The 220,375-nt window shown below is 38.3% G+C and overlaps 38 protein-coding genes and 1 long non-coding RNA gene across 54 annotated transcripts; 15 read left to right on the top strand and 24 right to left on the bottom strand.

Annotated features, from left to right (window-relative positions):
* Nucleotides 1-6,116: 6,116 nt before the first annotated feature.
* LOC110746648 (cytoplasmic tRNA 2-thiolation protein 1) lies at nucleotides 6,117-9,269 on the bottom strand. The gene is made up of 10 exons (XM_021946882.2): nucleotides 8,891-9,269; nucleotides 8,579-8,693; nucleotides 8,320-8,462; nucleotides 8,108-8,227; nucleotides 7,654-7,766; nucleotides 7,481-7,573; nucleotides 7,334-7,374; nucleotides 7,117-7,183; nucleotides 6,865-6,976; nucleotides 6,117-6,654 (listed from the first exon to the last, which is right to left on the bottom strand). Exons 1-10 carry the CDS (start codon nucleotides 8,993-8,995, stop codon nucleotides 6,490-6,492), a joined length of 1,074 nt encoding a protein of 357 aa, XP_021802574.1. The 5' UTR covers nucleotides 8,996-9,269; the 3' UTR covers nucleotides 6,117-6,489.
* A 314-nt stretch (nucleotides 9,270-9,583) lies between these two features.
* On the bottom strand, nucleotides 9,584-17,266 carry LOC110746645 (Ubiquitin-like superfamily protein). Of its 7 annotated transcripts, none has more exons than XM_021946872.2 (18): nucleotides 17,031-17,266; nucleotides 16,316-16,496; nucleotides 15,954-16,071; nucleotides 15,421-15,519; nucleotides 15,207-15,322; nucleotides 14,995-15,087; nucleotides 14,517-14,702; nucleotides 14,369-14,438; nucleotides 14,140-14,294; nucleotides 13,239-13,403; nucleotides 13,075-13,146; nucleotides 12,653-12,773; nucleotides 12,290-12,583; nucleotides 12,031-12,182; nucleotides 11,721-11,918; nucleotides 10,759-11,379; nucleotides 10,075-10,230; nucleotides 9,584-9,986 (listed from the first exon to the last, which is right to left on the bottom strand). In XM_021946872.2, exons 2-18 carry the CDS (start codon nucleotides 16,442-16,444, stop codon nucleotides 9,915-9,917), a joined length of 2,817 nt encoding a protein of 938 aa, XP_021802564.1. In that variant the 5' UTR covers nucleotides 16,445-16,496; nucleotides 17,031-17,266; the 3' UTR covers nucleotides 9,584-9,914. The 7 variants fall into 7 exon arrangements, with proteins under 7 accessions (XP_021802564.1, XP_021802568.1, XP_021802565.1 ...); XM_021946876.2 differs by having other exon boundaries at nucleotides 12,290-12,553; XM_021946873.2 differs by having other exon boundaries at nucleotides 16,316-16,449.
* A 538-nt stretch (nucleotides 17,267-17,804) lies between these two features.
* On the top strand, nucleotides 17,805-20,836 carry LOC110746652 (alcohol dehydrogenase-like 7). Its single transcript, XM_088246089.1, has 10 exons — nucleotides 17,805-18,336; nucleotides 18,469-18,605; nucleotides 18,732-18,778; nucleotides 18,909-19,234; nucleotides 19,387-19,469; nucleotides 19,559-19,634; nucleotides 19,764-19,828; nucleotides 19,992-20,087; nucleotides 20,338-20,502; nucleotides 20,603-20,836. Exons 1-10 carry the CDS (start codon nucleotides 18,282-18,284, stop codon nucleotides 20,720-20,722), a joined length of 1,170 nt encoding a protein of 389 aa, XP_088102215.1. The 5' UTR covers nucleotides 17,805-18,281; the 3' UTR covers nucleotides 20,723-20,836.
* A 5,916-nt stretch (nucleotides 20,837-26,752) lies between these two features.
* Nucleotides 26,753-32,591, top strand: LOC148297916 (uncharacterized). The gene is made up of 3 exons (XR_015826470.1): nucleotides 26,753-26,794; nucleotides 26,898-27,222; nucleotides 32,264-32,591. It is a non-coding gene; the product is annotated as an uncharacterized LOC148297916 (long non-coding RNA).
* A 77-nt stretch (nucleotides 32,592-32,668) lies between these two features.
* On the bottom strand, nucleotides 32,669-36,678 carry LOC110753614 (neutral ceramidase 2-like). The gene is made up of 8 exons (XM_088246084.1): nucleotides 35,930-36,678; nucleotides 35,626-35,834; nucleotides 35,235-35,540; nucleotides 34,609-35,138; nucleotides 34,384-34,509; nucleotides 34,128-34,191; nucleotides 33,534-33,703; nucleotides 32,669-33,419 (listed from the first exon to the last, which is right to left on the bottom strand). The coding sequence occupies exons 1-8, from the start codon at nucleotides 36,265-36,267 to the stop codon at nucleotides 32,868-32,870; spliced, it is 2,295 nt and encodes a 764-aa protein (XP_088102210.1). The 5' UTR covers nucleotides 36,268-36,678; the 3' UTR covers nucleotides 32,669-32,867.
* A 1,841-nt stretch (nucleotides 36,679-38,519) lies between these two features.
* Nucleotides 38,520-39,876, bottom strand: LOC110753598 (dehydrin COR47). Its single transcript, XM_021954531.2, has 2 exons — nucleotides 39,449-39,876; nucleotides 38,520-39,188 (listed from the first exon to the last, which is right to left on the bottom strand). Exons 1-2 carry the CDS (start codon nucleotides 39,773-39,775, stop codon nucleotides 38,760-38,762), a joined length of 756 nt encoding a protein of 251 aa, XP_021810223.1. The 5' UTR covers nucleotides 39,776-39,876; the 3' UTR covers nucleotides 38,520-38,759.
* Nucleotides 39,877-43,021: 3,145 nt separating this feature from the next.
* On the bottom strand, nucleotides 43,022-45,887 carry LDL1 (LSD1-like 1). Its single transcript, XM_021954524.2, has one exon. The coding sequence runs from the start codon at nucleotides 45,853-45,855 to the stop codon at nucleotides 43,414-43,416; it is 2,442 nt and encodes an 813-aa protein (XP_021810216.1). The 5' UTR covers nucleotides 45,856-45,887; the 3' UTR covers nucleotides 43,022-43,413.
* A 187-nt stretch (nucleotides 45,888-46,074) lies between these two features.
* LOC110753592 (uncharacterized) lies at nucleotides 46,075-47,778 on the top strand. The gene is made up of 2 exons (XM_021954525.2): nucleotides 46,075-46,393; nucleotides 47,261-47,778. Exons 1-2 carry the CDS (start codon nucleotides 46,281-46,283, stop codon nucleotides 47,466-47,468), a joined length of 321 nt encoding a protein of 106 aa, XP_021810217.1. The 5' UTR covers nucleotides 46,075-46,280; the 3' UTR covers nucleotides 47,469-47,778.
* LOC110753593 (lysine histidine transporter-like 8) lies at nucleotides 47,775-51,337 on the bottom strand. The gene is made up of 5 exons (XM_021954527.2): nucleotides 50,911-51,337; nucleotides 50,658-50,791; nucleotides 48,933-49,372; nucleotides 48,722-48,853; nucleotides 47,775-48,494 (listed from the first exon to the last, which is right to left on the bottom strand). Exons 1-5 carry the CDS (start codon nucleotides 51,201-51,203, stop codon nucleotides 48,012-48,014), a joined length of 1,482 nt encoding a protein of 493 aa, XP_021810219.2. The 5' UTR covers nucleotides 51,204-51,337; the 3' UTR covers nucleotides 47,775-48,011.
* A 2,041-nt stretch (nucleotides 51,338-53,378) lies between these two features.
* On the bottom strand, nucleotides 53,379-56,283 carry LOC110753610 (lysine histidine transporter-like 8). Its single transcript, XM_021954546.2, has 4 exons — nucleotides 55,671-56,283; nucleotides 54,958-55,522; nucleotides 54,123-54,254; nucleotides 53,379-54,038 (listed from the first exon to the last, which is right to left on the bottom strand). The coding sequence occupies exons 1-4, from the start codon at nucleotides 56,228-56,230 to the stop codon at nucleotides 53,550-53,552; spliced, it is 1,746 nt and encodes a 581-aa protein (XP_021810238.2). The 5' UTR covers nucleotides 56,231-56,283; the 3' UTR covers nucleotides 53,379-53,549.
* A 1,339-nt stretch (nucleotides 56,284-57,622) lies between these two features.
* Nucleotides 57,623-60,971, bottom strand: LOC110753622 (peroxisomal OPC-8:0-CoA ligase 1-like). The gene is made up of 4 exons (XM_021954558.2): nucleotides 59,601-60,971; nucleotides 58,454-58,599; nucleotides 58,211-58,278; nucleotides 57,623-58,102 (listed from the first exon to the last, which is right to left on the bottom strand). Exons 1-4 carry the CDS (start codon nucleotides 60,865-60,867, stop codon nucleotides 57,871-57,873), a joined length of 1,713 nt encoding a protein of 570 aa, XP_021810250.1. The 5' UTR covers nucleotides 60,868-60,971; the 3' UTR covers nucleotides 57,623-57,870.
* Nucleotides 60,972-62,572: 1,601 nt separating this feature from the next.
* Nucleotides 62,573-64,485, top strand: LOC110753625 (NADH dehydrogenase ubiquinone 1 beta subcomplex subunit). Of its 2 annotated transcripts, none has more exons than XM_021954562.2 (4): nucleotides 62,573-62,806; nucleotides 63,594-63,639; nucleotides 63,717-63,770; nucleotides 64,229-64,485. In XM_021954562.2, the coding sequence occupies exons 1-3, from the start codon at nucleotides 62,703-62,705 to the stop codon at nucleotides 63,768-63,770; spliced, it is 204 nt and encodes a 67-aa protein (XP_021810254.1). In that variant the 5' UTR covers nucleotides 62,573-62,702; the 3' UTR covers nucleotides 64,229-64,485. The 2 variants fall into 2 exon arrangements, with proteins under 2 accessions (XP_021810254.1, XP_021810253.1); XM_021954561.2 differs by having other exon boundaries at nucleotides 62,577-62,806; nucleotides 64,242-64,485.
* LOC110753624 (DUF241 domain protein, putative (DUF241)) lies at nucleotides 64,292-65,858 on the bottom strand. The gene has a single exon (XM_021954560.2). The coding sequence runs from the start codon at nucleotides 65,606-65,608 to the stop codon at nucleotides 64,844-64,846; it is 765 nt and encodes a 254-aa protein (XP_021810252.2). The 5' UTR covers nucleotides 65,609-65,858; the 3' UTR covers nucleotides 64,292-64,843.
* A 1,028-nt stretch (nucleotides 65,859-66,886) lies between these two features.
* VAR1 (FtsH extracellular protease family) lies at nucleotides 66,887-70,199 on the top strand. The gene is made up of 5 exons (XM_021954557.2): nucleotides 66,887-68,390; nucleotides 68,880-69,126; nucleotides 69,232-69,415; nucleotides 69,534-69,705; nucleotides 69,846-70,199. Exons 1-5 carry the CDS (start codon nucleotides 67,056-67,058, stop codon nucleotides 70,065-70,067), a joined length of 2,160 nt encoding a protein of 719 aa, XP_021810249.1. The 5' UTR covers nucleotides 66,887-67,055; the 3' UTR covers nucleotides 70,068-70,199.
* Nucleotides 70,200-70,208: 9 nt separating this feature from the next.
* Nucleotides 70,209-75,186, bottom strand: LOC110753623 (serine/threonine-protein kinase BSK1). The gene is made up of 9 exons (XM_088245388.1): nucleotides 74,485-75,186; nucleotides 74,224-74,359; nucleotides 73,503-73,636; nucleotides 73,198-73,303; nucleotides 72,359-72,444; nucleotides 71,657-71,845; nucleotides 71,171-71,335; nucleotides 70,984-71,097; nucleotides 70,209-70,635 (listed from the first exon to the last, which is right to left on the bottom strand). Exons 1-9 carry the CDS (start codon nucleotides 74,809-74,811, stop codon nucleotides 70,384-70,386), a joined length of 1,509 nt encoding a protein of 502 aa, XP_088101514.1. The 5' UTR covers nucleotides 74,812-75,186; the 3' UTR covers nucleotides 70,209-70,383.
* An 8,759-nt stretch (nucleotides 75,187-83,945) lies between these two features.
* On the bottom strand, nucleotides 83,946-86,755 carry LOC110753608 (uncharacterized). Its single transcript, XM_021954542.2, has 4 exons — nucleotides 85,657-86,755; nucleotides 85,468-85,574; nucleotides 85,114-85,343; nucleotides 83,946-84,982 (listed from the first exon to the last, which is right to left on the bottom strand). Exons 1-4 carry the CDS (start codon nucleotides 86,450-86,452, stop codon nucleotides 84,196-84,198), a joined length of 1,920 nt encoding a protein of 639 aa, XP_021810234.2. The 5' UTR covers nucleotides 86,453-86,755; the 3' UTR covers nucleotides 83,946-84,195.
* A 1,590-nt stretch (nucleotides 86,756-88,345) lies between these two features.
* LOC110753618 (DUF241 domain protein (DUF241)) lies at nucleotides 88,346-89,453 on the bottom strand. Its single transcript, XM_021954553.2, has one exon. It carries the CDS (start codon nucleotides 89,420-89,422, stop codon nucleotides 88,382-88,384), a length of 1,041 nt encoding a protein of 346 aa, XP_021810245.2. The 5' UTR covers nucleotides 89,423-89,453; the 3' UTR covers nucleotides 88,346-88,381.
* A 1,881-nt stretch (nucleotides 89,454-91,334) lies between these two features.
* Nucleotides 91,335-91,788, top strand: LOC110753619 (transcription activator-like protein). Its single transcript, XM_021954555.2, has one exon. The coding sequence runs from the start codon at nucleotides 91,377-91,379 to the stop codon at nucleotides 91,689-91,691; it is 315 nt and encodes a 104-aa protein (XP_021810247.1). The 5' UTR covers nucleotides 91,335-91,376; the 3' UTR covers nucleotides 91,692-91,788.
* A 352-nt stretch (nucleotides 91,789-92,140) lies between these two features.
* Nucleotides 92,141-94,586, bottom strand: LOC110753612 (uncharacterized). The gene is made up of 2 exons (XM_021954548.2): nucleotides 93,755-94,586; nucleotides 92,141-93,148 (listed from the first exon to the last, which is right to left on the bottom strand). The coding sequence occupies exons 1-2, from the start codon at nucleotides 94,319-94,321 to the stop codon at nucleotides 92,369-92,371; spliced, it is 1,347 nt and encodes a 448-aa protein (XP_021810240.1). The 5' UTR covers nucleotides 94,322-94,586; the 3' UTR covers nucleotides 92,141-92,368.
* Nucleotides 94,587-95,321: 735 nt separating this feature from the next.
* Nucleotides 95,322-99,966, top strand: DWA2 (DWD (DDB1-binding WD40 protein) hypersensitive to ABA 2). The gene is made up of 13 exons (XM_021954547.2): nucleotides 95,322-95,503; nucleotides 95,605-95,688; nucleotides 95,797-95,929; nucleotides 96,531-96,642; nucleotides 97,075-97,174; nucleotides 97,566-97,693; nucleotides 98,225-98,294; nucleotides 98,642-98,730; nucleotides 98,888-98,933; nucleotides 99,045-99,118; nucleotides 99,213-99,286; nucleotides 99,360-99,418; nucleotides 99,576-99,966. The coding sequence occupies exons 1-13, from the start codon at nucleotides 95,459-95,461 to the stop codon at nucleotides 99,615-99,617; spliced, it is 1,056 nt and encodes a 351-aa protein (XP_021810239.1). The 5' UTR covers nucleotides 95,322-95,458; the 3' UTR covers nucleotides 99,618-99,966.
* Nucleotides 99,967-104,879: 4,913 nt separating this feature from the next.
* Nucleotides 104,880-109,579, top strand: LOC110753597 (inactive purple acid phosphatase-like protein). The gene is made up of 11 exons (XM_021954530.2): nucleotides 104,880-105,542; nucleotides 105,662-105,753; nucleotides 105,945-106,138; nucleotides 106,519-106,558; nucleotides 107,066-107,147; nucleotides 107,289-107,366; nucleotides 107,478-107,603; nucleotides 107,829-107,950; nucleotides 108,874-108,913; nucleotides 109,028-109,102; nucleotides 109,292-109,579. Exons 1-11 carry the CDS (start codon nucleotides 105,208-105,210, stop codon nucleotides 109,449-109,451), a joined length of 1,344 nt encoding a protein of 447 aa, XP_021810222.2. The 5' UTR covers nucleotides 104,880-105,207; the 3' UTR covers nucleotides 109,452-109,579.
* A 1,918-nt stretch (nucleotides 109,580-111,497) lies between these two features.
* LOC110753606 (O-fucosyltransferase family protein) lies at nucleotides 111,498-116,959 on the bottom strand. Its single transcript, XM_021954540.2, has 10 exons — nucleotides 116,304-116,959; nucleotides 116,172-116,225; nucleotides 115,959-116,049; nucleotides 115,642-115,718; nucleotides 115,058-115,146; nucleotides 114,732-114,921; nucleotides 113,695-113,876; nucleotides 113,243-113,345; nucleotides 112,618-112,949; nucleotides 111,498-112,526 (listed from the first exon to the last, which is right to left on the bottom strand). Exons 1-10 carry the CDS (start codon nucleotides 116,490-116,492, stop codon nucleotides 112,082-112,084), a joined length of 1,752 nt encoding a protein of 583 aa, XP_021810232.2. The 5' UTR covers nucleotides 116,493-116,959; the 3' UTR covers nucleotides 111,498-112,081.
* Nucleotides 116,960-120,442: 3,483 nt separating this feature from the next.
* Nucleotides 120,443-123,670, top strand: LOC110753613 (uncharacterized). The gene is made up of 7 exons (XM_021954549.2): nucleotides 120,443-120,915; nucleotides 121,071-121,160; nucleotides 121,296-121,376; nucleotides 121,564-121,695; nucleotides 122,218-122,436; nucleotides 122,786-122,878; nucleotides 123,219-123,670. Exons 1-7 carry the CDS (start codon nucleotides 120,676-120,678, stop codon nucleotides 123,378-123,380), a joined length of 1,017 nt encoding a protein of 338 aa, XP_021810241.1. The 5' UTR covers nucleotides 120,443-120,675; the 3' UTR covers nucleotides 123,381-123,670.
* Nucleotides 123,671-125,298: 1,628 nt separating this feature from the next.
* On the top strand, nucleotides 125,299-129,203 carry LOC110753594 (Pentatricopeptide repeat (PPR-like) superfamily protein). Its single transcript, XM_021954528.2, has 5 exons — nucleotides 125,299-127,273; nucleotides 128,058-128,210; nucleotides 128,315-128,386; nucleotides 128,573-128,767; nucleotides 128,938-129,203. The coding sequence occupies exons 1-4, from the start codon at nucleotides 125,492-125,494 to the stop codon at nucleotides 128,678-128,680; spliced, it is 2,115 nt and encodes a 704-aa protein (XP_021810220.1). The 5' UTR covers nucleotides 125,299-125,491; the 3' UTR covers nucleotides 128,681-128,767; nucleotides 128,938-129,203.
* A 122-nt stretch (nucleotides 129,204-129,325) lies between these two features.
* On the bottom strand, nucleotides 129,326-133,967 carry LOC110753595 (Zn-dependent exopeptidases superfamily protein). 2 transcript variants are annotated; one of them, XM_021954529.2, is made up of 11 exons: nucleotides 133,643-133,964; nucleotides 133,166-133,223; nucleotides 132,982-133,092; nucleotides 132,594-132,731; nucleotides 131,936-132,005; nucleotides 131,558-131,613; nucleotides 131,140-131,265; nucleotides 130,733-130,872; nucleotides 130,292-130,364; nucleotides 130,124-130,198; nucleotides 129,326-130,004 (listed from the first exon to the last, which is right to left on the bottom strand). In XM_021954529.2, exons 1-11 carry the CDS (start codon nucleotides 133,786-133,788, stop codon nucleotides 129,687-129,689), a joined length of 1,311 nt encoding a protein of 436 aa, XP_021810221.1. In that variant the 5' UTR covers nucleotides 133,789-133,964; the 3' UTR covers nucleotides 129,326-129,686. The 2 variants fall into 2 exon arrangements, with proteins under 2 accessions (XP_021810221.1, XP_088110018.1); XM_088253892.1 differs by lacking the exon at nucleotides 130,124-130,198 and having other exon boundaries at nucleotides 133,643-133,967.
* Nucleotides 133,968-135,323: 1,356 nt separating this feature from the next.
* LOC110753620 (epi-neemfruitin B 7-O-acetyltransferse L7AT-like) lies at nucleotides 135,324-137,094 on the bottom strand. The gene has a single exon (XM_088247424.1). It carries the CDS (start codon nucleotides 137,066-137,068, stop codon nucleotides 135,410-135,412), a length of 1,659 nt encoding a protein of 552 aa, XP_088103550.1. The 5' UTR covers nucleotides 137,069-137,094; the 3' UTR covers nucleotides 135,324-135,409.
* Nucleotides 137,095-139,756: 2,662 nt separating this feature from the next.
* LOC110753602 (uncharacterized) lies at nucleotides 139,757-141,013 on the top strand. The gene is made up of 2 exons (XM_021954534.2): nucleotides 139,757-140,046; nucleotides 140,131-141,013. The coding sequence occupies exons 1-2, from the start codon at nucleotides 139,893-139,895 to the stop codon at nucleotides 140,835-140,837; spliced, it is 861 nt and encodes a 286-aa protein (XP_021810226.2). The 5' UTR covers nucleotides 139,757-139,892; the 3' UTR covers nucleotides 140,838-141,013.
* A 398-nt stretch (nucleotides 141,014-141,411) lies between these two features.
* LOC110753603 (uncharacterized) lies at nucleotides 141,412-144,461 on the bottom strand. Of its 2 annotated transcripts, XR_002526185.2 has the most exons (6): nucleotides 144,105-144,461; nucleotides 143,849-143,899; nucleotides 143,387-143,520; nucleotides 142,210-142,310; nucleotides 141,862-142,092; nucleotides 141,412-141,744 (listed from the first exon to the last, which is right to left on the bottom strand). XR_002526185.2 is itself a non-coding variant. In XM_088244790.1 (5 exons), the coding sequence occupies exons 1-5, from the start codon at nucleotides 144,459-144,461 to the stop codon at nucleotides 141,917-141,919; spliced, it is 819 nt and encodes a 272-aa protein (XP_088100916.1). In that variant the 3' UTR covers nucleotides 141,412-141,916. The 2 variants fall into 2 exon arrangements, 1 of the variants encoding a protein (XP_088100916.1); XM_088244790.1 differs by having other exon boundaries at nucleotides 141,412-142,092.
* A 228-nt stretch (nucleotides 144,462-144,689) lies between these two features.
* On the top strand, nucleotides 144,690-146,394 carry LOC110753601 (2'-deoxymugineic-acid 2'-dioxygenase). Its single transcript, XM_021954533.2, has 4 exons — nucleotides 144,690-144,977; nucleotides 145,097-145,356; nucleotides 145,443-145,761; nucleotides 145,886-146,394. Exons 1-4 carry the CDS (start codon nucleotides 144,690-144,692, stop codon nucleotides 146,144-146,146), a joined length of 1,128 nt encoding a protein of 375 aa, XP_021810225.2. The 3' UTR covers nucleotides 146,147-146,394.
* Nucleotides 146,395-146,497: 103 nt separating this feature from the next.
* LOC110753599 (1,4-alpha-glucan-branching enzyme 1, chloroplastic/amyloplastic-like) lies at nucleotides 146,498-152,736 on the bottom strand. The gene is made up of 14 exons (XM_021954532.2): nucleotides 152,160-152,736; nucleotides 151,719-151,841; nucleotides 151,380-151,593; nucleotides 151,231-151,300; nucleotides 150,863-151,132; nucleotides 149,721-150,627; nucleotides 149,382-149,498; nucleotides 148,952-149,014; nucleotides 148,451-148,558; nucleotides 147,734-147,835; nucleotides 147,562-147,629; nucleotides 147,376-147,457; nucleotides 147,101-147,217; nucleotides 146,498-146,923 (listed from the first exon to the last, which is right to left on the bottom strand). Exons 1-14 carry the CDS (start codon nucleotides 152,244-152,246, stop codon nucleotides 146,759-146,761), a joined length of 2,493 nt encoding a protein of 830 aa, XP_021810224.1. The 5' UTR covers nucleotides 152,247-152,736; the 3' UTR covers nucleotides 146,498-146,758.
* A 292-nt stretch (nucleotides 152,737-153,028) lies between these two features.
* LOC110753590 (small nuclear ribonucleoprotein SmD3b) lies at nucleotides 153,029-155,079 on the top strand. The gene is made up of 5 exons (XM_021954523.2): nucleotides 153,029-153,261; nucleotides 154,033-154,085; nucleotides 154,198-154,264; nucleotides 154,348-154,404; nucleotides 154,737-155,079. Exons 1-5 carry the CDS (start codon nucleotides 153,103-153,105, stop codon nucleotides 154,794-154,796), a joined length of 396 nt encoding a protein of 131 aa, XP_021810215.1. The 5' UTR covers nucleotides 153,029-153,102; the 3' UTR covers nucleotides 154,797-155,079.
* Nucleotides 155,080-155,115: 36 nt separating this feature from the next.
* Nucleotides 155,116-160,997, bottom strand: LOC110753588 (BTB/POZ domain-containing protein). Of its 6 annotated transcripts, none has more exons than XM_021954520.2 (14): nucleotides 160,862-160,997; nucleotides 160,601-160,756; nucleotides 159,300-160,176; nucleotides 158,582-158,911; nucleotides 158,117-158,347; nucleotides 157,598-157,759; nucleotides 157,183-157,395; nucleotides 157,040-157,087; nucleotides 156,868-156,926; nucleotides 156,307-156,439; nucleotides 156,137-156,211; nucleotides 155,953-156,033; nucleotides 155,663-155,731; nucleotides 155,116-155,477 (listed from the first exon to the last, which is right to left on the bottom strand). In XM_021954520.2, the coding sequence occupies exons 3-14, from the start codon at nucleotides 160,095-160,097 to the stop codon at nucleotides 155,259-155,261; spliced, it is 2,418 nt and encodes an 805-aa protein (XP_021810212.1). In that variant the 5' UTR covers nucleotides 160,098-160,176; nucleotides 160,601-160,756; nucleotides 160,862-160,997; the 3' UTR covers nucleotides 155,116-155,258. The 6 variants fall into 6 exon arrangements, with proteins under 6 accessions (XP_021810212.1, XP_088100905.1, XP_088100906.1 ...); XM_088244779.1 differs by having other exon boundaries at nucleotides 160,656-160,756; XM_088244780.1 differs by having other exon boundaries at nucleotides 159,300-160,196; nucleotides 160,858-160,993.
* An 876-nt stretch (nucleotides 160,998-161,873) lies between these two features.
* On the top strand, nucleotides 161,874-165,133 carry PUB15 (Plant U-Box 15). The gene is made up of 4 exons (XM_021954518.2): nucleotides 161,874-162,625; nucleotides 162,742-162,855; nucleotides 163,250-163,675; nucleotides 163,965-165,133. Exons 1-4 carry the CDS (start codon nucleotides 162,302-162,304, stop codon nucleotides 165,018-165,020), a joined length of 1,920 nt encoding a protein of 639 aa, XP_021810210.1. The 5' UTR covers nucleotides 161,874-162,301; the 3' UTR covers nucleotides 165,021-165,133.
* A 371-nt stretch (nucleotides 165,134-165,504) lies between these two features.
* Nucleotides 165,505-169,026, bottom strand: LOC110753609 (F-box family protein). The gene is made up of 8 exons (XM_021954543.2): nucleotides 168,632-169,026; nucleotides 168,070-168,347; nucleotides 167,707-167,782; nucleotides 167,395-167,505; nucleotides 166,716-166,890; nucleotides 166,491-166,609; nucleotides 165,873-165,933; nucleotides 165,505-165,766 (listed from the first exon to the last, which is right to left on the bottom strand). The coding sequence occupies exons 1-8, from the start codon at nucleotides 168,707-168,709 to the stop codon at nucleotides 165,696-165,698; spliced, it is 969 nt and encodes a 322-aa protein (XP_021810235.1). The 5' UTR covers nucleotides 168,710-169,026; the 3' UTR covers nucleotides 165,505-165,695.
* Nucleotides 169,027-170,343: 1,317 nt separating this feature from the next.
* On the bottom strand, nucleotides 170,344-171,550 carry LOC110753586 (uncharacterized). Its single transcript, XM_021954517.2, has 2 exons — nucleotides 171,191-171,550; nucleotides 170,344-170,904 (listed from the first exon to the last, which is right to left on the bottom strand). The coding sequence occupies exons 1-2, from the start codon at nucleotides 171,395-171,397 to the stop codon at nucleotides 170,674-170,676; spliced, it is 438 nt and encodes a 145-aa protein (XP_021810209.1). The 5' UTR covers nucleotides 171,398-171,550; the 3' UTR covers nucleotides 170,344-170,673.
* Nucleotides 171,551-171,686: 136 nt separating this feature from the next.
* On the bottom strand, nucleotides 171,687-177,484 carry LOC110753605 (zinc knuckle (CCHC-type) family protein). Of its 2 annotated transcripts, none has more exons than XM_021954539.2 (7): nucleotides 177,178-177,484; nucleotides 176,990-177,052; nucleotides 176,693-176,862; nucleotides 176,487-176,609; nucleotides 175,560-175,761; nucleotides 172,918-173,032; nucleotides 171,687-172,819 (listed from the first exon to the last, which is right to left on the bottom strand). In XM_021954539.2, the coding sequence occupies exons 1-7, from the start codon at nucleotides 177,394-177,396 to the stop codon at nucleotides 172,014-172,016; spliced, it is 1,698 nt and encodes a 565-aa protein (XP_021810231.2). In that variant the 5' UTR covers nucleotides 177,397-177,484; the 3' UTR covers nucleotides 171,687-172,013. The 2 variants fall into 2 exon arrangements, with proteins under 2 accessions (XP_021810231.2, XP_088110854.1); XM_088254728.1 differs by having other exon boundaries at nucleotides 176,693-176,894; nucleotides 177,178-177,194.
* Nucleotides 177,485-179,314: 1,830 nt separating this feature from the next.
* ABCG14 (ATP-binding cassette 14) lies at nucleotides 179,315-182,680 on the bottom strand. The gene is made up of 5 exons (XM_021954563.2): nucleotides 182,308-182,680; nucleotides 181,206-182,019; nucleotides 180,886-181,068; nucleotides 180,587-180,771; nucleotides 179,315-180,486 (listed from the first exon to the last, which is right to left on the bottom strand). The coding sequence occupies exons 1-5, from the start codon at nucleotides 182,488-182,490 to the stop codon at nucleotides 179,833-179,835; spliced, it is 2,019 nt and encodes a 672-aa protein (XP_021810255.1). The 5' UTR covers nucleotides 182,491-182,680; the 3' UTR covers nucleotides 179,315-179,832.
* Nucleotides 182,681-191,332: 8,652 nt separating this feature from the next.
* Nucleotides 191,333-198,304, bottom strand: UMAMIT2 (nodulin MtN21 /EamA-like transporter family protein). The gene is made up of 7 exons (XM_021954538.2): nucleotides 197,881-198,304; nucleotides 197,007-197,069; nucleotides 196,763-196,879; nucleotides 196,386-196,671; nucleotides 193,451-193,606; nucleotides 191,820-191,971; nucleotides 191,333-191,663 (listed from the first exon to the last, which is right to left on the bottom strand). Exons 1-7 carry the CDS (start codon nucleotides 198,099-198,101, stop codon nucleotides 191,453-191,455), a joined length of 1,206 nt encoding a protein of 401 aa, XP_021810230.1. The 5' UTR covers nucleotides 198,102-198,304; the 3' UTR covers nucleotides 191,333-191,452.
* A 19,580-nt stretch (nucleotides 198,305-217,884) lies between these two features.
* On the top strand, nucleotides 217,885-219,950 carry LOC110763888 (alpha/beta-Hydrolases superfamily protein). The gene is made up of 5 exons (XM_021966773.2): nucleotides 217,885-218,376; nucleotides 218,584-218,695; nucleotides 218,854-219,167; nucleotides 219,335-219,404; nucleotides 219,493-219,950. The coding sequence occupies exons 1-5, from the start codon at nucleotides 217,952-217,954 to the stop codon at nucleotides 219,820-219,822; spliced, it is 1,251 nt and encodes a 416-aa protein (XP_021822465.1). The 5' UTR covers nucleotides 217,885-217,951; the 3' UTR covers nucleotides 219,823-219,950.
* The last annotated feature ends 425 nt before the right edge of the window (nucleotides 219,951-220,375 follow it).

Below are 220,375 nucleotides of genomic sequence, written 5' to 3'. Positions count from 1 at the left end.
ACGGTTAGATTGTGGGACTCGTCCACTGCCATCTGGTCAGACCTCTGCGCCACATGCAGATGATCTGCAACTGTAAGTCTGCTGACAGTCATGCCCTCCGGCATTACTGCCCTTCGCGGCACCACCTCAGAGAAGTTTGAGGCCGAGCCATGATGGTATGAGGAGTTTGGGAAGATAGGGTTTGGAGGAGCCCGTATCTGGGCATTTGGTGGTGCAAGCGACAACTCAAGGTTAAGGTTATCAACAAGCATATCTGGGGATGCCATTGATTTTTCTGTCTGGGCTTTTTGATGGTTTTTCTTGAGTTTGCAGGTTGAAATGCAGGATGCTCCTTCTTTCAACCGAGAAGTGGTTTAAATAGACTTATTCTCATAGGGGAGCCGACACCACTTTGTATTTCCGGAGCAATTTGCGGATGAGTCAAGTTAAACAGGGAAGCATTTCTGCTTTCACTTTACTTTCTTTCCCTCCCTGTTTTCTGGTTCATTGTGTTTTGATTTCTTTTTAGTTTGTCGTCTTTGTTTTATTTCCGTTGGGGAAGTGTGCTTTGTTTCTTTTTAGTTTGTCGCATTCCCTTTATTCAAGTTTGGGAAGTGTGTTTTGTTTTTCTTCTTTGTCTTTTGCAACTTTCTTTTCTTTTATTTCCGAAAACGAGAAATTGAAAAAAAAAAAAAAAAAAAAAAAAAAAAAAAAAAAAAAATTTCACCGAAAGGCAAAGACAAACAGGCACACCAATAATACACTAGAATCATTTTTTTCCAGTGCTCGGTGTCTCGACCATAGGACCCTTGAGTTTAGCCCTTTGGCTATCCACTTCCGGGGCTTCACGCACAGCCTCTTGGGGCTCATCACTCGAGCTCCCAAAGATTGCATTCTTAGCTTGAGCGTAACCACTCTCGCGGTCTGTTTTCTTGCGTTTTCCCGGTCGGTCTATGTCCTCCAGCTGCTTTCTCATGTCATGGGCGTAAACACTTACCATCTTTGAGAGATTTTTGTTCTCTTCCCGCAACGCCTCCAGCTGGTGTCGATTCACCTCTAGTATCCTTGCCCTTTCTGTTTTTAAACTTTTAATAATACTCTGGCACTCTTCAACCATACTTCGCTCTGCCGCCAACTGACCTCTTAGCACCTCCACCTCATGGGACTTCGCAATTAGGCGATGACCCACACTTGCGACTGTTGCTGTGCTTTGCACGCTTAGTGCCAGAGCATCGCTCACGACCCGGTTGTCATCCCTTGATCCCAGCACCCGTATATCCTTGGGAGTCACTAGATTTCTAGCAACTCCAAGGGCAACATCGTTGTCCAGCAGTATCGAGTCATTCACTGTCACGTGCCCCCGTGCTGAGGCAAAGTAGGGCATCCACACTGGTGCCACTGCTTGGCCCTGAGTCTGAGTTGGTTGAGCTAGGTTGAGATCCAGCGAGAATGGGTAGGAAGAGGCCATTTGAACTTTCTTTTCTTTTGTTCTTGCTTTTCTCTTTTGTGTGTTTCTGAGTTTTGTGTGTTTTGCCCCAACTCTTTCTCTTCTTCTTTTATAGAGTTAGTTTCTACGTAACCCTAGCCACTGCGCTTCTGGTTTGGCGCGGCCCTTGCGGCCTATCCCCCTCTATCGCCTCACCTGTTCCCCAACCCCTTTAATTGCATTTCCGCCTTTCAGCGCTTTCAAGAAACGAAAGTCGTCACGCCTTCCTATGAAGGCAATAATTCTGGCTTGGGACCGTGAGAGAGACCTCTACTTGTCGGCACGTCTCTCACTTTGTATCCCGTGACTCACAGGAGCCGAGACATCAGGGCCCACTTTTTTTTATTTTTCTGAGTCCTCGCTCTTTGTGTTTCTGACTCAGTTTCTTTGTTTTATATACTTCCTTCGCTTTTGGGCTTTCCTTTGGGTTGGGCTTTCATTTTGGTTTGTGCGTTTCTTTGGGTTGGATTTCTGCGTGCGTAGGACTGTTGTTAGGGCTTACTGTTCTGCTTGTTTTGTTTTGTTTTGTTTGGTTCAGTTTGGTTTTGTTTTGTTTTGTTTCGTTTTGTTTTGCAGCCGTGTTGTAGTTGTATTTCTTGTTTGTTCTTGTTTTTACTTGCTTTATTTCCTTTATTTCTTGTTATAACATTGTTGATGCCTAAGTTCTTTAACATTGAGGACAATGTTTATTTTTAAGTTTGGGAAGGGATAGCAAGTCTTTTTCGTTTCACTTAAACTCTTGCTTTCTTTTATTTTGTTTTCTTTTCTGTTTTGAATCTTTTTGTTTTCAAGTCACTTTCCGGACATATACGATGAAATGGCATCGTTCTAGCATGATATGTTTGAAACCCTCTATGCACTTGCCATTTGTTTCATAATTCTCCAGTTGAGGGATTTGCATGATCCAAAGAATTGTATCAAGCATGAATTAGACTTGTATAACCATATAATGTGAGCTTTGAGCCTTTTGCTTCAATTCATGAGTGTTATACACATATTCTTATTTTCTTGTCATCCGAGTTGTTGTTTGATCTCATTATTCATTGATTTGGTTGAGCACTTAAAAGTCACTCATTCTTGTGCAATTTGATTACATGACATTTGAGAAATGATATTGAGGCCCTCTTTGGACCGTTTGTGCCTTTCAAGCTAACCGTATGCATGCTTAAGCATGATTTTCCATTGTTAACCACCTTGAGCCTATATGTATGTAAGCCTTTTCTTTCAAGTAACCAATTTTTACTTCTAGCCTTAGCCTGAAAAACAAGAATATACCTTTCTAAGGAACTCATGAGCTTTAATTTAGATATGTTTTTCATGCTAAGTTTGGGAAGGGTTATTACATTTCAAAAAAAAAAAAAAAAAAAAAAAAAAGAGTACTTCACTCAAAGGGTGAAAGAAAAGAGAAAAGTTGTGGTTAAGTGGCAATGGTTTCAAATCCAATTCCATGTTTCTTGGTTGTTCGAATGGAAGGAAGGAGTGTGAATCATAATTAGTGGAGGTACAAGGCTTTGTGGTCTATTTGATCACCCCTAAAAAAAAAAAAAAAAAAAAAAAAAATTGAAATCTTAAGCGTGATGTTTCAAAGTCTTTTAGTCAACGATTATATGCTCTTACATTGTGAGTTCCTTGGACTTTGTTGTATCCATATCCTTCATTTCTTACTCACCTTGCACCCTTAACCCCATTACAACCTATAATAAAGACCTAAATTGATCCTAAATGTCATGTGGTTGATTTGCACACATTTTTCAGCTTTTGAGTGTTTAGCATCCTTCTTGAGATCATATTCATGCATGTTTTTCAGCTTGCTAATTTTGAGTTAAGTCCCTTATGGTTTAACTCTATTCTCATGTCTATTATTGAGTGATGCATTGTAACCCTCTCCCGAGTGATTCATTTGTGAGAGGACAACTTTGGTGAGATTTGAAGTTACATTTATGCTTGGTATGATTTTTTGAAGTTGTGTGAAAACTGAAATTGGAGAATGAGTTTCATTTGGCCATCACACTACTACACTTGAGCATGTTGTGTTCTGAACTTTGCCTCCTTGTGACTAATGTCTAAACTAAGTTTTTCTTGTGAAAATTTTTGAGTCATTTGCATAAGTCACTCTCTCTTTGGAAAGTGTTCGAAAAGTTTTGTTTCGAGTCTTGTTTTAGTTTCTGTTTTGCTCGAGGACTATCAAAAGATAAGTTTGGGAAGTTTGTTCGGTTCATTTTTACACATGATTTTTCATGTTATTCACCCACTATTTTGAGTTAGTTCTTGACATTTTATAGCTTTTTACTTCCTTTTTGTGTTTTCTTAGATTTTGCCTTGGTTGGGATGAAAATGAGCTAAAAGTGCATTATTAGTTATAAATTCTGTTTTTGTTCATTTTCGTAGGTCAACTTCTTGGCCTGGGATCAACATGCTCTGTTGCTCGGATGAGGTCATGATCTTCATGAGACTTGTTCCAATGGATGTTAACTACAACATATCCAAATTTGAGCTTCATTGGACAAGTATTGCCTATCCAACCAATCCATCATGTTACCACAGTTCTGGAAATCCGGATTTGGCCAGCTTTTACCTCCCTTGTGTCATCTTAACTTCTTGTTACCATAACTCTTGGTAACAAGGAATTACATTTGTAAAATAGATATTTTCTGAGCTTTTGGCATCTTTGTGAAGTCAAAGCTCCATCATGGCAAGGGGACAATGGGCTAAGGCTTTATCAAAGGTGGTAGTTTTATATTAAAAGGTAAAAGCTGGAAAGGAGGAGAGAGGGAGGAGAAGTCAAAATTGCAATCTGATATTGGGAGCCTTTTGATCGTGGGAAATGAGGCTATTCCACATTCTACACAACTTGAGAGCAGCTTTTGGGGAGCTAAGAGCAAGGAAGGAGAAGGAGGTGCAGCCAAGGAAGAAAGGAGAAGACTTCCACCATTGAAGACTTCAAGCTTTCATCATTTCCAAATCTGTAAACTCCTTCTAGTTATATTTCGAGTTTGTATTTGGAATAAGTATGAGCAACTAAACTCCATAGCTAGGGCTTAGGTTGAAGCCCTAAACATGATTACCTTATTGTTTTGATGCTTGAGTGTATGAATTTCTAGATGTTGTTGATGAACCCCATTCACTAATTGAATTTTATGATATGTGTTTGCTTCCTTTGCTTAATCACCTTAGGTTGTATGCATGTAGCTAAAGTTGAGAAGTTGTGTAAGATAACCAAGAACACAATTTCTAATTAGCAACAAATGATTGAACTTGTTTAAGTGAGCATCATGTGAATTGGTTTCTTGACAACAATTGATGAATTCCAATTCACCAAATTAATCTATCCTTGATGTGTGTTTTCCTTGATTGATTACCTTTGAAAGCATGCTTCTTGAGGTTGTTGGGATTATGTGTATCTTCATGTTTTCCTAAGCAATAGATGGATGGAGTAAGAACCATCCATGTGAATTGGTTTCTTGAATACCTAATGTAAACACCATGCTATTAGGGTTCTTGTGATGTTCATATTCTCTTTGAACTTAATGGGTTTTCCTTGCAATCGAATTGAAGTACGAACCATACCTAGGTTCGGTTATGAGGAGGGCACAAGTATTGTAGCACGAACCATGCACTTTACGTATATTAGAGAGAATCAATGCGTCTTGAGCCACGACCCATGGTCTTGATTGCGAACATCTTCATCAATACATTTAGAGTTCATCACTTGAGTATCCATGAACATGGGTAGAATTGTTTAGGATGGATTCCGAAACCCTAGTGTTTGTTACATTTTAATTTCACATTTTGATAATTCATCTCTGCCATTCACATTTAAATTCAAAGTCCATTTACTTTCATGCAATAGAAATAGGTCACTTGAACCAAATCAAAAAACCCCCCCAATGTGTGTGTGAGTTGCGTGTTTGACACGTTTTGTGTCTTTGTCACTGAATTTTGTTTGTTTCCGTAATTGTTTTGGACTTTTGGTCCGCGTTGTGTTCTTGCATTTTCTGTGCTGATTCCAACCGTATAAAGAACGTGAATTTTGGATAAACGGTTGGAAAGTTATAGGTCAAAAACTGGACAGAGGTCGAAACTGAAAAACAGAGAAACGAATCTGTCCAAATGGTGATAAACGGGTGATAGAAAGTGCTGTTTGTGTTTTTCTTTGTTTTCTTGTGTTGTTTCATTTCTTTTATCTTCCTTACTTCATTTTTAGTTTCCAATTTGTATTGTGTTTGTGTGTTGTGTAAAATTAGTGTTCTTTACGTACTCAAATTAGAACTTATAGGAAACCGACAAGTTCTTCGTGGGATCGACCCCGTACTTACATAATCTATACTTCATTAGATTCGTACACTTGCGGGTATTTTTAATTGGTTGTTTGCACATTAATTTGTGTCCTTTTAGGAATGCAACAGGTATACAAGTACGGGTGCATTTCTGCTCACCACTTTAACCATAGATGTACTCTCACCACCATTCTCAATGCTTGACACGTGTCCATAGACATAACTATAGTTAACTTTTGCTTTGTATTTATGGAATCATGATTACATCTATGGACACGTGTCAAGCATTGATGATGGTGGTGAGGGTACACCTATGGTTAAAGTAGTGAGCAAAAATACTCCTATACAAGTACAACTTGGTCTTCAAATACTCGTGGGCCCAAACCAAAATTACATAATTAGAGTTTGTAAAGTTCAAAACACCTCAGGCCTCTTACGATCCGATACGGAAAAAGAAGTAATTTTAACCACTACATCAAAACCGTTACAAGAGTTGAAAAGAATTTCTTGCAATATTGTCAAATTACAGGTAATATGGAATCTCCACCGGTCTTTCTACTCTGTAACTTATCCGGCCATGAGGAAAGATGATGTCCGCTCCTCTTGCAACTCTTTCGGGTGTCTTTATCATTCTCGTCTCGTCACAATAGCCACATGGAACATTGAAGTACTCATTTTGGTCTTGAAATACTTCCCTTGGCCATACTGAGACTATCATACATTTATACAATAGCCTTGCAGGTTATATCAGAAGTCCAAAGTTCCACATTGTTTGCTTTCGATGCTTTTGGTTCCATTAGTTTTCTTTGTATCCTTCTTATCATCGTTATTAAGTCCACGAGTCCGTCCAATTCCCAGCTTTGGCAAACCCCTATTCAGCCCCTCAAGCAAAACACAGGCCTTACACCATTTCTGCACAATAAAACAACAAATGTTCAGATTGCCTAATCAAATTATTACTACACACCAATAACTGTAATTCCAGAACTTTGGGACGATTATGATATCTTGCTTAGCCAGCCAGCTCTACCCAGATAACGAAAGTAGATTGAGAGTCTAACATTAACCAGATATTGCAATCAGATGCCATGTTTACCAAGGTGAAACTAGTAACAAACTTACCTGGCTTGAAATGTAACCACACCGTTCACATGTCCCCTGCTCTGGCATTTTTGTAGAAGTGGAAATTCTGAAGTTCTCTCCTGATTTGATGATGTCAAGAATGGCTCTAGGTCTTCAGTAGAAAGAAGTGGAGTAAATTGTCAAAAAAGTATGGAATGTGCATACAGAAGTCTGATATGATTAAATTTTGTGAAAACTACAATGCCAACAAGTGAAACATTGCCTAAACGGACTCACAACAAGCTAACCCACCTGATTCTTTCCAAATCCTTGATGAACTCGCGAGCAAAACCACGATAAGCATTGGGTGAATAAATGCCTGCAATTTTGACAACAATGGCTTATGAGATCTAACCCTAAAAGCACGAAAACATAGAATATAGTGGCAAGGGTTGTTGGGAGGAGTGAAAATAACAGAGCAAGAGTTGAGCGAAATTATCTGAAGGAGCTTAGAGTTAAACTAAATTACATTCGGTGGAGAAGTAGTCCAGCCTCTTGAAATATGCATACGTGCAAATCTAGTTAAGGCTTCACAACTAATTCCAACTCATTATTAAGATGAACAACAGTGATCAAAGAAAGAAATCAGTATTGAGTATTTCAGCAGTAAGGATATATAACAATCTCTTTCTCATAAGTGTATTTAAAAGGTTTGCATCTTGGAATTGGCCCATCTTCACCAGTGACAATTGAAGTGCATCTACTCAATCTACAAAATAAAACCAGCAATTCAGCTCACCACATAAACCAGCTGAGGAAAAAATAATAAAGAACAACCTCAATAAGTACCTTGCAATGTCACCTCGTAATATGTTCAACAGAACTGTTTCGGCAATATCATCTGCATTATGTCCAGTAGCGAGCTTGTCTACCTTCAACAATGCAGCACCGCGATCGAGGGCCTTAGAGATAAAAAGTTAAATACATTAAGTTGAATAATTCCATATAATCTCTCACAACCAATAAACGTTGTCCATGCCTTGCATGCTTAATGACACAGAAAGCTAATCTATGCTAGAATTTATAAATTATAAGATGTTATGGGAAACAAGGTTGTGTGAATAGGTTTAGACGCTTTAATTGCTTGTTCATAACTAAATAATAAGCAGCACAAGTTTCTGTGGAGTAACCAGACAGCTTTGATGTTGTCAAAACATAGGAATGCTGAAGTCATGTCTAAATACATGCATACAAGATTTCTGAAAAAATACACAAGCAGTCAATTTCCAATAAAAGCAAATACCTGACGACGAAAAACACCACAGAAGGTGCAATTATTCTTGAGACCAATCATCTTAACTATTTCATCCATGGTCCACCCATACAAATCCTTGTACGAGACTATTTTTAGCGGCAACCCATACTGAAAGTAGAAATTTTGAATTAACGGAAACAAAGAAAAAAAAACACAAGCATTTCATATGACCAGCAACTCAGAATCGATATTCACTTCACCTGGATTTCATTTCTTTTGACGGTCTCAAGAGAATCATCCCTGTAGCCAGTAATGCCCTCATCCACTGACAACAGGAAGAGATCCAGGCCGTAATTGTGCCGCCTATTCAATTCCGATAACACATAAGCAAGGACAGTGGAATCTGACAGTATTAAATAACATAAAAAGCAATTATCAGAAGAAAAGCTGAGGTCCACATAACTTTTACAATCTAATATGGCATTAACTAGTATTACAAGCATAGCTTGGTTAGTTTACCTTTCCCACCAGAGGCGCCAAGGGCAATGCGCTCACCAGGCTTAAATAACTGGTTTTCGACAATTACCTGATGGATCTCCTCCTCAAATACCTCATAGAAACACTCCCTGCAAATCTTCATAAACAATCATCGATTTCAATTTTGTTTTCTAAAAGAAAAAAAAAAAACTCAGGCGGTTCTGTTCTAGGGTTTTATAATAAACGCGTACCACAAAATACAGTTGACGAGTTTATGTATCTCGTCTCAGCTTCTTGGCAAACAAACAGAAGGTAGTTTAAATAGGTTTCCATGATCGGAGTAGGCAAAATTACCTGCTCTAGGGTTTTGGGCCTCTTCAGGACAGCTTTTTTCTGATGACAGAGGCAGCACAGGCGAGCCCCAGCCTTCTTGGCCTTGCCGTCGGCTGACTCCTCCATTCAACGTCACTGCACTTGGTGGAAAGCTCAGGAGCTGCGAACGAGAGATAATCACAAACAAGAGTTCTCACTTTTTTCGGAAATTCACAACGGTCCTCTCAGAAATTGTTTACGACTCGATAGTCAATAGTTAATACTAGTGTATATGGAACTTCTGCAGAATATTTTTCTGCGCGCCTCCTTTTTCTCACTTCCAAGTTGATTTTATTTTTTTCGTTTCGAAAACACTCATTCGATTCTGTATGTTTTCATAAAGGCCTTGGCCTTCCAATAACCCAAAAAGGAAATAAAAAGGCCCTACGCCTCCCAAATGGATCGGATTTTGATCCGATAATCCGTTATGTAATTCGATTTTTTTTTTTTTGGGGTAAATTTTGTAATCCAAATTTTAGGATTCATTTATACGCCGAATTTGATGTTGTTATAATCTGATTTCAGCGTTTGAGTGTAGCGCCATGGATATAAATGTAGGAAAGTGGCTGAGCTTCATTAGCTTATATTCTTGAGCGTTTTTGTCCAAAAATATGATAACAAAAAACTGAATCATTAGACATTTATAAGAGGCATTACCAAAAAATAAAACGATAATATAAAAGAGAGCTTCTTATATATCTTTTTGTTGAACTGAGTAGTCGAACATTACTGAAAAACTGTAAGTTAATCTGATGATGTGTTTGTTTACAATAAAAATCAATTAAAAATTTATAAAACTGGTTCACACAACAACGAACCAGATGGTACTATATCCAAAGCAAATCAAATCCCCAATCCTAATTTGTACATCAGATTCTCAACAATCTGTAAAACAAATTTCAAGTGACAGCTTGTAAAAACATGAGCAAACCCACACTACTTCCACATGCCGACCAACAATGGGAATCCATATTCCATAGCAACACACACCCGCAAAGCAATAATACTAGCACTTGTCCTGCCCCGAATTACCCTCAAGACGTCTACGTATGTCCCTTTGTAATATCTCAACGTATTCCTGCACAAGTGGAAAAGAGAATTATCAAAATATGGTAAGGATAGCATCTTCTGAAGAAGAGACACATGTCAAAGCATAGAACACATACTCTGGAGAGACCATCGTCCCCGCACAACTCATCCACAAGTTCTTGTGGACCACTTCCTCTGCCAGACAGCTCAACTGCATTTTCAACTACAGCGTGAAAAACATCTCCTGGTGCATTCAGGTTCCCAATCCTCTGAACCACTTCTTGCAGGTTAATCTATAGAGCATGAAACGGAGAAAAAAAAAATTACAATTCACGGCTTAAGTCAGAAAAAAAAGAAATCAACATCTTACACATATCAATTGAGTTAGGTTCGAATAATCTTGGTTTTGCATCAGATATACGGTAAAAGTAATAGTTCCACAAACAGACAACACATACATAAGTTATTCTCCAGATACAAACTATACCAAGCAACCACTCCAAAATCGACTTTAATTCCCAAGATAGAAGCAGATAATGTTACGAGTGAAACTTAACATGTGCATGTGAAGTAAAACACCACATTAATGGCAAAAAATGAAGAAGACAATGTATCTATTAAAAAAAAGGTGAAATTTAATTAAAATCAGTATGAAACCTAGTATATGCTGATTCACTATAACTCTTAGTCTAGGCATTAAATTCCCTCTCAAGCTAAGTAAGTGGTCCATGCAGGATTTGACCAGCAGCACATAACAACTAATATCTGCAATCTAGAAACGAGCTTTAGATGAATATACAAGTTATGAAGTCCATACAAACCTCAGGATTTGGGACATTATCATCTCTGCTGAGACTTCTCTCATTGTATGGTGGATGAGATTCAGGTTCCAAAACAGGGTTTGGTTGGCCGACCCCAGCCCCAAGGGCTCGAGATACAATGGGCATCATTTGTTGGAACATCCTGGACATGTCAATCCCGCCACCTTGGCCTCCTCCAAGTCCTGCAAACATGTTTCCAATATCTTGGCTGTCAACCTGTTCAGCAATCTGATTGACAGCATTCCTCATCTGTGGACTCTGTGTAAAGTTCTGCAACATATTCCTCAATGCATCAGGAGAACCCGCTCCAGTTTGCTCTGAAACACCTGCCAACAAACCATTCAGGGCAGGACTACGCAAAACCTGAGACATCATGCTTCCCATATCAACTTGGTCAACAGAACCTTGCGCTCCCAATGTTCTACCATCTCTGACCTGCCCAATAGCAGGGGCTGTTTGTCTTGCAGGCGCATCACCTGTGTTCATCCTATTAACAGCAGAACCACGAGATGCAAGAGACTGCAAAACTTGCTGACCACCTGTTACTTGCTGATTCTGATTGATGGGAGCATTAGTCATTCCGCCATCACCATTCTTGGGTTTTTGCTGCCTGCCTTGTCTCTGATTGGATCAATGATACAGTCTCAGTCTCAATAAGAATCTAAGTGTAAGTTGATTGCAGATTAAATTTTTTAATTATTTATTTTTGTTTTGTTAGGTGGGAGCCTAAAAACAGACAAACCAGTAGAATCTACACCCTAAATGCTTACCTAAGCACTACATCCCACATAATATGGCCTAGTATTTCTACTTTAATGAGCTGCTGAAATAACAGTCCCAGTAGCCAACTTACCAAGACCAGCAGTAAATGCATAATGGAATAATTGTGGACTATGGGACACAAATTTTATTCAAGCTCATTTCTTGCTTAAAGCTATAAAACGGATGCACAAATATCATACCTTACGGTCCAAAATTCCAAGTCCTAATCCAAGTGGAACAGCTTTTGTACCCTCAGTCATATCATGCTTCTCACTGGATTGTGGACCACTTTCTTTCTCATCTTTTCTCACCAAGTAATTTTGTCCACTTGAAGAGCTTAGAGGACCTCCGGCTGGGAATCTTGAATCATCTTTCAAGGTAGGAACACTTCCCGAATCCTGACAATTACTAACTTTGTCAGATTAAGGTTGGGGATTGGGTTACATCAATGAAAGAATCAACAAAACAAGCATAAAAAGGGGGACTCCAACAATGCACGAAAAATAATACCTTCTGACCTCCACCTTCAGATGCGCAACCAGGTAGTGGCACACTAGATTGCCCAGCTACATCAACAAATGCAGTACTGGGCCGTTCACTTGTTGCATCATTACGCGATTCAAAGCCAACAGATGAACTCTGAACATTGGGTACCTCTTGACCTGATTACAGAAAAAAAAACAAAAACAAAAAAACAAAAAAAGAAGCTTAGGAGAACTAGAGTGACACTATGTATCCACCAGAATCCAAAGCACATACGGAAAGGTACCTGATTGAACTGTGTCTTCTCCTTGCATATTGCCAACAAAATTTCTAATATGTGAATTAAGTTCAGAAACAATGGAGGAAAGTGAGGAGTCGGAAGGCAGCTGAGAAGCAGAAAGACCTGGTTGTGACACACCAGTTTGGGATGTTGGCATAGTGGCAGCAATTACATTTCTCACTGGCAGCCCCCGTGCACCTGAATCTCTAGAACCAGACCCATTACGATGTTCTCTCGGCATACCCTCCCCATTACTTCCCCTAGCACCAACTGCAGAAACAATTGGCGCAAGTGAGGTACCTGATGATAAAAGCGTTACATTGCTACATAAAAGGTACATAGGCCAAGTCAATGATGAATTTTGCTTACCAGCATGTATATGAATGTTTACGTTCCTTGGAGCACTTCCAACACCAACAGGACCAAAAGTCATAGGATTTGATTGAGGTACAGAACCACCAAACATTGTGCTTGTTTGAAGAGGAAAAGGCTGCAAATAACACACAATTCACCAGGCTCAGTTGACATCTAAACCAGCTCAATCATTTAAAACAAAATTACCTAAAGCTCAACGAAGGGCTATACCAACAAGCAGTAGAAAATGCCTTGTTACAATGACTAGAGTTATTGAACTAATGGCTATTACTTTTAACTTCTCCACTACATTATATCAGGGTTACTTCCCAATACTTTTCTTTTTCACTGGATTCATTCAGTTATAACATGTCTTGCTTAATCCATATGTGATATCATGTAAAGAGAATGAATACATTATATACACATCAACGAACCTGGACCATTATGGGATTAGGCCCTGATGGGGAAATATAAACTGCTGGCCCAGCATTCACAACAGCTTCTCCCTGTAGATTTTTCGGCCACAATAATTGTAAACAACTATACTCGATTATTCACATATTTACACCAAACATATTGAGATACAATAAGAACATACAGGAGACTGTCCCATACGAAGTGTCCAAATTGTCCGGCCAAGCTCAAGAAAAAGAGCACCTAAATGTTGCATTGCAAGCCCTACTTGCATAAATTCTGTCTGAATTTGGCCCCTCACAGAGGGATCTGAAGATGCTCCTTCTTGCTCCAAGCGTCCTGCAATGCGCTACAAAGTTGCAGCAAATTACAAATTAAACACACAATCAGTTAACATGTACCGAAGGATGAAAAGGTCCATCAATCACATTTTAACATATATCTTTATCAGGATAGAGCTTTCAATTTAATAGGGGAGTACATGGGCATTTGGAATTACATAAATAAGTTTTAAAACTTTTGAATGAAAAATGTTTGGTATGTGATATGACCAAAGCACTTTCTTTACCTTTAATCTTTTTGTTACAAGGTGCTTACACCTAATTTTATCGAAATATGTCGTCATTCTATCCAATGGAATTGACATTGAATTGGATTGGATTCCAATCCTAGGTTGGATTGAATTTGATTCAAAAATCTACAAACTGATCAAGATTGGATAGTTCTTGTATTTAGGGATCCAATCCAAATCAGAAACTACCAAACTGGACGCTGTTCGGACCATTGAATTGGATCTTGAACACTGAAACCCATACCAGGGATTAGCTCTAGAGTGTAAATTAAAGGACGTATTCCCTGTAACTTCTAGGCATTTGGCGCCACTGTTATTGAACTACCTTCAAGCCCTAAACCCTTCTTCTAACAAATGAGAAAGTAAATAACTTTTCAGAGTATTAGACTAACAAATAATTCAAGGTAACAAAATGATGACAAGGACAATTCCTGCTGTGTGTATATGTATCACGACCATAAACAATGAAATCAACCAGGAAAAGCAAACTTAAAAGACTTCCAAGGAAAATTACAGATAGTGCAGAAACAGCATGACTGCTGAGAAGTCGCTCTGCATGACGAAGAACAATGCCCAATGCTTCAGGTGTAGGCATCCCCTGTGCATTGGAAGGTAAATTCACCCTCGGCACGTCTCCTGTGTTTGTTGCAGATAAATTTGGCTGGTAACCTACATAAATCAGGAAAGTTAGCATATGCCGTCATTTCTTACAGAATAATAACAGAATGCTTATGCTTTATCACCATTTTGTGTCAATGCCTGCTCCATTCTGTTCATAAACTCAGAGAGCGTATTCAAAGAGTCTGGAATTGGCTGAACAGGAAACAAAAGACAATAAGAGGTCATATACATGTCACCAACTGAAATATGACCAAGACATCATAATAATACCATATTCAACGAAGGAATTGGAAATGCTGCAGCTGCAGGACTTTGCACAGCTTGAGGAAAAGTTTGGAATGGTTGAGCAGGAAATGCCTGTCCAGACTGTGCTTGATTTCCTCCTCGGTTCGGACCAATAACATTATGCAACCCTTCTGAGTCATTTCCGTGAGGAGACTGGCCAGAATTGTTTGACTGCAGGAAAACCAACATAACTGCATTAATGCTATTGCTGTCCATATGATAATTTATACCATCCTCCTAAGGAACCAAATTACCTTACCCCTTTAACACTTGCTACATTTTCTTCAGTTTTTCAAGATTACAACAGTTTCCAAAAAAAACTAATAAAAAATAATATAGCTTAAGTTGCAGATGCTAAAAATAGTACTTAATCAATTTATTTTATACGGACCACAAGTGAGAATTTACAAACAATTTTCATAGATATATTAGACACATCTGGTTGTAATTTGAAGGAACACACATTGCTCACCGAAGTAGTGGACTGTAAGTTGCCTGTAACATTAGTTGTAGCCTGGGTGCCGACTCCAATAGAATTCAAAACTGCACCAATAACCTACTAAGAAAGAACATAGCATAATGAGCTTCTAGAAGTACCACTTTAAGAAACCTTTCCCGGCCCATTTATAAATATAAAGCCCATTACTTCCACAAAACAAGAAGCAAAATACGAACCCGACTAAGGTCAGGAACAATGCCTTCACCTTGGTCTCCAACATTAAATGTCCCAAGGACTACGCTGTGTGATATCTGTCCAATGCGACCACGAGGAACACCACTAGCCTCATTTCCTGCCAAATTACATCAAGAAGCTTAGGTAATCTCTTAGGAGGACTCTGAACCTGAAATTGCAGTACCAACATTTCCCAAATACGAAATACTCTATTACCATTATTCACATGTGGGTCGCCAGAACTTGTCCCAGATGAAGGTTGTGACTGGGATGGTTGCCTTATAACTAAGTGCAATGTATGCCCATTTTCCAAATCTGGAAGAGGTTAAGGAATTATATGCTGAAACTGATAAATAAATGGGTAAGATGTGCGGACAAACCATATTACAGGACAACAAGGATCTATCATGAATGCATTAGAGTTAGGACTTGGGCGGTCCCAAAAGGTTTAGTAATAGAGCTCAACTCAAGTGGTGGGATAAACAATGATTAATGTAATACCTAAAAGAGTTTGATAACAAAAAGATTTAAAAAATGTCATACAGGAGGCTTCGTATGTCAACTTATGTATTGTGATCACAATACATTAACCAACCTCAAAGCTATAACTGATGTTAGGCACTATGTATATATGTATGCATGTATTTACATATATCAAAGTTGTTGCAATGTCATAATCTCAGTGTTCTTTTCAACAACAAAATCTCTGTGTTAATTCTATATACATCAAAAGCGAAATGGTAGGATACGATACTCAGAGAGAGGATGATCATCCTTTAGCACCTTTCCCCTGAAAATCAGCCGCTGCTGACCAACTGGAACACCTATTTGATTAGCTATTTTTTCCTTGAACAATGAAACTGGCATCTGAAATAAAATTTGTATATGAATATCAGAAATATAGAAGAAACAAGCCTGAAGAGATCATATTCTTGATGTACAAACATGTAGTTCCTAGAAACTGGTTAACAAACTGAATATGGAAGAACAACAAAACTATAACCCATATAAGTAAGCACTATACAAGACATCACCAAATACATAAACAGTGATCAAAATATTAAAGTTAAAACAAGAAAAATTGAAATGCGAGAGGAAGACATGAGCTCACATTTTTCTCCACTTGAAAACTATATATCTGTGAGTCTAAAGTCTTAATATTGATCTCAACAGTTGAATCAGAACTTTCCCCGGCAACGTTGCCAGAACTAGAGCCTTCACTGGAGTGCTGATTTGCCATGCTAGCTGAAATGGTTTAGAAAGTAACCTCAGTTTCCAATTTTAGTAGCTACCTGTAGAAGCAATGGAACACCATTTTCTTTTTTAACTTCAAAGATAAAACTTCCTGATAGTACAAAATGTGCAGAAACAACACGGAATTTGACAAGCATAGACCAAATTCAGAAACGTTTATAGATGGGCATATAACATCCCAAATGGCAGGCCATACGTAGTGCAAAATTCATGACTGCAACCAGAAGGGAAACGCTACAGAGAGAGGGGGGGAAGGTAGAAATTGTCTGATCCAAAACGAAATAGAATCCTGATGCTATTGCTATCTTAAGCTGAATCTGAAGTTTCAAAGAATATAGGGAAATGACAGATGACAGAGCAACGCCAAGTATCTAGGGTTTTGCAGTCAAACCCTATAAGACTCATATTGATTTGGGATTGCATTGGACCCTTCAAATGCCGGATTCAAGATAATTGTGTTTAACGTTGGCATGCACCCCAATATCAGGGGCTATATATATATCGTGCTGAGACATAGAAATTCCAAGATTTTGTTTTTAAAAAGCTGATCTTCGAAAAGCAAATCTACATACCAGAGAGTCCTTTCAACCCCTACGGCGATCGCAAGCCCAACCTCGGAAAGTCCGATTCCGGTTTCGCTGTCTCTGCAAGCCCTTAATTATAAACTGTGGAGGACGATGACTACGATACGTAGGAGAGAAAAGAGTCTGCAAATTTTCAAAGCCCTAAAATGTAAACTTCGGGAAATTTCGGGAACCTTCGGGTCCTGTAAAACGAAAGTTGTACTACCTAGCTACTACCTATTGGCATCTAATTTGTTTTTGCTTTTCATTTAGTTATTATTAGAATGGCTTAAAAAAAAACAAATATTCTTTTTAAGTTAAATTTAGGAAATGGCATTCACTGGTAATTTAAATTTAGGAAGCCTAAAACATTCAACTTAATTTCAAAACAAAAACTTTCGATTAAAATTTAGTAATTCTTTTTTTGTCATAATATAGGAATTTCTGAAATATTATAAAATAGTTTAAGCAATGAGCGCAGGTTGAGTTGAGGGTAGATAGATAAATTCACAACAAACAGCTCCAAATTAAAAAAAGAAAAATAATATCACAAGACAACCAATAAGGTCCGGCATCAGTGATCAGTTAATTGTTAGGGTTTTGCCAAAAAAGGGCGTAAAGTATTGAGCTCCCTTTATTTCTGCACTCTAAAAAAAACCCACAATCTTTGAGTGGGAAAGAATTTAGGACATGTATTATTTACACGATAAAACAGTAATTTTAGAAATAAATTAATGATTAAACAGAAGGAGTACTTAAAAGGAAAAAGTGTTGTATTATTATTATATATCTATTGCGTTTGATTTGATGCAACCCTGACCACACACACACACACATGTTTTGACACTTGAGTTGAAATTGGCTTTTTCCTTTGTAGATTGTAGAAACCATTTGAAAACTGTAGCCCTGTAGCTGTACTAATACGACTTCCATATCCATTTGAAAACGCCTGCTCTGCATATAATTTCATAATTCATTCATTCCAAGTTTCCAAACGACTCGTGCATAATCACATGAGGATACAGAAGATACCAGTGAGAAGCTATTGTTAGTTTGTCTCTTTCCTTTTGTTTGTTACATTTGTCTCTTTCCTTTACCAACTCATAATTGCATCCAAAACCATTCCTTAGCCAGATAAGTATCAGCTGTTCAATTTTCCATTTTTAATTGCAACTATATTGACTGGAAGATTGAACAATAAGTCGGAGACGCAGAGACAGAGAGAGAGAGTGTGTGAGTGTTTCTCTGTGCTAGCTAGCTATGGATCCTGAGAAGTTGTCAAGTGGAAGCAGAGGGAAGCCTATTCGATGCAGAGGTTCTTTTTGCATGAGCTTTTTAAAAACTTTTTCTTTGATTATTGGTCAACTCTCTTGCTTTGCTTATGATGAAAATCAAACTGATAAAATTGTTGCATGCAATGCAAATCTGTGTTTAAAACAAACGGTAGCTGCGGTGAGTCGCAAACCAGGTGAGCCTCTAGTGATGGAAGAAATCATTGTGGCACCCCCAATGCCTCATGAAGTCCGCATTCGAATTATCTGTACCTCTCTGTGTCACAGCGATATCATTTTCTGGAAAATGAAGGTAGCTTATTGTCAGTCAATCAAAGATCAAAGTTCAAACCCATACTTTTTTTTTTCATTCAGAAGAAAAAACACAAAATAGTTATAAGAAGTTGTTGATGCTTATCCATAGCTTTTTATTTGCTAGGACTTTCCTGGAATCTTCCCAAGAATTCTCGGTCACGAAGCTATCGGGTGAGCTCCAACCATACGGTTTTGTTATTGGCATTCGCATTTTTTGTTTCTAGGAATCACAAAGTAAAACTGTTAAATAATTAAGGGGAAGAATGAAAGACCACAGCTAATATGCGTATATTCGTTGTAGGATTGTGGAGAGTGTTGGGGAGGATGTCAATGAAGTAACTGAAGGAGATACTGTCATCCCAACATTCATGTCACAATGTGGAGAATGTGCAGATTGCAGATCGACAAAGAGTAACCTATGTACAAAACTCCCCTTCAAGGTCTCTCCTTTTATGCCAAGATACGAGACAAGCAGATTCACTGACCTCAATGGGGAGGTTCTATACCATTTCTTGTTCGTGTCTAGTTTTACTGAGTATACAGTGGTAGACATAGCCCATGTCACAAAGATTGACCCTGCAGTAACTCCAAGCAGGGCCTGTCTTCTCGGCTGTGGAATATCAACCGGTATTATTTTAAATTCCTTATGTTCTGGTCTTATTCTTGAGTGACTAGATGTGGTGTTTGCAAATTTTTCTACTTGAATTGCCTTCAGAAACCCCATCCTTTTCTCACCAAAAGTTACAACACATTATGATATTTCTCAAATTTGGATTTAGGAGTCGGTGCTGCTTGGAGAACAGCAAATGTGGAGAAGGGATCTACTGTTGCTATATTTGGACTGGGTTCAATTGGTTTAGCTGTATGCATTTGCAGAACTTACTATGGATATCTTTTTGCTTATTTGACTGAGTGTATGAGAAGGCTCACATCCATGGTTGAATTATCCAGGTTGCGGAGGGAGCAAGACTGTGTGGAGCTACTAGAATCATTGGTGTGGATGTGAACCAACAGAAATTTGAAATTGGTATTTGGATCTTATCAGAAGTGGTTGATTTTCCTTTAGGCAGTGAAAAGCTCTATAATCATGTGAATGTATGGCAGAGATGCCCTCCTTTGCAGGAGGAATTTGGATAACTGTTTCTTATTGGCACAGGAAAAAAGTTTGGGCTCACTGACTTTGTCGACCCTGCAAATTGTGAGAATAAATCTGTTAGCCAGGTCTTTCTCTACAACTATTCATCAACTGTGTGGAGTTTTCATTGCAGTGTTTTGTACTCTTATGCACACTTATTCTAGAGATTGAAAGTGGGTCTTGGTCCTTTTCCCCTGATTGACTCTGTTATTTAGCTAAGCATTTGCAGTTTCTTTTTTACATGTACAGGTGATCATTGAGATGACTGGTGGGGGTGCAGACTTTTGCTTTGAATGCGTTGGATTGGCATCATTGGTGCAAGAAGCTTACGCTTGCTGCCGAAAGGTCTCTGTCCGCACTCACCCCTCCACGCGCGCCTTCAATTCATTGGCTTCACTATCATAGCCTATCATTACTTTTAAGAATAAGCAACTACATCATATCACTCCTGTATGGTGTAGTTGCTTTAGATGACCGCATATATATATATATATATATATATATATATATATATATATATATATATATATATCATAGTTTACAAAGTCTGTGTAGTTGCTCATTGCTTTATACTGATATTTTGTTTCAACTTCAGGGTTGGGGAAAAACAGTTGTGTTAGGTGTGGACAAGCCGGCGTCACAGGTGAGCCTCCCGTCTCGAGAGATCCTTCATAGTGGAAAAACCCTAATGGGATCCTTATTCGGGGGACTCAAACCTAAATCTGATATCCCTCTTCTCCTCAATCATTACATGGACAAGGTGATTTAGCAGCCAACTGTTATTCAAATTGTTTTTCACCAAACTTATACCTGGAGCTGGATACCCTTCTAATTTTTTTTAGTTTTTTCCATTCCATCAGGAACTACAACTTGATGAGTTTGTGACACATGAGGTGAGGTTTGAAGACATCAACAAAGCTTTTGATTTACTCAATGAAGGGCAATGTCTTCGATGTGTAATCTCTATGTGCAATGAGTAAGTTACTTTTGTTAGTAACAGCCTTTACTTTAATATGCACTCTGTGCTAACAATAAGCATGGATTTTTATCCATTACTGCAGCCACTTCAAATAAATTTTCCTGCCTTACTATTACTATCTCTACACCTATTGCTAATACCACTAAAGAATCCATGCAGTTGTCTTTTCTAGTAAAGGCAGCAAAGTAGAAAAGAGAAGCAAAATTATATTTGATTGATCATGGGATGAAAATGAAAGGAACGAGGTTTTATATACTGTGTTCATGTGAGAGACGATCTCATATTCTCATATTGATTTATTCGGGTTGGGTCATATTTTTCATTTTGGTATTGAGGACCGGAATCCCATTTCATTAATGTTTGGTATCGTTGAGGGCCGGAAGCCCACTGCTTTTTTTTTTTTTTTTTTTTTTTTAAAGACGCCTACTTCTTTACTTCTAGGCCCCGTTTGGTTCATGAGAAAGGAGGCTTGGGAATGGGAAATCAATTGTTTTCTCATGTTTGGTAAGTTTAGGCTTGGGAAATCGTTACCTTGCACATGGGAAAGTAAGGGGGAAAGTGAAGCGCTCCTCCTCGCTTGGGTTTTGTTTTCCTCCTTGTTGGGAAGTTTGGGAAAATGAGCCAACATGTAATACATATTTTTAATGACCATATTGTCCCCATTAACAAATTAGAATTACCATATAGCATTAAATGGGTATAATTGAAAAACTAAACAAACTTTGTTTCACATTCCTACACAAACCAAACATGTTAAAGGAAATAAAGTTTTTCTTGATTACTTTCCCATGATTACCAAACATGAGAAAGGAATCTTCATTCCCCTCAATAAACTAATTTTTCAGTGTTGTATTTATCTCAAATTTATTGAACTGCATGGTAAGACGAGTGATGTATTATTAAGTATCTTAAAATTTTCCAATTTTTGGTTCGAATTTTTTCTATAACCTTGCATTATGCTAAACTTTGAATTTGGTTCTCAAAAAATAAAAACTCTAAACTTTGAATTTCGTCGAAACTTAAGACAAATCAACAAAACATTGGTGTTGAACGGGTTTGCAGGGCAAATGAAACCCAAAATTACGAAAACTCAAAATTAAATAATATTTGGTAAAGAGAAATGCTGCATTTTCACATTTCAAATTGGTCTGTATGCAATCAAACTAGACATAAGATGGAGAGGATGCAATTTCAAGCTAAGACAAGAAACAACATTCATCTTCTAGATTTTACACATCGACGTTTACAATTATTAACCAAACATTCGATGGTATATGGCATAGTGATCATTATATACGTGAACCTCCATATACTTTACCCACAAAATCCAACATTCTGTAATATTTATTCTTATAAATGTTTCACTCATATTAATAAAGCACATGGAATATTTTATGAAAGTAATTAAAATACTGAAATACTAATTCTCCACTAAATAATAATAATATAATTACTAATTAAAGTAATTAAATAAGGCTAATATAGTACTTAATTACAAATTTTAAACTAAACAAACTAATTTGATGTTTTTTTTTTTTTTTAAAGTGCACAAAATTATTTTAAAATAATTAATTACATTTTATCCAGTAATTTATGAAATTAATTAAAATACAAATAGTTCATTAAAGAATTAAAACATAATTAATAATTCAAGTAATTAAGTAAGGAAAATATATTAATTAATTACAAATATTAAACTAAAGAAATTAAATTTGTAAAAAAAACAAAAGTAACAAAAGTAACAAAAGTAACAAAAATAATTAAAAGACAAGTCCCGGCGAAACTTTGCCGGCATAGGTTTATGCCGACGACTTTTGCCACCATAGTTCTCTCCCGACGAAACATTGTAGGCATAGACCTATCCGACAAATATTTGTTGGCATAGACCCGTGCCGGCAAATTTTCACTGGCATAGAATCGGTTACATATTACTAACCCGAGATTGACATCGAAACCTTAATCGTAAAGCCCTAGGTTGAGTTATGTGAGTATCAAAGCCTAATCTATTACAGATGCTAGGCGCTAGGGGAGTTCCTTTTTATTTATTTATAAATAGTATAGCCAGACGGCAATACTTTTTATAAAAATCTATTTATACAGTATAGCCGGACGGCTATACTTGTGAAATGTTCTATTTATAGAGTATCTGTTAAAAAAAAAGGCAATAGGCGGGTCCCTTTTTATTTATTTATAAATAGTATAGCCGGGCGGCTATACGTTTTAAAAAAACATCTATTTACACATATACCCGAACGGCTGTAATTGTGAAATGTTCTATGGGCTATACCTCTTTCACAAAAACACGCCCAGTCGGGTACCCTTCCCTTTTTTTTTTGCTAAGTAGTATAGCCGTTTGGCTTCAGCTATACTTCTGATTTTTTTAAATAAAAATGAGTTTAGCCGGGCGGCTTTACTGGGGTAATTTTATTTTAAATTATTTTTTAGGGTTATTCGCAGCAATGGTCCCTCAACTATACTCCAAGTTACACTTTGGTCACTCAACTCAAATATTAGTTGCAGAGGTCACTCAATTAGGTGTTTTGTTGCACCGTTAGACCTACCGTCAAGTCTGTTACTTTTTTTGTTTAAAATGATGATGTGACAAGCATCTCTTAGAATATTGATGGGCAAATATGACTTTTCAGTTAAGATTATTTGTAGCAATGATCCCTCAACTATACTCGGAGTTACATTTTGGTCACTCAATTAGGTGTTGTGTTGCACCATTAGCCCCTACTGTTAGAGAGACTTGACGGTAGGACTAACAGTGCACCAAAACACCTAATTGAGTGACTTCTGCAAATAATATTTGAGTTGAGTGACCAAAGTATAACTTGGGGTATAGTTGAGGGACCATTGCTGCGAATAATCCTAATTTTTTTTATGACGAGTATAGCCGTGTGGCTATACGCTTTACATAGATAATGTGATTTTTTATATAATTGTTTTTCCCCCATTTTTTTTTATCAACAAGAGTAGTATAGAGCATTATCCATTACTATTAGGCAATTACTCGACTCTCTGTTGTCTCATTTTGGGTTTTTGCTTTTCCAAAGTTATTACCTGTATATAGAATTTAGCATTTTCACGTTTAATGCTCGTATTGTACATGTGCATACGTATTTTCATGTTTAATATGCTTTAATTTTACAAAATTTTCACTAATACTCACAAATTTCACGTACTATACACAAAATACTCATATATCATTGAATAAAAATAAAACATATTAAAATAGTTTAATACTATTATTCATTAATTAAATAATAATTAAAATATAACTACTAATTAAAGTAATTAAAAAAGAGAAATTCAGAGTATGCTATTCAATGGGTACAACCGCACGGCTGTACTTTTAAAAAAAAATATTTATACAGTATTAGGCGGTAGGAGGTCCCCTTTCTTTTCTTTTCCTTTTTTTTATAAATAATATAGCCGTCCGGCTATACTTTGGATTTTTTAAATAAAAATGAGTATAGCCGGACGGCCTTACGGGGGTCATTTTTATTTATTTATTTTATAAACAGTATATCCGAGTGGCTATACTGTGGTCATTTTTTTAAAATTCTTTTTTATAAAGAGTATACACAGACATAGATACTTTGATTATTTTTTTTTCTAATTGTTTTTCCCCGATTTTTGTTTATCGACAAGAGTAGTTTAGAGCATTATCCATTACTATTAGGCAATTACACGAGTATCTATTGTCTCCTTTTGAGTTTATACTTTTCCAGAGTTATTACATGTATAAATAATTTAGCATTTTCACATTTAACACTCGTATTGTACATGTACGTACGTATTTTTCATATTTAATACACTTTTTTTTACACAAATTTCTATAATACACACAAAATACTCACATATTATTGAATAAAAACAAAATAATTTAAAATAGTTAAATAGTAATTATTCATTAAGTAAATAATAATTAAAACATAACTACTAATTAAAGTAATTAAAAAAGAGAAATTCATATCATGCTATTCAATGGTTATAGCCGGTCGGCTCTACGTCTTTAAAAAAATCTATTTCTACAGTATTGCCGCACAACTATACTTGTGAAATATTCTATTTATAGGGTATGGCTGACCGGCTATACTCCATTCACAAAAACGCACTCAAGGCTCTAAGCGGGTCCCCTTTTATTTATTTATAAATAGTATAACCGTTCGGTTATACTCCAGATTTATTTTAATAAAAAATCTTATATAACGGGCCGGCTTTACGGTGGTCATTTCTTTTAAATTCTTTTAAATTCTTTTTTATAGCCGTGCGGCTATACTCTTAACATACACTCTGTTAATTTTTTTTTTATAATTGTTTTTGCCCCATTTTTGTTTATCAACAAGAGTAGTTTAGAGCATTATCCATTACTAGTAGGCAATTACACGACTCTTTATTGTCCCATTTTCAGTTTTTGGTTTTCCAAAGTTATTATACGTATATAGAATTTAGTATTTTCACGTTTAATACTCGCATTATACATGTACATAAGTATTTTTCATGTTTAATACACTTGTTTTTTTACAAAATTTTCAATAATACTCACAAAATTCACATATTATACACAAAATACTCATATATTATTGAATAAAAATAAAATATATTAAAATAGTTTATTACTAATTATTCATTAAGTAAATAATACTTAAAACATAACCACAAATTAAAGTAATTAAAAAAAAGAAATTCAGATTATGCTATTCAATGGGTATAGCCGGTTGGCTATACATTTTAATAAAAATCTATTTATGCAGTATCGCCGCACGGCTATACTCTGTTAACAAAAACAGGCACTAGGCGCTAGGCGGGTCCCTTTTTATTTATTTATAAATAGTATCGTCGGGCGGCTATACGTTAAAAAAAATCTATTTATACAGTAAAGCCGCTCGGCTATACGCCTTTCTCAAAAGCATTTTTTTAATAAGTCGTATAGCCGTTCGGCTAGATGTCGGATTTTTTAAATAAAAATGAGTATAGCCGTTTGGCTTTACTGGGGTCCTTTTTTTAAAAAAATTCTTTTTTATAAATAGTATAGCCGGGCGGCTATACTCTGGATTTTTTTAATTAAAAAAGAGAATAGATGGCATGCTTTACTGGGGTCATTTTTTTTAGTTCTTTTTTATGAGGAGTATAGCCGGCACAAAAACATGCGCGTCACGCTAGGCGGGTCCTCTTCTTTTCTTTTATAAATAGTATAGCCGTGCGGCTATACGCTGGATTTTTTTATAATACAAATGAGTATAGCTGGACGGCACAGGGGTCATTTTTTTAAGGGAGTTTCACTAAAACACCCAAAATAGGGGTTGAAATTATAAAAAAACCCAACACCCAAAACACTTTATAAACACACCCAAAACCCATCATTACATACACTCAAAACCCATTTATAAACACACCCAAAAAATATACAATTGTTGATTTTGGGGTTGATTTTGGGTGTGTTTCTATGTTTAAATAGTGTGTGGGTTTTTTTTATAAATACATGTCTAGGATTGGGTTTATTTATAATAATCTATTTTTTTAATATTCTTTTTTATAAATAGTATAGCCGGGCGGCTATACGCCAGATTTTAAATAAAAAAAGAGTATAGCCGGCCGGCTTTTACTTTTCCAAAGTTATTATCCATTTAAATAATTTAGCATTTTCACGTTTAACACTCATATTGTACATATATGTATGTATTTTTCATATTTAATACACTTGTTTTGTACAAAATTTTATATAATACGCACAAAATACTCACATATTATTGAATAAAAATAAAAATATATTAAAATAGTTAAATACTAATTATTCATTAAGTAAATAATAATTAAAACATAACTACTAATTAAAGTAATTAAAAAAGAGAAATTCAGATTATGCTATTCAATGGGTATAGCCGTCTGGCTATACGTTTAAAAAAAATTCTATTTATAAAGTATAGCCGCACGGCTATACGGCTATACTCACAGTCGGGTCCCCTTTTTTTCATAAATAGGCTATGCTCCGAATTTTTTTAATTTTTAATTTTATAATTGGCTTGGACAATACTCAACCAGAAGTTCCCAGCTCTTACTTGTCAAGGTAATACCATGCTCAATTCTCATGGATATTGTTTTTTCTTTTATAAGGATATGCTTTCTCTTTCGGTGGCATTGCTTTGATTGCTTATTGATTATTTTGGCAGGTTAGTGCATAACACATTTGAGGATCTGGAAGACAGTGGATGCATCAAGATGAATGAAGACAACGTAGAGCCAACGATGCTGGGTTCAATAGCATCCCAGTATTATTTTAGCTACATGACTGTATCAATGTTTGGTTCGAACCTAGGATCATCAGATACATCGCTTGAAGTAAGAAATGGTTCTTGAAGATTTTTATTCAGCATTTTAATTTCTCGCTTTTACTTTTTATGCCGTTATGGTTAAGAAGGTTCTGTACTATAGATCGTCTTGCATATCCTATCTGCTGCTTCTGAATATAATGAACTTCCTGTGCGGCATAACGAGGTAATTAGTCTATGGTTGTATCTTGCTTGGGTACTTGCTTTTTATTTTTATTTTTATGGATTCATAATGAGGCACACACTTGAGTGACTAGATCTATTAACCGTGGGTGGATTTTGTTAGAATGTTCAGACTATGATCTGAACCATTTGGATTTTTGGTAGATGGAGCTCCAGATCTTAGAGAAAAATGAAAAATGCAGAGATTGAGAGAGAGAGATGAAAACCATAAATGAGCTTAGAGAAGAAGCAATGAGCTGTTGCTTCACTCACGCACTCACTGTGCATATATTACTGTTGGAATATTCCTCTTTACATCATTCAAAATCTAATCCTTCATTTCACTACCCTATGAGATAATGACACCTGGCACAAAGCTATTACATTCTCTGCTGTACACTTGGACTATGATCCAACGCAGCCTTTTAAACAAAGAATAGAAACTTCCTATTCTGATTACATTTCAGCAATCACACTTATACACCAACACTCCCTTCCAAGTGTTGTGCTGAAATGACTCCTAAAGCTTTCCTCAAATATTCAAATCGATCTCTTGCCAAAGGCTTGGTGAAAATATCAGCAAGCTGCTCTTCAGTTTTGCAATACAGTAGATCAATCTCACCATCTTGAAGTGCATCTCGAATGAAATGAAACCTTCGATTAATATGTCTGGTCTTGTGATGATGAACTGGATTCTTCGATATTGCAATAGCTGAAGTGTTATCACATAGCAATTTAGTTGGTTCTACTTGCTCTTCCCCAAAGTCTGATAACACAAACCTCAGCCAAATAGCTTGTGCAGTAGCTTCTGCTGCACTCATATACTCAACCTCTGCAGTTGAAAGAGCGACACTGCTTTGCTTGATTGAAGCTATAAAAAAAACACCTGACCCCAAGTTAAATGCGTAGCCGGATGTGCTTCTCATGTCATCCTCACTTCCACTCCAATAACTATCACAGTAACCTATTAGCACTGCCCCTTTTCCCTTTTCATAAGCAATTCCATAATTCATAGTACCTTGAATGTATCTCAGCACTCTCTTTGCTGTTCCCATGTGCTTCTTGGTTGGATTATGCATGAATCTAGCCAAGAGGCTTGCTGCAAACATGATATCTGGTCTGGTTGCAGTCAGGTAGAGCAAACTCCCCACCATTTGCCTATACAAAGTTTCATCTGCTAGATCACTTCCATCCACCTTTGACAATTTTTCATTCATAGCCAATGGTGTTGCAACAGACTTGCAGTCCTTGAGTCCAAACTTGTCAAGCAGAGTCTTTGCATACTTCTTCTGGTGTAAGAAGATGCTGGTATCAGTTTGTAGAACTCCAAGGCCAAGGAAGTGATGAAGCAATCCTAGGTCAGTCATCTCATATTGCCTCATCATCTCATTCTTGAATTCAGCCATCATTTCTGTTGAGCTCCTTGTGTAGATAATATCATCTACATATAGTGATACAATGAGAATACCACTTGGAGACATCTTAGTGTACAATGTAGCTTCACTTGGACTCCTATGAAAACCAGCTTTGGTAAAGTAGGAATTTATCTCTTCATACCAAGCTCTTGGAGCTTGTTTCAAGCCATATAAAGCCTTCTTAAGCCTATACACCTTATCTTCACTACCTTGTATCACAAAACCAGATGGTTGATCCACATACACTTCTTCATTTAGCACTCCATTAAGAAATGCCGACTTTACATCCAGCTGAAACAGCCTCCAATTTCTCTGCGCAGCTAAAGCCACCAAAGTTCTCACAGTATCCTGTCTTGCCACTGGTGCAAAGGTCTCATTGAAGTCTATTCCAGGCTTCTGAGAATATCCCTTTGCTACCAGCCGTGCTTTGTTCTTCTGCACAGACCCATCCAGGTTCAGTTTTGTCTTATAGACCCATTTAACACCAATAATTGGTTTGTCAGATGGTCTATTTACAAGTTCCCAAGTGTGGTTTTTGTTTATCATCAGAATTTCATCTTCCATAGCTTTCTTCCAGGAATCATCCTTTGCTGTTTCTTCAAAACTCTCTGGTTCTATGATGCACATATTGCATTTCTCATAGATTTCTGCAATGCTCTTGTACTTGCGAGGTGTGTGATCAAAATCCTGGAAGCTTGGCATTCTTTCTTGATCACTAGATTCAGTACTAGTGCCAAATATTTCACCTTCTTCACCTTGTACTTCAGAATTACTGATGGTTTCTTCTTGTCCTTGCTTATTTGAAGTTGTTTCAGCAATTGGAATCATCACACTTCTTTCTTTCTGTGTATTCCAATCCCAGCTTGCATTTTCATTAAACAAAACATCTCTAGACACAATTATCTTTCCAGTTTCAAGACTATAAAGTCTGTACCCCTTTTCACAGCTTCCATAACCTAAGAAAATGCACCTCTTGCTTGTCAAATCCAGCTTCTGCCTTTGTTGACTTGGAACATGAGCATAGCATAATGATCCAAATACTTTCAGATGCTTAACTCCAGGCTTCCTTCCACTATAAGCTTCAAATGGTGTTCTTTTATTCAAAGCTTTGGTTGGACACCTGTTCAAAATATAAACTGATGTATTAATAGCTTCAGCCCAAAATTCAAGAGGAATCTTCTTCTCTAGCAACAAACACTTTGCCATTTCCACAATCGTTCTGTTTTTCCTCTCTGCTACACCATTTTTCTGTGGTGTATATGGAGTTGTCAGCTGTCTCTCTATGCCTATATCTGCACAGAACCTATCAAACTCCCCTGAGGTGTATTCTCCTCCTTGATCACTTCTAAGCTTCTTTAATTTATAACCACTCTGCAATTCCACAGTGGCTTTGAATCTCTTGAATACACTCAGAGTCTCAGACTTTTGTCTTAAAAAATAAACCCAACACATTCTTGTGCTGTCATCTATGAAAGTGAGAAAATATCAATTTCCAGCTTTTGTAGTTGTTTGCATTGGACCACAGATATCACTGTGTACAAGCTCTAGAGGAGTTGATGCTCTAGTAGAGGCTTCCTTTGGAAATGACTCTCTGCACTGTTTGCCTAGAATACAACCTTCACAGACCTCTGTAACAGCTGTAATTTCTGGCAATCCCACAACCATTTCCTGTTCTTGCAGTAACTTCAGATTGCTCATATTTAGATGCCCCAATCTTCTATGCCACATTTCAGTAGAGTGACAAACACTTGCCTTATAGGCAAAATGCATTTCAGCCTCCAATTTGATTGGGAAACTTCGATTTCCTCTCTTTTGTATCCTTGCAATCAAATTGGAATAAGAACTGTCATTGTAAATCTCCACCTTGTGATCTCCAAACACCAAGTAATAACCATGCTCTATCATCTGGCCCACACTCAGTAAGTTTTCTTTCAAACCAGGCACAAGCATAGCTTCTTTGATATACTTTTTCCCCATTTTGGTTTCAACCACAAGGCTGCCCTTACCAGTGACTTCAACAAGCTGCCCAATTCCCATTTCAACTTTTGCAGTCACATTTCTGTCAATGTCAACAAGTAGATCCTCCCTTCCTGTCATATGGTTGCTACATCCACTGTCCAAGTACCACACCTCATCACCTCCTTTTATACTAGCATTAGTTTTATTGCTAGCATAAAACATAGTTGGAGTAGCATCTACTTGGTTGGCATAGTTGACTTGCTGTGTTGGTTTCTTACTGTAACAATCTTTGGCTATGTGACCAAGTTTGTCACAGTTGAAACACTTTGGTTTGCCCTTGAATCGACACTCTCCAAAGTGTAATTTGCCACAGCGCTTGCAAGGATTTTTAGCACCATCATTTGGTTTGTTATCCCACTTCTTGCCTTTTGATTTCCAACTCTTATTTTGCTTAGAAGCTTGATCACCAGTTTTAACTGATTTGGCATCCACACTGAGGCTAGCAAATGCCTTCTCAGTTTTGTTTTCAGAGTGTCTGTCCAGCCTTAATTCAAAACTCTTCAATGAGGCTACTACCTCCTGTACTTCAATTAAATTCAGATCTCTCGAATGCTCAATAACAGAGCAGATAGAATCATAGGCAGATGGCAAACTAATGAGCAATTTTTGAACAACCCTTCCCTTAGGCAATTCCTCCCCATAACTTCGCATTTGATTTATCAAATCAAACAATTTGGTAATATAAGCAGTTAATGATTCATCATCTTTCATCCTTGTATACTCAAACTCTCTTCTAAGGCTTTGTAATTTAACACCTCTTACCTGCTTATCTCCATGGTATTCTTGCTGCATAATGTTCCAGGCACCTTTTGATGTCTCCTCATGAGAGATTCGTGGGAATATCTCATCTGAAACTGCTCCTTGAATCAATCCAAGAGCCTTAGCATCCTTCATGAGTACCTCAGCAAACATGTCTTTCCCACTACCACTTGATTCTTCTTTCTCCTTTTTCTTAGCATCAGATTCATCTGACTTCTTCAGATCTGTACTATCAAATCCCTTTATCACCAAATCCCACAGTCCATGAGATTTGAAGATGGTCTTCATCCTTATACTCCAGAAATCGTAGTTCTCACCATTAAAAATTGGTGCTCTCAATTCACCACCACTTGACCCAACCATGTTAGACTCAGATCTACAGAACTCAAACTCAGCTGCAGCTTCGATAGCTCACCAATTCAAACGCCCAGTGTTAATTGATCGAACCTGGCTCTGAGGCCATGTTAGAATGTTCAGACTATGATCTGAACCATTTGGATTTTTGGTAGATGGAGCTCCAGATCTTAGAGAAAAATGAAAAATGCAGAGATTGAGAGAGAGAGAGATGAAAACCAGAAATGAGCTTAGAGAAGAAGCAATGAGCTGTTGCTTCACTCACGCACTCACTGTGCATATATTACTGTTGGAATATTCCTCTTTACATCATTCAAAATCTAACCCTTCATTTCACTACCCTATGAGATAATGACACCTGGCACAAAGCTATTACATTCTCTGCTGTACACTTGGACTATGATCCAATGCAGCCTTTTAAACAAAGAATAGAAACTTCCTATTCTGATTACATTTCAGCAATCACACTTATACACCAACAGATTTATGTGCTAACAGTGGGTGGATTTCAAGCTCAATTACTTGCATGCATCTTCTGCAAATGGTCATGCAGGTATTCTTCTTAGTTACAATTCTGACTTCTTAGTAGTAGTGCTTGCCTTGTTTATATTATTACATTCTACAGCCAGCATATGAGTTGATTAGTTAGAGATGTTAATCTGCGATGCTGAGCACCCTTGAATGTTGTTAGTCCATGCCTCTTTCCTCTATTGTTTATCTTGTTAGTCCTCCAAGAGAAGCTCCTCTTTTGTGTTTTTCTTTTTCACAGTACATTACCCTAAAAAAAATATAGGGCCATTTCAGCAGGACTCAAACCTTGTACAAAACCACAAGCAAGAAATTCTAGGTGTTAATATCATTGAGGATTTTGTATTCTGAAGAATCAACTAGAAAATTGATGCATGCCCATAACAATTTAGTATTGTCTTATTTATGTAGATTTATCTGGCCTGAGGAAGGGACCTTCAGAGACCCCTAAAACATGAGAAATTATGACTTGCTCTTTAAAGCGTTGTTAGAAGGGCCACTTTGGAATTTAGCCTGCAAGTATAATGTGCAGCACTTGCACTTAAATGCAGGGAAGAAAATATTAAATAGATATTTAGGACACTGCAAATCCACTAGATGCGCCAGTGAAGTAGATATTGGGGGAGTCCTTGGTTTTCTTTGACGAACCAAAATGCCTTAGCCTGTACACCCCCGAATCTGCATCCCTTGGTATTTCCCATTCTATGGTTGCTGTGCCATATAAGGTACTGTTGTCTACTTTCCACTTGAAAAACAGGCAGAAATCATCATCATCGTAAACCGGAACCCAATGTTTTCCTTGAAGCAGCTCTACCACTGCAAATGTGCCTTCTGTCAATAGGTCATATCTTGGATTTGCACTCCAAAATGTGGCAATTGGTCTATCTCCCTTTTTGAATGAGCCACTCTTTGGTAAAATGATATCTTGTTTCATATCTCCAAAGTTTGTATGCGGGGGAGGTAAGTCTCCAGTAGGTTCACGTAAATTTATGAGTTGCACAGAGGAAAGATCTGGTGGTGAGGGACCTTTAGTGATTTTTTCTCCCTTCGCCATTGCTTTGGCTAATTTCTCAAATTCTTGGATGTATGCTGATAACGTGTGAGGACCATAGAGAGTGGAAGCAGCCTGCAGATTCCATTATGCATTGAGAATTAATGTAGGATTACAATCACTGCAAAGTTAAGTTATTGTTTCCCCTGGATCCATTTGGAGAAATTGATTAAACAGATGAGTATGTACCTCATATCGCTGTTGCGTGTATTCCTCAAAAGTTGCAATATATTGGGAATAAGTATTTGTGAGGCCTGCTATTACAATGTGGGTTTCGTCATCAAATTCACCATTGCTGTTACTTATCAATGTCTCCTTGACTGCTTCCCTTAGCCGCCGGCCCGCCATTGTGGTGAATTCTGCAAGGTTCAGTAGCTTAGAGAGCTTGTTGACATGTGTCACGTGTGAGGGGTTTTAGGTTCTAGGTTTTAGATTGATTTGTGGAGTGAATTGTAAGGGAATGTCAGTATTGTTGGGACGAGGCTGCCTAAGTCTGTTGGACTGAGTGTGCTGTCCTGCCCTATCAAGACAAGTTCATAGAAACTAGATGCTGAGCTCGGTAAATGGGGTGGGGTTGAGGTTTCCTTGAATGTGTAGTTATTTGGAGAAAATGGGCTTGCTATCTTGGTTAATGTGGCTCTTTTGCCGAGCCGAGACACAAAGAATTACTAGTTATGGGAAGCAGTGGTTGCATTGAGCAATGAATAGCGCACATGCCATTAAGACAGACAGGTGTGAAGTTGTAGTGGGTTGTGAAATTAATTAAAGTGAAAGAGTACTAACCTCCTGGGACAGAAAGTATGATCAGCTTCCCCAACCTGAGCATTTGAATAGGAAGGACTGCAGGCTGCATGCATTTGAACCATAATTAGAGAATGTTAGTCAGACTGCCTGCTATGCTAATGCTACAATATTAATATTAATCCCTAGTTTCTAAGTAAGTAGCTGTAATTCTAAATAAATGAATATTATGTCTGAAAAGAAAATCCAATTGGTTTTCCCCCAACAACGCAAGTAACAGGCAAAAGTCCTGTCTTACCGCCCATGCATAAGGTACAAACATTTCGCCAGTGTCGAGCAGAACTGTCTTGGGCTTCTGGCAGTCGACTTGATATGGGGTAGGTATTTTTAGAGAATCCCTCAGTTTTCTCCACATCTCATTGATCTGAAAAACAGAGGATTGGTTAAGATGTAGCAATACAAGACAAGACCAAAAAGTAAAGTGGTTTTGGCCAAAAGTGATGTTGCTGCTGCTGCTGCTGACCTTTGTATCGCCTTGCTGGAAGCCGAAGGCACCGGGTCCATCTGTAGTCCCGGCGGCAAAACCAGGACCGAGCGCAGCGGGGCATGTTTTGACTTTCTTGTTTCCATCTAATAATTCAACCTCAATATCGGTGAAGTTGAGGTACACGTGGCGATAGTCAATAGTCCCGGTGAGTTGCTGTGTAGCCGTCGTGAATAGATGAGCGGCCTTTTGAAATTGTCTCTCCCCTATAATTTTGGTGCTGAGTATTTCATCTGGGTAGCCAGGTCCACGGCCCAGGCAAAGCAGGTCGTTCCCATGACAGGAGGAGTGATTGAAGTCGCAGGGTCTTCCAGAATCGGTGCAAAAAGCTCCAAGCACGTTTGGGGTCACATCCCCAACATTTGATTGGCAAAAAGCTCCCACGAACAGCGACCCGTTGTTCTTCCTCACCTTAGACTTTCGGCTGCTTGTTTTACCGCAGAGCTTTCCTCCCGTGGCTTTCATGCTTTGTGCCTTCTTTACTAGTGATAATAGTAACGCGCTACTATCTGCATTAATTAATGGATACACTCATGAGTCATATATACAGCTAATATAATTACAAGGCTACTAATTTACTAACAATAATAATACATAGTAATTACCAGCTGGTGTGGTAGAGGAGGAGTTGTAGCTTGTAGTAGACGAAGAGGAAGAGGAGAACCTGTCCTCGAAGAATCGAGCAGCAGCACCTTTGTTGTCTCCACTGATGAGGAGGTTGTTTTTGCTCATGGAGGTTCCGTGGGTGGCAAACCAGCTGAAGGCTCCAACGCTGTTCCCGCTTGCATCATCCACAAACTTCAACAGAGTCATGAGGGTGTCCACGTTGCTTGGATACCTGGCTCTCTCCTCCGCCGGGTTTAGCAGATAAGCACTTGGGCTCCTGTTTATTCCCGCGTTTACCACATCCCCTGTAAACCCATAAAACTCAAGTCAATTCAGAAAAAGAAGAGTAAAAACTTGACTTGGTGTGGGGGTGGGGGAGTCAGTGGTCACCTTTGTTGATGAAAACAGAACCAGGCTTGAGGTTGTGATGAGCCTGAACAATGCTCTGCTCAATTGCGTTCACAATGGCATCGAAGGATTGTTGGACAAACCCCAAAGATGTTATAGAGTAAACCAGATACTGCAGATAACCCCCTGGTCCAGCGTGAGTGTGAATCCCACTAATCGCCACATTTTCTTCCGTATACAAATCTCCAAACCTTCCAAATCAAATTTTTATAAATAAATAGGAAAATTAATTAATATCAACATACGTGACTAATAAGTAGCTGAAAGTATACTATAGTATATACACCTTGATTTGAGTTTGTCCAGCACTTTAATGTTAACGAGTTGTGAAGCCATCCCAGCGTCAAGATTAACAAAGGCAAACCTCGGACCTTGGGAACTCTCCGCGACGATGAAGGTCCTTGCCCTGAGTCGGAAATGTACACCGGCAGTCGACTGGTCCATGTTGGCATAACCCATCATGTTCACCTCGGCTGCTGGCCCAGTCATGTCATAGCTTCCCACTCCAATCAAATACCCTTCGCCATTGCATCTCCTAATTACACCTATACCCACAATAATCATAATAATAAGTGATGACAACACAGACGAGTGCTGCTCTTGAATTTTGCTTCTCGTCTTCATGTTTGATCTCAAATTAAACTGATGACCGTAGAGCTGTATATATATCTTATATATGTGAAGCTTGGTCGATACAGTTTAGAATTTATATATTTATTTTTGTTGGGCGCTGAATTCTCTTCTCTTAGTATGTAGTGATCACTTCCATGGCTGGCTTGTTTCAATCAACCCAAACAAAAGTGGGTGGTAGTTTATAGTTTTGGGTGTCCAAGTTGGCACAAGAGTATCTCTTCTTGGTTTCTTGGTTGCTCCGCCGCATGCAAGAGAGATGAGATGGACAAGGTTTGGTCTTGTCCGTTTCTGTGGGCTTTGGGTGCCTTTAGCCGCATGCAAGCAATATATATGATATCTGATTGGTTGCGTGGAAATTTTTATTAACACCCTATTGCTATTGCATGCTTCTGCACTAACTTATATGGTGAATCTCTAAGCCACAAGAAAAGTGAGTCGACCATGCCATGTATAATGGATATTTGAATCTGTCCCCACAGCCACCCACCCAAATGAGTGTGCATCAACAAATGATGCTTACCATAACTTTCCCTTGGTAGGCAATCATATGTGTCCGTCATTTTATATTCTTTAAAAAATAAAAAATAAAAGGATAAATTTCATTCGTTGTCATTAGTTGTGAAGTCTAAGCATTCGAAAAAAATTATTAAATTTAGGCATTTTAAGATATGATAATGTTTGTAAATGGGGTCTAGTCATGGACAGAACTAGGAGTTTTCGATGGGTGAGTTAGCTAAATTTTAGTTTAAACTCTAATTATCTTTTTTTTTTTCATTGACTAATTTTCAATAAATTTTATTAGACAAATCAATATTAAATGTAACCAAAAAATACGCATTATCAAAATTAATGTGTTCAATAATATAATTGAAAGTGTACCTATTCAAGTTTCTTGCCTCTTGACATCAACCAAATAAGACAAATGCAAAGTGAAAAGATATAAATAATTAAATTTCACATATATATTAGTTGTGAACACAAGAATAATATAATTAAGTTACTCTTACGTTTTTGAAAATATCTTCTCACTTGTGAGTTTTAATTACCTATTGTCGTCTGTAGAGGGTTTTTATTTATTTTTATTTTTTTGGTAAAAAGAGGGTTTTTATTGAGTACAATATTAAGAAGCTTTCCCTTTTTTTCGGGGTGAAAAAACGATTATTGACTTTGCCAACAAAAAAAAAGCAAAAGGTTGCATGCTTCGAGGGGAAAAGAACAAAAGCAAGACAGAGCAATTGTATGATCCGGTCAATTTGATTGGAGGATTGGATGAAAGCAAAAGGCAGCAAACTTGGTGGGCCATATAAATATAGGTAATATTTTTTTCTTCAAAGCATTCCTAGGCTATAGCCCACTATGGTCGTGGCTATAGTTCGCCATTGAATCTAGTCTAATGGAAAAATACATTGATTTACAGACGAGTGGTCTTAGATTCGAATACACATATTACATTGGTAGTGTGTGTGAAATTTCCTTCGTTTTGTAGTTTAGACTATCACGGTTCATCTCTAATAATATTATTGTATTATTGTAGTAGTAATGTTCCATCATCAAAAAGCTTGTTTCGGTCACTACTCCTTTAGTTCAGTGCCTATGATTGCGGGCTTCATCCTTCATGGAGGCGCTTCTTTTCTTTTTTTGGGTGTAAATTTTTTCCCTATAAAACTTTCAGGTCTTGTAGAGACTTGCAAACTATAATATAAATTAATTGATTTCATAGACATACTTGGACACAAATGCATCAAGTGATCATCCCACGTAACGTATCCCAAGTTTCTAAAGGTTGCAAGGACAAATAAGGCTCGAATCGAACGGATCATTTTCCCAACGGTCATCATCTTGATATTTTGGTCAAATTGAATATAGTAATAAAAAGCAAAGCGTATTATGACTGTGCAGCCCTACCACAACACCACAAAGCTAAAAGAGTAAATCAATGAATCTTTCCATATTTTGCGGGATCATTCATCTATGCTTTTAAAAGTAAATAAATAAGAAAATAAAATAAAAACAAAAGAGGTTGTCACTCTCTCCGCTGTATACTCTCTACGGTGTTTAATAAAAGCACCACTTCTTGCGGCTCCATGACTCATGTTACTAATACATTATCTTTCTCATTATTAGGAAAATGTTGGTTCAGTGAAGTATGCATCTTCATGAGTTGCATCAATACATATTTCACTCTTAAATCGATCCACATTTGTATTCATTATATATATATATATATATATGAAGAAAATAGGTACAAAGGAAGAAGCAATTATTTATTAATGAACAATGTTTAAATATCACATAGAAATTAAAGAAGCAAATGGAAATGGTAGCTACAGTAGTGTGGACTTGGAAGTCCTAAACAAACATCAAAACAATAAGTAGATATCTCTCAAACTCAAAAGAAGAAAAGCAAATAAACCACTCATCAGAAAAAGCCACACACAATCACATAAACACAGGGTTTGTATAAGTGGTTTTTCTTAATTAATTTAATAGGAAGACGTTTCCTTTTCCTTCTCCTTGTCCTTGATGGCCTCCTTCTCTTCCTCCGTCTTAGGGTGGTAACCAGGAATCTTTTCCTTGATCTTCTCCAAGATACCCTTCTTCTCCTTGGGCTCGCCACCTACTACTGCGGGCTCAGCATGCTGATCATGACTCTGCTGATCATCATACGAAGCTGGAATCTCTTCCGTCTTCTTCTGCTGCCCTGGTAGCTTTTCCTTTATTTTCTCAAGGAAACCCTTCTTCTCTTCCTCTTTCTTTTCTTCATGAGTTGGCTCCTCGTAGATCTTCTCCACTGGGACGGCTGTGTCCTCCACCTTCTGATCATGATGACCAGAGATCTTATCCTTCAGTCCCTTCTTTTCTTTCTTCTTCTTCTTTTTCTCATCTCCTTCACCTCCCTCTTCATCGCTCGACTGCATATTCATTAGATAATATTTCAATCAGTTCAAACAACTTTAATTATATAATTAATTAGGTTACTATCTATCTATCTAGAAAAGGAAAACCTAAAGAACACTTGACAATTAATTAGTCGTTTTGAGATAGACGTTGCGTGGCATATGCAGAAGGAGATCATCTGCCAAATCATGAAATGCCACATGGAATGGAACATCTTGCAAACAAATACACACACATATATAATATTAGTTAATGATCGAGTAAAAAAACTTACAGAGCTAGAGCTGCTGTCGGATCGGTGAAGCTTCTCCAAAAGACTGCCGTGCTTCTTCTCCTTCTCCTCCTCTTGTTCTACTTTGTATGACTCTGGTTCATGATGATGAGGACGAGGTGCCTCGTGATCAGACACTTTGACCTTCTCAAACTCAGTGACGATCACCTCCTCCTGAGGCTTCTCCTCCTCTTTCTTCCCCAGGAAATCAAACAAGCCACGATCCTTGATCTCACCACCTTCAGCTGCGCGCGCGCCTGATCCCTCCTCATAATCACCAGCCTTCCCTTCATACTCACGATCATGGCTTTTGTTGTACTCCTCTGCCATACTTATCTGTATAGTTATGTATATATGTTTCTATTGATGATGATGAAATAAATAAGCAAGCAAGTGAATTATAAATAAGCTTTGATGTTCTTTGCTTATGGAGGAGGGTGTGAGCTTTTATAGTAGCACCCAAGTTCCAACCACGCGAATATGACGCGATTAAGTTAAAATGACTAATTATAATTAGCATTTAGATGAGCTGTTGGCTGTAGCTGCCCAAATCCTAATCCTCTATAACCATTTTTATTTTATTTTGATAAGTTACACCAAATCCTGTACCATTTTCCTTTTTCTTCGTCCAACCGACCGACCTGGTGCATTCAATCATAATCAATCTAAAAGCATTTGTACCCACACAATATTTCCCAATCGCTTTCCACTCGCTGTATCTTTCCGACACGTGTCTCTTCATTACATGTGCCAGTTGCCAGTAGCGAGTTGCGCTTGTTTCGTACGCAAAGCAATAACCTAAAACCAAACAGTCAAAAGGCCAAAGAAGAAAGTAGAAAAGATGCCATGCCAGTAGAGAGAGGACAAAGACACCGTGTACAGTCAGTGTGCTAGTGCTGAGACCATGGACCAATAAATGGCTGCAACGTGTCAGATGAACGTGGGAGGGGTGTAATTGTGGGACCCTCTAATGTCGGCCTTGTTTGGATAAATGTGAGAAGGTCGGTGTGATGAAGTGGCCCACGTGGCAGCCAGTTTACGTTGGAAAGAGGAGAGGGAGGGGGCGGTGTCTTCGAGATTTGCGAGTTGTAGGTAGGTGCACGGTAAGCTTTCATGGTGGGCCATTTTTCATTTTCATCAGTTTCAACTACGATGGATGGATGGTTGTTATGTTGCCAGCAGCACATAGCAAATTAGCAAAGGGCATCGGCATACGTTTAGTTGGGTCCACTTTGGGTGGGGTACAGTATATTTATATTATAGTCTATTGGAAAGGGATGGGCCGGGCTAGGCTGGGAGTGCCTTGGTGTTGCCACTTGCCACAACTCTCGAAAAATCGCACAAGCGCCGTACCGTTTTCGTTTTGGTTTCAGCCCCTAGAATTCAATCAATCACTATATCAAGAAAATAATAATAATCATTAATAATTTTAAGAGTTTTTCTATTTAAATTTCATATTTTTTTTGGGTAATACCACGAGGAGTCCCAATATTCGATGGGTGAGATTAATTTCCGCTCGGGATTAGGCTTGTCTCTAGCCATAAAGCGTTTCTAATGGATTTCGAGCCTTTGCCATTAAGACACTAGGTAGCTTGTCAGCTGAATGTGACAGTTTGCCAACCACACCACACCTTGTGGTTAAACCTCACACTTTTTTATTTACTAGCCTCTTCGCATGCGCTTCCGCGCTTGCGAGAGGCTTTTTTAAAAAAATTAAAATTTATTTTAGAATTAAAAAATATAATGGGTAGTTGTGTTTCATAAAAATAGGCCATTATCTGATTTTTTTTTAATGATTTTTTTAAATATGAAAAAGTGTGAATTTACCATATCATCCTAATTTAATTAATAATTTCAATTTTTAATATTTGCATTAACCAATGGCATTTTCTGGTATTTTGAATGTTTCACCGTTCTCTGCCTTTTGCTTTATATATATAGATTTACCCTAATACTTAAATCATTAAACTTTTAAGTTTTATTATTGTGTAAAAAGACAAAAAAGGTCATCCAACTTAATACTTAATCCTAATACATCTATACACACGTGACATACCCCACACACTCTTCATATTAAATTTTAGAAAAACACAAGCTCCTCTACGCCCTCTTACCAAATTAAAGAAACCTACTATACGCTCATAAAAAAGGATTTGTATATAATTACACTTATATGTTTACGTTCCAAACCAAACCCAACTTAATTACGTTTTAGATAATTTGCTTGCATGTTAAACGTTTTGGAATAGTGAATAAAATGAATAGCATTTGATACTCTTATTCTGAGATGGGATCCGATTTGTTTTCAACTTCATATACCGAGCACCAAACCAATAATAATAATTCAGAACTCAACCATGACAAATTATTTATCATAAAGTAAGAGGTACTGCATAAACTCAATGAAAGGAGTGGAGTTTTCTTAGAAATTGTGAAAATTTGAATTAAAAATTGGGGTGAACTTAAAATATGAGATAAACAAAAAGAAGTGGAAAGTTTTAATAGAAGAACTCTAATTTTAATCAGCTTTTGGACAGGTTGCAACTGACAGGTCATTGTCCTTGCGCACAAATAGTGACTCAGATTTTTAAAATACTGGAATAATAATGGTGTAGCCCAATGGTAATGGCTGGGGATGTTATCAGTCAGAATAATGGTAGCTCAATGTCATTGTCCTTTGATCACAAATAGTGCCTCAGATTTTTAAAATACTGGAACAATAATGGTGCACTATAGCCCAATGGTAATGGCTGGGGATGTTAGTCAGTCAGAATAACGGTAGCTCAATGGCTGAAAAAACAAACTTATATATAACAGGAATAACATTGCTTTGTTATTTTCGGCTAATAACACAATGACATGTGAAAAAGTTATCCTATATATCATTGCGCTATTGACCGGGAATAGAAAAAAATGATATCCCATGAATTTCTCTCCAATGGCTGAGCTGTCATTTTTTCTGCCTGATACTATTAATATTGGTATGGTAAGTTGGTTTTACATGGCCCCATGTCATTGAATCATTCTTGCTCCTCACATAGGCCAACCTTACCAACCGAGGCGTATTCAAAGTTTAATTTCGAATTAGTTGAAAGTAATTACTTAAAAAGGCTATGTGATATGATTGCTCGTAAGAATAAAAAAAAAATCAGGGAAAATATTTTCTGTACTACCACTTGGCGATTATTTTTAAAAGAGAGAATTTGAAAAATAAGTAAATGATGGCAAATATAAGATAAGACGGGAAAAGGCCCGAGAAAAACACTTTGGATTGGGCTTCGGAATTTGGCCTGGCTCAATTACTATTATTATTATTAGGCCAGAAGCTCACATTTTTAGTCAAAACCATAAGGTCTGTCAACTGATCCAATAAGTCCAAGCCTTCCCGCTTCTCGTCTCTCTTGGCCCAAGGTCACAGGGAGGTTAGAATGAGGAGTTATTGTAAAGGATTATAACTTATAATGAAGGGGTCCTTAACGGCCGTTCGATCCAGTGTGTTGGGTTGGTTGGACAAAGTATTTCGCCCAGTTAAGATCCAGCAGGGGATTAGAGAGAGACAAGACAACAGCAGCAATATATACTGCAATGCAAACTAACTATATTGATAAAGAAAAAAAAAATCAAATCATAGTGCAACTAACTAAATTGATGATGAGGGTGTACAACAAAGTCAATGTGGGAGGATGAATATATTTTAAGTTAACTCACAATCAGCTTTGCACTTGCAAGATAAATAGTTAGGCAAGCAAACTCACAAGGCATAAGGCATTGGTTAAGAATGTTGAATTGCTCAAGCATCAACCAGAATCACGCCCTCTTCCTCTTCTTGGCATGAACAATGACTTCTACTAGCAGCTACCAAATCAGTTCACCATGAATTCCATCCAGTTCGTATACCTACTGTACTGCTTTCATACTTGATACCGCTAACAGATGTATCTTCTTTTCAGTGTTCAGGTAAACAAGTATCATCTTTGAATTCCTCCATCTTCTAGGTTGGATTTTGCTGATCTAATGTTGGTGATTAGAGATTCCCCGGCACCACTTAAACCTTTCCTCCCAACCAAACTCACCCCAAATTCCTGATTTAACATTCTCATCCTGTTCTCTTCACCTTCTTCCTCACTCAGCTTAATGGCTTGATTCCTTGAAATTAAGCCATACAGACAGAGACTGAGACATCCCACGTCCAAATATTTCCCTCCAAATTTCACCTGCAACAGTGAGTTACTAGAATCAACCTCATTTGACCTGGGATCAAACAAAACAGAGAAGCTCCCAAACGTTAGGTCGGGGGTGTCAAATAATTTATTCAAATCGTCGCTTTCCCCCCCATAAACATTGTTTAATTTTTCTGATGGGATAATTGACCTCCTTTTCGCCTCTCTCAGTATATTAGCAGCCTCTCTCATTCCACTGAGTAATGCTCCATGCATTGTTGCTGGATACTGCTTGTTAGTGGCCTCTCCAGCAAAGAACACTCTCCCATCCCCAATGCTCTCTGCAAGAATATCATAATCATCTCCTGAAGACCCAACCGCAACATACGAATAAGAACCATATGCAAAGGCATCCTTCCCCCACCTAGTGCACACTGCCTGAATAGGATCTGGAACAGCAATCCCTTTCGGGTTGAAAATACCCCTTAATATCTCCAACACCCTATTCACAGACTCCACAGGAGACATCAACTCAAACTTAATGGCAGCATCTCCAGCAACAAGAGCAACCAGAAGAGGCCCTCCTGATACAGAAGAGTAGCTATAAAACAGAAAGAACTCACCTCTCATGCTCGGATCCTCAGTCAAATGCCCAAAAGTATCAATATCTCCACCCCAAAAATTATAAGGGAATAGTATGGCAACCTTATTCAATAATCCAAATCCTAAACTCTGAATTGCATCTTTCTTCCTTTGTGGAAGCTCTGGGACAAATTCAATGGAACCCTTCTTAAGCACACCTAATGGGACCGTGCAAAGAACCATGTCCCCGCGAAACTCCTGACCATTTGCGTAAACCAAAATCCCATCAGAGCCGTACCTAATACTTTGCACAGTCCTTTCATAGAAGATTGGAAGGCCCTCTGAAAGGGATCGCACAAAGGTCTCATTGCCTCCCGGAATAAAACAATGGTCACCACCCATCTCATAGGGATCATCCTGATCCCAATAGGCCATGGACAAATTGGACATTAAGGAAGCATTTGCGTATTCCAAGTTAGCCAGATGCCAATCCAAGAGCATACGCTCCTGCGGGTCTTGGGCAACACTATAAGCACGTCGAAAAGCTTCAAGTGCAGTCCCTAAGGAAACATCTACGGACTTAACTTCCTCGATCATTGCGTGCCTTAGCTTACACACCCTATCTAACAACTTATTAAAAGAAGCTTCTATCCTAGAATCAATTTCAGAATTCACTGCTTTCCCATCTGGTAAATAGAGCGGGCAAATGTCCCTCACCTTATGAAGAGGCAAACCCAGTTGCCTAGCTAAAACCCCTAACGGGTTTCCATTGATTCCGGTGAGGACACTCCCACCGAGATCTGCTGCAGCCTCCACGCCCTCGCCTTTCATTTTCCTTGTCTTCACGCGCCCACCAGGCCTGTTCCTACCTTCCAAGACCACAACTTTGAAGCCCAAGAACACCAGTTGCCTCGCCGCTACCAAACCGGCCAAACCAGCCCCCACAATGACCACATTGCCCCTCTCGACCCCATCAAAGGACTTCAATTTGGCTTCTTTAACCGCCGGTGCAAGCCCAAAGTTGATGTAGCCATGCTCCACCAGAAAGTCGTAAGCTGAGTCGACCAGGCCTTTGTGCTCCAAGCGAATTGACTCCAGCGCCAGCTCACGGGTCAACCAGAAAGAGACATTGGACCTCCACCGAGCCAAAATGTGGTTCCGCACGACGATATAGTTGGCTTGCTCAACGCCGCCAATGGTGGGGACCACGTTTGCCTCGATCTCCTCCTCCGTGAGCGAGTCGACCGGAAATCCCACTGAGATTGCGATTAGGGCTTCTACGTCAACGTCTTTGTTGAGGTCGGTCCGGCGGTTCTTGGCCAACGACGGAGTGCTGTTGAGCTCCGTAAAGAACTTCTTCCTGCGACGACGTCTCTTGGCCGGCGGACCGGGCTCGGCTGGACCAGGTTCGGCTGGGTTTGGAAGGCCTTGTTGATCAAGAAGGGAGTCTTCGCCTTCGGGGATGGGCTCGGACGAGTCATCTTGAGAGTCCGATACCGGAGCGTCAAGAGTCGTTTGGGGAGGTGCGGACGGGTTTTCCGACGAGTGGTTTTGGGAATGGTGATTGTCGTGAGGGGTTGAGCCTGAGAGTGTTAGGTCGGTTTCCGGCGATGACTCGTCGAAGACGACGTCGTTAGGAGGATTATCGGAAGGGTCCGTTGTTTCCATGTGGGTATGTCTTTCATTCGGCTCCACTCCGATATGGACTGTCCTACTTAAGCCAATTCTAATTTCTATGTCTAGGGCTTTTCGAATTTCAAAGTAAGTTAGAAAGGCCCATCTCTAACCAAACGCAATAAAGTTGGGCCGGATGAAGAGCCAGCCCAGCCACCCAAGCCGTCCTAAATTTAATTTAAAAATATTTAAATTAATTGAGAATTTAAAAAGGGAACAAAAACGAAAGGAAAAGGAAAGTTATAGTGAGAGGGGAGGTCCACGGGACGGGGGAGACGCAACGAAGCCCAGCGAATACTCGTTGTTCGTCGTTGAAATCCATTGTTGAAGAGGAGGGACCTGGGAGCTGCTGTAGAGATAAAAATAAATAGATAGAAGGAAAGCGAAGGGGCTGCAGGCTTGACCTTGAGTTGAGAGAGATGATAACGCGATCGAATCTGGCAGAGCAGTTGAGAGAGTATCAGATTCGATCGAAGCATGACTGGGCCTCCGTCTCCTTCTTCTCCTCTACCTCTAATCATACTTTATCAAGGTTTGCCCACCCCTTCCGTTTCTCCTTTAACCTTTGATTTTTTATTTTCTTTGCTGTCTGATTGTGGGATCTATATTCTTAACAATTTGATTCGAAACCTATCGTTCCATTAAATTTTTTTATCCAATTTGAGCTAGATCAGATTTTGATCTATTTTGGCTTTGATTATTGCTAAGCTTTTATAGGCGAAACTTTAGCTTCGATACCTAAATCCCTGTCGTTGAAGCTCGGATAATTTGATAGCTCTAGGTCTATAATTTTTTCATTTCTTTCCTTTTTCTTAAGAAAAAAAACAAATCACCTGGGAATTATGTGAAATTTTGCTTTGTGGTAAATAATTATTGTCTGGAAGAAGCTATGTTATCTATTTTCCTAATATGCTAATGGTAGAAAATAAGTGATAGAATCACGGTAGTTGAAATAGAAGTGGAAAACATAATGAGGATCAAAAGTTTCTGTTGGTATAGTGCCTGCCTGTTTTTCAAACTTGGGAGTGGCTGTCTGCCATCAGGATTCAGGAGCCTCTTTAGATGCACATAAATCCAGATGATTGGTTCATTTTAGGGAGGAAAGTTTCCCAAATTGTTGTCTGCATTCCCTAAACGAAGTTCCAACAAATAGGAAAAGGGTTATCTTGGATAGTGATTGCATTTGAGCACAAATGTTGTCTTTGATCATACTCTTGCCTTTTGTACTTAATGAGCTTGGTTTGAACTGGGGTTGAGGTATCTTTTTTATCCACGTATACCATTGCTAACCATGTGGAAGTTTTGTGGTTGAGTTATCTCATTTGTGCTTGTTTTTGATCCTTTTGGTATACTATTGTTGATGATAATATTCCATTTTCTCCCCAACTTGTGGATGCAGGGTGGATGTTGTGCTCTTTGTAATATGGGAACTGGTAATCCTAGCTTTCTTGGTTTTTTCAGCTGTTTCTTTATATTTTAGGCATGTGCGACTTGCTTTTATCTTACTATGCATAGCAATGCTATTGCTTTTGTGCATAAAAATTACCAAGCAAGTGAGACTGGCGAGGAAAAAGAAACGAAGGATGCTTCTTCCCTTATCTATGTAATACTAGACGAAGGTCACATACTACCCAACCTTATGGTGTAAATCTTGAAAATTATTGGCCAATTGCATTTGGTCTTTATCCTCTTTTTTGTTATTGGAATGTGTAATCACACCTTCGAAATATTAGTAAAAAGCGGATGTGATTACTCTGTAAGATGCTGATCCGAGTGGCAGCAAGTTCATTGATCGAGATAGGAAGATTTAGTGAGTGGGGGGCTAGTACTACTGAGGCATTGATGATTGATGATGTTTGTTTTACTTATAAACAATACAATGACTTGAGAAACAAAGTGTTGCGGCATTCAGATGCATGCTTAAAGTGTTTTTATTGCTGCGTGGATATGCAGCATGAAGTACAATTATTTTAGATATCCAAACAGTTGTTGAAGTTGTTGCTTTCCTTCTCTAAATTCAGCGTTGGGTCTGTTTCTTTACAAGGTAATGGTAATATCACCAGGACCAAGTGAAGGAGGTCCGATTGATAGAATTTGGTTGATAAGCATATCATTTCTAGACTTTGTGGTGCCCTTGTTGCTGCAGTTGCTTATTCAGGCTTGAAGAAGTGGACTTGTATTCCTATGGTCACTATATTCCAAATTGCTCCAGTGACAATTGAAATGCTAAGGACAATCCCCAAGGATCCGAGTAGCCAGTGAAAGATTGCGCTGTATTTACAAGGTTTCTTGATCAATATCCACATGAAGCATGGATATACCAAGGTGATTGGTACGGCAATTCCTCCAAGCAATCCTGCCAAGCTGGGCAAGAATGGTAGTGCGACCGCTATAAAAAAGGCAAAGCAGCCGAAAAAGATCCTAAAGCCAGAGCGGAGCCACCATGGACAAGGTTTGTTCATGCAGCTAGTAAATCTGAGTTCCAGATTGTCAAAGACTGGCATTGCATATATTTGAAACGAGCTTAGGCTGTTCACCACAACGAGCATGCTTGTCAATCCCAGGACAAACCTTGATGTGTCCTGACTGTGGAATTTGTACAAAGCATTTAGCATCCCTCCATTTGAAGGTATCTGCCATACAGTTACGATACGTTAGTTAGTTGGGGAAGCAGGATTTATAAATCGCATTTATATTTATGTTTTTAATTTTGCAAAAAAAAAAGAACCCGACTGTTACATCTATAAAATTAATCGTTATTAATTTGTCCTAGTGACCTCGATTTATCCAAATAATCAATCCGGGTCAAGAAAAGATTATGTTGGACCGAGAAACCAAAAGGGTTTGTGTTGTTTCTTACCGAATTTCCATAAGCCCAGTAGCCGGCAATTGCTAGGGGAAACAAACACAGTGCGATGATGAGATATGCGAACTTCACCCCATTCCACATTGGCAAACGCGAGGGGCTCTTGGTGCTCGAAGGCATGGTTCCCTGCATGCATGTCAACGAACGATAATAATAAATATAGATATAAGTACTTCTATTGTTTGTATCTTAAATTCAATGATACCTGTATTTCGAGCACAAGATTGTGGCCTCTGAAAGCGAAGGTAATTATCCCAAGCGCATTTAGAACATTGAAAACGGTGGCTGCTGCTGCAGCATCAGGTTTTGGTTCCGGCGGCTGATAGGAAACAGCAGGCAGTGGCCTATGTTTGGTTATGGAAACCACCCAGATGAGCGTGCAGTAGCTCACGGCGGTGAGAGCCCCAATGAGGGAAATTCCAGCGATGGAGTTGAGGTTAGGAAGCTGAGCAACAAGGATGGCTGAGCCGGTGAACACCAAGTACCACTCTGTCGTCGACAGTGGATTCACAACGCCGATATCACCGCACACGATTTCATAAAATATTTTCATGGTCCCACCGCCGATCATGATCAGGGTTACGCACGTGCCGCCTGAGAGGTACATGATTGGAAACAGCGCAAGAAATTTCCCCAGTTTCTCACCTGTAATGTACACATATATACACACACATGCATGCACTTGATTAGTTTTCAAAATTAAATAGGCTAGCTGTATGTTGCTAAAAGGAAAAAAAAATTTGAATACTTTTTATTTTCCTTGTTTTTTTAGTCTAAAAACGCCAACCTACTTTCTCACTAACCAAGATTATTTAGGGCCCGTCTGGTAACGTTTTCGGAGAGTATTTTCTGAGAATATTTTCAGAGAATGAAAACTAGAAAACGAATTTGTATTTTCAGGAAATGAAAATGTGTCTGGTAGATTAATTAGAAAACATCTTCAAAAAATAAAAATAATGAAAACGTGTCTGGTAGTACAATTTGAAATAATAATATGTGAGTTATTTTTATGAAAACGTTTTCCACGAGAATGAAAACAACTTTTTTCTGTTTTCTGCAAGTACACATGAACTTGTTTTCATTTTATGAAAACATTCTCAGTGTTTTTTGTTTTTGGGCCACCGAACGTGTTTTTGCCTCATTTTTGTTCTCTGAAAATGAAAACAACCTCTTAAAACGTTACTGAACGGGCCCATAATATCATAGATTCAAAAGAGGGTCCACAGCCGGTCAATATTACACAGACTTAATTTTGATTACCATATGCAATTCAATTCATGCAAGTGTTACGTCATATATATTATAGAGTTTCCGTTGAAGCATTTATCAAATAAGCTTTATTTGAGATATTTTTTTGTAGAGTCCATTCCGAATTGTATTTAATTCAAATATAAACTCTATAAAAAATCACTTAAAGCCGATATTATTTTACAGTTCAATTAAATTATTGAAATTTAAGTACTTAAAGCAACGTATTCATTAATTTTGTAGGTCTCAATTAGATGCCTTAATGATTTTCAATTTGTTTGATTTTTTGAATGATTGAGATTTCTTGCCTCATATCCATCTGGGCTAGTAGCATGCATCATCGGTCACTTGCTTAATCATTATCTAGCGATTAGGGAACTAATAATAAAGTTAAAAGTGATGGATAATTAACCAAAGATTGTATATAGTTATAATTCTTCAAAGCCAATAATATCATTCTAATTATCACGAAACCGTATACATTTTATATTGTTACTTGTTGAGGTGGCGACTCAGGCGAACCCTAAAAACCGCATATTGATTTTTCCTTAGTATTAATAATCTTCACTATTGTTTAATTATTATTAATTTGGAAAGTGGGGACTCTGTGAAGACGTTGCAAAGTTTAATAATAATTGGTCGTAGATTAGCAGTGAGTGAGTGAATGACCGCATAGAATTACCAAAAGCAGCCATGGAAAGGCGAAGGTATCTGCTGTGTCGCGTTCCAGACTCAGATTCATGCAGCTGTATGAGTAACCACAGAGTATAGAGCTGCCACATGAAAGCCAGTGAGAGACATATAATTCCCCATGCCCTGCATTAGATATATCATCATCAGAAAAAAAGATGTAGTTTTCACGTCAGTGAAGTTGCCATATCGAGGTACCCTAATATATGTAAGTAACGTAAAGGAGGAATTAAGAAAGTACTTACCAACCAAGACCGGTGAAAGAGAGGGGAAGAAGGAGGGATGGAATTCCGATGCCCGAACTGAGCGTGTGAAAAGCGGAGTAAAAGGCATTACCATTTCTGGACTCGGTGATGGGAAGCCAGGCGTCCTGAGGATCAAGTTTTGTCAAGTGACCAACTTCTTCTAAGTAGCCTCTCATGCTTGCAATGGCCTTCTTCATCCTGGGGCTGGCTAGAGGAGTCGCCATAAAACGAGAACCGAGTGGGCTCTTTGCAGGGGTTTTTGGGCTCACCGTTACTTCCTCCACCTCTCCCATCGCATCGCCCAAATCAATCCCTCTCTCTCTCTCTCTCTCTCTCTCTCTCTCTCTCTCTCTCTCAAACTGATGAATTTGTTGAGAGTTGAGGAGGGTTTCTGAAGAAGACCAAAATTTTTGTTGAATATGTAGAGAGAAGTGATAAAGCGACAAAATTAAGTTAGATGGCTTTGAAATGTGGGGGTTTTTGCTTTTTCTTCTTGTTTGGTTTTTAGCTATCTTTTTAGGAGGGTTGGTCGAGGAAAGGGATCCTGGCCTGGCTGCTTGGAAAAAAAACTTATATGTAATAGGAATAACACTATAACACAGTGATATGTGAAAAAATTATCCTGCATTTTATTGTGTTATTGGCCTAAAATAACACTATAACCCTATCCATGAGAGGCGAACAATGATTCATATGGATTGATCGATGTATGGCTGGATGGTGGTGAGTAGGTGAATTAATAATTTAATGATTCGTCCAAAAATAATAATAATAATAATTTAATGGAGTTGAATGTGGGAGGAAGCTTGTGAATGTGATCAGCCCTTAGCTAATCGTATTGAAAGTAGAAAGCTGCTTTTGACTGAGCCACGTTTGGCTGCTCCTGCTGTACGTGTTATGCATTTATTTTCTATAAAGATGATGAGATGTCACTGCCCATTACCAGTCGTCTAAGTGTTATTGGGCACTTTTTCTTTTTCGGGCTTGTCCGTTTGGGATTGGGAGGAGGGACTTTCAACCACATTTTATTCAACTAATAATTAAGGCCATTGCATTTGCCACCCTGCCTGCCTGGTCCATGCCATTGCCATGGAAAGCTCAGTCTCATCACTAATTGCATGTTTATTAATATATAATTAAATTAGAGGAATTGAATTGAGGATGAATTAAATTGAGGAGGAGTTAGATTCCGGATTTCTATTGAAGTTGTTTACTAAATCATATGGAATTTGAGTATGAGTGGTACTAATTACTAAAATGTTCTCATTATTAGGTTAAAGTAAATGATAAATTTGAAAATTTAAAAATTGTGTGAGGATATAATGAGTAAAAAAAATGAATTCCTAATGAGTTAGTTATCCATAAATTAGAATACCACCTCCCACCCGAGAATTGAAATTCCTTTAAAATCAGGAATTCAATTCCTAATTTTGTGTTGGCCCCACATACTTTTCAATTCCTTGATGTGAAGTAAACCCATGAATCCTCCATAGGTGAAATTCAATTCATGATTAATAAATACATCATAAATTAACTTAATAACTTAAACTTACTTGTATATTAATTGATCAGTTCTAATATATTTGTCCTTAAATGATTACAAATCTTGCAGCATTTGCAGGGTATACGCTTGTGGGAATACACGTACACCTCACTAGTATATCCTTGCGCGCGGGTACGATGGTGAAAAAGAGAAGTTTCATCAACATAAACAAATCTGCCTGTTTGTAATCATGAGGGTAATGGATAATCTTAATTAGGGGCCTGTTCACGCGTAGTTGTTGTGCTAAACTAAAGTAACTAATTATATTGTGAGACATTAGAGATGATATGCTATAAGTAGGTTTTGGTGGCTTACATCATCAGCTTTGCAACCTTATAATTGTAGAAATATGACTAGAGTTTAGAGAAGGATAAGAAATATAATAGGAAGAATACCCCACGGTAAGTATATTCTGGTTGTATTGGATTTCTTTTATATGCTTATACAGTTGACTTTGCACATAAATATAAACAGAATAAATTTTACAAATGGTAAAACATAAAATTATAGGGATTGATTGAGATAATGAAGCAATCACACTTGAATATGGCTACAGACTGCCGTGACTTGTGGAGAGTGTCTTGCATATTCATTGGCTGATGGGTAGGATGCTCTTCAATAATGCTACACGTACGTATATAATTTCTCCTTCATGTGGCCATTGCAGCGCGCTTTCCTGGTGGCTTCTCTCTCTCTCTCTCTCTCTCTCTCTCTCGCTTTATGACTGAATCTTATTCCAAATTGCTTTTGTCTGATTATTTTCTTCTACTTTTCTGTTAGTTGGTGTTGGTGGCTGTCCTTTTTCCTTAAAAAAGTTGTTCTTATGTATGTTGATAATGTTACAATTATAATAAAGGATATATATATATACAATCATATAGCAGGCCAGAAGTGATCTGAACTTACAGGAATTTACTTGAATAGGGAAACTCAAAATAATAATATTAGAAAAAGGATTTATTGAAGTGTACTTACGAAAACATACACGTAAGTCTATCAAGGGGAAGGCAACAAATGAAAAAGAAATAATCATCCTGCTGATTAAGGAAGTGAATGCAGGATGGGATGAAGGGATGAAGTAGCTAGAATAGAAGAACTATTGGGGCTTAAAAAAGCTGACTTGAATTCCAGTGTCAATGACAACATAAATGCCAGCAGCTATGAGTATAATAGAGAGAACGGTGCCCAAAAGGCCTAGCCCCCAATTGAGGAACCACATAAAGCTGTATTTCTTGGGCTTCTTCACCTTCAACCACAGAAAGCAAGGATAAGCGAAGGTAATCGGAATGGAGATCCCTCCGATCAGACCCGCAAAGCTACCTAGGAATGGAATTGCCACTGCTATAAAAAAGCACCCGTATCCAAACATGGCTCTTGAAATCGACCTGATCCACCAGGGGCACGGTTTACGCATGCGTTTGATGTATTTGGACTCCATGTCATCAAACATGGGCATCCCAAATATCTGGAAGGAGCTCACCGCATTCATTACAATGAATAAGCTGGTCAATCCAAGAACCCATTGGGAAGTGTCACGTCCGTGGTATTCATATATTGCAGTCATCATTCCCCCATTCGGTGGAATCTATTTCCAAACACACTTGCAAACATGAGTAATTAATTAACACAAACACATATCACATATATAATAAATCAATTAGGCATGCACCTTGTGTCCGTATGCCCAGTATCCTCCAATTGCTAGAGGAAACAAGCACATTGCGATCACTAGATATGCAACCTTTACCCCTCTCCACATTGGCACGTGCGATGGCTTTTTCTCACTTGAAGGCATGGTTGCCTGCATATTAAGATTATTAAGGCCATGTTTGGTATCCTACTCAAAAAAGTAAACTGAAAAAATTACTATTCTTTTTAAAAACACGAGTTTTCAAATAGTGATTTTAAGATCTAAAACCTTGTTTGGTATTGAACTTCAAACTATTTTTAAGATCTAAAAAAAATTGAAATTAAAATCAGAAAATCATAAACCCTAATCCCCAAATTGAAATTAACAAAAGAAAAGGAAAAAGATGTGAAGCATAAACCCAATCAATTTTGGTGGTGCGCAAGAGAGAGAGAGAGAGAGAGAGGGGAAAAAAAACACCTCACTTTTTTTGAATTTTTTTTGGGTTTGGTTTTTAAAAATTGGCCTATCAAACAACTTTTTGGAGCAAATCTGTTTTTGAGTTTATAAAATTGGATTCAAGTAGGATACCAAACAGGCCCTAAATTTGTTGTGTCTAAAATTAATTTAGAAGCAGGTAGGGCAGGTTTCTGGGCCACTTGACTTGATAATAGTAAAGAGTCAATGTTGCAGAGTCATTTTATGGTGAGGGTGCCATATACGGACTATAGATGTAAACTTTCAAATTAGCTATAAGATTCATTTGAATAGTAATTTCACTTGGTCCATATGGCACCCTCACTATAGAATCTCGCCAACGTTGCAATGGTACCTAGAACAAGCGGGCCAAGCCCAAATAACATAAAGAACTACTTACCTGAATTTCTAGGGTAAGATTATGGCCTTTGAAAGCAAAGGAAATAATGCCAAGCGCATTGAGAACGCTGAAAACCATAGCGGTGTTGGTGTTTTCTCTTATGGGATCATAAGAGACGCCGTCAAGCCTTCCCTCAGTGACGGCGACGAGCCACATGATAGTGCAATAGCCAATGGCGGTGATGGCACCAACTAGAGAGACACCGGCAATGGAGTTCAAGTTGGGGAGCTGAGACAGAAGCACGGCAGCGCAGGTAAAGACCAAATACCACTCGACGGCGGTGAGAGGCTTGGAAGTGCAGTCGTGGCCGCACACAATCTCGTAGAAGAGCTTCATGCTGGAGCCGCCCACTATAATCAAGGCACAACAGGTTCCCCCAGAAAGGTAATAGATGGGGAAGACGGCGAAGATCTTAGCCATTTTGTCACCGAAGGTAGCACTGAAGAGCTGGAGATATCTGCTGTAACGCATCCCAGTTTTGGTGGATTCATGGAGCTTCACCAGAAGCCACAGGGTGTAAAGCTGCCATATGAACGCCAGTGTCAAGCTTATCACCCCCCATGTCCTGCAAATACCGCAAATTGCAAATTGCACGCATATATTATATTATAATTTATATATACACACAAGACACAACACAACAAGGGAAAGGGTATGTTACGTACTAAGTAATATTAATAAATATGTATATGTATATAATTAAGATGACGTACCATCCAAGAATGGTGAAGGAGACAGGAAGCACAAGGGCTGGAATTCCAATACCAGAGCAAAGGGTATGGAAGGCAGCATAGTAGGCATTGCCATTCCTTGACTCGGTGATGGGGAGCCAAGCGTCGTGATCCTGACTACGAGGGTCAAACTTGGTGAGTTGGATGGCCCTTCTAATTGGGCTACCCAATGGTGTGAAGAAATTGGGAGTGTGAGACTTTGGGGTAGCTGCTGCTCTATTGATATTATTTGTAGGTACAATAGAGAGTAGAAGGGGCTTCCTTGACATAGATGGTGAAGTTGTACTAGTACTAGTGCCCTCCGGTGATGATGACTCCATGGGAGGTGCGCATGCGGACACCGCATCATCATCAATCACATGACCATGATCATGATGATCACCTGCATCCAATATTTGATCGTCATCATCTACTTGGGTGGCACTCATCGTGATGATGATCCTAGGGTCATCATTAGGCTCGATACTAGAAATGGAAATATTGTCTTCCACTGTTGTTAACTCATCACCCATCTCTCTCCGGTTTTGATTCTGATCTCCCATGTATATATATTTGCTCTCATGCACCTCTCACCGTTTTTTATATTTCCCCCCCCCCAGAAACACTTGATCACAAAATGGCCATTGCTAATTAGCTTTCTATATATAGAGTATAGAATGACTCAGTTATGAGTCTTTTTTCTGGCATAACTTGTGTGGTGAGTGGTGAAACTGACATGCATCAATTACTATAGTTGTGGGTCGACAACTTTTGTTGACCGGCACTCAGGGAATCAAAACGCACAAGCTCTAAATTTCCTCAAAGGGTAGGGTCCTCACATGTCGTTCAACAATTTAATGATATATATATATATCTTCTCCCATCAGTTTGTTTCTACAACGAATCATAAATAAATATGTAAGAAAAAGAAGAAGGACATCCATACCATTATATATTTTATTTCTTGATCAGCCTTAAAGTGGGGAAGGTCGTTTCTGTGCTTGAATTGACTAATAAGTTTTCATATGCTAGACAAGTAAAGTCTCAAATGAATCAGTTAATCATTAATTCAATTGAATTATTAGCCTCTTAACGGTGTCTTTTAGGAGACCGGATTCAGTCAATTCAACTCCCTTCTGATGTTTTTAGTTTTAGATAATCTGACAGTTAGTGAACTACTATCAATGCATTGGTAATGTCCAATAAGCCAACTATAACATCAGTTTGCAATTTGTGTATATAAATATATATGTTTTGCTTGATAAGCTAGCTCTTTGCCACGACGGTCTGACAACGCCATCTTTCCAGAATGTTTGAAAAACCGGGGGCAATAGTTCCATGTGATTCCACATTTGTGGGATTAGAAAAATGCGTTTGAAATCAGTGGGGCAATAACATTTATAATTTCAGCAGCCATAAGTCAATCTCAGGAAATTCAATTGCAGGATTGTTAAACAAGCGCGTTATACACGCCTTCTAGTAGCTTATATTTCTATAACTAATTAGAAGCATCCATCCAAATTGTTAATTATTTGATTAGAAGCATCCATCCACTTCTGCCCGAAAGCTTTGTAATCATTAGAGCATCAGTAATAATACCTGCTCTGCGGCTCTGCCTCTGCTGGATTAGTTTCAAGAAACCTGAAAACTTTTGTATATAAAATCTGCTGGATTAGCTAGGTTTAGAGACGACGGCGCACGCGATAACCGAGTGAACAAGTAAAGCACGGCGCGACTTTTAAACAGGGTCATTTTGTCTTGGTTACAATTGGGCCACTTGGTTGGTTTCAATTCAATAGATTTTTAAAGAATAAGCCCAGAGGCCAGGCAGCAGATTTGACTGCCTTGCAAGGATAAGCCAGCCCACTTGGTCTTCATTCAATTTCAATACCAAACAACTCATACATGCATATGCACTGTGTGCTTGCCTTGCACAGCGCGCTAAGGTTAAGGGCTTGAAGAAGAAGAAGGTGCTCAGGATTTTTCACGTTCCAACAAAACCACATAAATGTGCTGATTGGACATGGATATATCATATCTTAGGAAAGAATGCAAAGATTACATGACATGACATAACATAACATATCTAGGAATTATTGAAAATGGCTCTGGCTGGGATGCACAGAGAGAATCCCATGTTATTTCCAGGATCCCTCCACTGCCTGTCGCATGCGAAAGCTAGCTCCAACTTAATTTGCAGCAGTCAAAGTTTAGAAGAAGAAGAAGAAGAAGTTGCAAGCTGAATAAGATCCTTCCTAAGAATCTTTCCAGATGGATTCTTAGGTACGGAAGCTATGAATGCCACCCTCCTGATTTTCTTGTACGGCGCCACCTGTTTCTCGACAAATTCCATGACATCCTTCTCCGACAAATTGCTTCCGGCTTTCCTTACCACATATGCCATCGGATACTGTCCAACTTTATCATCAGGAAATCTGCCAACAACATTTACAAATATCCAAACAGATTGAGTACGCAAAGGATAAATAGGAGATGTTCGACACTTGCTTTGTTGCCGTAATAAAATATGGAGAAAGACTTACGGTATAACAGCAGCATCAGCAATTTGAGGGTGCGTTAGTAATAAAGCTTCTAGTTCCGCAGGGGGGACCTAAACCATCCACACAATTAATAATATTCATCAAATCAGATTAGGTATGCCGCATGCGATCGATAAACAAACATCTCCTAAATATTTCTTACCTTACAAACAAAAAACTACAGCTATTTGGAAAACGAGTGTATCCCATATGCATGCATATATATATATATATAATGAAAACTACCTGATATCCCTTGTACTTAATGAGCTCCTTCAACCTATCAACCACAAAAATGAATCCATCCTCATCGATGTAACACATGTCTCCAGTTCTTAACCATCCTTGTGCATCAAGGGTCGCTGCAGTGGCTTCTGCGTTACCGAAATACTCTGCATTTGTACCAACCCACCCATGCAATATTATACATTACCACTCCATGGTAAATAAAATCCGTCATCAAAACGAACATACATTTATTACGAAATAAAAATGGAGATGAATAATATATGAAACTCAACCAACACCAACCGCAAATATAATAATTTCAATTCACTCTAGATTAAGAGAGAGACTTTCATACAACAACACTACGTCGACCAATAGCACAAGGACAATGCTTGGCTCATGATATATGGAGCCATTCCTCCTCAATACAAGATGTGGTTTCTTACAAAATGACATATGTTTTTTTCTTCTCTCTTCTCTCCATCTCTCCATGTCTTTCTTCCACCATTCCCAAAATTTTCAAAACTCCCCAATAAATAACTCAATAAAATTAAAAATTAAAGAGGAGAAAAATCAATACATAGTGTTTGGGTGATGATGATGGAGAAGAGAGAGCTGGGGAAGGAGAGGAGAGTGGGTGAGGAGAGAGCGGGAGAGTCAATGAAACCAAAAAAAGAGAGGAAAACAAATAGAAACATGGGAAGAGACAGAGATGGGGAGATGAGAGAAGAGAGAGCTGGGGGAGAGGAGAGGAGAGTGAGTGAGAAGAGAGAGAGGGAGAGTCAGTGAAACAAAAAAATCAAAATAAAACAAAAATAAAAAAGAAATATGTGTCATTTTTTAAGAAGACCACAACTTGTATTGAGGAGGAATGACTCCTGATCTATCAGGAGCCAACATTGTCCATAGCACAATGCGAGCGAAACAACTTTTCATTGGATTATTGTCTAAGAGAGATACGTAATTATATCATCCAGTACTGTAATTTAATTGCAATAATCTCTCTATCTGTCTCGTGCTTCTATAATAATAATTAATATTAGATACTTTTTTTTGGGTAATATTAATATTAGATACCTCAAATATATCTTAGTGACATTACCGATCAATTCATAAATAAAATAATAGAGCAAATAATGAGTGCCCGTGGTAGCTAGCCTTGTACCTTTCATGATGGTGGGACCCTTCAACCAGAGCTCACCCGTCTGATTCACTGCTAGTGCCTTACCGCTGTCCGGGTCCACAATCTTCGCCTCCATGCTCGCCGACAACAGCCCCGCCGTACCATACCTTCGACTCTCCTCCAGGTTGTCCGTCGACGCTCCCACGCCCGTCGATTCCGTCAATCCGTACCCCTGAAGAATGTTGACGGTCGGATATTTCTCCACGAATCCCTCAATCACTTCCTTGCTGAGTGGGGCCCCACCAGACAGAACCCTACGCAGGGAACTCAGATCGTACTTGGCCTTGATCTGATCTGCAGCGTTGATGAGCGCAACCAGTATGGGAGGAACAAGCGGAAGGTAAGTGACACGGTGCTTCTGGATGGCCCACAGCATATCATGCATCTCGAACTTGGAGAGAACCACGATCGTTGATCCCGAGGCCAGTAGACCCGTGGCGAACACTGCTAAGCCGTAGATGTGGAACATGGGAACCGTGCACAGGAACGTATCCTCCCCATCGTCCAGATTGAAGCGGCTGAGAACGACCCGCACCATCGCTATCAGATTCTTGTGCGACGACACCACGCCTTTACTGGCACCCGTAGTCCCCGACGAGTAGAGCAGAGTCGCTATGTCATCCTGATTGATTTCTTCCTTCAAAGTCAATCCACCGTTGCTACTCCCATGCCTTTCCTTCCTCACCATCATCTGTCCCAAGGTCGACACAATTTTTCCATTTCCAGTTCCATGATTAGGAGCTTTAATTTCGTCGTCATCAATGAGCACGATGGACAGATCAGTAGTTGAACCGCCAAGTTTGGAGATGAGTTGACGGGTTGTGAAGGCCAGCACCGGTTTGGAATCGGCGATTTGCTTGGCAATTTCGCCAGTGGTGTTGAGGGGGTTGGTGGTTGTTATAATCGCACCCAGCGACATCACGGCCAGGCACACCACCGGGAAGAAGATGGAGTTTGGGGACAGCAGCAGTATGACGTGGCCCTTTCGAATGCCCATGTCGGAGAGAGAGGAGGCAACTGAACGCACGGCACGCCAGAGTTGAGCGTAGGTGAGTTGGCGGCCGGTGGAGCCGTCGATGAAGGCGACGGTGCCACGGTGGGCCTGAGACGAAATGAAAGTGGTGATGTCCAAAGAATCGTTGTGAGGGAGTGGTATGGGCTTGCGCTTGCTGTAGAATGTCGAGCTGGAATTGCAGAATCCGCTTCTGCCATCCACCTTTGCAGAGCCCATCACCGCCGTCGTCGTCATCACTACAATTTGCGATTTAGGATTAGATTAGAGAAGAGTTGCCTTTCGACTTTCTTTCCAAAATTTATTTTGTTTGTTGGTCCAATCCAAACGTTTCAAAATGCGAGACGCCTTTTATAACTACTACAAATTGAGTATTTGACCTTTGACCGCTCACCTTTTAGTTTGGTCATTGGACACACGTTTTTTCTCGTCTTCTTTTATTGTGCATGGGACACACATGTTCAAATACTTGTATGACCCAAACATTTTTATGGTTTGCCAAGGATTTTTTTTCTCTTTATTTAATTTTTTTTTTTTTAATGAATTAAAGTTTAGGGCATTGCCTATTTTCACTATCAGGGTTAGTGCAGATCTACAATCTCGAGCACTTACATATGACACTTAATTACCAACTGTCACCGATATAAATTTATATAGAAAATCATAAATTGTACACCAACGCAAAACATGCTTCACTGTGCATGATTTTTATATGAATTAGGGGAGGATTTTTTTTTTTCTTTTCAATCTGTTTTATATGCGCATGCGCAAGGGCGGAACCACACCAAGGGCTACAGTGGGCTGTAGCCCAGTGTAATTTGTTAAGAAAAAAAATATAAAACCTATATATTTAACTTATTTTCAATATTAGCCTAGTCAGTGGCAGTGTACATATTACCTTATTTCCATTTTCAACATTTAAGTAAATGTCTTTGTCATTTTACTTTTATTTATTTTTATATTACTCAATTTACTTAAGTTTACAATGTAAATAAGGAAGTACCCCCCATTTGGATTCAAATAAAAATACTAGAAAATCAAATTCCAACCAAATCAAATTATGAAAAATCGATTTTAGTGCAAAATACGATTTAGGCTAAAAATGATGGCTCATTAAGTCAATATATACTTCATACTAAAATCCCATAAAATCAAGTTTTCTTATTTGATATGTGAGTAATAAAAGCCGCCAAAAATTATATTGAGAAAATGATTATTCCGAAAATTCATTTTTCATACTTAGTCAATATTTTTACATAAAACAATTTTTCATGTATGATATGAATGCATGAAGGAACCTAAGGTCAATCTAGGTAAAAAGCCTTAGATGTTCAATTCACTATGGTGTTAAACCCTATTTGGTTTATGTTAAAATTTATTAAAAATTAGTCTATGGAGCTATGCACTAGTATGGTTATATGATTTAATGTTTACTTTTATTTCTAGAAAGACTATAGAAATTGTAAGTACCAAAAAAAATAATTATTAAATTTTAAGCTAATAACTTTAGCTAGCCCACCCGTTGAAAAATTCCTGATTCCGCCCTTACGCATGCGGCATGTACCACGCATATTAAAATAAATTATTGTATGATATGTAGTTTGAAAAAGTCTCTTTCTCTTTCTTCTACTACCCAAAAACCAATGCGTAATGAAATGTATGTGGTCACATCATTCATTCATTCAGTTGTGTATTTTTCTTTTTGGAAAGAGATCACAATTCTGTATTTAGTATGTATACTGGTAGCTGATCGAGCCAATTATGACTTTTCAGTTCTGGGTGGCCATGGCAAAACAAAAACTCGCTTTTCGAAATGGGCCTCTTCTTGGGCTCCGGTTCAGTAAGCCGGGGTTTATCATGAATTTGGGTTTGGAGCAACATTGGTGAAGCGAAGCCCATAACTTTGTCGACTCATTAGAAGTTAGAACCAAAACTGGGTCAGCTCAGGTCAGTTTGACAGGTGGGTTGTCAGGTGCGGAGCATTTTCTGAATTGAGATTTGAGATTTGAGAGTCTAGGGCTTCTCCTTGCGCACAGAGAGAGAGAGAGAGAGAGAGAGGAGTGATCTAGGAAATGGGGGGAGGACATGGAGAGGGCACCACGTACAAGGGCTTCACGGTGCATCAGCCTAAGCGATGGCACACGCTCACCGGCAAAGGCATGTGCGCTATGATGTGGTAATCCCTCAGCTCTCTGTCTCCATACTCTTTCTTCATCTTTCTCACAACTCTTCTTCACTTCTTGACTCCGTTTTACATCTTACACATATATTTCACTGATTTTGAATTTGTTCAATTCAGATATTGATCAAATTTCATTCAATTCAATGCACCTTGTCATATCCGCTCTGCGTGCCTTGTTGTTTATCTTAAAGCATCGTTTTTTTTTGGGCAACTTAGACATGGAGAAATGCTAACGGGAAGAAATGAGAATTCACTTAAACATTTGGGATTGAAATTGGGTTATCTGGCTGTTGAATTTGGGTGGCTTGGGAGCTGAAATTGACTCATAGGATTTCTTGTTGTGAGTAACATTTGGTTGATGAGTAGTTTGTATGGAAATGGAACCATAGTATCAAACATTACTTTCTGTATTTCCCTTGTGGGTTAGCTTATATTCTAGGCGGACTTCTAGTGGCTTCGGTGCTTGATTTTTAGCATAGAGGACACCAGTAATTGGAATCGTGCAATATGGGATAAAGTTGAAGTAGGGGATTGAGGTTTTCTTTAGGTGATTCATGCATACAAATATTCCAGTAATGAATCATTAATCGGTTCATCTAAGTCTACCACTAAGTTATAGTTTTTCTTTCTTCCTTTTGAATTTTGGTTCTCTGTGTTGCAACTAAAAGGATAAATATTGCATGTCAGTTTATGTTTCCGCCTCGCACTTTCTCTGTTTTCTATCTTCTCCGCAATAATATTGCAATTCTTTGTAGGTTACTGGTTTTGTTTAATTTCTCAGGTTTTGGGTGCTGTACAGGGCCAAGCAAGATGGTCCTGTAGTTCTGGTAAGAGCTTCTCTTGTTTCAATTTTCTCTGCAATTCGATATACTTACATTACTCACTTTCTTATTATGTCTTTTAGGGTTGGAGACATCCCTGGGAGGGGCATGGTGATCATTCCCATGGTGATCATTAGGTACTGTTCATCCTTTTTTGTCTCAGCTTTAACTACTTGACAAGCACATATACTCGTAATATCCACTGTATTTTATTTGCTTTATGTGATACTTATTATTTGGGGAGTGGGGGTCATACTCATGAACTCCTATTTAGAGTAGAGATCTGGCTACAAACGTGGCAATGTTGTAGCCGTGCTTTCACACTGTTCACTAACTATCACATGTACTAGGCTTAGTAGTTATGGGTTCTTGAATGTAGTAGATGCAAGGATCGTGATGCTATATATATGGGAAATCTGTGGGTTTCCCTTAGCTACCAGGCTTAAGTATTTACATATTGGTTACAGTTTATGTTAGGTTTGTGTTATCTTTGTTCGCTTGTGTTTCAGTTTATTAATTAATTAATTTATCAATTAGACTTTCAATAAGTAATTTAATTTGTGTTGAAAGAAATGTGAAATGAAATCATCTTTAGTATATTGTTGCAGGGGTCCTGTTGAAGAGCGAAGAGTTGGAATCATAAAGGGCTTTTCCGGTGGGATACTGGTGAAAATGTCGTGTGGAACTTGTTTGTTGATTTCTGTTTAATAAAATGATTGTGAAGAAAGAGATTGTGATGAGCATGATGACATGAAACTACGTTTCAGAATGTTAAATTTATGATGTATGTATGCTGCTATCCTGTAAACACATTGTGAGGTTGAAACTAGTTGCATTTTGCTTTGGCTTCAATTGTTTTAATTGTACCAGTCTTTCTTTGCAACTCATTTGAAAGTTCACTATGTTATCAACAGTTCCAAAACATCATATTAAAAATCCACTGAAGTTGCAACCGATATATAATAATAATAGAACACGAAAATCAGGTGGTGTGTGAAATATTTAGCCAATGTATACTCGTTTTATATCATAAAACGGTCTCACCGGTGTGTGAATAATATGGAAAAAAAACGTCTATTGTAAAGAATCAAAGAATTTGTTAACATATTTAAGTAAAAAAAAACAAAACCAAAAAGAGAAGAATTGGGTTTATAGCAGTAGGTAGGTTAGCTAGGCCTAGGACTCTAGGAGGAGGAGGAGAGGAGGCTGGCTAGCTGGTGGTGGTAAGTATATTGAGAAGCGCAACTCTGGTGTGGATCAAACGCCTAAACATGCAGTCTAACTCAGATTCATGATCTTGAATGGCAATCTCTACAGCGTCCAATCTTTTGCTGGCACTTTGAAGCGCCGTGGCGTCGCATATGCCATACACTCTTTGTCTGTTTCGCCAACTCCAACGTGGACGCATGAACTTGGCCTTGATGAATTTGGATTTGGTAGTATTAGTAGCTGATTTCCGGTCGAGCCAAGGTATGGAAATTAGGGACAAGAGAGTCTCCACGATGGAAACGGCGGTCACCCTCACTTGTCTCAGCACATCTACCACCACCCTAAGGTTGTGGTCCATGTATATGGGGGAGGACTCTAGCAGTGGTTGTGAAGTACAGATACACATGGACGACTTGTTCTTTTTGATCCCTTTGAAAGAATTCAAGCACTTGAGCGTCTCTTGCTTGAGCTTCTTCCTGTAGCAATTGTAAGCTCCCATTTTGTTATCAATGTCCGCTTCTTGGTCGCTGCTTACTCTGCGCAACATGTATTGAAGGTCTTGGAGATGCTCTTTTACCATTAAAAGAACGTCTTTGGAAATGCCACACACATCCAACATTCGCAGAGATGCTTCTGAGACTTGATGAACCCATTTCTCCTGTCTGTCGTGGACGAGTGCTTGTTGGATCATGGGTGAGTAGAGAAGGTTATTTGCAGAGTTATGCAGGTCTTTCAGAGCTTCAAAGTTTGGACATGCGATTGCCATGGTCGCTATTCTTAATTTGATGACTTTTAATAAGATGAGGATGATGATGATGATGTACGTAGGTGGTAGCTGAGCTTAAGGTACGTAGAGAGTTTGTGCGTGCAGTATGCGATATATACCTCTGCATTTACATCGTCTGAACCCTACATATATATACATTCATAGTGATGAAGCTAAAAGAAAGACACAGCTTTAGCCTTAGGCTGAATAATATTATGACTTAGATCTGAGATCTTCAGGGAAAGGAAAGGACTAGGAAGAATCCTTTGGATGAGTACGGACAGAGTTTGAGATCCCTTTCCTTTATGTGTATATTAGTTAACAGGACAGCTAAGCCTAACCTAAGGGAAGGAAGGGCCACCAATTTGTATTCTAGGAACCTTCCAGAAATGAATGTATGTATACAGTATATATATATCTGTCATATATCCAGTAGGATATCGGAGTAGGAGATATTGTTGTTGGCGATTAGACCCGTAAGGCTAATCATACATGCACGAGGGAAGGGTGCCAGCCTGGTTTTGATTGTTAGAAACCAGACAAGATGTTTCTCACAAACATATTAATCAACGATCAAAGCCTTTGTTATAAAATGATCACTTCATTTACTTTACAGTGCTGTCTCTTGTCTCTCTGCATATGCTTTTGTTTTCTCAATGTATATATATTCTGACACCAAAATCCACAGTTGGACAAGTTAAACGACCGACCTTCCAAGAAGTTGATCATGTCAAAGTTCATTCACATTCACGTTCACACAGAGTCAGAGCTAGCTAGCTCCTTCTTCCTCGTCTTAAAAAAGAGAGGGAGAGAGAGAGAGAGAGAGAGAGATTGACAATTTGATAGCTTCTTCCTGCTTGTTCATGTAGCCCAAATACGAAAAAGCAATGGGCTCAGCACTCCAGATTCATGACCCAACAAATGGTCAGCCCATAAGTCATATTATATGAAGCGAGCTGGGCTTCATTTCTACTTCATTTTTTGTTTTTTGTTTTAAATCAAATCAAATCAAATCAAACAAAACTAAAAATGAAATAAAAAGAAAATGAGATAATGAATGGATAGCATGTCGAACACGTAGGCACAGCCCGAGCAAGCGTCCAAAGTTGATCATTTTTATGGTGTGGCTTGCTTCAACTTTGTTTGAAAGCATTTCTCTGTCTGTCTCCATAGAATATGAACGCCAAAAATTCTAAGTTTGAAGCTTTGCCACGATATGCGTATTTGATTTGACACACACAGTGACACTCCCTCCATTATAAAATATAATAATTCATAACCCGTCCAGTGAGTCAGTGTAATATCCTCCTAAAAGCAAAGGCAAACGCAAATCTGAATTTATTATTTGGAAAATAGCAGAATTTATTTGAAGAGATAACAGAAGAAAAGAAGGAGAGGAGGGTAGAGAGAGTACCAAAAACACCAACTTCCTTTGCTCTTCTGAGCCATGGCTTCAACCACCAACACCTTGCTCTCTTCTAACTTTTTTGGCACTAGAATCCTACACTCTCCTCCAACCCCAAAAACCACCTCCAGATGCCCATCAGCACCAATTCCTCTGGCCTTCTTCTCCAAGAGAAACCTTTTTACCACCAAAAACATTTTCAACCACAAACCCAATTCCGAGCCCTTCAAATCCGCAGCATCCCAAGCCACTTTAGCTGCCTTACTCTTCTCTTCAGTCACTTCACTCACCCCACAAGCCCTAGCTTTAGACGCCACACCCACCCCCACACCCCCACCTGTTCTCCAAGCCCAGCCTACCAAACCCAACGCCTCCTCTCCTTTCTCTCAGAATCTCCTCGTTACGGCCCCCAAACCCCAATCCCAGGCCGCCACTGACCTCCCTGAAGGCAGCCAATGGCGCTACAGCGAGTTCTTGAACGCAGTAAAGAAGGGCAAGGTCGAAAGAGTCAGGTTCAGCAAAGACGGTTCTGGCCTCCAGCTCACTGCCGTGGATGGCCGACGAGCCTCCGTCATTGTTCCCAATGACCCGGACCTTATCGACATTTTGGCCATGAACGGCGTCGATATTTCAGTGTCCGAGGGCGATTCGGGCAATGGATTGTTTAATTTCATCGGGAACTTGTTGTTCCCAATCTTGGCCTTCGCGGGATTGTTCCTCCTTTTCCGGCGAGCGGGAGGTGGTCCCGGAGGGCCTGGTGGGCTTGGTGGGCCTATGGACTTCGGAAGGTCCAAATCCAAATTCCAAGAAGTTCCAGAGACAGGGGTGAGTTTCTCTGATGTAGCTGGAGCTGACCAAGCAAAGCTGGAACTGCAGGAGGTGGTTGATTTCTTGAAGAACCCAGATAAGTACACTGCCCTTGGAGCCAAAATCCCAAAAGGCTGTCTTTTGGTGGGTCCACCTGGTACCGGCAAGACCCTTCTGGCTCGGGCCGTGGCCGGCGAGGCTGGGGTGCCGTTTTTCTCTTGCGCAGCTTCAGAGTTCGTGGAATTGTTTGTGGGAGTGGGTGCGTCGAGAGTGCGGGACTTGTTCGAGAAGGCCAAGTCGAAAGCGCCGTGCATTGTGTTCATTGATGAGATTGATGCGGTGGGGAGGCAGAGAGGAGCAGGTATGGGGGGTGGGAATGATGAGAGGGAGCAGACCATTAATCAGCTGTTGACGGAGATGGATGGCTTTTCGGGTAATTCCGGTGTCATAGTTTTGGCGGCTACCAACCGGCCGGATGTTCTTGATTCGGCCTTGTTGAGGCCCGGTAGGTTTGACCGACAGGTGACCGTGGACAGGCCTGATGTTGCTGGGAGAGTTAAGATCCTGCAGGTTAGTGAGTTTTAAATCTTAATCAATGCCTACACTATCAGTTCAATTGGCTTCATTTCATTTTATCTCATCCTTTCCCACGGACCATAGATAGATACTTTAGTCCTTAACAAAACAGTATGCTCATTGACACACAAGAACATGAGCAGCTGATGTATGTATGTATGTTCTCAAGTCAGTTTAATCACTAATTCACTGTATCTTGTGAAGCATAAAATCTATACATACATATGTATGCATTTGTATAGTATCTATTCTTATTTTTCACACAAGGTATCTCTATAAATCGAATTGTTTCGTTTGTTTTAATTAAGCATATCTAGATATTTGTTTCCTGTTTTAGTGAGGTTGAAAGTTGTTTCAGTAGAATTATATTTTCCAGTTCAACAAACTAGAGTGCAATGTTTCAAGTCTCTGAGAATCCAAACCTTCCTATCTGTACCCATATTCCCGACTAAAGCACTTCTTATTTTTTTATTTTTATGGCAGGTGCACTCTAGAGGCAAGGCACTTGCAAAGGACGTGGACTTTGAGAAGATTGCAAGGAGAACACCTGGTTTCACGGGGGCTGATCTGCAAAACCTGATGAATGAAGCTGCCATTCTTGCAGCCAGACGCGACCTCAAAGAAATAAGTAAAGATGAGATCTCTGATGCTCTGGAGCGAATAATTGCTGGACCTGAGAAGAAAAATGCTGTGGTCTCAGAAGACAAGAAGAAATTAGTCGCCTACCATGGTATATAGAACAAGACCAGTTCTCCCCATCCCATAGAACTTGTTATTTTGCAGTCTTTTTTTTTTTTGTTGTGATTGTTTATTCATCTATCACTATTCTTTGCAGAGGCCGGGCATGCTCTTGTTGGTGCTTTAATGCCAGAATATGATCCTGTAGCTAAGATATCCATCATCCCTCGTGGCCAAGCCGGTGGTCTAACCTTCTTTGCTCCAAGTGAAGAGAGACTCGAGTCCGGACTGTACAGTAGAAGCTACCTGGAGAATCAAATGGCTGTTGCCCTTGGTGGAAGGTTAGTTCTACAAACTCTTCAGTTTTAATGTCCTAAAAGAGCATTTCAATTTCAAAAGGCTGTGTTTAAAATCCTAGTGCATATGAGAAATTGTGTCCTCACGCTATTGGCATTGCAGGGTTGCCGAAGAAGTTATCTTTGGTCAGGAAAATGTGACAACAGGGGCATCAAGTGACTTTATGCAAGTTTCAAGGGTGGCAAGGCAGATGGTTGAGAGATTTGGGTTCAGCAAAAAGATCGGACAAGTTGCAATCGGTGCTGGTGGTGGCAATCCCTTCTTAGGTCAACAGGTAGAGCAGTGGCTAGACTTTAATGGATTATTCTTGTTTGATGTGTATTTTACTTATGCCCATGGGATACAAGATAACTGATGGAAAAGAGGAGCTAGCTAACTAACTGCCCATGGCTTGTATATGTGTTTCAATTGCAGATGTCGTCCCAAAAAGATTACTCCATGGCAACTGCTGATATTGTGGATGCAGAGGTAAGGGAGTTGGTAGAGAAAGCTTATTCAAGGGCCACGCAGATCATCACAACCCACCTCGATATCCTCCACAAACTAGCCCAGCTTCTCATAGAGAAGGAAACTGTTGATGGTGAAGAGTTCATGAGCCTCTTCATTGATGGGAAAGCTGAGCTATATGTTGCATAGTTGGGACACTCGGGCAAATTCATGTATTATCAGTCAGCGTAAAAATGTTGTATTATAAAGTTCATATACACAAGTACACATTACGAACAAATTAATTTTTTAATGAAATTAGGAAGCAAAATAATGGCACAATAGTTGGACTGATACAAATTTCCCCTACCCCATCATACATGATCTACGTGTTTGTTACAACAACTGCTGAAGCAGCTTCAATACAAAATAGAACAAGTAAAAAATAAAAAATCTATGGCGCTGATTGTGTCACAAAAATAATTACAAGGCATTTCATTCACGATCCTCTCTCCTCTCTATCTATCTATCCTCTCCCTCCCCGTTGTCTTTTCTCTTCCAAGGTAGCAGCCTCATTCAGCATATCAGCTGCATCCTTGTGCATATCTAGCTTGGCAAGAGCAACGGCTTGCATGTAAAATGCTGTGGACCAGTCAGGGTAGACGCATTGCGCTTGCATTGCATCTCGGAGGGCAGCATCTGGTTGATCACAAAGCAGATGGCATAGACTTCTTCGTGCATAGACAGTCGGAGAAACCATGGTCCCCACATCTATGAACTGCATTATAAATAGAAGGAAATTAATGAAGCACAGTTGCAATTACCCTAAAAGAAATTAAGATGGCCATCCTATTTTCTAATTACGAAAACTGCTTTTTTATTAGGTACAGTCTCTGATATGAATACCGGTTTTTATCAACATCGCATAAAACCTTTTACTTTCTTTTACAATTCACAAGCAGCCCTGTCCTTTGTACTACGAAATCCTAACAAATATGAAACACATTAATCTACGAGAGAAGAAATGAAGTGCCTGACCCTTGTGGCATCAAAATACTAATCAAGTGTAAACTTGTTAAATGGGGGACAGGAATGCATACTCTACCTCCTATAGCAGAATGCATACCTGAGAGTAACAGTCCATTGCTGATCTAAAATCTTTGTCACGAAATGCTAAGTCCCCACGCTTTCGCGCCTCCAACATATCCTTCATTTGCTGAGTCCATTCTTGGAAAGACAACTAACACAAAGACAAACAGATTCAGAAAGGAATCAGAGAACCATCTGAACCTACGTGTGCACAATCCAATTACCTCATTGGTTCCTTCATCATCTTTGTAGTGTGTCATTAACAAAATTTGATGGATGGCTGTGAGGTCCATCCTTGAACAGGCATCGCCCATGGCAGAAAGAGGATGTTGTGGAGTCAGAGGTGCTTCCTCGTGCTTTGGAATTCCCAGCATCGCATAAGATGGAACCTACAAAGCATCGTCATCATAAAAAATTGCTGACTATGCATGTTTCAGAAAATGTAGAGGTAGTTAAAATTGCTTTGAGGGAACAAAATCAGACTGGGACGGAGTGAGATTATGCATGACAGAGAATGATAAGAACGGGAAACATACAAGGTCGTTAAAGGTATAAAGAAAATGAACTGCATTTATAGGGAGCATAGTTGCACTACTTTGGTTCAGAATGTTGGTGGTGATAATATTTTAAAAAAGGCAATGTTTAAGAAACAAACAGAAAGAAAACAACATGTAATTGCATCCATGAGGAGAAAAGGCAGGAAGACTTACATCAGATTTATTTTGCAGTGGGGCAACTGTTGCAACAAGGTCTTTGGTATTTGGCCGCTCCCTGGGTTCATATTGCAAACATCGTGAAGCAAGATCAAAAACCACAGTCGCTTGTTCAGTGGAAAAATTTCCCTCCAGGTGTGAATCCATTAAGAGAATAATGTTTTTGCCACGAATCATATCAAGAGCCTGCAACACAAACATAAATTATAAGGAGATTCTGTAATCCAAAGTCAGCCTACATAATTATGTATTAAAAACTAAAAGATCATCCAGACATGGAAACCGGAAGAATAAAATCCCTGGTGCAAACTGCTCTTCAAAATCAGTGTCAAGCATGATGAATTTCAACCTATTACTTTAACTAGAACAAACTTAATATCATATAACAAACATATATCGCAGTGCATAAAACATAATGGCTATAAGAAAAGCCAGCTTATGTGTCCATCAATGAGTACATTCAACTCTATTTACTACCCCACCTCGGGGATTACAAGGGGCCCCTTATTGCCGAGTACTAAAGACTACCTAGTAAGAGGCATTTGAACAAACAACTCCTTTATTACCAATTTACCATACAGCGTATGGACTTCCGCATAACTCATTGGCAGAAGCACTGCACTTTAATTTTTACAGACCATGGGTCCATTCCAAACTGACTGAGTGGAGAACAAGGGCATGACATGGTAAAATACTTACATGAGTAGGAGGGATGTGTTTCCCACTGAGAAGATCCAAAAGGACAGTCCCAAAGCTGAAGATAACACTTTCCGGAGTCACCCTTCCTGCAGCATACACATATTATAGTTGGTAGGGAAGTCAAAAGCAATTCATAAAGCCAAGAAGGACTCTTCATAAAACATAATCTCCAAGCGCTGAAAATTATCACATTATATCATGTCAAGTTATGAAGCAAAATATTTCTTACACAAACTGGCAAGGGCATTTCACAAAACTTTCAAAACAATGACCAAGGCTTACCTGCTTCCAATAGTCTTACTCATTGCCTCACTATGTGTTCAGTTTACCTTCTCAAGGTATCTCACATTACTATTTTTATTTAAAAACAGCCTTATGTCTGCTAACACAATCAGAAACCTTACATACTACAGAAACATCAAACTCAGTTATCGATGAGTACACTAACATGTTAACGCCACATACATAAATAAATATCATAATAGCAGTTTCAATTATGTATTTATTGGCATGGAAGTTTAAAAAATCTTCCAATTGGATCTCAATCTTCTTAATTCTTATCAGCATAAAACTTAGTAACGTCATTCTGCCAACTCTTACGACAACCTTAAGACATACCAATTTAAATAAAAGCATTCCTCCCAAACAATAGCATAAATATCTTAAGCATACATTGACTAAGAATATTGCACTCAAATCATTTTATATTATATCCAAACTGTTACAGACACATGTGTTCAAAAATGAAACTTTCTTAATGATTCAGATTTATCTCATACAACGAAAAGAGTATCTCAAAAAAATTCTAATAGATAATAAGAAGGAAGATAAGCAGCTACCATTTCTTAGATATTCAGGGGGTGTATACGCAAGATTAGTGCTGTAACTTTTTCCATCCCTACTGTTTTTCATCAACCCAAAACAAGAAAGCCGAGGATCACCATTCTGCCAAGACCATCCACAAAATTACCACTTTGATCTCATGTAAATCCATGTATTCTTGGGATGACATCTTTTAACACAAAAGGAAATGTCTACTCATTAAAAAAACAAAATATAAAAAGATATGCGATGACATTATTTTACTTCTCGTAAATACTGAAAAACTAAATCCTCAAAATTGGGATAAGATTTGAGACAGCACCTCATCAAAGAGAACCCTATATGCATTTAAGTCATGATACAATGAGCGGCCTTCACCACTGCAATAATCCAATGCTTCAGCAATGTATAGAGCAACCCTTAGCCGCATGGCCCACTCAATGGTCTGATTCTCCCCTGTCAAGAAAGTGTGAAGGGAATTTTATATTCGAAATACTTTGAAAACCTCTAGTCAATAAATTTGAGAGGTCAAAAACGAAATGGAAATCATAATTTGAAATGGAAATAACACACAGAACATATGCGCTCTCAAAAGCCAGGATGCCCCAATAAATCAATATCTATGGAAAAGAGGAGAAAGTTATATATATTTGCAAGACTGACAACAAACCTAAATTGCAAATAAAAGTTTGCATGGATTTTCACATCAAATATTGATTCTATACAAATTACAATACATACAACCAATGGTATTCCTATTTTCTCAGCTGAATAGTCCCTATAGCTGAATTCTAAATTCTACTAACTCGCTGAAATGCAAGCAACTTTAAAATATAGTAAAAAAAACTCAAAAGGGCGTTCCTTTCCTCCTCACATTTCAGGCAATTAGTCAAACCGATTTGATTTCTCGTGCAGAAAAGAAAAGCCAAGAATTGAGTTGATGGTGAGGAAAGGATTCAAACAAAATCATTGAAGAATAGGAGAAAGAGTTATAAATCAAACTGTTAAAAGAATTTTATTTTTTCCTTGTTTTAAAAGCATACAGTGGAATAGATGTTTGGCAAGGGTATCATTGGGCATGTACTCGGCCACCAGCAGCCTCTCGTCGCCGTCGCAGCAATACCCGATCAAATTGGCAAGCCTTTTGTGCCTGAGCTTCCCAACACCCCAAGCTTCATCCTGAACCCCCAAACCCAAAAAAGAAGAAAAGAAATCCAATTAAATTGGAAATGGCAAGCCTAAGAAATTGCAAATGGAGGGAGAAAAATAAGAGAGAGAGAGAGAGAGAGAGAGAGTGAGCATACGGCGAATTGCTTAGGGTCAGGCCAGGCCAATTTGGTAAATTTCTTGATGGCGATCCAACTAGGACTATTTTGGTTCTGGAGACGGCCCTTGTAGACGACATTGGGGGCTTTGTCGCCGCTCTCGGAGACGATGAAGTCGGAGCTGAAGTTATTGGTGGCGTTTTTCAAGTCGGCCAGCGAGAACTCCGAGAATCCCAGTACGGCTCCGGCGGACTCGGTTCCGTTGGAGGCTTGAGGAGCCTGGTTGTTGTCGGTGGCGGTAGTGTTGCGGTGGTGCAGATACTGGTGCTGACGTCGTTGTATAAACGACGACTCACAGCACCCCATAACTCGGCCGAGCTGACTCAGTGACCCGCCTCAGCCAGCTCTTGTTTGATAAGCATGTATGTATGTATGTATAGTAATATATATATATATATATATATACAGATATGTAGAGAGGCAGAGAATAGAAAAAGAGAGAGAGGTGGAGGGAGGGAGGGAGGGAGTGGCAGGGGCCGCAGGGGAAAGATCTCTATCTAAGGAGGAGTGATGTTGAGCTGCAGCTTTCTTTTCCTTCTCATTGCTTGCTTGCGTTCTCTTTCTCTTTCTTTCTTCACTAACAAAACCTCTGTTTCTCCCTGTTCTATGTTGAATTGTCCTTCTTTCTTTCTTTCTTTCTATGTCGTAAAGGGTATTATGGTAATTTAGGAGCTTGACATCCGTCCGGCGGACCGACGTCTAAATTTTAGATAGGATTTGCCAAAAGGATTGCTCAACAACAACACAACTTGTACTCAATAAGCCTCGGGTCGTCTCGTCTCGTCTCGTATCGTACCATCAAAATCTCAGGCACAAGACAAAAGTAACATCCAAATCTAAATCTTATGGACACAGGCTGGCGGTGCCCAACAAAAGTTGACAATGACATCATTAACAAAAGTATCCTAAGATTAAATAGCAAAAGACTTGTTACTTTTATGATTTTATAGTCTTTTATTTATTATAGATATTTATAAAAAATATATATATCTGACTAATGAACAATCCACACAAATCCCGATAATATCACAAATTTATTTTGAAGAGCATGCATAATGCATTAATACTATTATTAATATTATATACTATTCTTTTCTCTATTAGTTTTCTTTTTCTTTGTTTCCAACAATTAAACAAGGGGACTGACTCATACTATCAGTTATTACGTATATGCGTACGTGTGAATGTGATAATATGAAGCCTAAAAGATAAGAGGGTGCGTCTCGTCTCGTCTCGTTTGAAGCTCCACTTGCTGCCAATTCCAAGTGGACCTTTTTGTTTGTATATGTCTCTTTTCTTTGTTTCACTTCAAACTATTATGTCTAATTATGGATTTTTAGGTTCTATCTATGGTCTTTAAATTTAGACACAATTCGTATTTTGGTTCATCAATTTTCAAAATCATTCTCGTGGTTCTTTAACTTGAGTTTAGTTATGACAAATAGTAAGAGCCAATCATGACTGATTTAAGGCCCAAGACAAAAGTCTAGAGTGTGCCCTTCATAGAAAAATTAATCACTAAGATTATAATTTTCGGTAATAAGTCATTTTCTTCAATCAACTACACAATATCTACAAAATCCTCCATTTACAGCCAAAATTATACACCGCAAATCTAAAAAGTACAAATGATATTCAAAAGACACAATAACATAATAATAACCATTTTATAAAGCCAAATAAAAGGATTGAATCATTTGTGCATAATATGAAATATAATTTGTGCACCATAGATGGTAGTCATCGAAAAAGAATAAATCATTTCCAATGGAGACAACTGCCATGGAAGTAATTAAAAATAAACAAAATTCGAATACAAACAAAAAATAAACAAGGTTAAAGATCTCAAACTTGCAAGGAAAAGAAAACCCTAATTAAAGCAACGATAATCACACAATCTGCTACTAAGATCTAACCTCGGATCTATATTTGGAGAGAGAGAGAGAGAGAGAGAGAGAGAGAGAGAGAAGGTGAAAACCAGAAAAAGATGCGAAAATCCTAGAAAGATAACACAAAAGAACAATAAGAGAGGGAGATGAATAAGTATTAAATTGTAAACAGTTTCATAGAGAAAGTCAAAAGACATTCATGCTGTTATTATCAAGCTCATGGGTCGTCCTTTGGCTTACACCTTTCTCAGATATCGTTTGCTTCAGAGATGGGCACTTAAGGGTCCTATGAGCTTAATAGATCTAGAGAATAACTATTACATTGTAAAGTTCCTTTATGAGGAAGATATGAGATACGTGCTCACTGGTGGTCCTTGGCAAATTGCTGGCCAATACATTGTGACACAGAAATGGAAGCCTGGGTTTAATGCGAAGGAGGAGAAGATCACCCATATGACTGCTTGGGTTCGAATTAATGGGCTGAACGTTGAATATTTTCGTGCTGATGTTATGGAAAAAATTGGAAATCTGGTTGGGGTTACGGTCAAGGTGGATGCTCATACTCTCAGCCAAGCTCGTGGTAAGTTTGCTCGAATTTGTGTTGAGCTTGATTTGGCTAAGCCTCTTACTCCATTCATTGAGATTGAGGGCCGTACTTATGGGGTAGTGTATGAGGGAATTAATTTGGTTTGCTTTGAATGTGGGTGTTTTGGGCATGGTAGAGACACTTGCCCTATTATTTTGCAAGCCAAACAACAGGTTCCAGAGTCAGATAATGCTGATGGTATGGAGGATATTTCTACTGTCCAGGTTGATGTGAATGCAGATGTTGCTACAAAGGAGGCTGAGGTTTCAGCAAAGATGCACGGAGAATGGATGTTGATGAAGCCAAGGAATTTTAGGAAGAAGAGCATGAATGATATAGGGAAGGGTGCTGAGCTTAGCAAGAGGAATACAAAGGATGCTGGTAATAAAGCTGTTAGTCCTATCTTTGGGTCTCGTTTTAATGTGTTGAATGAGGAAGTTGGCAGAAAAGAGGATGTGGATGGTTCTACTCCTGTGAAGAATAGTGGCTCTAGTTCTAAAAGACAGGGTTCTTCTGCTAAGGTAAAAGGGGCTGGGGTGAAATCCTCTTCCTCTCGTGACTCTGGCACATGGGTGTTTAAAAAACCTCTTAAGGACATTACCAATTCTGTGGTAGCTACTTCTGGTGGTGGTGGTGTTAAAAGTGGTTCTGTTTTACGGAGGCCTTGGATGAACAGAGCTGGGGCTAAACCTTTTCCTTGTCATGATATTGAACCTGTGGGGCTGCAAGTCAATGGCTCTGATGTTCAAGATGATGTTCGGGGAAAGTTTTCTTTTAATTTGGGTGGCTCTCTTTTTCCAAAGTTACCTTTGGGTAAGGGAGGGTTATTTTTTGGTCCTGAACCTCCTGATATCAGTGAGATGGGAATTAATGAGGTTGAGCCTTCTAATCCGAGTGATATGGATCATCAAGGTAATTTCTCTGAACATTGTGAGTCTGATGCTGGACTGGAAGCTGATAGCTCTTTTGAGAATGATGGTTTTGAAGCCGTTGAGGCTGAGCATGTGCAGATTTAGGTTTGTGCCTAATATTATCCCTCTTTATTATCTTTTTATGATGAATATTATTGCTTGGAATGTTCGAGGTGCTGGTAAAGATAGGTGTGCTAGTACTATTAAGGATCTAAAAAAGGCTTATGCCATTGATGTTTTTGCTATTCTCGAGCCTCGTATAAGTGGCCCTAGGGCTATCAGCGTTGCCCAGAGTTTGGGTTTTTCTCATTACCATATTGTTGATGCTTCTGGTTTTTCTGGGGGTGTTTGGTTATTGTGGAATGGGAACTCGGTATCTCTTCAAGTTGTTGCTCACTCTAGCCAATCTATCACTGCTTTAGTGTCTTTGAGGAATCATACGTGGCTCCTCACTGTGGTTTATGGAAACCCTTGCCCTGGGATTCGAGAGGCTTTATGGAAGTACTTTGATGGTCTTATTGAAGCTTCTAATCCGCCTTGGCTTGTTCTAGGCGATTTTAATGATATTATGAGTGTGGATGAGAAATGTGGGGGTAATTTAGACCATGGTGGTAAAAAGTTTGTTGAGTGGATTGATCGTAACCATTTGGTTGACCTGGGTTTCTCTGGGGCAAAGTTTACTTGGTGTAATAAACGGAATGCTGAAGGAATTATTTGGAAGAGGCTTGATAGGGGCCTCTGTAGTATTGATTGGCGTCTTTTGTTTCCAGAGGCTCACCTCATGCATCTTCCTAGGGTGAACTCGGATCACTGTCCTATTTTGGTGCGCCTTGACTCCAAGCATTATCCTAATAAAGCAAATGTACCTTTTCGCTTTCAAGCTATGTGGATGTCTCATCCTGATTTTAAGGAATTTGTCAAGAACCTTTGGAGCTCTGGTGATGGTAATGCTGTGCACAGAACAGCTAGTCTTGTGGCTCCGCTTGGTATTTGGAATCAGCAGGTTTTTGGGTGTTTATTTGCAAAGAAAAGGGGTCTGTTAGCTAGACTTGCAGGAATTCAAAAGAAGCTTTGCCATGAGCATAATCCTTTCCTTAGTGAGCTTGAGGTTGAGCTTACTAGAGATTACAATTTACTTCTAGATCAAGAAGAGACTTTTTGGCTGCAAAAGTCCAGGAATTCCTGGCTTAAAGAAGGGGATAGGAATACTCGGTTCTTCCATCTGTCTACAATTGTTAGACGAAGAAGGAATAAGTTGGAAGGGTTACATAATGAGTTAGGGGATTGGATTACTGAGAAACAGAGCATGAAACATATTATTGTGCATTATTTTCAAGGGTTGTTTTGTGCTTCTGATATGGTTGGTGACTATGCTTTGCTTCCTCAGTTGTTTCCTAACCTTGAAGAGGCTGAGCTTGAAGGTCTCAGTTGTCATGTTTCTATTGAAGAGATCAAGAATAGTGTGTTTGCGATTGGGAGATTAAAAACCCCAGGACCTGATGGTTTTCCAGCTCTGTTTTACCAAGATTATTGGGGGGTTTGCTCTGATGATATCATCTCATTTGTTAAGGATTGCTTTAATACCGCCACCCTTCCTGATCATTTGAATGAGACTCTGATTGCTTTGGTGCCTAAAGTGGAGAGGCCTACGTTTATGAATCAGCTTAGGCCTATTAGCCTTTGCAACACTCTTTATAAAGTGGTCTCTAAAATCCTTGTGGCTAGGCTTAGGTCGTGTATGACTAAGCTTGTCAGCCCTAGTCAAGTTAGTTTTGTCCCAGGGAGACAAATTACGGATAACATTATTGTTGCTCAAGAAGTGCTCCACAAGTTTAAATCTGCCAAAGGGAAGAAGGGTTTTATAGCTTGGAAAATTGACTTATCCAAAGCTTATGATGGTTTGCAATGGCCTTTTATTAGGGAGGTGCTCTGGGAAGTGGGCATTAGAGGAAGCATTTTGGAGTTGATTATGCAGTGTATTACTACTGTGCAATACAAGGCCATTCTTAATGGGGAGCTCACTGACTCGTTCTCTCCTCAGTGTGGTATTAGGCAGGGGGACCCTCTCTCCCCTTATATTTTTGTGTTGTGTATGGAAAAACTCTCTCATCTCATTCAGCAAAAGATTCAGGATAAAGCTTGGAAATCTATTAAGATTTGTCAAGGAGGTCCCCATATTTCTCATTTATTCTTTGCTGATGATTTAATCCTTTTTGGGGAAGCTACTATTGATCAAGCTTGGTTGATGAAACAATGTTTGGATGATTTCTGTCAGTTGTCCGGCCAGCGAGTTAGTTTTGAAAAGTCTATGATATGTGTTTCCCCTAATACGTGCTCTAATTTGGCTAATTCAATTGCTACGATAAGTGGTTCTCCTCTCACTACTAGCCTTGGTAAGTACCTTGGTGTCCCTCTTATCCATACTAGAGTTAATAAACATACGTATCAAGAGGTTATTGCTAAAGTTCAGAAGAGATTAGCCTCTTGGAAGAGCCATACGTTATCTATGGCTGGTAGAATCACTTTGCTTCAATCTGTTACTGCTGCAATTCCTATCTATACTATGCAAACTGCCATGTTGCCTATATCTGTCTGTGATAAATTGGATTAGCTCAACAGGAATTTTCTTTGGGGTCATACTAGTAATACTTCTAAAATCCATCTTGTCAACTGGGAGCAAGTGTGTAAACCTAAGGTTGTTGGTGGTTTAGGCATTAAAAGGTCTGCTTGGATGAACAAAGCTCTTTTGGCGAAGACTGGATGGAGACTTCTTCAACATGAGCAAGGCTTGTGGTCTCAGGTTTTCTATGCTAAGTATCTAAAACACCAGAGCATTTTAACTATGAAGGACTCTTATTTTCCTTGTAGCTCTAGTGTCTGGAGGGGTGTTTTATATGGTAATGCTGTCCTTTCCAAAGGTGTTAAGTGGAGAGTAGGTACAGGGGATAATGTGTTGTTTTGGACTGATAGGTGGCTGAGTTGTGGTCCTTTATATCAATATTCTCTCATTAATCTCTCTGAGGAAATGCTTCAGTTGAATGTTGGTGATTTTTTGGATGAGGGGGTCTGGGACTTTGACTGCTTAAGGGAATGTCTCCCTCTTCATATTGTCCAGTTAATCTTAAGTATTCATGCTGGTTTTAATGGCAGTGGGGCTGATAGATATATTTGGCAGTTCACGCCTAATGGTTCTTTCTCTGTTAATTCAGCTTATAGTTCCTTTTTACCTGCTGAGGCTTCAGTTAAATGGGATTGGCAGTTTCTTTGGAGGTTGCAGCTCCCTCCTAAGGTCAAAGCTTTTCTTTGGATTGTTTGTCATCAAAAGTTGCTGACTAATGTGCAAAGGCATAAGAGAGGTCTCACTCAGGTTCCTACTTGTCCTAGATGTGATTACCCTATGGAAACTATTGCTCATTTGTTTAAGGATTGTCCTTCCTCTTTGGCTATTTGGAATTGTCTTCAATTTGGAGATAATACTAGACCCGACATGATAGATTTTAAAGAGTGGCTGTTAAGGAATCTTCAGTCTAAAAGACAGGTTTATAATGGGGTGCCTTGGCCTCTGGTTTTTGCTCTTTATTTGTGGTTTATATGGAAATGGAGATGTAAAGGAATTTTTGAGCAAAGGTTTATTATGCCTGGTGATCCACATCATTTAATTCTTCAGTATGCTTTGGAGTGGTTTAATGCTACCAAACCTCCTTCCCCTTCGTATATGCCATCTGTGATTCAACTTCAGTGGAAAGCTCCTACTTATGGTGTTTGTAAAATTAACACTGATGGAAGTCGTAATAGTGAGTCTGGGTTTATTGGTGCTGGTGGTCTTTTAAGAGATAATGATGGTGCTTGGATTAAGGGCTTCTCTGTGAACCTGGGTGTTGGTTCTGTTCTTGAAGCTGAGTTGTGGGGCATTTTTTGGGGGCTTCAGTTGGCTTGGGAGTCTGACTTTCGTGTTGTGGAGGTGGAAAGTGACTCAAGTGTGGCTGTGGCTCTTATTTCTAGCTCTATTATTTCCACCCACCCTTTGTTTAGCCTTATTAGTTGTTGCAAGATTAAGGTGCAAGCTGATTGGAGATGTTCAATTAAGCATATCTTCAGAGAGCAGAATGTGGCGGCGGATGCTTTGGCGTCTAAGAGTTCTGCGTTTGGCCCTAGGGTGCAGTATTTTACTGAGGTGCCTACCTTTATGGTGTCTTGTTTGGCTGAGGATGCTAGTGGGATGTCTAGGTCCCGTGCTGTTCGTGTGTAGTCTGTTTGTTCTGGGCTTTTAGCCCCTCTTGTTACCAAAAAAAAAAAAAAAAAAAAGACATTCATGCTCCATTAGCAAGCTGATGCGCTCCTTGGGAAGAATGAGTCTTTACTTTTGTAATTTTTTTTTTTAAGGTTTCCCAGGGTATCCCCGCGCGACTGCGAAGACTAACTCCCTCGAGGTACGGTCAGGCGCAAAGCGGGGACCTCTCCCAACAGAGTCTGCTCTATTCGCAAGTGCCTGGGATCGAACCCAGGACCTCTTGTTTAAAGGATCCAAGCCCCTTCCACTTGGACCAACTCATGTTGGTACTTTTGTATTTATTTTAAGTTTGCAATTATTTAGCATTTTTTGGGTCAACATATATGGGCTATAAAAGATTTGTGTGCCTCTCTCAAATTTGGGCTATGTGTGTCGCCCTGGGCCAGGCCAGCTATGCAAATAGTCGTACTATCAATTTTATTAGCTTTTTTTTTGTTAAATTTGAGCATGTGCATGGCACATGGTGTATTGTTGAGGGTAAAAATCGAAAATTGCTTCACTCCTAGGGTACATAGGCGGGGTTGGGTTGGAGAGGTTATGGCTACTATGACAATGATAGGAAGAAGGTTTTTTAGTTTTTATTTTTATTTTTTTAGGTGAAAGGAATATTCAGATATTGGAAATTAATAAAAATAATATAAAAAATCATTTGGCCCTTGCATTTTACGGAAAAGATAATAAAATTGACGCATGACCATTTGTCCTAACGAAATTGAAGTTAAAGGACCATGGGAACTATTTTGGAAGTTGATGAACCAAAATGTGAATCATGTCAAAATTCATGGACCATTAGACCTAAAAACCAGTCTAATTATTTATTTATGCTATTCACCAAAGCCCTTCTCAGCTTCTCAGTTTCTCACTATCACTCACAGACTCACAACACATATAATATATTATATAGTCAATCTTAAATCAAAATATGCTAAGAGACAGATGAAGGCTTTGTTTTGTTTTTTTTTTTTGGTGTGGTTACGTTGGAGTTCAACCCTGGGGTTCGAACTGGGTGCCATGAGAGAAAAGGAAAGTCTTCGACCTTAGGGTTCGAATCGAACTGGAGTGCCATGTGGCTAGTGGGGAAGCCACCACCACTGTGGTATGAACCCGTTGGCACAGATGAAGGCTAAAACTCTCCCTTTTAATCATCAATAGGTAGTTTGAAATAATTGAACCAATTCGTTTTGTCTTTCAGCAATCTTGGCATCTCATAAAACTCCCCCTCTACTCTTCTTGATTCACATTTATACATAATCAACTCTAAGGCACCATGTATGTAATGTACTTCCAGGTTCAAGGCCCCTAATCTTATTTATATATATATAGTCCCTTTATATTGAGGAATTCCTTAAATAAATTTATTTGAGGGATACCATTTAGGGTACCCTACAAATTTTTTTTCAACGATCAAAACTATCTATTTTTTAAGTCTATAATTTTTTAGATCATCCTTGCAAAAAATTAGACAAATCGGAAATCGTTTCAACATCCAATTGTGTCTTACAAAATCAATGAACACAGTGTTTCAAGAAAGTATTAAAATTTCAAGAACTCAATTGAGTGGTCAAATGATATCGGATTCAAGTATTTTTTGTAGAGATGATCTTTGAATGATTATCTAAAAAATAGATGGTTTGGATTAGTGGAATACAATGTGGAGTGGGGCCCTACAAGGGTATCCCTCAAATAAACTTATTCGATATATATATATATATATATATATATATATATTCATGACCAAAACCTTAATTAAGCAAGCACCCATTGCAACAAATATAATGCAATTAATTGATATCAGAAGAAATTAGCTAGGGAGGGAGGGAGAGGGAGGGACAACCACACACCTAATTTTCTATTACAATAACTAATCATCACTAGATTCCAGATTGAGGAACAAACCTCTAGAATCTAGATGGATCATGGAAGATTACATGCCAGAAAGTAAAACTCAGGTAATTCTAATTTATAAAGTACGTACACTACGTAGGAGGAACAAGTCCTAGACTTGTAATTAATTCAGGCACACAGGCCGGGGCTGCTGACTTGTTCAATGTGTGCATCAAGCTCTTCGTATGCTTTCAGGGAGTTTGCAGTGAATTTTTCCATGGCCATTAATGTCTGCTTCAGATCCCATACTAGATTCCTTGATCCATTATTATTCTCTCTCTCTCCACCCTCCTCTTGTGCTGCCTGCAAACTCAAACCAATAATATTCTTTTTTCCTCTACCTCGCATCAGCACCTTTTGCATTATCCTTTGCTCCTCCTCCTCCTCCCCCTCCTCCACAAGTCTTAGTTTCCTTGCTACATCTTTGTTTTCAATTACCATTCTTTGCAGCAATGTTTCTGCATCAACGTTGTGTTCCATTAAAAGAAAATGTATACGAGTGTAAAATCCCCGGATAGCTTCAATAACTTCCCTCCCTGAGAGTCTATCCATAGCTTGAGACCACTGATTACATATCACAAAAGCTGGGGGTGCACCGAGTCTACCAGGAGACAGAGGTAATACTACTGCAGCATCACCCTCCTCATCTGACTGCGGTGATGGTTCCTGTAGAAGACATCTGAGAAGCCAACCATTTAATGCTTTTACATACCCCTTTTGGGTGGCAATCCAATTGGAGAAGCATACATTCCAGTTTTGAAGCTCTAACTTGAGTTGAATTGCGGTTTCAAGATCATGCGCACCGTTCAACTTCGCGTTGGATATTGCAATTGCATCCAAACCCTTGGAGGCTCCCGCAATTGCTTGGTATTGACTCTTGTGACATTCTACCATACCTTTCCACATTCCAAGTAATCTGCACAAGAAGTCAATTATCCATACCATATGATCATGATGTGTAGTATATTGTGACATTTTGTATGAGTTGTACCTACTCTACTCAGTCAAAACAGAATTCAATCAATCAGATATACTCGTGATACGTACCTGTGAATGAATTCAACAATCTGCGGCCACAACTCCTCGTCCCTCAACTTGTTTATGGTAACTGATATTTTGTCAACAATATGAATTGCAATTTTCATTTTTGTTGAAACATTGAGAAGTGCAGTCCGAACAGATTCAATTTTAGGAGACTCAGCGGTGGCCTTATTGTGTTCCAATTGTTTCAGCATTCTACTCTTCTTCTCATGCGTTACGCGCAATCTTTCCTCAGCCTAATTCGTTTCATTATAAGCAAGCAGGATGTATAAAATCATAAATGACATTGACAACAAATTTAAGTGCAGATGAATATGCTAAAAAGCCTTTTAAAAAAAACCTATGACAGATTAAGCATACCTTGACTTCGTCGTAAAGTTTCTTTTCCCACAAGAAGAGCGTCTTCAGAGTGTAAGATAGGCTCTGTGAGCTCATCACCAAGCCTTCATGGTTACCAAAGCCATACTCTGTTTCTCCAAAACGAACGCATCAGATTAGTTATTTTAATTTTATTTTATTTGGAAAGGAAGAGAAAAAGAGAGATTATACCCTGATGAAGAGAAATTGTGTGATGGTGAGACTGCAGCGACTTCAAAACTTGATTGCCGGACTCAGACGCTCTGTCAAACAGAAGGTGAAGCTCTCGCATGGCCTCTGCTTCTGCAGAGACACCCTGTTTGATCTGTTCGTTCTGTTTGTTGTGTTTGACAGACGTGACCGAATGAATCGTCTTCTTACTCTTCTCTTTCGGCCTAGTCTGTTGTTCTTGCTGCTGTCCAATGTCATTATTAATATTAATATTGTTATGTTTGATTTTGTCAGCAGCAGGAGTAGCAGCTTCTTCAGGCTCCAAATGAGTAGAAGAATAAAGTGGGGATGGTGGGTATCTCTCCCTGTCGTAGGCGTCAAAGAAATTAAACAAATCCCAAGTGGAGCTGATTGGTGACGGTGGCGGAGGAGGGGGTTTGGAAGCCAAGCCACCGCGTAAATTCCTGTAATATTCATCATCATCATTAACTGGAGTTGGCGCTTCGTCCGACTGTTTACGGGGGCCCTTGCGTTCGGTTTCGGAGTCCGAGTCGGAAGGGAATTGGAGGTGCGAGGCCGAGTCGGATTCTGATTCTGATTCTGGTGGTCCATTACAATTACAATGATTCTGAATGGTATTAACATCATCGAAGAAACGGTGGAGAGCGGGGCCAAGTGTCCTGAGGGAGGCCAAGTAAGCCACGTGAGCATCGGACATGGCTTGGGTTTGGCTGAGAGCTTTCTCCAGGAACTTGCACCGGTCACGGCATAAAGCCACCGCCGGAAGATCCTCCACCTTTGAGGCGGCGCACCCCATGTTCACAAGTCTTGACACAACACTGAAAGGGAGAGACAGAGAGAGTGAATAAAATAATTACGAAATGAAATAAATAAATAGTAGGAAGACACTGCGCTGCGGGACACTAGACCAACAATATTCTCTGATTTTCTCTGTTTTGGGTTTTCAGAGTGCACAACTTAAGTAGATACAGGAGGCTTAATTGGTAATTTGGCATTTTTATGGGCATGCGCGTGAGTTTTAATTATCTTTCTTTCCTTCCTTAATTGTGTGTGTTTGTTTGTGTGTAAGGCTGTTGAGGCCGAGGCAGGAAAATATAACGTCTCTTTGCAGCGTTGCCCCTTCTTTTTATGATGTTTATATTATCTTCTTATCTGCACTCATTCATACACACTGAAACGGGAATGGGATTGAAGTTGAAGGCCATCCATTTTGCATTATGATACATTTGAAAACTGCTTAAAATAAAAAAGGCATGTTTTTTTTATTTTTAAAATTTCAGGTTCAAAACAAAGAAAGATGATTCATATGTAAAAGGTTTCTGCCAAAAAGAGAAAATAGGGAAAAGCGTCAAATAATGAATTATGATGTCCAATTAATGACAAATTATGGCAAGTAACCGTTATGGCATGCATGTGGAACTGTAGAAGCAAATTTGGTAAGGAAAAGAAAGGAAATAATTCAAAATAACCATAGGATTGGTAGGTAGGTAGGTCTAATAGTAAGCATATGAAGTCAAGGTAACAAAGAGAGTGCTCCGCTAGTGATGTTTTAAAAAGCGGTTAGATTCTTGAATCTGACCAAGATATCTTTCACAAAAGGAGGAGATGCTGCTGCAGCGGCATATTCTCATATATCATATAGGGGATTATGGATATATGGGAAGGATATAGGTGGTGCAATTCCAACTGGATCAACTTTGTCTGATTCTGTTCGTGTCTCACTTTTCTGCTTTGCTTTTCAAGTGGGGGTGGGGAGACGTACGGAGACGACCAGGAGAAGAAAAAAGAACCAGAAGACATGGTCCCTGACCCTCTCTGTGTGTACGTTTACATACATGTATTGATTTGATATTGAATCCCATAAACTATGCATTTCTGGGGTTTAGATAAAGCCACACTTTCTTCTACCTCTCCTCCACCCATCCATGTCGATCCTTTCAAGAAAAATAAAAAAAAAACATCATTGGATTGGAGGAGCCAAGAGCCAAGAGCCAAGAGCCAAGAGCCAAGAGGGAGGATTTGTTTCTGAACGAGACGAGAGCATAATGCATTGGTTGGTTAAGACTTAAGAGCCCTTAAGAGCCCAATAAACAAATTACAATAGAGTCACGTATCCAATTAAGTCCATGGTCATCAATCCTGGGCAGCCCATGCCAAAATCTACGCATTACTTTCACCCTGTTAGTTAACTTATCTTTTCTTTTTTTCTTGAATATTTATATTTTCTTTATAGCTAGCACAACTGAAATGAGTAAAAATCTGCCTTCCATTCAATTCAACCTCGGAAAAATAACAGATGCATATAAAAATACACTAGCCAATAAACCCTTTTTTTAATTACCAATCCTATTTAATAATTGGCGATATGGACCCGGAAAATTAAAGGAGCTACCTCAATAATTAACCTGAAAATTCATGCACTACGCCTTTTCCCTCTTTTTCACATGATTAGTCGTTCGCTAATCATCACTATCTAGCTAGTTGGGTATGTGACACACGCACATTAGTTATTAGTATTAGCTAATTAGCTAGCTAGGGAATACTTAGGGACCATAGATACCCCCTTACCTCTCTACTATATATATATATATATGTGCGCGCCCAAGTTGGTTTGGAAGAAGGAAAACATGCATAGAAAATACAACTAATATAATTAATTAATTTGAAGACATAAGCAAGCAATTGATCGACTGTAATTTACACAAGAAATTAATTAATCCCGAACTTAGAGTAGGGTGAGAGTGTTAAGCAGCGAAACCCTTGCGTTAATCAAACTCCTGAAAACTGTTTCAGAGCAAGTTTCAATGGCGGCGATAGAGACCTCCAATTCCTGCATTCTCTTCAATGTTATTTTCACCTCTTCCTCTCCTTTCTTTCTTAAATTTCGTAAGCTCTCAACTCCAATATTATTGACTTGTACTACTTTAATCCTACTATGATCCTCCTCGCCATCCTCAACAGCCTCCTTGCACCTCATCAACCCCATTGAAAATAATATTCCCATCCACGACCACCTTGACGACAAGATGTTCGATTTTGATGATGACGTTGTTGGGCCGCCGGATGAGAGTGCTGCAGCAATTCCGTTAAACAGGGCAAGAGACACCGTCACCGTCACTTGAACGACCTCGCTCATAACCTCAGCCAGCTCATGATTAACAATATTACTAGTAGAATAGTAATTACTGTCGCCGACAGGCTCCAACGGCGCGGCTGCAGGTCCTGGCCGTCTAACAATACAACGAACTGCTTTGACAAGGTTGATCATTTCCTTGGCCATTCTCTTTCTAGCTTTGACGTACAATGCTATCTGGGAGTCGTCTCTCTTCCTCAAAGCGACTTGAGCTGCAGAGTTGTCCTGTTTGAGAGCGAAAACTGAGGTACGGAAGATTCCATAGACGTCAACAAAGCGAAGGAATTGGTCTAGAAGGTTGTCGAGCCAGCAGCAGGCGGCGGAGTGGGAGCGCAGGCGGCGGAGGGAGTCTTGGGTTTGAGGAAGGCGGAGAGTGTCGTCAAGGCAGTGGTGCAAGTCTTTGAGGCGGGTCAAGCCTTGGCAGAGCCAATCGGAGAAGGAGAAAGAGGCCGTCGCCCATGATTGAAGGTGAGCGATGTGATCCTTGAGCTGGGAAATCAAAGGGTGAGATCTGGTTGGGAGACTGATGGATCTGGTGTGATGAGAGAACATGGGTGCTCGCACTTTGGCCTGACGGTTATTTGGATTGATTTTGTTGGGGAAAGAAAGCGACCGACGGAAAACGCCCGTCATAATGTCTTCGAGTTACGTACGTACAGCTACAGGCTGGAGGCTTTATATATATATATAGGGTTGTAGAACGCTGTTGAGATCGACATGTATATATATACTGTGTATGTGGATGATCAATAATCAAAAATCAATAATAATATTATTCATTGGATGAATTGATGATCTATTCTATGGGCAAGTTAACTTAATCATACAGCTGATCGCTGAGCTGTTTTTATATCTTCTTCCTTCTACTCCACAGTCTACTCCCTCAATCAATCATATGGTGCCGGAGAGGGAACAGTTCCACGTGGTCAGTTCAATCTTTCTTTTTCTTTTAATTAGGTAGCTAATTCTTTATTTTTATTTTTCTTTTCTTATACAACTTGTGCAAATAATTCTGAAAGATAAAACTTTTTAAGAAAAATTAATAAGAAACGCTTGCAGTCAGAGTCAGTCATAAATTGGGGTGTGTCTACGGTCAACTGAGTCTGACCATTGACCAGGCTGGAATCCCAGCAACGTCTTTAGCTCTTAATAATTGAAGTTAAATAAAATAATATTTAACCAGCTAGATGGCCTCCAAACGCAGCGTTGCAACATGCATGCTTCATCATATACGACATGACAGACATGCCTGACCTGAAGAATGTCAAATAATTATTATAGGTGTTCATTTTATATTTACACAAGAATTCGAAATTAAGTCAGAAATTCCGTGTCCCAACACGGGCCATGACTCCCATCCCTCTCTTTAGGCATTATTTTATTATATATAACGGCGACGTGAAGTGAAGATGGTATATATAGGCTTAGCATATGGATGATCAAGTATATTTTGTCAAACGGTAGGGATGGATCATCAAATATATATATATATTAACGGTGGAGTGTTTCACGTTTGTATTTTTGCAAAGTCATGATAATAAAGATAAATTAAACACACATGCCGTTAGATTATACACAGTGGCATTGAGTCACCCCACGATATAGAATAGGAAGGTATCTTGTTTTTATTTATTTATGATTTTTGAAAACCTTTTATATTGAGATGAGTGATAATATATTAAATTCACACAGACACTACACAGATGCTAAAATTCGAACCAAAACCTTTCTTAAAGTAACAATTGCTCCAAATCACTATCCTAATGAATCCTTTGTAGGAAGGTATCTTGTTTACTTATTATAACAACCAAGAAAGTGTCACATTCATATCAGTATTTATTTTATTAATTTTCAGGACATGCGGTGGATTGGTCCAGAAAAGCTAGAGTGTTGGAGGTCGGTGTTTTGTTAAAATATGGTTGATAAATATATATATATATATATATATATATATAATATAGGGTTTGGTATTGCACGTAAATTGTAATGAAAGGGAGAGAGGATGGTTGAGGTTTAGGGTGGTTGACGGTGCTCAACAGTAACGAATATAATAATGAATGAGATTACCACTACGTATGTTTTGACTCAGCTTATGCCAACCAAAATTATGATTGGATTGGGCTGTCTATTATTATTTATTAGCGTCCAATCCAACTTTTCAAGGGAGAATTATTTGGGGGCAATATAATTTATAAGCTAGAGATGAGCTTATTGTTATTATTATTATATATACAAATTAAAGAATATATCAACTGGCACAAAAGAAAGAATGAATGATGTAGAATGGCGGAAAATGTGTTATGATGATGAGGTTGAGGAAATTAAGAAAATAGACGATGAGGATAAGTTGTGCACTCTGATCAGTCTCAGCTGTTCCTGTTTTTTAGTACTAGCACTAGTACTATGCATGCATGGATGACATTTGGCAGCTCACTTTTTTGCCACTTCACCATTAAACCAGACACGTATCAATAACGGCGCCGTGGAGTATAGGTCATATATGTGGTTCTATATATATCGATTTCAAGTAAGTAGAGAGATTAGCTAGTGAGTAGATAGAAAGATTTGATTTGCTGAATTAATAATAATGGATGATGATCATCATCAAAAAGTGGAAGAGGAGAGGGAGAAGCAGAGAAGGGAGGAGGTAAAGCAGAAAGAGAAGGAAGAGGGATCAAGGATGAAGCCACTAACATACGAAGCCTACGGTGGTGGAATGTACGGTAGAGACGAGGGTGAAACTGAAATTGCGGCAAAACCAAAAGCCAATAAGCCACCGGCCAGTGAGACGCAGAGTGCTGACGGACCTGATGAAGCCACCACCCAACCCCGCAAGCATCCACCCCCACCATCCACCGGCGACCAAGACCTTGATATCACTGGCCAAACCTATATTCAGTAATTAGTACAATATCAATATATTGCACTGTATCTGCCTACTATATAGTTCAATTTACCCCTCTTTCCATTTCCATTTCCATGTAAAATAAATAAATAAATTTTCTAAACTTGTACTTGAAGAACCACTACACAGTCACACTCATACTAGTGCTTTTTGTTGTTTTGGTTTATGTGTTTAAGTTGTAGCCATTTTACCATGACCTTTTTTATTGGGCCCAACGCGAACAGCCTTTTGATTGGGCCACACGCAAAGGGTACTGAGCCATTTACCATATTATAAGTGGCGAAATTGTAAGTGGCGAAGGGCTTCTGTGCCACTGACTGAGGCGTCCCAGGAAGATAGATATTTCCCGGCCATCGGAAATTCTCCACAAAAAAAGTATTTTTTTTGGCTTCAAGCCTTAAACCCAAGAAAACACAAGACAGAGACTAAGAAATACCAAGATTCCATTCAAAAAAACTAATCACATCGTAAGTTGTATAAGTTTTGAATTGTTAAGCACATGTAGAGTAGTAGAGATGCTCTGTCCTAACAATATTCTATATCATTAAAATAAGAGAATTTACGAATCCAAAATTATTCTCTATATATTTCTTTCCCCTATCTCTGCCACTCTTTTTGTTTACCTATTAGAAAAAAAAAAAAAAAGAGAAAAAGTTCCCGAGCCGGTTCTTTGTTCAGTGGGGTGGCGCAAGCACCTCAATGCTACAAATCTCGTCCACTGGCGGTGCCTCCCAGTTAGCAGTTTTGTTTTTCATTTGGTTGAAATCATCAATGCACTGCTTCACCGTCAACCCCAAAACTCGCTTTCGCTCGGCAGCGAATTTCTGGCCAGCAACTCGGTCAAATGTGGTCTCCCAACCCTTTTCCCATGTGCCATGGGCATCACAAAGCTGGAGAGTGCCGTTGGCCCAGGGGGTCCAGCTCCACCCTCTGTGCAGGCTAAGCATCACATCCGCTACGCAGGGGCCTTGACACACAGGCCTGCAGGGCCTGCACTTGGCTCCGCTCAATGGGCCTGGGCTTGACAACGACGCTACAGGCACTCCGAAACGGCTTGGTGGGAAGCCGTATTGGCGGTCCGTTACGATACAAAAGGGGAGTCGTTTAGTGACGTATGGCACCCCTTGGGTGGTGAGTTGGGCCTTGAAGGAGGTTTCCGAGTTGAGTTGGCGAAACCTATCGGCGTCGAGTTTGGCAATGAGGGAGAGGCGCGACAGGGCGACTATGGAGCTGTTGAGGTCACCAACTCCGAAGCGGTCGTTGAGTCCGCCGAAGCTTGAGCCCGGAGGGACCACGTACTGTCCCCGCACAAAGTGTTTAGGGTGGAGCGGGGCGTTCCAGTAGCCGTCCACTCGGGTTCGGATTATCCAGTCGTAGCTGAAGTTGTTTTGTTTTTGGTATGCTTGGATCATAGTTAGGCAGCCTTCCACCAGGTGGAAGTATTGCAAAAGGCCCTGCATACACATTGCCAACACATGACCCAGAAATTAAGATAAAAGACACAAGCACATACATCGGTTACGTGATTCTAATTTTGGCCCTTGATTGCGCATTCAAGTATTGATAGTCTCTTAAACGCAATTCAAAAGTGGAGATTAAAAATATATAACAAATTCCTAACTTTAAAAAAAAAAGAGGAACAGTGACCTTATACGACTTTATTGAAACATTTAAATTGGTAAGTGTGCGAAACACTTTTGAATTATTTGGTGGAGAAAAAAGAAAAAAAAAACAAGTTTCAAATTTTACTTTAAAAATGGCTACGGTAGCTGGGAATAGACAACTAAAACGGCAGTAAGAAGAAACAAATGCAAACACGTTATTCCCAATTCCCATTTACAAAAGCAACAGATACGACGATTAGACACGTTCGTTTCTTTGTGGCTTTAGGTCAACGAACCAAAATTAATTCATCGTTACTTTGTCTTTGTTCATCAGATTCAGATACATACCAAAACTATCATAAATCAAATATTAATCACGTAAATATTTATTATAATTTTTTGAGGAAAAAAAAGAAAAAGAAAAGAAAAAAGGTGACAAGAATTGAGAAAGAAAACCTGAATGCCATTGGGCGAGTTGTGAGCGGTTAGGACTCGGAGCTGGAACTCAGTCTCGAGCATGGGTTTGGGGTGGAAGATTCTGACGGAGGCGATCCTAGGCGCGGCCTTGAGGAGCGAGAACTTGAAGGCGTTGGGGTCCATAGGGCTGTGCAGAAAAAGATCGGAATTCGGATATTGGTTTAGAATCTTGTCGACAATGGACGGCCCAGTTAGCTCGAACCTCCGGGCCCCACCAACCAAACAGACGGCTATTCTGGACCGATGCAAATCGTCATCCTTGCGCTTCTTCAACGACTCGTCGGTCCGATTCCGATTGGACTCACTAGTTGTAGAATTGAGAGTGTTTAGGGTTGTTATGTTGAGGGGCGGCTGCTGGAACAGGAAGGCACGGCCGCGAAGGAAAGATCGAATGGGAGCAAACGGAGATAAGGGGAAATTGGTGGGAGAGTACGAAGAAGAAGATGAGAGTGAGAGGAAGACGATAAAAAAGAGGGGAGGGACGACTAACAGAAGTAGCCGCCAATGAAGATCGGAAAACCATTTTGTGAAATAATTGGCCATCATTCTCTGAGGCTCAAGGAACTCCTCTTTACCTCCTCCTTCTCTTGTTGATGATTTTGGATCCAATTTTTTCCATTCCCACCCAATTCGCGCACAAAGAGAAAATTGGGTGACTTTGGGTTTACTCCTCAACTGAACTTTAACCACAATTTTTTATATTTCCTTTTTCCTTTCCCAAACTCTCTTTTGGGTGTGAAGGAAGATGGCAAGGACTTTTGGTGTGAGTCACATGAGGTTTAGAGGATAATTATGTGATATTCGATGATTTCAATGCTCCTTTTTTCCATGTTAAATGAAAGAATTGGTTTTTTTTAACTAAATAAATATTGGCCAGAGATAGTAGTTTTATTTTAGAAAACTACTTAAGTAGGGAAAAAGAACGGGGATAACATTATTTTGTTATTTTCAATTCATAACATCATGATACATAAAAAAATTATCTAATGTATCACTATGTTATTGGACGGAAATAGCAAAATATTTTATCACCGTTGCATGAGACAACATCCCTACTAATAGTAATGCGACATGTGTGTATAATTTTTTATTTTTGTGTTATTGATAAATTTTTTTTGCACATGTATTATATAGTAATTTGCAAGAAGGAAAAGTATCTCTTTACATGGAAATAGACGATCAATATCCAACTCATAGGTCCTCTCTAAGTATTTCTTTAGAGAGGAAAAGTAAAAGGTTTGAAGAGTATAAGCAACTCAGAGGTCCTTTGTCCTGCAGAGGCCTGCTGTTTATGTTTGACCTAGCTTTTTTCTTTTCTTTTAATTCTCCTTTGGGTGGGTTATCTTGGTCTTTTACTTGATGCTAGTGTGTCTTGCTGGGCTCTGGGCTTACAAATGTTTTCTGCTTGTCGGGCTTTGGTTTGACTTAAACACGGAACAAAACTTTGAACATTTTATGTTGGGCCTTCTACGTTGGTTTTACGAATTAGCCCACAATGGAATATGAAATAATGAAAAAAAATAAAAAATGGAAGGTATTTGTTTTGGTAATTGGCCGTTGTGAAATGCAGGAATCACTCTGTGTCAGTCGGTGTTGTAAGCGCGGGGTTGGGTTGCATGCAACAAGTCCACAAAGATTGTGGTGGTATAATCAGGCAGTGCAGCAGCAGCAGTAGCAGCAGCCATGCAAGGAGGATCGTCGGGCATCGGATATGGTCTGAAATACCAGGTGAATTCCATTCTTCTTCTTTTTGTCCTTTCCCAAATTCATAAACCCTCTGATTCTGAATTTCTGATTGTAACTCTATCCCCGTGTTCTGAGAGGTCCAGGCTAGATGTATATCAGATGTTAAAGCCGACACAGATCATACTAGCTTCATCACCGGCACTCTCAGTCTCAAAGAAGAAAATGAGGTTCACCTTCTTCGTCTTCCACAAATTTTATAAATAAATATATAAAATGGGAGTTTGTATTTTGGATCTGGATCTTTTAATCTAATGAATGGGATTGAAATTTAATAGGTGCATTTGATTCGGCTCTCTTCGGATGGAACCGAACTCGTATGCGAGGGTTTGTTTTCGCACCCCAACGAGATCTGGGACCTTGCTTCCTGTCCCTTCGACCAGCGCATCTTCTCTACTGTTTATTCTACAGGTGATTTATTCTCCATTTTTCTTTTCTTATTATTTATTTATTTATTTGTTTGTTTGTCCCACCTTTTGTGTTGCTGCAATATGATTGGCGCTCAACCTGATGCGTATGCATTGCCATATTGTGAATGATTTGTTAGTAATGCATAAAGCTGGATCATGTATTGTGGTTCTGTGGTCCATAAAGTCGGAATTGGGAATTTGATTGCTTCATAATTTGGTATTTGAACCCATTAGGATAAGCTTGTCAATAGCATAGCTGAAATCCAAATATGAACAACGACGGCTGCTTGAGTGTTTGAGTCGTATTTCCCCTGATATCTTTTAACCTTTCAACGAAGCTTTTTGGTCTTCTTTTTTCTTTTTTCGTTTTTGAGTGAGTATATCCGCCAAAATACTTTGATTGCATATTTCCACTATTAATTGGATGGTTTGCTCTTTTATTTTTCTCATTGCTCTATATGTTTATTCTAAAAATGATAACTAGAAATCATCATCTGTTAATTTATCTTTTCTATATATTTTTTTTTCTTTCAATTCTCTTGAAATCCGGAATGTCGGACATTGGGATTGTTTTCTTTATATAAAGTTCAATGTGCTTGAAGGTGAGTCATATGGAGCAGCAATATGGCAGATCCCCGAGTTATATGGTGAACTGAATTCCCCTCAGTTGGAAAGAATTACCTCCCTTGACTCACAAGTTGGCAAGATTAAATGGTCAGTATGCTTACCCTCGTCTATCCCTGGGCAAATTTAATTTCTCAATTGCGTTTCATGAATTTCAGTTTTATCTTTTTTCTTAATTTGTATATTTCAGTGTGTAAAAATATTGAATGAAACTGAAAGGACTACTAATAAATCATTGCTTCTAATAATTAAGTTTTAAGGTACAAAATCATTTATAATATGCTTAAACGGAAGATGTTCATGTAATGCTCTTGGATCATGTACACTTTTGAAGTAACTCGTGTGCTATTGTGGTAACATGTGTTATATTATTATAACTTCTTGGAATATAACTTGAGCTTAAACTCGTCTTATTTGTTTTGAGATTTAGTTTGGTATGAACTGTGTATCCTCTGTTGGACTCATTGATCCTAGCATGTTGTTCTGTGGCTCTCTTATTCAATGCATATATGCATTGAACAGCATTCTTTGGTGGCCATCTGGAAGACATGATAAGCTGATCAGCATTGATGAAGAAAATCTGTCCTTGTGGAGCTTAGATTTATCCAAAAAAGCTGCTCAGGTATTTTTATAATGAAATTCTTGACGAGATCTCGTGTCAATCATCTGCAGTTATAGTATATGTTTATGGATAAGTTCTGTCTCTTTCCTAGATTTGAAATTAATATGATTCCTCCTTCATCAAAATTTACTTTTGCATGAACTGTAGAAGGAGAAAATATGGATATGATTGAGGAACTGGGGGAGGAAAAAAGACAGGACATTTGTCCTCTCTCTCTCTCTCTCTCTCTCTCACACACACACACAATTTTTGTATTCAGTCTTGTTACCATAAGAAACCTAATGGGCTTTTTAAGACCTTAAAAGCTTTTCCTACAAAAGCCTTAGTAGTTGATGGAGTATCACTTTGAATTTCAGACTGATTCTTATTTAGGTCTTGTTTCCGGGTCCAGGTACAATCACAGGAGTCTGCTGGCGTCATGCACTACTTATCTGGTGGTGCATGGGATCCTCATGATATGAATGCTGTTGCAGCAACTTGTGAATCATCCATCCAGTTTTGGGATTTGCGGACAATGAAGTGTGTTTTCTTTTGATACTATGTAATTGCATTGCTTTTATTTGTTAATCAGGACCAACATGAATGTCCAAAACTTAAAAAGTCGAGTGTGTGTTTGAAGCATTTATTCTTTCCTCATTTTTTCTGTTTGGTAAATTCAGCACATAAGTCGAATAGCTTTTGTTTTAGACAGTATCCTTAGTCATTTGCAACTCCAGGCTTTGTGTTTTGTATTGATTCTCAACAGAGGAAATTTATAATGAACCAAAAGTATTGCCAAGTGTTTCTTACAAACTAATGTTCCAATTGATAGTCACAACATGTTGTCTTTGGCATGTGAATTGTGTCTTCAATGAAATAGCTCAAACTAAGGATTTTGTACGAATGGCTACCATGGTACTGCCATACTGCTATATGGACTGCCTCATCATCTTGCAAATTAGATTTTATATCAACCAAGAATGAAGGAAACTATTTAAGGGGCTGTTACTTGTTTGAGGTTTTGGCATCAATATCCTTTCTTGATCAATAATAGCACTTGTTTATATGCAGGAAGACAAATTCAGTTGAGCATGCTCATGTCCGAAATGTTGATTATAACCCCAAGAAGAAACATGTGCTTGTAAGATTGTAGTTTTCTATCCATTCTCTGAGTATGCTCATGTTCACATAATTTGCATGTCTGTACACATGCACTCACACAAAGACATGGATTAGTAGTTTGTTGTGTTGCATAGAAAATGAGTAACAGTACTTTTCAGCTCATAAGAAATATATCTTCTTCCAACTTTGTATGGATATTAATATTAGTAAAATGATGTTGGAACATTTTCACCCAAACAAGGATTTACATGATACATTTGTATCTTCCAAGTCAAGACGAAGTGTTTTTTTTTCATTTATCAACATGACAGCATATCACTACCTTTTGTTCCTTTACTATACCGCAAATTGTTAACACTTTTACAGATGACTGCAGAAGATGAATCTGGGATACGCATATGGGATCTTAGGAAGCCGAAGTTCCCTATCCAGGAGCTTCCTGGACACACACACTGGTAACTATTTTGTGTACTGTTGCATTTTGGTCTCTTCAACCATGCCCTTGTGTATCAGTGTATGGTTCAAAAATTTTGGGATGCTCATACTTGTGCTGAAGAAGTTTCAATACTTGCAAACTTATGCTCTGATTGTTACCCATTGAAATGTTTCCAGGACGTGGGCTGTCAGGTATAACCCTGAGTATGATGGGCTGATTTTGGTTTGTTCTCTCTCTTTCTCTGGACATGTTGACTTTGTTGAGGAGACTAAAAACCTTGCTTTACATGCTTTATTAAATTGAAGCTTTTCTGATAAAAATATGTTATTGCAGAGTTCCGGTACAGACTCAACTGTCAACCTGTGGTTGGCTTCTCCATCTAGCAAGGATGGCTCAATATCTGAAAGGTAGTTTTCTTCCCCCGATGTTCTATGAATACTTTTTGCGCTGACTAATTACATTCTTTGATTATACCAGTCGTTCTTATCATGTTTTTGGCAGCTTGGTTGATTCACCAACTAGGCGGATTGACCCATTGCTGAACTCTTACAGCGACTATGAAGATAGTATTTACGGTAATTGCTGCAACTCCCTAGGCATATACCTGAACTTTTATCATAAACTAAATATTTTTACTTGACACTACAGGCCTTGCTTGGAGCTCTCGCGAGCCTTGGATCTTTGCATCATTATCCTATGATGGGAGGGTAAGAACACTAGTAACACTAAATTCTATTAATTTTTCATGTTAAATGACGCCAGTTTCAATTTCAATTTGCATATGCATCAAATGAGGCATCTTGTCGCAGGACCATTTGAACTGAGTCTGATTAATGTAAATTCCTTCTTTTCCATGGAAAACAGGTAGTTGTAGAATCAGTGAAACCATTTCTCTCAAGGAAATAAGGTTTGGCACACTGGTCGGTTGCTATGATGGGTCTACTTGGTGTGCGTGATTCTAGATATCCTTGTTTGCCTCTCGTCTCGTCTCGTTTTTAGTAGATAAATCACTAAAGCAGACCACGAAAACTCTTCTGAATGATCAGATTTTAGTTCCAGATTTTTTGAGTGTACTATATACTCCCTGATTACGTGCCTCACATGACAACAATATATGTTATTCCGATTCAAACATCAACAGAAATTTGGGTGCTGTGAATACAAAACTGCAAAAGAGGCAGGGCAAATGTTGTGAGATGGACTGGCATTTATGTGTCGAGTACAATTCCTCCTTAAACTAGGGGGGTTTTTTGTTTTTTGTTTTTATTTTTTATTTTTTTATTTAAAGATTGATTTCCTTTCTTAATCGATTGGGCAAGAATTAAGAAAAACGAATCAGCGATTCATGTGGCAAATGTTTACCGAGCCTCTTGCGAAAACCTTGTTACCTCTCTGCTTCGATTTTGGAGCTTCTCAAAGTTGAGATTGCAGGCCGGGCTAAGCCAAGAAGATCATATGCTTACAATTTTCTTTTTCTTTGCAGAGGCTAAGGCCTCTAATCTTACCCCATAATGGAAAAACTTGTAATGTCAAACTCGGAGGAGACTGTTGAAGATGGATTTTTTGTTTGGTTTATGAGTTGGTGTTCAAATTTCAATGAATAACACTAGGAGTGGGCATCAAAACCGGAATACCGAAACCGTGTCAAACCGTGCCAATTTCGTGCCGTTCCGTTTGGTGTTGACGTGTAAACAAGATGATACTGTGTCATCCCGTTACTGTTTGGCATGGCATTGTTTTCACATTTGTGATCCCGGTTGGTGCCATATCGTACCAAACAATACATTATTTTTATTAATCCCAATTTAATTTTAGTTCCAAACCTACTCTCCTCCACAGATATTTCATCGACTCATCTTTCTCTTTGTTTCTTCTCTGCATCCTTTCCTCTGTCAAGGCCATGTGTTTTTGTCCATGGACTAAATACTAAGTCTGCAATAGTAAGTTTCAATAGCACAAGATTTTTGTATTGAAATTCTGTATGATTACCTAAATACTAACTCTGCAACAGCTGAGTCTGCAATAGTTGACCACCATTGAAATTTTGTTTGATTTTTGTATTGAAGAACCCTTGCTTTCTTGTGTGAGGCTGCAAATCTTAAGTATTTTCCATCACTATCTTAAATTTTATTTGAAGCCATTTGATCATTAGTGAGTTTTGCTTTAAGACTATAGAATCTTATGTAACTTGATTCGTGAGTGTGTTTGCTATTTGATTATGTAATGCCTTAAGAAGCACTAATCAGGATCTAATGCTCAATTTGATTTTGAGAGTTTCCTATACTTGTACATTGCTAATCATTTTCTGCTGCTATGGAAAACTTACGGTATCAACATTAATACCGAATCATACCTACCCCGTTTGGGTCCGGTATGGTTTGAACGTGTTTTCAAAAATTTCCATCCCGATTCCCCTATTCGGGATTGACACTGGGATAACCTCCATCCCGTGTCATCTCATACTGTGCCCAGCCCTAAATAACACTATTCCTGTCACATTTGTATACCACGTTCTCATATTACCTTATGTGGCAGATGAGGTGAACAACCACATCAATTAAAATTAATTTAATATTTTTTATTTTATTTATAATTTATTAATATTTTTTAATTAATGTGGTTATCCACTTCATTTGTCAATAATTTTGTATACAAATCTTATACCATTACTCAATTCCAAATGTCAAAAGCTTACGCATGCCAAGACAAAGTTAGATTTGTTGGCGCCTAAATATTCTTCACGAAGTGACAAGGGATCATCATTTGGCCCGCGGGCTCGGGTGCCCATGGGGCCCCGCCCGGCCCATCGAGAAAAAGCCCAGCCCGGCCCGTTATGGGCCATGGGCCAACCCGGCCCATCAAAGTGTGGGCTAGGCTTGGGCTAAGGGGTCTAAAGCCTAGCCCGGCCCATAGGCCCGGCCCAGAGAAGCCCATAAAAACCCGGCCCGTTTGGCCCATCAAAGCCCAGCCCGCTTGGCCCATGATTATAATGTATAATTATAATTATAATTTATTATAGTGGACTATGGGTGTACTAATTTCTAAAAAAAAATACTTCTTGATTTTGTTTTTTTCCTTTTGGTAGGAACTTAAACTCTCTCTAGACATGGTTTTTATTTATGGAATTTACTCACAAAACCAACATGAGTATTGAACAAATAAATACCATATTCGTAAATTGTTTTATAAAAGTCACAACACAACACTAGCCCATTTTTTAACCACTGACCGACACCTTTACTCAAAGAGAACCATGAAAGGAAAAAATAAAAGAAAAACACCCAAGATTTGTTTAATTTTATTTCTCTTTTCGGGAATGAGAAAATTCTCTAGAATTAAGAGGGAACGGGTAAAAACATAAAACACCAGAAAACGCAGAGCCACCTGAGGCATCATGCTAATTGCCTCTATTTTCTCTTATTTGTAGAATCTGCAATAGCTCCGCATGATCATTGTTTCTCTTCCACAGTGCTTCTACATGCTGGTTGGCACAATAGAGCTGCCTTTGCAAATCCGCCACCTGAGCCTTCAAGGAGGCTACTTCCTCGGTCAGAGCTCCACACTCTCGCGTCCTCGCCAGTAATCTTATGCCCAAATTTGTAGCGGAGACTGCTTGGAGAACAGTTAAATCATGAGACTCCTCCACCGCGGCCTTGTCTGACCTCTGTGCCACGTGCAGATGATCTGCCGGTGTGAGTCTACTAACAGTCATGCCTCCTGGCAGCACTACTCTTTTCGACATTACCTCAGCAAAGTTTGAGGCCGAGCCATGATGATAGGAGGAGTTTGGGAAGATAGGGTTTGGAGGAGCGCCTACTTGAACCTTCGGTGGTGCAAGTGATAACTCAATGTTGAGATTATCAATGAGCTTAGATGAGGATGCCATTGTTTTGTTTCTGGATTTTTTTTATGGTTTTCCTTGAGTTTTCAAGAAGAAATGCGGGGTAATCCTACACTTCACCGATGAATGGTTTAAATAAACATCTACTGATGAGGGAGCCGACATCCACTTCGGTTTTCTGGATTTACCTCCGCGTTTTCTGGTGTTTTATGCTTTTACCCTTTAAGAAGTTAGTATCCCCAGACTCCTCCACCACGACTCTCTCTGCCTCCTCAGGTATAAAGGAAATGACTTTCTCTTTCCAATGGTTTTTTTTAAGTCTTTTGCTTGATGGATGGGGACCATTCTTAGCTTGTTGTTTATGAGATCCAAAGCACAAAAGTGCTCTTCATGATGTTTATTTATAAAGGAAATAATTAGATTCTTTTAATTTTTAATTTTTATTTATTTTATAAAAAAACTGTTTATTTATTTATATTGTTAGCCCATTTGGCCCGGCCCATTTTGGCCCATTTGGCCTAGCCCGATGAGGCCCGTAAAAGCCTAGCCCATGGGGCGGGCTCGGGCTTTGATTTTGTAGAAAAAGCCTAGCCCGGCCCAGCCCGTATATTTTAATTAATCTAATAAACCCGGCCCGGCCTAGCCCAAACCCATTAGGCTTGGGCCGGGCTAGCCCAGCCCGGCCCATTGCCGATCCCTAGTGACACTAAGCTTATCCAAACACGTGCCCTTTCGCTGCTTTGTATCGTGATCACAAATATGTGTTTGGTTTCCTCGTCTAACAGCACCAGCAGAGATCCAAGTTTTCCCACATGCTGTATCAGCCAGACACGTGGCACTCATTTCACCACGGCTCACCTGCCACGATCTGCTTTACACGTAAGATAGTTTATCCAGGAATACTCAAATCAGAAGCGCAGGTGCCCCCGCCATGTCATCATGGTGCAAACTGCTGACGCGTGGCCCGGCAAACAAGTGCCCACTAACTACTAGCTACTCTGCCTAGTGGCTAGGGGCTAGTAGAGTGGAGAGGGACTCGGAGTGACCAGTGCTGCTTGGATTGGATTGGATTGGATAATCGGAGCGGATCACTCCCTTCCCTCCTGCTTGGAAATTGGAATTGGATAAAGTTTTGCTCGTTTCTGAATGCTTATCCCTATTCATTCAGTGTTCCTGTCGTTTGGGCAATCTCCTTGCAGCCACGTTTATCTCACAACACGGATTTCCATTTCCATTTCCATTTCCTTGGCAAAATCCGCTGTTTGGGAATTGGAATTAGCAAGTTTCCCCTTATATTTTTACCAACTTTGCAACTTTATTACAAACCTCTCCAACCATGTATCTTTTATTTGTTTGAGTTTATAACAAACCAAACTTCAAATTGAATCTTGTTCTGGATAAGTGAATCATAACCATAATCATATCAAAAGTTGTGCGCATAAACGTATTTTTGTTTATAGAAGAAACCTCCTTCAATTGAATTAGTTGGAAAACAATAACAAACTCGAGCCAAAAAGAAAAAGAAGAATGAAAAAAAGGTAATGGCATGTTTTGACAGTAAGGAAAATTTGCACAACTGAACTTTAACTCAAATTTTAATTGTCACCTCAACATGCATAGTTGAAAATGGTTCAACGTTCCTTGAATGAACTAGTAGCTACGTAATTGAGAAAATAGAAAATGATAACATATTATTGATGCTTCATCCTTCAGAAAAACCTTTTATTCGCATATTTTTATGTGATAAATGAGTGCAAATTGAAAATAGGTGAACACCGAACATGTGTGTATAAAATTCACAGGTGGAATGAATTTGATTTGAATTTTTAAGATAGGAGTTGATGGCTCAGCGTGTAACACGTGGCAAAGTGAGAGAGACAGAGAGCCATGAGGTGGAGGGGGAGGGAGAGAAACTCAAAGTGGGTCCACCATGCTGACGTGTCACGGTGATGAGATTAAATTGCGGGATTCGATGCGGAGTCATGGCCGATTGCGATGCGTTGCAACCACCGATCTCATCCGCAAATTGCCGACCTTTTTCGTAGGAGAGCTGAGGAGACTGGACTCGAGAGAGGGGAGCTCCTTCTAGGCTCTGCTGCATCCCATCCCATTTTTAGGAGAAAGATTTTCATACAACGGAAATAACATATTTTGTTATTTCGACTAATAAAGTAGTGAAATGTAATTTTTTTTTTTAAAAATATCATTATATTATTAGTTGGGATGGTCAAACAATGTTATTCTCGTTAAACGTAATTTCGTCTGCATTCAAAGCCCTAAATCATTCAACCGTGGCTCAGATGTTCTCTTCTTATGCTTTGATTGGCCCCCCTCTCCTTCCTTCCCTTCTTTAGCTAGCAGCTAGCTCTTTATAAATAAATAAACAATTTACTCAGTTTCTATGTAAATAAATTAACAAGGAGATTACTATTTATTATTAATTAATCAGTTGCCCCAAGACCCAAAAACCAGAGAGGGTACACTCCACTCTCATTATTTCCCCTTTCGTTTCCTTTCCTTACTTACAAGAAACAATCAAACAATCACCAACACAACACCACTCCCACTCTCTCTCTCTCTCTCTCTTTTCTCAGCTCTCTGAGGACTCCTCAACTTCCTCCGCTTGAGAATTAGAATGGCGTTTTCGTAAGTGCAATGGCGGCCACTTCTAGAGGGTTCGCTTCTCAACTCGATTTCAAGCTCCGCCGCCTCGCTTTCCATCCGCGCCCTCACCCTAGTACTAGCAATGGCGGCTTAGAGGAGCTGAGGAAGCGGAGGAGGTTCAGCCTTCGGGGCGACCGACGTGGAGTCAGTCGAATCAGTTGCTGCTGCTCAGACTCGGTTGTTCCGATTCGCTCCGGAAAGAACGCCGAGAAGGCGGAAGAGTGGCTGTTCGATTCGAAGAAAAGGCCTCCTAGAGCTGGAGTGCAAGCCTCTGCTGCATTGCCCTTCTTTGCTTCGTCGTCCTCGTCTTCTTCTTCTGCTGCTCAGTACCTTATTAACTTCAAATCTATTCTGCTGGTTTTGTTTTGTAGCTAGCTGGGTTTTATTTTAGTGTCTATAATGAATCAATTGTCTAATTGCTATTGCCTATTGTCGATTGCTGCAGATCTCATTTTTTGTCCAGACAAGAGAAAAATTACCCTCGCTGTACCCCTAGAAACTCTGGTCCACAATCTCGTGACACTCCACCCAAACGAGGTAATCATATCAATCAATCAATCTATCTATCTATTTGAGGATATAAGATAGTAATATTAATATGTTGTACTAGGCAGAATCAGATTGCTGTTAGTTAATGGTTTGTTCTTGTTCCATGGATGATAATAAGAATAACATATTTGGTTGGCGATTGTGCATCTTGATATTGATTCACTCTACTCTATTATTAGATACTGGTATTGCCAATGAGAAGGACTGGGGCATCAGCTTGTTAACCGAAAATGTACACGAGTCTGGGACTAATGAAGATGGCAGTACTTGGTATCGAGAAAGTGGGGAGGACATTGGCGACAATGGATACAGATGTAGGTGGACAAGGATGGGCGGTACCTCCCATGATGCTTCTTCACAATGGAAAGAAACGGTATCATAATGGTTCCGGCTTTTACTTTTACTTTTTGTTAACCTTTGCCATGTATGACTTGACTATCCTTCTCATTCATCTCTTTGGAGACTGGGGCTGGCACTCGACCAAAACACGACATAGTTCATCGGGAATCTCTCTCATTTGTTTACTTTAGCAATAGTTATGACCAAATTCTACATTTCTACTCTCTAGTTTCCTCTTATTTCGTACTCAGAAGTTTTAAACAACTAGAGGAGATTTAGACATCCTGCTACCTGTAAACTATCATCATCATTATCATAAAAACTAACTCTGCTAGATTGGCCTTATTTTTATAACCCCATTAAGTATCATCCCAGGTGGATGCATTTAATTGGATTTATTGATCTCATTGACAGTGGTGGGAGAAAAGTGACTGGACTGGATACAAAGAGCTAGGTATATGTCTTTCTTGTCTATCTTCAAAGTTCAAATGCTGGCTATCATTATCCGTCACCATGACATTTCAATGATTTATTTATGTTTTGTATATTTTTTTTCTTACTAAAAAAACCACAAATTTTAGACTGAAATCCACATAAACAAAGCAACACAATCATTTTTAAATACGGGAGAATTTTTTTTACCAAATTTAAACATTGTGGGTCATCTGATAAATAAAAATTGTAGGAACTGTCTTTGTAGTCTCTATATTCATCCATTTTCTAGAGTTTTTCAACTAAACACTTCCCACTGCTGTGGCAAACAGGCCAGATGTCTGAGGGCACTGAGCGACAATCATTCATAACATACAAGAATAATTATTCAATATCTGTTTTTGTGAAGCCACTGTTCTGTCATGTATACATTTACCGTCAGTAGTCTTTCAGAAAATTTCACTAGAGTCTATCATGGGGCATGGATACAAATGGGCATGCATAATTCACATCTATTATCTTTTCATAGGTGTGGAGAAATCTGGTAGAAATGCTCAAGGGGATTCATGGTGGGAAACTTGGCAAGAAGTTCTTCATCAAGATGAATGGAGGTCTTTATTTATCTCTTTTTTTATATATTAAAATTTAGAGAATTACTTGTAACTTACTAACTGAGCTGTAGTTATAGAATTTTTGAACCTCTTGTTTCATTTTTTCCCAATACACAAAATGTGGCAACTTTGAAAGTGCAGTAACCTAGCAAGGATTGAAAGAAGTGCACAGAAACAAGCAAAATCAGGCACTGAGAATGCTGGATGGTATGAGAAATGGTAAGCTAAAGTCTGGATGCTAATTCATCTTTACTCACATTATAATGCATTTAAAGAAATGATGAAATATGTGGAATATATGGACGATCATACTTTATAATTTGGATACAGGTGGGAGAAATATGACGCTAAAGGCTGGACTGAGAAAGGAGCACACAAATATGGTAGACTCAATGAGCAGTCATGGTGGGAGAAGTGGGGAGAGCATTATGACGGAAGGGGATCTGTTCTCAAATGGTTCCTCTAATTACCTTTTCTGATCCACTTGATTTAATTCTTCATAGTGTTCTTTTTTTTTATACTGAAAGAAACTTCATTGTGCAATCCTTCTTCACTGAAATTTAAGAAGTTTTTTTGGCATCTTCTATTAGCATTTTGATCATTTACAATTGAAAGTATGTAGCTGAATGCAGCCAGCTAAAAGTATCCAGTCATTGATATATGGGCTGTTATAATTTTCAGGACTGATAAATGGGCTGAGACTGAACTTGGAACCAAATGGGGAGACAAGTGGGAAGAGAAGTTCTTTGTTGGAATAGGTTCGCGACAAGGGGAGACATGGCACGTATCTCCAAGTGGTGAACGTATGTGAAAGCAAATTGAACTATGATTAACCCGCAAAGTTTATCTGCCTTTCTTTTGTTTCCTTCTGTAACTATTACATCATGCAGCATGCTTATATTATGTTTTAGAATTTCCTTGTGTAGCTACTAGTATCCATATTGTTTTTCTCCTTAAGGTTTTCTAGCATATCGCAATTTATAATACAAATTTCCTCACTACATTATCTATTTAAGTGCATGTCACGCGTATGGTGTGCTTTCGAAGGTATATGGCAACAAAACCTGAGAAATGCTGGAAATATTATATTCTGGAATAAGTTTTTGCCTCTCTCTTCAAGCCCCATTTACAGTCTAGATGGAAGACATGATGTATTATATTGTGGGCAAAGAATTATTCCATGATCACACATAAGCACACATCACCCTTGCTGAAACCTCCAGTAATGAGCTGGTACCTATATATTTTCAGCCACTGGTCATGGGTTACATGTTTATATAAGCAAGCCCGGCCACCTATTTTGCCCCTGGAGAGCTTAAAGAATGTTCCATTTATGATACTTCGTATCAGACATAATGTTGGCCTCCTATTATTTTTTGCTTTTTGTGAGTGTTTATGCACTGTAGCACTCCTGATTTGCAGGGTACAATCATTAGCACAAATGTAACAGGCCTGATTTATTGTTCCTCTCTTTCAAGATGTTAAAGGAATATCTATGTTACTACTGCCATAAAATTTTGTAGCCTTATCGATCTTCCCGTGCAAAATTAGTTGATAATAGGATTCTTTCATGTTTTGATGGAGATAAGTGGGCTTTTATCAGTTGTCTATTCCCTAAAATTAGAAAATGTCTTGAATCCCTTCCAATTATTCAGATCTTCATGTTCATTTGTTTTTTCATTTATGAAGTTTGATGAAACTCTGTTTTCTGTTCTCTCATGTCTAGGTTGGTCAAGGACATGGGGAGAAGAGCACTTCGGAAATGGGTATGCAAAAGGGTTAAACTTGCTGAACTGCATTTTTATCTATTCTTAGAAACCAGCTGTGTATAAACGTTGTTTTGAGTGGTTTTGAGAAGTTAACTTCCTTTCTCTTTGCAGTAAGGTGCACAAATATGGGAAAAGCACAACAGGTGAAAGCTGGGATATTGTTGTGGATGAGGAGACCTATTACGAGTAAGAGTTGCTCTCCGTATCTCTCTCTCTCCACACACACTCACACTCTAAAGTTGGTTCTATCTAGAGATTAAGTATATTGAAGCAGTCGAAAGGATCTCTGGGGATCAAATAAAAATTTAGATTTTAAAGTTTTCTGTTAATGCTTGCCTACTGTATAGTAATTTTGATCTTCACTTTTTTATGAAGGGCTGAGCCGCATTACGGATGGGCAGATGTTGTAGGCGATTCTAGCCAGTTGCTATCAATTAAACCTCGAGAAAGGCCACCTGGCGTCTACCCTAACCTTGAGTTTGGATCAACGCCACCTCCAGCTGATGAACCACCAGAGGAATTTTCTCCACAATGAAAAGGTGAATAAGTTTAGGGTGCCTTAGTCTAGAATATTGTTCCATTCCAAGTCCAATTATGTTGGCTGAAACTCTTTTCATGTAACGGAAACCTTAGTCTTTAATTTATTCATTCTTTCAATCGTCATTATTTTCATTTTGGGCGACTGCTACATTTTTTCGGATTATTTATTTGGGAGTTGCATTGTAATTTTTCCTGGCCCAACGTAGATTGCTAGGGTTCAAAGTGGGCACAGAGGATTCTGTTAGCAATCTACACGTTAGGATTAATTTATTTGAAGTTGTGATTGTTGTAAAATATTCATTTGACATTTTTGAGTGGGAGAGGAAAAGAAGAAGGGCTTTTCATTAATAGGTCCATTTTAGCATGACATATTATACAATTACCCATTTAGAGCCTATTTGGAGGGAAAAATTTAAAACTAGCCACTTGTCATTTTCTAATTGGTTCTTAGTGTGTTAAAAAATTTCTAAAAATCAATTAGAAAATGACAAGTGGTTAGTTTTGGGGTTTTCTCTCTAAATAAGCTCTATATGGGTAATTGTATAATATGTGATGTTAAAATGAGCTTATTGCTAAAAAACCTAAAACAAGAAGAATGTTGTAAATTTTGATTCGGCTAGACTTAAAACATTCCTCGCGACCAAGTTGGCACCTAGGCCTAGCTGCTATTGCAACGATATCTTATCCATCGTTTGAGGCTTGGGGTTCAAGTCATAGCTATGTTGAACGGGTACGCCGATACGATACAATTCGACGTTTCGGCAAAATTCCAAAAACTAAGATATGGGTACGGCACCGATATGGTGATTAAAATAATATATATTTAAAAATTAATATTGCATCCATTGTGTTATAATCATCTATCGTAAGTACAAAATATAAAACTAAACACAAAATACAAGTTGCTATAAACAGAACACAAAATATAAGTCTCCATAGGATTGTTCAAATCATTAAAAAAAGCAACACAAAAACAAATTAAAACATTGAGAAGTCACATCCCAAATCTCTAAACCCTCTAACTCCATAGGATCTTATAATTTTGAAAACGACCAAATATATTTTCAAATATTTTCCAAATTACTCCTTAAAGTATCGGACATGTATCGGGATTGTATCCTTGAAGTATCGGAAACGTATCGTAAGGTCAAACCTTCAGAAAAGTCAACGACACTCCTATATCCGTATCGGCGGCGTATCTTACCCGTATTATCAGCGTATCGGAGTATCAAATACTAGCATACCCCTCCAGTTAAAAGTATCAGTACAACATAGAGTCATAGTATTCAGGCGCTGGACTTGGGGTGCTCAAGCTCTCAGGGTTCGAATTTAGAGTTCGCCATGCCAAGTCAAAATTTAGTTTCAGATATGGTTGAAAGTCCTCCTATTTATGGTTTTACACTAAAAATCCAACGCTATTGAACTAGCTTGGTGTTTTTTTGGGTCAAAGAACTATCTCGTTCAATCTGTCTAATTTAATCTTTTCACTATATTGTGGCCTTTTTCTCATTGTTATGCAAATATTAATTAGAGCCTAAATGGAAACAAATGAAAAGAAAACAAAGAAAACCGTTTCCTAATTTTGAGGAATTATGCTTTATTTTATTATTTGAGAACGAATTGGTTTTCTTTTTTTCTTTTTTCTTTTATTTTTAGAATTAAGAAAAGATAACATGGGTAGTTATATTCCATAAAAGTAGGATTTATTATCTGGTTTTGTTTTTAATTTTATTTTTTTTAAATATAAAAAAATGTGAATTTACCATATTATCCTCATTTAATTAATAATTTCAATTATTAATATTTGAATTAATTAAGGGCATTTTATGGTATTTTAAATGTTTCACGAATGCATTCTACTTTATATGTATATAGATTTTTAATTTTCACCTTCAAATTCTTCTCCCTTCGTACATATATAGATGAGAAAAAGAAAAAAATTAGACACCAACAACAAGGCCGGGGCCGCACACATTTTCATTTAAGCATTAGAAAATATATAACTCTAGATTTTAAACTGGTCAAGTCCTCCAGAAAAATGGAAAAAGGAAAAAGGAAAAAACTGGTAAAGTCTTATAATTAATTTACAACTGCCATCTGTCTCTCAATTCGGTAAAATATATTAGAAAGACCGTAAACCAAACCCCCCAAAACCAATTTCCCTTGCACCTTTATGATTTTCTCAGGTGATTTGGAAAGAAGCTAGACATTCTTTCTTAGTATAAGCGAAACATTCTTGTGTGAGTAGTTCATATATTCTTACTTAGCATAAGCGTCGAGGCTCAATCCAGCCTTGGTTCCAAACACCCATTCTCTGACCGCTCACATCTGCTTCCGACTCATTGCTCCATCAAAATTCATCTTCCGTTCGTGACCCTTGCAATTGCACATAGGATGCTTCGCGAGTTTTGAGGTCGAAAATCTGTTTGCTGTCATCAAATGAGCCTCGTACCAGTACCCACAAGAGTAGGGGATGCACATTATCTATCCTCAGTTTTATATACAGTTGATATAGGCAGGTAGGAGGGTCCATATTCAAAACTTTTGGGCAGGCTAGAGCTGGAAATAGTTAAAGGGAAAGATATGAGGAAGAAATTGCCCATTATAATCAGTTAAACATATCATCTAATCCGAAAGCATCTCCTCCAATTCAGGTTCCTCGGAGCTGACAGCGTCATAATCCACACCTGTTCTGTTAAACATATCATTGTCCAGAGGACCACTTTGATCTTCATCCTCATCAGTATCAGGCCATTCTGGATCATCTTCCACGTTTTGGGCATCAGATTCTACTTCATCTCTTCTTGTTTCATTAATACCCTTACCATATTTTCTTGGTCCCACATCCCTCTTGACCTTGGCCTGCGAATCTTCACAAATGCAGGTGTGTGGGTTCTCATGAAAGCTACCCCTGCCTGGCCTCACTTCATTTGGCTCACCCATAAAGCCTCTCTGGTAAGTACGAACACTAGAAGCGAAAGCTCCCCAGGTCATGTTCTCTTTGCTTAGGAACAACCGGTAGAGTTTTTTAGCATTTGGACGAATAGTAGGCTTATGTCCAAAATATCTCCTGCAAAAAATAAAAAATGTGAACTAAGCAGGCAGAGGGAAGAAGAATAAGATGAGAAGAGAAGTAGAAAGGGCAAAGAAAGACAACATACCTTCGTCCCGCTAATATTTTAGCCATATTACCATTGTTGTTGGTGACAAAGACGTCACTTTCATCGCAAACTATAAAGTCAAGTGCAGCCATGCGAGAAGAAAATGAATAAAATGGTTCCAGTTCCTCCTTCGTTGCTATTGTATCTTTTGAATAAAAGTTGGGGAATAGTGCCTTAAGGGGTGCCAATGTTTCTTCTCCTCCATACACTTCCCCTGATGCCACATAGATATGAACATCACTGCCATAACCCAGTGCTCTCAACATCAGACCAACTTCTTCTGGAGTAAGTGGACATCTCCCATGCCTCCTTGGCTTATCAGGATTGCTTATCTGCAACTCCATCCAAATACATCTTATACATACCAATCTATAGATCCAGATCAATGGGATAGAAATCAACTCAATACACACATCATACGCATGATCGATTAACATTTTATTTTCATTTGCCTTGATAGTAGCGTTTTTGTTTGTCTTCACTGTGTAAATACAACTTCTGCTTGCACATTTTTGAAAATTTTAAAAACAGAAAGTTAGGTTTTAAATGTCTTATTCTTAAATATTTGATTTCAGGGTAAGACATAAGATTACATAAATCCAAAAGAACATCACTTAAGCCTTACATGTAAAGTCTTCCACCTCCTTTGTATTGCACCCAGTTCTTTCCTTTCCTTATCTCCTCCACCATAATAACATCCTGAGAATGCAAGCATATCAGGTTCATACCTGTAACAGTAAATGTTTAATTATATCAAGAAACCATTTCACAAGTAACCCCTAAAATTTGCAGAATCTTATATTTAATGGGGGCACAACCTGTTACTTGCCTAAGTGTGTGAAGGAATTTAATGGGTTTTGTTAGTCTACTCATGAACATGTATTTCTATAAATGTATGATGTATCAAATAGATATGGAAATCCAAGTATACAAATGTAAACAGAAATATATGATTGTTGGAACAAAGAATCGACATGCAATTCTATGGATTAATCTACATATATCCAAGAAAGACAGCAACAAACCAAGACCATATGGTAGTGCTAACCACAAAAATTAAGAGACAGATAAGATTACCTCAGGTGCAATGCAATATAATGCTTGCTTCTCATCCTCATTCGATGAACCAACTTTTTAGCCATTTTCTGTATTGGGTCAGTAAACTTTAAAGCATGGTAGTTTACTCTACATCTTAATTTTTGAAGATCTGTACTCAACTTGTTTGCAAGTCTGTAGTCAAACTTGTTGAGCTGAACAGCCTGTCACATAATGAAAACTAATAAGTGCCTTTTCTATAAATTTTAGATACTTGTACAAAGATTATTCAAGAAGACATATTCAGGGTGCCAAAAAAGGGGAGCCACTCATCAAGGGTTCGATAAAGGACTAGAGACTCGAGTCTAGTTAGCCTAAAGCTCAGTTCGGCTCCCCTGCTTGCAGCCTTAAATGTATTATAGAAATGATAGGAATTCAATTTGAAACTGGGTAACATATAAGGAAGTGAGCCTGAAAGGGGACATTTCTAAATGGTATAGGCAATAAAGAATATTACAACGATTCATATTTTTGAGCATATTAGATATATAAGTTTGGGAGTTAAAACCTTTTTTATTACAAAACGCGAAACCTTCATGAATTAAGAGTCTATAAGAAAGTGTCTTTTGATTTAACAGGATATGTGCAGATACATCAATCTATTAATCTCGTATCAATGAACAGGGTTGGTAGTTTACAAATATTATCCTTAGGGAAAACAAAACGTCTGACCAAGAAATTCATTCTGTTATGCCTTTCCATGTTTACTTCGCATTGGATTCATAGCGGTTAAGAAATGTTTTGATTTTCACAAAAGGAAAATAACTCCATCATTGGGTCCACAAGATTGGGCACTGGATAAATGTGAGAGCATGAACTATGGAAATATCATGTACTTCAAAGTAACAACTGAAAAGCAAAGTGAATACTTCAAAGTAACAACCGAAAAGCAAAGTGAATACCAAGATACAAAAATAAGCAAAAAAGAAGGTAGTACTGCTGCAATTAGAGAGGAAATAATAAAAGAAGTTTCGACGCTCTACAAGAAAATTAGAAGCTTAAGAGAACTGAAAACTTACATGCCTTTTCAAAAGAACAGGTAATACACGATTCTGATAGCATCTTTCACTGCACTTCCTTGGGACACGCATAGTTGATGGTGTCCACGTTTTACCTCCCTTTCCCCTTCTAGGGAGCTGCTTAATGATTTTAACATCTTTTGATAGAAAAGATATAAACCAATCAACATCAAAGATCTCTGAAAAGTTACTGCAAAAGAAAACAATTGATTTGTAAAATTTTAATTAAAGAAAACGCTACCTCTAACATGTCACATGTTACTGTAATAACAAAATCCAGATTGTAAGTAAAGAGGGCAGCATATGTAGGCAATTCAATGACTGACCTCGCATCCTTCCAGAAAGACTTCTGGTCCAACTTTGGAACAACAAGACTAGCATTCAGTATACGAGCAGCAACAACGGCATCTGTAATCTGCCCAAAGTATAGGTAGAGTAAGTTCCATACCAAAAGTAAAAAAGATTATGCCAAAACTCTAGCACAAATGCAAGGTCACAAGATATGTCACTGAATAGTATTTTCTAGATTCCAATATAAGGAGAAACTAAACTATTTACAGTAAAAATCAACTAAATCAAAAGCAACAAACTGCGTCACAAATTCTACTCTTGGATTAAGAAAACATACCAACCAATTAAATAGAGCATTGTGTCTCCAGAGTTCTCACAAATACAACGGAATAAAATGGTTAGAAATGCATACATCCAAGCATCAAATATCTTAACTAACACAAGGAAAACTCCTAGTCTACCTAATTACTCCATTTACCCTCGTTTATGCCATCAGTTAAACTGTCAGAGTTCAGGTGGAATAAAACATCCTCTCCGACATGCTGAACGAAACATCAATGCACTAATTATGATTGGAATGCTGCAGTTGAGAAAAAAAAGAAAAAGTAAGGAAAGTTACCCCAGTTCTTTGTTGATTCAAACCTCCACTGGTTGCAATTGCCAAGTACTTATTAGGAGATGTAATTTCATCAACATCTGCAAATATGAACAAGACAGCTATTCAGGATCAAATTGAAAACACGAGTGTCATTGTGAACACAAACAGAACTGTCATTTTACGAATCATATACACAAATTCATAACAGTAGAAAAATGATAGAAACGGCAAACAGTCAGCACTGTCAATCAATTACAAAACCCTAGACCTTAGTAATACTTAAAATGGAAAGATAGTTGGAATAAAAGAAGAAGAAAACGGGGGAATAATATACGCACTTGGAAACTTGTGGGTGGCATTGCTGCATCCATAGTAGAAGTTTGAATTCCTAGAAGTCCAAATATCGCGATCTGATCTCCCTCCACGGCTCTGATTTTGAAGAAGTAAGCGAGAAGCGTACAGATCCAACCAAAACCTGACATTGTTAGGCTCAAATCCGGAGGAAATAACGAAGTGAAGAAATAAAAAGAAAAGAAAAGAAAAAACCTAACCGGAACACGAAAGACTGGAACTCCAATCGCATCATCGTCCACGCCAACATTGAACTGGAAAGAAAAAGATGAAAATAGAAGCAATTAGGATAAGAAAGTAATGAAATTAATTGTGAAATTGTACTGTCGTACCGAAGAGGAAGAGTGTTGGTGACGTGGTTGATGGAGGTGATTGACATCGAGAGGAGAAGGAGAAGGAGCAAGAACCAATAGAAGAGCGAAGAGGATGAGAAGGGTTCCGGAGATGGCGGAAATGAGGGGAAGAAGAAAGCGAAAGCGGTGGTAGTAGTGGAGGCGGCGGCGTTGAAAATGAAAGGCCATTTCGTTTTTTTCCTTTTTGTTGTCGGTATTTTGGAGTCGTTCAGTCTCCTGTGTGTTATGTATGAATGAATCCGTTGGGTTTGGAATTTGGATGAATGAAATGAACGAGGGAGGCAAACAAAGAAAGAAAGAAAGAAAGAAAGAGAATGAGCTGCTATAAACACAAACACAAACAGAGAGAGCAAGGAGAAACAAATCGCCCTCCCTCCGTCCCTCCCTCGCACCGCAGACCGACTGTCGCTGCTACAAATACAAAGACAACATTGTCTCTCAAATCAAGACTTGGCTTTGGAGTTTCGGCCTTGAGGAGGAGGAGGAGGAGGAGGAGAGGAATGCTTGTGATTGTGGTTGGCAGCCAGCCTGTTACTACTACTTCTCTGCTCTGCTCTGGTGCTGCCGTGTCTTCCTTTCCTTTCCTATCAAAATCAAATACTCCCTTCACCGGGGGACACAAACAAACAACCAACCAAATATAAAATTTTAAAATCTGTTTTAACCCAGCCAGTTTTTAGTTTTGAGCTCAAAATAGTGTGTACATGTAATTAAATTATGGGAGTTTCACTAAAATACCCAAAATTGGGGCTGAAATTATAAAAATACCCAACACCCAAAACACTTTATAAACATACCCAAAACTCATCATTACACACACTCAAAACCCATTTATAAACATACCCAAAACCCATCATTACACACATACCCAAAACCCATTTTGGGTATGTTTCTATGTTTAAATAGTGCTTGGGTATTTTTATAAATACATGTATATGATTGGGTATTTTTATAAATATCTATTAAAGGATTTGAGTCTACCCGATCGAACCGTTTAATTTAATTATTAAAGAATTTGGGTTAGGTTGAGTTGGGTTGGATTTGAAGCATGTCCTAGGTTCAAAAAATTATAAGATGGTATGTACGAGTTGAGTTATGCATTCAAATAAAAACTTAAAAGTGAGCTTAATTTTGAGTTAATTCAACCGAACCGCCACTCGATTATAAAAGAATTGAGTTGAGTTGGGTTAGCCTAATAATGAGTGGATCTTAGGGCTGGTATTTTTGATTGAAAACCTGATCCGAACTAGAAAATTGATCGAACCAAATGGTCCGATTTGATGTTATTTCTAAAATGTTTAGTTTCGGCACATAAACTGAATCAAACAGTCGTCAACCGATTCGGCACCCAGCTTGGATTTTGTAAACCGTCGATCCGATCGAACTGAATCAACAATAGGTTTCAAACCCCTAACCTTCAACTCACATACTCAACTATTTACCATTGCACCACAACGCTTCTTTGTTCAAATTACATATTGCTAATATATTTAGTAGTATCATTCATATACAATGAAAAAAAAAAAAATTTATTAGAAAACCCTAATATCACCCTAACACTATTATAGCCCCTAAAGTCGCCTTTTCTTTCTCATCCATCATCTATGGGTGCTTTCTTTCTCTCTCTCTCTCTCTCTCTCTCTCTCTCTCTCTCTCTCTCTCTCTCTCTCTCTCTCTCTCATCTTCTCTTTCTCTATTTCTCTTGCATTATCTTCTCACTCACTCACTCACTCACTCACTCACTCACTCTCTCTCTCTTTCTCTCTCTCTCTCTCTCTCTCTCTCTCTCTCTCTCTCTCTCTCTCTCTCTCTCTCTCTCTCTCTCTCTCTCTCTCTCTCTCTCTCATAGGTCGCCTCTAAGGTACCTCTATATTTGCAGCTTCATTACACTGCCGCCGATCCTCCAAATCTACAGCGCCGCCACCATCTCTTCTGCCCCTCAGTTTTTTCCGCCGCCGAACTGCTCACACTGAAATCATCAGTTCAATCGACAGTTAGCAAACTGCTGTCATCGGTGTGGTAACGATCCCATTGTTAGCATTTCGACCACCATTGGTTCAGTAGTCGGTTTGTGCCTCTTGGTTTGGTTGTCGAACCGAACCTACCCCTAGTAGATCTTGAGTCCAAGAAATCATAAATCGCTATATATCGAGTTGGATTATGGGTTGAGACCAAAAATGACCCGCCTCTACTTTTATGAGTACATTATTTCATTTAATTTGATTGCCAAACAAATAATATGAATGTGCACCTCATTGAAGCTTTGTTGCTAGGGGTAGGCACGGTTCGGATTGGATTAGTTTTACCTCAAAACCACGACCAAACCAATTGCAATATAACGATTTGGTTTGGTTTGATTTTGAAAAAAGTCATGAAGAAAACCGAATGAAACCAATCCAATTTAAGACGGTTTGGTTTGGCCGGTTTGGGCCTAAGCCCAATTCTTTTTCTTTTTGCATTTCTTCAGCATTGTTAGCCCAATTACAACCAATAAATTCACAACTTGCTCCATACTTAAATCATTCTAGAGTAAACCAAGGTGGTTGATGTGAGTGGTTCGGCACTCTCATTCCTTAAGAGAGGTCAGGGGTTCGATCCCTGCTCTCGTACGGAGTCACCACTTTGGTCAACATTTTACCCCTTATGGGCCGACCCGGTGTGAGTGGGGATTAGTCTGGGTTGTGGTTAAGGCTTAAAGGTGTCACCCATAGTTGGGGCCCATCCAGGACCACCTCATGGTTCAGACCCAAAAAAAAAAAAAATCATTCTAGAGTACAAAACCGTCCTAAAGCTCAATATGCCATAAAATTTCACATTTCAATAACTAATATAGCTCAATTCAAATATCCATATATAGTTATTACAAATGTAAAATATAATATAAATGAATAAATATACACATAAACGGTTCAGTTTAGTTTAGGCCGATTTACAAAAACTCAAAACCAAATCATATATGGTCTGTTCGATTTTTAAACTATTTAACTTTTTCTAGGTCAACCAAACCAAACCGATAATTATGATTTGATTCAGTCAGTTTCATCCGTTTGCCCCAATTGATGCGGGTATGTGGTAATTGTTTAGGCTTATTTTCAGTTATCTATTTCTAATTAGTTCCCGGCTTATTTTTCTGTCAAAATCTTTTTTTATATTTTTAATTAGCAAGTTTTAAACTCACAATTTTATTGCTTAAATATGTCCTATGTTCAATTACTTATTTAAGTAGATGCTATCAATTATGTTAAAAGGGCAACGAGTGATATTTGTTTTAGAAAACTAAAATAAATTTAGGGATTTTTGTACAAATGTCACTTGAATTTATACCTCAGTTTCAATTTGTCACCTTAATGAAAAATTTAAGAGAAATGTTGCTTAATTTTTCAAAATCCATGATTTGTCATATGACTTTAACATCATCTAATTTTCCATCCATTTTAAAGGGCATTTTAGTCTTTCCATTTTCAAGGGTATCTTAAAATCATTATATAAAAAATTGTATATATTTTAAATAATTAAAATTGAAAAAAAAAATTCTCACCTTCCCCCATCTCCTATGCGCCACCGGCAGCTCCACCCAACCCCACCCACCTTGAAATCCGTTCACTCTAACCTCTTCACAACCCCTTCTTCCATTCCCCCTTCACTCTTCCCCTTCCTTCTTCTCTACCCTCCACACACAAATTTCCTCAACCCACCCAAACCGAGCCCACCTTCTTTTTTTTTTTTTTTTTTGTTGAAAATTTTAGACATGCTCAGTGAACACCATAAAAAATTTATACATGCTCAGAGAGAAAGAGAGAGACAAAGAGAGTAGAAGGGGATGGGGGGTCCTGTGTGATGTGTGCTGGGGGCAAATGCGGTTGGGGTGGTGGAAAACGGGAGAGAGGTATCTTTTTTCTCTGAAAATGGATGGAAAATTGGATAGTGTTAAAGTGAGATGACAAATCATGAATTTTGAAAAACTAAGATGATAAATCATGAATTTTGAAAAATTAAGATGAAATTTTTCCAAATTTTTTATTTAAGGTGACAAATTTAAATTGAGTAATAAGTTCGAGTGACATTTCTTAAAAAATTCCATAAATTTAAAAGACGGACAGAGGTATCATCTACATCTAATACTGCAGCCGCATTGTACTTTCCATGGACTGTAGTACACGCTCTCAATTTATGCAAACGTGAAAACCCTCCTCATCCACCCCTGCACTGTGCACCCTCACCCACTGTGTATGTGTGTGGTGGTGGTGGTGTTGATGGCAAGAGCACAGCAACAAGGATATTAGGGAACAAGGAATTAGTAAATCCCTTAGTATTGGGTTTTCCAAGTTTATTGGATTCTGTGGAGGCTGCTATGCTAACTAACATGTATTCGTTGACGGTGAAGCCCTCTTTCTTTTTACCAAAATTTTCTACTTCTTCTTCGTCGGCTTCTTCTTCTGTACATTTTTGGGCTGGGTCGTGTTCTTCTTCGGTTACCTTCCGAATAAAGACGAAAAACAGAGGAAGCAGGTTGAGAATTCACGCTTACGAGTCTTCAAAGAGCGACAGTCCCAATGCGTCTGGAGATTCCAAGCCTCCCAACGGCACTCTGGTATTTCTTTCTCTCTCCCAATTGACCTGCTAGATGCCTCCCTCTCTCTTTTCTCAATTGTTAATCTTACTAAAGTAGACCCATTGTCTAGTTGAAACACATATATTGTTGCCAACCCAACTCATATGATTGATTAAATTTCTTGAACTCAACAGCCAAAGAGCAGGAGAGAAATTCTTTTGGAGTACGTCAAAAATGTGCAGCCAGAATTCATGGAGCTCTTTGTAAAAAGGGCACCCCAGCAGGTATTTTATACGTCTTCGGCACAAACCCATTATGAATAAATGTCTGTCTTACTAATGCAAAGATAGAGGCTATGGATTTCTATTTCCATGACTAATCTGCTGAAATCAAACCACTTTTCACGGCTGCTCATGTAGGTGGTTGATGCAATGCGCCAAACAGTCACAAACATGATTGGAACTCTACCACCACAATTTTTTGCAGTCACAGTCACCACCGTAAGTATATAGCTTTTAATATTCTTTCTCTTCATAGAACTAGCAGCATGAGTATCATACGATCTGATGGGTTCTCTATATTTGGTGGCTGACTGATTTACTGATGCAAATCTTTTGTGCATGTTCTCATAATAGTTGTGTTTAAGCAATTTATATATTCAGTGGGATTGGTTGACTTCCATTTCAGGTTGCCGAAAATCTTGCACAACTCATGTACAGTATCATGATGACTGGATATATGTTTCAGAATGCACAGTACAGGTTGGAACTCCAGCAAGGTTTAGAGCCAGTTGCTCTTCCTGATGTGCAAGATAAAAAGGTGATATTTTTTCCCTTTTTATCTTTCAGTTTATATTTATGAACGTTCTTATCCTTTGGGTGGTTGCGGAAACCTTTTGCTACATCACCATTTGCTGAGGAGAAACCTTGTGGTGGCTACACTTTCAGACATTACCTCTCTGACCTGTGTGCTTTGGGAAGGCTTTTCTTTACCATGTAGTCATTTTGTATTTTTCTGATGGCATGGAGATTAGGGTATGTCACTCCTAATTATCTGACCCTTGTCTTACTAACGTGGAAAGTACCACATCTTTAAGTAAAATGCAGAGCTTGTGAAATTCCAATGATTCTTAATGGAGATGTAATCTTCAAAGCTGTGCACTTTTAGCTACTGGTTCTAATTAAGGCTGTTTTTGTCAAGGAAAATTCATAAAGCTGTAAACAATAAATCTTTTTTTTTTTTTTTTCATTTAGTTATGTTGACTCACTCATTTTGATGCTTCTGTTTTATTTTCGAGAGGTTTGTCTGTACAACCTTTAATTAGTACCCTGTGACTTACAGGATGCACCAGATTATGCACCTGGGACACAGAAGCATGTGTCAGGTGAAGTTATTAGGTGGAATAATGTTTCTGGCCCTGAGAGAATAGATGCTAAGAAGTACATTGAGTTACTTGAAGCAGAGATTGAGGAACTAAATCATCAAGTTGGGAGGAAATCTGCGAGTGGACAAAATGAACTGTTGGAGTATCTCAAGTCTCTTGAGCCCCAAAATTTAAAGGTAAACAACTTCCCCTCTGTTTATCTGAACTGCTTTTTATTGGCTAGATGCTAGGTGCGTGGCTGGTGGCTGAGGAAGGGTAGGTTCGTGGCTAAAGGCTAGGTGCTTTTTGTTGGAATATCTCAAGACGAGCACTATTATTATTACTGTTATTGTTCGTGGTAAAACTGATTGGGAAGATCCTACCTGCTACTAGTCAGTTGGGCCATTGTCCCCAGGATATGGTAGTGGAATAATGTGAACTATGCTCTATTTCATGTCATGAGAATCAGCTATTATTGCTTGTATATTAGTATTAAAGGGGCCATAAATCTCTGTGACCTCTGGTTAAATGTGTTCAAATTTGTAGGAGTTGACGAGCAGTGCTGGAGACGATGTTGTGGTTGCAATGAATACATTCATCAAGCGGCTTTTGGCTGTTTCAGATCCTGGCCAAATGAAGGTTTGCCCTTGCAATGAGCTGTATTTAGATTCTGGTTGAAGTTTCAGTGAAGTATTTTCCAAAATTTTCTTTATATCATAAAATGTTATGTACTGAAAAAAGAAGGTGAAATAGAGTCACTGTGGGGGGCCGCGGGTTGGACTGTTGGAGGGGAATAACTTGAAAACTAGAGTAACTGTTTTACGTGCACCCTGGATCGAAGTCAATTTATGTCATGAACTGAAGCTGAGCATCTCATATTATTTCTTCTCAAAATCAGTGATGTTTGTTCTAATCAAGTTAAGTTGTCTTGAATCACTTAAATTGAATATAACCTAAGCTTGTTGAATTGTTGCTACAGACAAGTGTAACAGAGACAGGTGCACCGGAACTTGCCAAGCTGCTGTATTGGCTGATGGTTGTGGGATACAGCATTCGCAATATTGAAGTTCGTTTTGATATGGAACGAGTACTTGGGACTCCTCCAAAGCTCGCAGAATTGCCTCCAGGAGAAAATGTTTAATTACGATTACTCCTCGTGGAATTACAACTTTCAATATAGTGGCACAAGTTCATGAATCACAAGGCTCCACAAGGCCTGGCTAATGGTGATACTAGATCTACTACTTAGTCTGTGAGTGTGCCTTTAGAATCTGGAAGTAGATGAGGGTTCAATAGAGAGATGACCAGACACCAATTAGGTGAAGGGCTGGGGAATTTTAGCATAAGCCCCAAACAACAATTTTTTCTAGCAATGAACTTAAGACTTTTGGCCTATTTATTTTTAACCATAAATTCTGTTTTTTTTTTTAATGCTATTAACTTTTAAGCCATATATATATATATATATATATATATATATATTTAACCATACTGATGATGAATAAAAAATTGCATTAATGTGACAGTTAGTTTAATCTGAGATTATGACATTATGACTGCAAGGGGTAAAGTTAATAAAGATTTTGCGGGTACATGAAACTACGGTAGAGCGAGCATCAGCGCTTAGTAGCAGTTAGATGCCATTCTATATATACAACCTGTCTCTCTTGGACCGGTTCGCTCCTCTCGTCTATCTCCCAATGCTCCTCCATTATCTCAATCCCAATCCTATACAGGAGATGGGGGATGATAAAAGATGGCAACTGCTGCTGCTGCTAAAGCAGTCTGTGTCTAAAACTTTAACCCATTTTTACCCTCTTGCAGGAAGGATCAAAGGCCACTTTTCCATAGATTGCAACGACCAAGGAGGTTACTATGTTGAGGCCCACACTGACTCCCGTTTGAATCACTTTTTCAACAGTCCTAATCTCTCATTAATCTCAAAATTTCTCAATTTCTTCCATCTCCAAGAACATGGGATGCTCCCACTCCAGGTGCTATGATACAAGGTCACCGTCTTTGCATGTGGTGGATTAGCCATTGCTGCCACCGTTTCACACATGCTCCTGGATGGGGCTTCGCTCAGTGTCTTTCTCAAAGCTTGGGAGGCCATGGCTCGTCGTGATCATCATCATCAGACTCAACCTGAATCCAAATATAATAATTATGATCCGATAATAGAAGAGTTGGATACAGAAAGACATTTGACTTCCAAATGAGTCAATGTAGTCGGACTCTTCAGATGTAGAGCTTGCTGAAGCCACAACAACAACAACAGCGCTGATATATCTATCAGCATTGTAAGCATTGAGCACGCTACAACTCAACTCAAACACAAGTTTGGTTTGGTGTCAGAATAAGCGGGGTAATGGCCATTTCCATACATGATCGCAGGCTCCATGTCCATGAGGTGGTTTCAAATTTCAATATCTAAAGAATAAATTGAGTTATATACTTGGGAAATCTAGCAAGACTGCTAATAACTCTAATATCAACACAAAACATCCAATTTCAAATCTAAAATTGAAAATGCAAATTGCAATGATCCTACCTACCCTTATCTGAAGCAGCAACGACACTCAAATTTAAAACCAGTTCAGTTGCCTTGCTTGCAGTGGTATTTAGAAAGAACTGAAAAAGAAAAAGAACAGAAAGATAGAACCTCAAGTTTCTCTTTGGGGAGGATACACGTAGATTTGAAGGAATAGCGTGCCTTATGGGGGCTCGTTGAATTGAGCTCGCGAAGCCACTGTTGCAGTTGCAGAGAAACCCTAAGCCGGACGGACAGCAAGCATGCAAGCAAGGGTGAGGGAGTGAGGAAGGGTTTAAAAAGTTTAAAGGCGAAGCATTTTTATAACGAGAGTGAGAGATTTTGGAAAATCCAACTTCTTCAAGTGGTTCCGCAAGAAGCCCGCCCGAGGACGAAAAGGAATCTTATAAAGCTTACGTGGCAGGTGAGGGATTTGATATGGGGAAAGCAGATCCCTGCTCCGGAAAACAGAGGATAGGCCCTCCTCCGTTTAGTGTACTTACTAACTATCATGTATGTCTTGTTGGCTGGCTATTGTTCTTCTTCGCCTTCCCTCCACTAAAACTATCCCCAGAGCCAGAGCCAGAGCTAGAACCAGAAACGAAACCGATAAAATAGTATGCTAGTTGGGTGGGGTTGTCTGGCTTAACACAGAGACAGACAGATCTTAGATAGTCTCTCAGTAAAGCAAGCAATCAGTCAAATATTATCTACAAACAAACATGCTTCTTCTTCCGGTTCCAGTACCAGTACCAGGGTCGACTCGCTTCCCTTCCTTTCAATTGGCTTCTCCAATACTCATCCGTCACCACCACCACCACCACCACCATATGTTCCATTTGTGGTCTCTGTCCGCTGCCGTTACCAACTCATCCCAAGCCCATCTACCCCCAATTCCATCCTCAACCTCAACCTCAACCTCAAACTCAAGACGGCGCTCTTTTGACGACGACCAAGCTGCCGTTTCCCGCTATGACTTCAGCCCCCTCCTCACCTTCCTCGCCGCCAAGTCAATGCCAATGTCATCTTCCGCCTCCTCCCCAACCTCACTCGACCCAGCCGAGTTCCAGCTGGCCGAGTCGTACCGGGCCGTGCCCGCCCCACTCTGGCACTCCCTCCTCAAATCTCTCTGCTCCTCCTCCTCCTCCGACATACAACTAGCCTACGCCGTCGTTTCCTGGCTCCAAAAGCACAACCTCTGCTTCTCCTACGAACTCCTCTACTCCATCCTCATCCACGCCCTCGGCCGCTCCGAGAAACTCTACGAGGCTTTCTTGCTCTCCCAGCGACAATCCTTAACACCGCTCACCTACAATGCTCTCATCGGCGCCTGTGCCCGCAACGGCGACCTCGAGAAGGCCCTCCATTTGATGTCCCGCATGCGCCAAGACGGTTATCGCTCCGACTTCGTCAATTACAGCTTGATCATTCAATCCCTCTCCCGCTCTAACAAGATTGATTCCCCCATTATGCTCAAGCTCTACCGGGAGATTGAGTCCGAGAGCATTGAGATTGATGGCCAGCTCTACAACGACATCATTGCTGGTTTCGCAAAAGCCGGTGAGCCCACGCAGGCTATGCATCTGCTCGCCATGGTCCAGGCCACTGGCTTGAGCCCCAAAACCGCCACTCTGGTTGCCCTCATCTCCGCCCTGGGGAATTGCGGTAGGGTGGTTGAAGCCGAAGCTATCTTTGAGGAGATGAAAGAAGGAGGATTGCAGCCCAGGACCAGGGCTTACAATGCCCTGCTCAAAGGCTATGTAAAGGCTGCTCAATTGAAAGACGCCGAATCCATCGTTTCCCAGATGGAGAAGAGCGGCATTTCACCCGATGAGCACACATACAGCCTGCTCATTGATGCCTATGCGAATGCGGGAAGGTGGGAAAGCGCAAGAATTGTGCTGAAAGAGATGGAAGCCGGCAATGTGCAGCCTAATTCCTATGTTTTCAGTAGGATCTTAGCGAGCTACCGTGATAGAGGAGAGTGGCAAAAGTCGTTCCAAGTATTGAGGGAGATGAAGAGCAGCGGGGTAAGACCCGACAGGCATTTTTACAATGTCATGATTGACACATTTGGAAAGTCCAACTGTCTTGATCATGTTATGGCTACCTTTGAAAGGATGCTATCCGAGGGAATTCAACCCGACACTGTCACCTGGAATACGCTTATAGATTGTCATTGCAAGTCAGGCCACCATAAAAGAGCAGAGGAATTATTTGAGGAAATGCACCAAAGTGGGTGCGCCCCTTGCGCCACCACCTATAACATCATGATAAATTCCTTTGGGGAGCAGCAGAGATGGGTTGAGGTGAAGGGCTTGTTGGGGAAGATGCAGGCTCAGGGTTTACTGCCCAACATAGTTACCTATACCACCCTAGTTGATATTTATGGAAAGTCGGGGAGATTTAATGATGCAATAGAGTGCTTGGAGGTCATGAAGTCTGCAGGCTTGAAACCATCCCCGACTATGTACAATGCCTTAATTAATGCCTATGCACAAAGAGTAAGTTGTATTCTCAACACTTCTCACACACCTTATGTAATTTTATTATGCACCCTCCTCACTTGAGTTACATTACACTTGCTGGCATTTCTTAGATTGTAGAATACTGGAATATGTTAAGCATATAACCATCTTATCTTAGGTGATTTTACCTTCACTTTTCCCTTGCATTATACAATTGATCTTTCTTCTTACTCTTTTTTTCTTTCTGAAAAAACATTATTCTGTGAATTGAAACCATCATATGGCAAATTTTTTATTCAGTGTCATATCTATTCGTAATGACATGACCAGCTTCAAGTGGATTCTCCTACCATTTGAGAAAGTTGCACTCCCTCAGTTTTTAGCTTTGACACAATCTCAAACCAGTTGCACTCCCTCAGTTTTTAGCTTTGACACAATCTCAAACCTGTTCTCAGTACTACCAGTGACGGAGTTCAAAAATATTGCTGACTATACTGTGTGTGTGTGTGTGTGTGCGTGCACGCCAGTGACGGAGTTCAAAAATATTGCTGACTATACCATGTTGTGCGTGTGTGCGTGTGTGTTTGTCTATTTATTTACTTATGTGTGTGTGTGTGTGTTTGTCTATTTATTTACTTATATTTGGACTGCTGAAGCTTTAGATATGCTGTTTAATTTCCAACTAGAAAGCTTTTCTCATTACTTCAATTCAAACTACTGTTTTATCTTTCTATTTGGATCTCCGATAATGAATTGGATAGTCTTATCATGAGTGTGATGGTTGAACATTTTTTTGATCTTCCATGCGAATGTTTGACAGGGTTTGTCTGAGCAAGCACTGAACGCATTTAGGGTCATGAGAGCAGATGGCTTAAAACCCAGTCTCTTAGCTCTCAATTCATTAATCAATGCATTTGGAGAAGATAGAAGGGATGCTGAGGCCTTTTCTGTGTTGCAGTACATGAAGGAAAATGTAAGTTAATGTTTTTCACAGTTTCTAATTTATTATTACTGCACAAAGCGGTACAATTGATCTTGCCATTTTATTACAATTCACTTGCTTCCTTATAACTGCAGGACCTGAAACCAGATGTAGTTACATATACTACGCTTATGAAAACCCTTATCCGTGTTGATAAATTTTACAAGGTATATGAATCTTGTATAATGTTCTTTATCATAGATGACCTCTGCATTTTGTATGCATAATAGGCCTTCAGCTTTTGTGGTGCCTTAATTGTACATATTGCCATGTGACTTATATACGTGTTAGATAATTCCAGTATCTGAGGATGTTTGGTATATTTCAACATAGGTTGCGTTGTTTGGTTTCAGGTTCCAGCTGTGTATGAAGAAATGATTCTGTCTAGATGCACTCCAGATAGGAAAGCCAGGGCAATGTTGCGGTCTGCTCTGAAATACATGAAACAGACACTGAGATGATGAATGATATGATTTGAGTCGTATCATATAGCCAAATTTACTTGTGTTCTCCTTATCATGCTTGATCTAGTCAGGTCTCGTATGAAGGTTAGGCCCAAACTGTATATTGACATATTTTTTTCTTCCTTCAGTAGTTTAGGGTCTAATAGGAAGGTTAGGCCAAAGCCGCGTATTTACACACACAAGCATGAATTTAAGTTTCACGAATGTCAGCATCTCCAAACATTTCTTTTTCTTTATGTCTGATGATTTTGCAGGAACCAAGATTTAGGCTGGCCATCATGCAATGGAATTCAACCTCAAGGACGATCATGTTCCAGAGTTTGGGAAGAAAGAGACCTGCCACACCCTCTTAACAAACACGAGAACAGTTGAAGAAACAACCCCCTTCACCTCAATATAATTATAGTTTAAGCACCAGATAAAATTGTTGCTTGTATCTTGTAAAAATTTGCCAATTACTTTTTATCATAAAGTGGAATGTAATTATAAAACTAAATCGGCTTATATTTTTTTCTTCATGTCTTTATAGGAAGAGCGTGATTATTTAGGCAGCATTTTGTTTTCCACTCTTTTTTTGTCTGCAAAGAGATGTGCATTATATTTTAGTCCGGTGTTATGATATGCAAAATTAAGACATCCGAAGACTCGGTAAGCAAATACATTGATGCTTCACTTGAAAAGAATATGACTAGTTTTACAGAGTAAACAATTACACTATGAGTTAAAAAAATTGTTCGTATTGTGTGTACTTGTACATATAAAAATTTGAGGAGATCCTATCTCAAAAATTTGGCATATATATTCTTATTTTTCCTGTTCTTCCCATGACGACTAGGAATGGGTAAATCAAAATTCACTTCAAATTACGGACCTCAACTTCTTGCTGCTCATGGTGTTTCACTAAAACTATTGGAAACAAATGGAGAAGTGGTGGAATGTGCGGAACCACATCTGATCAGTCCAGTGCGGCAGGAAGCTGCTGACGCCGGGTTGTTTCTCAATATCAGAGTGCAATAGCAGAAACAATTGGTCTAGCACACTTGCCTTTTGAAATTCTGGAACAGAACATGAACAATAACAGGACGGAAGATAACAAGAAGAGCCTGAAATATGTTCTTATCTCCTGCATTCCTAATTCAAGCACCTCCATCTTCTTTCCATATCTGCTACTCCTCTCAACTAAGTACCCGTCAAGATACTCATCTATGGATACCCACTTGTCTAAGGTGGGCACAGAAGCCTTGGAATAATTTTCACCAAGATGGTTTGGCCCCAATTTAAAAATTGTGAAAAATGCCGCAGACCATTCATTGAGAACTCTCTGAAAGTGAAAATTTTACACTGTTAAACATTAACTGTTGGTTCGTTGAGACCCCATTTCATTAACTGTTGGTTCTGTATATGCTGAAACTTAAAAGATGAACCAAAAAACTAACATACATTGAAGGTACCAAAGTCAGTGGGATTGAACATTTTGAAGCAATCTCTTGATGAGGCTGCTCCATCTCCATATATCTTAGTCAAAATGAAAAAGGATGCAGATTTGTCTGAGTCAAGTTTTCTTTGAGATCATAAATTTGAAGGAAAAAGAGGGATAATTTGACAAACCTCAAAGGTGAAAGCCATTGGCACCCTTACAATATCAAACATATAATCAGTTGCTGTCCCGTGTGCCAGATACCTACAATTAAGCCGTATTAAAACTTAATGGAAAAACTTAAAATAAGCATTTTTAAATAGTGAGCTTTAAATCCTTTAAACTCTGGCTCATGAGTTGTGGTGTAAAGATTAATGAGCCAACTAAACTACTTAAAATTTTAGACCCAGCAGGGCTTTAGCCTTGCAGTCAAACTACCCCTATGCCCTCACAAGTGCCAAATTTCCTATGTAAAACCCTCTAGCCCTCATCCTCCAGCACAGTTCAATTGGTTATTGAGGCTAGCATCCCCGCCATGTAATTAATCATATTGGGCAAGCAAAAAACAGAAGATATCATTGGTAAGAATAACAACGAACTGAACAATAATAGTGACTGTTAGTAATACTAACCCAACAGAACCTCCACCAGACCCAATCATGCAACGCCTTTGGCAATGCAGATGGTTGAGTTCCTCAAGCAATGACTTCATCTGGTGCGAGGAAACTCCATCAGGGGTTGTGTTCTTATGGTCATATGGCATAAATAGAGCCTAAAAAACAAGAAGCTATATAAGAAATGTGCCATTTGCAGAGTACACAAACCATAAATTAAAAATCAAACAAAAATTAAGGGTCGCTGCACTTTAATGGTAATTGGTAAAAGAATATAAAACTGTATACACTGTAAGTGACAAAATCGTAGGTGACAATGCCACTTTTGTAAAACAGAAGTGCTTTAATCAGAAACTTCCAAAAATGGTGAATATGACTTCGGAGTCAACAGTAGGGAATAATAACTGAAAGTTTGTCTGACGTACCTCCATTCCAGAGTGTATATTAACCCATATGTGTGGATCAAATGACACGGCAACTTTCCGCATTATCTGAGTTTCAGGTTCGCTGAAAGGAGCAGTTCCAGGATTTTCCTCATATGGATCATAATCCTGTGATAGAAAAACAACATAAAAATGAAAGAAGAGTTTTAAGAACAAAATAGCACAATAAACGAAATGACAGTTGAATATTTAATTTAAAGAGAGAAAGCAGGAAAAACAATGAATGAGACTACAGCTTCATCTAATGATGTGTTATATATTACGTGCACTGCTATATAATGGTAAACAAGGTCCACCTCAAGAAGACAATTAATAGATGAAATAAACAAGCAACATGATAAATGTGATATAGCATGAATAAGAAAATAAGACTAGCATCAAATGAACAAGTGTGACTAACCTTCTCCTTTTTGCCCCAATCTACGCTCCAATTACGGTTGAGATCAACTCCTCTCCCTGTCACAAGATGCAAACTTAAACACAATATACATACACACACACACACACACACATACATACATAATACATGCTAGAAGAATATTCACACGTGAGTGCAGAAAGTTGGTCTAGGAACAGGAGTAAAAGTACAGACTACTGGAAAATGGGGTAATTTATACAATTGTCGGGCTATCCTTGCTTTTAAAATATATTATTAGTTCCTTTTAAATAATAGGGGAACATCTGATATTGCATATATGTTGATTGACAGAGAGGATTCTATTTATAATAGAGTGTGCGTATAAATATGTTTCAAAATCCACAAAATCAACTGCTTTACCATTTCTCCTCTCACAGAGGTCTCCTGCTTCAACAATTCTGCGGCCATTTATGTTTTCCATAGGAACCATCTGACATATAATTAGATATCAGAACTCAAAAAATACCAAAGTTCTTCAAGTATCTCCGAAGAAATAGCTCATCAGAATTGAAGAGGAAAGTATTTCAAGCCCTGGGGCATCAGGTTCTAATGATGAGTACTATAGATCAAGCATACCAGTTGTAAACCCCCTAACAAATAATATAAAATTCTCAAGAGCAATACATGCAGATGGATCCATGAGAAACATGGAAACAAATCATCTCCATATAAGGAGTTGCCAACTTGTAAGTTTGAGCTCATATACTCACCCTAGAGATAAACAGCAGAAGGCATAAAAATATTGCTCATAATTTCTGAAGAAATGCCAGATAGATTGAAGTGAAAGCCAGATACTTGAAGTGGAAGAAGATGAAGATATGAGATGGAGGTGCCCATTCATTATTTCAAATTCTAGTGGCCCTAATATTTCTAGCTCATGTTGTAGTATGCTGCTTAAATGGACGAAGCAAAAGCAGAAGTGTTTCATAAACAGTTGACATCATCTGGTAAAAGCAAATTGCATCTACATTAATAATTATTAGGGAAAGAGTCTTGCAGCACATTATCAAAAAGTTACCTTTATCAAGAGTTTGTCAAGGGTATGGTCTAAGGTGGCTGGGTCCAGGTTGGGTAGAAACTGTTCTTTACTCAATATTGAAAGGATTCGCAAAGCAAGTTCAGATGTAATGAGCTCCCTTCCATGCTGTCCAAAACTCTGGAAGACAAGGAATCATCTGTCAAAAACACCAGCCATTACCAATCTGAGATTATCTATACGCTAAAAAACAGATTATAAATATTCTGTAATTCATTACACCAGTTTGATATAGTGTTGAAGTACATGGAAATCCCCGCTTTTGTTTAACTTGAAAAATCAAAGAACATTAAGGCCTATAAACAGCCAACCCTGAATGCAAAATCTAATTAATAGGAATCCAACGCATAAAAATACATTAAAGCCTTACAAGAAGTATCCGAAACTTTGGCCTGTCATCAGTCTCTTGCCTTCTCCGGCAATAGGTAACTACTGCGATCTCAGCAGAGTAGCCCTTGTTTCGAGATTTAATTGTATCGAACTGTCATTAACATCAAAGTTTTAGGAAACTAAATGAATTTCAGGAAAACAATAAACCGGCAAAGGCAACCTACAGTGAGCAGGTCTGGGTGACGAAAGACCAAAGCTTTTATTTCTTCCATCAAATCCCCACTGCAGACCAATAAAAGGAAAGTTTGATTATATATATATGATGTTTTCAAGGTTAAATAAACTGAGAAATTCATGACAAGTTGACATCAAGTAAACCAAAGATATGAAATGTTAGTGAATAGCCAGAACAAGATTCAGGCATTCAGTTCCCTACAATTTCTGAACAACCAACCATAGAGTCAGTCAGTATCAGCCCTAATTCCTTCCACGAAGAAAACAAGAAATGAAAGAAATAAACAGAAAACCCATTTTAAGATTCAACGAAAAATAAATAAATCTGTTACTTCCAATTCAGCGCAACTCAGAGGAGCCAGATTAATTCAGGCAAAAAAGACATATGGGAAGTGCAAAAAGATCGGAACACAGTAAAAAATAGAATAAGGGAAAGAAAAATCGTTGATAAAGAGAGTAGACGTCACCTGGAATGATAGAGATCACGATTAATGGGCGTCAAAGAAGAGTGAGTGAGATTAGTATTGCCATGAACGACCAAGAAACCTTGCAACCAAGCAAAGAAACACAAACTGATGGATAAGGGAGAGGAGAGGAGAAGGAGATGAGCCATGCCAGAGCCAGTCAGACCAAAACCAAGAAGAAGAAGAAGAAAAGACGGAAAAAGTTGATCTATTTTAGTTTAGTTTTTTTTTCTTTTCCTTGAGTTTTCATTATTCCATTTTCAAGCTGTGTGGCAAAAGAAGAGAAGGGAAGAGGGTTAACTCTTCTTCTGTCAGTTTGTCCTGTTGTTCCAACTTCCACGTTCAACGGTCTTGATAGCTTCGCTTATTTTTTCTTATTTTCCTTTAAATTACTTCTTTTTCTGAATTCAGTAGGTCAGACACTCATTACATTTTTTACATGGTCCCCTAGAGCAAGAAGACCGGCCTTGGCTGGTTTCGATCCACTGTGGATCGTCCCACAACAAGGAGATCAGTTAGATTTTAGTTGAATTGACCCGAAAAATCAACAGTTGTTTTTTATTTTTATTTTTTAAAATTAAAATTATTGTCTGCTTTTTTCGTTAAATGTTGCATACATTCCTTGAAGACAATCACACATATATATATATATAAGTAATGCTATTTAGACACACAAAATTGACCACATTAGCATATCATTTTATGTGGCAGCCGATAGGGCTCGTCAATGGGGCGGGCCGGATTAGCCCGGCCTAAATTTAATGGATTCGAATCGGGCCGGGCTGAATTTTAAAGAGGAGAGAGAAAATATCAGGCCAGGCTTTTTTAAAAAATTCAAAGCCCAAGCCCATCTCATGGGCTGGGCTTGAAAAAGGCCATCGAGTCGGGCCGGGCCGAAATGGGCCTAAAAAATAATAAGTTGATGGTATGAATAAATATGCAAATGTTTGGTGATATGTTAAAGAAAAGTATGATTATATTTGGTGGTATGATTATGTTTGGCGATATGATATGTTGTTCGTCTTATTATATACATATAATTGTTGTATTAATAAATGACACAAATTAATGTGTCAATTATCCAATTATAAATTATGAATGAGTAGAATTCAATAGAAACACAATTTTTCAAACAAGCAACACACACACACAAAAATGAAATAGGGGGATTTGTTATTCAAGTGATGTAATCCTAATCCTAAACCCTTATTTATACATAATTATATATGTATGCGGGCCTATCGGGCCGTGCTTTGTGGGCGGATCGGGCCGGGCTTTTATGGGCTTAATCGGGCCGGGCCGGGCTTCAAACACCCAAGCCCAAGCCAAGCCCAAGCCCAAGCGGGCCGGGCCGGGCGGGTCCCCGTAGGCCCATGAGCCCGCGGGCCAAATATTATTGTGTGTATTTTATTTTTATTTCTTTCTTTTTTATAATAATTATTATAAACAAAAAATAAAAGTGAAATAAAATTATTTTTTTCTCCAATAAATATTTTGTATTGAAAATTGGTTACATACTTCTAATCTTGATTGTTGAATTACATTAATTAAATGTATTGATAGTCTCTCAATTAGGCTTGTAGTTTACAAATGTTGAGCTGTACGTTATGTTTCCAGGTTGAGTTTAATCTTATTATTTGTGAAAGAGAAATGTTAGTAGTGAGGTGATCTTTTTGTACCACAAAAATGTGAAATGAGATTAACAAGTTAACCAGTCTTGTTTGTTTGCATAAAATAAAGATTAATGATATATAGTACAATAATATGATATCAAAGGAGTAGTAAAGGAGTGGGGTCGAATGAAACGAATTTTTGGAGAAGGGGATTGGATTGGAGAAGAGCCATGTGATGTTGGTCCAACGTGACCCATGCTTCTATTCCATCACCCAACTTGGTGTCCACCAAAATGATGAGATTCATGAAGACGGAATTACCAGTGGAAGCAATGCTGCTGATCCAGATTGGCTTTCCCCACCCAAAATCACCAGCTTCGTACAACCCAAACTTACACCAACTACTGAACCCATAGTATTCTTTTTCTTCTTCTTCTTCTTCTTCTTCTTCTTTTGTTTTAGTTATTTCCTTCAGACACTCCAACATGAGAGTCTTCCCCTCCTCGCCTGATCGCATTTTCTTAACAAAACCACCATCAACTTTGGACAACGCATTTCTCAACTCACTCACCAACCCATGCAATATTCTTGATCCGGAAGCGGAGCTATTATTATTGTTATTATTATTAGCCACCTCCTCCTCCTCATCTAGCATTAGCATCGGACATCGGGCAGCCGCAATCCAAAGGAGGTTTCCAATAGAATTCTCCAAACTTAAATCTGCAGCAGCAGCAGTATCTGATGCTGCTGCAGCCTCATAAGCATCATCTAAGAATATCCTTGAGCGCAAGTTCACCGTGTGAGTCAGCACTGAAGGCCTTTCGAAACCATATTTTTGTTTAGAGGCAGCCATGGCGCATTGCCATATGAAAGCTGAAACCACTTCAACACGCGTGGGTCCACGTTTCAGTACTTGCACACATGATGATGAACTATTGGCCATGTCCTTGAGGTTGGCTATAGCTGAGGCATCAAATACAAATCTTTTTGTGACGCATGAGGACTTGCCGTCCTTTATGAACAAGGAACCCCACATCGGAATTGATGAATCTCTAAGCCATAAATCATCGTTGGTGGGGAACAGACGAGTTGCAGCAAATAAATTGGGCCCTCCTATTATTGAAGAAGCTACGCTTGTATATGTTGTTGCGTCTTCTGTTTGATGATCATCTGAATCTGAATCTGATGATGATGATGATGATATTAATATTGAATCTGATGATGATGATGAGGAGGAGGAGGATGTTCTTAACAAAGAGCCGGGGCCAGGGCTGCTGATGCTGCTGCGCGCACGAGCAATGGCAGTCCAGGATTTGAGAAAGGTGCACAAAGCAGCACCATCAAGGATCTTGTGTGAGATGCATAGGCCGATGGCGATGCCGCCACATTTGAACACATTGACTTGAATGTTGGTTACACTTGCACCTGCATTTGTTACATCACAAGGGAGGAAGCGATGTAGTAGTAGCAAAAGGTCAGGTCGGCTGAGAAATTCATCAAGACTAGAGTAGTTAACTCGGGCTTCCACATAATGAGCTCCTTGGTCGTTGCAGTCAATGGACAGGTCATCTTTGATCTCCCCAGCAAGTGGGTAAAACCCAGTTAAGGTTTCTGCCAAAGAGGTCTTTAGCAAATGTAACCTGCTATTAATATTATCATCGTCATTTTCATTTATAGGAGGATGATAAAAGAGGATTACGGGAGCATAGGGAGCTGGTATGAGCTGGTCCAGAAGTGAAAGCTTAAAAATTCTCAGGTGAGAGGGTGTTGGGCAAGATGGTTTAATTTTCTCTTTGGAAATAATTTCTACTTCCATTTTTCAATGTGTTTGGCAAAAGAATCTGTCATTTCAACTAGCTAGCTAGCTAGTTTATAAGCGGCAGAAAGGTATCTTTCTGCATTAGGTGCGGCGCCAGCTTCGTTTGTCATATTATTTGTAGAATATATATGAAATGCATATCAGTCCTTTTCCATAAGCTACTCTCTCTCTCTCTCTCTCTCTCTCTCTCTCTCTCTCTCTATATATATATATATATATATATATTAGTGATGTTTATCAGAGTGAAGCGTGCGTGCATTTGGTTCTCGATCGATGATCACCATGACTACACATGTTTGATAAGAGATGACGAAAAGCATGATAGCAACCTTCGTAGTTAAAAAAGCTATTGCTAATCCATTACAAATAACATATGATATGAAAATCATTGCCGATCGACTTGATACCAAACTAAGAACGTACGTACGCACTCACTCTAGTTATTCGTTTTCTATATAGCTCTTGAATTGATAATGATTCATGATTTAGACAGACAGACCCCCTTTGACTTGATATGATGTAGTGTAGGTAGGGTATCGTCCTCTCCTAAGCAAAACTCTTATGAGCCCTGTGCTAATTAAGCGATTAATAAGAAGCTCCGCCAGCAGAGCCACTGTGTTTGTCCTAAGTCCTAATCACCATCAACCACTTTGTTGACGTACTCCATGGATCAATCGAATCAATACTTTGATCCTATTCCTACATACAACAGGGAAATTGGTGAATTTTCTCATTGCTTACATATAATTTGTCCATGGATCAAAATTGATAGAGATTTAGATGGAGTTGATGGCAAGGGGCAACATGGAACACCAAATTTTGGTCAAGGGGGCAAAGTGAATCACTTAAACTTCCAAAGGGCAATATGAAATTTGACCAATATTTCATGAGGCACTGTAGCAAGTAAACATATAAAGTAACAGGAAGCAATAAGCAAAAAGTTACATAGATAGCTGGAAAGAAAGGCATGTTATCTTAGGTTTATACAACTCACCTCGTAAATGAATTTTGTAATTTGGAGTTTCATAATTCATCACGAAACTCTAAAGTGCATTCATCACGAGGCTTGGCTTCAGCTAATCTACTAAGCATTCTCTTTAAGACCCTGGGTTTCCCCATTTTGGGGTTGTGCGAATGAGTTATCACATTTGATGTTTCTTAAATGAATTTTCGTAATTCAGGGTTCCTATTTGTAACCAAACAAAAAATAAGAAACTTTGTATGCAGATTTTAGGAGCTTCGCCTTCTAGCATTTCGCTAATCAATTTTCATATTTTCAGGGCTATGTAAATGAATTTTTTCACTTTTTAGGCTTTCGCTAATGAATTTTGTCATGAAGAAATTTTTGCCTAAATGGGTTGCTAGAATGAAATTTCACATTTTGGACCTATTATAAAATTTTCACTTTTGGGGTTTCACAAAACTTCGAGTTTTGGAGTTTTTTGTGTTTCACGAATGCATTTTCACATTTTGAGATTTCACTAATGTTCGTATTTTGGGATTCTAATGAATTTTTGCATTTTAGGGTTTTGCTAAATAATTTTCACATTTTGGGGCTTTAAATTTACGCATATAGGTTTTGATGGTTTGGGGATGAAGTGAAGAAGACGATGGATGAGTGAAGAAGATGATGAAGGAGCATAGTGTGACTTAAGAGACAAGCGGAGAAAATATGGAAGGCAAAAAAGAAGTGATATGTGGACAATATGAAGTATTTGTAGAGGATATTTTAGCGATAATTTTAAAAAGAGGACATGTTTGCACAAATCATACAGGCAAGGAGCAAATTTCCCTACATAACAAACAAAAGGAGTGACTTTGAATTTGAACAATATTTTCATTTTAAATACACAAGAGAAGTGTCAAAGCCTTTTTAACTCGACCTGACCCAATCGCCCTACGTGACACTTCAAAAGGCGAAACTCTCCAAATCGACGAGGGGATCCAAGCCTCCAAATGTCAATTCTACGACCAACTCCCTTAAGTAAAATGCTCGGTTAGGCACATTTGATAGATCCTGATTAAGGGAAGGAGAGGTGTCCCTATTGACTAGGGAAGAAAGGGAGGTAGGAACTTAATAAGACTTGTATAAAATGATTGTTATCTTGCAACTTTCCACTTAGTGGTTGAATCTGAATTCACAGTACTTGTGATGTTAATGCGCATCGCCAATGATGCGAATTGGATGGACTTACACACGCACAAATGGGTATCTAATTCAACTCGAACACATTGTATCCAGTCCAAAAAAGTAAAAACTTATTTCATAAAATATGGTGCCCTAAACGAAAGCTAAAGGCCATTTGATTTTGACTTTGAGACTATTTCACCAAATCTTAAATTTTCGGCATGGTCTCTATCCTTTTTTGTATTTTTGTATTTATTTTTCCCTTTAGTTTTATTATGAATGTAAGTTTTAAATACAACTATAAAAGCTTAATTTTTTTTATACAAATTTTGAGTGGAGGATCACCAACTGGCGTGGTAAGACGGTGACACTCTATAATTTCGCGCTTTAGTTGACAAATCCTCAAACAATAAAAGGAAAATCCAGGTATTTAATGAAAAATCTACTCTACTGTTTAAATTTCAAAGAATGCACGCTAGACCGTCCGATCAAAAATATGACCGTTGGAGGCGCTAGACCTTTTAATATTTTAAAGCCACTGGTCCTCTCACACAATAAAACCAAGCAACACAGATACCAATACAACGATAAAGTTAAGCACCTTCTTCTTCACTGCTCTCTCTCTCTCGCTCTCTCTCTCTCTCTCTGGGTATTTTGCAATCTGCTCTGAAGTTTGAATATCATCAATCATCAATGTCAAAGATGAAACCGGATCGCAAGCCTCCTCTTGCTAAATCACCCATCAGGCTTCGACCCCGTCGGGTCCTCGGATCAAACTCAAACTGTATGCCAACCCCAGCAGGGCGGTCTGAGATCGGGTTCGAGCAAACCGATAAAATTTTAACAGGTCTGGTTTTTCGTTTTCGAATTCGGTTTTTAATTTGGGCATTGAGGTGATATGATTATATCAATAATTTTGGAATTGGCTCAGGCGGTTCGTTAAGAAAATCGGAGAAAGCAAGGCGCACGGGCACATGGGAGATGGAAGAAGCGGAGCTTCGACCTGAATACCGCTCCATTTCGTGGGAACTGAGGGCTTTAGAAAAGATGGTAACTGGAGAGGAATTGGGCAAGGAAGATTATTGTGGTGGTGGTGGAGATACTGATAGCAGCAGCAGCCATAGGCTGAGTTCGTTGAATTCGAGTCCTTTGTTTGAAAGGGGTAGGTTTTACGAGGAGTATTCTGCTAGAAGGAATGAGCGGCTGAATAGGAAGAATAAGATCAAGGTAAAGGAGGGCGGTTGTGAGACAAATTATTCAACAACTGCCGCGTCTGCGTCTGCGTCCGCCTCTAAATGCAAGTACAATAATAAGCTGGGTGTTACAGTAGAATCTGCCAAAAGAAACAGTTTTACCAGCACTCGTACTACTACTAGCAGTAGGAAGCTTCAAAGCTTGAGGAAATCGGTCTCTGCTGCTTACTCGGTGGTGGAGACTCAACAGGCTCCGACTCCAACTCCAGCTCCGGCACCGGCTCCCAGGTATATGCTGAGAAGCTTGAACAAAGAAAATATGAAGCCTCCTCTGCCTCAGCCTACTTTGTACTCCTCTCATCAAAATCATAAATCTGCAAATCGCGGGGGACGGAAAACCGGAGCTCCAACTCCAACTCCAACTCCTAGGGTTGGGTATTATTAGGCAAGATTTCAATACTTTGGGATGTTTTAGTTGATTGACTTGATTTGATGAACCGTATCCTACTCACTCAGGCAGGCAAATTTGTGTTGCCTTGCCTCCGTTTTCTCTGTTTCTGAAACTCAACTTATATAAAATTGATGTGCCTGCGTGCCTATTCTATTAATATTATCAGATCACCCTCTTTCCTTACGACCTAATTTTAATTTAGGTTATTATTCGGAACAGGAAGATGTTATCGCTTGAAATAACCCTCATCTTTTTTGCGATCTATATTCTTTGTTTCTCAAGTCGCTTAGCTCCTTTTCAACCACACAATGGAGGAGCAGGGGAGGGACCACCATACAATTAGGAGGAGGAGGATGTCTCTTCTACTGTGAAAGCAATACAAAAGAGCAAATACGAAGAAAAAAACTGTATGATGGTAATGACCAAACCAATACCATACCACCTTCAGACTTCAGACAGAGCATACGCGTAGGCAAACCAGAACCATCTTCAGTAATTACAGTTGCATCTTGCAAAATCTAATGGTTCAGATCAGATAGTTGGCAAGCATTAATAAACAACAGCTGAATGAACAACAAACTTATCCTCTTTCTCATTTTGTCTCTGCAATTTCCTTTTCTTTCAGTTCTACAGCGCCTCTGTACCACAAAGAGTCCATCACATCATCAATGTTGTGGTAACGGCCAACCTTAGTTTGGAACGGTAATATAGGAATCTCACATTATAATTGGACCAGCATCACAATAGGAGCTTAGGAACTTCTTACTCCTTTGACAGCTTCAATTCGAAGAACTGGACCACCACTGCAACAGGAGCTTATGAGCTTCTATGTAGTCAACAGTATCTTGACGACTTATCCCTAACTTCGGGGCATTTGCACTTACAATAACTGCTCTACAAGCTGTACCAAGGGCGCAAAATTTCAGTGTAAACTCTTTTCACAAACGTTTGTGCAAAAGTTCTTCTCCTATTAACTTTAAAATATTTGACTTAGTGGTGGAAATAATGGAGTACATACAAGTATGTGCACAAAGTTGGTGAGAATAGAGTTACTGATTTTAAGTGCGGCAAACTCAAATTTCCACCCTATCAATTCCAATGCCATCCTCATTCTCTAAGTCCTTTCGAGAGATTATATTCATGAGCGTCCTGGTAGCTTGGCCAACAGCACGAGAAGTCTTCTTTGCTGCTCCAACAACAGCAGGTTGCAAAGAGATGATGGGCAGGCTTGCCCTCTCTTGAATCATAGCTGTATCACAAAAGATTAATAGTACTTGTTTAGAAGTGGGTGAAGATCAATGGAAAGCCTGTATTACGAAAAACAGCAGCAGATCAAATTCTTTACAAGATGGAGCTTAAAACATACACATAGTCTGCTGTCGAGCAAGTGAACCAATCTGCCGAATCCCAGCTTCAGCAGCTTGAACAGCTTGAGTGGATTTGCTGACCCCATCAGCTATCTCTTGGCTGAGCAAAGAATGGAATAAAAGCATGACATACATAATGCAATTTAGCAATTGAGATATAAAACTCACAAGACATGAATGAAACATGCATAAAGGAGAAAATTAATAAGAAGGGCTTGACAGATATGACAGCTAGCCAATTGCCTCATGAAATCATTCCTCCTATCAAACCAGACTTAGTGTATTTCTGAAAAAAAATAAAAAAAACTGGAATAGCACAATTCCTCCTCCTTAACCTTAAATACCCCATTCTGTATGTAGATGTGGGTGCATGTGTGTACAAGTACGGCCAACTATTGAATGGATTCATATTGGGGATATAATTGGATGACTAATAGCATCTCCAATAGGGGTCCATGGGTGAGAGCTATGGTTTAAATTTAACCCCAAACAGTGATAAACACAGCTCCAATAGCACCGGAAAAGAGGGGCTATTATCACTTCTGGTGGAAAAGCGGTGAAAGTGAAAACCAAATCTGACTTTAGCTATAACCCCCAACAGTGACCTCCACGTGGCGATGCAATATGGGGCCTGCACATGTGCTGCTGTAGAGGGAGATAAAGGAACCCATTTTCTCCTCATCCTTCTATCCGACGTCTCTCTTATCAGTCACTCTTTCTTTCTCTCATTTAATTATTATGGGTTTTTTTATTTGGTTTGGGTTTGATTTTTCTGGGATTGCAATTGGTTTGATTTCCTGGGATTGGGATTGAGGTTGCAGGTAATTTTTGGGTGTGCTGGGTGCAACTGGGGTTGGTTTTTTTCTGGGTTAGTTTTAATTTTGTGCAGAGGGTGTAGTCGGAAGAGCCTATGGTTGTTGCGGAGCAGGAGGGAAACGGGTTGGGTGATCAAGAAAATTTTATTGTTGTCCTTAAATTTTTTAGTGATTTGGATATCTCCCTATTGGAGTCGGTCTTAAATTTGACCCCTAAATATGACTCCTATTGGAGATACTCTCATAGGATATATACTCGATAGAGGAGAAGCTATAAAGTAATGCTGAAAGGTTCAATAACACTCAATCGATTAATCAATGGATCGTAACAATGAATCAGAAAGAAAGATGTCATTATCACCTTAGATCACTCAGTTCCAGTGTAAGATCACTTATTTCCATTCCTGAAAGCCTAATGGCAGCCATAGTACTAGGGAGTTCTTCACGAGCTGTATCTGCCAGCTTTGAAAGAGATAGTGCAGCTCTCCCCATTGCCTACAGAATATACAAGAAACGAGCCACATTGGAACCAGAATTTGGACCAAATTCCAAACATGAGATTCAAACCAAAGAAAAGATTTTTAAAGTGACTTACAGCTATCAAAGAATGGATGGAACGATCAATTGCAAACGAACCAAGACCCAAGAACAAATAGTTGAAAGATAGAAATAGAAGTGAATAGAATATGATTCTGGGTTTAGGGTTTAATTGAAAAATATTATCCCATTGTAAAGTCAAAACTCCCTAAAACAAATTAACTGATTTTCTAAGCACTTCTTTTTCCTTTAAACTGAAATGCAGAATGAGCAGACGACAACTTACACAAAGCGTTGGTACAGCTGCAATTACAAGGCTCGTAAATGCCACAGAAGTCTGCACACAATGAAATCAATCCATGCTCGTATCAGCAATGATGAACAAAATTAACTTCTTTTTCTGATCCCTGACTCTTATATCAAAATGAATAGATAAAAAGTCTTCAAATTTATCATTTATTTTATAGATTAATCCCAATTTCCACATCAAAAATAAAAATTTAAGTGATCTAAATATGGAAGAATAGAATTGAGGCCTATACCGTGCAGGCGATGAAGGTCAGGAGAAAGAAAGCTTGTTCGCTCAAGCTCAATTTGGCCACCGACGGACTCGGAACGCTAGGGTTTCTGACTTCCACATTCAACGGACCTTGCGACACGTCGATTTGAAGAAAAGCATCCTTGGTGAGCTCCGTCACGGCAGGGTCGGACAGGGAAGAGGACGTTTTAGCGGAATTGGAAGCGCAAAGCGTGAATAAACGGGAGGACTTTGAAGGCGAAGTCAGAGAAACAGAGCTGAATTTGCAGGGCTGGAGAAGATTAACTGAAGAAGAAGAAGTGTGTTTAGGATTTCGGGCACGGATTGGGGCCGAGAGGTGTGAGAAGTGAGCAGATTTCATTTTGCAATCAAAATTAATTAGGAGCTCAGCTTCAGAGTTGAGTAGCCGCCATTTTGGATAAGCTGGGGCCTGATGTTTGCTTCTTGCTAACTGACTAACAGAAATTAATTAACAAAAGAGAACTCGACTACTTCAGTATTGTCATCTGATTAGTAGAAAAGAAAAAGTGGGCCAGTTTCCTTTGTTTTATAATATTTATGTATGTGAAATTAAGACGACTCTATCTTTATGCAACCGAACCGAGTGAGTATGGCCAACCATTTTGGAGATGAGAATCAGATTCAGATGAAAACAATGGAGAAGCTTATTTCAAGCAGGTACAAGGAAAGGCCCTTGCCTGAGACTTACATATTCCCACCTGATGCAAGACCAGGGAAGCTTGCCGTTCCTTTGTGCAACAACATTCCAGTGATTGATTTGGGTGGTGGAGCAGAAGAAGCTTCTGAATCTGATGACCGAAGAACCTATATAGTTGAGCAAATACTCAAGGCTAGCCAAGAATTTGGATTTTTTCAGGTTATTTATTTTATTAGGCTTTAAATTCATCTTCTTAGGTTTAGGGTTGATAACTTAAAACTCTGCTTAAACTGTCATAATTAAGTACAAAATTATGTTAATGTTATTTTATAGAGCAGGTAATTAATCATGGCATATCAGAACATTTGTTGAGTGAGACAATGGGTGTGTTCAAGGAGTTGTTTGAAGAGTTGCCTGCAGAGGACAAAGCAAGCCTCTACTCTGAGGACCCCAACAAAAGCTGCAGGCTCTTCACCAGCAGCAGCAGTGGAAATTATGATGGGGAAGATGTTCATATCTGGCGTGACTGCCTAAAACACCCTTGCCATCCTCTTGAGGAATGCAAGCATTTCTGGCCCCAAAAACCAATTAGATATGGGTGAGTGACATATCATGATGATTGTCCAGGATCAACCTTTGATATATCACATATATACTTAGTGATGATGACAATGACATTTTCAGAGAGCTTGTTGGGGCATGTTCAACACAAGTGAGGGAACTGGCTTCGAACATTTTGGAGCTAATCGGTGAAGGACTCAGGGTTGGAGCTGGGTATTTCAGGGATGAACTAAGCCAACAAATGCTACTCTCAGTTAATTATTACCCACCTTGCCCAGAACCAAGTTTGACACTGGGATTACCTAAACACTGTGACCCAAACCTCATAACCATTTTACTTCAAGGGGATGTAAATGGTCTTCAAGTTTTCAAGGATGGGGAATGGATTGGTGTGGAGCCTCTTCCACATGCACTTGTGGTTAATGTAGGTTATCAGTTACAGGTACACTACACTACTACTAGTACTAGACTAGTGCACCCTTCTTTATGCTGAAGATTATTGTATTTTGTCCCTCATTACCTTCTTTTATTTACCATGACAAATTATGGTTGGAATGGGGATGTAGATTATCAGCAATGGCGAGTTGAAAAGTGCTGAACATCGGGCAGTGACGAATTCAAGTGAAGCTCGGATTTCAGCTGGGTTTTTCATGATGCCTTCCAATGACTGCCTTATAGAACCTGCTGCAGCTCTTATTAATGCAAGCAATCCCCAACTTTATAAAGGCTTCCAATACAAAGACTTCTTTCTCAACTTCAGTACAAAGCTAGGGAAAACCGAACAAGTACTGGATCGCTTTAAGCTCCAAGCAAGGTCAGCTAGCTGAATGGGTGAAAAGGAATTTCGTGTTGTTGAGCGTTGCTCATTTGAATAAATGTCCTTTTGCTCTCTGCGGGGGCAAAAACAGAAGATCCAGTTGTGTATCCAATTTAGATATGTTAAATTGCTCATTCTGCAGCACTTGTGTGACAAAGCCAATTGTTATTATAATATGTTAGAATTTAAAATGTCACTTGGGATAAATATGTATATATTTTTTTCCAATCCAGAAGACCCGAGTTATATTGTTTTTAACACTGATAGCAAACCCCATTATTTTTATTCACATCCACAATTTACAGAGAGTAAAAGCTTCAGTTCAGTCATCTCATGAACCAAGTTATATTGTTTTTAACACTGATAGCAAACCCCATTATTTTTATTCACATCCACAATTTACACACAGAAACTTTCAGTTCAGTCATCAGATGACCCCAGTTATATTGTTTTTAACACTGATGGCAAACCCCATTATTTTTATTCACATCCACAATTTACAGAGAGTAAAACTTTCAGTTCAGTCATCTGATGACCCCAGTTATATTGTTTTTAACACTGATAGCAAACCCCCATTATTATTTTTATTCACATCCACAATTTACACAGAGAAACTTTCAGTTCAGTCATCTGATGACCCTTCGCCACTCTCTACTGCTCTTGGACCAACATTGCCATCAACTATCACGGAACCCAACTCTTCAAAATTCTCCTTCCCAACCACAACTTCCGCTATTGATGTCTCATCCACATCTGCCTCCCGACTTTCATCCACTCGATAGTAAACCTTAAAAATTTGCAAAGAAACAATTAAAAATCAAATCAATCACTGATATTTCATTAGTGAAGTTTTAGGCAGGACGTGACATTTAGATATGTATTTGCACTGAAATAAGAAATTCATCATAATAATGTTCAATAAAACCATAAATAACTTCCTTCTTTTTTATAAAGATTATCATACCACGCATGTGTGAGCTGGTGAGAGTATTTTGAAGGAGTTGGGACGGTTGTTAAAATTAGTTTCAGGAACCCCTGGTACTCCTTCTGGGAATGTGAAGTGGTCTACATCATGGCCTACCTGCAGAGTGAAATCAACATAATCAATAGGCTTGCATCTGATCAAAAAGAGATATGATGCATTCCCTTTTTGTTTTTTTGTTTCTTTTGGTAGGCATTATCCTTAACAGTACTCTCCTTCACCCCCACCAAGAATAGGTATAGAAAGGAATCACTTACTCTTCCATGTCCACCAAACTCCAAAGCATCACTATCTAGTGCAACTCTGTACTTCCCAGGTAAGTCACACCCAACTTTATACCTGTATGTTTCATCACACAACACAAGTCACTCAAATAAACAACGTTATTTGTGCAGAAACAAACAAGCATGCAGATACTTCTGCAAAGGTAAGAACAAACGTACCCATCATATGTGTTTTCTGGATGAAAATTGAACACAAAAACTAAATCTCCACGCTCAAAGACAATAACCTGTAAAATCCAACAATTACTCAATGTTTCAAACATCTATCTTTGTTTACATTATCACTTAACTGGCTTATCTCTAATTGGGTTAAAAAAGAAGATAATCTGACCTTGTCTTCTTCATTTGTGCTACTCACTATCTGCTTTGTCGATGACAGGAATGAAAATTTTTCATCAAGCAAATTCATAGCTCTGTCAAATGCATTCATAAACTGGACAAGTTCCAAGCATAAGCATGTAAGAAATGGTAAATATTGCAAGTAAAAGCAGAAAAATCAGCTATGCAACATGAAATCATATATTAAGATCCTACAAAAATACATGGTACACATGGGTGCCCTTTTGCATGATACAGAGGTGGAAGTGACAGAGTTCATCAATAATGTCCCACCACAATTCCATGCCATAAGTTATCAATCATAAACATGCACAGATTCTTAGGTTAGATATGGCCCCTGATCAAACCATTATAACAGAAGAATCTAGGACATCAAATATGAAATATAGATCACATGGTCAAAGGCATGTATGGTCCTCAATTGCAATAAGTGTGACCTCAGAAGAAGAAAAAAACAAAATAGAGGAAGCTTGTTGACAAGAGCTGCATTTAAATATAGGCAACGATAATAAATAATACTTTGCCGGCCTAGTTGTCTATCTAATTTGTGCTAGTTTATATGCATATATTGCAAGTATAGTAATTAAAGTTTTATGTGAATGTTATGTGGCCAGTTATCATTTCATCCTTCAATGATTACAGTGCAATAGGAGCCCATTGACAAAAGGAATAATAAAGTATGCCAAAAACTAAAAATTTGTCTTCTAACCTTATATCTCAAGTGATCTGTATCCACCAGGTTCCATTGGCGTCTGCACTTTTCATAACTCCACCCATTGCCTTCTCTTGGAAAGTCGACCCATTCAGGATGGCCAAACTACACAAATCATTCAGTAAGAAAACTATCCAAAGAAATCTTGAAACTACAAAGCTAGCAGAAGGAATTATGGGGATGTACATTTGACTCTTTAGAAAAAGTGGGTTTTACATGATTGATAGGAAGAGCCAGTAAGCCCTTCTCTAGGGAACTCACATCAAGTTATTTAGTAACCCTTAGTGTCTCTCCCTCCCCACACTTGACAAAAGGTGGTAATATAAAGAACACAGCCAGATCTCCTTCGCCCGTTATTCTCAGTTCCATGTGTTACATACAATTTAAGAGTGATAAAGAACCAAACTTTCTACTGGGTTGCAGCAGTACTTTTTCATATGTTCTAAATTTCCTCTCCAATAAAAAAACAATAGCTGCAAACTTGGCCAATGTGCTTACCTCATTTCCCATAAAATTAAGGTAGCCCTCACCTCCTAATGCCATAGTTAAAAAATGTATCATCTGCAAAAATGGAGACAACAATGACAACAAATTGATTTTTGTATTTTTTTTTAAAGAAGAAGAATGAAGTGAAGATTTATGATAAAAAGCATTTAAGAGATGAATCTTTAAACAAATCTGACAGTAGTTCAGTTCTCCATATCCAAAATCCAAGTCAGCCCCACAATCATTGTTAAGAAGAGTAATAAATTGCAATTTTGTCAGTTATATAGGTGGTGAACATGATTGGTGCAGTTTGATAGTCATACATTAAAAAAACAACAATAAACAATATAAGAGTATATGAAAGAGACTGTTCAGATAGACATCTATGAACCGAAAAACAATATGCGTCAGATTGCTTCTTGTACAGAAGTAACAGAAAAACCTTGTGAAGCGCTACCCCTCGCTCAATAGTAGGAGAAGCATCAGTTAAACAAGACATGCCAGAATACATTTCTCTATCCATCAAAAAGAACGCAATTGTCTTGTCACCCACAATTGCCTGCAAGTGGTTACGACCAAAAGTAAGCAAGAGATAGAAAAGGGGGGAGGGGGAGCAATTTTGGCAACAATAAATGAGAAAATGAAACAAATGGAATGATATTATAAGTGTAGTTTGGGAAAGCCCATTCACTACGATAAAACTTGAACTCTCGTCTTCTTTTTGTCTCTTTCTTCATCCATAATAGAACGACAGATAGAAACAAGAAGCAAAACCTCATACCTGGTCATGACTCTCCGCATAGGAGATACACTTCTCAGTGTATCTCCTATTTGTCAAGCTGCATGAAATTTCCTTCATTGACCACTCTTCGTCATTCTTGTTTTTCAGGTAATCAATCCATTTGTCAGGGATGGCCATTGCCAGCCGGTAATCAAAACCAATACCACCTTCAGAGACAGGCCGACCAAGTCCAGGCATACCAGAAACATCTTCAGCAATTACAGTTGCATCTGGCAAAATCTTATTGATCAGATAGTTGGCAAGCATCAAATAAACAACAGCATCAACATCTGTTGCCTCACTAAAATACTCATGATAATCCCCTGTAAATGCCGTGTTTATCCCATGGTGATGATATAACATTGAAGTTACTCCATCAAATCGAAACCCATCAAATTTAAACTCCTCCAGCCACCACCTCAAGTTGGATAAAAGGAAGCGGAGAACTTCCCAATTAGAATAGTTGAAAAGTCGGCTATCCCATAACTTATGGTAGCCTCTATCCCCTGTGTGGAAGTAGGACTCTTGTGAGCTTTGACCAACTTCAAAGCCATTGAGGCCATCAGTAACGTTGTTACTTGCATGGCTGTGAACAACATCCATCAATACCCGCAGGCCTAGGGAATGGGCTTTATCAATTAGATATTTAAGGTCCTCAGGTGTTCCAGATCTACTGCTTACGGCAAAGAAGTTTGTCACATGATAGCCGAATGATGCATAATAGGAATGCTCCATCACAGCCATCAACTGGACTGTGTTATAGTTATTTGCTCGGATACGAGGCAAAACGTCATCAGCAAATTCTCTGTATGAACTGATGCGGGGTTCTGAGCTACTCATTCCAACATGAGCCTCATATATGCGCGGAGCTTTGGGTTTTGGAGGATGAGGATGCTTAAACTGAAACCTGCATGGTCAAAAGACTCTCTTGTTTGGATGAAATGGGCCAAGCCAGGGTAGAAGTTCCAAAAGATTATTTAAGTGTATTTTGCAATCTGACTTTTATAATATGTTATGAAGCATGTTTCTAGCTTTTGGACTTAGATGCAAGAATTTAAGTTCCCCAGAAACTCTGCATATCAATTAACCATTTTTTTCACCTAATGCAACTTAGAAGAGGAGAAAGTATGAATAAATGGCACCTTTCTGATGGTGGTGGATCCCAGTACACACCATCATATGGTGCTGCGAACCTTGCTGGGTCCACGGTGGCATATTTAATCCAAGCAGGGATACGATCAACCCAAACTCCATTTCCATGCTTGAACCGGAATTTAACCCTTGAATTGTGAGGAATGGCTGAATTTCCATCAGAATTGGGTATCTTGATACTCCAAACCCCATATTGGTTTTTCTCCATCTTGTGTTTGGAGCCATCCCATCCATTAAAGTCCCCAATAAGCTGTGCCTCCCTAAGGTACAAGAAATATAGCTTCTATTTAAGTGATTAAGACAAATATTATGCCTCAAGAGGTTTATTAAAATGTAGTTCAGAATCTAATGAACTCACTGAGCAGCAGGAGCCCATTCACGGTACACAATTCCACCTTCTTCTCTGTTAAATCCAAATTTCACATAACCTAGAGATGAAGCAAACAAGTTTTCAATAATCTGTTCTAAGAAACCAAAAAGGAAAGGTAACAATAAAAGTCACCTCACCTTGAGCAAATTCCTCTAGACCTCCTTCATATGTCTCAATAAGCCTTTTCTGATCCACATATCTCTTTATTCTATACTTGAAGTGCTCCTTGTATGGTTCCAAGGCTTGATCGATGCTCAAGATTCCAATACTTTCCATCTCTTCATCAGCCATTGTCACTGCGGAGCTGTCGTCTGTGAAAACAGCTGAAATTTTGAAACTATCCTCCTCCTCCTAACAAGGAAAGCACAGAACATGGGTTCTTTTTTATTACTAAAAGTCGATACTGGGAAGTAAAGATTGGCTGTCGTCTAGTAGTTGATAATAAAAATGTCAAGCATAGCATAGGTATTAGGTACCTTGGCACATATTGAACTTGTTGACGGGGAAACAAGTCTGCGGTAACCAAGCGATGAGTTTTGAGATCCAAAGGTTACTAGTGGTGCTTGCTTTTTGCCAGAGTGTCGATTAATCTTCAAGGCCTGTAATAATAGTAGTAAAAAACAGAGATGATAAGAAGAAGAGGTTTCAAGGTTCAAGACTAAACAGAAACTAATTAAGATCACAATTTATGCGGCTGGAGGAAAAAATTATTCTTTATAAAATTAAAAAATAAAAAATATATACATATGGTGGTTGTGGTTGTGGTTGAAGATGATGAATAGTGCAGATTACCATCCAGGAAGGCTAGAAACGTATTTTCTGATTAATCCAACTTAATAGGGTTTAGGGTTTAGGGGTAGAAATTAATTAATTAATAATTAAACTAGGAAAGGAAACATTTCGGTTGAGTTGCTTACCCTCAGTCTCAGGTAGCGGTTGCTTAAGGATCCAAGAGCAGCACCAGCAGCAGGAGTGGGATGATGAAGAACCAAAGAACCCAGCATCTTCTTCACCTACTCTCTCTCTCTCTCTCTCTCTCTCTCTCTCTTTGTGTCTCTGCCTATCTGTCAGACTGTCACTCACTCACTCACTCTCACTGTGAGTCAGAGATAGACACAAATCTCATTCTCTCTCAATACAGTAGCAATAGCATATGATATTATCATGTCTCTGTATCTTAATTTCCAATCAACAACTGTTGAGTCATGGATAGACACAAATCTCATTCTCTCTCAATACAGTAGCAATAGCATTACTCTTGATGTTATCATGTCTCTATATCTTAATTTCCAATCAACAACTGTCATTTCATGCTTTTATTGGGCAAGTGTTGTTATTTGTATTATATTTAGCGACTACATTACTGATGTAATATAATTACAATAAAAGCCTAAATCTAAATAAATATAAAGTTACAAAAATCAAGCAATATAAAATGGCAATGCGTGAAAGAAAGATCCGTGGGACTTGAGTTATACCAAACATTTTCTCGTTCAATTCGATTGTTTCTGTTTCTGGGTAAGGGATTTGCTTGCCAATGGGACAAAGTTTATGCTCCCTCCGCTGCCCGTGAAAAGTCGTCTACAACCGTTGGTTGGGCGCTACGTGTAACGTGTTGCTTTCAGATAGTTTAAAAACTTCTTTTTTTCCATACAAGGAACGTCTCCCAAGGCCCAAAAACAAGGAACGACATGTCGTCTTCGTATATTTTTACACTTTGAAATTACGGAAAAACCCACCCGCATAAGAACGACGTATTGTGGGCCACTATAAATAAGGGGGAGAGGGAATTCAACGGTAAAGGGTGGGTCTTAGTTAGGGTTTTGCAGAGCGAAAAACAGCAGAGAAGAGAGTATAGTCATGAGTAGAAGCTTGGGAATACCAGTGAAGCTTCTTCACGAAGCGTCAGGGCACGTGGTAACAGTGGAGCTGAAGAGCGGTGAGCTTTACAGAGGAAGCATGGTGGAGTGCGAGGATAACTGGAACTGTCAGCTCGAGAACATCACCTACACCGCCAAGGTACCACTTACTCAATCCAATCTCTCTTTTGTTCCTTTCTTTTCAATGTGTTGTTAATTTTCAAGTCCTGCATTCTCCGCTGCCACGTTAAACCCTAGATTTCACGGGCTTGCTGTTAGACTGTACCTTTTATGTGAATCTGACCTATCACTTGCAAGATTAGCGAATTTGTTTTACTCCCTAGAGTGGTTGAATATCGATGCATAATAGTGTTCCAAAACCCTGGGCTTTTAGCGGTGTAGCCCTAAAATCCGGTGAAAAAGGTGGATTGAATTGTAAAGGAACTGAAGTTCTACTCTGTGTGAGGCGATTTACCTAGATAAAGCTGAATGATTGTTTCAAATTTTTTTTTAGGTTCAAAAAGGGTGGTGGAGAATCTTAAGAGATGGTCTAATTGCCCAATTTCAAAATGTGGAATAGAATGAGCCAGTAAGGTTTAAACTCCTAATATCCTTATCATGGGGTTAAAAATCTTTTCCTTTGATGTACAGATTACATTTGGATCAAACGATTTCAGTTTAACTGGATTTTGGTCTCCTGGACTTAAATCAAGCACTTAATACCTTTTCTTCGTTACGGAAAAACTGACACCTTAATTCCTTTGTCTGTCACATGCATTCTTCTTCTCTGATCTTCTTCCATGTCCTGATGATGATTCTCAATTTTGAAAAGAATATGCTATTGTGTTCTTATTTTCAAAGCTTGAACAATTGGTTTATCCTTTTTTTTCTTCTTTCATTTAGTTTCTGATCTGGTTACACTCCTCTACAGGATGGAAAGGTTTCACAGCTTGAGCATGTTTTTATTCGAGGGAGCAAAGTAAGGTATATAGGTCACTTTTGGTTTGACAGCATCCATTCATAATTTGTTTTGAGTTATGTTGCTTTACCACTCCAAATTGACTGTTCCTCCGAAATTGATGTGAAATTTTGATAGGTTTATGGTCATACCGGACATGCTGAAGAATGCTCCAATGTTCAAGCGTCTGGATTCTAGAATCAAGGTAACATTCCATTTCTAATGATCATTGAATTCTCCCTAGTGTGTACATTTTGTTTAATTAACCTTCGATTTTTAATCTTGAAGGGTAAGGGTGCTTCACTAGGAGTTGGCAGAGGTAGAGCTGTTGCAATGCGGGCTAAAGTAAGCTGTTCTTTACAGAGTCTTTATCTATTTCCTATTTTGTCAATAGAACCTTTTAAAAACAGGTTATATTAAAAGCATAGTGATATAGAATCTGTGCATTGACAAACGTTTTAGTTTAAAAAATTGACATGCCTGATGCCTTCCATTTGGACTTTCCTGTGTGAGAAATGTGGAGACAAGGCAGATTGAGCTCCTTAGTTTGGTCTTTTACCATCATATTTGAGGCATGGATATACAAAACTCTGAAAATATTGCTTGTCACGCCTGACCGACTCTATGAAAAGAAAAGAAAATGGAATTGGCTTCGCTAATTATATATTGTTGTGCAGGCTCAAGCGGCTGGCCGTGGAACAGCTGGTAGGGGTGTTGTACCACCTGTTCGGAGGTAATCAGCCCACTGCGTGCGTACCTTCAAAACCCTAAAAAAATGGTGTAAAAGAAGAGAAGAAACCAGAGAGCATCTTGGCAGGCTGTTCCGTTATTGTATGCATGAATTGGATGCCAAATCTTTTGACGCTTGCGTGTCTGTTTTTCATGTAGTTTCTATTGTTAATGTAATAGCTATGTTTTTTTTAATCGACCCATTCCTGTGAAGATTAACATGCTCAATCGAAATTATCATGACATCTATTATATTGAATCGAAAGTATAAATGTCTCTTTTGTTACTCAACTTTTGGGCTATTTTGGGGGCGCAATGAGCAAACAATTGAAAGATGCAAGCCCCAAAGTTCCCTTCATTTATTATTTATACAGTTTAACTACTATACATGTGGATATACAGGACATGAATTGGACGGTGAAAAAAAAAAAGGTATAGACTGGTGACCACTGACCAAATTTGCACAAGTATCAGTGGAAGTATCCGTATAGTTCCAAAAGGCAAATGCAGAAATTCCAGGGGTTGGAAGCATCTGTTGTAGGACCCGTCAGAACAACCCTAAAAAATCTGTAAGGAAGAAGAGCGTTCGGTCCAGAAACAGGCCATGATGCAAACTGCCCAGGCTTGCATATTGTTTGGTCATTCTCGTGTACTCTCAGATTTGTCCATGTCTTCCCATCCAGAGATCCCTAACATAGACATAAACAAAGGCTCACTTCATACATTCTTCTTCCATATCCAGCAATACTCATAAAACCCCAAAAACCAACAGCATAAAAAAAAAAATGTAAAAATGGCTCCAATATCTCATGTTTGAAGGTCTTTTCCATCCAATTTCTCATCTCATGTAACCGTGGAAAAAAAAGGTATTTACCTGGAACTTCCAATATCTCATGTAAGCCCTGGACCCATCTTGCCTCAAGGTGTAGTAGTTGCAAATAAGCTGTATCAGCCAATTTTCATGCATCAGAAAGCCAATCAAAACAAAGTTACTCCTATGTACTAGACAGGAAGGTAGTCCAAAAGAATATGATTAGGGGTAAAACATTTTCAATTTGTCAACTTTATTAGATTACGATGTTTAAAAAATGATGATGTTTATATGTAAAAAGCACATCGCTGATATCTATTAATGAATGACGCAGAGCGAACATTCAGAAATACCTGATGATCTGCACTAATGTCAACCATCCACCAGGTGCAATTGTGTCCATCTTTGATCTGTGGCCCAGCAAAGGATGTTCCCTGATGTGGACGTATACCGTTCAGTTACTATGCAAGGAAGCTCCAGCAACCCCTTATTACATTATTTCAATTCGCAGTACCTTAATCTTTCAATTTACCATACCTGGTAAGTTCTTGAGACCAAAGCCTTGGGATCAGTGAACCTAGAAGGGGGACTGCTGGCTGTAATAGTAATTCTCTGAAACGTGCAATTTATAAAGAATGGACAGCTGAATTAAAAACTACTAAACCTATGGAGGGTCATAAAAGGGAAGAAAGATGAAAGAATTAGACCTTGGCCAGAACAGGATTAACCCACTGATGTTTCCCATATGATGTGCCTGTAAAGTACAGAACTCCATTGCTGTCCCCATCACATATGTACTGGAGCTCCTTATAACTAGATCGTCTGTGTTGGATTCTCAGGCTACAAAGTAAAACCACGTTAACTGACTAAATACCTATCCACACATTAGTCAGGAATCCTTCTCAAGCACATTATCAATAGGATTAAAGAGCATGCAAATTATTAAAAATCCAAAAGTACAAGCTTGGATCATGAACCCCATACACCTTTGACCACATAGACTCCAAATCTCTTCAAAATCGACATAATGCAGGTCTTATTTCAATAATAATGGTGCATGGCCCTCTACCATGTAATATCTTCTCTTTAAACTATTTCATGCATGTAGAATTTCCATGAACCATGAGAAATTATTGAAGTAAAAGGCTGGTTCTCCTGTACATTCTTCTCTTCTCAGCAACCAAATAAACAATTTCATTTGATGGCCTCCTTAAAGCAAAGATCAAAAGTTTGAACATGAAAGAACAATGTAATACTTCAACACTCACTTATGCTCATTTTCTGGCCCTGCCAATCCATGCTTGATACAATTGATGGCCTCTTTGACCTGTGATATTGGCATTAAAAAAGAAAAAATCTTCAGGAATGATAATTATTTTCACACAGGCGTAGAGCTTCTTTTTTTTTTCGAAAACTAATCATAAGAAATGCTCAACTCACAAGATTATTAAAAGTAGAAATATTTCTGCTAATGTTGCTCTTCTCCAACTGCAAGATTATTATTGAATAATGGTGAAGTCAGACAAAAGATTTCAAGTCTTTGGTAGGCTAGTGATACATCTCTATATCCAAGGTCCGCATACCTTCTCAAGCAAGGCCAAGGGCAGTAACAGAAATCGAACAAAGGACAAAAGGTCATGAACTGTCTGCAGCCTATCCCCAAAAAGAAGTTCCGGAGTGGAATAAATTATCATTTCATCTACCACCTCCCACCCATACAATTCCTTTGCTTTCACACCCCACATTAGGATTGCATTGAGAACTTTTTCTTCAAATGTTACAGTCAAATCTGGATGCTGCAATAACATAATCTACTATAAGAAAATACTCAAAAATAGATTATGAAAAGGTACCAAATTCTAAATGTTTCCTCCAACTCCATATTCATATAATCTTTTTAAGCAGCTGAAGTGACAACTACTTTGGTCCATTATATTACATTATCATACCAAACTTCAATTTATTTAACAACTCTGCTTAAGAACAGTGGCATCCTACCTGAACGATATTGCTAAAGGTTGTCTCATCTAACAAAACGAAGTCAATGCTTGCAGTTGTACAATAGTCAAAGTGCATTGAAAAGTTCATCTCGCAAGTTTCTTCAATAAGTTTACATGATGGAATTGATGAAACAACTTGAAGGATCGGACATACAGAGTCCTGCAACAAACGTCAACAGTTAGCATCAAAAGTAACAGTCCAATTAATTTGCCAAAACAGTCTGCTTCCACGTCCATTAAACTTGTGCATAATAGTAAAACTCTTGCTGTATGACCTTCCACTAGAACTCCATCCCTGCATATAATGTGCACATGAGAGGTATCAATATCTCTATAATTCATTATCATAAAAGGAATCTCTTCTTTTGTTTTCAGAAGTCCGAAACCGCAGGTCACTTCTCTGGTCTTTTATTCTAGTCATGCAAGTGCCATACTGTAAAACTGACAAAACATAGGCCTGATTTGAACTACTATAGATGAGTTAAACTATGTAGAAAGATAAAGATTACCAAACTACCTCTGAGAGGTATTCTAAAAGTGTTTTGCAGCATTCCTGATGAAGGAGAGTGACTCCATATTGATCAGCCAACAGAAAAAGTTGGAGTAATAAGGCACCAGAATCAATAGTAGCTTCTAAGTTGAGTTCCCCACTATACATGAACTCAAGCAAACCCTTGAATGCTTCAGGTGATATATCTCTTAAAAAGACCTCAGAGGCAATTGTTTCACTCATTCCATTTGTGAACATCTGCATGATGAAACATTTTTCTAGAATTGTCATCCATGAGACTTAAGAAAACAAAATGTGCAGGAACAGAGAAGAGTGCACTCCAAGAGCACATTTATGACCAACATCATGCTCATAAAACGATGCATTTCCCCTCCAGGAAAATTATGCAGTTACGTGGTTGATCTGGGAAGCACAAGGGTGTACACAAAACAGAATAAAAATATGAAGCAGAATAAAAATGAATAGGCTCACCTTTGCGAATGGGAGACTCCATATACTAAGAATAATTTTATGTGACTGGGCAATAAGGCCATGACCCTCGATGTGGATATTTACGTCACTGTACCTGCTAGTTAAATACAATTGTTTAAGCCTCAGTATATCGACAGGAACTCCAAAGGGGAAAGCTGTGCAACAATGTGGCCGAGTGCATGGATATGACAGTTCCACACTTTTTCCAAAGTCAAACAACTTTTTATTTAGTTTCAATCGTTCCATTGCTTCCTCGCATTGCTTCACTAATGGAATCACTTCAAACTGTAAGCCTAGAGCCCTTAAGGAACCAAGTTGTGGTTCTGGAATCTATATCAAACAGTTCCATAAGACCTATTAGAATTGGCACCTCTGAAACAAAGTTAGAACTGCGAAGAGTCATCTAGGACAGCATATTTAGCATAATAGTCTGTATCAAATAGTAAGGATGATGAACTTCACATAAAAACAACACACATGAAGTTTTTTCTTATATATATAATAAGAGAGAGAGAGAGAGAGAGAGAGGAATGTCATGCAAAAAAATAACAAACACAGGGTTCTTGCCGTAAAACATGTACTTTTCAAGGATTCCCGAGCATCTGTAGGAGAAAATAACATATATTCGTAATCTTTTGCATATTCATACAAATTATCCAATGCTTTTGAGATTTCAATAGATATGCAGTTCTGATTTCCCCATACTTTTAAGCTATACCTGTGTTCGACCTGTGTAAATATATTGAAGCAGTGCATGGAGAACCGGATAAGTTACCCCCTTTAGCTGGATAACATCTTCTGATGAACTCAAAGGAAAATTACCAGATGCTACCAAAATAGTCTTGTGAGCAGGTACAGAGCTTTCTTCTGAACCAACAATGAAGAGAACATCAGATAACTCCCAACTTTCAAGAAAATTTTCAATCCCCCATTTCTCATAAACCGTTTGTTCATCTTCCAACTCCTCTTCACCATCCTCCTCACAAATGTACTCATTACAGTCCACATGCTTCCACAAGGATATATGGTTGTGAGTTAATGGCAATACACTGACATTCCTATACCCAACATGTTTATCCCAGCTACTAAGCCCAACATAACGAACACTACAATTTGGATTTGAATCTAGCCACTGAAAGACTAGATTCTGAAAAGGGTATCTTCCCTTACCAATACTGATCAAACCATCACAGATACTGATCCAGTAGCTCTGAAACGCAGAAGAACAACAAAGTCCAACACCTTCCACATCAACCACAGTATTCCCATCTACCTCGATTTTCAACCGCCTATTCCTATGACTACCCAGAATAACAGTATAGTGAGGACTATTATCTCTTTTGTAGTGATAGTGCTGGCTTCCCACATTCTCCCGGAACACCAGCGTTACATCATTGTGAGCAGAAGCTTCAAAAGCCACGCAACCCCGCCCGGCTTCCCGGAACTTCAAATCCTTTCGCCAAGCACACTCAAACGGCGCCACAGTAAGGAACTTTTTCTCTTTCTTATCCATCATCTCTTCCTACTGAATATCATTCAATCTCCCAGAGATGGGCAGCACCTTGCAGTGCACCCTTAGACACCACCCTGACTATCTGGAAAATAAGGACAGATTCTGATTGAGGCAACAACATAAACAACATCTTAGATTTTAAAATATGACTGGCTCTTATAATCGGACATCAACTTCAATTTCAATCAATCAAAATCACGTGAGGATGAACCTTATGCTCAAATTCTAACGTAATTGTTGTAACTCTAAGATTTTATGGGTAAATAGAAAGCTATTACAGTTGTAAAAGTAAGCAGGAAACTGCTAGAAGATCAATACCCTCCTCAACTTGCCACAAATATCCGAACCCACTAACAATGACAAAGATCAATCAGAAATCGCTGTGCCCCCCCAAAAAAAATAATAATCCCCAGAAACGACAAATGAAGGCCAGGCCATGCCTATGTCTATGTATAATAACAACAAGAAAATCAGTTTCAGACATAGAAGAATAGGGAAGAACCCACCTCAGAAATTTATTGACAAATGGAAAATTTCGTGGTGGGAATTTTTTGGTTTCACCTGGTTGAAGTTGAACAATCATCATTCATGGGATGGGTTCCTTATTTGTCGGCGTATGGGACTTGACCTGACTGACTCCTTCCATTCAAGAACACAGAGACCTTTAAACAAATGGGAAAGGCAATTTAAACGACGAATTTGATAGTTAAATTAAAATCAAGATAATTAATTCCCTTATTGACAACGGTAGAGGAAAACGTACTAACCGTAACGTGGCAGTTGTGCCTGCATTTCAATTTGATCCGAAATCCCGAATCAATCAAAATCAAATAGAGTGCATGTGTGTGAGTGAGCATGGTCAAGATTTTGTCCGGCTTTGATCTCTGACATAGTATTTCCTCTTCTTTACTTTCTTCTTTCTGTTTTTAACCAATTACTGTTACTGGTGACAAAAAAAACATCCTCGTTACTCGTATTCCTCTTTTATTTTTAGTGGCCAACACTTGGTAGTGCCCCAGTGGAAGGTAGGGGGACAGCACTTTGAGGAGGCGTTTTGTTCACGGAAAAAAAATGACTATTATTTCATTTCTCTTGTTTGATAAGTCTGAACTTATCATCTTGTCAAAAAAGATAATAATTATTCATGTGTTTTTCAGGATTTTTTTATTATTGAAAATAACGATAATATACTAAACTCACGCACACTACACATATGCTAAGACTCGAACTTAGGACTTTGTCTAGAGGGCAATTGCTCCAAACCACTACACTAGTGGGTCATTTGCAAAACTTATTCATATTTAAATGTATGGGAGAGTGAATCATTGGTATTATTTGTATCTGTTTGAGAGAGACAAAAATTTAGAGGGGTAAGGAGAATTTCTAAGAGGAGTGTCAAAATTTTCCTAATCAGTATTCTAAAGGGATCTGATTTTTCCACTCTTCTTTTGTCCACTTATACTCATTTTATTGGAAATTGTATATTCTCAGTCGTCTTTCATTCACTTATACTCCTTTATAGGTTATAGTTAAAAGTATTATTTTTTTTTTTATAAATAAAATTGAGTGTAAGTAGATAAAAAGAGAATTGGAAAATCAGCAACCATTCTAAATTGTTCCAAACTAATTTATTTATAAGAATGTGAAATCAAATATGAATGTAAAGGAGGGGACATATTATCCTAGCTAACTGATTTAAACCAACATCTGCTAAGAGGATATGGTTTTATATAATATTACTAAGTATCCTTTTTCTGTGTGTTGAGATATAATATCGGTGCACGCTGTTGCTATGTGTGTTGAGATTAGGCAATTGCAATTTACCGGAAAGCCCAAAAGTAAGTTAGAAATTAACTAACTTTCAAATGCCAGTCTATTTTAGGCTGCACGTATTTCCAATTTGAAGGGCGACAGACCCGAAAAGCCCGCGAAAAGCTTCTGACAGGCACCAAGAACACACACACCACCTAGAAAGAATCCATGGAAATTAAGGTTAGGGTTTCGTTACCTTCACATTTCTTTTTCCCTCGACCTGGCCCCCTATTCAGGCCGCGAATGAAACTTGCATAAACCCTAGCTAGTTAATTTACTCGTCATGAAACCAACGAATATAATTAGAAACTAGGCTTTTCGTTTTTCTTTTGCGTGTGTGTGTGTGTGTGTTTTTGTTTTCGGTTATATACGTATATGTATAAAGGTGGAGGCCCATGGTGATGGATGGAGAGATGAGAGACGAAGGTGAAGGTGGAGGTTGCGGAGGTGGAGGCGGAGGTGGAGGAGGAGGAGAGGAAACTGCCGAGGGTGTGATAGAATTGGTTGCTCAATTCGGGGATTACCGAAGGACGCAGAGGAAAGAATGCTATAACCTGGTGCGGCGTATGAAGCTCTTGTTGCCGCTTTTCGAAGAGACGAGAGAGCTGGATGGGCCAATTCCGGAAAGGGGGGTTGCTTGGTTGGCTAATTTGAAGAAGGTGCTTCTTATGGCCAAGAAATTGTTGAAGACTTGTAATGAGGGGAGCAAAATTTATCTGGTTAGGGTTTTCTTTTTGAAAATGAAAGTTAATTTTTCAAATTAAGTTATTTCTTTCTGAAATGTGAATTGGATTGTAGGACTCTTATTTGTTTTGTCTTTGTTCTGGTAATTTAGGCACTTGAAAGTGAAGGAATCATGGTTAGATTTCATGCAGTTCATGAAAAACTCAGTCAGGCTCTAGATGGTTTGCCTGATGAACTTTGCATCTCAGATGAAGTTAAGGAACAGGTATATATGTCCTTCTTCTTTTTTCTGGCTAGCTCATGCTTATGCTTCCATGTGTTGTTTCATTGTGCATCTAGACTAGAGTGGTAAGATCTTGCTCCGGCATGTAAGAATATTCCAATGGTCTTGTTGGCTTAAATTTGAAATCACAAATTAAGAAGCATAAATCCCCTGCTAGCACTTAAATACATAAAGATAGATCTTATTCAATTCAAACTATTATTTCTTCACTGCACGCGTTTAATAGAGATTTTGCGTATCAAAAACTTGTTCTTAAATGCTTCTTTCTCACTTTTCTTCTCTTTTGCTCTCCTTCTGTTTTGGGGCCATTAGGAGCTTGGTAATTTCTGAATGGAATTGTAGTTTCTTTCTGATATAAGTTTTTGCTTTGGTTCAGGTTGAACTCATGATCATGCAACTTAGACGAGCAAGGAAGCGAACAGATACACAGGACATAGAACTTGCAATGGATATTATGGTGGTTTTGTCCAAAAAAGAAGATAGAAATGCTGACAGTGCCATTATAGAGAGGTTGGCGCAAAAGCTAGACCTCCATAAAATTGAGGACCTTAACAGAGAAGCAATAGCTATACGGAACCTTGTTAAAGAAAGAGGAGGGCCAAGTGGAGAGACTACTCAGCAAATCATTGATCTTTTTAACAGATTCAGACAAATCGCTGGAATGGAAGCAACCAATGTTATTGACGACCCTGTTATGCCTAAAATGCTTGAGAAGTGCCCATCTTTGATGATCCCTCACGAGTTCCTCTGCCCAATCACGCTAGAAATAATGACGGATCCTGTTATTGTTGCAAGTGGACAGGTGAGTTTACATGTGCAAATTGGATCAAACTCTTTTAACACTAGCCAGACATGAAATATGTGGTAAATTAATAAAGTATTTCGCATCACAGGGATTAGAAACCATCGTTTTGAGTTGAGTTCATTTTGTGATACTATGGTCAAGTCTTAAAAAAAAATATATGTATATATAGCAGAGATTTTTGGGCTCTTCTTCCTTCTACTAACTTATGTGTGTGAGCATAACGAAACGGAAACTAATTACTCTTTTTGTTTTTCTTTCTTTTTCCTGGTTTGGTTATTTACTGAAGACATATGACAGAGAAAGCATACAAAAGTGGTTTGACACCAATCATAGAACATGTCCTAAGACCAGGGAAACTCTGGCTCACTTGTCACTTGCACCAAATTATGCTCTCAAAAATCTAATCATGCAGTGGTGTGAGAAGAACAATTTCCAGCTCCCAAAGAAAGAAACGTCCGCAGGCCAGGAAAGTTCCTCCACCGAACACAAAGAGGAGATCTCATCATTGGTTGAACGGCTATCTTCCAATCAATTAGAAGTGCAGAGGAAGGCTGTGATGAAGATTCGTTTAATCTCAAAAGAGAATCCTGAGAACAGAATTTTGATTGCCAAAAGTGGAGGAATCCCACCACTGGTGCAACTTCTTTCCTATCCAGATTCTAAAATTCAACAGCATGCAGTGACGGCTCTTTTGAATTTATCGATTGACGAAACAAACAAGAGACTGATAACCAGAGAAGAAGCGATTCCAGCTATTATAGAAGTCTTGCAGAATGGAAGCACAGAAGCTAGAGAGAATTCTGCAGCAGCTTTATTTAGCTTATCAATGCTGGATGAGAACAAAGTAGCTGTGGGGTTATCAGATGGCATTCCGCCGTTAGTCGATTTAATGCAGAATGGGACGATTAGAGGTAAAAAAGATGCTGCCACAGCACTGTTCAACTTATCTTTGAACCAATCAAATAGGTCGAGGGCCATTAATGCTGGCATTGTACCACCTCTACTCCAGATACTCAAGGACAGAAACTTGGGCATGGTCGATGAAGCCCTCTCCATCTTCTTACTTCTTGCATCACATCCAGATGGACGGCAAGAGATTGGACAGCTCTCATTCATTGAGACTCTTGTTGAATTTATCCGAGAAGGAACTCCCAAGAACAAGGAATGTGCAACATCAGTTCTTCTGGAGTTGGCGTCAAACAATTCATCCTTCTTACTGGCCGCACTTCAGTTTGGAGTGTATGAGCATTTGGTTGAGATCACAGGGAGTGGAACCAATAGAGCTCAAAGGAAGGCAAATGCACTTATGCAATTGATAAGCAAGACTGAACAAATTCCTTGAACTTGTGTAAAATGCGTTCTCGTTTATTTGCTGATTATGCTTTTCTTTATTTGATTCTTGGGCCAAATGCACCTCTCACCAGAAATCAACATGCTTAGTAAAGTTGGAGTCTACTCGTCGACTTTCCTTTTCTATTTTCTTCTTTGTTCCTCTGAGAATTAGGGTTTGGAAAAAGTAAAAGAGACTAGCTGCTAGCACAAAGAAAAAGTTGGTGATTGGGTTTAATATTTTTGTGTTTTCTCTTAGGTTTAGGGTTTAATAATTTCCTCTACCCTTTTTCTCTGTTTTTCCATTTTGGTAAATAATCTTTTTTCTCACCCGGTTTATGATAGAGAGGAAAGGAGAAGGAAAGAAAGAGAGGGGGAAGTTGGCATGGCGGGTAAGTAGATTGATCAGCGGCGCATCAGATTCATACATCCATCCTCTTATATTTTCATTTTTAAAAGGAATTGGATGATGCCCATAGTCATAGATAATTCTTGGGTTGGGTGTCCATGGGAATATGAATACAAAGAAAAAAAAGCATAGGAACACGTCATATGTATTCTGATTCAAGTTACACCAGCGAGGCCCAGGACAATACAATAGCACTACTACACTGAATAAGATTTGCTGCAACTTATGCATATGCCGCATAAAAGGCATCCACCTAGATGGATGGGACCTTATATTTCTTCAACAAAACCTCAAAGCATCCTCTAGCTCTTTTTCATCAGCACAATTGTATCCCAACAGATAAGCTCTTGCTGCCACGTCAAAAACAGCAAAATAAGGTGTGTACACAAAAAGAAGAAAAACCCTTTGATAACTAACATTACACTTCTCAAAAAACAAAAAAGGCAACTTAATTACCAAAGCGACCAGATCCCATGAATGGTTCTGCCTCATCTGTCGCACCCCCTTGTTGCAGTTCCTGAATTTTATTTGAATGAAATGATAAAGCAAATGAGACAAACACTTTCCTACATGGGTAACAACTAACAAAATCACCTAGTGACGTTTGACAATATTACAAGAAATGAGAAAATGATACAGCCAAAGGCATGATGATTGTCAACCACATATAGCCAAAATCACCTAGGCATGATATCGCCAAGATCACCTATTGCATGAATATAAGTGGTTTTCAACCAAGTATGGGCTATTCTTTCACTGAGCATCTCGCAGGTTCTGACAAGGAAGTCTGAACTCAAAACACAAAATATTTGCATCTATTTTGATTGACAAGATGCCAGTCACATCAAACTATAGAACAATGGCAAGCATAATATATAAAATAATAGAAACAGAATTGCATGAGGATTCATTAGCATCTGTATATGCAGACTAGAATTTCTTCCCATAATAATAAAATACATTCTTATCTATTTCTATAAACCTCAAAATATCTCATGAGGAAAAATGAGTGGCAATTTGAAAAATTGTAATATCATGACTAAAAATTGCAAGGTAGAGGAGATTTTCACTCACAGAATCTGGCTCCATTTCTGCTGGTGATAGTAGCCTATCAAAACAGTGCCCAGATATTGTACAGACCCAAAGCTCATTGGTTGGATCCATAACAACTTCTCTGCAGTTATCATCACATACTGAAGAAAAAATCATAACAAATAATTGGATGAGACCTGAGTACTGCATAAAAATACTAGATACATGCATGAATACACAAAGTTCATGAGGATTATTGATACAAACCATGAACCTGCCCAGTCTTCTCACAAACAAATACATCTCCAATTTGGTAGTAAGTACAGATTTCACCAGAACAAGCATGATCAGCTACAACCTTATCAGTCAGGCCTTTACTACTTTTCCACATAGACACTTGATCAGCTACTGTCCTGTCAAGAATTATCCCATCGTCATTCACCTTCACAGGCAAACAACAAACAACCAAATTGTTAGCAGGGATCTCATACTAAGCACATCCAGAGCATTAAAATTCACATTGCTGCACATAATACTGTTTTGAGAACCTATCGTATATATAGTGCAGAAGTATTACTATTGTATATAAACAGAAAGAGAGAGAGATAAGTAGAAAACACAAACAAGCAACTAAAGGATAAGTTAATAAAAGGCTGAATGAAAGATTTTCAGCACTAGAAAACTACTGACAAAGTAAGTCTCACATGAAGGATCTCAAAGTTAACCCAAGAGAAAAGCATTATGCACAAGGTTTTAAGACCCAATGACTACTCACGCGAAGGATCTCAAGTTAACACAAGAAGACAATTATGCATAAGGTTTCAAGAAGCATAGAAGTATACTACATGGAGTAATGAGCAAAACAGCAGGCTCTTCTCATAATCTCACACAAAAAGATCACCATAAACATATAGAGAAATATTTCAAGACAAAGGAAGCCCCAAACCTGTGAAGGAAGAGGTGCTTGGCTTCTTTTGGCAGCTTGCATTTGTATATAGTATTCCTTGAACTCAAGTGAGCAATTCCTAACAAGTTCTACCATGTCCTCCTCATCACGCTGCAAAGAAGAGAGAATTTCTTATAGGTTAATATCATCTATCTAGGTTGCTTGCTGCAAGCAGCTTCAGGTTTCATGTAAACTCACACAATATGGAAAATTCTGTATTTCGAGTTGAAAGTAGGTTCTATTGTAAATGCCCATGATGATTTCAGCAACTACCACAACACTTCAAAATGATGAATGAAAAAGATAAAGTACCTGAATATAAAGTTTTTTCCAAGGACATTCACGTAACTTTCTAGTAGGAGGTAAAAGACCCCATCGCATACAATACCTGCAAATAGTCGTACAAGCACACTACTCTCATGAAAATAAAGTAAATAAGTCATTAAAGAATCAACATAACTATACTAAGAAGGATTTTGTTAAATAACAATTATGTAAAGCTCTTAAAAATGCAAACAGGTGGAGCCAAAAGATTTTACAGATTAGCCATTTATCCTATTTTGATAGATAGATTGATTGAATGATTTCATAGAGAACTTTTGGCAAGAAGTTTTGGTGGCAGAAAGATTGAAAAATCAATAAATAATTATACAAAGACATAAAAGAGTTACTTACAAGCGGCGCCATAAGGATTCATCCGATGCAGCGTAATTCAGAAATCTACAGACGAGAGAGCAAGCAATAAGATCCTCAGAAGAGAGGAACTTGAGGATGTGAGGGAAGAGTTCAGGAGGGATTTTGCAGAAAATGCCAGTCTCAATCCTTGAAGAAGATGAGGACGAGGCTCCTCTGTCTTCTGGGTTTTTATGAAATTTAGGGTCTTCCTCAGTCTTATCCTCTGCTACTCGCATTCTCTTTGCTTTGGACTCATTTTTCATTTTATCCTCCTCCTCCTACCATGCAATCAAAAACCCAACAACATCATTTATTTAGTCCTACCCAATGTACTATATTCTTCTCCTCCGCTATCTATAAAATATGATTATAAAACAAACAACCAAAGAGCAAATTCAAGAAAAACAAACCCTAATTCCGCAAGTTGAACGCCTTCAAAAGCCATAGGAAAGATAAAGTTTTGAAATGGATGAATGCGATATATTAAGAGAACTGTTTAGGCACAAAAATAGATCAAACAGAAACAGAATCGAAGATGAGAAGAATAACGAATAAGATAAACCTGGTCTGAAACCTCGGAGAGCACCTCCGATTCAAGGAAATGAGCCAAAATCTCGTCCTCATCCTCTGATGTAGTCATGTCGGTGGCCGTAGACTGCAGGACCAAGCACTGGCTAATTCTAACGGAGAATTTGTGGTCACCACAAGTGGGCTCTGTCTGATTCTCTACGCATCATCAAATATCTTCACAGGCCTCTGCTCCTGTTCGTGGAATTAAACCAACTTCCTTAAGAAAAATTACCCACCAAAGCTTCAAAATTCAGATTACCAACGTTTTCGATTGCTGAGACAAGGAGCGTCGGATGAGTTAGGAGGGTAAAGGGAGGAGGAACAGAGGTTTTTAGAAAATGGAAAATTATTTGATTTTTCATCTTTGGTAAGTCATGGCATAGGAAAAGATTTTTTTGTCATAGAAAATAGAGGCTAAAATGAAATCCTCCAATCATTTGAGTTTCATTTTTCCTAGTCACAATAACAAATTTGTCCATATTAACAATTAAAAATGGGGATCAAAACAAACATTAATTATATATTTTTTATTGTATATTTCTAATTTACGGGTATAATTACAAAAAAAAAATTAAAAATTGTTTCAAATTCCCGCACAAATTAAATATGAGAAAAAAATAAAATGATAACATGTTAGAAAGGGCACTTTAGACTATTTGAAAAAAATTATCGAAATGTAGAAAAATGAAACAATCTGGTAATAGAACATAAAGTGCAGGATTTCTATTTTTGGATTCATTTCTTTTTTTTTTATTTCATCTGATGTTCTATCTAGTAATAGGAGGATTGTATTCTAAGCTCTAATCTAACTAGAACTCTTTGAAACCTCTATAGTCTATACTTATATTTCTTTTCATTTACCCAAAAAATAATATAATGAGAAGGGGCTTGGGCCTGTCCGAACTCTTTGTGGCTCCCCCGTCAGTGTATTTCCTAGTTATTTTACTAGCTTACCAAACATGAAAAATGAATTTTCAATTTCCTTTCTCTTAAGAAAATACTAGCCTCTCTGCATGCGCTTCCACGCCCGCGAGAGGTTTTTTAAAAGAAAAAATTAAATTTATTTTAGAATTAAAACAGATAATGGGTAGTTGTGTTCCATAAAAAGAGGATCCATTATCTTATTTTTCTTTTAATTTTTAAATTTTTTATTATGAAAAAGTGTAAATTTACCATATTATCCTCACTTAATTATTAATTTCAATTCTTAATGTTTGCATTAACCAAGGGCATTTTTTGGTATTTTGAATGTTTCACCATTCTCTACCTTTTGCTTTATATATATAGAAGATATATGAGGAATGATTTTCCGTGAATCAAATGGGCCTCTTTTATCATATTTCAACGTAAAACACTTAATGATCCCTAAATTGAAAAGCATCATGCAATCACCCATTAAGAAAGCAATTGCGTTGGATACAACATGTAACGTTTGTCAAGTCTAGAACTGATGCACGTTAACAAAATAAGAAAATTGAAACTACGGAATTCTGAACCAAAATAAAAATACCAAATTTTTAGTTATGCTAATTTTTCTGCTAGGAAGTATTTTCCATTCGAACTTAGACAGGTTAAAGTTCAAAGCTTCCCTAATTTTGTAATTAAACGTGTATTATCTAAAACATGGTGTGTACCAAATGACATGTATTAATAAAGCATATTTCACAATCCATTTAACATAGTCAGGTAATTAAATAATATAAGTTGACACCAAACAACTGTCATGTATTATTTACTCATCTCCACACACATACCCTTAGATGAACCAACCCAAAAATACACACCCTATAGTATAGTTGGTCATTCAGTGGAGATCCACGAAATCCTTCATTAAAAGTTGGGTGTCTCTCTCTCATTTCCCCTCCTCTTCTTCTTCGAAATTCAAATTTTAATCACTTTATTTCATTGGAAGACAATCCAATGACTCAAAACTAATTCTAATATGCCTTAAACAGATGGTAATCGAAATAGAACAGTTAAGGGTTCTCAAAGATTAAATTTGAAACAGAAAATGTAAATTGAAGGCAGTTTTTGCTACTTGTTCTTCAAGGTCTTCCCTTTGGTTTTCTTGGATTTATTGAGATCGTGCTGTTTCTGGTCAGCGATGGCAGTGGGTGCGGCAGTGGGTGCGTTGGTGCTTTTGATACGAGAATAGGTGAATTCTGGGGAGAGCAATCTGGTGATTTCAGAGAGCCCAACTCTGTTTTTCCCATGCAACAAGGTCTTCAAGTTCTCCTCCCAAGTACGGTCCTTGATACCGGGACTCTGCAAACATGGAATAGCTAACAATTCAATATGAATCAATGATCTGAGGCGTTGATTGATGATTTGATTATCCAACAACAACAACAACAACAACAACAACCATAGATTTAGACTATTACTAGCGGTGAAATGCAAATTGCAATGCAAGTGAAATGAAATGAAATGGGGGCATTGCTTGCATCAATCAAATCAAATAAATCGTAGTAGGTCTGTCTGTCTGTCAAATGAAAATGAAAATGAATAATGATAGAGAATTTGAGAGCATAAATTAAATTAATTAATATACCTGATGGTTGTAGAGACTAATGAACCTGGAAATTAAGAGTGCGGTGGGAGAGCGAGTGCGTTCAGGGATGCCAAGGAACTTGCACAGCTCTGAACAACAAGTCTTTGTCTTCACTTTCGCCGCAATTACTTTCGACTCCGGCATAGCGGCAGCCGCAGCCGCCGCCATTACTGATCCACTTGCCCTAGCAGCCCTAGCACCCGCCATCTATCAAACCCGATTGCTCGATGCGATGCGATGGGATGGGAGTATTCTTTCCCTCTGGCACCACGCCCCTTTTATTTTCCTTTCTACCGCCTCAGAATCGATCTTCGTTGTATTGTAATTTGGGTTTGTTTTCTCTTTTTTGTTATTTCAATTAATTTGGCCGGACCGGGCTGCTGCTGCTGCTGGTGGTGGAATTGGACGCATTAATATTCTTTTTTCTCATTAAAAAAAAAACTCTTTAATTTAATCATTTTGTTTTTTTTGGTTTCTTTCTGGGGAGTCAATAACATACAGAAGAAAAACAGCTGCCTGATTACATACATGTTTTTTCTAATTTCGAATACCAAAAAAAAACCAACACACACACACTTGCTAAGCCACAACAAGAACACGAGACAGATAATCGGTCGTGTCAGTTGACTCGGCTCCCTCTCATCATTACAATTAGTAGAGAGCTCATTTCCACCACAACACTTGCTAAGCCAGTTCTTTGTAAAGATATTTAAAATCTAATTCTGATACACAGTGAGGTTGATAACTTGATAGTGGCGACGTTGACTACAATTGGGTGCCCACTTGGGCCATCCCCCTTTCTACCATCCTCAGAACCGAATCTTCAGATACAAGAGTGTTTGTGCCTGCTGTTTCTACTTCTGTGATGTTTCTCATTTTCGGTTCTAACATACGAGTAGGAGTGCCTATCCCTGCTCTTTTTATTTCTGTTTTGCCTGTTCGTGCCAGAATCTTCAGATGAATAAGAATGCCGGCGTCTGCTCTTGATACTTCTAAGGTGCCTATCAGGCTCAGAATCTTCAGATGAATTATTCAGGCTCTCTCTGCTCTTTTCCCTTCTGCAATGCCTATCAATTTTGGAATCTTCATATGAATGAGAATGCTTCTGTCTGACCTTTCTACTTCTATGATGTTTTTCATGATACGAATCCTCAACTGTAAAAGAATGCTTGCGTCTGCGCTGGACATCTCTACGGTGCTTGTCAGGTTCAGAATCTTCAGATGAATTAGTACACCTGTCACTGCTGTTGTCCCTTTTGTAATGCCTACATATCTCGGAATCTTCATATGAATGAGAATGCTTCTGTCTTTTCTTTGTACTTCTCTGATGTTTTTCATTATTTGAATTCTCAAATGAATAAGAATGCTTGTCTCTACTCTTTACTTTATGTCTATCAAATTCCAAAATCTCTGTTGAACTCAATTCAGAATGACCATGCTTCTTTTTATTTACCTTGCATATTTTCTTCTTTGACCTCTTATCATCCTCATAAGAAGATGACAACCCATCTTCCCCACTCAATGGTGATGACTGCTTTTTTTTGTGCTTGGTCTTCTTTTTGGACTTGTCCCTGGGTTGGCTTGAGAAGTTGGTCAGTAGCTCAGGGATGACATCCCCACTGAGGAAGCCTGAAAAATGATTGAGGTTGGTGGTAGTTACCTCACATGCAATACAAAGATACAAGAAAGAAATCATCATGCATATTCTGGAATTGAAAACTAAATACCTCCATACTCATCAAATATGTCCTCAGCAACTATTTGTTGGTTGGGGTCATCCGATTTAAACCCTCCACGTGGAGGACTAATTCCTGGTTTTTGCTTGAGCTCCCACTTCAGAGGCTGCAAAATAAGCAAGATATGATATATATCCTAGGTTTTTTTTGCGTGCATCATAATCATATAAGAATGCATTACTCAGTTTCCAGGGATGTAGGGCACTATATGTATAGTAGCAACGTTTCAAACAGAGCAAACAGGAGAATCCTTCGTTATCGTACGTAAGCATGATTTTGAGATTATAACAAACAAATAGTCAAGTTAATTAATCTATTTATGTACTAATACACAAAAGTTGATGTTAGAGCCAACCTTTTGACAGCAAAAGAGAAGATATAAATATGGCTCAAACATATGTAGAGATCAAGGATGGAACAATCGAAACAGACCAAGAAGCAAAGTAACAAGCTGGGAAAAGAAACAAACCAGAAATACACACACACACACAAACAACTGATCGGTTACATTAACCAATCCACTTCATAACTGCAGGCAAGAGAGAAAGTGTTCCACTACTTTCTAGAACATATGGATATACTACCTTTCCTGTCACAGATTCACAGCTACTTTACAATTTCTTCATTTACAAGCTACAATTTTGTTGGAAGGCTTTTTCTACACAACTTCATTAGCAAAGTAGAGATCAAGGATGGAATAATCGAAACAGACCAAGAAGCAAAGTAACAAGCTCGGAAAAGAAACAAACCAGAAATACACACACACAAACAACTGATCGGTTACATTAACCGATCCACTTCATAACTGTAGGCAAGAGAGAAAGTGTTCCACTACTTTCTAGAACATACAGATATACTAACTTTCCTGTCACAGATTCACAGCTACTTTACAATTTCTTCATTTACAAGCTATAATTTTGTTGGTTGGCAATATACAACCAATATATGGTTGAAATTTCTGTAGATGTGCCTCCATCAGGGAAATAAGGCATTTTGCCTTTAACAATGATGGATAGAAGGAGGTTATAGTTGTGAAAATTTACGTAAATTATATTTATTTTCTACAATTGTTGTCTAACATCCTGACAATGGTCTACCATGCTTCCATTTCTCCAGCCATAGTAAACTGCATTCTGAGCAACACAATTTTAATTTAACCCAAATTAACATGTATAACAAATGTTTGACTCTTGCAAGCTGTTACCTATCAGTATATTGGTCATGACTTACAATTTCATGGCAAGAATAATGAACAACTGTCACAATCTGAATTAAATGACTGGCACAAACCAGGTGACCATGTCCCCAATTCATAAACTTGCTCCAAATCCGTAAGTAACACCAACTAATTCTTCCACTAGATAAATTATAGATGCAAAGAACTTAAAGATGAGCTCGATCATGTACCAGAATATTTCTGGAAGCACAATGATCTCTCCTAATACTAAGAGAACAGTACTTGCAGTCTGCAACAACTTAAATATTAGTAAATGAAATGACACATTGAAAAATTTTCTTAGGTTAGTATTACACCTATTCTTTGAAGTTATGAGGTGTTATTTGAGGTTTCTGAGATACAATCCCAACCTAGGTCTTCCCAATCTATAAGAGTATAAGATTCTACATGAGAATCCTAGAAATTTTACTTCCTTTGTTTTTCAGTACTAATTAGTAGTGATCAAAACCATAACCTGTTTATCGACAGTCTTTCCCCTTTTATTCCTTACTTTTCCAGCGGCAGTAGTTTGAATGCTATGACCAAAACCACAGTTTCTTACCTCAAGCTTCCAACTAAACCACATGTAACAATCATCCTCCCAACTGTTTTTATGGTTTCCCATAAACTAAATAACACTCCCATTTGCAAAAGTATAACAATAGGCCTCCCCTGTCTATACTTCAAACCTGCCAATCTTCTTTAAGTGGTTGCTAAAATCCCTGAGTCTTCATGTCCAATTGAACCATAATTCTAGTCCATAAACCATCCTTCCCCCTACTTACATTGTACTGCCATTTTTCCACTATAAGCATTATTAAACAACTGAACCCTCCTTATGGCTACGCTAACCCCATAATGGGGACAACAAATTTGATATAGACTTTTTCCCTTTTTAGATAACTTAAGCTAGACATTTTATTTACCAAACAACCCTAAACCCTAGACAAAAGTGACAACAAACATATCCTTTTCTCCCAGTTCATAAAATGTAATCTACCATCCTTGTTCAAAGAAACCCCTATTGCAAATTCCCCAAACTCTTAGCCAGTGATGCTACGATAATAAAAAACAAGTTTATAGAATTAGAAGGCAAACTTCAGAGAGTAACCTTAATGAGCTTAAATCTCTACTTTCCCAAAGGGATCTAAACAAATTTTGATGGTAATAGAAATCCACACTTCTTTTTATTGGGTAGGAAATATAACGTGCACTTCTTTCAACAACAAAAAACAAAACAAAAAAAAACTTCAAAGATCCAAGCCAAATGCTTTGAGCCTTATGCCAGCCTAGCCATGCAAGGCGTCACCTCAAGCACTCACCAATTTGACAGAGATAAGAATAATTTTGTGAGCAAGGGATAATTAAATCCCCCCACCCCTCTGTTAGGTTTCAAGATAAAAACAAAAAGACTAACCTCACTAGGATCTGTGTGGGCAAGAATAGCAGTCAAAGGGTCATCCCTTTTCAATCGGCTCTCCTCATTAGGCATTATAGCATCCTTCAATGGACATTCACGATCGCCACTTTGGTGACCAAATGCTCCACACCTTACGCACTTCACATTGCGCACTTCAACTCCAAATGGCTTTGCCCTCGTAGGGACACCAGTCTCCATCCTTTGGAAAAATTATGATTATTATTATCATCATCAAAACAATAGAGTAGTATCAACTTGACTGTAGAAATTGTAATGTAACTGTGGGCAACAATTGCAAATAATAAAGCATGTCTTCCAGGCTCAAAGATACCCTTACATGCACCAACTGTGAGCCTCGGTCACTTTCAATTTCAATAGAAATAGACACTAAGAGAAACCAACCATGGTACAGAGAGAGACAACTGCATCTGTGAGGAAAGAGAAATCTCAGTTCGAGATCTCAACTCCTTTTAATAATAAAATGCATAAGACAATATATTAGTCATAGATATGCTTGACTCAAAAGAGTTGCATAACAAATTTTGTTGATTCTGACTAAAGTGATGTAACAGCTTCTTGTATGCATTTCTAGAATCACAACCCATCAACTTTATACTTTTAAACAGTCCAGCAAGGACTCCGAGGTATTCAGTTAAAGTCTGGGTTATGAAGTTGATGGATCACAACACAAGAAACTGAGCCAAACTCTGAAAATGCCTATACTGAGATAAAACCAAATCTAAGAATCTTATAATCTAATTTCCTAAAAGAATTGGCAAGTTATCAATGCAACCCAAAGTGCGTGAAAGATCATTGTCATAACTAAGCCCCTTTTCTTCTCAGCATCTTAATGTATTTCAATCCGGAAACTATAAAGTGACATAAAAACATTGCATCTTACTGTAAAGGCAGCAACAGGCCCACCTTGGAGCATTTTTCAAAATTTCAAATTCTTGTTCCGTTGGTAAAGGACGGCCAAACACGTCTTTGGGTCTTGGTTTTTTGGCTTCTTCGCCACTAGGAGGCATACACTCCGGTGGCCGTGGCCTAATTAGCAAGAGAAAATTAGTTCAAAGATGTAATGAAAACATATCATACAATAAGGAAGAAAATAATATAACGCATTGTACCTTGAAGTGGAAGGGGCATCCGTTTGCGTTTGTGTTTGTGGGTCTTCAAAGGAGGGGTTATTATGGTGCTCTCTTACACTCTCATCAGCAATCTCTGCAGCTTTGGCACTTTCGGGGTTGTAACCAGGTGGACGAACATACATAAAGCTAACAGCTTTCATCATCTCAATCTACACATCAACTCAGGCAATGGGAACGGGTCCTTTCGGAGTTGGAATAATAAGTAATAAATTAAATAAATAAAGAGAATAACCAAATGTTTTCGAAAAAAAATTGAAGAAGAAGAAGTTTTAGCACCTTTTCCTTGTCTTTCTTGGAGACGAGAGCGGTCTGGCGAAAGAATTCCTGCTCTTGGGCATACTGCACAAATGATAAGAAAGAGAGAGAACTGACATTACTAACAGAAAAAAAAAAATTGCGATGAAGGGGAAGCATGAAAATTGAGATGATGGGATGCGAAGGGAGAGGGGGCGGTGGGGACGTGCCTCGCGGGAGACCTCCTCGGTGCGACGCTGGTGCTGGGCCTGGATCTGCTCTGCAATCCACTTGCGGCGTTGGTTGGGGTAAGAGAGAGGGTGCCATGGCTTCTGGTTGAGGTAGGAGTGGCTCCAGGCCGTGCCTGACTTGGTCTTGTAATCAACCTCCCCTCCTTTGTCCGAAAATCTCTTGCTCAGCCTTATCCCTCCCTCTTCTTCACCTTCCATCCTTTTTCTTTTCTTTTCTTCTTTTATTTTTGTTCGTATTTTTCAATAGAATGTGGTCTTCTTCCCCTCTGAAACAAACCAGGGCTACTTGGTAGGGGTAGGTACTTGAGGTACTCCGTGCTCGCTCAGTGGAAATTGGAATAGTGGGCTTTAAGACTTGGCCCATTCTCTGTGCTGCCTCAGGTGGATTCCGCATATTGGGCTTTATTACTTGGCTGGCCATTGTCTGGGCTTTTAAATTTTGCACTATGACTACTTGGGTTTTTAAATTCAAATCATCTTCACTAATAAAGTTGAAGGAGTTTTTTTTTTTTTTTTTTTTGGTCAAATAAAGTTTAGGGAGTTAAGTGAAACAAAATAAATTTGGGAGTTTCACTAATATAGGGGTCCAAATTATAAAGAGGCTTTGAGGCTGTGCTTGTTTTAAGAAAATCGATGGCAGTTTTGTAAATTCTAGGAAGTTCAAAGCCTCTTTGTTATGTTGTAAATGGGACTTTGGTGTGTTTCATACATAAAATGAACTTTAGAAACACACCCAAGCATCTACTAGGGTTAATTATTAAGTTGGATGACCTTTTTTATCTTTTTACAGAATAATAAAACTTACAGCTTAATGATTTAAGTATTTGAATGAACAAAGAGAAGTGCGGGGTTTAAATAGAAAATCTCAAATTAAATGATATAATGCTAATTTATAATTGCTCAATAAATTTCAAAGATAAGATTATCCAAAATAACATGTAGATATAAAGTGTGGGGGGTTGTGGTGGGAGGGAGAGACCTTGGCTATAAGGTAGTACATTCCATTTAATTAACACCCCAAAAAAATAAAAATCACTTTCTTTATACTCCAACGAAAACCACAAGTGTACAGCCTATCAAGAGACAAGATAGTACGTGAGTTTCTTGTCCTTCTCTACTGCTTCAGGTGATAATTTATGGCGTGGATTTTCCACTATGCCAAAGTAGGAAATGAAATGACATTCGTTTGTGGATGCTATAATTCATTCTTTTTTTGCATGCTGCTCCTCCACCCAACTTCAGTTTTCTTCTGTGGATTTACACCGTGTACTGTATTCAGAATGTACAAATATTTCTCGTGGTGTGGTGTGGGCCTCTTCTTTTCTTTCACTGTTTTGTTTATTTCAAACGAATTTCAAGGCATATATACTGGAACAAAGAACTCCTATCCTTTCTATTAAATATTAATGAAGCCAGGGACAAATTCATGATTTATTTGAAACACATGGTTTGACTTCATTTACCTTACGTACGTTCTGAAAAATATTCTTATGTACAAACCTATTAAGAATAGAAAATCCGACTTAAGGCTGTTAAAAACTTCTAGTCCTACAATATAATGAGTTCCAAATTGTGTTTTCCTACCCCAAAATAAACCCATATGTAAGATCGTGAAGAAAAAAAGTTCAAACAAATTACATGCATTAATCTCATTCATTGCCTTGCACACAGAGGCATCAGGTATAATGTCAACCATCAATTTTATATTCTCTCCTAAGCTGACATCAATTTCACCATTAGATGATGTAACCATATTGAAGGAGACAAATTTGCAATACTCGTTATATAGAAAAGGAATAGATCAACAAAATGTTGTCTGAAACAAACGGGTAAGAATATGGGTATTGAAAATAATAAAAAATTTGGGTTATTGACCGTAACGGTACCCTAACTTACTAAAATTTTCATTTCAATAGTCATCAAATTATCCATTTAGTATCAAATTGGTCCTACCTTCAAAGTTAGTTTTGCCATTAAATTTAAGGGTAAGATCGTCTATATAGAAAAAACACTAATAAAAGTTTAATTAAAAAAATGACTCGCAAGTATTTGTGTTGCCAAACACTTTTTCAAGAAAATAATTAAGTAAATGGACGAATTAAAAAAATAATGAAAATGATTAAACGGTTTCATAGTTGATTGATATATTGGAGAGCATATATATGTTCCTTCCTTTTATCATCATGTATATATACGAGCAGCATATAGTCAATGTAATCTAAAATTAGAAAGTTCAAGTTAGGAATATCGATCTAAAGATCTGGTACAATAATATTGTATATCCAACTGATCAGGACGAACTCAGAAGGATATATTTATATATATCAAGGTTGGCTCATAATTTTCACCACATGATGATTTTCCCGCTAATAAATTTAACTAAACCCCGATCGACTGTAATGACTTTTCATAGATGATCGATCGGTTGAAGAAAAGGAGAAAACTCTTCAGATGGATCGAGACTGATGTGCAGCTGTAAGTAGCTAGGTACTAGCTAGCTTGATTATAATTAGCAGAGGAGGAGGAGGACAAAGACGTGGACATGGACGACGTATGATATGCATCAAAAAGGAAGGAAGGAAGAAAGGAACGATATGAACGATGATGATATGATGAAGGAAGTGAATTCATGAGTTACCTCAAGCGCACTCGATGGAGTGCAATATAAGCAAGAAGGCGGTAACCCAGTAGCATTAAGGCGAGAATGGAGACATCTATCCACAAGTGGTTGAGGCCACCCATTGATTTGACGGCAGGCAAATCTCCAACACGGCAGAGGACTCCTTTGGAGCACTCATAATAGTCATCCTCGTCGTACTGAACCCCAAGAAGAAGCTTGTAACAGTAGTAGCTGTAGCTCAAGTACTTTAACCAGACAATGAAGGCAGGAATCTGTTGAATATAGTACCCGCCGGCGATGAGGAAAACAAGTGTTGTAACAGATGCCAAAGTAGTGGCTTGCTTTATGTCCATCAGAATGGCTCCAATGGCTAAGCCAAGACTCTGGGACACAAGGACGTTGTAAAGAACCACCAGTAGGGAGAGGATGAAAGTGAAGGGATCAGGTTTAAGCCCTCCCATCCAATAAATTATTACCACAAATGCTGTTGGGAGTGCCAGCTCCAGTGGCAGGTCTCCAACTGTTCTTGCTAGGAAGTAGGACGAAAGCCGGTACATTCCTGATGATCGTTCTTTTATCAGCATTCTTCTTTCCTGGGGAAATGTGAAAACTGCATTGTAAAGTGGGTAGAACCCCCAGAACACGGAGAAGAAGAAGAGCAAAGCAATCTGCAAATTTACCAAATATCAATTTTATTAATTCATTTTATTATTGTTAAAACTAAATTAAATAAATAATACATATTAATTAATTCTTTTCTTTTCTTACACGGTCTTCAATGTGAGACGTGGGTGTGCGCCACCAGAGGAGTCCACCAAGCGTGGCTACACTTATTACTTGGAAAATTCTTAGCCTGTTGAATGCTTCGTACCTTCGCTCTCTCAGCCCCCTCTGAAGCAGCACCTTGAACTGCTGCCACCAGCTTGTGCACCAATGTTGCTCTGTACCTTGTCCTGCACTACACCACTAGTATTAGCATTTGCAAGATGTAGCAATTAATTAGTGGGAATATCGAAGGAAAATGAGAGAGAAAGAGAGAGAGAGAGAGAGAGAGAGGATATGTTTACTTGCAGAAGCATCTTTCATGTAATTATTGCAGTTGTTGACCTCCAAACCAGAACACAACTCAGCTTTCAACTTTGCGCAAATATTCTTATCGTAGGCGGAAATGAGAGCTTTTCTCACGGTCTTCTGATCCTGTTCCATGTTCTCGCGTTGCTCAGATGCATGTTTTGAATCAGGGGCGATTCCTGTACGTACGTGAGTATAATTCAAACAATCAGGGGCGTATGTATGTATGTATGTATGTATGTATGTATATATATGTATATGTATCCATGTAGATACGTACAAGACTTAAAGACAGACGTAACAGTAACGTACGTACCGTTTGCAAGATCTAGCAAAAGATCTGCCGGATTGAGACTAGGCAAGGACGTGGAAAAACCAATGGAAGAAAAATAATCTAGGGCTGCGGAAGCAGGGCCATAATAAATGGGGGAGCCCTCGGAAAGCAAGACGAGCTTATCAAACATGTGGTAGATGCGGCTGGAGGGCTGATGAATGGTGGTGACGAGGGTTCGACCCCCACTGGCCAGCCTTTTGAGTGTGGTCAGGATTCGCTGAGCTGTAGTGGAGTCCAAGCCTGAGGTGGGCTCATCTAGCAAAAGTAAGCTTGGGTTGATTAGCATCTCTTGACCTATACTCACCCTTTTCTTCTCTCCACCTGATATCCCTCTGAACAGTGGGCCCCCAATCATGCTGCTCCGGCACCCACTCAATCCCAACTCACTGATCACGTGCTCCACGTGCTGCACTTTCTCATCCCTGCTCAGGCTCCTCGGCAGCCTCAGCAGAGCCGTGAACACCAGAGTCTCGGTTACAGTGAGATGCGGGTATAAGACGTCGTCCTGGGCAACAAACCCCGTTCTTCGTTTGATGCTTCCGCAAAATGGCTGACCGTTGTACGTGATCTTTCCTGACATAAACTTGCAATTATTCTGATGATTGAGGCGCCCTCCCAGAGCTGTAAGAAGGGTGGTTTTCCCACTCCCAGATGGGCCTAGCATCGCCAGTATCTCTCCTGGGCAGACCGTACCTGTTATCCCACTCAGTATACTTTTTTCTATACTAGTAGTATTTGTGCCCCACCATCCTCCTCCTTTCTGCTCCATTTTTACTTTGTAAAACACCTCCTCAAACTGCAATTTATCAAATTTATTATTATTAGCTCTTCTTCAATATTCATAATTAATTCTACTATATATATATATATAGCACACACATGCATAATTCTACTATATGCTCATTTCATTTACTAATGAATTAAATTATAGATCATCATGTTCATGACCAGAAATTAAATTTATTAATTAATTATTAAGCTCGCTACAACTATAATTAATTATAGCTCAACCGGAGAGCATGATGATCAGATCTACACAGAGAGAGAGAGAGAGAGAGAGAGAGAGAGAGAGAGAGAGAGAGACCTTCAAAGTTATGGGGTACATGGTGAGTTGTAGGAAAGATTGTGAGTTAACTTGGGCGGCGGCAGCCGGGTAGGCAACCACAGCCTTGCTATGGGTTTCAGACATCTCCCGCCTGCCTTCCACAGTAGCACTGTCACTGCCGCCATATTCTGCTGGTTTTGGCACTATGCTGCTGAGAGACATGGCAAATCTGAAAGAAAACAAAACAAAATCTCGCTCCCTTTTTGGAGTTTTTGGTTGCGTGCGTTAGTGAGGTTGGGAGAAGTACTTGAGTTGGCTTAATTTAACTTGGCGTCCCAACCCAAAGTGAAGTGACCTAGGAGCTCATAAATATATAGCCAATTATATATGGATGGAGATACATACATATATATATATATATATAAACGATCGAGTCGAGGATATCCTCTCCTGACTTCTCTGTGTGCACTCCTATGGTGATGGTGATGGTGATGTAGGCCTAAGCTTAGCCTCCATTCCATGTGGTGATGGTGGGATCCCACCTTTTATCATACTTATATTCTAACACTAACTATTAACCATTATAATCTTTATACTGATAGCTAGATAAGATATAGTCTCATTTTACCGGAATCTTTTCTGTCTTTTCTTGATTAATATTATGGGACGTAGATTAAGAAAAAAATTATACACATATGATAATTTATAACGTACATAAAACACCCAACACCACTTTATGACAATTGGGAAAGATGAGATATATGCTAATATGCTATACTCTTTCTTAACAATCATTTAATTTCAAAGCCCCTTATATTAAAATATGAATCGGTTAATGACTTGTGTTCAATTTTCATTCTCTAATATCGTGTGCATCAATGAAGAAGAAAAAAACATCACAATCATAAACGATACTATGTCTAGAAAAGGCTTCCAACTCTTACAAATTCAATAACAATTGAAATATTTTAACTTTTCAGAAGGAATAGGAATAATAACCTTTCAATTCTCGCTTAGTTGTTCTATAGTACTTACTTTGGTTTCTATTTCTTGGGGTCAAAGGAAAAGTGACGAATGACAATCCACGATTACATTTTGCACTTTCTTCTTTTGATTTGAGCTATGGATGGTATGGCATGCGATTCACTGCGTACATTCTCATTGATGGAGCATAAGAAATCCATGCCTCTACAGTCTACTGATCATGGAATTTACTTTTCTCTAGCTAAGAGCAAGAATAAGTTCAAAAGTAAAAGCTGGGAGAGGAAAAAAGAAGAGTTATGGGATTACGAGAGAAAGCAATGGTGAATTGAACTGCTGCCCTAAAGAATTTTTAAGTAAACTAAAAGTGAAAGTAATGGTGTGCTTTTCCTTGTAAAGCCGACTGATTCTTATATTCCCTTCCTTTAAATATACAGTAATTGATTTTGGACTGTAGTTTTCAACATTCGTATCGCCGAAATTCGATATGACTTTTGTATTTTATGATTGCATATGTATTAATTAACTAATATATCACTAATATTCATTTTTAAAGTGAGATGCGAAACAAAGTCTTCTTCCCTATGCTCTCTCTCTCTCTCTCTCTCTCTCTCTCTCTCTCTGGGACACTTTCGTTTTGCTGGTTACTCGATTTTAAACTTGAGCTGAATAACTGAAAAGAATGATTAAAGGACGAACCCATCAATCATATTCCAATTTGTGTCCATAAAAATAATAAATAAATAAATAAATAAATTCTAATGGCAGAGCACTGAGACTGGTCTGAGAGAGATAAGAGTAAATGGGTCCTGCGTGGTGGAGTGGAGCCTACCCTTTTTGGTTTCTGAGACTTGGAAGTCTTTGGTTACTGGCCGCTGGGTGGCGCGCGCATCATACTTTAGTGCATTCTCTTTCTCTCCCAACTTGTGTCTGAATATCCATTTAAAATTTCATTATAAAAATGTATGTCGATATGACCATGAGATATGGAGTTTTTATTCCACTGGAGCTTGCTCTTGCCTTTTGATATATTTATTCATTACTTACTAATTCCATTATATCTATCTATGTTCTATAAATATATATATCATTGATTCTCTCTTCTTTACTTTAAAATATACCTACGCTACACAAATTAAACTGCAATTTCTTGACAAAAATCACAATTAAACTAACAAATTGTTACATCATTGATCCCTCCTTCAGTCAATTTATCAAGTTTCTTTTGCTCATTCAAACTATCAAGTTAAGCACTTTTTTTTTTAGTGGCACTTGGTCAACTCCTTCTTTGCTTACATGGACACCAGATTGAATTTAACTTGTGCTTTTAAGTAATTTCATATAAGAATAAATTCCCCACATACTATGCATGTGCAAAAAGAAGTTATTTGTGGGGGAAACTTACAAAAAAAGATAAATGTGGAAGATGGAAAGTGGCCAAGTTAGAATTACTATAGCACCCTCAATTATTAAAAAAAATATTAAACTCATTTAATATGAAAGGGACAAAATGGTCATTTTATCATATGTGGTTAACAAAGAGGGTTCTCTTAATAATAGTACAGATATCTAAATTGAAAAAAATGTATACTAACTTTTTTTTGGGTAAATAATTTATAAAATTATCGTAAATATTGTTTAAGTATATATCTCATTTTCCCAAATAATTAACTAGGTAATAATTAAGCTATAATGTGTCATGTTTTTCTTTTAGTACAAGTACTAGTCTAAACTACATGGGAGAGGGGTTTTTCACTCACACACACTATTATGATGTCCTAGATGTTTGAACCTGAGACCACTAGTCTGCAAGTTAAGGCCCTTTTTTATATTGAGCTAGACCATATTGGCATAATGTGTAATGTTTATAGGTTACATGAATAGTTCAGAGCTTTTATGGTCAAGATGTGCATAATCCTACCCATCTTCTTTGTGAGAGATTTTTCTAATGTACTTCATAAATTTCAAGAACAATCACATGTTGATAAGGTGAATCCGTATGAGACTCGGAGATGTTCACACATGAAGGCTTCCATAAGCTCAATGGTGATGGAGCTATTGACAATACTACAAGTTTGAGTAGTGGTTTGAAACGATAATGGAGTTTTAATGGGTGAACGTATCTATACAAAGCAATTGTAGTGTTTTCATTTTAGCTACATAATTGCATGCGCTTTATATGTAGATGCTGATTTTTTCCCTCTCTTTATAGAAAATGATTCTTATGAGGCAGTCATGATAATTAATTTGGGGGAGACTATTTGGGTTGTTGTGGGCAACATTATGGATGATGTGAAAGATTTGCTTATGCATTTTTCTTTAAAGGAAGTCCAATATCCACCTGGGGAGTGTAACACAAAGACTCATGTTTTTACCTATTTTTCTTTACACAAATAATGTTATAATTATTAGTTAGAAAAAGGCCCAGAGTAGCTAATGAATTGTATTATTGATGTCCTCTTTGGTTAATGAAATTTACTTATTTTCGATTTTTTTTTTTTAAAAAAAAAGTTACATGAATAGTTATAATGTGATATAGTAATCACAAGAAACATTCCATTTTCTCAAAATATGTGATGCTTCTATTAATTGAATTATTAGGGCTATGGTAGATATGGGCTTAGCCAAGTTGGTTAGAGCAGATGTGTTCCTCATTCTGTAGCCAAGTTCGAATCCCCCTCCTTATAGTTTAGATTAAATTAAAATAAAATATTATTTATATAGGAAAAAAAAAATTATTAGAACTATGCATATTGGAAGTTACTGCATATATAAATAGAGGTATAAAAAAGTGAGAAAAAAAAAGTGGGGTATTTGACAAGTTGTGGGAGGTATTATTTATCATATTACCTTTAACTTCTGAATTTACTTTACTAAAAAATGAAAGGACAAATTACTGACATTTTATATATTGTGGTTGACAGAAAGAGCATATGAAAGCATAAAGATAAGAATCAAATGGGTGTTAGTTGAATTAGTTCATACTTTTCGTGAACTCTCAAATAGTCCTAATTCAAGCCCCTATTATATCCGTGTGTGTAAGTTTCCCTCCCCTTCCCAACTTTAAAAAAAAAAAAGCATAAACATAAGAGAGAAGAATGCGAATGTACAGAACGTTCATAAAATGATTGGCCGAGTTTCCGAACAATTTTCGTCTCGTGTGCTTTAGCAATGCAGTTCGGGAATCTACACGTGGCCTGCAATCCCAGTTAATAATGGGGTGGGGCTTTTTTGGCGTTGCTTGTATAATATTTTTTCCGGTCGAAAAAAGCTTGCATAATGGTTACACATGCGAATGCGATCCCTACGACATCGTTCAAATCATTTGGTGGAAGACTCGTAGTGGTCCCGCCAACTCATGGCATTATCCGTTCAGTCTCAGTGCTCCCTCTCAATATTTTTAAGAATGATTCTAGCTTCCGACGAAGAAAAAAAATGGAATGATTTCTAGCTCCTCAACTTTCTACCAAAATTACACATTTTTTTACGTTCCCTTATTTCCCAAAAGTAAAAAAGGCCGCTGTGTATGCGAGCATCAATGAGCCAATATTATATATATATATATAATGTTCCACTGCATCGTTTTCATATTAACTTAATGCTAATATTTGGATCTAAAATTTGGATAGATATGTTAACCAAATGTGAAAGGACTAGTACCACTAGAAGAACTAGTCACTGATGATTAGTAAAGAAAGTTATAGGCAGGCATGAGAGCAGCAGGCACTACATACACATGAATAAAATAAACACAGAAAATGATGGTTGAATTAATTAATTGTCACATATACAAGTAAGTAGTCCACAGCACACACGCGTGGAGTGGAATGGAGGTAAGTGTTTGTTTGTGTCATTATCATATAGTAATATTATATAATGGGATGAGATGTGTGTCGTACTGGGAATAATCAGCTTAGTGGTGTGGGAAGATCACTTTCTTTTAATGTTTTCTTTGGTGGAGATAAGATGATCCACTTCCGTTCAAGTATAAAAACTTGTATAAAACGGGGAATAGTATGGTCAATCATGAACTGTCATATAGAAAAGTTATCATATCACAATTGGTCGGAAATAATAAAATAATGTTATTCTCATTTTATGTAAGTGTTTCTCCTAGCCAAGCCAACAGATTCCGGCCTTAATAACTCTCACATGCATATAATTTTCGTTATCTTTGAACAAATTATATTAATCATTAATACCGTCCAGCCAGCTTAAGGGGTAAATTTAATTATCATATGATGATGATGAGACAAAGGAATATTATTAGCGAGCATTATAAGACAGATGGATCGATCAATGTAAAGTAGTTGGATGGATCATGGATGGTCCGTGTGGATTGTCATCTTTCTTTCTTCTTTTTAATTTTGGTCTGGTCAGGTCAGTCAGGTGATAATTGTTTATTATGATATTTATGGTGTTTTTGCAGATTCATTATATTAATTCAGCTTCGCGTGCTGCCTACGTAATTTTATTACCAAATTTTGCTGCCTGGTCATTTTTGTGCGTCCCCACCAACAGTACCAAAAAACTATTTTTTCAACTGCCTTTTATAAGAAAATGAAAGATCATTCAGCCATGCCCCAATAAAAACAATATAAGAGGATATGATCACAAATCAATCAAGGATGATATGATATTATGCTCAACCAACAACTATCCCATGATTTAACTCATATAACAGTTCCATTCGGCGTGTCAAAATATGTTTTACTCAAATTTGTCCACCCTCGAGAATATACCAAAAAATTATATTAATTGCGAGCGTACACGTGTCAATATTAATTGCTATAAATTATAAGTCTAGAGTAATAATAGACGAGTAAGTCAAAGTGGAAATGATTTCTGATAGTTTGCGATCGAGTATTGAACTAAGTTGATTCTGATCACATGAGGTTGTCTTAATGATAACATGAGGACGACAGCACTTGCGACTGGTTAAAAAGAATGGAAGAAATCTGCTAAAAGTGATTGGGTTGGATTCTGGTGTTTTCTTTTAAATTCTTTCGGTGCCCATTTTCGTAGTGAGATGAGATTATTAGAAGAGTGGATAGTGCACAAAACAATGAATACCTTCACGTAAAATGAAAGGAACTAGCTAGTTAGCTAGATCTGGGCTATTATACCTATACGCAAGTTGAGGATGCTGCATCCATCCATGATCGAAATATATTTATATAATATCTACTCACAAACCCTTTAGCGCGACACACATTTTACACATACGCATGTGTAGATTCCAAAGCATGCCACTGCCATCAAATTTTAGAGTCCTATCTGTTCACCCCATGAGGAGATGTGGGGTCAGGCACATTGTGTAAACAGTTTACTGCCCTTTTCTTTATCGGATCAAACTGGAAAGAGAGTTTGCTTAGAGCTCAAGCAACAGGTCTCAGAGTGATCCAATAGTTTTGTTTGATAGGCATGCCACTATTGGTGTTTGGGTAAGCCCACAGAAAAAGGATTGATTGGTATATTATCTGGTTTTTAACGAATCTTAACTTTATAGTCAAGTCATTGTGCTCCAAGTGAGGAACTGACTGAGATTAATTCTTTTTAATGTCTTGTATGATTAAGGACTTCAATATTCTACTTTTATGCAACGGTGTAAAGGATTTTCTTGTGGTTTTGCCCAAGATTGGGATAGAAAACCCAAGATTGGGCTAGCTTTCCTTATATAGAGTTCTAGTGATTTCTTGTTTGATATTGATTGAAACAAATATAAAACGATAAAAGAATAGCTTATTAACTTAAATGCAATCAAAAAACATTGTTTATAACTGAAAATTTCTCAATTTAGTTCAATACAACAATAATTTAAAGGAAAGGAGTTGATAAACTGTTAAATTTACAAACTTATAAAGGGAAAAACAGTTAGCCTAGCAACTAGGAGGAATCATACCAAGTATTGGCAAAGCAATAAACTTAAGGCCCCGTTTGGTTCACGGAACGGATTTGATGGGAAATCATTTCCCATGTCATTTCCCAAGGGATGGGAAATGGTGATTCCTTTCCAATGTTTTGGTAATGACGGGAAAATAACCCTGAAATATCACTTCATTTCCTTTCCCATGTTTGTTTTGAGTAGGAATAGAAAACAAATTTTGTTTAGTTTTCCAATTATACCCCTATTAAAGAAATATGAATAAAAAAATAACAAAATACCAATAGTTGTTGGATAAAAACTGTAATTATGAATTGTTAGTAAGGACAAATTAGTTAGAAAAAAAGTGTATTTAATGCTAGCCTTACTTTCCCATAGGAAGGGAAAGTAAAACCCAAGGAGGAAGGAAGGCTTCACTTTCCCTCCTACTTTCCTATGTGTCATGCAATGATTTCCCATGCCTAACTTACTAAATATGGGAAAGTAATTAATTTTGAATATGCATGCTTGGGGAATGGATGGTTGAAACTGATGCCAGTCCGTTCTTTGCGAGTAGAATCATTGAACTTAAGTGCTTTGATCTTTTGCGTTGATGGTGGAAATTGCTTAATTCAACAACTTGGTCCACTAGACATTTATGGTTCAAATCGCATTTAATGTGGTTGCTCCGCCTTTCTCTTCCCGCCTTACTCATTCGCAATTTTGATTTGGGTAAACGAGCCTTTGCATGGGTAAAAGCATTTTTGAATTGTGAACAACGGCTTTTGATTGAAAAGTCAAAGTTAATAATGGGTTTGTTTCGATTTAGGCTTTTACTCTTTGATCAACTCCCTTTGCGAAACTCAGTGGCCCAATGCCCATTTGGACTTCAAAATCCCTTAGAGAGACTTTTTCCATTTTAGGCCCAAACACCATCCCTGCTGACAAATCAGCAAAATTCGAATCTATTGACTATTTAATTATAATTCTCAATATTTTTTTAGCGGGAATATTGAGTTCGTCTACATGTTGTGATATTGTTAGATGATTATTTTTTATATATATAAATGATCCTTTTATGAGATCTTTGAAAAAGAATGGTTCGAATCATCAGATTTTATTGATGCTTAGGCCTACATGTTATTTGTTTTCTTTATAAGGATGATTCTTGAAAATGTATGATTCGGATCATCGGATTTCACTAATAGTTAAGCCCACATACAATTCCTTTTGGTGGATATTAAAAAGGAAACATGACAAGTAGATGTTATAAGGTATCACTAATAGTTAAGCCCACATACAATCCGTTTGGATGAGTGAATGGAAAATTACATAGAATTATAAAACGACAAAATTTAGATTTCCATTATTTCAATTTCTGGCAAATGAAGATTTCAATATTTGGATTTTTGTATGTCAAATTTTGTAAATGGCACTATGAAAATTGTAAAATGACGCATACTTCGGTGGAAATTAGGGCATCAAATTTGTAAATCGCACTATGAAAATTTGATGCCCTAATTTCCACGATTTTTTCCGCATGTCATTTAATAAATTCCGCGCTTAAGTTGCCAAACAAGGGAATTGTCAATTTCTCCTCTTAAATTCCCAACTTTAAACTAAATTCCGAATTATTTTTCCTCCATTAAATAGAGGGTAATAGAATGAGTCTATACAAAATTCCTATTTAGATGAAGATAGAGAGAGGTAAAGGCAAATATGCAAATCTTAGGTGGTTGTGAGCGAGCGGGATTTTATCTGATAATTGGAATCATTGTGAGACTAGAAAATCAAACTGGTCTTAATCCAAGTATATTCGTAATACAACCATACAGATACAGCACGCGCATAGGATTTACCCTCTTAGCCTCACGTAAGCACGAGCACTAAACTAGCATGACAATCTTTAGCTTTTACTTTGCTTTTTCAATAACACGATTTGCTTATCTTATGCATACGATACAAGGAAATTTTTCAGACCAACAAGACAAAGAAAGAAGGATATGTTTTGAACACTACTCCACTTTCATGAGTAGCCAAATTGAGGTCAAGACAAGGGAATCTATTTGCCAAATTGTGCATGATATATATATTTATTCTTCTAATGGGTTTTGTTCTTTCAAAAGAATTATGTATCACATAAATGTTCTTCAATCAAATTTAAAAAGTAAAAAAGAAAAATTCTTCTGTCCTAAAAGATATCCACTAAACTGCATCTCGTCAAGAAAGAAATCATATAAAATGCATTTAAAAAAAAAAAACAATCTTACATCTCAACGGGTTCACTGTCGAAATTCCGGAATTAAGAAAACTTTACAGCACAACCAATCAAATGTTTTCTCAATCTGACGATTTTGGCAACGAGTTGGAAGGCCCTGAGAAAATAAGTCCTCTCTGGTATGGTATCTTATTAATTGTTGCATCTTTGTGGATGAGAGGTTCGGCGGCTCGAGCCACGTGAGGGATAACATCCGGAGCTGCTTGTCTTTCTCTCAAAGACGCCCAAGTCACCACATATAGACCAGCAATAATTAGTAATCCCCCTAAAACACTGTTGTCACATGTAAATAGAAGACCAAATAAGCATCACTCCAACAAAATGCTAGCTCGGCCTCGGCCTCAGCAAATATATATATATAACAGTACATCTATGGCCAACCAACAAAAGGATTTTGTCACACAAGTATTGGGTGTGACCAAAGCATACCTTCCCAAATAAATAGGGCTTCCAAGGAAAATTCTTGACAAAAAGGCCGAAGCTGCAGGTTGAAGTGGATTGTAAAGAGCAACCAAAGCAGGCCCCAAAATCTTATTGCTCCATGTCAGCAGTCCATAATTAAGGGCAGATGCAACAGTTCCCTGAAAACCAAAGAGTGATATTCACAACTTTTAACAATTGAACCCGCTTTCACATAAGATCTGCTAGAACTGTTAATAGCATAAAGAATTCAAAAGAAATGTTAATAGCAATATTATCAACTGTATGATTCAATAATTGCAAAAAAGTTACAGGCTAGTTAACTTGTAAAGCAGAAGATATTATAAGGAGCATCAAAGAGCCAATAGACATGCCATAGAGCTGTCATCAGTTATATGAGGCATAATTATGCACTCAGAGTTAATGAGTGATCAATCAAAAACACACTCACATAATCAGAGTCAACGAGTGGTTAGGTTGCTGATTATCCTCTGTAATTTACATGGCTTGTTGTGTCAGTTTGCACTGAAATGAAACTTAGGGTGGAGTAATGCAGCATAACTAGCATGGGGGCCTCTCACTGGTTGAGCTAACTGATGCTGAATTTGAGTTAATCAATCATGAAGATGAAAAGAGGGTCTTGTGGAGGTAGAAAGAGGGTCTGAAGCCTTTTTTTTGGGGTTGAAGTGTAATAATCCGAAATTATCACCCGAACCGCCAACACACAGACAATTTACTGGCACCCTCAAATTGGGGTATATGTTCGAAGCTCCAAATTAAAAACAAGTCAGCAGATTACTTTTACAACTTTTTGCTTGCATTTGGAAATAACTTGGGCTCTCTTTGGTAATGTTTTTGGTTTATGCTATTTTAGTTCAAGATAGAGAAAGAAAAAGGAAAGTTTAGAAGAGTTATGCTAGTGAGGGAGAGATGAGAAAATACGTAAAATGGTTTATGAAGTAAAGACAAATTTACAACTTTACATAATTGTTTATTTTAAGTTTTAGTTTTATGTGTTCTCCATGATTTCTTCCTCACCTTTCTCCTCTCTCATCTCCCTTTCCTCCCTTTCCCCTCCATCTTTTTACTAAGAAAATAAGCAAACCAAGGTGAAAGTTAGTTTGCTTTATGGGATGAAAAATTTGGCAGAGCTTCAAAGTCGAATGACACAAAAGAAAAAAGTTGACTTTTTATATAGTGTATATTCTTTAAGATATTAAGTTTAAACCCTTTTGATCCACACAGTATTTAGTTCATCAGCCATTAGAACCCTAGACAGATTAGTTCATCTAAGAAGGTTTAGGCTTCTGTTTATTTTAAATCCCAATAGCACAAAATATTTTCTATAAATTAGTAATCCATTCCAAAAGAACACAGCATTCCATCAGTCTATAGATTCCTTACATACCCGAGGAGATGAGAATGAGGATCACTTCCAGAAGTCTAAAAGAATCACACTATTGGTCTCTCTCTCTCTCTCTCATCTTTAAAATCACTTGCACGTCAAAGCACAATCCCATGTTTAAATAGTCACTCAAACTTATCTTTGTATACACGAGGAATTATGATTAAGAGTGCTGACAAAATTTCACATGGATAAAACCAGATTCAGCTAAATATATCATTAATTGGAAACTTACAGCGTAAATAACAGCAAAAAGCTCAGACTGTGTCAAGCTCCAGTCTGTTGACTCATTTGTCATAAATAATGCGGTCACCACCATCAAAAGAGCACCGAAGAAGTATGAATATGCTGTGACTGACAAGTTGGCAGGATATCTTTTCAAAAGTGGAGCCTGAAAGTTACCACAGTAATAAATGGAATGTCAAGTTATCAACTGAGAGAAATTTAAAACAAATGATATTTATATATTTCCAAGCAGTTGAACAAAAATGTATGCACTAAAGAAAGGAAAAGGTCACTCCACCACCTTGTGGATGTTATTTTATTTCATACTGTCCCCCTGTTATGTAAAAACTGAAAGTGTCCCTGCCTCCACAACCCCCCTACCCGGATTTATGTATAATGTATTCTATTAAGATTGACAATGCATGTATCTCCCTCAATAGAACAAACCAAAAGTTTATAAACATCAACTTTTGATCATATGGTGACTGGTGGAGAAAACGACAGATTTTATAGCTTCAAACATCAGAGTTGCTACAAAATGCATGAGTTGTAATTAATTTGCAATGGAAAATGTTGAATGACCCAATACCAGATTAAATCATAGGCTGTAAAGTGACTTTTTGAACCACGGAATGTAACAAAATTCATGAGCGTGTTAAAGTGAATTTTCCCCTTCAAAGAATGTAACTAAATAAAACCAAAACAAATACAACCATTTTCAACCAAAATATATATCAGGTCAAACCCCTATCAGCCCCATAGTATGCACCTAAACATCTAAGGGATGGTCTAGGACATGCAAGATGGTGCAGAACATGATGGAATCACGAAATTCCAACAACAAATCAGCAAATAAGCAGGTATGTCAATGAAGCAAAGAATGCGAACGTAATCAAGTGTGATGCTTCCTATCCATAGGAGTGATGCCTATGAAACCATTTGGTGGAGAACTGGTAGTTAGTGTTATCCTGTTTATTCTTTAATTGGTGAACCCTAGCAAACAATCAAATTTAACCTTTCCCTTAATTTTTTTCAAACCCTAACTTCACAAATTCCCAATTTTTGTAACCCTAACCCTAATTTCCCCAAATCTGATAAGATCGATAAAGATTATTAAAGCATATCTCCACTACATACACACACAGACTGGAATCAGTTTATCTTGAGCAGCCCTCTTACCTTCTTCGTTTCTACTTTTAGATTTCCAATTTCCGAGTACGATGGCTAGGAGGTTAGAGAAATTGATGTGGGATTTCGTTTAGAATGGAGCTATAAGGGAAGAAGGATAATTCATATTTGTAGAAATCAAAAGATAGATGAGGATTAGCTATTGGAAACTCATTGAAAGGCCAACGTCTTGTTGGGGAAATAGTTGTGAACAGATGAGTTAGTAATTGGAAAGTCCTTAAAAAGGACATTCTCAAAACTACTCTTGTGAGGGCACAATGCAGAACTGACAGAGACAGGAAAAGTCTAGCCTGCCATAGTTTGAGCATTGTAAGTTTGTATCCATGAGAGAAGCAGTTTAGGAACATCTATAATAGTAGTTTAGGCTGTTGAGGATATATGCTTGTATCTGAGACAAGCAAGCTAATTAATTAATAATTGTTGTGTACATTTATATGATTCATTTCAGTTAATTACATTCATCTAATATGTATGTGAATTATCGCTTACTATGAATTTCTAGTGCAACAGAAGAAATAAATGCACAGAACACACATTCATCCATTTGAAGTGCATTTTTGTCCTAATTTTTCTCACATCCCTGTTATTCAATTCATATCAGATTTCCCAGTAAACCAACAATTTACTGAATTGTTTGCTTCTTCACAACTCTGAAATGTTAACAGTATACACACATATCAGGAGTTAGTAAACAAGTAATAGCTATGCTAACCAATGATACACCTACAAAACAACGACTTGGAAAGCAGCCTACCTCTACATAAGACAGAAATTCTATGATCAAAAGTAAGAAACCAATTATACTGGCCTAAAAATTTGGGTAAAGCCAAGACTTAATTACACTTTCCAATAAATTCTCGAAACAGATTTTCTAGTTCGAACTCCTTCAACTAGTAGCAAGCTCACATTTTGGCTGAAAGAAAGAAAGTATTTTCCCAGAACAAAATGGAAAGGAAAATAAAAGAAACACAACATTTCTCAGAAGGTTTTCCCAAAAAATAAAAGAACGAGGTTATGTACATCATTCCTTCACTAAATTGAAAAATAATAGCACTGAACAAGCTCACCTAGCACTTATTACCTAACCTTGTGTTTGGATGGAGGAATAAACTTGGAATTTGTACATAAGGTAGAAGTTTTAAATTGACATGTACTAATTCCCTTGTTTGGGTTCATAAACATAGAAATTTAGAAATTCTATGTGGGAAAAAATGGAATATGGAGGTCATAAACTCCAACTTCAAATTCCATCTAAGTAGGTGTCATTTCTAAAATTTCAAGACAGTGAGAGGTTTAGGGTTTATATTTCATAGATGAATCCCACTATACTTTTAGATTACCCAAACCAGAAACTCTGCAAATTCTAGAACTTTAAAATCTCATCCTTTTAAATTCCATCATTTTGAAATTCTTTAGTACTCTTAAACTTATTCATCCAAAATCAGGGTAAGTGACTTTGAGGCCAATTACAGTTTTTTTGGCTAACCTAGGAGCAATGTAAGGGAATGGTCAAACGTGAAAAGCCACTCACCAAGAAATCAACAATCTTGCATTATTTTTCACTTCTAGTTCTAGTCTTCTAGATAGGTATCTGGCATAAGTGGCATGACAGAGGCATCCCCACATTCTAGAGAGCTTGGTAAGTCAACATAATTGATCAGCCAGGAGATTTTTTTATTTTTATAAATCACACACCTAAAAAGTAAATGAGATAGTTATAGATTCAACAAATCAAGTTAAAGTATAAAGTCATGCACCTGAATGGCTAAAAAAGCGGCCATGCACATACAGTTCCCTAATAAGCATAAAACTCCAAGATGAAAATGATCTAGCCCAAACTCTAGAAAACTAGACATCAACCATCCAGCTGGCTCCGGTTGACCTCTGGCACTTATTTCGCTCTGTGCTGCAAAGTCTGGCTCTATATATCCAATCAAAACAGGTCCCCGGAATAAGACCATTAATATGGCTCCAAAAACACATACAAGTGTACCGCCAACCTTTGCCTGCCCTTCAGTTCTAAGCAAGTTCACTCTTTCTGTACTGCATGAACACTTTCACATATGATATTGAACAAGTAATATCTAAACATGCAAAAGTGTGCATCTCTACGTGTAGAGAAATATAAACTGACCCCATTAGAACAGCCAGGATAAACGTAAACACTGGGATAGCAGGCTGTATCGCAGCAGCATAAGTTGGATTTGTGTAGCCAAGACCAATAAGAAACAAAAGCTGGTTGCCAAAGATCCTATTTAATATAAGAAAGCAATAAGAATCAAATGTCAAAGGGATGCTGCATCAATCAGCCCAGTAGATTAGTAATATAAGTAATCACGATATGATTATAAAGGTAGCACTGAAGCATCTAGTCTTACCCACTTAGTCCAAGAAAGAAGAAGGACATGAACAGGCGTCTATTCATTGGTTGTCGAATCCGTCTGCACACAGGATATGAGAAATGTTACATACTACTATGTTTTGTGCATTTACAATCCTACTTGAAAGTAAACTGCATAATCATGTTCACACAGATGAAGAAGCTGATACGCCCATGTTCAAATTCAGGACCCATTTGGATATACCCCTCAAAAGTTTAATTGCTCAATGTTATTCCACGGTATGACTTCAAATACAAATGAATCATCATCTATGGTGCTATTATATAAAGAACACTCATCCTAACAAATAAAAGGCCACCATTGATGGGTTGGACCCACCAAAGTAGGATCTTTGGAAGGACATATGGGTCTGGTCCTAAAGTTCCACGGTTCTGGCATACTGTATCCATTCTTAAGAATCCAACCCGTGCAGTTGCACTTGACACCTGAGACTTTCACCAGGCCATGAGACAATGGCTCAGAAATATTGTGATGATCTGGTAATAAAACTCCAAGGAAGTGACCATGAATGGTGAAAATGGTTCTCAACTTGATTGCATTATTTTCAAGATGATAGATTAAGAGTCTATGCAAGAAACAATGCAAACATTCGATTCCCAAACATGCCCTAAAACAGCGGGAACAAAAGTCGCAATATCAAGATAAATAAGTCAGAAATCATGGTCTGCGTCTGAGCATACAATACAGAGTTGTTGCTGGATTAAACCCGAGTTCACAAAGTATGAATGTTGAGAGAGAGGGGAGAGATGACCCAAATGAAATTTGGATTACATTAGTTGCAAATGGAATCGAAATTGATGGGTGGCATAAGGTCTAACGAAATAAATATAACAGATAAAAGAGATCATACTTTTCACGGACATAGGCGATGGGAGCAAGGATGGCAAGAGCAAGGAGGTCCCGGAATACGCAGAATACAAGCTGGTTGATGCCAACATTGAGAGCCACTTTGGTAATTACATGATACCCTCCGTTGAAGAGCTGAACCACAGCCATGGCCGCATGTGCCCTCCAAACATCACCTCCTCCAACTCCAACAACCCCTGCCCCTGCCATGCCGGCAGCTGCCATCACTCTCTCCCTTTCTTTTCAGATTTCAGGTGTCTAAGGGAAGGGGGAGAGAGAGATTTGAAGGAAATGGTAGTTTGTTTTGTTGGCTCAAGAGACTCAAGAGCGGTTGGATTTTGTGTGAGTGAATCAAACTCTATCTGTATGTATGTGGACCGGACAACCCTTTATCCTTAGTCTTCAAGTCTCCTCACTGTTTGCCGGTTTTGGAGATTCTCTTTCCATACAATAAAAACAAACACAACCACTATTTTGTTATGATTTTATTTGCATCGGCGGCGGCATTTCCCTTCTTTTTTTTTAACCTCAAATTCCCAATCGGCTTCTTCTTTGTTTTCTGTCTTTTTCTTTTTTTAACCTTTTCTTTATTGCTCTCCTCCTTTTGAAAAGTACAAATTAAAATTACTGTTGTGGGTATAAGAAATTTTTTTTTCCTTGGAGTAAAAAGTTAATTACTGTAAAGTTTAACAGGCCTGCAATGCAACATGTCAAAGTTTTTGGTTTTGCGGGTTCTTGTCATGAAATTTGGATCAATTACCACTAATGATAAGATTCATTAGAGCCTTGCATATCGGGAAATAAAATTTAAGCATGATCTGCCGCTGAATTGTTCGTTTCCATTTTATTTTGATTTGTTTGAACATGTCTACTCTTGTAATTTTCGATTGTAATTGTTTTTATTTCTCTATAATAAAAAATGCATTAAGCCAACACAAACGTAAACCAAAAATCCAGTGATGGGATTGAGCACTTTTTGCCCCTAACTAATTTGTTGACACATACCCTCCTACTTAACACAAAAACCTGAACACAAACATAAACCAAAAATCCAGTGATGGGATTGAGCACTTTTTGCCCCTAACTAATTCGTTGACACATACCCTCCTACTTAAACACAAGTTAAATAAGGTCATCCATTGCTTTTGAATGACAACACACGCATATATTTAGTCAGTCTTCACGTTATCCGACTTCGTTCCCTTGATTTATCAATTTTCTTTCCTTTTAGAGCAAGTCCACCCCAAAAGGCTAAGGGCACTTCCAGCAGTCAACCCCTTGCCATGGCAAAGGGGGGGCTAAGGCTGACACTATTCACCTCAATAGTGTCTGCCCTTGTAAATAGTAAGTTGCACTTCCAGCAGTTGCCCGGGCAAAGGGCAAGTACTATTCAATTTTTTGTTTTTTTTCACAAATTTGTTTACCTAAACAATTAATTTGGACAATATTTTCGGATAAAATATTCGGAGAAAATTTTCAGATAAGATTTTCAGTTTCAAATTTCAGATAAATTTTTGTTTCAAATTTCAGATAAATTTCATTTGAATTTCAACTGAACATTTCAATTTCAAATTTCAGATAAATTTCATCTGAATTTCAAATTTCGGATAAGATTTTCAACCTATAAAATTGCGCCACGTGTCATATGAATTTCAAATTTCAAATAAATTTCATTTGAATTTCACCTTTTCATTTGAATTTCACATTTCCGAAAATTTTCATTTAAATTTCAAATTTCGGATAAGATTTTCACCCTATAAAATTGCGCCACGTGTCATGTCTATCGACCTAAATTTTTCTATAAAACTAAGGCTCAGCTCCACAAACCTCTCACACTACATCTTCTCAAAAATTTCATTTCTCGGATTTTAGATTTCAGATTTCAGATTCCATATTCCATTCTCAATGTCGGACATGGAGGAGGTCTTGGAGAGGCAAGAGCGAGAAATAAGAGAAAGAAGGCGTAGACGAGCTGCAAGCAAAAGAGCCCAGAGAGATCTAGATCAACAACTTGTCATGGCTGTGGCTTTGCTTGATGAAGAAAACCAGAGCAGTCGTGGTTCACATGAAGGCCGTGCAGCAAATGTTGACAGACATAGGCATTCTCGGGGTAAGAATCTTATGGAAGATTATTTTATCCCAACATCTCTGTACTCTGATGTTCATTTTCGAGGGTGATATAGAATGCAACAACATTTGTTCAATAAAGTCATGCATGATATTTGCAATTATGATGAATACTTTGTTCAAAAGAGAAATTGTGCTGGTGTTTTGGGACTGCTTCCCGAACAAAAGTTCACAGCTGTTATACGAATGTTGGCGTATGGTGCATCTGCTGATCAAGTGGATGAGATTGCCCGAATGGGGAAGTCCACTGCTTTGGAGAGTTTGGTTAGATTTTGCGATGCAGTCGAAAATCTGTACACCAGGGACTACCTGCGCAGACCTACGCCCAGGGACTTGCAACGACTTCTACAGAAAGCTGAACGGAGAGGATTTCCAGGAATGATTGGTAGCATCGACTGCATGCACTGGCAATGGAAGAATTGCCCAACCGCTTGGCAGGGAGATTACGGAAATCGGAAAGGCCAAAAAAGTATCATCCTTGAAGCTGTTGCAGGATTCGATACATGGGTTTGGCACGCCTTCTTCGGAGTTGCTGGATCTCAAAATGACTTGAACGTCCTAGGTCAATCCCCGGTGTTCAACGATGTTTTGAGAGGAGAAGCCCCGAAAGTCACATATGAAATCAATAATACCGTCTACCAAACTGGGTATTATCTAGCTGACGGCATCTACCCGAGGTGGACAATGATCGGTTCATAATTGTATATTATTTCTTACCCTTCTAGCTTATGATTTGGTTATGTTTTTGAGTTAAACTTGTGCTTTTAATCCTTTTTGTGTTTATCTTTCAGTTAATTGAGCTTTAGGTAACAATGATGGCTTTGGAGAACATAATTCATGCAATTCAAGCATGTTAAGGCCTAATTTGGATGAATTGATGAAGAGCTTAAAGACAAATTCATTATGGCTACAGCCCCCTGCCAGTCCAGTTCCGTAGGTCATATTGCAAGCTTTGTTTCAGCAACCTACATAGCTCGGATGAGGACACATTCTTCATGAAAGTTGCTCCAATTGGTGTGTACTATAACATATCCAAACTTCAGCCCCATTGGATAAATCTGGAGTCCGTTACCTAGCAAACACAGAACCATGCTCAGGATGGATCTTATCAGCGCGGAAAATGAGTTAGCAATTTGTTTCGGCCTTAACTTCTTCCTCCGACCTTGGATTGGCCCAAATAACATATGGATGGAAAGAAGACATTCTGAACTTCAATTTAGAGTGCTTAAAGTCCTAATTTGATTAAGAGAAGCCCAAGTTGTAAGCCCTTGAAGTTGCTGGTCATGCTGACCTCAGCATGTGCTGGTTGGATGCTTGGTCATGGTGAGCTAGGTATGAGCTATCATTTCTGGTTGGAAGCTTGGTCATGGTGACATGAAGATGAGCTAGGGCTGCTGGTGGGATTTAGTGGTGAAGTGCATCAACCAATTCAAGATTTTCTAATACAAGTGCATCACCCATTTCAGATTTTCTAATACAAGTGCATCAACCATTTCAGATTTTATAATTCAAGTGTTGTATGCATTAGTCTTATTGAATTCTGATTTTCACTTCCCCTAGGCCTATAAATAGGGAAGTTCTCTAAGCTTGTAATAACACCCCAAGGGGGGGGAGCTCTCAAGCACTTCTCTAGAGCTCCCTTCCCTTCTCTCCCTCAAATTCTCTTAGTTTCCCTTTGTAGTTCTCAATTGTTGTAATAAGATCATTCTATTAAATTTTCTTTGTACTAAATATCAAACACTTTTCCTTTCTCTTCTTCTAAATTCTTCAAATACTCTCTTCTCCAAACACTTCCCAAACACTTCTCCCATTTCCTTCATCAAATTCTCTAAAGTTTTCAAACACATGTTCTTCCAAAATCCTCAAAGTTCTCAAACATCTCTCTACTTCCCTTCTCTTCCAAAAGTCTCCATGTCTCAAACACTTCACAAACACATTTCTCTTCCTTCCCTAAGTTCTCAAATTCTCCAAGTTCACAAACATCCTCCAAGTTCTCAACCACTCTCTTCCAAACCCTCAACTTGTGATACTCGCAAGTGCACGAGCCGTTCGGTAGTATAGCGTATGTAAGTGCGAGGTCGATCCCACGAGGATTGGTGATTGAATGATCCAATTCATTTTCCCTACACAAAACAGAAATGAAAAAGAAAGGAAATAAATAAAACAAGGAAGAAATAACTCAAGCAAATAAGTTCCCAAGTTCAATTAGATTAACGGATTGATTCTAGCTAAAGTATGATTAAGCCATGGTGTGTGGTCATAACCTTGTGTTCCTAATTCCCTAATTTGATCATTTGTTGTCTAACCTAAAATTAAGCATTAGGAACCCATTAAGCATAGAAGAACATTTTAAACAACCAAGTATGTATCTAATCCCTGTTGTCGAATGTCCATACATACTCTTCCTATTCATAGTTCAATTCGAATTAAAGCATGGTGTATACTCTTAATTCAAACCAAGATAGCTAACATGCAAGCCTAAATGGTGATCAATCATTCAAACTAGCATATTAACTTATAAGCATAATGAATAAGAACAAAAACCATAATTGAAACTTGGAAACTAATTCAACTTGAAAACTTAAGAAAAGAATTTACATAACAAAGAAAAATAAATTACAACTAAGAAAACATTAAGGAAACTAAGAGAACTTTGAGGAAGAAAGGAAGTGTTTGAGAACTTTGAGGAGGGAGAAGAAAGTGTTTGGGAACTTTAGAGAATTTTGGAAGAACATGTGTTTGAGAGCTTTGAGGATTTTGGAAGGGAATGTGTTTAAGACATGGGGAATTTGGAAGAGAGTGTTTGAGAACTTGGAGGATTTGGAGAAGAAAGTAGAGAGGTGTTTTGAGAGCTTTGTGGATTTTGGAAGAGAGTGTTTAGGAACTTTGAGAATTTGGAAGAGAGTGGTTGAGAACTTGGAGGATGTTTGTGAACTTGGAGAATTTGAGAACTTAGGGAAGGAAGAGAAATGTGTTTGTGAAGTGTTTGAGACATGGAGACTTTTGGAAGAGAAGGGAAGTAGAGAGATGTTTGAGAACTTTGAGGATTTTGGAAGAACATGTGTTTGAAAGATTTAGAGAATTAGAAGAAGAGAAAGGAAAAGTGTTTGATATTTAGTACAAAGAAAATTTAATAGAATGATCTTATTACAACAATTGAGAACTACAAAGGGAAACTAAGAGAATTTGAGGGAGAGAAGGGAAGGGAGCTCTAGAGAAGTGTTTGAGAGCTCCCCCCCCTTGGGGTGTTATTACAAGCTTAGAGAACTTCCCTATTTATAGGCCTAGGGGAAGTGAAAATCAGAATTCAATAAGACTAATGCATACAACACTTGAATTATAAAATCTGAAATGGTTGATGCACTTCACCACTAAATCCCACCAGCAGCCCTAGCTCATCTTCATGTCACCATGACCAAGCTTCCAACCAGAAATGATAGCTCATACCTAGCTCACCATGACCAAGCATCCAACCAGCACATGCTGAGGTCAGCATGACCAGCAACTTCAAGGGCTTACAACTTGGGCTTCTCTTAATCAAATTAGGACTTTAAGCACTCAAAATTGAAGTTCAGAATGTCTTCTTTCCAGCCATATGTTATTTGGGCCAATCCAAGGTCGGAGGAAGAAGTTAAGGCCGAAACAAATTGCTAACTCATTTTCCGCGCTGATAAGATCCATCCTGAGCATGGTTCTGTGTTTGCTAGGTAACGGACTCCAGATTTATCCAATGGGGCTGAATTTTGGATATGTTATATTACACACCAATTGGAGCAACTTTCATGAAGAATGTGGCCTCATCCGAGCTATGTAGGTTGCTGAAACAAAGCTTGCAATATGACCTACGGAACTGGACTGGCAGGGGGCTGTAGCCATAATGAATTTGTCTTTAAGCTCTTCATCAATTCATCCAAATTAGGCCTTAACATGCTTGAATTGCATGAATTATGTTCTCCAAAGCCATCATTGTTACCTAAAGCTCAATTAACTGAAAGATAAACACAAAAAGGATTAAAAGCACAAGTTTAACTCAAAAACATAACCAAATCATAAGCTAGAAGGGTAAGAAATAATATACAATTATGAACCGATCAAATACCCCCAAACCTAGATTTTGCTAGTCCTCGAGCAAAACAACACAAAACAAAGTTAAAAACAAAACTAGAAGTTAACTAAACCACTTTCGTAGGTAACTCGATTGCATTTAGCATATGCAACAAGCCTTTAAACCTCTAGGCATCCCTAGTAGGAGGAGTTGTGTCTCCTGAGGGTTTAACAGATACGATACCCACAAACGTTTTACTGACTCTGTAAAACAAAGTAATTAGAAAACTTAAAGATTGTTAGTCCTTAAGCAAAACCAAAAACAAAAACAAACACAAAAACACAAAGAACTTAAAACAATTTTTCCGAACATTTTCTGAAGAGAAATGACTCATGCACATGACTTAAACGTTTTAACAATAAAAGCTCAATTTTTAGACATTATTTACAAAGCGGCAAAGTTCTAAACACAATATGCTCAAAGTGTAGTAGTGTGATAGCCAAATGCAACAAATTCCCCAATCTTAGTTTTCACACAATTTCAAAAATCATACAAAGCATAAGTTCAACTTCAAATCTCACCAAAGTTGTCCTCTCACAAATGAATCACTCAGAAGAGGGCTATAATGCACACTCAGTTATAAACATGAGAATAGAGTTAAACCATAAGGGACTTAACTCGCAATAGAAATATGAAGAACTTGCATTAATATGATCTCAAGAAGGATGTCAAACACTTAAAAGTAGAAAAATGAATGCAATTCAACCACATGACATTTAAGATCAATTTAGGTCTTTAACATGGGTTGTAATGGGGCCAAGGGTGTAAGGTGAGTAAGAAATGAAGGATATGGATAATACAAAGTCCAAGGAACTCGCAATGCAAGAGCATAAAATAATTGTTTACAAGACTTCGAATCATCACGATTAGATTTTTTTCTTTTACCTGATCAAAACTCCTTATACCCTTCATTTACATTGATTCACTCCTTTCCTGAACAACCACCAATTTATTTTGAAGGCCCAAAAATGAAATTTCATTCAACCACCACTTAATCACAACTTTTCTCTTTTCTTTCACCAATTGTGTGATTTTTTTTTTTCTTCGAAATTCCCAAACTTAGTATGAAAAACACATCCCAATTAAAGCTCATGAGTTCTTTAGAAAGGTAAATATTTGTTTTTCAGGCTAAGGCGAGGAAATATAATTGGTTAAATGAAAGAAAAGGTTTACATGTAGGCTCAAAATGGTTAACAATGGAAAATCATGCTTAAGCATGCATAAGGTTAGCTTGAAAGGCACAAACGATCCAAAGAGGGCCTTAATATCACTTCTTAAATGTCGTGAAGTCAAATTGCAAAAGAATGAATGACTTTTAAGTATTCAACCAAATCAATGAATAATGAGATCAAACAACAACTTTGATGACAAGAAAATAAGAGTATGTGTATAACACTCATGAAATGAAGCACAAGGCTCAAAAGCTCACATTTATGGTTATATAAGTCTAATTTATGCTTGATACAATTCTTTGGGTCATGCAAATCCTTTAATTGGAAAATTATGAAACAAATGGCAAGTGTAAAGAAGGTTTCAAACATATCATGCTAGAACAATGCCAATTTTTTTTTTTATTTTTTAATAAAAAAAAAAAACACTAAAATAAAATGAAATCCAATTTTTATTTAAGTCATGCAAACATTTATCACTATCTCATCATAAGTGTTCGGAAAGTGACTCAAAACAAAAACAAAACAAAACAATACTTAAAATAAAAACAAGCAAAAAAATAAATAATTTTTTTTTTTTTCAATTATTATTTTTTTTCATTTTAAGAAAAACCAAATTTACTTGCTAAACTCCAATACCCCCAAACCTAGAAATGAACATTGTCCTCAATGTTTAAAAATTAGCCACAACCAATGTCATAACAACAAATGAAGGGTATTAAAGCAAATAAAAATCACAAAACATACAAAAATAAAATAAAACAATTACAAAATAAAAATTACAAAACAAACAATCAAATAAAATAAAATAAAATAAAAAAATAAAAAAACACGAAACAGTAAAACACTCAAAACAGTAAGCCCTAACAGATAGTCTTACACAAACTGAAACCCAAACAATTGAAAGCCCAACCCAAAATGAAATTAACCCAACAACGGTAAAACCCGACCCAACATGAAATCTGAAGCCCACACGTTTAAATTTAATTTTTTTCTTAAAAAGATAAAACGTGAATTATGAGCGCAAAGCGGGATTTCTAAAAAGAGGGAATGTGGTCCCTGATGTCGTTTCATGGATAGTCACGGGCAGAAAGCAGGAGCCACGTGTCGACGCATAGAGGCGCCGCAGATCCACAAGCGAAAATTACGGGCTCATGGAAAGGCGCGACAACTTTGCTGAACGCGTCCGTTCAGACAAAGCAAGTCGTGACAAATGTGTTGGAAACGGTTGGAAAGTGAGAAGGTTGTGGGACTCGAGGAACGCTGGATATTCAGAAAACGCTTAGACGCTGCAACGGCTAGGGTTTGTTTGTCAAAGACTACATCTATAAGAAGGAAAAAGAAGGGAAAAAAACAAAAAAACAAAAAAACTCAGAAACACAAAAGAGAAAAGAAGCAAGAAAAAGAAAAAAAAAGTGAGAAATCAAATGGCTTCTTCCTACCCCTTTTCGTTAGATCTCAACCTAGCTCCACCGACTCAGACACGAGGCCAAGCAGTAGCACCAGTATGGATGCCCTACTTTGCCTCCGCACGGGGGCCTGTGACTGTCAATGACTCAATACTCCTGGACAACGATGTTGCCATTGGAGTTTGCAGAAATTTAGTGACTCCCAAAGATATACGTGTGTTCGGGACAAGGGATGACAACCGGGTCACGAGTGATGCCCTGGCACTGAGCGTGCAGAGTACAGCATGTGTCGCAAGTTTGGGTCATCGCCTACTTGCGAAGTCCCATGAGGTAGAGGTGCTTAAAGCTCAGTTGGCGGCGGAGCGAAGTTTGGTTGAAGACTGTCAGAGTGCTATAAAAAGCTTGAAAAGGGAGAGGTCAAGGATTGTGGAGGTGAATCGACACCAGCTAGAAGTATTGCGAGACGAGAATAAAAATCTATCAAAGATGGTAGAGTTGTACTCTCGCGACATGAGAAAGCAACTGGAGGACCTAGACCGACCGGGTAAACGCAAGCAAGCGGATCGCGAGAGTAGTTACGCTCAAGCTAAGATTGCGATCTTTGGGAGCTCAAGTGATGAGCCCCAAGAGGCTGTGCGTGAAGCCCCGGAAGAGGACAGCCAGAGGGCCAAACTCAAAGCTCCTATGGTCGAGACACCGAGCGCCAAGAAGAAATGATTTCAGTTTTTATTTATTATTTAATTTTAAAGTGTATGTGTGTTTTTTTTTTCTTTAATTGGGAAATAAAAACGTTAGCTATCTCAAAGAAACGATTGACCCTAAATGTAAAGAACGACAATCAAACAAAAACACGAAGACCCAAACAATATTTTTTTATTTTTTTATTTTTTATTTTTAGTTAAGTAAATACACAAATAACTGCTTCTTCTTTTAAGAGAAAAACTTAAGGATGACCAGTTAAGGGCCTCAGAAAACACAGCCAGGGGTTCCGGGAAGGTTGGAGGGGTCACAATGGTCCCGCTTAAAACCCTAACTTCTTAGACACCGAAGGTGTCGCCTTAAAGAACTCCTAGACACTGTATAGACTGCGGTTGCTCACTGGAGTTACCAAAAATTTAGCTCCTTCAAAGAATATCCTATGAGTTTTAAATTATACTACCTAATTAAATAAAAAAACAAAATAAATAAATAAATAAATAAACTGAAATAAACACGCAATTCAAACAATAATTTAAAAGAAGAGTTGGGATTCTTGCACCAGGTGTCCAAGACGCATCTTTAATTTTGTCTCTTCTTCCAACTACATTATTAAGAAACCAGTCAAACAAGAAGAAAATAATTGAAAATAAAATAAAATAAAATAAAAACTGAAAAAGCAAAAACACAAACATCAGAAAACAGGGAGGCAAAAGTAAGTGAAAGTGTAGACATGCTCCCTTTTAAAAAAAAAACGTGCTCGCAATTTGCGCCAGAAATGAAGGGATCCGAGAGAAAAGAGCACAGGATAGCACCCTCGAGATCCGAAGTGCTTTCGGCTCCCTCATCTGCATAAGTCTATTTAAACTCATCTCGGTGAAGTAGAAGAGCACCCCGCATTTCTTCCTGCAAATTTAGAGAAAACATCAAAAAATCCAAAAACAAAACAATGGCATCCTCATGCACTCACCTTGATGATCTTAGCCTTGAACTGTCCCTTGCACCACCGAATGCGCAGATAAGGGCTCCTCAAAACCATGTCTTCCCAAACTCCACATATCATCACGGTACGGCCTCAAACTTTGCTGAGGTAATACCGAACTTTTCTGAGGCAATGCCGAACAGAGCAGCGCTGCTTGGAGGCATGATTGGCAGCAAGCTCACACCGACAGATCATCTGCATGTGGCACAGAGGTCTGACAAAGCAGCGGTGGAGGAGTCCAATAATTTAACTGTTCTCCATGCGGTCTCGGCTACCAATTTGGGTATGCGATTGCTGGCGAGAACACGGGAGTGTGCCGCGATGAGCGAGGAAATAGCTTCCTTGAAGGCTATGGTGGCGGACTTGCAGAAGCGGCTCTACTGTGCCAATCAGCACGTGGAAGCACTGCAGAGAAAAAATGAGGACCATGTGGAGCTGCTGCAGATTCTGCAAGTAAGAGACAATAGAGGCATGCCATGAAGATGAAGATGAAGATGAAGAAGTTGTTTTTATTTTTAATTTACTTGAATGTTTTTTTTGTTTTTTGTTTTTTTAGTTTTTTTTTTTGTTTTACTTTTTTTTTCTTTGTTTGTAATGTTTGAAATGAAATAAAAATGTGTTTTTAACACTCAGAAATAAACTAACTAACCACACCACGTAAATAAATAAACTAACCTAACAAAACAAAAAAAAGAACATAAAAGAAAACAAAGAACTTCCAAATTGATTTTTTTTAAAAATTTATTATTATTTACAACTAACTGACCACACAAAGAAAAATAAATAAATAAATAAAAAAGAAGTTCCAAATTGCAATTTACAAGGATAAAAAAAATAAAAACTCAAATTTCAATTTTTTTAAAATTTTTTTTTTGTGTATTTTTTTTTTTTTATAAAACACACAAATATACAAGCAACTCATGGATGACCAGTTAAGGTCTCAGAAAACACAGCCAGGGGATCCGGGAAGGTTGGAGGGGTCACAAAGGTCCCACTTAAAACCCGAACTTCTTAGACACCGAAGGTGTCGCCTAAAGAACTCCTAGACACTGTATTGACGGAGACGCTCACTGGAGTTACCACGAGTCAGCTAATATAAAAAATCTTTTTTAATTTTTTTTTAATAAAAGAAATAGAAAATTAAAATTACTGAAGTAATAACAAAACAACTAAAGAGAAAGGATTGGAATACTCCCCCTTGAAGCGATTAGGTCGAGCATGATGCATTTGGAGGTCGCGACTTCTCCCACTGCTCCACACTCCCCATTCTTATGATTGAGGTTGCCATCTCTCTCCATTTTTATTAAGCTATCATAAATTGCTAAAACGAACACAAAAAACTTGAAACAGAATTAAAGGATTACGAAATATAAAAAAAAAACTAAAAATGAAAAGGAAAAATCAACACATGTCCAATTCCATGCTTCAAAGCAACAAGCACCAATGGGTTGTGTAAGCTGGGACTTAAACCCAGTTCTCTTGCTTGTTGGGCAATTGTCCTTTTCTGTTGGACTACAAACACAACTTGTCCATTAATGTCATTAACTTTAAAACTTGAAATTGTCCAGTTAAGAAAAAAAAAATAAAGTAGGAAAGCCAAATAGAATCAAACAATGTTACCGATCCCCGGCAACGGCGCCAAAAACTTGGTGCGTAGATACAGCTGCACCAAAATGGATTCAGTTGCATCCTCAACTTGTGATACTCGCAAGTGCACGAGCCGTTCGGTAGTATAGCGTATGTAAGTGCGAGGTCGATCCCACGAGGATTGGTGATTGAATGATCCAATTCATTTTCCCTACACAAAACAGAAATGAAAAAGAAAGGAAATAAATAAAACAAGGAAGAAATAACTCAAGCAAATAAGTTCCCAAGTTCAATTAGATTAACGGATTGATTCTAGCTAAAGTATGATTAAGCCATGGTGTGTGGTCATAACCTTGTGTTCCTAATTCCCTAATTTGATCATTTGTTGTCTAACCTAAAATTAAGCATTAGGAACCCATTAAGCATAGAAGAACATTTTAAACAACCAAGTATGTATCTAATCCCTGTTGTCGAATGTCCATACATACTCTTCCTATTCATAGTTCAATTCGAATTAAAGCATGGTGTATACTCTTAATTCAAACCAAGATAGCTAACATGCAAGCCTAAATGGTGATCAATCATTCAAACTAGCATATTAACTTATAAGCATAATGAATAAGAACAAAAACCATAATTGAAACTTGGAAACTAATTCAACTTGAAAACTTAAGAAAAGAATTTACATAACAAAGAAAAATAAATTACAACTAAGAAAACATTAAGGAAACTAAGAGAACTTTGAGGAAGAAAGGAAGTGTTTGAGAACTTTGAGGAGGGAGAAGAAAGTGTTTGGGAACTTTAGAGAATTTTGGAAGAACATGTGTTTGAGAGCTTTGAGGATTTTGGAAGGGAATGTGTTTAAGACATGGGGAATTTGGAAGAGAGTGTTTGAGAACTTGGAGGATTTGGAGAAGAAAGTAGAGAGGTGTTTTGAGAGCTTTGTGGATTTTGGAAGAGAGTGTTTAGGAACTTTGAGAATTTGGAAGAGAGTGGTTGAGAACTTGGAGGATGTTTGTGAACTTGGAGAATTTGAGAACTTAGGGAAGGAAGAGAAATGTGTTTGTGAAGTGTTTGAGACATGGAGACTTTTGGAAGAGAAGGGAAGTAGAGAGATGTTTGAGAACTTTGAGGATTTTGGAAGAACATGTGTTTGAAAGATTTAGAGAATTAGAAGAAGAGAAAGGAAAAGTGTTTGATATTTAGTACAAAGAAAATTTAATAGAATGATCTTATTACAACAATTGAGAACTACAAAGGGAAACTAAGAGAATTTGAGGGAGAGAAGGGAAGGGAGCTCTAGAGAAGTGTTTGAGAGCTCCCCCCCCTTGGGGTGTTATTACAAGCTTAGAGAACTTCCCTATTTATAGGCCTAGGGGAAGTGAAAATCAGAATTCAATAAGACTAATGCATACAACACTTGAATTATAAAATCTGAAATGGTTGATGCACTTCACCACTAAATCCCACCAGCAGCCCTAGCTCATCTTCATGTCACCATGACCAAGCTTCCAACCAGAAATGATAGCTCATACCTAGCTCACCATGACCAAGCATCCAACCAGCACATGCTGAGGTCAGCATGACCAGCAACTTCAAGGGCTTACAACTTGGGCTTCTCTTAATCAAATTAGGACTTTAAGCACTCAAAATTGAAGTTCAGAATGTCTTCTTTCCAGCCATATGTTATTTGGGCCAATCCAAGGTCGGAGGAAGAAGTTAAGGCCGAAACAAATTGCTAACTCATTTTCCGCGCTGATAAGATCCATCCTGAGCATGGTTCTGTGTTTGCTAGGTAACGGACTCCAGATTTATCCAATGGGGCTGAATTTTGGATATGTTATATTACACACCAATTGGAGCAACTTTCATGAAGAATGTGGCCTCATCCGAGCTATGTAGGTTGCTGAAACAAAGCTTGCAATATGACCTACGGAACTGGACTGGCAGGGGGCTGTAGCCATAATGAATTTGTCTTTAAGCTCTTCATCAATTCATCCAAATTAGGCCTTAACATGCTTGAATTGCATGAATTATGTTCTCCAAAGCCATCATTGTTACCTAAAGCTCAATTAACTGAAAGATAAACACAAAAAGGATTAAAAGCACAAGTTTAACTCAAAAACATAACCAAATCATAAGCTAGAAGGGTAAGAAATAATATACAATTATGTATTTGCGTAGATACAGCTGCACCAAAATGGATTCAGCTGCATCCTCAACTTGTGATACTCGCAAGTGCACGAGCCGTTCGGTAGTATAGCGTATGTAAGTGCGAGGTCGATCCCACGAGGATTGGTGATTGAATGATTCAATTCATTTTCCCTACACAAAACAGAAATGAAAAAGAAGGGAAATAAATAAAACAAGGAAGAAAGAAAATAACTAACTCAAGCAGATAAGTTCCCAAGTTCAATTAGATTAACGGATTGATTCTAGCTAATGTATGATTAAGCCATGGTGTGTGGTCATAACCTTGTGTTCCTAATTCCCTAATTTGATCATTTGTTGTCTAACCTAAAATTAAGCATTAGGAACCCATTAAGCATAGAAGAACATTTTAAACAACCAAGTATGTATCTAATCCCTGTTGTCGAATGTCCATACATACTCTTCCTATTCATAGTTCAATTCGAATTAAAGCATGGTGTATACTCTTAATTCAAACCAAGATAGCTAACATGCAAGCCTAAATGGTGATCAATCATTCAAACTAGCATATTAACTTATAAGCATAATGAATAAGAACAAAAACCATAATTGAAACTTGGAAACTAATTAAACTTGAATACTTAAGAAAGAATTTACATTACAAGAAAAATAAATTACAACTAAGAAAACATTAAAGAAAGCTAGAATTGAGAACTAGAAAGCAAAACTAAGAGAATTTGAGGGAGAGAAGGGAAGTGTTTGAGAACTTTGAGGAGGGAGAAGAAAGTGTTTGGGAACTTTAGAGAATTTTGGAAGAGAGTGTTTGAGAACTTGGAGGATTTGGAGAAGAAAGTAGAGAGGTGTTTTGAGAGCTTTGTGGATTTTGGAAGAGAGTGTTTAGGAACTTTGAGAATTTGGAAGAGAGTGGTTGAGAACTTGGAGGATGTTTGTGAACTTGGAGAATTTGAGAACTTAGGGAAGGAAGAGAAATGTGTTTGTGAAGTGTTTGAGACATGGAGACTTTTGGAAGAGAAGGGAAGTAGAGAGATGTTTGAGAACTTTGAGGATTTTGGAAGAACATGTGTTTGAAAACTTTAGAGAATTTGATGAAGGAAATGGGAGAAGTGTTTGGGAAGTGTTTGGAGAAGAGAGTATTTGAAGAATTTAGAAGAAGAGAAAGGAAAAGTGTTTGATATTTAGTACAAAGAAAATTTAATAGAATGATCTTATTACAACAATTGAGAACTACAAAGGGAAACTAAGAGAATTTGAGGGAGAGAAGGGAAGGGAGCTCTAGAGAAGTGCTTGAGAGCTCCCCCCCCTTGGGGTGTTATTACAAGCTTAGAGAACTTCCCTATTTATAGGCCTAGGGGAAGTGAAAATCAGAATTCAATAAGACTAATGCATACAACACTTGAATTATAAAATCTGAAATGGTTGATGCACTTGTATTAGAAAATCTGAAATGGGTGATGCACTTGTATTAGAAAATCTTGAATTGGTTGATGCACTTCACCACTAAATCCCACCAGCAGCCCTAGCTCATCTTCATGTCACCATGACCAAGCTTCCAACCAGAAATGATAGCTCATACCTAGCTCACCATGACCAAGCATCCAACCAGCACATGCTGAGGTCAGCATGACCAGCAACTTCAAGGGCTTACAACTTGGGCTTCTCTTAATCAAATTAGGACTTTAAGCACTCTAAATTGAAGTTCAGAATGTCTTCTTTCCATCCATATGTTATTTGGGCCAATCCAAGGTCGGAGGAAGAAGTTAAGGCCGAAACAAATTGCTAACTCATTTTCCGCGCTGATAAGATCCATCCTGAGCATGGTTCTGTGTTTGCTAGGTAACGGACTCCAGATTTATCCAATGGGGCTGAAGTTTGGATATGTTATAGTACACACCAATTGGAGCAACTTTCATGAAGAATGTGTCCTCATCCGAGCTATGTAGGTTGCTGAAACAAAGCTTGCAATATGACCTACGGAACTGGACTGGCAGGGGGCTGTAGCCATAATGAATTTGTCTTTAAGCTCTTCATCAATTCATCCAAATTAGGCCTTAACATGCTTGAATTGCATGAATTATGTTCTCCAAAGCCATCATTGTTACCTAAAGCTCAATTAACTGAAAGATAAACACAAAAAGGATTAAAAGCACAAGTTTAACTCAAAAACATAACCAAATCATAAGCTAGAAGGGTAAGAAATAATATACAATTATGAACCGATCAGACAACATTTGTGAAATCAATTCCGCATCCCCGAACCCAGAAGCAAAAACTACTTGCTACCCATCAAGAGAGTTACAGAAAAGATGTGGAGAGGTGCTTTGGTATCCTCCAAGCTCGGTGGGCGATCATTAGAGGTGCGGCACGTATGTTTGATGAGGAGGTGTTGAGGAGCATAATGATGACATGCATCATCCTCCATAACATGATTGTGGAGGATGAGTATGATTATGAAGCTGAAGAGGTGTATGAAGAGGATCCCATGAACACGGCCTTGACAAGAATTTATGAAAAACCCATAGGGCCAAATGGAGAACCATTGGAGCATGAGCCATTGGTTAGAGATGGTCGTTTCATGCACCGTATGATTGATCGATATACGGAGATGCAATCGTCGTATATTCATGAACGCCGTCAAGTTGACTTAATGGAGCATTTATGGGCGGTGAAAGGCAATGACGGTGAATGATATGAAGTGAAGACAAGAATTTTTTAAGATTTTAATGTTTATGTTTTATGTTTAGTTATGTTTGGTTTTTTTATGCTTTGGTTGTGGTTCGTTTGTTTTTATATTTTTAATGCTTTGGTTGTGGTTAGTTTTTTAAGTATGGAATGTTTTGAATAAAAAGGAATTTTATTTAATAGTTTCTTTGGTAACTCAAAGAAAACCAATACTACTAATAAAATAAAATACATGAATTACAAGCAAAAATTAAAACAAAACATTAAAATACAATGAAATGAAAAGGCAAGCAAACTAACTTAAGGGTTTTCATCATTTAACCAATCCGTATTGCTAGGTCCATCATCACGAAAAAGTCTTCATCTCATAATAGCCTTTCGTTCAAGCTTCCAAAATTGTTTTGTTTCAGGAGACATATGGCTTGTATCCATGGCCATGGTTTCCCGATCCTTCTTGTCTTCGTTTTCTTTGCGTTGATACTCCCTTTCTTTGCGTACATACTCCCTTTCTTTAGCATATTCTATTCGCATTGCCCTTTCATCTTCTTGGGCTTTCCTGTCTAATTCAAGTCTCATGGCGTTTTGCCTAGCAATTTCCTCCAAAATTTTAGAGGCATTACTAGTAGAATTATTTCCTCTCTTTGCCTTCGCCGCCTTCCTCCCAATAGGTCTCGGCTCCTTTTCAATGGGTGAGTCTTCACTCATAGGGGATTCCATAGGCGAATCCGAAGCTTGTGAATCATGGAGTGGCGTCTCATTTAACATCACCGTTGGACCCTTTGGAATAATGCTAAATCTCTTACAATGCTTCACCACCTCCCAACATTGGGTATGGTTGAAAGTTTTTTTCCCTTGTCCAGTAGCACCAAACCACATTTGAGCTTGCACAATCTATATAAAAAAAAAAATTGAATATGCAAAGAACTTAAACAAAATATTGGTAATGCAAAAAAGATAAACATATGAATGAAAATTCAAGAAATATTAACAAAATATAGAGAATGGAACAACCATTTAAATAAATATTAGAAATACAAGAAATATTAACAAAATATAAAAATGGCAAGAAACATTTAAATAAATATGGAAATACAAGAAATATTAACAAAATATACAAATTGCATGAAACATTTAAATTAAAATGAATAGGACATTAAAATTAATATAATGAAAATTACAAATAATTTACCTCATCGCTTAGATTTTCCCCGCTTCTTTGGTTATCCATCGCTTTAGTGAGGGCATCTCTCCATTTCCCCAACTCTTTGTTGAGAATTTTCCACCGACTAGACAATGCCGATTCTGTACGGGTGGAACCCGATCTTTCAACAAATTCACGATGAATTTTTTTCCACATTTGACTGAATTTCATCTCATTACCCGATATGGGATCATGACTAATTTGGATCCAACACTCACACAACAAGACATCTTCCATGATGCTCCATGCCCCTCCGGTTTCTTGAGAAAAAGCCATAATATGATAGACAAAAATTAAACTTGAAAGTGAAAAAAATATGGAGTAGAAAATGAAAAAAATATGAAGTAGAAAGTGAATAATAGTTGGAGGAGGAGAAAATGTATGAGGATTTGTGGTTAAAAATGAAGAGGATTGATTGGTATTTATAGAAAAAAATTCAGTAATTTTTGGGAATTTTTTTAAATTTTTTCCGATTTTTTTTCATAATTGTTGGCCTTGAAAAATTCATGGGCGTTGGATTGGATGACAAAAGCAATCGGAAGGACCAGAAGCTGCCACGTGGCGTGTGACCGTTGGGGAAAAGTTGACGCGCGCGCAGCAAATTTTTTTTAACGTTGGTGCGTTAAAAAAAATTGAATTACGCCTGCTGACGTCACGCTGGCGTCAGCAATGACGTCAGCTCGCCTTCGGGCCAGCACTCGGGCTGATTCTGCCTTCGGGCCTGCCCAGGCAGGTGGACCCCAGTAGTTGCCCGGGCTGAACTTTGCTGCTGGAAATGGGTTTTGGAGTTTTACCTCCCCCCAGCCCTTGCCCTAGGGGGCTGCTGGAAGTGGCCTAAGGCAAGGCAAAGGCAAGGCAAGGGCTGCCACTATTCACGTGAATAGTGGCAGCCTTGCCTTTTTTGGTTCCCAAAAGGGGCAAGGGCAAGAATCCACCCCAAAAGGCTAGGGCAAGGGCAAGAAAAAAAAAAAAAAGAATCCACCCCAATTCGCTTTTTTTTTCCTTTTTTTTTTGGATTTTTTTCGCTTGCTAACGTCAGCGTGACATCAACGCTAATGTTAGCGCCTTCGGGCTGCAGCCCAGGCAGGATTTTCCCGTAGGCTTGCCAGGGTTGCTGGGACCCACCGCTTGCTCGGGCTTCTTCTCTCGCGCTGGAGGCCTCTTGGGCTGCCTTAGGGGGCCTTTTGCCCGGTTTTGGCTCAGGGGTGGACATGCTCTTATATATATTTTTTTTGGTCTGGAGACATGCTCTTATATTGAAAGCTGGTTCATCTGTGTCTATGTCCAGATCCAATTGAGAGCTTTCTTTCTTTTCAATCCTTGCTTCCCAAAAAGCCTCACACACTCTGCCTCCTCAAGTCTGCTTTCTTTTTTTATATATCAAAGTCATTTGCTCTTTTTCTCCTTTCTTTGTGTGAGTAGTGTGAGGTCATTAAGGTCCCGTTTGGGATTGCTTTCTTGGCCAAAAAACCTTCTTCACTTTAAAGGTAAAGGTAAGCAATTTAAAGTATTTGATAAAAATAAAATATTCTGATTATTTTAAAATCGTGTCTATTTTAGTTATTATTCACAGTTACAACAGTTTTATATTAAGATTTACTAAACGATTTTGACATTGCTTTTTGTACTAACCTTACTTTAAAAATATTGTTTACCAAATATGGAGCTGCTTTACTTTACAGCTAATTATTTTCAAAGCACAACAAAATCAACTTTTTTTTAAAGTGACAGTAATCCTAAACTGGCCCTAAATACGTTTTCACAAGGTTGGGCTTCAGCCCTCCTCCTCTAGTCTCTACCAAAAAACAAAAATCATAAACTTATCCAATGTCGGTGTAAATAAATTTGTTACTTATTTGCAAGACCATAAATAAATAAATTTAATAACCAAGGAGAAAGGAAGAAAGAAAGAAAGAAAGAAAGGGAGAGAGGGAGAGAAACAAAACCAATGGAGCTGACGGGAAGGGCTGCCCATCCACTTTCGCTTGGGCGGCCACCGGTCCATTTGCAATTCTTGGAGGAGCAATCGCGGCCAAGCAAGCACAAAGGGATAGGGATAAGGAGCTTGCTTAGATATGGTGGAGGAAAGCGTCTTAATAATCGAACTATTCTTCCTTTCTTCAAGAATAGTGTCATCCCAGCAACTTGTTGTGCGGCAAAGGCAACTACATCTACAGGTGCTGCTGCTGGCGATATGTTGGAAGTGGATTTGAGAGAGATTAAGGACAAGTGCAAAAAGTGGAATTGGAAGGGTAGATACGTCATCAATTACTTTGTTTCTCACTCTTCTTCTGATCCACACTCATCAAATCCAAATCGTCCCCCTATACTTCTCGTTCATGGTTTCGGTGCCTCCATTCTTCACTGGCGCAGGTTTGTCTTTTGTCCAATTTACGCATGCATGCTTTATTGCTTATCCATATCTACATCCATTTTAGCTAGCCAGCCAGTGGCCACACATTATCCCCCAAAGCCAAAGTTAAAGACAGTAACAATGAAGTCAAGTTATTAATTTCATTTGTTTTTACTATTTACTATTTACCCTCAAAGTTAATGTGATTCATTACTTTACTTGCTCAGAAATATTAGGACGTTGGCCCAGATTTATACCGTTTATGCTATTGACCTCATCGGGTTTGGTGGCTCAGAGAAGCCAGTAGGCTTTTCATATACCATGGAAAAATGGGCTGAGGTAAATGCTCTCTGAGTCTCCGAATCATATTTATTTCATTATAAAATTAAAATCCAATATCTTCTTATTTAAATTAAGAGAATCCTTTAATTAATATAATATTATTGTAAACTTAAATATAAGTTTCTGACTCAAGTGTCATTAATTACTGTAAACAGTTAATCTTGGATTTTTTGGATGAAATTGTTCAAGAGCCGACTGTGTTGATAGGGAACTCTGTTGGGAGCCTTGCTTGTGTCATTGCTGCAGCCTCAGCCTCAGCCTCAGCCTCAGCCTCCGGTGCTGAGGCAGAATCTAATAATAAAGCACTCGTTCGAGGGTTGGTGCTTTTAAATTGTGCGGGTGGTATGAACAATAAAGCAATTACTGATGACTGGAGGATCAAGCTTTTCTTACCTTTGCTTTGGTTGATTGATTTTCTGTTGAAGCAACGAGGAATTGCTTCCGCCATTTTTGAGCGTGTCAAACAGAGGTGAGCTATTCAACTATACATATGATATGATTCATTCAGCAGCTATATATAGCCTATACGTATACGTACATACATACAAACGTAGTAGTTATAATAAAGCTAGCGATCACGTCGTGAGTATATATATTTATATCGATCTAGTCTGAGTCTGACCATGCTTGGTGCAGAGATAATATAAGGAATATCTTATTGTCCGTTTACGGGAATAAGGAATCTGTTGATGAAGAATTAGTAGAGGTAGAGTATCCTCTCCTTAGTACGGTTTCATCAATAAGTAAATTACATACATTTCCCGACCTCTTTCTCTCTCCCATTTTCCTTGCAGATAATCATGGAACCCACCTGCGACCCCGGGGCGCTTGATGCTTTTGTTTCTATCGTGAGTGGCCCTCCAGGACCAAGCCCGGTGCAGTTGATGCCAACAGTAATCTCCTCCTCCCTACCACTTCTAGTTTTATGGGGGGATGAAGACCCCTTCACTCCGCTTGATGGACCTATTGGCAAATACTTCGCCTCCCTACCTTCTCAACTACCCTACGTCACCCTCTTTGTTTTACAAGGGGTTGGGCATTGTCCCCACGATGACAGGCCTGACTTAGTACACAAGAAACTTCTTCCATGGTTGGATCACATTTCTACTGTAACTCACACTTAATCACATAATTGACTACTTGTCGACGATTCAAGAGAGTCCATCGTGCATGCTCTCAGAACGAATAAATGCCATAACATCTTAATAATTTGTAAGAATGGCAGGTTTATGTGATAAACAACGTTTGCACATTCTTGTCTCACCTTTGCACATGATGAGGGCACGTGTTGGCCCAAAACACCAAAAAAGGCTCAATTACCTAGTGCAACGCCAAGTGTGGAGTGGAATTGGCAAAATTCCTTGTCAGGTCCAGTCTCCGGCCTGGTGGAGATTTTGGGGGAAACGGGGGCGGTCCCATTTTTTAATCATAAATAGTATAGCCGCATGGCTATACTGGGGTCGTTTAAAAAAAAAAAAAAAAAAAACCATATAGCCGCTTTTTTATTATTAAAAAATAGTATAGCCGATCGTGGCGCAATAGGCGGGCCCTAGGCGGTACTTTTTTTAATTTTTTTTATAGACTCCGATTTTTTAAATAATAAAAATAGTATTGCCGATCGGCTATACTATTTTTGACATGTGACGAAATTGGCGCAGCCAGTCCTTTTGTTTAATT

The sequence above is a fragment of the Prunus avium genome, chromosome 1 (genome assembly GCF_965620075.1).
Source record: "Prunus avium chromosome 1, drPruAviu1.hap1.1, whole genome shotgun sequence".
In the NCBI taxonomy this organism is placed as follows: Eukaryota; Viridiplantae; Streptophyta; class Magnoliopsida; order Rosales; family Rosaceae; genus Prunus; species Prunus avium.
Note: the sequence above shows the minus strand (reverse complement) of the source record. Positions and strands in the feature narration are given on the sequence as shown.

Bases quoted from the DNA above. Each gene is read 5' to 3' on its own strand.
- LOC110753597 (XM_021954530.2), top strand. From the start codon at position 105,208: ATGGCGGCCACTTCTAGAGGGTTCGCTTCTCAACTCGATTTCAAGCTC. The intron at 106,139-106,518 runs GTATCATAATGG...TCTCATTGACAG, and splicing joins CTTCACAATGGAAAGAAACG to TGGTGGGAGAAAAGTGACTG. The intron at 107,951-108,873 runs GTATGTGAAAGC...TCTCATGTCTAG, and splicing joins CGTATCTCCAAGTGGTGAAC to GTTGGTCAAGGACATGGGGA.
- LOC110753625 (XM_021954562.2), top strand. From the start codon at position 62,703: ATGGGGGGAGGACATGGAGAGGGCACCACGTACAAGGGCTTCACGGTG. The intron at 62,807-63,593 runs GTAATCCCTCAG...TTAATTTCTCAG, and splicing joins GGCATGTGCGCTATGATGTG to GTTTTGGGTGCTGTACAGGG. The intron at 63,640-63,716 runs GTAAGAGCTTCT...TATGTCTTTTAG, and splicing joins AAGATGGTCCTGTAGTTCTG to GGTTGGAGACATCCCTGGGA.
- LOC110753586 (XM_021954517.2), bottom strand. From the start codon at position 171,397: ATGGCGGGTGCTAGGGCTGCTAGGGCAAGTGGATCAGTAATGGCGGCG. The intron at 170,905-171,190 runs GTATATTAATTA...CCATGTTTGCAG, and splicing joins TTAGTCTCTACAACCATCAG to AGTCCCGGTATCAAGGACCG.
- LOC110753602 (XM_021954534.2), top strand. From the start codon at position 139,893: ATGTCAAAGATGAAACCGGATCGCAAGCCTCCTCTTGCTAAATCACCC. The intron at 140,047-140,130 runs GTCTGGTTTTTC...GAATTGGCTCAG, and splicing joins AACCGATAAAATTTTAACAG to GCGGTTCGTTAAGAAAATCG.
- VAR1 (XM_021954557.2), top strand. From the start codon at position 67,056: ATGGCTTCAACCACCAACACCTTGCTCTCTTCTAACTTTTTTGGCACT. The intron at 69,127-69,231 runs GTATATAGAACA...TATTCTTTGCAG, and splicing joins GAAATTAGTCGCCTACCATG to AGGCCGGGCATGCTCTTGTT. The intron at 69,416-69,533 runs GTTAGTTCTACA...TTGGCATTGCAG, and splicing joins GCTGTTGCCCTTGGTGGAAG to GGTTGCCGAAGAAGTTATCT.
- LOC110753620 (XM_088247424.1), bottom strand. From the start codon at position 137,068: ATGGAAGTAGAAATTATTTCCAAAGAGAAAATTAAACCATCTTGCCCA.
- LOC110753595 (XM_021954529.2), bottom strand. From the start codon at position 133,788: ATGGCTCATCTCCTTCTCCTCTCCTCTCCCTTATCCATCAGTTTGTGT. The intron at 132,006-132,593 runs GTAACTTTTTGA...ATTATATGTCAG, and splicing joins TTGACAAACTCTTGATAAAG to ATGGTTCCTATGGAAAACAT. The intron at 130,365-130,732 runs GTTAGTATTACT...GCTTAATTGTAG, and splicing joins TCTGGTGGAGGTTCTGTTGG to GTATCTGGCACACGGGACAG.
- LOC110753612 (XM_021954548.2), bottom strand. From the start codon at position 94,321: ATGATGGCCAATTATTTCACAAAATGGTTTTCCGATCTTCATTGGCGG. The intron at 93,149-93,754 runs GTTTTCTTTCTC...ATGTGTATGCAG, and splicing joins ACTCGCCCAATGGCATTCAG to GGCCTTTTGCAATACTTCCA.
- LOC110753593 (XM_021954527.2), bottom strand. From the start codon at position 51,203: ATGGGAGAGGTGGAGGAAGTAACGGTGAGCCCAAAAACCCCTGCAAAG. The intron at 49,373-50,657 runs GTAATTCTATGC...TGTACATTACAG, and splicing joins CCTTTCCATGGCTGCTTTTG to GTGAGAAACTGGGGAAATTT. The intron at 48,495-48,721 runs GTAAGAAACAAC...ACTGTATGGCAG, and splicing joins ACTGGGCTTATGGAAATTCG to ATACCTTCAAATGGAGGGAT.
- LOC110753588 (XM_021954520.2), bottom strand. From the start codon at position 160,097: ATGATGGATAAGAAAGAGAAAAAGTTCCTTACTGTGGCGCCGTTTGAG. The intron at 157,760-158,116 runs GTAGTTTGGTAA...CGTTTGTTGCAG, and splicing joins TTTTAGAATACCTCTCAGAG to GACTCTGTATGTCCGATCCT. The intron at 155,478-155,662 runs GTAAATACCTTT...TGTCTATGTTAG, and splicing joins TGAGATATTGGAAGTTCCAG to GGATCTCTGGATGGGAAGAC.
- LOC110753614 (XM_088246084.1), bottom strand. From the start codon at position 36,267: ATGAAGACGAGAAGCAAAATTCAAGAGCAGCACTCGTCTGTGTTGTCA. The intron at 35,541-35,625 runs GTGACCACTGAC...ATGGGTTTACAG, and splicing joins TTCTGTTTTCATCAACAAAG to GGGATGTGGTAAACGCGGGA. The intron at 33,704-34,127 runs GTTAGTACTCTT...TGAACCTTGCAG, and splicing joins CATACTTTCTGTCCCAGGAG to AATTCACCACAATGGCGGGC.
- LOC110763888 (XM_021966773.2), top strand. From the start codon at position 217,952: ATGGAGCTGACGGGAAGGGCTGCCCATCCACTTTCGCTTGGGCGGCCA. The intron at 218,377-218,583 runs GTTTGTCTTTTG...TTACTTGCTCAG, and splicing joins TCCATTCTTCACTGGCGCAG to AAATATTAGGACGTTGGCCC. The intron at 218,696-218,853 runs GTAAATGCTCTC...TACTGTAAACAG, and splicing joins CCATGGAAAAATGGGCTGAG to TTAATCTTGGATTTTTTGGA.
- ABCG14 (XM_021954563.2), bottom strand. From the start codon at position 182,490: ATGTCTCTCAGCAGCATAGTGCCAAAACCAGCAGAATATGGCGGCAGT. The intron at 182,020-182,307 runs GTCTCTCTCTCT...GATAAATTGCAG, and splicing joins TGTACCCCATAACTTTGAAG to TTTGAGGAGGTGTTTTACAA. The intron at 180,487-180,586 runs GTAAGAAAAGAA...GTAAATTTGCAG, and splicing joins CGTCTCACATTGAAGACCGT to ATTGCTTTGCTCTTCTTCTT.
- LOC110753608 (XM_021954542.2), bottom strand. From the start codon at position 86,452: ATGGGGTGCGCCGCCTCAAAGGTGGAGGATCTTCCGGCGGTGGCTTTA. The intron at 85,575-85,656 runs GTATAATCTCTC...TTGGAGAAACAG, and splicing joins CACAATTTCTCTTCATCAGG to AGTATGGCTTTGGTAACCAT. The intron at 84,983-85,113 runs GTACGTATCACG...CTTCTTGTGCAG, and splicing joins ATTGTTGAATTCATTCACAG to ATTACTTGGAATGTGGAAAG.
- LOC110753601 (XM_021954533.2), top strand. From the start codon at position 144,690: ATGCAACCGAACCGAGTGAGTATGGCCAACCATTTTGGAGATGAGAAT. The intron at 144,978-145,096 runs GTTATTTATTTT...TTTATAGAGCAG, and splicing joins AAGAATTTGGATTTTTTCAG to GTAATTAATCATGGCATATC. The intron at 145,762-145,885 runs GTACACTACACT...ATGGGGATGTAG, and splicing joins ATGTAGGTTATCAGTTACAG to ATTATCAGCAATGGCGAGTT.
- LOC110753590 (XM_021954523.2), top strand. From the start codon at position 153,103: ATGAGTAGAAGCTTGGGAATACCAGTGAAGCTTCTTCACGAAGCGTCA. The intron at 154,265-154,347 runs GTAACATTCCAT...TTAATCTTGAAG, and splicing joins GTCTGGATTCTAGAATCAAG to GGTAAGGGTGCTTCACTAGG. The intron at 154,405-154,736 runs GTAAGCTGTTCT...ATTGTTGTGCAG, and splicing joins CTGTTGCAATGCGGGCTAAA to GCTCAAGCGGCTGGCCGTGG.
- LOC110753610 (XM_021954546.2), bottom strand. From the start codon at position 56,230: ATGGGAGATCAGAATCAAAACCGGAGAGAGATGGGTGATGAGTTAACA. The intron at 55,523-55,670 runs GTACGTCATCTT...CGGTATTTGCAG, and splicing joins TCCTTCACCATTCTTGGATG to GACATGGGGGGTGATAAGCT. The intron at 54,255-54,957 runs GTAAGTAGTTCT...CTTAATATGCAG, and splicing joins ATCTTACCCTAGAAATTCAG to GCAACCATGCCTTCAAGTGA.
- LOC110753594 (XM_021954528.2), top strand. From the start codon at position 125,492: ATGCTTCTTCTTCCGGTTCCAGTACCAGTACCAGGGTCGACTCGCTTC. The intron at 128,211-128,314 runs GTAAGTTAATGT...TTATAACTGCAG, and splicing joins TGCAGTACATGAAGGAAAAT to GACCTGAAACCAGATGTAGT. The intron at 128,387-128,572 runs GTATATGAATCT...GTTTGGTTTCAG, and splicing joins GTGTTGATAAATTTTACAAG to GTTCCAGCTGTGTATGAAGA.
- LOC110753598 (XM_021954531.2), bottom strand. From the start codon at position 39,775: ATGGCAGAGGAGTACAACAAAAGCCATGATCGTGAGTATGAAGGGAAG. The intron at 39,189-39,448 runs GTAAGTTTTTTT...ATGAATATGCAG, and splicing joins CCGACAGCAGCTCTAGCTCT to TCGAGCGATGAAGAGGGAGG.
- UMAMIT2 (XM_021954538.2), bottom strand. From the start codon at position 198,101: ATGGCAGCTGCCGGCATGGCAGGGGCAGGGGTTGTTGGAGTTGGAGGA. The intron at 196,880-197,006 runs GTAAGACTAGAT...TATATTAAATAG, and splicing joins TTCTTTCTTGGACTAAGTGG to GATCTTTGGCAACCAGCTTT. The intron at 191,664-191,819 runs GTATGCTTTGGT...ATGTGACAACAG, and splicing joins AGCCCTATTTATTTGGGAAG to TGTTTTAGGGGGATTACTAA.
- LOC110746645 (XM_021946872.2), bottom strand. From the start codon at position 16,444: ATGGCAAATCAGCACTCCAGTGAAGGCTCTAGTTCTGGCAACGTTGCC. The intron at 15,088-15,206 runs GTTCGTATTTTG...CTTTCTTAGTAG, and splicing joins TTGTTCCTGACCTTAGTCGG to GTTATTGGTGCAGTTTTGAA. The intron at 11,919-12,030 runs GTATTATTTTTC...AGTAATTGTCAG, and splicing joins CTGAAGGTGGAGGTCAGAAG to GATTCGGGAAGTGTTCCTAC.
- LOC110753624 (XM_021954560.2), bottom strand. From the start codon at position 65,608: ATGGCAATCGCATGTCCAAACTTTGAAGCTCTGAAAGACCTGCATAAC.
- LOC110753613 (XM_021954549.2), top strand. From the start codon at position 120,676: ATGCTAACTAACATGTATTCGTTGACGGTGAAGCCCTCTTTCTTTTTA. The intron at 121,161-121,295 runs GTATTTTATACG...CTGCTCATGTAG, and splicing joins TAAAAAGGGCACCCCAGCAG to GTGGTTGATGCAATGCGCCA. The intron at 122,437-122,785 runs GTAAACAACTTC...TCAAATTTGTAG, and splicing joins TTGAGCCCCAAAATTTAAAG to GAGTTGACGAGCAGTGCTGG.
- LOC110753623 (XM_088245388.1), bottom strand. From the start codon at position 74,811: ATGGGGTGCTGTGAGTCGTCGTTTATACAACGACGTCAGCACCAGTAT. The intron at 73,637-74,223 runs GTATGCTTTTAA...CTTTCTTGACAG, and splicing joins TGCCAAACATCTATTCCACT to GGGAGAATCAGACCATTGAG. The intron at 71,336-71,656 runs GTAAGTCTTCCT...GATGCTTTGTAG, and splicing joins CACTGCAAAATAAATCTGAT to GTTCCATCTTATGCGATGCT.
- LOC110753609 (XM_021954543.2), bottom strand. From the start codon at position 168,709: ATGACTACATCAGAGGATGAGGACGAGATTTTGGCTCATTTCCTTGAA. The intron at 168,348-168,631 runs GTTTATCTTATT...ATTGCATGGTAG, and splicing joins TCTCCGAGGTTTCAGACCAG to GAGGAGGAGGATAAAATGAA. The intron at 165,934-166,490 runs GTGAGTGAAAAT...AATAAAATTCAG, and splicing joins CAGAAATGGAGCCAGATTCT to GAACTGCAACAAGGGGGTGC.
- LOC110753606 (XM_021954540.2), bottom strand. From the start codon at position 116,492: ATGGCCTTTCATTTTCAACGCCGCCGCCTCCACTACTACCACCGCTTT. The intron at 115,147-115,641 runs GTAACTTTCCTT...TACTTTGGGCAG, and splicing joins TGAATCAACAAAGAACTGGG to ATTACAGATGCCGTTGTTGC. The intron at 112,527-112,617 runs GTATGTTGTCTT...TATTTTTTGCAG, and splicing joins AAAATATTAGCGGGACGAAG to GAGATATTTTGGACATAAGC.
- LOC110753603 (XM_088244790.1), bottom strand. From the start codon at position 144,461: ATGAAATCTGCTCACTTCTCACACCTCTCGGCCCCAATCCGTGCCCGA. The intron at 143,521-143,848 runs GTAAGTTGTCGT...TATATTCTGTAG, and splicing joins CAGCTGTACCAACGCTTTGT to GCAATGGGGAGAGCTGCACT. The intron at 142,311-143,386 runs GTGATAATGACA...TTCTTTGCTCAG, and splicing joins CTGGAACTGAGTGATCTAAG to CCAAGAGATAGCTGATGGGG.
- LOC110753599 (XM_021954532.2), bottom strand. From the start codon at position 152,246: ATGCTGGGTTCTTTGGTTCTTCATCATCCCACTCCTGCTGCTGGTGCT. The intron at 151,594-151,718 runs GTACCTAATACC...TTTCCTTGTTAG, and splicing joins CAAGTTCAATATGTGCCAAG to GAGGAGGAGGATAGTTTCAA. The intron at 146,924-147,100 runs GTATGATAATCT...CAAATTTTTAAG, and splicing joins CACCAGCTCACACATGCGTG to GTTTACTATCGAGTGGATGA.
- LOC110753592 (XM_021954525.2), top strand. From the start codon at position 46,281: ATGATAACGCGATCGAATCTGGCAGAGCAGTTGAGAGAGTATCAGATT. The intron at 46,394-47,260 runs GTTTGCCCACCC...TTGTGGATGCAG, and splicing joins TCTAATCATACTTTATCAAG to GGTGGATGTTGTGCTCTTTG.
- LOC110753605 (XM_021954539.2), bottom strand. From the start codon at position 177,396: ATGGAAGGTGAAGAAGAGGGAGGGATAAGGCTGAGCAAGAGATTTTCG. The intron at 176,863-176,989 runs GTGCTAAAACTT...GTTGATGTGTAG, and splicing joins CCAAGAAAGACAAGGAAAAG to ATTGAGATGATGAAAGCTGT. The intron at 175,762-176,486 runs GTGGGCCTGTTG...ATTTTTCCAAAG, and splicing joins ATTTTGAAAAATGCTCCAAG to GATGGAGACTGGTGTCCCTA.
- LOC110753618 (XM_021954553.2), bottom strand. From the start codon at position 89,422: ATGACGGGCGTTTTCCGTCGGTCGCTTTCTTTCCCCAACAAAATCAAT.
- LOC110753622 (XM_021954558.2), bottom strand. From the start codon at position 60,867: ATGACGACGACGGCGGTGATGGGCTCTGCAAAGGTGGATGGCAGAAGC. The intron at 58,600-59,600 runs GTACAAGGCTAG...GTACAAATGCAG, and splicing joins GGGTCCCACCATCATGAAAG to AGTATTTCGGTAACGCAGAA. The intron at 58,279-58,453 runs GTAGTTTTCATT...TGGATGGTTTAG, and splicing joins TTAAGTACAAGGGATATCAG to GTCCCCCCTGCGGAACTAGA.
- DWA2 (XM_021954547.2), top strand. From the start codon at position 95,459: ATGCAAGGAGGATCGTCGGGCATCGGATATGGTCTGAAATACCAG. The intron at 98,934-99,044 runs GTTTGTTCTCTC...ATGTTATTGCAG, and splicing joins AGTATGATGGGCTGATTTTG to AGTTCCGGTACAGACTCAAC. The intron at 99,119-99,212 runs GTAGTTTTCTTC...TGTTTTTGGCAG, and splicing joins GATGGCTCAATATCTGAAAG to CTTGGTTGATTCACCAACTA.
- LDL1 (XM_021954524.2), bottom strand. From the start codon at position 45,855: ATGGAAACAACGGACCCTTCCGATAATCCTCCTAACGACGTCGTCTTC.
- LOC110746652 (XM_088246089.1), top strand. From the start codon at position 18,282: ATGGATCCTGAGAAGTTGTCAAGTGGAAGCAGAGGGAAGCCTATTCGA. The intron at 19,470-19,558 runs GTATGCATTTGC...TGAATTATCCAG, and splicing joins TGGGTTCAATTGGTTTAGCT to GTTGCGGAGGGAGCAAGACT. The intron at 19,635-19,763 runs GTATTTGGATCT...TTATTGGCACAG, and splicing joins CCAACAGAAATTTGAAATTG to GAAAAAAGTTTGGGCTCACT.
- LOC110746648 (XM_021946882.2), bottom strand. From the start codon at position 8,995: ATGGAGGAGTCAGCCGACGGCAAGGCCAAGAAGGCTGGGGCTCGCCTG. The intron at 8,463-8,578 runs GTAAACTAACCA...TAATACTGTCAG, and splicing joins TGGCGCCTCTGGTGGGAAAG to ATTCCACTGTCCTTGCTTAT. The intron at 7,574-7,653 runs GTACTTATTGAG...TTTATTTTGTAG, and splicing joins TTACGAGGTGACATTGCAAG to ATTGAGTAGATGCACTTCAA.
- PUB15 (XM_021954518.2), top strand. From the start codon at position 162,302: ATGGTGATGGATGGAGAGATGAGAGACGAAGGTGAAGGTGGAGGTTGC. The intron at 162,856-163,249 runs GTATATATGTCC...GCTTTGGTTCAG, and splicing joins CAGATGAAGTTAAGGAACAG to GTTGAACTCATGATCATGCA. The intron at 163,676-163,964 runs GTGAGTTTACAT...TATTTACTGAAG, and splicing joins TTATTGTTGCAAGTGGACAG to ACATATGACAGAGAAAGCAT.
- LOC110753619 (XM_021954555.2), top strand. From the start codon at position 91,377: ATGGATGATGATCATCATCAAAAAGTGGAAGAGGAGAGGGAGAAGCAG.